The sequence below is a fragment of the Microtus pennsylvanicus genome, chromosome 5 (assembly GCF_037038515.1).
Source record: "Microtus pennsylvanicus isolate mMicPen1 chromosome 5, mMicPen1.hap1, whole genome shotgun sequence".
NCBI lineage: Eukaryota > Metazoa > Chordata > Mammalia > Rodentia > Cricetidae > Microtus > Microtus pennsylvanicus.
The window spans coordinates 99,893,738-100,182,095 of NC_134583.1; the positions used below are offsets into that span (position 1 = coordinate 99,893,738).

General features: G+C 39.3%; 1 protein-coding gene and 1 pseudogene across 1 annotated transcript; one reads left to right on the forward strand and one right to left on the reverse strand.

Annotated features, from left to right (window-relative positions):
• Positions 1-8,309: 8,309 nt before the first annotated feature.
• Positions 8,310-190,271, reverse strand: Rorb (RAR related orphan receptor B). The gene is made up of 10 exons (XM_075973660.1): positions 189,631-190,271; positions 63,503-63,588; positions 59,545-59,686; positions 53,555-53,956; positions 39,056-39,177; positions 37,474-37,606; positions 34,424-34,531; positions 32,308-32,418; positions 29,490-29,602; positions 8,310-15,770 (listed from the first exon to the last, which is right to left on the reverse strand). Exons 1-10 carry the CDS (start codon positions 189,635-189,637, stop codon positions 15,615-15,617), a joined length of 1,380 nt encoding a protein of 459 aa, XP_075829775.1. The 5' UTR covers positions 189,638-190,271; the 3' UTR covers positions 8,310-15,614.
• Positions 190,272-203,032: 12,761 nt separating this feature from the next.
• LOC142851148 (large ribosomal subunit protein eL29 pseudogene) lies at positions 203,033-203,602 on the forward strand (annotated as a pseudogene).
• Positions 203,603-288,358: the final 84,756 nt, after the last annotated feature.

A 288,358-nucleotide genomic window follows, 5' to 3' on the forward strand; every position in this document is an offset into this window, starting at 1 on the left:
TAGCTAAAATAATCTTGAATAATAAAATCACTGTTGGAGGCATTACCATTCCCAAATCTAAATTGTACTTGAGAACTATGGTAATAAAAGCAGCATGGTATTGGCACAAAACGAACATGTTGATCAATGAAATCAAACTGGAGACCCAGTCATAAATACACACACCTACGACCACCTGATTTTTGATAAAGAAGTCAGAAAAATACACTGGGAAAAAAAAAAAAAGACAAGGTCTTCAACAAGTGGTGCTGGTCAAACTGGAAAGCTACAAGTAGAAGAATCCAAATAGATGTGTAGTTATCACCTTGCACAAAACTAAACTCAAAATGGATAAAAACTTTAACATAAAACCAGATACACAGAACCTGCTAGAAAAAAAAAAGTGGGGAATAGCCTTGAACTCATTGGCACAGGAAAAAACTTTCCGAACAGAACACTGCTGGCATAGGAACTATGAGCAACAATGAATAAATGGGACCTCATGAAACTGAGATGTTTTTGTATGGCAAGGGACATTATCATTTAAACAAATTGGCAGCTCCAGAATGGGAAAATATTTTTGCCAACTACATATCTGATAGAGGGCCAGTATCCAAAATATATGAACTACTCAAGAGACTTGTGAACACCACGTCAGGCACAAATTCCTTATCTACAGTGGTGTGCGAATTGCGTGCTATGCTAAGGCAATGGTGCACAGAGCTTGTCAGGAGGAATCAACTGTCTTAGTTAGGCTTTTTCTTGCTAAGAAGGGACACCAAGACCACAGCAGCTCATAAAGAAAACATTTAGTTTGGGTGGCTCGCTTACAGTTTCAGAGGTTCAGTCTATTATCATCATGATGGGGAGCATGGCAGCGTGCAGGCAGACATGGGGCTGCAGTAGTAGCTCAGAGTCCTATAGGTTGCAGGGAGCTGGAAATCGACTGTTGCACTAAGCAAAGCTTGAGTGAAAGAGACCTCAAAGCCCGCCCCCACGGTGACATACTTCCTGCAACTTGGCCATATCTACTTCAACAAGGCCACTACCCTTGTGGGGCATTTTCTTTCAAACTACCACACCAACCAATATCTGATTTGACTGAAGACCCACAGATGGAGCCCACCGACATAGCTTGGGTGACCACGAACCTGAGACAGAATAGCCCAGGGTAAAACTAAATACTACTTACCGTTCTAAAACAGACAGCTCAGCAATGAAATGACTCCCAATGACATCCTGCTATACTCAGAATTCAGTGCCTTGTACAGCCGTCAGAGAAACTGCCTCCTACAGCTGATGGGAACAATTACAGAGAGCCACAGGAGAGGAGGCATAGAGAGTGGAAGAGCCAGAGGGGATGAAGGACACCAAGGAAACAAGGCCCTCTAAACCTACACGATCGACCATGTGTGAACTCACAGAGACAGAGACTTGCGTAGAGCCTGCATCGGTCTGCGCCATTTGGAAGGCCTTGAGCTGAAAAAGGGAACACATGCTTCCACCCAGAAGCTATCTCCAATTGATAACCCCTTGAAAATGAAAATTTAGTTTCATCCAAGGGAGAAACAAACTACCTGGGGAAACAAACTACTCTTAAGAGCAGGCTGCATGCCCTACAGTAGATGGCCAACAGAAAATGAACCGAGCTGCATCTTTGAGGGCACCTAGTATCATAATATAGTCTCAAGGCTTCCTTTTTTAAAGTTACCTTATTTTTATTATAAGTAATAAAAACACTATTAAAATTTTGTTTACATATAATACATATGTACATACACATATTTTTGTTTTACTCTATTGGTCCTAGGTGTATATATTATGGCTTTCAGGTTAGTGTTTCTATGGGATTCCTGCGTATGTAAATGAGAGGGTCTGTGTTTCTTGTGCTTTTTCTTGGACTCTTTTCTTCAGTTTGTTTTGTCCAATACCAATGTGTTAGTTTTTGTTTCATCTTATTATATTTTATTACTATCCCACAGAAGCCTGTTTGTTTTCTAATGAGAGACAGAAAAGAGGTGGATCAAATGGGAAGAGAGGAAGGAGCAGCTTGGAGGAGTTGAGAGAGGGGAAACCATAATCAGGATGTAGTATATGAGAAAAAAATCTATTTTCAACAAAAGGAAAAAAATAAATACAGAAAATATTCTACTGAGCCATCTTTCTGGGAAACTGGAGAGATGTTTGTCTTTCCTGGGGTGTGAGGGAGCATGCAAGACGGTGAAAGCCGGAAGGTGGATGGAGCTATCGACATCACACTAAGGACTCCTTTCTGGAACATGAATTGGGAAAAGCAACAGAACTGCTGCTTTGAACCTGTCTGGATAAAGGATTTAAACTCTGCTTAGAAGTCACTAAGCATTTCCCAAGAAAGACATCACTTAGTGGAGAGCCGAGGGCTCTGAAAGTTCAGATAAAATTGCTTCTAGAGATTGACATTCTAATTCAGAGAGGAATTATAGCTGGAAAGGTGGATGCAGAGGAAGAAACTTAGAGCCTTCCACGTTCATCTAGAATCAGAAGTCTTGATGAAGAAATCTTTAAAGCAAAGAGGTTTTATATGAATGGTGTAGAATCAAGATGTGTGTGAAGGGATGCTTTTAAAATTAATCTTCTTTTCTTTCTTTTTCTCTCTTTCTTTTGGCTTTTTAGAGGCAGGGTTTTTAGCTCTGACTTTCCTGGAACTTACTTTGTAGACCAGGTTGGCTTCAAACTCACAGAGATATTCCTACCTCTGCCTCTGGGGTTTAAGGTGTGTGCCACCTCTGACTAAAATTAATTTTCTTATTTATTAATTATCAGTTGCATATCATCCATATATTTGTGTCTAGAATACATTTTGGTCACATTCATCCCCATATGTTTCTCTCACCCCCAGCCCCCAGCATCCTTCTCACTGTTTTACCGTTCATTTTGGTTTCTGTTTTTGGTTTTGTTTTGTGACTAAGTTTAATGGGTCCACAGAGTGGGCATGAGAGTGGAGCTACCCAAAGGAGCATGGACAGTTTACCAGTGGTGACACCATTAAGAAACAATGATTCCCTCCCACAACCACCACCTGCCAACAGCTTCCCAAGGAAGGCCCACCCCTGCGAGCCCGCCCATACTCACAACTGAAGGATAACAGACCCAGTCCTGCATGAGTACCCATAGCTGCTGTGAGTCCATTAGTAAAATGATCTTATCTTGCTCTGATGCTGTCTTTTTCCACCTCCTCTTTTGTGGTGTTCCCTGAGCCTTGGAAGGAGTGCTATGGCTGTCCCATTGAGGCATAAGCACTCAATAGACACTTATTTTTAGCACCCTGACCAGTTATTCATCTTCTTTAACCACAGTTTATTCAAAAAGAAGTTGTTTTTGACCAAAGTTGAGAGTAGCACTGCTCTATGGGTCTAAAGGTAAATGTTAAGGAGCCGGTTTTATAATGTATTCATTGAATGGGACAGAGGCAGTAGGTTCCCCCTTGAGCCTATGATCTCCCCAGCCATGGGCCCTTGACTAGGTCCACAGTGATTAGGCATGGACTCCCTCTGCTGCAGGAAGCCCCAGGTCCAGTCCGAATATCATTGGCTGCTCTCTTAGGCAGCGTGTCATTATTGCAGCAGGAGTCCATCCAAGGGATTACAGCATTACCTTATTTGTTTGTATGTTTGTTTCTTCATTCTGGTATTGTATGTGTGGACATTGTATGTGTGGACATGTTCACATGCCAGGACACACATATGGTCAAGGCTTGTGTAGCAAATGCCTTTGAATGCTGAACCACTTCATCAGCCCCCAAAGGATTATTTAAATGGTAAACATTTTATTCACTGTCCAGGGTTAGAAATATCTTAGAGTATAATGGTTTTAAATACAAGATCAAAAAAATTTATAAAGTTCCTATGTGTGTCAGATTTCAGTCTCTGTAATATGTGTCAGGGAATTTTAAGGTACCATCAACCTGAACTCCCTGGTCAATGATGTGGCTGTGGTTGGAGGAGAGAGGAAGTTCCTGTGAACCGAGAGATGGAAGAGAGGTTATCTATTGTGGGACAGTCCTTTCCAATTTTACCTTCTCTGCTCATCAAGCCTATCACATAGCTCCCAGTCAGCCCCCTTTCACCTAATCCTTCCAAATCCAGGGACAAGCCATATGACACTCTATCTTCATGTGTTTGAGGACTGCAGGATTTTAGGCTTGCAATGTTTGGTGAGAATGGAACATGCCGAGCAGAGGACTTGTCAATAAAGTCTCAGTGACACCAAGTCCTGTGCCAGAACAGCTGGGAACTCGGCCGTCTTTCTACAAATCTCTGCTGCCTGTTGGTTCTATAAGAGATTACAAATCCTCTCCTCCCTCCTCCTACTTAAATATTTTTCTTCCTGGCTGAGGAAGGAGCTGTGAAAGGTTGCCACGTATATTTGAATTCGTAGTGTGACATAGGATGTTTTCTTCCTGGGTCACGTTCATGGAAGGGGGAGTGGGGTATTGGTGAGTGGCTAGCTGTATTTGAATCACAGAATTTCCACTTTACCTGTTTGCCCCTCCCCACAGTCTTTCACTAATTTGTTCAGATAGCTTCATCCCCTCTCTCTGCCTCTGTTGGTGCTACTTTGATATGTGTCATTTGCATCAAGATCGTGCTATGTGATTTGTAGATTGGCAGTCCAAAATGAAGTTGTTCAATTAATACCATCATTTTCCTGAAATCAACTTGAAGTTTTCATCATCTTGTTAATTGGGTGAGAAATCACAAGATATACACACTGTTTATTAAAGCATATGCTGAAGTCTTGACTTCTAGAAACTCAATATGTGACTTCATTTGGATCCAGGTTCTGTACAGTCATAATCACATTAAAAGGAGGTCATCAGATAGGAATAGTAGCCTTATAATAAAGGGAGAATGTAGACACAGACATACATACAAGCATGCCCTGTGAGGATGAAGGCACAGAGATATTGGAACAAAGTTTCTGTAAATCTTATACAAAAGATAGTATAAATATTGCTTTAAAAGAGCCAGATACCGGGCAAGGAACAGAACAGTTTTTTTTTTTTTTTTTTTGAGGAACTTTCTCAGAGGGAAACAATCCTGATAACGTATTATTCTACAAAAGTGTGAGGACATACACTTCCATCATTTAAACAGCCTGTTTGTGAGGCTTTAGCCCTTGAAAACTGGTACACGAGGATGGACACATTATTGACGGGAGCTTGATGGATAGAGGAAAATGGTTCCTTAAAGTGTTGCCACTCACGTGAGAAGCCTTGGGGTACCTGGAAATTGCTGCTGAGCGCCTGTCTCCAGGCACTTACATATTCTTTCACAATTCTAACTTAAGATAGAAATTTCCTTCTTTGGTGTCTATTATGAGACACAGCTCTCTTTGCTGGGCAGAGAATTCCGGAGCTCTGGGGCCAATTTTCCACCTCATAGAATCCCCCAAGATTAGGAATTACAAGGAGCCTGAATGTAGAGTCAGGAAATAGAGGGTGAAACACAAATCGATGTTTCTGAACGTTTCCTCCCTTGGAGAACTTGGATGGCTCTGTTCTTCCTGCATGAGGGTAGGGACCATAGTGAGTCCAAATGCATAAATCATTTTGCATAAGCATGTCTTTTCATCCTGATGCTTTGATATTTGGGGTCTTGCTGTCCATAGAAAGATTGTGCCCCTCCCCCAGACTAGCCAGTTCCTTGGACAGGAAATGTCTTGCCTGTAAGTCCACTCTAAGCAAAGCAGTGACTCTAGATAGCAAACTTCCTCCTTTACTGAGCTTCCAGGAGTGCCGTGCCCCTATCTCCCTGGCCTAGTCATGCAAGGGCCAGGTAACAGGCAACCTGTAAGAGCTCAACATTCTAGAGACCACTGAAATCATACAAACTGGGCAGTGCCCAACCTACTTACCTGGCCACATCTATTTTTTCTCATAAAAATCCCAGAGTATGGTTCATGAACTCTAGACCGACAGCTATGGAGCCTCCATGGGACTGAACTAGGCCCTTCAGAGGTGGGAGACAATAGTGAAGCTTGGATTATCTGAGGGGCCCCTGGAAGTAGGTACACGATCTATCCCTGGTGCATGAGTTAGCTTGTTGGAGTCCATTCCCTATGGTGGGATGCCATGCTCAGCCTTAATGCAGGGGGCAGGGGCTTGGTGCCTCCCCAACATAATGTGCCAGACTTTGTTGACTCCCCAGCTGAGCCCTTACCCATGGGGAGGTGGGCTGGAGGGAAGGCGGGAGGGGAGGGAGGAGGGGTGGGAGGGAGAACCATGGCTGGAGTGTAAAATGAAATTAGAAAGAAAGAAAAAGAAAGAAAGAAAGAAAGAAAGAAAGAAAGAAAGAAAGAAAGAAAAATCCCAGTGTAGGATCCTGCTTCCATCTCCCCTGGTTTGCTCTCTCTGCCTCCTGATTGGCCCTGTAGCTTCTTTGACTCATCTTTGATGGACCCTTCTTTCTGGGAACTCTGAGTCATAAGTTGCCTTTCCTTTTTTACAATTGAAAATATTTCTTTAAAGACTGTTATATTTATGAGTATTTTACTTGTGTGTGTGTTGATGTACATGTATGCAGTGCCTCAGAGGTCAGAAGTCAGTGGTTCCTGTGGAACTGTAGTTACAGAGTGCTGTGAGCAGCCAGATCAAACCTGGCTTCTCTGAGACATCTCTACAGCTCTGCAAATTTCCTTTTCAATGATGTAACAACCACCCAATCTCTTGACCTTCCTGTTCCTGAATAATAGTGAAACCTATATTTTAAAATGCAAATAGCCACAAAACTATGTTGGTTTAATTCTAGCGGGAGGCAGATACAGACTCTATGAATTTGAGGGCAGCCTGGTCTACATAGTGAGTTCCAGGACAGCCAGGGCTACTCAACCCTGCCTCAACATTTCCTCTCTACCTTACTCTTTCCTCCTGCCACCAAAACAGTAACAGCAAGCAGCAGCAGCAGTAACAACAACAACAAGAAAAAGCTGTGCTTTAAATGCACATAGTATTCACTGAGATGGCATTCATAGTAGGTCCTGTGTTTTGATCTTTGCCACTGGTTGTTCTGATGATCTTCAATAAATAACACTTGTGCTTAAGGGCAGACTAAACTGTGAGAGATGTTTGGGATTACAGACACTGTAGTTTGGGGAATGGCAGGCCAGGACGGAGGTCCTTCCGGTCCCCTTACTGAAGACTGATAGGACAAATGTGAGTTTGCCTGTGCACTTAGTCTGAGTAGTAATAACTAGGAATAAAAATTAGACTAGATGTCCATCAACAGATGAATGGATAATGAAAATGTGGTTCATTTACACAATGTAATGTTATTCAACTGCTAAAAACCAAAATCTTGAAATTCACAGGTAAATGGATGGAGTAGAAAAAAAAAATCATCCTGAATGAGGTATCCCAGACCCAGAAAGACCAATATGGTATGAATTTGCTCATATATGGATGCTAGCTTTTAAGCTTTAGATAGGCATGCTACAATCCCTAAACCATAAAGGTTAGGTCTAGGATAAGGGAATTGGGGGTGATCTCTCAAGTAAGGGGAATTAGAGTACATAGTTAAGGTGAGCCAGGAAGAGACTGGAATGGGAGGATTAACAGAGGGCAGAAAGGGAGGGTCAACTAACACTAAGGGCCATTTGATGGGTCCTAGGGAAACCTACTACAGTAGAAGTTTCTTAAAGTACATACACTTATGAAAGAAATGTAAATGCCATTACCTACTCTCCAGGGTGGTGTCGAGCAAGAGTCAAAGCGTTTCAGGTGTTCTGGAAAGCGCTGGCTTCAGTGGAGCTGCACTACGAACAAAGCAACAGCAGCACAGATCCTGAGACTTGATCAGGAAACTTCATCGTATATGAGGGCTGCTTCATTTATTTCAAACCTGCTGCAGCTTTCAACAGAATATACGAAGGGATTGCTTATGGCTCTGAGGGGGTGGGGGACAGGGCAGGCTTCCTTTTATGCAAATGTTGAGAAGAGAGCACTTACTTTGGAGAGATATTGGTCCTTCTTTAACTGTACGACATAGCTGTGAGGAAGAGCATCTCTTAGAAAAACATTTATCACCTTATGAAGGTCAAGTCGATTGCATTCTAGTACGTTATTCGGTCAAAATGCACTCCAAGTCTTTTCTTCAAAAATCACTCTTCATTTAGGGCAGATATGGGAGACACAGAGTTTCTAGTGGAGCGATAACCCATCAGTCACTCAAGAAAAGACAACTTTGGAAGCTAGAATCTCCAGGATCTTACTCTTAAAGCCCCAGTTATCTGTCCTCTCCACCCACTCCTTCGTGGTTCCCTGTGTGTGTGTGAAGAAAAGCACCAGGAGAGACTTTTATTTTCTTTTTCTTCTTTAATTTGTTCAGCATTGAAGGAGGGAAGGTCATAAACATTGATTGTCATTTACAGGAAACATTCAGAAATCATGTGTGCATTATCTGGGAATGCTAACAGTATTCAACTAATAATTTACAGGACAGAAAATAAAAACGAACCCCATTACATTCTAAAGTAATATAAAACTCTCTTTAGCTGTTAGGGAGTGCTGCATTAATCTATTATATTTATAATTAAAAAAATTCAATGCTTACTTCCTAAATGACTCAGGCTGCAGATTTACTCACATACACAGAAATTAGGGCTTATATATTAAACAAGGAGAGAAAGAGAGAGAGAGGAGAGAGAGAGAGATATCAGAAAATTGTAGTTTTAAAAACTACATATACCACTGGGTTTATTGGTAGTTTGCCTTGCACCCTACAGATTGGTAAGAGTATATGGTAATAGCATAATTCAGCTCCTGAAAAATCAGTGGTTGACTACAGGAGGCGTTGCTCTTTTTTTAAAAAAAGGTATACTTAGCTTTTCAGAATGAATGCTTTTATTTTACATACTTGCGGCAATGCAGCACCTGGGCACTGCCAACAGTGGTGTGCATGCTGAGGAGGAGCAAGCTGGACCTCCCACCCTGCTCCTCCAGGTGCAGCCGTGGAGTAGGCACAGCCACGCCCCAGATAGTCCTTGGCTTCACCTCTGGACTCAGTGGCTCTGCACCGTGGACTGTAGGCTGCAGCTATGGCAGAAGCGTTAAATCTCAGAACACCAGAAGGATAGGAAAATCATTTATCTCAATCCTAAAAGCAGGGAAGCATTGTCAGGGATTTCAAAAATATTGGAAAGTCTCATTTAAATCTAAATATCTTTTTTATTTTATAAATCGATCATCATAAAATACTAGCCTTTTAAAGTCATATTTGGGATGCAGGGAAAACATCAGTTTCACTGGCCCTGCTCTTGCCTATGTTGTTCCCTTCACCACATCACGGGTCTTTCCTACCTCTCAGTCTCTTCCCAACCCCCTCCCCCAGCTTCTTTACAACATTTATTTGGTGGAGGTCAGTTATGGCTTCAGCGAATGAGTGGTCTGACCTCAAGTCATTAATACGAAATAAACACATACAAAAATATTTTGTTCATCAGAAAGCAGGGTTCGTTTTCCTTAAGCTAGTCCATGCAGAGTGGATGTGGACAGAGCCATTGGCCGTGAGGAGAGACGACGTCACTTTGACAACGGTCTCTTTTTTTTAAGCGTCCCTTTCTCATATTTGCCAGTTTAGCTGGAGTTTGCAGGTCTTAGGCCAGTCTTCCATACAGAATTCTTTGGAGCAGTTAATTGATAGCCCTGTCCCTTTCTTAGTTGTATTACGCAAAGAAGCATATACTTAACACCGAAGACCCATCAGGATGCTTAAACCGTTACAACCGTTTTCCATTTAAAAGACTGAGAGGTACACAGCACTCAGGAAGGAAGCAAGTACATATTTTATCTTTGTTGTTTACCCCCCTCTAAAAAATCGTTACAAAGTCTTATGCTTAAACAGAGACATAGAAAAATCAGTGTATTCGCCGTCTCTCAATATTTACAGCAAAAATTGCAGAGACAGCGTACATTGTATTAGACCTCCCACAAGCATATATTAAAAGTAATTACATTTGAAAAAATATTTTTTTTTTTACTTTTCCTCTACATTTCTACAATACATACTCAGTTTTCTGTGGGTTTAGTTTTCATTCTTGGGCGTGTGCTAATGGGATGAAGCAAGTGGTGGTGTGCTCGGGTGTGGGACTTGTGGCTTTCGGACATTCCTCGTGAGCATCTATGAACGGCCGTGCTGGTGACAGGGGGGAGGGTTCACCATTAGCCACAGCCAGGGCATAAGTGAGGTGAGCCTCATGCTGTCAACAGGAGGACAGACAACCTGCATTTCCCCTCGCTGGGCTTACTTAATTCCAGTCATCTTTGTGCTTTAGTTTTGGCTGTGAGAACAACCACTGGCCTGGCCTCTCTGATCCACGGGAGGTTGTGCTTTGGTCATGCAGAAAGCAACGGTTGTTGTGACCAGTTCACCTCGGGGGAGGAATTTCAGCAGCTTAGGGAAAAAAGTGTGCAGACAGACAGTTCCCACCTGCTGTGTAGGGACCTGTGACCTGCACTTTAGAACAAGGGTGGGGGGGAGTGAGGATATTCCCATGATAGAATAAATTGCTCAGAAATGTCTAACTAAAAGACAGCAAGAAAGTGTCACAGATTTGAAGCCATACATTTAAGGACACATGGACAGGCTCGGAAACATGAAAGTTATACATCTGTCTTTCAGGGAAAAAAAATGGACAAGAAATCTGGTTCTCTCGGCTCCTTCACGGCGGAGCTCGTCAGGACACATGGAAGTGTCTTTTGTAAGCCGTCATTCAGCCGATTTGCCTCCATCTTTCGACTGTTATTTTGTTCAAGCCACCTGTTATTATATCTTTGAATAACGATGAGTAAATATTGAAACTAAATTGAGAATGAGAAGGGCAAGATCTCTCCTCTCTCCCTCTGTACTAGCATACTTCCAATGTCGCTCTCTGTCAAATCTGACCTGATTGGTTCTAGCAGAACAGACCTCTAGATCCGACATTTGATATCAACTGGAGGCCCCAAATTGACAGTCTATGAGCCTCTTCTGCTCAGAGATGTGTTTGTTTGGTCTGCACTATGCTCAGAGTCAGCTGTCAGCATTTCTAACCCGAGACAGCTTACATAATTCAGAAGCACGGTCAGCATGCAACCTCGGCTGAATGGTGGCTGTCCTATCCTAGGTAGGACATTTCCTTGCCAGCTTAGTATGACTGCTACACTATTTGCATCCACTCCTTGCCACTCTGGGGGTTTTGAGTTTTCAATTGTTGATTTAAACAGGCAGGTTTAAACCTCTGGTTCTGAGACATGCTTCTCTTGAAAAGAAAAAGCGTTAGCAACCTGTTTCCAAAAGACCCCCTGGCTCCCCACATGAGGCCTTTCTTCTGGCTACACATTTACCAGCAGTTGCAAAGAGAACATCAAATAGTACTTCTTCATCTTGGTGGCATTTCCCTCCTCTTTATAAAGGGACTCTGCAGAGGCTTCCCTCCGAAGTGTACAAGAGCTACCTCTATCATTCAGTGCCTGGCAGAGCCGAGACATCCTTGTCTGAGCCTACTGCCTTTTGTCGTAATTTTAGTTAAAACAGAGAGAGAGAGAGAGAGAGAGAGAGAGAGAGAGAGAGAGAGAGAGAGAGAGAGAGAGCCAGGAAGAATGATTTGGACAGCAGCCAAATATTTCCTGCTTCTGTAATAAAGAGAGACTAAGGATGTGGAACGACACTGACATTACTTGTTTCTGGTGGTTTTGAGAAAAAAAGAAAACAAAAACAAACAAAAGAAAACAAAAACCAAACAAACAAACAAGGAAAACATTTTAGGTTGTCCTTGGGACCTAAGAGTTGTTTTAGAATTGGAACCCCTTATGTGCAGCATTGTGGAGAGCCAGAGAGACCTGGCCATGCATCTTCAAGGCTTTCTCCAAACAGTTTAGCTTGACTGCTGGGATGTAACCTGCTTGATAAGACAATCATGATGTCCTCTGATGCCTCTTGTTAATATCCATTTGGGTACACTCTGGAGTCTCCCAGCTATTGCCAGAGAAATCTAATCACCTAAGACCATAATATTCTCTGCTTTTTACTTAGAGGTCCTTTAGCCCAGAGCCCTGAAGAAAGCATTAAGACAAAGAAAATGCGGAAAATGTGCTTGGAAAGAATATCCTGACCTTCAATGTCTAACCTGGGAATAAAAGAACCCCCAGAAAACCTGACACAAAGACAGACCAAGCCACAGACTGCGTGGCCATCCGTAACTGTCAACCCAGATTCGAAATCTCTGCTTCTCCCTCCAAATTTTGCCTTTCTTTTTACAGAGTCCTGATGCCCTGGAATTGTCACTCACATAGTCTGTCAGCTCTGTCCGTTGACAGTTAGATCCCTGCATTTCTTTTGCTAAGGACTTACACAGGAATTCTGGATTAATTGGGAGAGAAGCGGGACAGCTTGGTTGTTTTGTTCTTTGCTTATTTTAGAGACTGAAACTAATGTCTTGTGTAAAACTTTCAGGCAGGTCCAAAGGAGGGGGGTGGGGCATTCATTTTCTTACGTGAAGCCACTGTGGCTGGTCTGAAGCCTTTTAGAGAGCATCTCTCCCTGGCATGTTCAACTTATGCCACATAGATTTTATTGTCATTTTCCCGTTTATCCCTTTCACATTATCGATGAATTTTATTTCTTTTCTTAATGAAACATCCCTGAGCAGATTCAGTGCAACATCTGCATCAAGCAGTGATTGTCATCCTTGAGGCGTGATGGAGACTACAGACCCTAGTTCCTTCTTCCAGTGTATACCTCATACTAGCACACGGTGAGCCTCAGCCAGGTCTCAGGAGAAGGAACAGCTTGCGGAGACTGTGTGTGGTAAAGAGAGTTTTTCTTACGGAAATTTCATGCAGTCACTGAGATGTTCAAAGGGCAGTGTTTAAAGGCTTTCTTACCATTAAAAACATGACTGGATTCTCTTTTAAGGGAAAAGTTGGCAACCGCAGCCAAAACTGGAGCGCTCTCCTTTAGATGGAAAGTGGGCTGTGCCTGGACTGGTCACCACTGTCTGGTTCTGGTTCAATTCCTAGCTGCTTCCTCTCCCTCTGCTTCAAAGGGTCGTGCTGTCCCAATGAAATGCTCGCACTAGTGGAAATGACACAATTTCAAAACCCGTACCCCCTGAGGCAAATGTGGGGAGCAATCTTTTTCCTACACCGCCCGTGGGGCAAAGGAGGAAAAAATTCGCAGCTACTTCACCAATTGAGGCAACGAAAATCCTCTAAGGTAAACTGGAGGCAACAAATGATTCCCTTTGCAGCCGAGTGGGATTTACAGGCTGACAATGGGAAATACTGAGCCAACAGAACAATGAAAACGAAGTTTGACATGAGTTCAAAGCTCAAAGGGGAACGCCAAGTCGACACAGTAAGCCTTGCCTATCACAAGCCAATCATAAAACATACATTGCATTTGGAAGTGGCTTGGTTTAATTGAGTGCCTTCCATTACCCTGTTTTCCTAGCAATCAGAAAAAGTATCTTTCCATTAGAAGGAAATATGACTCTTGGAATTAATTCTTTATACAAAGAGCTAGCAAGAGTGACATTTACACCAAAAAGAACTGAGTCCCTGTAGCGGCATAATAAGCAGACTACAGCTGTCTTCTCAGAACCAAAGGTAATTTGGTTCAATGTAGTTAAATTAATTGAATATAACAGTGGTTGAAAAAGAGATTCATTATTTTAAAGCCTTTTTGTTTTCCCCCAATGGCTTGGAATTCATCAATCATGAGGTGAGAAAAGCCTCTGTTTTCTAAAAGGAAAGACTAACAGCACTGTTTAGATCATCTGCCAGAGTTCCGAGGCATCGTGGTGGAGATGACTCTCAACCAAGAACTTCAGGAGAATATGAGAGATCTAAAACAAATAAATAAAACAAGCAAAAATCCAAACTTTCTATTAATGGAGATTTACAGAGTAGGTGCATGCGTGCGTGCATGTGTGTGTGTGTGTGTGTACGTGCGTGCGTGTGTGTGTGTGTGTGTGTGTGTGTGTGTCCAGGGAGAACAGGGCATGTTTTTTTAAAGCTAGGGCCTGTGCCACACTTACAGTACATCATAGCTTTTGGTGTCTCATACACAAATGTGTCCCCTAGCTGCTTTTTCGAAAGTCTTAGTTTGGACTAGATCGCACTGAAGGCCTAGGCCTTCCAGGAATTGGAAGAACAAATGGCTTCAAGCCCATGCTTTCTGGTACTTAATTTCATAGATGTGTGGATGAAGAAACTGTAGAGGTCACCCTTTCATTCTGTTCTTTTAAGTGGCTAAGAACTAACCAGTGTAGACAGAGGAGGTCTTTTAAATCTGTGTAGGAAAGGATTTTGGCTTTGGGATATATCAGTCTCATAGACAAAACATTATTTCTCTAATCTTTTGAACTTTTGCTCTATTTTTATTAGATAGCATTTTGAAGTTGAAAAAATTGGAGGCCCCAGGCTCTAGACTGTGTTCTCCTTTCTATTAGCATGTTTTCTAATAAATTAAAATGAGTATGAATCTAATGAAAACTTCTTTACCTTGCATGTTCTATTTCTTTCTGTTCTTTGGGAGAAGATGGCTAGACAGTATTTACACAAAATGACACTGGGACCTTGTTTTACACTACTAGTCTGATATTTCTGAAAACACTGATGGTGGTCATAATCTACAGACTGATTTTTTTCTTTTTGTTAAAGAAATAATAAGCATCAAAGTTGAGTTTCACAATTTTAAATCCAAATCCAAAGTGTGTGTGTGTGGGGGGAGAATCTCAGTATTTTATATTCTGTATAATAAGAAATATTATTGTCTGGTTTACAGACCGATTTGTGAAACAGGAAAATGACTTCAAATCCTATTGCACCCAAAACCCTATGTGCCATCTTGACAGGGCTTTGAAGTCATTGACAGAAACGGAGCTTTTGGAAAGCAGTTATATGCTACACCAATTCCTTTGTAGACTTGCTTCCGAATGGGTACTATCCTGTTGTTATGTGTGGATGAAAACTCTGGCTGGGAAAAAAAAAACAACAAAACCTTGATTGTCTGACATAAAAGTAACACATAACAGAAAGTAAATCACATGAGAGCCTGACCAGACCTCCATTGCTAGCGGGCATGGCATTTGAAACCACAGTGCATGAATACGTAATAGTCATATATAATACTCTTACATATTATATATTCATTACATACATGCACAGTACTTTCCAAGACAGTTACAGATTTCCACATGCATCAACTATCTAAAAACATAGAAGTAGGTAAATCCTAGTAAGTGGAATTTTCTTAAATTATATTTGAACAATCAGCAGGAAAAGTAGTCATGTGAAGGACGGCTCTGTTCTTGTATATATCTACAATAAAATTCTATAAACAGTTGTCTCCAAAACATACCCGAATAAAATTAAAAAAGATAACACCCAGTGTCCTATATTTGTATATTTATGATCATTTCAAAAACAAACAAACGAACAAAAGAGCCCCACTCAGGTGCATATTTACATTCTTCAAACTGTAGCGGTGAAAAATAATTCTATTAAGTGCAGGACATTCCTAATGTTGCAGTAGTGACATTTTTCTTAAGTCTCCATGAACACATTGCTTTTGTCTTAACGGCGATGCATTCCGTGACTCTGAGAGTTCTCAGCCCCTTCATTTGCAGACCGCGGCACAGTCAGGATTAAAGAGCTCCTTGTACAATGGAGGAAACAGTGTATTCACTATGTCTGGATGAGATTGCTTAAATACCTGCAGCTTCTCCCCATGCAAGTTGCAGACTGCTGTGATAGTTGGTATCTTGGCTATTAACTGCAGAACACAGAGACAAAGGGAGACAAAGAGGGAAGCTCGTTAGTGGACTGTCTTGTGAATTAGTGGCTTTCGGGGGACCCGGATAAAGGTAAATGGCTCTGGAAAAAAAGATGTGCAGAAAGAAAGAAGGCTCACTTTCAGCTTCCCTTGAAAAGAAAACAAAAACATTCCTCATCCCATGGTCTGAAGAAAGAAAAAAAAAGAGAAAGCAAGCAAGCAAGGAAGGAGGGCTAAAGCCCCCTGGTTCATTGTTCTGAAATAAAATATGCACAGGATGTCTTCTTGTTTAGTAAGTGTGAGTGGGTGCTGAGCAGACAAGCTGTCTGAATAGGAACCCTGCTTCCCAACAGTCAAGGACAGCATGACAGTGAGATCTGAGGCACTTTCTGGCTCAGTCTTTTCACTTGTAAAATGGGCTTCTTAGTCCTGTCTTTCTCTTTGAGTTATGTGGACTGAGTAAGGAAATTGATTTGAAAGTGTTCAGAAATCTGCAGGTACGAAATGCAATTGTTAACTAATAGTATTATCATCTGTCCTTTCCTGCAGACGGCTGGGCCACGCATATTGTATTTCTAAGCTTTGAAGAATGATCATATTAGGACACCACTATGAGGGGATGACACAGAGGCAGAGGAGGCTGTTGGAGGGAGGGAGGGGACCAGCAGGAAGGGGGCAGGGAAAACACAGAGGGCAGTGGGCACACATACGGTGAAGTACGTGGTGCGCATACATGAAGGTGTCATAATGGAGTTTATTATTTTGTACACTAATTAAAAAAATCTGTTTGAGGTCTTATGATTATTAGCAATACTTGGAAATCAAACTCACTAGAGCTACCTGTACCTCCCTAATTGCTTTTCGCTCTGATGCAGAAAATGAGATTATGTTTACTCAAGAAAGTCTGAGAGGTCCTGGCTTTGAACACCTTCACAAACAAGTGGAGGACTAGCCTATAATCACCAGGCTTTGATTAAGTCTCCTCTCCCTTCCCCTTGCTCCTCTTCCTTCTTTTCTTGTGCTAAAGATGGAACCAGACCCTTGGGCATGCCAGGCAGGTACTCTACCATGGAGCAATATCTACAGTCAGCATGTATATGTACATGTGTATGTGTATATAAAATCATTATATTAAATAAAATCATAATGATCCCCACTGTGCTACAGGCTATAAAGCTCTTAGGAGATGAACATTTCTGACTTTACACATGCTTACACCCATCCTTTAGTATCAAGTTGGCTTAAGCATACCCTCCCATGACAGTATTCCCGTCAGGATGGAGATAAACTCCCCTAGGGGAACACTCTTATTAAAGGTAAGTGTGGTAGCTCACCCAGCTGTTTGAAGATGGACTGCAAAGTGACAATGATAAAACACAGTTAAACAAACCCATGTGATGACCTGGCCGGCTCCCCGTGTCCCTCTCCCAGCAATAAGAATACTTTTCAACCTTTGAAGTAGAGCAGCAAACAAAATCAGAAATTTCCCCTCTTCCACTAACTTCCCTTTTAAGCACTAATTATTCCGTACCGGTGCACTAAGAAAGGAGAAGCCGGCTTTAGGAGCAGAACTGCTGACACACTAAAGGCATCTAGACAACATCTTTATAACGTGAGGCTTCAAACATCCAGAGATGTTTGAGGCTTCTGGCTCTGCAACCTCGCCGTCTCTGCTGCTGTCTGAAGAAAGGCTAAGGCACGAAAACAGGTGGAATCTTTGTTGTCGATGTCAGACTTCAGACTGAGAATCAAGGCTGTATCTTCAACAGTATGAAGTACCTTCCTTTCCTTCAGGATAATTTACAACAGTTAACTGCATGTTTACTTTATAGCGAGGCTTCCCTAGACGCTGAATGCACAAAAACGGTTAGCGATTAGTAGCCCATCGTGGACTTGTTAAGACAACTGGAGATTAAGTTACCATAGTAATTAACAGGGAGAGAAAACTGTGGTCAGAGCGATGGGTGGTAGATACGCGGATGTCCTAATTTCTTGTAACAAACCCTTGCTAAGAACGTGACAGCAAATCTGAGCAGGAAAGGAAAAATGAGAACTGTGCAGGCACTCGGGCAGGGAAAACGAACGTGCCCAGGGCTGGGGCAAAGATGCTGGGCATGTAGTGTGCCGAAAGCAACTTAGGCTTTACTGAGGCAGTGGGTGAGCATGAATTTGGGGTTGATGGTGATGGACAGATGTGCACAGCCAGAACATGGCAGCTCTTATGGTCCATGTCACAGTCTTTGGCTTTAAACATAAGCGAAGATGACCAGAAGACCATTCTGAAAGACTCACTTTGAGTCTGGGGTAGAAAAGTGTCTTTTGTATATTTTTATATGTAAACAGTTTATAAGTGTCCACTTAACTGGGGCCCTTATTGAAGCTTTCTTAACCAGCCGCTGCACGCACACAGAAGGAAACGGCAACAATTTAGAAACACTCCTTGCACATTACCGGGCTCCCTGAAATAGCTATTGAATGCGGAGAAACTCTGAAAGCCTTCTATAATCATCTACTGTTGAACTGATGATCGGCAGTGCTGCCGAAACTTCCAGATGCAACTGTGAAATGAGTGCCAATCTTTAGTGTGATAAGCATCGCTGGAGTGCTTCTTCAAAGTGCAGATCACCGGGACCCTCTCCCAGGGATTCAGTTGCAGTATGTCAGATTCCATGCTTGAAGTAAACATCCCTTGTGAACACTCATGTCATGAGCTGGTGGAATAGGCGCCGAGAAACAGTGCCTTGGAGGCTCAGATTTTGTGGGGGGAAGAAAAAAAAACTTTAAAAATTGACAAGTAAATTCTGTATTCTCTCTGATTCGGTCCTATTCCCTGAGTGTCAAGTGGGTACTTTCAGGTGCCAAAGACATTTTCATGTTTGCAGGGGGAAGACTATATTTGCTCCTTCTACTATATGGGGAGGGACAAGTTGAGGTCCTTGGTGACATACAGGCTTTACATGGAGAGGATAATGGATGCAGGGCTTTGGAATCAGGTTGTCTGTGCTGAGATCCTAGCACACTTCCACTTCACACTTATGCAATCTTGGCCCAGTTGCTTAATTCAGCATCCTCATTAGCCTGATGTTGTGTTAGGGGTTTCTATCCCTACAATAAAACATCATGATCAAACGCATCTTGGGGAGGAAAGGGTTTATCTCAGCTTACAGCTTATTAAGTTCATCACCGAGGGAACACAGGTCAGGGACTCGGGGCAGAAACCTGGGGGCAGGAACCGAAACCGAAGCCACAGAAGCGTGCTGGTTACCGGTTTGCTGGCTCCGCCTACTTTCTTATACCATCCAGGACCACCCACCCCATGCCAGATTGGCTCACCCACGTCAGTCATCAATCAAGAAAATGTTCCACAGGCTTGATCATAGGCCAAGCTGGTGGGGACATTTTCTCAATTGAGGTTCCCTCTTCCAAAATGACTCTAGTCTGTGTCAAGCTGACATCAAAACTAGCCCACACAGATGGTGACTATAACATTTCTTGCTTCAGAGGGAGGCTGGGAGGATTTAACGAGTCAATACACGTGGTTTTATAGTGCTGCCTGCCGCCAGCTGACGACACAGATGATGGCTATTGTATTAGCTTCTTTCTAGCCATTGCAAGCAAAATTCCAGAGAGCAACGTCTTGTGTAGGATTCTTATCTTGGGTCACAGTTTCAGAAGCGTCAGTTCGTCATGGCACTGAGGGCGTGGGAGAGAGGGAATTTTGTCAAGTCAGGCAGCTAGCAGAGTGTGTGTGTGTGTGTGGGGGGGGCAGGTATTACAATGCCGCTGGCTTTATTTTATTTTGACCTTGGCTCCTGGGTTCTTTATTTTTTTTGCAGGTTCCCTGTGATGGTTCAAATGAGAATGCCCCCCCCCCCCCAAAACCTCAGATATTTGAATGCTTAGTCACTTGTTTTGGTAGGTAGGGCTGTTTTGGGAAGGATTAGGAGGTGTGGTCTTGTTGGAAAAGGCGTGTCACTGGGGGTGGCCTTTCTGGCTTCAAAAGCCCATGCTGAGTCCAGTCTTATTCTCTGCCCCCAACTTTAGGATACGGCTGTAAACCCTCAGCGACTGCTCCAGAGCTATGCCTGCCGTTCTGCTGCCAAACTGACTCCCTGCTGTGATGGCCATGGGCTCAGCCTCTGAAACTATAAGCAAGCCCCTGTTGAATGCTTTCTTTTATAAGTTGCCTTGGCTGCGGTGTCTCTTAATAGCAATCGAAAAGTGACTAGGACATTCGCAGCGCATTCAGGATGAATATTTCTCCCTCAGGTAGTCCTCTCTAGAAGTGCCCTCCCAGGTACACAGCGGTGATGCCTAATCCAGTCAAGTAGACACTGAAAGTTAAGCTGTGGTGCTCCCAGTTCAACATATCTCTTCCTCCAAGGGGTGAAAGGGGTAAGGTCACGCTCTTCAGTCTTAGCATGTGAGCAGCAGAGACCCAATTTAGTCAATAGCTAAGCACCAAAGTCTAAGTCTGAGCACATTGCATGTTATTTCCTGGGAAAATTAGCTGTTTGCTTTTATTGGAACGAGTGTGCAAAATCATGACTATTTTTCATTTTTTTTTGTTTTTTTTTGCTCATTAACTGATTATAGAAGATCCCAGTGCTATGGTTCTTCCGGTCTTTGCCACTTCTGTTATAAAGGGATCATAAGGAAAATTAAAAGCATAGAGTAGGACTTGACTCTTGATGGCTTCTCATTTGACTAGAGAGAGGAAACTGTATGTCTGGTTTTAGAAAGTGAATATCAACTCGTTGCCTCTTTCTGCAAAAAATTGGCAGAGCCTGGCTCATATTCAGTTCTGTCTCCTGTATGGGGTTTAAATCCATTTTCTGCTGTTCGTCTGCAGACTGGGCTGACTAGCCAACAAGCACTGTCAGCAAATAACCCAGAGAAAGCTAGAGAGCTTTATCAGATGCTATGGTCTCAGCAGCGGCTGGCGGAGACGTCCCATCAACTGTGGGCATGGGGTGCTGGTGTGGTATCACAACTCTGCAGGCACGGTAGGCCAGGAGGCCATGCAGAGACGGTGATAGGCAGTTGGCAGCGCCCGGAAGGGCCCGGTGGAGGAAGCAGCAGGCAGGCACTTATTGCTCATTAATATTATGTACTGCAGCTGGGGACCCCCGTTTCAAAGGGCGCTCAGAGCAGCCTCAGCAGCAGTCAATGGTTCAACAACTTTTGAAACAGCTGGGGAGGTGATGCAGAAGCACTCGGAGTTGGAGGGGGTAGTCAGTTTGAAGCCATCGTGAAATTCCTTCACATCCCAATAATCCTCTTCGCAGAACTAGACAGAAGATCTATAAAAGGGCCTCCCACATCCCGTTCTGATAAGAAGGAAGCTGTGGCTTCTGTCTATGGCGGTGTACAAGAAGAGAAGGCAGCTATCCGAGAAGAGATAACAATCCTACGCTTCTCTCCAGAGAGTGGTTTTGTGAGAGAATTCACATTTTTTAAAAGTGGTCCATTTGATGTTGGGAAAATGGGACAAGCAGAGGGTAAAACTAGCTGTCAGGATGTTGTCTCTTCTGACACAGGATACCAGGAATGGTTCGATCAAAGTAGTAGAGGGAGAGGCTGAACACATCCATCTCACCTGTCCAGGTCCACATTTCTTTTTTGATTTTGTGGAACCAGACCTAGGCATTTGGACTGAAATAATATTGAGCTTGAGATTCCTTTCCATGTCATAAACCTCTTCCCTTCCTCTCCTCTGCCCATTCTTGAAATCATGTGATACATCTTCTTTCCACCTGGCCTTTGGGGGGTGACATTAGAAGTGGGCATTTGTCTCACTAGGACTGGGATTTAGAATCAGACTTTAGCCCAAGGTACTTTCTTTCTTTCTTTTTTTTCTTATTTATTTATTTATTAAAGATTTCTGCCTCCTCCCCGCCTTTATTTATTAAAGATTTCTGCCTCCTCCCCGCCACCGCCTCCCATTTCCCTCCCCCTCCCCTATCAAGTCCCCCTCCCTCGTCAGCCCGAAGGGCAATTAGGGTTCCCTGCCCTGTGGGAAGTCCAAGGACCACCCACTTCCATCCAAGGTACTTTCTAAATGTAGCCAAAACTACAAGTCACTTCAGATACTCAGTGTATGTCCCCATAAGGACCAGGAACCAAAGCACGCGCGCACTTAGAGAGAGAGAGAGATAAAGAGAGAAAGAGAAACACACAGAGACAGGCACACATAGAGAGAAATAAAATAGATACCTCAAGATGGCTAAGCGTGGGGTGGAAAATCTTAAGGTCTCTCAATCCCATTATCTTCATGAGTGTAAACTTGTTTTTTTAAACTTTAGATTCTGTCATACCTTTCTACTGCTTCATCTCAACTCATTTTATTTTTTAGTACAGTTAAACTCGACTCATGTTACTTGTAACTAAAGAACTCCAATGGATACACCACCCTGCAACTTGAGGAGTAAAAAGTAATCTACCGAACTCTTCTGTTTTACAGATAGATACTTAATCTGACGACCAGTGCCTGGAATTCTGTGGTGCTGGCCTTACAGAATTTACCAGTCCATTGTAAGCAACTACAATAGACTGCCAAAGTCTGGTATCTTCCAGGAGTTCCTGAAAGAAACTGCCAAGGCAGTGTTCGCTATGTTCTCCTGGCTCCTGAACTCATAACAAATGCAGGCTGAAGGGGCAAACTATCCCAGGAGAGAACTGTGTTCCGTGAATAATGATTTGAAATTTAAAACTTGTGGACTCTGTTAAGGTGTTTTATATAATTCTGCCTGTTCTTGCATTATTCTACTATGTATTTACAGCTGTGTAGAAGCCTGAGGGGAGCTTCAGGAATGCCCCAGATGTGGTTACACAGGTATGTTACATTGTGATATTATTCACTGAGCGATATAAGACATTTGAAAAAAATATAAAGACATTTAAAGCTGCAGAACAAATTCCTTGCCACATAGAAAAGACTGAGGACACAAGCCACAACTTCTGGGCAGGGCTGTCTTATTTTCTGGTAGTACTGACTGTTGATTTCAGATGAGCTTGACCCCTATTATCTAGTTAATCAACTAGGAAGTCTCAGACATACACTAAAATTACATGTGTGGAAAGGATACACACAAGGCCTCAACATCCTGTTATTAGCCAGAGGAGTGTCTGTTTCTGAGCCCATGGAATATGCAGGGAAAGACAGCAGGAAAGGCTTTCTGGTTTCCCTGGCTTCTTCAGTATTTTCTGCATGGACTCTAGGGGCCAAATGCTTGTTTCTTCTATGTTCATTTCACAATGGCCTTGTTGATACCGGGTCCTCATGAGAGGATACATCAGCACTTAGCTGAGAGTGATCAGGAATGATAGAAGCAAGGCTTCAAACATCAACATGTAAAATAGGGTTAAGATTTCTTTCTATCTTTTAAGCTTTTCTCTAGTAACTTATATTCTTATAATAGAAAGATGAGGTCCTTATGTTCAAGAAATGGTTTTCTTATCTTATACTAGAAATAGACAAAGGAATTAAGAAGCTACTGAGTCTGTTAGCAATATCTTTCCCAAGCTCAACCTAATGCAGGACTCCTGGAAAGGTGGAAGCCTTTGAAGGGGGGTGTCTCTGAGTTAATCAAACATTTAGAAGTGGGAACCCACAAATTAATTGCTTAGCTGCTGGTAGTGGCTTAGATTGAAATTCTCACTCTCTTGTTCACACACTGGTCTACTCTGGGTGAGGTACAGGATTGCTTGAGTTTTCAGTTTCTTCTTTCATAAAGTAGGATAATAAGAGTATAACTTTGAAAACTCAGAGTCAGCCTATCTGGATCTCTCAGTGCAGCGTTGCACACAACAAAAATCCCAGTCATTCTGAACTATTCATTGCCTTGGCCAGTCATGTGATTTTTGTCATTCTTTGTTTTTTTATTGTAATCAGAGTGGTGCTTTGTTTCATGCTTCGCATCAAATGACATATCTCATATACACAGATATTGCACATGCTATCTGTAATGAACACTTGTGAAGTAAGCAATACCACTATGACTTAGGAACCCTCTTTACACGTGAGAATTTCTTCCGCAGTGTAAAGTATTGGTTGTGATAGTGTAAGACTATGCGACACTGCCTCCTGCAAAGTTAGGGCTTTGTACCGTAGTGTCTCACCCAGGTAAGAAATTATGTTCAGACACAGAGAAGGGAAGGAGAAGCTGGGTCTTAGGTGGAGAGAAGACTCCCTTATGTCTGAACTTCATCATCTAAATCAGCAGTGTCCAATAGAAACAGAAGAGAGAATTTGATGCTCTTGTGTTGCTTACTACAACTTAGGATAAGAATACAACTCCAGGCATTTCTATTTGCAAAATTTCTAGGAAAAATAAATATATAACTAAGGATATGTCATGACTTTAATAACCTAGGAGACAGAAAGAAGGGACCGAATTGGGAAGGCCTATGTCAGATGCGCCTCTAGTTGTTGGCCAGACTCAGAGACCTCTTTAGGGGAAGATTGAGAAATGGACTTAAAGGCATGAATGCAGGAGACACCCAGTTCTAAGCTTTGTCCTTGACTGTATATATACATGCTCTACATTGGATTGGTACATCCTTCTTCTCTGCCTCTGCTCCTATGGTCGGAGCAACAAGAAGGGAGGATTTAGTGATTTATGATGAAGGAGGACAGGCCAGAGGTGTGAAATGACAGCAGTCGTCACAGTTCCAAATTTGTTACTGATCTTGCATCTGCTCAGCAGGTCCTGCCATCCTCAATTCGACCCTGGACCTCAAAGATCCTCACCTAGGAAACAAACCTCCCCTAATGAGTCAGGGCAATGCCTGATGCATCGGGAGCAGAAACTGCCCTGGAGAGCCGATGGAGAGGCTGACCTCCGGATACATGTACCATCAACACTGAACGCTGTAAGCTTTGGTCTCCAAGATCACTCCAAGCAACATAGTACCAGTTTGAATCAGCAAGAAGGGGCAAAATCGTCTTCTTCTGTTCCCCATTACAATGGAAAACATCCAAGGAGTCCTTAAAATAACCACACAGGACTGAGCCATGGAGGGCAAAGAGAACGTCTGTAAGAACCTTTGTTTTTTTCCTTTTGGACATCAAAGGATGTTATACTGAAGAGAACTTAAAGACCAGGCAGTCCATCCTACTCGTTTCCCAGACAAGAAAAGTGAAGCCCAGAAACAGATGGGCTGCCTCCTCTAGTCATATGGGGCTTAAAAATATATATGTCTATTTATTTTTTCATGAGCTTTCATGAAAGTGACCAGTGTTATCTCATTTCCTGGCTTCTCAAATTCAGGATCCTGCCCAATCTAACTATTATTTATAGTGTGGATAAACCTTCTACTTCCCTACCTCCGTACTGGCCCATCACATGGAACCCCTTCTCCGCTTTCCCCACCATCCACTTCAACTTTGTGGAAAGTTTCCACCCTTTGAGGATGATTCCAAACATTAATATTTATATAGGTATTTCCCTATTGAAGTAAAATTCCTCCTATCAACACCAATCCTATCCTTTATAAAACAATAGCTTACATAAAGGTAAATACTTTGAAGAACTACATGGAATGATTGAAAATGATGTAACTTAGTCCTTGAAATACCCCCCCAAGACACTGGTGACACTTTCAGCCTGTTATACAGTGAGTTTGAAACCTGTGTTTGGGGGTTCTCAGCTAGCACAGATCTAAAGCTGTGATAATTTAGTAAAAATATGGTGCATATTAATACACTTCTGAGGAGAGGAAAATCTAATCTCTAACTTTTTCTCTTAAACATCCTTCTAAATGGAAAAAGAAACCAATGAAGCTTCCTCGTTAATGGATATTGAACCCTTAAATTTTCAAATCCTCACTACATTGAAGTTAGGCTCAAAGTATAAAGCACTGCTGCCTAAGCCTTAATTTCAAGGTAGGTTGAAGTATGTTGTAGTCTGTTCTTTCAGGGTGAAGTCCAACAACTGTATGGACACTGTGTCTTTATCCTGTTATCATCTATGCTTATTCAGGATTAAACAGGCAAGTGGTATGAGCATTTTCTTCTCTTCAAATTCTAACGGAGGCTGACTGGTGTCCCATACCATCCTATGAAGATTTAGCCTAAGCCTCTGCCCTTGAATACATCATTTATGCTTTGCATGACTTCTCTCAGACAAAGCTTTAAATGTTTCCATGGGTTATATGAATATTAAATGTTGGGAACAACCATTTTTATTTAAGAAGTGACCATGAGGGAATAGGAAAGTTCCTGAAAAGATGGAAAAATTTATAGCACTGTGGAGTGGTTTTCACTTGGGCTTAACAAAAATTTTTTTCTTTGGGAGAGTTCTGTTGGAGGCGTTGGTTTTTCTTGGATATTAAATGTTTCCCAAAGGTGCATATATTAAATGTTTGTTCAAAAAGCCTGTGGTAGTGTTGGGAGGTGGTGAGACCTTTAATAAAAATAGCATAGAGAAAGGAAGTTAGCTAACTGGGGACATGGCTTTCTGGGGGATCTTGGGAGTCTTCTCCTTTCTTGACTTGTTCTTTGCATCTGGCCACCTTGAGGTGAACAACTTCGCTCCACCATGTGTGCCTGCGATGGTGTTCTATCTCTCCAAGGGCCACAAAATTACAGGGAATTACATGGATTGACACCTCTTAAACCATGGGCCGAAATGAAATGTCCTTCTTATAAGTTGCCTGTCGGTCGTTTTGTCATACCACAGCAAGCTGACTTACACACTGTCCTAAACACTGATAGCACCTGTGTCCTCTAAATGTTAAGGCAAGAAGAAACCATATGGGTTCACTCTTGCTCCCTGGCACTTGACAATGGATCTGAAACTCAAATGAAGTTATATATCTGAACCCAAGGGGACAAATAAGAATCTATCCTTCATTGTGTTTTGGTCTTTCCACATTAGCAAGCAACATCTCGTTAATATGACAGCTATTGTAAAGAGTGGTCCAAACAAGAACCCAGCATTTAACCATGAGCTCCGGGAGTTAATGCTTCATCATCCAGCTCCAGAGAGTGATGCAGAAGAAATAATCCTCTCCTAGAGTTTTCCCAGGATTCAGTCTTCTAAAATTATCTCTTTATTAAAAAGAATAGAATTGTGTATTTTCTTTCGCTAAAGCTGAAGAAAGCAGGTTTAAGCTGATCTATAGAATCGATGTTGCAATTGTTTTCTTGCCATCAAGTATATTACACTTGTCAATTTCTGTCTGTTTTCTAAAGTTTCCAATAGTTCAAATCATGACCAGAAGGTCAGGATGTGGAATCTAGAGGAAGCATATAAGTACAAACATTTCACCTTTCTAGAGAAGCAATATGCTTACTTTTATAACAGATCTGTAGAGAAGCATTAAAATTTAATCCTTTTTGCATTGCTGTTGAGAGCAGGATTTTTAGGCAAATAGACAACATTCTCAAGAAGAACAGCAAGAACTTTTGTTTAACTCTGTTTTCTTTAAGACCTTAACTTTAGAAGGTAAACTTTTGAGGTATCCAAAACACAAGCAGGAAAGTTTCTGAAGAGATGAGAGAGGATAACAGGTAGCGGAGACATAGTCAATGGACGTTATGTATTTGTATGAAAATGTCCTTGTGAAACCTAGTACCATGTACCATGAATGATACACCAAGACAAAAGGAAACATCCTCTCCATTAATTTGCTGGATAGACTTATACCTACGAGCTAGTAAGTAATTACAGACTAATATTCAGATATTCATTTTGCTGCCCCCAGAGAGGCTAACAGTAGGTTCAAGCTTTACTCTTGACTGGATAAAACCTGAGGTACGGAGAGCAAGTAACTGGCCCTTAGGAAAAGTTGTGTTGAAGGGAACTATCATTGTAGAGTGCTGTGGAAATGTTCTTCCTGGCGATGTGTTAATTTTAACAAACTTTATCATAATGAAGAAGCATATTTAACTCATGGAGGGTTTTTTTTTTATAGCAGTTCTCAGTAAGTGCAAAATAAAATCTGATGAAGTCTCCAAATAGTCTTTTCCCTCCCCCTTTGTAAAATAAAGAACTCCAAGGGCAGAGTGGGAAGGCTTAATGATAAAAATATAAAGAGTAGGATTCCTATTATCTTTAACCAAGAATAAGTTAAATTTGCCAGTTTCTTTCCTTCTGAAGAGTTTAGTTAAGGAAACAGAGATACGTTAAAATTTAAAAAAAATATTGTTCTTCTAAGAAATTCTAGTACTTGAGAAACTAATTTAAGATTTAAAATGATGCTGAATGTCAATCACTGACAATTACTTTACTTTGGAAAACAACTTTTCTCAATACTTCTCTGTTGTGTAAGTTTCCTTGGAGTTTGAAATATTCCATTTTGCAGGGAAGTGCCTTAAGCCAGAGGAAGGTATACAACTCGATAGCTCTAAGAAGTCCCTGAAACTGACCAGATTCACTAGGCCCCTTCCTGCCAGTGTAAGCAATAAAAGCTGAGCATCCCTTTGGGACTGGCTGAGTTAAGGTGCAAAGACTTTCAGAGAGCGAGGCTATAAAAGAAGACTCAGAGACCAGACCACCTGCCTGGGAGAAGCAGAAACTAGCCACACTGCCCGGAAGACATTTAGGCTAGAGTCACTTGGGAAAGACATTGTCGACTCTGTTGAGCCTGCCTGCAGGCTGTGCAGTGGGCTCCAGCTTCCCTGGGTTTTGTGAGCTGCTAAGGTCGGCCTGGATAATGCAGTTGTTTTTTGAGTCCTTTTTCCTTCTGTAAGTAACCCCTCACTCATATTCCTGTAAGTAACCCCGTACTTACAGGAATCACCACACTGGACCTTGGTAGTATCTGTGATCTGTTGTGGGTTTTCTGTCTGAGGTGTGTAGACATATGTGTTGTGTTTCCCCAGGAAAAGTTGTTAACACATATCACCTTAAAGATGACCATGCTTAATTAAGCCAAATCAAGGAATGGGTGTCATGTGGCTGTTTGCATTCACCCCGCATGCCCACATGTTGAAATAACCCCAGTTATTCTAGACATATATGAAGAGATTAGAGTGGAAGGAAAATTAAGAGGTCATGGGGCCACCCTTAATTTCCACCCTGAACAGGACAGCTGTTTGGATGTTTCTGAGAAGTCAGCACACAGTGTCTAGCAGAACCTGACAGAGGCACACTATTTCTTGTGGCAACCCACTCCTGTGTTCAGAAAATCACACACTGCATTTGATGCTTCTCTCTAATTTTGAACAAACATCTCGGTGATCTTACTTGGCCCAGACCTGACTCATGATGGTGCAGCCTACTCTTTTCTCACCGATGAACTGGAAGGCTTGTCTCCCTGCTTCAAGTGTCTGATCCTTGGATGACACTCATACACCTGTGGGTTTTTTTTTTTTGTTTTGTCTCCCTGGGTCTTGGGCTCTCACCTGTCCATATCGTCTTTCTCCAGGAAAGGTATTCTCCGCAGCCAGGCATGGTACTATACAACTGTATCCTTAGCATTGGGAAACTGAGGCAGGAAGTGTGTGTGTGTGTGTGTGTGTGTGTGGTGGGGGGTGGTCATGAGTTCAAGGTCAACCTGAGGGACATAGCCACGCCCTGCCTAGCAACCAACCAACCAAAACCCAAAACAACTCCTCAAGCAAATAAACTCTTTTCTCGGTGTCTCCGAATTGACTCATCTCCCTTTGGAAAAGTATGTGTTTGTACTCATGCGGCCCTACACTGGTGAGGAATTCTCCTTGCTCATGTAGGGCTCTTTTGGGGATAGCAGGCCTGTAACCTGCGGACTTACCTTTGCCAGGGTCTCGTCATCCAGGTGATTCTTCTGAATCACATGTTGAAGTGCAAAATAGATTTTTTCCTGAAGCTTCTGGACCTTTCTTGGTTCTATCAGCCAGGCTCGGTCTGACAAGGAGAAAAGCCAAAGAATAAAAAGAGGGAACACACGCTTTGCTTCATTTCCCTTACATGTATGAACACTGAAATTTGGACCCATCTTAACTTAGTTAAGTTGCTTTTGAAGATATGTAATTATTTATATAAAACATAAATATCTTATAAACACTGCCAGGAAGCCAGCTACACAGGGAAGCCATTGGGTTCAAAGAAAGGCCCTCTTTGCCTAGTGTTGGTGACTGTTTCAACGTTTTGTCCTTTCCAGGCAGGTGCTTAGATTTTCTTTCAAAGCAGAAATAGCTGATTTGAAACCATATAGAAACACTGTTAGTAATCACAATCCTCTTCCTTAGCTTGAGTTATTCCTTCATCGGGTATAAAGCTGATACCATGCTATAATTTATAGAGCACATTTATCAATTTCAAAAGCTAACTTCTGAGTCTGATTTTCCTGTCCCGAATTAAGTGATAGGTAGGTTAATCCCACCTTTCTCCTTTGCTTGCTCCCATACACTTTCATTTTCCTAGCTTTCTCTCTTCTCATCTCCATTCCTTCCTTCCTTTCGGCTTAGAAGCTTTATGCACCATCGTGACAAAGTATAGCTAGTCTAGTATCATTGCCTTGGTTTGCTCAAGAGACTCTGGGAGTCACCAAACGATGAACAAATGCTCATGGAAAAGCACTTGGCCGTGATCCTTCTGAACGTAGTTCAGGGCAGGTGAGAAACCTGATTCTGTAATCCTAGCCAGGCCAAGGACAAGTCAAGCCAAGAGTTAAGCAAATCCTTACATAAGTGAGCACAAAGGACTTCAGTGACAATTGTCAATCAGAATCAATGAAGTTCCCCTTTCCCTTCCTTAAGCTATTTGGGAATAAATAGACAGGAGCTAGTAAGTCAAAAGGCAGAGGAAGGGTGGGGTCTGACCCGAGAGGACATGAACCTCTCTTCCGTCTCCTCTAAGTCTGGCACTATGCCAGGATAACGAGCAGTGTATTTGTATTGCAAAGCCTTGGAGTGTGGGTCTGCTACCAAGGCTGGAAGATTCTCCACTGGGCAGAGAGAGTAAGACAAACAGAATGCTTCCAAACTCTTCAGTGCTCAAGGACAGCATCTGTAGTTTGCAAAAAGGCTAAACCGTTCAATTGGTTTCTAACTCATGGAGATCAACCTAGCCTTCTGGGAGGGTCCTTTCTACTACTCAATCAAGCTGGAGCTGGCATGTCTTCAGCCTCTGCTGCTAGGAGTTTGCTGAGTTCCACAAGCATGCCCAAAGAGAAGGGGACTTTTGAAAGGCTCTTCTTTTGAGTGAGCAGGAGACACAGAGGGGCTGTCTTCTGCATCTGTAGAAGGCATTTTCTATGGAGCAGAACTCAGGGCAGACAACCGAATGCAGCGAGAATACGAAAGGACACTATCTGGCATGCAGTTGCTACTAAAAAGGGGCTTCTGTCACTTTCCAGATCTGTGTTTGTGTTCCTGGGCCTTTAGGTTTTTGATGAAAAGGATCAAATGAAAACCAGAAGCAATTTTTTAAAGACGTGATTGGACGGACTATCAGTGATCATGTTGTGAGCAAGACAGTCTCTGGACAGGAAAGGGCAGAGGTGCCTCTTTGTGACTACAGCTAAGATGATATGTCAAAGATATGATAGAATCATAACCATGTTAAAACTGTTTCTTCCAGTCTTACTGCAAGACGTGAGAATGTAAGTAAAGAGGTTGATCTCGGAGAGAAATGGATTACAGAAATAATTAGTCTTAAAAATGAGGAGGGGTGCATGCTTCATTCAGTAACAAGCCAACAAGAAGCTGTTATGCCACATATCTAACAGACAGTGGCTTGGGTGACTCTGGTCAACAAGGGAGCATGCATTTATTGTCATATTATTTTTATTCTATGATTATACATTATTGAGCTCTTTGTTGTTACACTTTAAGCAGGTCATATACTCTAAAGTACATCTGTTGCTACAGTTTTAGCTGGTCCATAAACGCCACAGCTTTGGAAAAAACAGTTTCTAAAAAGTTATTTTATTGTAGATTTAGAGAAGGTGTGCTGTGCCTCCCCCACCCCCCATTGTAGAGTCTAAGAGTCTATTGTCTTATTTTATCAATGAGGTGACCACAGCTTTGGTGTCACACAGATAAATAAATGATGGCATGCAGCCATGTCTGAGATTCCTCCTCTTCCACCAGGCAAGACTCACTCCACAACTATCCTTTCCCTCAGAAATGCTTAATATTCCTAAGGATATTTGTCTTGAAAGATGATTGCAATGCATTGTGGGTAGAAAAGTCTAAAAATGGTAATTAGGGTCCCTATACTTGGTCTTTCATTTAGACATTTTCTGTTTCACTCTATTGGACTCTACATTTAAAAAAATATTTCCTTTATTCTTAAACTCGAAAAAGAACCCGGCCACTCAGTCAGGCCACTGTTCATTTTTTATTATTTGTTGGGAAACAATTTTGCTTACCTGGATCTGGGGTGATCCCTGCCACATGTGACACTCTTGTTTTAGGGGAAAATTGGCCATTTTAATAATGTGAGACTACTTGCCTTTGCATTGTTCAAAAATATCAAACAATTGCTAGAGAAAATACGGTCCCTTTAAAGTTATTTCTTTAACGCTTTGGCTTGGGAAGGTGTAATTGATGTTAAAGATAGTGAAGCAGGTTTGAAAAGAAGGCAAGGGACCCGTGCCTTCCTACCTGGGGATATCAGAACCGCAGAAGAGAACAAAGCGATCTCCTCCTCAGTCAGCTGCAAGGAACACAGATTCTTCGCAAAGTCAAACGCTTCGTTCACCAGGTCATCAGAACCTAAAAGGATGGAGAAATTTTGAGGGGAAATACTGAACTTGTGAGATGGGGCACTGGAAGGAGCCCCTCATTATCAAGTAGGCAATCAAAGGCTTGCATATTAGACACTCAGACAGGACATTTTAAGTCCCCAGTCTTAAGAAGTGAATGAGGAAAGTGGGCAACAGCTTTGCCAGGTAACTGAAGACAGCCTTAGTGGTGAGGGGGTGAAATACTGACTAGTGAGCACTCCGTGTCACGTCAGCTGGGCACACAACCTCAACTCGACAAGCCTGAAAATATTCCTAGCTAAATAGTTGCAAGTAAGCTGGATTTGATGGCACATGCGTAGCACGTCTGCACTTAGGAGGATGAGGCAGGAGAATTGCAAGTTTGAGGTCAGTCTGGGAGCATGGTGAGACTCTCACATCCATAAAATTTTACCAACATGACTGCCTAGATATGAGCTGACCAAGGACCGTAAAAGGTATGCCAGAGTGGATGAGAGGAAGACCATGAGGCCTCAGCCCTCCACAAAGAATGAGCTACAGACACCTATGGAAGGCTGAGAGCGGGAGGAACAGTTTTCCTCAGCAATTAGTCAAATACCAAATGGTCACACATACAAGTAGCATTACACAGATGGAGCAGGTTATATTTAGCAATTTATATGTATGCACCTATACATATATGTTTGTAATAACAATTAATAAAAAAGGGCACAAATTTGAAAGAGAACGAGGAGGGCTCTATGGAAGGGTTTGGATAGAGGAAAAGGAAGAGAAAAATGGCATAATTATACTATAAGATCAAATATAAAAGAAAAAAATGAAAAGATTTTTTAAATACGGGATTTGAGAATCCTTTAGCTTAATCCACAGTTTTCAGAGAAAACCTAGAAAATTCTATGCTGGGGGTTAGGTAGTGTCATTTGAACTGGCAACATGAGATGTCCACGGGCTTCAAACTGAGACTTCTTACACAATGATAGTGAGCTTCTTTCATTTTGTGCAAACCCACCTCCAAAATCAGATTGATTTTCATTATCTAATTAAATGTCTCATAGGTCAGTTTCTTAGTCATTGTGAATTTTGACAAAATAGCATTGTATCTCTGCACTGATCTCTGTAAATGTTTATTTGATGAAGCTGGAAATATCCCGAAGCTGCCTGCCAAGTCTTTTCCTCCTTTCTTGAAAATCTAGCCTTGAGAAGGACGTGGAGTCATATCAACTGTAGAAGGGGAAAGGTGCCAGCCCATTGGACTTGCTGGTGCTGCCATATCAGCTAACAGCACAAGAGGTGAAAGGCCAGTGGCTTCTTTGGTGTCCATGGATGGATATGGAACAACTGGCCTTATCACTTGTCCAGACCTTTCCTGGCCTCAGCCCATCTTTGCTAATGTTCTCATGTGTGCCTCTTCCTGGCGATTGGATAGGAGGCAACTCAGCACCTCCAAAGACTGACCCTGCTGGTGTGGCCCACAGAGTGATCTAGGGGTCACTCTGATCAGGACAGTGTCAACTGTCTGTGCTCCCAGAAACTCAGAGTCCACAAGCAGATGCACACTCTTCTGGATGGAAAACAAATACAGCAACAGGCTGTTGTGGATTTTAAATATGGTTATTTCTCTTGATTATCTTCACCAATGATTATGAATTAACTTAAGAAACTCGAAGGTCACCCCTATGGGCTCCCAGTGGTCTGTATACTATGCTCTGTAGAGCAGTAAACCAGAAGTTAAGAAAAAAATTGGGGCTGTAAAAAAGTGATCTAGAGTGGACCCAACTCATTTAGCATCAGACTTTGTTTATTTCCACAAGGCCTCAATTGTACCAGTTTTAATAGAGCTCATTGTTCTCTCCTTCCCTTCCTGATTAGGGGCTGAAATTATAGGAACTGGAGAGCTAGATGAAATACTGAACACTCACCCGGTCCAATATTAATCAAATAATGAGATACTAGGCATATCATTAGCTATTTCAGTATAAGTGGGGAAGCTGTGTTGTCATCCAAGAGGAACTTACCTAAGGCTTTGAACATTTGCATTCCTCCATATTTTCCTTCAAACAGAACAGTGTTGTTTAATGGATTGAAGGCACGGCACATTCTCACTAAAACCACTTCCAAGCAACCTATAAGATAAAATTCAAGATTCATATGTGTTTATCATATATCCAACAATAAAATGGTCCTAGTACATAAGAGATGGGAAACTTTTCAGGACTTTAATTTTTTAATACAAGATCTCCCTATGTAGGCTTTAAACTCATGGTCCTCCTGCCCCAGGCCCCAGGGTCTGGGCTATTCTACCAAATCTAGGAACGTTCTTTTTTTTAAAGTAGTAATCTTAGGGGCTAACAAGATGGCTTAGCTGTTAGGAGAACTCGCTGCAATTGTAGAGAACCAAAGTAGGTATCAGCATTCATGTTAGGAAGGTCACAACCACATGTAACTCCAGCTACAGGGGATTCTATATTCTCTTCTGGTCTCTGTAGGTACCTCTACACATGCGGTGCGTGCGTGCACACACACAGAATAATAATTTTAGGAAGACCTTTTGATACTTAGTGTAATGTTTTTCCTAACACTTAGATGAAGAGTTAAAGAGAAAATATATGTTAAAGGTAGCTAATATGGAAGGAAGCAACAACATTTTGTGGGGAGTGGAGCATTTCTTTGGAGTTTTTGACTAATAATAAATTTCACTCCAGCTTTTGAATTTGTAATTGACAAATGGTTCAGGAAAGGCTTGTGTCAGCCTCACATCTAATTTGTGAGCTTTGGGAAAAGGGCTACTACTGGGAAAATTCACCTTTTGGTTTCTCTGCCACATGAAATAGCAATAGGCTATTGGGGGATTTCATTCAGTCTTGCTTCATGTAGAACCAAAGAAAGTTCCCAGCACACAGTAGGTGCTTAATAAATTCATCTACTGCCTTTTTTGTCATCTAAACATCCAATTATATCCAGAAGCACTACTGTTGCACAGTTTCTCCATATTTTGGAGATGTGAGCTTTGCCCCATTTGAAGGTTAGCGACTCCAAAGTCCCAAATTCTCTATGAAGATTGTCCAGTTGGTTGTTGCGCCTATGGTCCCTTTCTTATGTTCTCACTCTATTCTGATGTTTGGGTTTATTTCTTTGCTTTGCTCAATTTCTTTACTATTAGCCTCTGGGTTTAAAGACAGGAGACGATGCACAAATATTAACTCAACATGGTCATCTTGACACCAGTGGGAATAGATATTATTTATTGCTTATCTGCAGTATGGAAGATAGTTTCCTGGGCCCCTTACAGTCATGATCATGGCTGCAGCTTTCACTGACCATTTCAAGCAAATTTTAGTAGCCCCATTGCAGGATTACGGGAGGTTTTAAGGTGGTAAATACCTTTTATACTGGAGACAACATTTATTCAGGAGGCAGAGATGTTAATGACCATATAATTCAGTAATAACAGCCATGAATGGGTGATCTCTGAATCTCAGAAGTGTGCTGAACTGGGTTCCCCTCTAACAGGTTTGGATTCCATGGGCTGTGATGGTGGCTGCCTCTCTGAACTGTTGGAAAGCTTCTTTGCTGCATGGGATACAATTCTTAGTTCGGAGTTCTGTGTTTCGAGTTCCATCCTTTGTTTTAAACATCAGGACACTGCTGTCTTAAGGTGTCAGTCCAAGTTTATACATCAAATGGATCAGATTTTATTTGTTATTTTTATTTTTATTCCACACTTTCTAAACTCATCAAGAGGTAGAAGTCATAAGGTACCTTTGACCCTGGGTGGTCTTTCATGGTGGCGTTAACTGATAGAGGATGGTATTCACAACCCATTGTGGCTTCTTAAGTTAAGTTAGAAGACTCTAAGAATGCCTGGTGTGTAGTTTTGGACTTTTAGCTCCCAGAGCCCTGTGTCTATACTGCCTGGAAGTCCAGGCTTTCTGTGGAGATGATATTCTTACAGAACCAGCAACCGAGGCCCAACATCAGAGCCTTTGCCAATGACAGTTTGTCATCCAGCACGGACAGTCCTCCACGTGAGGGAGAAAGTGGGTTCTCCTGTCCGAATGGGAATTGCCTCAGTGTGCAAGAAAATAAACATAGTAGGGACAAGCCATTTGCTATAAACTATAGCTTTGAGAGCAAGATAAAGAAGTAATTCTTTAGCTAAATTTTAGGACGGCTAGGTAACTGATAATGATAGAATTAGTGCCTGAGTCAACATTCTTGCCGGTTTATATTATTGGTTAAGGAATCAACATTATGTTACCATAACAACTATGTGTGGCCTGTAGTCCAACACCAGCTTTATCATGATTTGTGATATTGAACGCAACCTTTGACCCTTCTTTATCTTTACAATCTTTGCTTCAAGTATGAAATGATGCTGATGTCATAAGAATAAACGAGACATGCAAATGTGAAGACATGTTCATGGGAAAGGGATGTTATTTCCATTGTGGAAAAGTCCAGGAAGATGAACCCAAATGCTACTGTGTTCTAATTTTCTTTTCAAAGGGTTCCAAGAAAGACAGAAGTTTTTGTTTCTGCTTTTTATTAAAAAATATTATGTTGAGTTCCTAAGGGTCTTCCTGTATGTTAAAGAGAACACTAGAGAAGAGGAAGGAAGAATCCCCACGCAGAGGAGTTTCTTCCGGTAGATGCCTGCTGGAGGCTATTCTTATTAAAATGATTGGAAGTGACCACGGAGGCTGAGCCCAGCCAGCCTGGATGTTTTTGTTCTCTTGCAGAATGCAAGGAGCTGGTTTTAGCGCCAGCTCAGCAATTCAGCCACCTTGACATGCTAATTACTTTCGCTGCCTGTCAAGCTGGGCACCTCAACCTCCGCAATTAATAGCTAGCTCTACTTTCAATAAGCAAAATTGTATTTGACTTCAAAGGGGGAAATGAATGAATATCAGGGCATTTTTATTACTAGGTTTCCTTAGGGAGTTAGCTGACAATGTAGGTGGTAAAACGGCTTACCCGTGGAAGCAGGGTTTTTAGGACCATCAGAGGGCGGAGGGCTCAAACAGTCCCTGTCTGAAACAGGCCCCCGCAGGTCGGCCTGGCTCACCTGACTTCAGCAGTAAAATCTGGTCGTTCTGACACAGCTCCATGAAGCCTGTTATCCGCTTTGCGAACTCCACCACGTACTGGATGGCATGGGTGATCTGGATGGCGCACTGCTGCCACAGAGCCTCCCTGGACTGAAGCAGAGGACACAGACCTTGAGCTGAGCGCCTACGCGGAGCTGATGAAATGCGCATGCCCAGTCACACTGGTCACTGCCACCCAAGGTGGGGAATCAAGAGATGGCTTTTCTTTCTCTTTTGAATTATGCCAATTCCATTGTGCTCAATTGTCAAAAGTATCTAATTTACCAAAGCTAAGTCAGGAGAAGCAAGGTTTATAGAATGCAAAATAACTATTTTCCCCATTTCTTACAGCAACAAACTTCCTCTTAGTTTGCTAGTTAAAAACAAACCCCATGTTGATGAATAGTGATTTTATCCTAGCATCTACCATAATACTGTTTTTACGGGAACCTGGTCAACAATGAACATAATATCTTTATGTTATGTTCTTTCCCCAGAATTTAAGAAAAAAAAATTCTGATGTTCTGGTTGTCATTTATTTTATGGGGGGAGGTAGAAAGTTTCACAATGTAGCCCTGGTTGGCCTAGAACTCAATGTGGAGCTCAGAGGCCTCAGATGCAAAGAATCCTTCTGCCCTGGTCACCCGAGTGCCAGAATTGCAGGCAGAAGCCACCAAATGAATCAGAAATTTTTTCCTTTGTATAAGAGAAATTCCATAGGAAAGATAGGAGTTCAAATCAAGTCACTCTAATAAGTAATATAGGACCTCAAATGTATTTTACTTCTTTAGTTATTTCTATTTGAACTAAGAAACTTAAATCTCTGTGACTTTGAAGTCTACTTTCTATAGATCTTCTTTCGTATGTCTCTATAATTGTGCAAAAGAAGCAAGAATTAGGTCACCATGTTGTTTAAATCATACGTTCAGATAAACACATTTGCTTCACTAAATTTTCAACTGGTAGAACTGGTTGGTTTTTGGCAGTCTCAGTCCCAAAGTCAAATTATAAGAATCCTTAGGCCTTAGGAACAGCTTTTTTCCCTTAATATGTCTAATGTACTTAGAGAAACATGGCTGTTACTGATAGTACGGGGTGAACTGCACCTTTGTAGGGCCATTTTCAAGAATGTTGAGCAAGAAGAAAATGTAGAACGTTTTGCTCCCTGTGTTTGTTTAGCAACCTTGGGCATCATTTTTGGCAGTGATCGTCTAAACACTTCTTTTTGGCTTAACCCATGCTACTAGGAGAAGTCCCTCATCTGACAAAGGCATCATCTCTCTTGTCGTTCAAATGGGGCCATGACTTAAATCAAGGTAGTTATGCCTTCTAGGGAACTTGTGGCAACAAGTGGACATTTTTGGTTGCCACAACTGTGTGAAAGTTGGTATATTATAGATACTCTCAGTCAGTAGAAACCAGAGAGGCAGCAAATTGTCCCTACAATGCACAAGGTAGTCCAACAGCCAAGAATGCTGAGGCCAAACACGTCAATAATGGTAAGATAACGAAACAAGAAATGGGCAGTCACAGACACAATCCCCATGGTTCCCAGAGTACCTTGCTTTGATACGCCTTTATTTCCTCATAGGTGTGGGTCTGCCACGCCAGCTGATGCAGCTCTTCCATTGTGTACTGGCATGTCTCCAGATGGGACTTGATGATGTTCTGTGCAATTCGATCTATCAGAATAAAACAGTCATTTGAGGTTTTGTGAGTAAAATCATTCTACTCCAAGAAATGATTCCTAGAAGATGCTTATCTTCCAGTTAAAAGTTTCTCATCTCCTTCCCTGGTGATAGGTTTGGCGAACAAGTTGTAAAGCATTCAGATAACTGTTTGCCTTTAAAACACATATTAAATTTCCCTGTTGTTCACTTTCTGACTGACAGTTTCTAAACAGTTTAGCACACCCATTCCAAAAACGCAAACATGTTTTGAAAAGCACTGAAATAATTTTATACCAGAAAGAGGAGATTAAATACACATAAATGTTTCATATTTAAAATCAAATAAAAATAATACAATGAAAGAGAAAGATGTTATGCATAGAAGGGAAAACTAAGTAGAAAAACAAAACTTCATCCGGCGACATGTGTTTTTATCTCTATTTATGGCTATGGGCATCTTTCACAGTTACCACCAAGGACAGGGTAGATATGAAATAATGTCGGCCTGCGAGCAGGTAACTAATAATGTTCATGATGACATTAAATTCATCTTATAAAATTTTCATATGATATTTCTGTCAGAAAATTATAAATAAGGAAACAATCATATCAACCAAAGGGGAGTTGGCAGATTATCTTTTGGGCTGTTTGTCTCAGCTAAGATGTATTTTATATTCTGTCTTAAATTGCTGTTATTTTGGCTTTGGATGAGCAATAGAATTGGACAGGAGAGCACTCCTGAAAACTAGCTAGGAGTTGCCTGTGTCAGATGGAGCTGGCTGGCTGTCCTTTACAGTCCCACACGCTACTTGACCACATGGAAAAGAGGGAAGCCTGAAAAGCCCAAGGACTCGGGGTTCTCGTATGTGGGGTGTGCATGGAATGAAGATGACCAAGCCCATCTAGTCACTGCTGTTCTTGCAGAAGCTTTCTTGTATTTAGGTGCTTTGGGCAATGTAAGCTTGCGGTTTTTTTTTTTTTCTAAATGGTTTTACTTTGTTTCTCTGGATAGACCTCAAAGTAATGTCAGTGCCTTCTCTGCACCTCATTGTATTTCTGGTGTATGTGGTGTGAAGCTGTTTCAGTGACACAGGGGATGAAAAAATTTAAACTATGCTTCTAGTGAACTTTCTAAATGAAGTTCTCTTTAGTTGATTGGAAACTTCGAGTCAATAGTAGCTACTGTTATTACTGGCAGGACATTCTATGTGCTTTCTCGCCAGGGAAGTAGTATGCAGAGTTGAATGGATATAAAAGAGGGTTATTTGCTATTTCAGTCAGTCTCCTAATGGGAGGCATTTCAATATATGTTAGCATTTTTCAAACGAGAACTATGAAGTGACAGAGATAAAGATGCTGCAGAATGCTAACTTACGATGACGGTCGTATTCTATTGGCTTCAACATCAACATTTCTAGCTGTTTAGCATATTACATTACAAAATCCTTTCCTTATAAAAAAAAAATCTATATTCCAAGTGTATTGACTATCCTCCCATGTTATAAAGAAGGGTGGGAATTACTCTCGACATTATATTAAAATAGATTGGTAAGTCATGGTTGATTATTTTTCAATTTCATTTGGGGAGTCTAATTATTTATATTCTAAAAATTAGATATCTGTTCCCCAGTAGTTATGCAATGAAAACCTGACACTAAAGCTTTACAGTCTTCAGACCCAGAGTGGCTTGTTTTCATCTTCAAAGGCGTACTGATTTGTTAGTGACTCACAGGCTGCAGATTTATAAGCAGAACTAGAATTACTACTTAAAATTGCCCTGTGGATGATGAACTATTCTTCTGGGTTATCTTCTAGGAGGTATGGAGAAAGTTTAAGAATCCTCTGGTCTTCTACTACTTGACACTCGTAGTTTTACAGAGCATCGAAGAAGAGCACAGGGACCATCAATGTGTGGAAGGACTGAGAAGACTGGACATTAAGTCTACACATTCACTTCAGGACTTGGTTGCTGGAACACTTGTAGCCAAGGCTTCCCTGCCTCTCTGTGGCCTCCTGCAGCGGGGCTGGCTGGTCATACAGGGATTCTCCCTCCTGGTATTGAGTCCTGATTCTAACTAGGCTGATAGTGTGCTTATTTTTGTGAAATTGTCTCTCTCAGACTCTTCAAGACTCTGAGATTTCCAAGAACTAGAAAACAACATTATGTGTTCACTTAACAAATACTCTTTTTTTAAAAAAAAATAAAACTGTTATTATATATTTAAACAAAACAAACATTGATTTTATCTTTTAGTATCTACTCGGAGTATTATAGTATGATGAAATAAATTCCCTTAATTATTGGAGGGTCCTCAAAGAGAAAGTGCTCAGTTCTTTCTGGGGGAAGAAGAAAATAGCAAACAATCTGAAGGGTGATCTTAGCTGTGGCAAAGAGAAGGAAGTGTTGAAGTGTCTGAGGAGCATGTGAGTGGAGTCAGGTTGTTGTGAAAATGCAGGTCAGATATAAGTTGCTCTGGACTGACTCATGGCAGAGGGGGGCCAGTAGGTTTGGACGTAAGACAATTCTGAACAAAAATAAGCAGGACTAGAAGACATGGCAGCAAAACAGGAGCATCAACAATAGGAGGAGCGTAACTGTGGCTGACTTACTATAAAGGTTTGACAATGTCCATACATCAATACATCTACCATTTTTTGTCAAATATCCACCCTAACAACCTTGCTTACCCTCCCTTGATTGACTAAGGTTTTGAGAAAGCTAGGGTTGATCTTTTGATTGATAACCTTAAAGCCTAAGCATTCAGAATGGAGAGAAGGGAGCATCATGGATGGACTATAATTTCCCACATCCTTGTGGTAGGAAATAAGTCAAATGTCTTTTGAACATAAGGCTCATACGTGCCAATGAAGGCAGTGTGCGGGACAGCTATGTGCGGAAACTCACTTGGTCCTTCCAGGGCTCGGGTCAATAAAGCACAGGGCAAAGCTATTCCTGGTTTTTAAAAGAGTATGGGCAGAGGGCTCGTTCTGTCCTTTACAAAGACGCTTGAACATCAGAGCAAGATAGTTTTCTTGGACTGAGAGTCTGCAGTTGTGAAAAGGACTTAAAAAGAGAGGACAAAGGAGAGACAGTGAGTGCAGTATGCTAAGTTCCTGCTGGGAGCCAAAGGAGCTTCAAGAGTCCCTGCCTGGAAAAAGAGAAAAGGTAATAGCAGATGCTGTCCCCTCCAGGGACCAGCCACATGAGAAAGTCCAGACAAAGGAGGCTGAGGAGAAAGAACAGAGGAGACAGAATCTTACTGGGCAATCACACACCCTTCATCTCCTACCCTGACTTGGATTGCAGCTACTTCTCAGCAGTTGGCTTTTATTGGTTTCTTTAACTAGCTCAGGCTGAAGATGGTACGCGTTGAAAGAGGAGTTGTCGTGAGCTGTGCTAGGATAATGAGTTCCACAGGAATATGACAAACTCTGCCTTGTCTAGAGGTGGCGCTCTCGGACCCTACACTTTCTGAGATCAGGAAGAGGGAGGAAGGTGATTTAGGACAGCACAGCTGCAACCATTCTGTGAAGACCCTGTGGGCATGCTCAGTCGAGCAGTGGTTGCTAAGTTCACCGAGAGTCTGAAAGCTTCTTTAATTGCCAATAAAATGATGTTGAAGAGCGAGAGACACAAAATATGCTTAGTCCTGTCTTCTGCTCTCAATTACAAGGAGGGACGGTGCTGGTTCTGGGGCAGATTAGGGAAACTGGGTGTGTGATTACAGGTTAATATTGAGTTTATAGTCCTTATTTTGTATTAACTTTATGAAAAATATCTCTCTGACTTTCATGTATTTTCCCATAAGGATAAACATACATTTTTCCCTTTTTGGTGAAATTACACTTAGATTTATATTGTAGTTCTGATTTTTTTTTTAGGGGGAAAGCTTATTAGAATCCATGTTTTAAAATTAGTTAATAGAACTTGTAAATTCATAAATGAATTAACTAAATGAGACAAAAATTACAATGGGTAATTCACATGAGATAATAATCCATGAAAACTCTCTACCATTTTTGGTGAAAAGATATAAAACAATATTACTAAGTTGTCACACTTACCCAAAAGTCTTAAGGGTAATCGGAACTCTACTTATGATGTGGGCAATGAGAGGAGAGAAATTAAATTTTTGAAGGGGAAAATGGAATAAAAATGATGGTAATTCTCTGTAGTGTATGCAATAATTATGGAAGCCTGGGGCTGGAGTTAACCTCCTTCCTAGATCTTCAGATGGTCTAGGCCTAAATAATCCTGTAGGTCTCTCTTTGGTCTCCATCTATGTCTTAGTCTCACTGCCTCTGTCTGTCTCTGTCTCTCTCCCTTGCTCTCTGACTTCCACCTTCTCATCCATCTTGAGTACTTCTCACTGTAATGTATTCAATGAGTCAAACTGAAAAGGAACCCCTTTCAGGCCCTCTCAGCATGGTGTGGTTGAGATGGGGGAGAGTTCACACAGCCAGACAAAGTTTTAAAGGTCAGGCATTGTGGATGGCACAAAAAAAGATGTCTGGAAAATATTTTGAAGCAAAATTACAGGAATGTATGGAAAACAACTTACTTTTCTTGCATACCAATTCAACAGTAAAGCAAAGTTTAGAAATGAATCACCCATTGCCAGGTTCAATGGGTAGCAGGCCACCTCTGCTTCAGCAGGGGAGGAAACTGACAGCCAAGGTGACAATTTCATGTTTGTAGCTGTGATGTTATAAAACAGGGACCAGCTTGCAGCTCCTAAAATAGCCAATGACCTTCTGCAGCTCTGATTCCAACCACTCAGCGGGTTTTTTTTTTCTTCTTCTTCTCCACCAAAGTGGCTTATTTTAGCTCTCACTAGACATTTCAGGGAATGGGGGCTATACTGTCTCCGTCGTGGGTCCCGCATCCCACAGGTGCTTTCATTAAGATCTCAGGTTCTGGGAGTGTGGGGAGTTGAGCATGTCTTTATAGACTGCTGCTATTAGTATGATTACCAAGAGCACCCTGGTCTAACTGCACCAAGTAGAGGAGATGTGGGTACTCTCTATGGCTCTGGAGGGCTGGCACCTGAACTTCCCAACCCTCTCCTCTTCCCTCCCAAGAGAATGGATGGTTTGTTCTCAGCAAGCTAGACCCCCCCCCCCCAATTTGGTTTCTTTTACAAGAGTTTTTTTTTGGGGGGGAGAAATATTTTTATTAAAATACTCTATTTTATATCAATCAAAGAGATTAATGGATCTTTAATTTGCAATTTGCCTTAAGGATCTAAAGAAGGGCTGAACAGTCTGCGTAGTTTATGCATGTGACTAGTGTGGATGTGAATTGCTTAGGGGATCTGCTTTGAATTAAAGCCACGCTATCTCCATGGACTCTCTGAAGGCAAGTTTAAGCCCCCGTGTGAGGTTTCATTGTATCAAGGTTCCCCAGACTCCATGCTTTGTGAGGGCAACTAGGATACATTATTAAACCAGCTGGCTGGAAGGTGAAGCAGAGAATGAAATGCACCTTTTGCCTTTTGCCAGTGAATCACGCTTTCTACCTTTCTGTTGTTCAATAGAACAAGGGCAGTGGTTTCTCATCGACGATGACGTGAGAAGACACCGTGTTGGTTAAGACCTTTCCGATACTTTGAATTTCTATCCGGAACACAAGACCTTTAAGCATGAATAGAATTAAAACACTAGTAACACTGAAGCTTAAATGTTCGGTCTATTTGTGATCCAATTGCCTTTGACGAAACAGAAGTTTTAGCATTTCTGGTTTGTATTCTTTTCAGTGGGAGGTTGCAACAATAACCTATGTGTTGTTTGTTGGCTCAGTCCATTGTTGGGCCATCATTACTCTCCCCAGTAAGTCATAGTAGCTTCGAGTTTGCTTTTCACGTGAGTTCTATTGTTAACTCATATCAGAGTAGCAGAATTGATTTTTTTACTTTATGTAGACCAGCACCAAAAGATGCTCAGAGTTTTTAGAAAATAGTATCTTAACAAAATATGAGGTTATACTTTTATAGTTTTTATAATTGATATAGTTATAGAGTGCTGAGAGTATGACAAAACACAATATATGTAATAATGAAGCAAAGAATAGATCAGATTAATGTAAGTAATGATAATATGTGACAAAGACTGGCTGAACAGATGACTAGAAATTGATAATATTTTCTTAATATTCAGAAAGACCTTGCCATGTACAACAGCTTTTTGACAGAAGGTGGCAAGGGGAGAAATTGATAAGAATCAAAAGAGCATGTGCAAGCTTCCATATTTTAGCTGAGCTGATCCAAAATGCAAAAAAAAAGGAGCAAAAACATATTAACTGCCTAAGAGGATGCTTTCTCATTGCTGGCTAGTTGAAAGCTGTTTTGGATCATGCATCCTTTGTTTTATTTCAACAGTGCATGTCTAATTTTTGGGAAATTAGGGTTTTCTTTCTTGAAACAGTTGACAAAATTGAGAAAGAATCTATTATGAAAACATTCCATTTCAAAATTAACTTTCAAAGTAAAAGACCTCCTCTACAGAACAAGGGGGAAAGAGGAGCGTGTTTAAGTGTCTACAGCTACCCAGTTTTCAGGCAGCTGTGTTCGAAGATGGGGAAGTCAAGAACAACCCCTTCCCAACTTCTAATTTATGTTTTTGAGAAAGTCAATTAATCTCTCCCAGTCATGGTTCCGTCGACAGGAGAGTTTAGCCACGGTGACACTCTCTCTGGCTCTGGGAGACAGAGTGACTGGAATCAGAGAGACGGACTGGCACATTTTGTTCCATTTGACTCATGCAAGACACATCCTACTGAGCTAAAGGGAGAGAAGGGACCCCAGCTTTAAAGGCAAATGGAATTCTGGCATGAAAGACACAGACAATGGACTGCAAACTTCACCAGAATCCTTGCTGACTCCCCTTTAAGAACTACACCTCCCCATCCTGCCCAGAGGATGGTTAGAGGACCACAGATGACGAAATCTAATTATAAAAATTGCTCAGGGCCATCATTAGGATTGATGTTTATTATCCGAATTTTGTTGACACATGGATTGATCGTTAATTTAGACAGAAGCAACCCTTCCTTCTCAGTGCATATTTGGAAGTTTAGTCAATATATTTCTGACCTTTAGAACAAAAAAAGCAATTTAGAGGTAACCTTTGGAGCCCACTTTTATATGTTAAGCGCTTATGTTAAATCTTAAAAAAGTATCTTGATTGTTTTATTAATTGGTTTAATTAAGTGATCTAAATGCTTCTTAGGTAGTCTGGGATAAAACTGGCCAAAGTGTTCTAGAACAACCTGCTTACAAAGGAGCTAACAGTTCCTTATTTACAGAACAGGTCTCTCTAGGCTTCATACCCAGGGCTCAAGTTTAATGGTTAATTTGTTCACCTTAGTATTGGGGGCTTGTCAAAAGGAAGCTTACATCCCAAATTAAAGAAACAAAATAAAACTTTCCAATTCAACAAATTTCTCTGCACCTTGACCATCACAAAAATAAAGGCTCTTCTAGTTGGTGGATAGCCCTGTGCTAGGCTAGTGGTTCCAAAGTTACCTCCATCAACTTAATGACCAATAGGCGTTTCTTGCTTTCATGGCCATGGTGGTATTTTTAACTCTAACTACCTCTTTCAAAAATGGGTACTTGAAAACAGAGCAAAGTCTGCAGCATCCCAAGCAGCGGTAGAGCCACCATCAAGGCTTGCAATCTGGTGAAAGCATGGCTTGCTGCAGCATAATACTCAAAAATGCAATTCTGCGCGGTGTTGTCAGCAAAAGTCATTTCAAAGGTTACCTTGTGGGTCCCAGCATCCCTTTCTATAAGCCAAGTTAGACCATCCTGAAATCGTTCCCTTTCCTTTCTGCAGAACATTTCATATCTATGATGACTTTTGAAATTGAGTGTATAAAATGGAATTGCCTTTCCAATAGCTTTTCAATGCTTTTTTTTCTTGCTGGTGGATTTAAGAATCTTATGAAGTTTTGAATCCCAAGTCAAAAAATTAATCCTAAAATAGTATTTCTAGGGGAATTTCACTGAAGATCAACTTTTCACAATTTTTTAACTCAAAATTGAAAAGGTGCATTAGAAGTTTTCCTTACACTAGTAAATGTTAGCACATTAGAAAAGCTGTATTGAGTGGTATGAACATTTATGTACTGTAAATAGATGTACATGTTCATAAATGCTTGAACTGACCTTGTATGTTTGTGCTGATTGCAGTAGAGACAAAACTTTACATTTGCTTAGAGCCTCCCTACTCTCAATATGCTTTGCGTAGTTTCCGAATTATGGGAAATCGGTGCCCTAAGTGTGACAGCAGGTGACCTCGGCATCATCACTAGGTGATATTTGTAGTCTTTGAGTGAGGGTTTATTAAAGGATATTTAGAAAGGTGGATTTGATTGACCAGTAAAAGCAGCTACAGAATCTGTTGTCCTAAGTACCATTTAAAATAATTCATGATCATGGACCAGTTGGAATAAGTTCTAATCATGGTCAGCCCCAAAGTTTGTGGCAATCAGGGAATTTTTTTATTTATTTACTTTTGAATAGAAGATTGAATGCCTTAGCTAGGCAGACATTGGGAGGTGTCTGTGAGTGCTGAAAGAACACGATGATGTTTGTGTATCACAGGGGCCAAGTATGTCTCTTTCCAGTGACCGACCCAGGCGGCACTCCTCAGGAGTTAAGAACAGACGTTCACTCCGTGATCAGATTTGTTTTTCCCTCAGTGCTACAGATTGCACAGTGGCTCACAAGTCCTTCCTTACTATTCTCCTATGCTCTCCCCATTGTAGTGGCTGAAACAAAGGTTGCCTGTGTGTACTGCCAAAACTCTCCGGAAGGTGAGAAACTGTGGTCCTTTGAGGTCATTTTGTCCAGTTGTCTTTCCTTTTCAGAATGGGAGACTGAGCCTCACAAAGCCGAACATTTGGAACAAGCACACATGGAATAGTAGGTGGACCTGTGATTTCAAATCTCAGTGTATTTTTCTCTAAATGCCTGCAGACTCTGTGGCCGGAGTGAGTGGGAGAGGGGGTTACAGGACATTTACAAGACAAACTTCAAGGCAAGAAAGGATAAACAAGGCAGACTGGATTTTCCTTTCGGCAGAACATTTGAATGCTTTCCTTGTAGATTTAGTGTCCTGTTGGTGTTAAGGACCCACTAGACTGTTGCTCTAAATCGAACGTGACTTGTGCTTGTGCAGGTGTTACCAGAGGACATAGATATCCCACAAGCTGCAACTTGTATTCTCTGTGTCACGTTCCCACAGGAAGTTAAATAATGGCCATTACAAAACACATACTTAGAAAAGTCCACACGGTTAAAAGGAGCTGCTTTAAGTCCATTGCATCTACTCAGAGTTCTTAAAGTCATCATTTGAAATGTATAGAGAAGTTTGCAAAATGAAGCACCCTGAGCAGTATCCTTTGGTTGTCTCTGTAGCTTCAACAGTCTGAAGCCATACATTACAGAGACTAGATGGCTTTAGGCTCATCTCATGTCGTCTCCTCTATTCAGACTCGGTTATGTAATAGACATATCCAAAATGAGGCTTATTTCTATGTTTGTTACTTAAAACTCCAGATTCCACGAATAGAACACAAAGGGACTACGAGAAGAAATCCATTTTAACACTATGTGGGAACAATGAGACCAGTGAGTCCACGTTTCCTTGTCTCTGTCTGGAGGGAAACTCAGCAAAATCCCGGACCCAGGGGATAGGTGTGGAAGGCACCCTCTGCCTCAGCATTGTACTAGTCTAAGTACATATGTGCATATATATTCACATGCATTATATATATATATGTATATACACATTCATTCTTCTTTCTTTTGCCTTTTAAAAACCTTTGGCTCCTTAAAATTGTCTTGTCTGGAACCTTCTAGATACCTTGTCAATCATCTTTCATCTTAAATGAGCTTTTTTTAGAGTATAATCCCTGTAGCATCCCCCGAGCATTGGAGAACTGTGGTGGTAAGCGAAAAACCAGTGGTTCCGTTTTGATTTTTTTCTGCTCACTTGCTGAGAATCCTTTGCCTAGCTATTCTTCTCTATCACCAGCCACACAAAATTTTATTCCCGGAGACATAAGACATCCATCACACCAGTTTGAAGTAAATTCCCAGCCAGGCCCTGTCAATACTGAGGCCTAAATATTAATTTGTGGTTGACTTCCAGCCTCTTCTTATTTCATGGTTTCTTCTTCTCCTGGGAGTTTGAAAAGCCCAGAGATAGATTTTTGAAATATTCTTTGTTGTTTCTGTTCTCTTAACTGTATTTTGCTTTTCAGCCTCAAAATTCTGAGACTAAAAAGTTTCCTAATAAGAAAATAAGAAGAGGTCTGAGTATCTGATATTCACCATCTCCCATACCTTCATGTCCTGGATCATTTAGGACTTAGGTTCCACGACAGCTTAAACAAATAACTTACTTGGTTTAGCATACTGGGATTGAACAAAGGGTCTTATGCCTGCTAGGCTGGTGTCTTGCTGCTAATGGCCAGTCTATTCTATTCCAAATTGTAGTTATTTCTTTTGACATCTATCATTTAGATGATGAGAATAGACTCTAAGTTTTGCTTATTTCCGGTGGCTGCAATATTGCAAAAAAAAGAAATTCCTCAAAGCATGCCCAGAAGTCAATGGTAGCAAAAATCAGTTGTTTAAGTTAGAATTGAGCTTTACTGGTTAACGAACTCTGTACCTCAGAAAGCAAGAATTTCTGACCCTTAACCTCAACTAGAGGCTTTCTCACAGGTGACCTGAAGCAGGGGTGAGACTCCTTCTGACTGAAACGTGTGGAAAGATTTCACATTTTTTCCCCCATAGAAGCCGTTATCATCAGGATTCTTATTTCAGGAAGTGTGAGTTCCTCGGGCACCTCTGGTGAAAGGTGTGTTTGATTTGGGCTCATTCCTGACTTTAATAACATGTATAATTGACTTGATGATTTATATGCAGTTGTTTGAAATGTTAAGCTGTAGTTCATAAATGAGTATTTACCCAAAATTTCAAAGCTGTGGGGCCTTATTGAACACAGGCTCATCTAAAGCCTGGTTTGAAAGAAAGATCTATTCATAAGGACTGCTTTCAGCATAATGGTGGGACTACATGTTCCTTACCCTCTCAGAAACCAGAGGGAGCAGTCAGAACCAGCCGCCATGAGTGATGCTCAGGAATGTCTTAGTGACCCAGAGTCTTAGATTCACCATTTAAACTGTGGCTAAGCTCGGATTTTCTCTTTTGTCTGTACAGGACTTTTTCAGCGACAACATGCCACCCACCAAGTGGTTCATATGTCTAATGATCAAGTCAAGTCAAAAGGTCAGCAGAAAACCCTGTGAACTTTATGTAATGTCACCTAGAAAGATGCCAGCGGCATCAAGTGCCAAGCAGTGCCAATGAGCTTCTGAGTGGTTAGTCGCTTAACAGGAGAAATTACACTATAAGGTCTAAAAGAATGACTTTTGAGTACTTGGACCTGGGCTCAAATTTGTCCTCTGGTTTTACTAAGAATCTGACATCTAGCCTCAATGTTTTCTCCTATAAAATGGGTATACAGTCATTCATCAGTCAAGCCAAGACTTCTTAAAAAATTAAAAGTAGAGTATCATTTAACACAATGGGTACTTAACCAAAGGAGATTGTACTGCCTATAATAGCTAGGGATATTATGTAATAATCACAATATTGATTTTACCATGATAATGATAATTCTTAGAAATGGAAATTAATAGCTTCAGAGTTATAAATATCTACTCATTTCTCCCCCTGACATAAGATAAATGACTATTATTAGTCCAGGTTTGGAGCTAAGACTCATAGACATAAAATAAAAGATCGCAGCTTGAGTGAACCAGAGTACATCACCGTTCTCTGCTGCCTTCTTGCACAGTGATGCTCGTATGGACTCAGTGTTGTAGTGACATGGATGGCAAGTTTTAGATAGCTCATTAAAACAAGGCATCCGTCACCGTGCTGTGGCCTTGCAACCCCACACACCTAGATCCATACACATGGAATGGGTTTGTGTCCACTAGGTGGCATTGCTGTTTTAACAAAATCTGAGCAGAGCCAATATTTAGGTTTAAGAGTCTGTTACAATTGAGAGTACTCATAGGACACTTCTAATTTCCCCCTTAAAGTCTGATGAGAATTTAGAGCACATGTAGAGATCCGTACAGACTAGTGATGTCTTGAAATAATTATGAAAAGTTCTCTTTGGGTGTCAGAGTCTCTGCGGGAAGCCCTGATGAGATGTGATGTGCAGCTATCTGGTTCTCTTCTATCAGATCATAGGAAAATAGGCTGAGGGCCAGAAAGGGAAGTGCTTGCCCACAGGAACCCAGAGCCAATGGTTTTGTCTGCAGCATTCTTACCATAATTTCTATTGATGATAAGTCATAAATAAACCGTGAAAGTGTCCCTTTTGCATATGAGGCCAAAGATTGCTAAGTATTTCCCAGTTTTAATTTCATTAGGAATTAAATGTATGTTCCATCCCAATCCTACACTCGAGAACTTGCATATTAAGTGGTATCATACTTTGTTCTGACACACCCCTTTAGAAAGAGTGGGGGCCTCTGCAGACAAACGCCCTGTGGGTTGTGAATGCAGTAAGCAGCAGGTAAATAGGCGAGCACAAGTCCCTGGACTCAGACTTCCTGAAGTGGATGCTGGGTTCTTTCACAGAGTTACCATGGGCCCCTTCTGAAGCAGTGAGTTGCCCCTAGGCTTCTATAAGTCCCTATTTCTGCAGTAAAATAGCATTATTTTTGTTTTTGCTTTTTAGACTTTGATGAAATAGAAATGTTTACAAAGTATCTCTGATACAACAAGGACATGGGTAAAGATAACAATGTAGTGGACCAATCAGAGTCCAGCTATTGGTGTCTCTTGGTTGGGATATCAACAACTTAATTTTCTGTCACATGATGAGCCACTGGAAAACAGAAATAATATCTCAGGTTCATCATTGTGTGGCATTGTTTCATTCCTCAAACACACGTCATATGCAGCCTAGAACACAGCCATAGATTTCACTGTATGTTCACAGCAAATCCAAATGAAAATGATACTTATTTGATGGCAGCTAAGCATAGGGCTTACAAAGGTAACTATAGCGGAGACTTAGTGGGTCCTTGTCTAGTGATGTCCTTCTTATGATATTCCTGTGACCTAAAACCCTGCTTTGTCCTGTTCAAAGATTAAAGAACTGAGATCAAGGAGTTTGCTGTACTCTACATTAAAATCCACAGAGCCAGGATTTGAACTCAGGTTGCGTGCCTCTTAGCCTGGTGGCAGTCACTCCTGCTTTTGCTCTAACTTTTCTATGGTGAGGTGGGCATGTAGCTCTGCTACCTGGGAGAGAATTGTATTACGGGAGTTTGTTACTGTTCTTCTGGCAGTTCCTTAATGAGATTAACCCACTCAACATTCCTTAGACTGTGGAGTTTTTAACAGGATGAACAAAATTACGGTAGACCGGAAGGGGGCTTGCCTGAGATGGGGACACTTCTGAGATCATGCCCTAAGAGGTCAAAAGTCATCATAGGTGAAAGCTGTCCAGGAGTAACTTGTTACTCTGTATTGCATAGCCTTCAAGACCATAGTCATTATTGCTATGATTCAGAATCCCCTGTAGAATTCATGTGCGTGCATGCATGTCCACACTTGTGTGGACAGGCGTGTGGGATAACCTTGGCTGTTGCTTCTCAGGAGTTGTCCACTTTGTTATTTTGAGACAGGCTCTCTTTCTGGCCAAGATCTCAAATAACCTAGGCTGGCCAACAAGCCCAGGAGTCTGCCTTGCCTAGCTCCTCAGTGCTGAGATATTAAGTGGGGTACCAAGTTTTTAAAAACATGGAATCTGGGGTGTAAACTCAAATTCCTGTGTGTGAATGCTCTCCCTCAAATACCCATGTCAAATTCCTGAATTAGACTTGAAAAAACCCTTAGCTTTTTTCTGGACTTCCTGCCGTACCATATAAAGTGAAAAGCTGGGGTTCTTTGTGCTTAGGGTGCACCTACAGCAATCTTTGAGAACCACTTACTGTATTACTGCATACTCTGTCCCCTTCTCTTAAATAACATTGCTTTGGAAAGCTAGGAAATATCCTTGCTCCCACCAACAATATTTTTCTCTCTATAAGAATCCAAATTCACCAGAGAGCATCAATTCTCTCCTTATAGATTGCATCTTTCTTATTTCTTCCTTCTTCCTTCACTCAACTCTTATGGGGCAAGGGGATTGGGACAGTTGTTAGAGTATAAACTAATTTCATTTTCTCAGTAGAAACAAGGTATGCATCAGTTCATTTAAGGCTGTGAAGATGCCTTTCTTAAGCAGGACTAGGGCAGCTTTAAGGGGAAACCTTCAGAAATAAAACTCAGAGAAGACTCAGACTTACCGATCTCAGTCATTGTTATCCCAGGAGCTAACTGCCCATTGTTGAAAGAGCTATAGGTAAACAAGTTGGGTACGGATGTGAGGTCATAGATAGGTTCTTGCTTTATCTGTTTGATTCCAGTCATGTCCAGTCCTGATTGATCGGGAGACGGCTGACCAGAATCTATGTTGTAATATCCTTCGGATTTCGGCAAGTCAATGACGTGCCCGTTGGCGTAGGTGCCGCCGGGCTCGGTGTTCAGGTTGCTGAGACCGTTACTGATGCTGCTGCTGTACACCCTGGCAAGGGCCTCTGCCTCCCCACTCTGCTGTTGCCGCTGCTCCTGCAGCCGTTGCTGGTGCTTCTGCACCTCAGCATACAGGCTGTCACGCTGCTTCTTGGACATTCTTCCGAACTTTACAGCTAGGATAGAGAGAAGAGCAAAAGACAGCAGTGTCGTTATCATTACCTTAGCCATTTCACTCTAAGGGACCTGGGTGGTTATCCCTTAAGTATCATATAGGCAAATCCTCATGGCTGCAAATCGAGGTTTCACTCTTACATTTTGCATTTAGGGAAACATTGTATTTGGAGGGTGTGTTGGTTTGCATCGCTTTGTTGTCCAGTGTGTTGCCCAGCTTTCTGCCACTGTAACTGATAATTGAGATGATCAGGTTAAAAGTAGAGAAGGTTTCTTTGTGGCTCACAGTATTAATGGCTTTTGTGCCAGTGGCAGTGCAGGATACTATGCTAGACAATGTGTGGTAGAGCAATTCAACCCAAGCAAGCAAAAGAGAGGAAAAGGAAGGGGCTGAGGTCCCAGTGTTTCCTTCAGAGGGGCGCTCCCTAATGACCTAAGGCTTCTCTCAAGGCCCCACCCTCTAAAGGTCCTAAAGCCTCTCAGCAATGTCAACCTGGGTTCCATACTCTTTAATGGGTCCCTTAGGGGGACATTCAGTATCCAAATAGTAACAATAAGCTAGGAAGAAATGTAAAAATGTGTATTGTTTGTCACTGCCATGACATTGAAGCTGTATTCACCTCTCTCTCTCTCTCTCTCTCTCTCTCTCTCTCTCTCTCTCTCTCTCTCCCTCTCTCTCTCTCTCTCCATTTGTGGATACCATATACAAAACCAAAATAATGAACCTTATGAGACTAGCAAAGGTTTCCTGCTATTAAAATGGCCTCTGTCATCAATATTGACTTTCTTCCCTATCATTAGGACTGCCCGGCCCTTGGAAAGAAACTCGTTGTTTCAGCTTGGGACATCTTTTATTGGTAAGAACAAGGATGCAGGTGGTGTTAAAACCTCATCAGTTGCTGCCATTTTGGATTTTGGAGCAAATGATAAGAAGCTTTGGATGGCGGTATTTGTATGCACTCAGGGCAAGTGATCCAGCAAGAGCGACTTTCCTCATTATCCCAGCTCGAAGGTTTATTCTGCCCCTTTCTTGCAACCAAATCCTCAGGCATTTTAATGGAAACCAAGGGAGAGGCTCTGCAAGTGTCTGGGAGTTATATAAAAAGGCTTTCACCTTTGTATGCACAGCTTTCTGATTTGTGGAACACAACCTCCCTAACTGATATGGATAGTGACTTCTTCCTCACAAGCCGTCAACCTTTCTTTTAGCATGCTAAACTGCTAAAAGTCTTTTTGCATTCTGCTCATCTGAGTTTCTGATTTTTTTTCCTTTGGTGGTGGTGCCAATTTCCTCATGTTTGGTTGATGTCAGGACCTCAGAGGGTGTAGAAAGGAGGGAGACAAGTGTAGAAACAGATAAAGATTCACTCATTAGTGTTGGAGTTCTTTCTAAAAACCTCGACACACAGGAAGTACTTGCAGGCTCTCAGCTCAGAGGGTCCATAGGGGAGGCCTGCATTGCGAAGATGCTTCCCTTCACTCCCTATAACATCTATCCACATTCCTCTACCTCTTGCGCTGGGAATGATGCTATCAAATCTTATCTGAGTATGGATTGTTCAAAATGGAGGCCACACTTCCCAGCCCCAATTTCTGAGCAGTGTGGCTGTGTGATTAAGTCCTCAATAGTAGGGTGTGCTGGGTGACAGAGTGTTTAGATATTTCTAGGTAGAGTGGCATGTTCTCTCTCTTCTTGCCTGCCAGATTGAGGCTGTGACTGGCTGGACTTGAACTCCCCCAGTCTCTTCCTCTTCCTTCTTACTCCTTAATCTTTCTAGAAGAAAATTCCTGAACTCTTGCTTTTCAATGCTGCCTAAATAGGAAGATGAAGCGGTAGTTATCCTGTAGTTTTTCTCAATGAAGAGAAACAATCTAAGTCACTACCAGCAAATGCCTTTTGCCCTCTCGGTTGTCACTTTTCCGGGGTCTAGAATTGGTTTAGACCCTTGCGTTGCATTTAACTCGCTGTGTAGACACTGTTGTCCTTACACCCTGTTTCTTCTCGGATTTTTTTTCTCTTTTTGAGTGTAGTGGCATTTCAGCTAGACCACAGACAGCAGAAGTCTACCGAATGGTTAGGGAAACTTTTCCTCGTGCTTTTATGTTATGTCATTACAAATAATATCGAACGTTGACTCAGGAGGACTGTGTCCCAAGAAAGTGGTATTCACCTTCTCTGTTGCTGACTTTGCATATGCATTTACGTCAGCTTTGGTGGCTCTAAGGACAGCTCTAGTCTCCTCTATACAAGAATGAACTCTATCACATAAGATTAAAATTTTGCAGTAATTTTATAGAATAGTGTGCATTCACAGGTTTAAATCTTAGGAATTAAAAATAAAGAGTGAGCCAGTTTTCTTCATGGCATCAGAACTGCCTTTAAAATACTTGCCATTTAACCTTCAAGTCTATGAACTTTGAGGTAGAGTGATTGTATTGATAACCCTGATTCCCTTTCCTTGCACCCGTTCACATTCTCCATACCTATTCCCAATTCCCCCTTATTCTGTGCCAGCGTGATGCCCAGCCCTGGACTCCCAGGCACATGAACTGCCTAGGTCAATGGGTTATTGACAAATGTGTTATAAGCAGAGACTTGAAAAGGGCCTGTTTGACTGGGCACCTCACCACGCAAGGGCATGCCTGAGCTAGATTGCTGAACAATAGGATATGCGAAGCTGACTCAGGCCTCTTCTATCGCCCAAGCAAGGCCATCTACCATCAGCAGGGTCACAGACTGCCCTGCCTCCAAAGCACGCCTCCATGTGCTGTTGACCATAGTCCTTGTAATCAGAGCTAATGATGCTGGAAAAGGATGTTGCCAAGGGCTCCGCTGTAATCGTCTGAGGACTCAACAGAGCAATGTACATCTGTTGCACGGGGCTGGCTTGTCAGGTGACAGAGCAATTGGAATAGCTAGTAAGAGGCAACTTAAAGAGGCCACAGCTTGGAATTCGCAGGCTTTGTCTTAAATCAAAGCCTTTCACAGACAATGACTACAGAACTACTCCAGCACAAGTTTTTCATTTATTTCAGAAAAGTGTTTCAGTTTTATCTCCTCTCCTGCAATAAAGCTGGCCGTCTACTCCGGAGCGGAAGATGTACAGTACACCACGAAAATACACCAACTGAACTTCTCCGGCATAGAAACATTTCCTGGCTATTATCTGCAGACTCCTTGATGTATTCAAAGTTCCACTTTAACAAAGGCCATCTATGGTTATATTTTCAAGCATTTGCATGCTTTTCATCACTCCTCGTGGGTGAGCACAGCACCTATTTTAGCCGTTTGTCTCTTACAAACCTGATTTCTTCTGCTAATGACATTCGTTTCAGTCTAGAGACAGCTTCTTGCGAAACTACCATGGCTTAAGAGAACCAGCATGAGATTGTACACCTTGCAACTGATCCACACATACTCAGGGTGACAACATCAATACCCAGTACATACAAAGCACACTTCTGTGTAGGAGGCTCAGAAATCACGTCACTTTTGTTTATGGTGTGGGAGTCTAAGTACAACAGAAGGTTTCAGGGTGACTAGAAATTAAAAGTCATTGCTCCATCGAAGACAGCTGCAGGAGAGTTGAGCAGGTGTTTTTTGACTCCAGCTATGTAAGCATCACCTGTGACTCTGGGCTCATCTGGAAATGGTAGTGTCTTATCTTACTGTCTCTAAGTCTCCATGTCTCCAGGTTTCTACCTGCTTTGCGCTAGTTAAACTGGTCCTGGTTTAACTCTTTTAGCACTGGAGAGGAGCCAACACCTTTAGGGATCCAAACTTTGTATGAGAAGTCTGACTCATTCGACTCATTTTAAGTTCTCTCTCGTGTCAGTCCTTAGCCAAACTCTAGATGTAGAATGTAGCTTCTTCCATGGTAGTATGTCAGTGACTACTGAACATTTTCAACGAAGAAGTGTGTCTAAAGTCTCGAATGTTGACTTATAGTTGAAAGTTAAATCATTTAGTGATATGTGTCACCTGGCCCAGTTCTGAATAGAGAACATTTTCCTGCGAAGCTTGTCTGTGCACAGGGCATCACCAGTGTTTTCATAGGGGTTTTCATCTATGAGAACATACGTTCTATACTTAAAAACTATAAATTAAATTAATTTTTCACCTTCTAAATTTTTGCATTGTAAATTTTAGGCTGTTTACTTTTGGGGGTGTGTGGTCTAATATCTTCATGTTGATATTAAGCATTTCTTTACAAATACTTATGCTGAAGATTGATTTGTAGAGTCCAGTTAATAGAAAAACAGAAGCCAGGCATGGGCACGCATTTATAATCCTAGCCCAAGGCAGGAAGACCATCCTTGTCTACACAGTGAGTCCAAAGACAGCTAGGAAAATAGACTGGGACTCTGTTTCAAAAGCAAGCAACCAAAATACCAAACAAACAAAGGGAATATACACCAGGAAGGGCAAGATTCAAGATACCTGCTCCAGGGCTAGGAAGCCAATGGTGTGAATGGTAAGGCATTTTTTACCAGCAGCCATGATGTTCCAGTGACCAGATGAGGTGAGGCGAGAGCCAGCCATAACTGGCAGACAGCTAATGCATTTACCAAAGTGAAGATACTACTGTATCACTGAGGGAGATATGAGCACATCTTACCCTGGCTCTGCACTGCTGCTAAAGCACTGAGTCAGGGGTTTCTGCGTCAGTAGATAGGAAGGATAGTTAAACAGCGGAGGTTAATGCTGCATCATTCATTCCCAAGGTCTAATTGGACGAAGTGAAAAACCTTAGCTGCAGAACGTGAGGGTTATTCAGTGCCATATGCTGCCATCACGTCCTGGGACAGGTAAGACTCCATCAGCCCTGATGCTAATGGGATTGGTTCAGGATACTAGGCTGTTTATAACACACTCTAGGGCTACAAGAAAGCTGGAGCCCATGTTCATAGTATAAGGATGTGCATGAATGACCAAAAATGGAAAAAAGCAGCAGAATTCTTTATTTGCCATGCTTGAACTTTTCACCTTGTATCATGAATCTAAGCAATTGGTTGTGTGTGGAGGAGGAACACACGCTCTATCATCTGAGTGGAAACACAGGACCCCGAATGCATCTGCACTTGTCATCATGGCTCAGAATAGTCAGGTCTCTCACTGGGTATCTATGAACAGCCAGTGAACTGCCTCCCTTCCATGGAGACATGTTCTTTTCCTAGTATCTCCATACACTTGTGTACGTCAGATTGTTCTGGCAGAAGAATGGTTTCTCTTCCTTCACCTACAGCTTTCTGACTTTAGTCCTAAAAGTCTTACCTCCCAGGAAAGCTTTCTTTCCCAGGAAATGTGGGCCAGGTAGCCATTTAATATCTATCCTCACCTAGACTTCACTTCACCTAGATAGCGTAGGCTGCTCTGCAAATCCCCACCACCGTCCTTTCTCTTCTTATTTCTCAGGCAATTCTGTATTTGATTATGTCCCCACTTTACTTCTTAATTCACAACCAGCACTCTGCTTCTCTTTTCTTCATATTCCCAATTCCCTGAGTTAAAACCTCTTTCAGTGGCTTGAATAGCCTCTAGCCAAACATCCATCTGAAACCTCTAAGAAACAGGAAGGCAGAGGCTTACCATCTCTCGACATTCCTAGGGCAAGACACTTCTGCAGTCTGCAGTGTTGGCAGCGGTTCCTGTTGGTTCTGTCAATTAAACAGTTTCTCTGCCTTGGGCAGGAGTAAGAGGCATTGTTCTGCTGGCTCCTCCTGAAGAATCCCTAGAGAGGAAAAGAGAAAGCGAGGGCAGGAGACTCAGAAAGGGCAACATTAGCATATACACTGAAAGGCTTTCTACACCAAGTACAGCTGGGCTGAATCCTTCAAAAGTTTTGACTGCTTCTTGGAGCACTTATAGATGGTTCTGAGCAGAAGATATGTGCATATTTATGGACACGTGGCAGTATCTTTCTTCAGTTCATGCATTCATTCATTCATTCATTCATTCATTCAAGTATTCAATGTTTACTGAAAGAATTTCTTTGAAGAGATGAAGGTTTTGCCCCAAAGGAACAACAGAAAAAGAGCATCAAAGAGGCATGTTGCTGCTAAACCTAGGAGGACAAAATTTGATGGGGACATGGGCCTGGGCTTGAACTAAGGCTCTGGGTCTTGGTAGGAGGCACAGCATCAAGGAATGTAGGCTCAGGGTTAGATCCATTTTTGTCCCACATTCTAAAATGTAATTTTCCAAATCTGAAAAAAAAAGTCAAATTGTCCAGAAAGTATCAATTATTATTTTTTTTTTTTTGAGGTAAAGTTTCACCACGCAACTTTGGCTGCCCTAAAACTGGCTTTGTGTATCAGGTTGGTTTTGAACTCACAGAGATATCTCTGCCTTGCCTCTTCCTCCAAAATGCTGGGATTATGCACTATCACATGGGCAGAAAGTTGTTTTCGAAACACATGGTGTATCTTATCATAAATCACAGTTTGAGTCCAAGAAACTCTAAATACAACTTCTTCTTCCATATAAATCAGGTAATAAATGAATGCCTGCCTTTAGGTTATAGGATGTGAGAGTTCTTACTTGAGTTAGGTTCAAATTCTTCTGGTGCAGAAAAACTATAACCGACTGGACACTGCTCCTTACAATCTTTAACTGGGTTTATTGCTATTTTTTTAATTCTTTCGTTACAAAAAAATATAACAATGAAAATAAGCATTTTCCCCAGAGACATGAAAGTTATAGTTCCCTGTTAATTCCCCCAGATGATCAGTTTCCCCAGTCACTGTTCTCACAATGCCTACAGCGAGACAGTGCAAGTGAAAAGTGCCGCCAGCAAAATGATGGTCTAAACAGAAGTATTATGAAGGAGCACAGGGAAAAGATAGCTCTCAGTTTTACCCTTTGGAAGTAAAAAACCTTTAAGAGGCCTGAAATAGAGCCCCTAAGTTCCTTCAAACACCTGTGTTTCCTCAGGAGAATGGAGCAGGGCTGCATAAATAAAGCAGGCCAGAAGACCAACGTGGATATGAAATTTACAGTTCACTAAAAATCAAGGCAATTAGGAAAAGAGAATGTTTTAATAAAGTGTTAAATATCAATATCAGCGTGCAAATTCTTAACAGTTTAAAGAAAGACAGGATTGATACTAGATTTTGGTTTTGCCTTGGGTTTCAGTATGGCTTAGTATGCCATCCTTATCTATGGTATGGCATGGCACGGTGACCAAAAGGAACCATAGAATGACTGTATGACCAAGGACCCCTTGGAGATAGATTCTAAATTGGTTTTCTGGCTTGAGCACAGATCCACACAAGGAGGACTACATTCACCTCTGCATCTGTGGTGTTTGTTCACTACACTAGTGATTGCACAATAGGGCACCATGAATTCAGTTTGGTTGGATTCTAGAACACACCTAAGTCCCCAGGGGCTGTAATGCCTGTTTTCTATACCAAGAAAGCTGTGAGGAAGCATTATGGAAGTGTCCTGGTGCTGTCTAGCAATGCCTTGGAATGTACACCTTAAGGAAGAATGGCATGGATTTTATCTTTGGATACTGGGGTGCCACTTAGTAGAAGAGTTGGCAGAGAAGATGTTCTGAAGTCACAGCCACAAGCCCTAATTTACAGTCAATTTGACATTAATTATGAGTCATTTCTTGCTTATCTGTTGCTCATTATTGCAAATGAGATTTTTGGCATGAAAAATAGATTCTGTTCCACGTTTTAACTGAATGAATAGGAACTGAAGAAGTTTGTGAGCTGAATTGATGCTTCAAACGGTCGCGCATGTTGACTCCCGGGCATTAGTACAAACACTCCAAGAGTTATAGCTGAATCTGTTGACACTGACAGCTGATTCTGAATGGGATTTCCACTGGGGAAACTTGTAGCATATTTATACATGTGGGGTTTTCAATGAAATAAATAACAGTCATGTGATGTATAGCCAGTTTGACAAAAACCTCAGAATATGCTTATTAGTGACAGCATAATTTATTTGACGGCGGATTGAAAAGATGACAGCAGCCTAATCTCTTGTTCCTGCCTTTGACTTGTTGGGTTATGCTTATCCAATATTTAAGAGCTTATGGGTCAAAACTGCTTTTTAAAATGAATGTATCTCTGTAGTTTGAATTCCCTGACATTTTCCCAAATGTGTTATGTAATGAAATAATGACCAGGCAGCATTCATATACAAACAACGTAAGTGGATATGTTGGTTGTCAGCTAGACTAGGGCTCTTGAGCCTGCAGAGCAAACCTGTAGAAATGCCTTCATCGGAGAGAGTTCTCATGACAAACTTACTAATGCTGATGACAAAAACTGTTTGTCCTCCTGCCCGGAGAAATAGCTTACTTATGAAGGGTCACAGCAACAGTCAGTTTCTTATTTGCTTTATTGTTTCTTATTGATGGAATAATAAATGGCATGATAGTGGGTGACACAATTCTTCATTCTGGCTTTATAGAGGGATAGAATAAAGGACCTTTTCTTAGCTCTGCCTAAGGACAGCACTGCTCGTCTCCATTCAACTATGTTGAGTTTTATTTTCTTATATTATTTTTACCTTTTTTATTTTATCCTCTACTTTTCTAATCTTAAGCGTTTCATTTGTGAGGCTTGTGAAGGCACCATCAATTTCCGAAGAGCAGTGCTGCCTTGGCCATCATTATCTGTTTTATCCTGTTTATATTGAAAAGTCACCCTAAGACTGTGCTTGAATTCTAGAGTCTATGACTACGCCACATCTTTGTCAGTTTGCTGAATTCAAATAAATGACTCACCTTGCCTGCATATTGCCAATGACATTGCCAGCATCTAGCATACCTCCTGCACATGGCTCCTGAGTTTTGTTTTGGTTATACCCAGCCCTTTAAAACTCATTATGGAACTGTTTTTGAGTGCCCTTTGCTATTCTCACTCTTTCTCTCTTTCAGATTACTTTAAAAACCCTGCTCTTCATTTTCAAATTTTGATTATCTCAGGTTAGGACTGTGGTAACTGCTATTCCCTTAGTCCGGTGTGTTCCAAACCCCTTTCTTACTCATAGGAAGAATTTATCATTGGGTTGATGGATTCTCTCCAAGGGAACACTGGACAGAATGTAAAAAAGTCTTGTGCTCTTGGCCAGTTTCTTTTTCATACCTGTATCACTGGTGTATGTCAAATAAGATTTTGTTTATACTTCAGGAACCCATTGAAAAAATTAAGATTTGGGTGAGGATGAACTTCAACTGTTCTAGAATCCACATCTAACATTCAATGCTTCCAGCATTTCAAACTTTTTATTACTATTTTCATACTTGAAGTGTATGAGTATTTTTGTCTGCATGTATGTCTGAGTACCATGTATATATGGTGCTCAACGAGATCAGAAGAGAACCTCAGATACCCTTGAAGTAGAGTTACAGATGGTTTTGACTACTCTGTGGGTTCTGGGAAATGAACTTGGGTCCTCTGGAAGAGCAATGAGGGTTCTTAGCTTATGAGGCATCTCTTCAGCCAGTGTCAGCAGCTGGCACACATATCCCTCAGTGTGTCTTCTTGAAAACCTTGGCACACCACCACAACGTGGAAATCCCTACCTTGCAGCCTTCACACGTGATGACGCCGTAGTGGATCCCGGAGGATTTGTCGCCACAAATTTTGCATGGTATCACTTCAATTTGTGCTGAAAGAGCAAGAGAAGACATGCTGAACGTCCATAATCACCTTCTTTTATTTTTGTTATTTCTGTGTTTGCTCTGGCTCTTACCTGTTCTAGCCAGGATGTTTGTGTGAGGTGCTGACAGTTGCAGGACGCTGGGTGACAGTAATGGCCTGGGGTATCAATTACCATTTGAATGGTCTTCCTAGCCTTCTTCTAAGACAGTGGGTCTCAGCTTTCCTGATTCTGCAACCCTTTAATACAGTTCCTCATGATGTGGTGACCCCCAACCATAAAACTATTTTCCTTGTTACTTCATAATTATAATTTTATCACTATTATGAATTGTAATGTAAATATCTGAGTTTTCAGATGGTCTTAGAGGAGCTGTATGGAAGGGTTGTTCAACCCACATGTTGAAAATTCCTCTTAGGAAAAGACATCCATTTATCACTCTTTGCTTTTTCAAACTGAATTGAACACACACACACACACACACACACACACACACACACACACACCCCTACACATGCATGTTTAGAGACCAGATATTTTCTCTTTTTTTTATTGTTTTTTTTCCTTTTAAAACTTGTCTTCCTTAAAATAATATGACAGAAAAATCCTGTGAACTCATACCTTTACATTGATTTTACGTTTGAAATAGGAAGTCACTAGGAGTTTTCGCATGACCTTATCTCAATGTTTTAACTAACTAAACAAAGCAAAACTGGAATGTTGGCATCTGGTGACCTTACATGTTGTGTGGTTAGACGGATTGGTCTTCTCTGTAAAAATACCATTTACGAAAACATTAACTGAGCATGCTTTAAATGTCTGTAAGGATATGGAGACATGATGACTCAGGAGAAGATATGGTAATGATTTTGATAGTCTCATTAATAAAAAAGTTAATAATGAATAAATCAGAAAAAGGTTGTATAGGAAGTTAACATGTATTTAATTCTACTGGGGATGAAGAGATTCACTTTTAAGAAAAGAGTATAAAAGATAGCTTATTTTGGAGCTCATCTAAGTGACCATGGCCCAGGTCAGATTTAGGTTATCCCAAATTCCATGTTGAAGTGTGGAAAGAGTTTCCTAAAGTTTTATAGTTTTACAGAACAAAGGAAGTAACAAATCAGGGCAAGTTTGAAATTCATGATGGGTACATCAGAGAGGTGGCCACAGCAAGATGGGGAAGCTTTTCTATAGGTCTCAGATGCTGTCCGATGACATTCTGAGCTTTTGGGCTGGAGGACCTAATGGTCTGCTATCTTAGTGGATTCTGAAAGAGTTTTAATCTATTAGTCATAGGATGTTAGTTCTGACACAGCGGTGGGAAAAGAATGGCTATCCAGGAGCCTAAGGTAAGGTAATTAGCACCGGACCCTCCACATTCCACCCTCTCCACATCAGCGCAGCTCTAATTGGGAAGGCAGATCATGTTACAGATCGTGTGGAATTTGGTTAGACTGCAAAGAAAGGCAAGCGACATGGAGTGAAAACAGGTCAGAGGTCTGGTATGACTGTGGCTGACTATCACACGGAGCAATGGGCTTTAAGGGAAATTTGGGTTATGTGGTTACACAGGAGTGCGACACAAGACTTTGGGGCTGCAGGAGTCAGGCAGGAGGGTTTTCAACTGATCCTGTGTGCCAGGAGGAATGGATAAAATGGAGACGAATAAGAGGAAAACAAGGTTGGCTGTAGCTTCATGTTAGATAGCTTGCACAATGTGAGAGAAATCCTAAATCCAACCCCCTAAACCAACGTCTCCATGAGATGTGAAGAGACCACCCTAGAGCTTGTCAGGCTAACCAGAGGAAACCAGAAGACCAACGGAAGGTCCGGACACAGGACTTAGGCAATGGCACAATGGGAGGCCTTAGCTGTAGGACAAGGGGACGTGAACAAGCAAGTATGAAAATGGTCCAGAGGCAGAAGTTAGATTAAAAGCTGAAAGATAAGTCAAAGAGAAACGGATGAAGAATTGGAAGGGCCACAACGACAGGACTGAGATGATGATCTTGAAGCTGAGGATGTGGCTGGGTGCTAGAGCGCTTGTTTAGCGTGCGTGAGAGCTAGGTTTGGAGTTGGAACAGAAGCAGGAGCATTTGTGTGTGTGTGTGTGTGTGTGTGTGATGTGATGTGTATGTGGTGTCTCACAGGCACCTGAATGTATAAAGCCTTGGAGGGACACTTGTGTCGTCACGTAGGTTATTTAGAATGCAGGAATTCCTGTGTCTGATAGTCCGCTAAAGAGTTGTTAAAACGATTCACGCTGGAAAGATCTGCTATTTCCTTTCCTAATTTAAAATAATTATGCAAAATATCCTTCAAAATGCTTTGTACATAAAGCTGACACTTGTGTACGCTACTATCATTTCCTACTTTCAGATACACAGAACAAATAAGGGTAAAACATTACCATCTTTGTTATTACTTTACATAACAAATATAGTACTTAGCCTTAGGGTAACACATGAAGTTATTTTAAAGTAAGCTACAGAAATTTGAATTCTCTCTCTCTCTCTCTCTCTCTCTCTCTCTCTCTCTCTCTCTCTCTTTCTCTCTTTGTAAGATAAAGAAATGAAGGAAGGGAACTGGGTATGCCTATATGACTGCAGTGGTTTCATGATGTTGGGATGGTGAAATAGGAGGTATGGCCTTACTCGTATTTGACTGCCTAGGTTGCTCTCCTTAATCTATTATTTAGGTCATAGTTAAGAGAAAATCTTTGAACTTTTTGGTCACTTATAAATATAATATTCATCAGCAAACTTCCTAGAATTGTGAGGATAAAATGGGTATTTCCTGGAGAATGTCATAATTGTATTGTCCTCCTCCTCCTCCTCCTCCTCCTCCTCATCATCATCATCATCATCACTATACCCATTAAATGATTTTTTTCCTTAATGATTTTGGAAAATAAGCATAGTTTGACAAATTATTGTAGCTTTGTTAAAGATATTTTAAAAATAATTCAGTGAATCAGACTATGACTTAATTTGGACTATGGATTTCAGTTTGACAATAACATTTCAAACAGTGGGTTATTTATAGTTACTATAAATGACTAAAATAATCCCAGGTAGCCATTGAATAGTTTTTGCCTTATATGATATTAAGTCAGAGGTTCTCTTTGCATAAATTACTCCCCAGGGAGTAGCTTACACGTGGGAGAATCTGCTTCAATACATTCTTAATTATAAAATGATCTAACTCTAAAGGAAATGAAAATAGAGGTAATTTGCTCCCTGAGGTGTAGGAAGATGTTTTTGAAAGACACAAAGGTTATCGTATACATCTTCAGAAATACAAATGAGATAAAAAACATTCAATAGAGCATCTGCATTTATACATATTCATAACCTTGGCTCTACATATAATCCTGGAGAGCTAGACACATTTTGATAACATTTTTAAAGAGAAAGAAGTCACCTATATTGTATATATGTGTTATGTGGGAGAAAGGCTTCTCAGTCTAGAAATCTATGGGCTGCTTTTCTTTTGGTAAGAAAAATCATCTGGGGTTTATTGGAAGTGAAGATAAGTCCGAATCATTTAAAGTAGTCGCGACTTTCCCTTTCCTTCATTAAAGTCCCATCTCTGAGCTGCAGCTTTACAGTTTATTCTGTGTGTTTCATACAGCATATCTTCAATACAGGCTTTCAGACACCATCGAGAGGATACTAGACTACATTGCTCAGTGCTTGCTGTTTCGAAGTGTCTTGTTAGGGGCAACTACATGGCCTCCCCTGGAACTGCGCTGTGCAAACCTTGTTCCGTGTTCTCTGTCATTGATTCAAGCTGAGCATCATGGGGGATGTGGCTGCTTGGCCCTCATCAGCTATGACAAGGAAGATAAGAGAAGGAAACTGAGGACAGGGTGGTTTTTGGCACTTTTGCCTGACTCACAGAGATACTATTACCTATCTGTTTATCATCTATCTATCTATATCTGTCTGTATATCTATCTATCTATCTATCTATCTATCTATCTATCTATCTATCTATCTATCTATCTATCTATCTATCATCTATCTCTATCTATCTATCTATCTATCTATCTATCTATCTATCTATCTATCTATCTATCTATCTATCTATCTATCTATCTATCTATCTATCTATCTATCTCTATCATCTATCTATCTATCTATCTATCTATCTATCTATCTATCATCTATCTCTATTATCTATCTATCTATCATCTATCTATCTATCTATCTATCTATCTATCTATCTATCTACCATTTATATATCTAACTATCGTTGATTTTTCAGTGTAACAGTAATTACGAAACAAATTTACTGGATCTAGAATGGCCTGAGAGATAGAGAAATTTTACTCAGTTTTTATTTTGCGTGTTTCATTAAGTCCCTCTTGACCTTTCCTTGCCCAGAGTCTCCTGTCCAACTTTTCACAAAATCTTTGTCTCAGTTTTTCCTGCTTATTGAAATATACGCCTCCTTAGTTCTGCTCCATTCAAGCCCCTGCTGGTTACAGCAGGTGTTAAGGTCAGAAAACCAATTCAGGCTAATGAGTTAACCAGAAAATGGCTCAGAAAAATACTTTGACTCTTAAAAAAGCATCCCTCAGGAAGACAATGATGTTGAGCCTGCCAGGTATTTATGCTGGGGGTGGGGTGGTAGTGGTGGTGCCTTTTACTGTACATAATCTTGAAGCTTTCTATCCCCCTAATCCAAATCTCCCAACTCAACCTGGCCATTTTTATATTCTGGGCATTCTACGATCAAGTAAGGATAAGGTACTGCTTCTTTGTGTGTGTGTGTGTCATATGCATTTATAGTTATTGCATGCTTTGCATGCTTGTGTGGGTGGCCACGTTATCAACACAGTGTCTTCCTCTCTGGCTCTCCACATTTTTTTTTTTTGAGGTAGGGTTTCTCACTGAACCTGCAGCTTACCTAATGGCTAGACCGACTGGCCAGTGAGCCCTCACACCTGCCTATTTCTGTTGCCCTTAGCTGGGAATGTATGCCACTTCTGAGCTCGGCTTTTCTGTGGGTGTTTAGGGACCTGAACTCAGGAACGCATGCTTGGACAGCAGTCACGTTATCAATGGTGTCATCTCCCCAACCCTTGCTTTTGGTTTTCTATGTTGTCTACAAGGGCTCAAAACTGTGGCCCCAAACTTCCTTTTGTTTTTCAGTGTAAACGAGAGACGTGACATGCTTATTTTTCTGAAAAAGGCTTTAAGAATTACTGATTTGTTATATTTGGTGTGAAAAGAAGAAACAGAATTTTCAGAATTGTCAAAGTAATATTTGGATGAAGTTCCCTGGCGGTTTTGATATAATAAGTCTTTTAAGAATTAAATGGCTCGATCTATTATACAAGCAGTCTTTCTACTATGCAATTCACCCCAAAGGCCCAAAACTGTGGGAAGATCAGATGGGTAGGGGACAGCCAGGAACTGTCGTGTTTTTGCAATATCTTTTGTTTTTTGATGCGTGTACCAGGCTGAGTTCTGGGTTCCCAACACAGCACAGGCTGTACCCCTAGGTGCTGGGCTTGCCTGTTAGTTTCTGTTTCCCATAACTTTGCAGTTAGGCTAAAACTGGACAGAGCAATTAACTCTCTTAATGTCGGTGTGAAACACAATTTACACATGTAAAAATTTCCAATAAAGATGACTATTTTGGTTAAAAATCCTTTTGCAGATGGTCTCAGTAGTCCATGTCTTATGTCATCTGCCCAAATTGTATCTCATCTACCATCTGTGATAAATCCAAGTTAAAAAATCTCTGTACTCATCCTCTCTCTCCCTGCCAGACCTTTAAGTATCCACCTCTTTTGTATGAAATCTTCTGAGGTCTCATGACAGCCACCCAAAAGACTATAATGATGGACGCATGTTTAAGACCAGAATGCACAAACTGGGATGGGTACCCCTGTCATGCCAGATGGTGATTCTAAGAGTCCTGACTTTGGTTCAGGCTGCATTCATGGGTACCTTTCCAGGGAAGTATGCATCTTAGTACCAGACTCTAGGCTAAGGACCTACGGTGTTCATGAGATCAAGAGTATTCCTAGTTCTGCTAGAACATCCTTGCAACTGGCTCCTGAAACTCTTCTCTGTAATTCTCCGGAAGGCGGACTTTTCTTCCATTTGGTTGATAAATGGCTCTTAAATGACTTTTAAGGGATGGATACATTTTGCTTGATATTATTAGAATTTCTTATTCTTCATGTTACTGGAAACTAGAGTAGGAAAAAATATGAACGCTTGACAATGGCAAAATGATTTTTTTTTTTTGTCAAAGGGACAGTTGTAAGGGAATCACTCTGGGATTGGTTTACCTTTTATGTAGCTGCCTGTGATTACCCATAGTGCTGCTTGCTATTCTGACTCTGAACGGAAAGAACGGAATAGAAAATGAAACCAACAAATAACAATAGCAACTAGCAAATTACAAGAAATTACAAAAATTCTCTCTGAGGGCACTTTTTATTGCTTCAATTTCACAAGGACAATAATATGCATTTGAATACTTGGGATATAGGGAATGGCACTATTAGGAGGTGTGGCCTTGCTGGAGTAGGTGTGGCTTGGTTGGAGGAAGTGTGTCACTAGGGGGTGGGCTTTGAGGTCTCTCTGCCTGCTGCCTGGCCATCCAGATGTAGAACTCTGAGCTCCTCCCTAGCATCTTGTCTGCCTCCACACTCTCATCTTTCCCTCCATGACAGTAATTCACTGAACTTCTGAAGCCTTAAGCCAGCCCCAAGTAAATATTTTCTTTTATAAGTGTTGCTGTGTCCATGGTGTCTCTTCACATCAGTAAAATTATAAGAAAACAACCATTTTATAAAAATATTAAGTGGAAAATTCTAGAATTGAACAATTCACAATTCAAGGGTTTCAATTCCATGCTGCTTGAGTAGGAAAACAAAACAAAAAAAACCATAAAATGAAAAACCTTAGCACTGCCACATTCTGGCTTGCATAAAAAAAAATTAACCATTTCTTTGCCTTGCATACACATACTGTATATGCTATCAAACTGTTACTCAGTTAGTAGCTGTCTTGATTGTCAGATCAATTGTTAAAGTATCTATATTATAAATGTTCCATTTTTACACTTAGGTGTAGTAACCACCTTATGGCACCCAAGTTATGAATTAAGCTCTGTCATAGATCTGTTATGTGGAATGTCCTCATGGGCTTGGGTGTTGGAGCACTTGGTCCTCCTCTGGTGGGACACACAGGTGGGGCCTCTCTGGAGGAAGGCAGTAGCAGGCTTTATGGGTGACAGCCTGGCCCTGCCTCCAGCCCGAGCTCTCTGTTTCCTGGCAGCACCATAGATCAAGCAACTGCAAAAGCATAGATCTATGCAAAAGCACTTGCTGAGATAAAGTCATCTGCCACTACCAGGCCTTCCCTGCTCTGATGTTCTGTCAAAGTATGAACCCCAATAAATCTTCCTCTCCTTGAGAAATTTATGTCATGTGTTTGGTCACAGTGATGAGTAAAATGATTAACACTGGATGTGCATTTGTAGAAAAATACGTTGGATACAGTGTTTGGTGGTAGCCGCTATTTCAAGCTTCCACTAGAAGACGGGATGTACTGGTAAAGGGGAAAACTGTACTGAATATAAGCTCATTGTTGTTCTTGTTAATATTTTTAAACAGGGTTGTGTGTTCTAGTAGATATAAGAGCCCAAGTCATGAATTAATTCCTATTTTACAAATCTTGTACTGTCAATGTCTTAATACTAATGGAAGATGAGTGTATGACTTGATGACGTGATGTCATTCATGTAGAGAGCACCTGATGTCATCTGTCATCACGCAAAGAGGTCCATGGACCAGGGGCTTTGCCATAACCTGGGAACAAGTGCAAATCTGAATACATACCCAAGCTCAGCTGCTGTAAAATCTGCTTTTTAACCAGCTCCCAGGCTAGTTATGATCAAAAAGCAGCTGTCCTGAGATGCCATGTGAATGTGTAGCCTCATGAGAGAGGCTGGATCTCTGCTATCCCTGTTGCTAAAGTAAAAGTGTTCACAAGATTCTGGAAAAATCACCCTCTGCTGCCACTTTTTTATACAGCTCCTTTTGTTCATAAAGGCAGTAGGACAGTTGGAAAGTTAGACCTTTGCCTCCTCATCCCCAAAACAAAACAAAACAGCAACTACAACAAATCCTCACCGCTCTGGTTACTAACCCAGACACAGAAAATAAGAGAAAGTAGCATACCCCAGCAACCTCTTGCATTGCTGCATTTAACACAAGGCACAGCAGAATTCCTTTGCCAACAGATCTGCCCCACCTTTCCTTTGTGTCCGAACCCTGCTTGGGTGGCAGCTTCTCCCTCTTCTGTAATTCTCCCCTCGGGCTTCAGTAAAAAGATTATTTTCTGTACTAAGTACAAATCATTATTATTTTTAAGTCTACTCTTGTGTTTTTTTAAAAATACAAGTTTTAGTCTCTCCCGGGCTTTTAATTTTTAAATTTGTGTGTGTGTGTAAGTATTGGTATATGTGTGTGTGTATGTGTGTACATGTTTGTCGCAGTCAGAGGTCAATCTCAAGTACTGCTGTCAGGAATTGCTTGCTTTTGCTTTGAGACAGGGCCTTTCCTTTGCTTGGAGCTTTTAATTTTTGTCCATAATAGTTTCCCAGTGAGCCTCAGTGATTCCCTGCCCCTTCCCTCTGCCCCCCAGCACTGGATTACAAACACATACCATTTTGCTTAGCTTTCTACATGGATTCCAGGGCTGAAGCAAAGGTCTTCATGCTTGTGCAAAAAGCACTTTACAAATTCATCCATCTTCATCAAAACTCTTGATTTACTGGATTCTTTCCCTCCCTTCCGCCGTCCGTCTCTCTTTCCTTCCCTTCTCCCTCCCTCCCTCCTTCCTTCCTCCCTCCCTCCCTCCCTCCCTCCCTCCCTCTCTCTCTCTCTCTCTCTCTCTCTCTCTCTCTCTCTCTCTCTCTCTCTCTCTCATCATTATGTGGTCCAGGTTGGCTTAAGATCCACTATATAGCTAAATGTATTTTTAAACTTGTAATTCTCCTGGTCAGCCTCTGAGTCTCGGCACATAGACATGCACCACTATGCCTAGCTGAGTTTTTCTTTTTCAAAACCATTTTCCTATTTTAAAAACAGAATTGTGCAAAGTTTATTTCTTTTGATGGAAATAGGAAAATCAAGCAATGTGTTTTTCTTCTTGTTATTTTTCATCTACTGTGCTGGTCATTTTTTTTTTTTTTTGGTCAAGTTTCCACAAGCTATAGTTATCTGGAAAGAGAAATCACAACGGAGAAAAATGCCTCTACAAGAACACTTGTAGGCAAATCTGTGGAGTATTTTCTTGATTAATTATTGATGTGGGGGGCAGTCTGCTTTTGGGGTTGCCACCCTTGAGCTGGTGGTCCTAGACTGTAAGAAAGGAGGCTGAGCCAACATGAAGAGCCAGTCAGTAAACAGCTGTACTCTATACTTTGCTTGGTCCTTGGCTTCAGGTTCCTTTCCTACCTTGAGTTCCTTCCCTGACTTCCCTCGAGTAAATAAACCCTTTACTTCCAAAGTTGCATTTGGTCATGAACTTTAAAAACATCTTCTAGGAGCTGGAGAGATGGCCTAGTGGGGAGAGTGATGGCTTGGTCTGCATCAGGAACTGAGTTTACTTTCTAGAACACCTATGTCATAGTGCTGGAGCCATGACACACACTCCTAATCTCAGTGCTGGGGAGAGAGAGAGACTGAGAGATTCCTGAGACCTGTGAGTCAGACACATCAGTGAGCTCCAGACCAAACCACAGAAGACAAAATGTGAGTGGTTCTTGGTGACTGCAATTTCTATTACTCCAGAAATTGTGCTTTCTGGGGCAGGGAAAACTTTTGTCTTTTAACTCCCCCTATTAAGGAACTTCTCTGCACTTAGTTGAATCCTTGAGGTAGAAGCACCTTCATGGAAGGGGAAGGGGGGAAATGCAAAAAATTGCAAATTGGCTCCATTGATGACCGAAATGGCGAGGCATAATTTATTCTCTGTCGATGAATTAAGAAAAGATGTAAAACACCTCTTCAGAAAATAGAAAAAAAACCCTGCTTTTCTGTGTTGAAACTAAAGTGCACAGGGAGCATGAAGATATAAAAATTGCAGGGTTGGAGAAAATACTATAAAACATGTCAAGTAATAAACATACTTGCAATATACAAATAGCTCCTCTAATTAATAACTAATGAATGAAAGAGCTGAAGATCTGCTTCCTAAAACACAAGGCAAGAAAGTACATTAAAAGATACCATGTGTCTCCTGCATTACAAAACTGCAAGCCGCCTATTAGGAAAGCTTTACTCTAAAAACTGAGAGCTACGCAAATGCTGGAAAGGAGGCCAAGCAAATGAATGCTCCTTTGATGCTGTGAAGGTCAGATGGTAAAGCCGCAGTGTGGCAAACTTTGTAAGGTCAAAGCGAGCATTAGCAGCAATTGTGGTCCTTGGCGTTTAGCAGCTGAGTTACTGATACCCACACAGAACATGTACATGAAGGTTTATTCATATTTTTCCCAAAAGGGAAACAATCAAGATATACTTCAATAGTGAAATGGACGAGTGGAGCATCATTTGGCACTGTGAAAGAGCTACCGGGCCATGAGCAACATCAACATGGAAAATGCCAAAGCATAATGTTAAGTGAAAGAAGCCAACGTGCTTTCAGCTACACATTTGGGAAACTCAAAGCTGTCCAGTATAAATAATGAAAAATAAATCAATGAAATCAGTAGTTGACACAAGCTTACACTGGAGTGGGCACATGCACACAAAAATGTGCACAGTATACATCCCACATGCACAAACACACATATATATAATTTAGCAAGTTGAGGTTTGTTTGAGACCAGACCACAGAATACTTGAGAGCCACACACAAGCTATACACCTTTGCTATAGTGCTATATACCTCTAATATCAGCACTCAGGAGGTGGAGGTAGAAGGGCCATGAGTTCAAGTCCTACCTGGTTTATACAACAAGACTCTTAAAAAAGAAACACTAACGGGAAAACAAACACAAAAACCAAAAGAGGGGCAGAATACTTAAAAAAATAATGTTATAGAGAATGTTTGATTAACATAAAAATGAATCCATGGAATTTGTGCTTTTGATCCGTAACTAAATGAAGGAGGAGGAACATAGGATGAGAGAGGGAGAAGGAAGGGAAAGAAATTAATACCAATGATCTTTACACAAAACCTATTTTAAGATTTTAGATTTTGAATCATCTACAAGAACTTTGATCATTTCCAACATGAATAATGCTACATTGACAAAATAATCACAAACTCTTCAATTAAGAATTATGTCATCATGATATCTATGCTGTAGCAAATTTGATGACCAGACACTAACTTCTTAACACTGACTCAAAATAGAGGGAAATCAGAGAATTGAAGATAACCTTGATTCTTGTCATCTCTAGTGACAAGAATAGTTTCGAGGCTAGAGGTCAGCATATTTGGATTTAGTCCCCTGTCAGACAAGTGGCCTTTAACAACGGGAGAGAGAACCCCGTGGGAAGTTTTCCTATGTGCACACAGTACCAGAAACAATTTCAGGGATCAAATGTTCACATAAGACTCAGAAGCGGTGTCTCACAGTTTTGCTCCATGCTAAATATCACAAAGGCCGGTGCAGTTGGAGTTGCTATCCCCTTCAAAGGCGGAAGGGGCTGTTCTGCTGATACTGCACACTTTCTCTAAGGCGATTACCAGCATAATCCTAAATATGATAGGACCGAGCTATCTTATTTTTGAGCTCATCAGATCCAGCATGCTCACATAATCCTCAACAGCTTTGCTCCATGTTTATGTAAGCTGGCTGGAGCCTGAACAAGATGAGACCATGCCTTCTTGTCCCCTGCAGTAACATCACTCTGCATTATTGTCATAAAAAGTAGTAAGAATGGATGCAATTTTCAAATTCTGCTGTAACGGATTTTTTTCCACTTGAACTCTTCCTCCTTTTACCTACTAGGGGAGCATCTCTACCCATGCTTGACAGCCTACAAATGGACATGTGAACAGGGAGGGACAGGTACCCTCCCTGCTGCTTCTTACACTGTTCATTTGTACCAGGCATGTGTATGTTAAAGTGTAGACTGCATTGATAGGAAGATGTTTGGCTTTTTGTTTTTCCACATGTTTAGAGATTTAAATTGCTTCTAAAGCAGGGTGATATGTATGTCTTTAGGGAAAATATTAGACAGAAAGGGAGTTGATGAAATCTAGAAATTGCTAAGCATGACACCCAGTGGTCTAGAGAAAGATTCATCTTCCCAAGGTTTCATTTTTAATTTAGAATATTCCTTGCAGGTCTACAAAAATTTAAAAGAAAAAAATATACCTAGTTCCCCTTTCAAAACATAAAAGCAGTTTAGCTTATGTGCTTTATTAAATGAGGTGTGTGTGTGTGTGTGTGAAGAAGCAGATACCTCTAAAATCAAACCGTGTTTTATGTAACTTCACAATGAGCAGTAGTTACATGTTTTTATTAAAATACATAATTAGAAAGAAACTTAACGTGTTCCCTTGTGAGTTACTGTTAACTGCAACTCAGAACTAAAGAGGATTAAGTGCAGAGACGTTAATATGTCCACTGTTATTAATTTCTACACAACAATAGCAACATTATCCTCAATAAATCTGTCAGTAGTAAGGATGAATAGTTGTTTAAAGACTCCATTGATGTCAGAACTGAAATCCGTTGGTCAGGACTTCCTCCACCAATCCAGTCTTTAAGAAGGCAGGATTTGAACGGGGTGAGGCACAGCACAGAAGCAAGGCTTGTTTTCTGTTGAGAGCACCTTGTGAGTGGTGAGACAATAAAAGTTCTAAGGACACTGTCACTAAGACACAGAGGCAACCCACCAACTGGGAGAAGATCTTCACCAACCCCGCAACTGACAAAGGTCTGATCTCCAAAATATATAAAGAACTCAGGAAACTAGACCGTAAAAGGCTAATCAACCCAATTATAAAATGGGGCATTGAGCTGAACAGAGAATTCTCAACAGAAGAACTTCAAATGGCCAAAAGACACTTAAGGTCATGCTCAACTTCCTTAGCGATCAGGGAAATGCAAATCAAGACAACTTTAAGATACCATCTTACACCTGTCAGAATGGCTAAAATCAAAAATACCAATGATAGCCTTTGTTGGAGAGGTTGTGGAGAAAGGGGTACACTCATCCATTGCTGGTGGGAATGCAAACTTGTGCAACCACTTTGGAAGGCAGTATGGCGGTTTCTCAGGAAATTCGGGATCAACTTACCCCTGGACCCAGCAATACCACTCTTGGGAATATACCCAAGAGAGGCCTTATCATACAACAAAAGTATATGCTCTACAATGTTCATAGCAGCATTGTTTGTAATAGCCAGAACCTGGAAACAACCTAGATGCCCTTCAATGGAAGAATGGATGAAGAAAGTATGGAATTTATACATATTAGAGTACTACTCAGCAATAAAAAACAAGGACTTCATGAATTTTGCATACAAATGGATGGAAATAGAAAACACTATCCTGAGTGAGGTAAGCCAGACCCAAAAAGAGGAACATGGGATGTACTCACTCATATTTGGTTTCTAGCCATAAACCAAGGACATTGAGCTTATAATTAGTGATCCTAGAGAAGCTAAATAAGGAGAACCCAAAGAAAAACATATAGGCATCCTCCTGAATATTAACCTTCAGCAAGCGATGAAAGGAGACAGAGACAGAGACCTAAATTGGAGCACAGGACTGAAATCTCAAGGTCCAAATCAGGAACAGAAAGAGAGAGAGCACGAGCATGGAACTCAGGACCGCGAGGGGTGCACCCACACATTGAGACAATGGGGATGTTCTATTGGGAACTCACCAAGGCCAGCTGGCCTGGGTCTGGAAAAGCCTGGGATAAAACCGGACTCTCTGAACATAGCGGACAATGAGGACTACTGAGAACTCAAGAACAATGGCAATGGGTTTCTGATCCTACTGCACGCACTGGCTTTGTGGGAGCCTAGGCAGTTTGGATGCTCAACTTACTAGACCTGGATGGAGGTGGGGGTTCCTTGGACTTCCCACAGGACAGGGAACCCTGATTGCTTTTCGGGCTGGGGGGGAGACTTAATTGGGGGAGGGGGAGGGAAATGGGAGGCGGTGGCGGGGAAGAGACAGAAATCTTTAATAAATAAATAAATTAAAAAAAAAAAGTTCTGAGTTTGGGCATGGGGAGGTTTAGTTCGATTAGTAGGTGTTTAGAAACAATGGGGAAGATTTTATTCTTTGAACAATTGCATCCTTCACGTTATAACGTTTGCAATGGCTGTTTGTGGCTATTTAATGCTAGCAAAAATGCAAGAAGTCATTTTTACCTTGAAATCTTTTCAAAACAGATACTCAGACCTATCCGCTCATGAGATAACACATGGTTAGAGAAATACGTCCTAACTTAACTAAAAAAAATTAGAAGTAAAAACCAAATGCCCCAAGCCCACAATTCATTACATTGTTAGTAACCTTTTGACCAAACAATTTTTGAAAAGACTTTTTATAGATTTGTTTTATACATGATACATTTCTACATTGTATTCAAACTAAATCAGCATTTACAACATTTAGAAAGATCAAGTAACTACAGTAGCAACTGTAGCAATGTTTAAAGGCAAAACTAAAACTAAAACATATCACTCCAATGGTGTTTATGTTGTCAATCTAAGGTCAGCATGATATGGCACATAAAAACCAATTCAATTCCAGGGCAAAACAAGCGTTTGCAGTTCACCTCAGGACATGACATTATTTATGTATAGAATATAGAATACAGGCATCTATGCTCTCTAGTGTAAAGGTAGGCTGGGGTGATTGGTTTATTAAATACCCTCCCAAATCAGAAACAATTTATTGTCGCACACAGAGCTATTACTTTGTTTCTCCTAGAGCCCTGCAAACACTTGCTTTCCCATCCAAGCATGGCTTTACCCGGCTAAACGTCAGCAGACAGAAGAAAAAGTACGACTCACCAGTGGCGTCAGCTTTAGTTTTGAGCTGGTTCTCACACATTCTGATGGAGCAGGGAAAAGCCTGACTGAAAAAATATTGCCCGTTTCCCTGGAGGTCTGAGGACTGCCCTATGTTGTCCCACAAGCCGCATCCCAGCCGACTGCATTAATGGGATTAGATGGAAGAGTTAGAGGCTTCGACTGCTCCGTTTCATTAAGGAAGGGCGCGAAAGAGGCTTTCTCACACCGGGAAGGGACGGGAGAGAAAAATCTTTTCTTCTTGATATTTATCCAAGAGTACATTTGCGAAATTGTGAAAAGCAGTTTAAGACACCCTTGCACCCTCCCTACGAATCACGTAGCTGTGTATTCTTTCTGTACTTTAAATCCCCTTTGTTTTCAGTCTGCTGGAGCCAAATCCAATATGAATCTGACAAGTAACTTGAGGCTAGCTGTGTGGGACTCGGAGAGCCTAGCGCAGGCTTCATTCAGAATTGGTTTGTAATTATTTTGTCCCCTTTACCGAGGTCTACCGTATAAGGATTACCATTCTCCCGTCTTCCCCAGTATTGGATTATGGATGTCTGTGAGATAATTAATGGGACACGTAGACGTTTTGCAGTTGAAGAAAACGCATCTCACGGCCCAACTTGCAGCACAGCCTGGTACCAGGGCACGGACTTCACACTTACCCCGAAGCCTGGGACTCTATTCTATCAGAGTAGCTCAATTCTTCTCCTTGTAAGATAAGAGTGATGAAAATGCTTCTCAATCCGTGTCACTGGGCAATGGGTTAGGTGTGCCGGTCTTCTGCTCCATCTTTTTGGAGATTTTGGCTGGTTTGATAGAGTACAGGCCTTGTGCAGGCAAGTATAGCTGCCGTGAATTCATCAATGTGACAGTCATGCCCTGTCTACAAGATGATGACATTTCTCAGCACCCATTCCCATCCTTTAGCTCTTAAGGTGCTTTCTGCCTCCTCTTCTAAGATAGTCCCTGGGTCTTGCTGGGGAATGGGGATTGATAAAGATTGGGGTTGGGAGCTGAGGGAGGCGGTGCAGGAGAGGGTAGAGGATAGAGGATGTGCTAATGTAAACTAACGATAGATGAGAAAAATGTCATGGAAAACCCACCAGTTAGTAAGCTAGTTTCAAAATATACCACCAACAACGAAAGTGAGCTCAAAGGGCGGTACCTTGCATGGGTGGCAGAGCCATTCTCAGAACACATGAGATAGTAAAAAAACATTTCAGTGCAAGGCATGGGATACCTCCTTAGGAATTCCTGGTCAGGAGGCCACAGAGGTCTCTAAGGCTATTGCCATTGCTCCTGGCTACCCACCAGAATTATGGTAAGATCCTATGGTTAAAGACACTAGGACCTTTGGCTGCCTAACACAGTCATGCTGAGTAGGAAGTTCTTCCTGGGGCTGCACCTTCCACGATACTGAGAGATGCTATGCAGGCTGCAAGGGGAGAAAGGATGTAAATGGCCTTATCCAGCTCAGAACCCTGCATGCTATAATACCTACCAACTTGCAAGACAAGGTGTACCCACTAGTGAAATGGCGGCCTGATGGTTACAGGGTAGCATCTGCCTTCTGGTTTAATTTGAGACTCACATTGAGGAAGAAAACGTCATGTCTGGTTCTGTAATCCCAGTCAAAATTGTATTGTAGTGGTCAAAGGCTCTTTGGTCGTACCTGCTATTGTTATTTTGCAAAATGGTCATTTTGTCAAATAGCCTCCTAAATATTTATATTTACACCCATAGACTTGTGTTTCTCTCAACCTGAGGAAAGAAGTTTGTAGGCTGCAGTCAGTGCGGACGCTGCTAACCACCAAAGTGTTCAGAAAGGCCTGAGGCTACATATTTCTGAAGTGATCAGAGTACCTTCTTGGACGAGGAATAAGTGTTAAAGTGCTTAGCCTGATCTTAAATGTAGCTGCAATTCAGTAACTATAGTTGGATATAATCTTCCCACGCTTGCTTATGCCAGGGATAAAAATTTAGGTGACTTTTATCATTTATGAATGATTCAATGTTGTATTCAATGAATGTATTATGTATTAATTAATTAATTACTACACAATTAATACTATTTGTGCCAGTCACTTGGAAAATACATATGATGAAATTGATGGGTCTGTGTACTCATAAAGATTATAGAGTTAATCCTTCTTAGCTTCTTCTACTGACATTGTTAGTTTGACATATATATACAACTAAAAATTATACCCTTTGAAGACTTGTAGCTAATGTGGCTAAGTGAGTAAATAGATTTGATTCAATATTTCATGTATTCTGTATGTTATATTTCATTTGTAGAGACATAACTGGTTCTTTGAATCCTCTCTCTCTTTCTGCCATGTATGCACCCATGTTCATGTAGTTCATGAAGATGCGCAGGTTGAAACCAAGCATCTTCCATCTTCCCCAATCGCTCTCTACCTTACTTTTGGAGAGTCTCTCACTGAAACTGGAGCTCACTGATTTAGGTCTACTAGGTGACCAGCAAGCTTCAGCTATCCACGTGTCTCCCCTTACCTCTATGCTGCTATGCCTGGCTCCTTATGTGGATCCTGTGTATACCGACTCAGGTTCTCATGCTTACACGACAAACGTCAGTAAGTGAGCCATCTCCTCCCTCTCACCATGGCAAACTCTTTATGAATTATCAAATCTTAGCTTATTTGGAATGGCATTTATAGGCATTGTTCGTAAGGATTGAAAGTCAAATGCCAGGAGTAAAATCTTGCACTTTTCCAAGCCTCTTGAATCTTAAAAAAAAGTTCCAGTTCCTTCCCTGGTCACCAAGCAGCAGATACGAGAGACTCAGAACTGAATCGAATGTATTTCATTCCAGAGGCATGGTCCCCTGATGCAAAGTGTGGGGTGGGAGATGACAGCTCACATGCAAGGAGGGAATGCAGCCTATGCTGAGGAAAGAAGGGCAAATGGGAATTCTCTAGAATCATGCTTTCACTGCATTGCTTTCCTTACAAACGTGTTTTTGAGTCTCTGGGCTCTGAAGATAAATTCATGCTTACCCTTGCCTGGGCTTTTCCTGACATGGACAGACTTTCTTCAAGTTCTTGTCTGTGAATTTAAGGCAATGCCGTTCTTTCCCCGAACAGTCCCAATGCTTCATGCATCTGTCTTTTCCCCGTCTCTCTTCTCTCCTTTCTGTCCCCCTTAAGGCCTTTCTCTACTGTTCTCCAGCTACCCAAATTTATGTCTCCACTTGACTCCCACTACATCTTTTTAGCGTCTCCTGACCATCTGTCTGCAGCGGGCTCCCGTGTCTCTGGCACCCACTCGGTCCTGGAGTGCTTCGTTAATCTTGTTTACACATTTACTTTTCCCCCTGTGTGTAAGCTCCTTACTAATCAAACCCCTCTTCCTGGATCTCTTGTGTCTAGCATACACGGAGTCTGTGAATGGGTGGGTGTAAATGTGCTCATTCGCACACTGAAGAATTACACATATGTCTCACACCCTATCTCTTCGGCGTCCCCACCTCATGTTTACATGGATGGCTTATTTCTGTGACATGTTTGCTTCCTTGCTACCGTAAAGTCGAAAAGAGGGGGAGGTTGAGAGTGAATGCAAACTCTTAAGCTCTTGCCGCTGTCTCTTCTTTATAAGTTGGTTCCAGCCTATAAACCAGAGGTTGAAACAAATCCTTAACACACCTATTATCCTTTCCTTTGCCTTCTGTTTAACTGTTACTGTCTCTTCAGGTTGTTATCCTCCTGATCTAGGTCTTTCCTTTATCTGCTTGTAGATTTCTCCTATCAGCAGTGTTCTCACTAGAAGAAAGGAAAAGATGGCTTCCATTCCCTCACCCTCACCCCCAGCTCTCCCCACGCCCAACCAACCTCGGACCACCTCTGGTCTAAAAGGAAATCTAGAAAATTCCACAAAAACTTTCCAAGATTCAAGGATGGAACAAGAGAATGACTCTCCCTAAAGTGAAAGAAAGCGGCTTCATTTTATAGGAAAAACAGCTCCAGTTTAGGACATAGTTTGCAAAATACGGTCCTCAAGTCAGAGGCGTAGCTGCCACGGCACCCGCAATGGTAGCAGCGATGGCTGTGGCATTAGTGGGAATTTATTAGAAATGCGTATTCCTAGGCCCTGCTCCAGGCCTATCGAATCAGACACTCTCGGGGCGGGACTCAGCCGTCTGTGTTTTCGTGATTTCTCCAGATGGTTCGATGCATGTTTTATAGTTACTGGTTTTATAGCACCGGGTTCCAGTCAGAACGAGCTACATTTAATTCACAGCTCTGTCGCACACTAGCTGTGTGGACTGGAGAAGTTCCTTAATCTTCAGATGTTTCCGTGTCACCGTCTGTAAAGTGGTGATAATCTGGATGTTCTTGTCTCCAAACTGCAGATGCTGAAACCCGCACTTCCCGGGTGGTGGCTTTGGTGGTGGGATTTTTGTGAAGCCATTAGGTAATGAAGGCATGGTGATCTGCCTTGCTATCTCAACTATATGAGGACATAGCAAGAGGCGCCATCTGTGAACCGGAGAGTGGGCTCCAGACATCGGATCTGCTGGCACTGTGAATTAACCAGCTTCTAGAATTCTAAGAAATAAATTGCTGTTGTTTACAAACCTCGAAGTTCATACTTTATTATAACAGCTCAAAATGACTAAGGCAAGTTGTAAGAACACACACCTTTCTGGTGGAGGTGTCAGGGGATTCAAAATATGCTAATTCTTTAATTTAGAGCAGTCCTGGCTATATTATAAGCCAGTCAGTAACTTTATGCCATTACTATACTGTTTCTTCATTGGAGAATAGAAAGTATTCCATACTTTAAAAATATCTGCTATTTTTTTTCTACACATTTCTTAAAACTTGGCTGCACATTAAGACGCACTTGGGGAACTGGAAAAAAAATATCGAATTCCCAAAAGCCTTATGCCAGACTAATTCAGTAAGAATTTGGGGAAGTGAAAGCAGAACTTTTATTCTATAAAATATACAAAGTTGACTTTCAGGTCAGGATAGAACACTACTATAGTGATTACAGTGATTAGCATCACAATGAGAAAGTCGTAAGGTTACACGCGAGTAAAAATTACTCATTAGTGACTTGAGATGCTATATCGGTGAGCACCAGGAGTTTGCCTAAAGTCCGGAAAAGAACACAACAGAGAACTGCTAAAAGTTAAGTTCTATATGGGTATGATATCTCCCATCATTGACTCTGGCTTAGACAATTCTTTATCTTCTGCAGAGTGTTTCTGTCACCTTTAAATACTCTAGGCTACCATGTGTGTACCCTCACCCCTAGTTATGAGACCCATAAGATTTTTAAACATTGCCTTCAATTGATAACCTGTTCTAACATTTCAGTGTCTGGGTATAAATCAGAATTTAGTACTTAACAATATCATTTAGAGCAGTGGTTCTCAACCTTTGGGTCACAACCCCTTTGGGGGGAGATGCCATATCAGATATCCTGCGTATACTATATCTACATTACGATTCACAACAGCAGCAAAATTGCAGGCATGAAGTAGCAATGAAATGCTTTTATGGCTGGGGGATCAGCACAACATGAGGCACTGAATGGCAGCCTTAGGAAGATTGCGAACCCCTGGTTTAGAGTGAGTTAACTCACCCACTCCTCTGTGCCTTAATTTCTTCTTCCAGGAGATGCTTCTCGCTATAACGTTACAACTTGCTGTTTAAGAAATAAAATCCATATAATAAAATTCTGTATACTTCGGAAGTATTTATCAGTACCATCCACTGTTAACGTGTGTACTGACAGTCTTTCACCTAAGGCACTGAAAAAAAATCTGTTTTTCAGTTTTGTGTACAGAATCTGTGCCTCCATTTAATAATTTACTCTTTGAGTAGAGAAGCAGAATGGTCAAATGCTCATAAGATTTTCTCAGTGTCTACACAGAGGTGTGGGGTAATCTGTTTACAGTTATACAGATGAAGCATTTGTGCTATGGGCACTCATCTTGTGGAATCCACAAAGGAATGCTGGTAGTACAATTTTGGGTGAGTGGAGAGTAGAGATTATTGTATTACTCTAAAACTATTATTCTGGTGGCTGAGTTTTCAAATATTTTAACTTTGAATCAGACCTATAGTATAAAACTGAACCTTCTCGCATTTCCAAGTTCTTTCTCAATAGTCCTCTTACTGATTTTTTAATCTAAGAGAAAGCTATATGAGTAGCAGAATAGGTAACAAGGGACTAGAAAATGTCCAGATCAGGAGTAGTCCCCAATCTTCTGTTTACTTATTATGGTTTCTAATTTTGTGTTTAGAGGTTTTCTGTGTGTGCAAATGTGGGAGTCTCAGCCTTTGTGTGTGTGTGTTTTCCTTGGCTCTGTCTTTTTCTGTTTGCTTTCTCTTATTCTTGTTTGTCTGCTTGTATTTTTATCTTATTTTATTATTAATATTATTAATGCTTGTTTGTATCCTAGAGAGAGAGAGAGGGAGGGAGAGAGAGAGAGAGACAGAGAGAGAGAGAGAGAGAGAGAGAGAGAGAGAGAAGAAAAGGGTATAGGTTTGGGATAGTGGGGAAAGGGGGGAGGATTTCAGAGGAGCAGGGGGAGGGGAAAGTGTAATCAGAATATATTATATGAAAAAGAGCCATGTTTTAGTGAAAAGGACCCAATTCTTTGGTGTAAATATAATTTATAATTGTATCACTTGTTAATGACAAAACAAGCTTGCAAACAAACAACAACAACAACAACAACAAAAAACCAAAGGAAAAAGAGTAGCACCTAAATTTCAGTCAGAAAATTTAAACCCTGGTTGTTCATTGATGAACACATTGCTTGGCTTTCTTTAAACATTTCAGGCTTTAAACCTTAAGAAACTCATAAGAATAACTTTATAGAATCATCTAAAATTATATTGCTTTACATAAAAGTTCAACTTTTTATATATTAAGTAATCTTTCTAATTCAGTAGCAATCCTAACTCTGTAGGAATGATACCCAGAAGTTTAGGAAACAAGGTTAAACTTTCTTACTTGTTCATTTTGCAAATATTTGTTGACTGCATATGTGACAACTGAGTCAAGTATCTTGTTTTCACGGGATTTCAAGTTCATAATCTCAGTGTGTTACAGATTCCCCAGTGGTGTTCATCATCCATCTGGGGGTATTCCTTGACTAGCAAGTTCAGCTCTATGGGGCCCCCAGCTGACCAATCACAGCAGCGCTCTTACTGCACATGCCTATAGCCTTTGTGTCAGTGACACATTCACAAACCCTCTGAAACAGAAACAAGGCTTCTGTGCTGCTCTGGTGATCTCAGCAGTGTAGCAAAGCAGGCAAGAAGTGCCATGCGGTTAGCATATCATTGAGCTCTGTCAAGGAAGATTGCTGCAAACGAAACCGCTTCACTTTCAGAGTCTTACGGCTCTCGTTAGAAATTTGTCTTAGAGCCTTGCTGTTGAGCGTGTATAGCGTATATTTGCTTAAAGATGTGGTAATACGAATAGACATGTATGTGTACGTGAGCAATCTGTAGGATAAATGCAGGCATGATTTTATTTCTCTATATGTTAGTGAATGTGAGATATTTAACTCACTTCTAGTTCTCTGGAAGTTTTCAGTGTCCCAAGAGCCCCTGAATGCCGTTAAGGGAGAAACACTTCTTCTGCAGGCCCTGCCCCTTCGGTCTATGTTTTGTGTGGAGAATTGAACACCAAGCATCACCGTTATAGCTGTCCATTTAGTGATGGATTCCAGTTCTTTTCTAACGATGCACATTCTACTGATTCCCAATCTGAAGCTCAGTCTGCTGTGTGGAGGGAGCATCGTTTTTAGAAATATTCAAAGGCACTGGAAACGGATGGCTCACTTCCAAGAATTCACAACTGGGGAAGCTGACTTCAGGCAAGCTCCTGTGGAAGCTCACGTGTCAAGGAGGCCATCGTTGTCCAATGTTAGGCAACAGCAATAAGTCTGTCTTGCTAAATACGCAATTTCACAGGATGGGCTTAGATTGTCTAATCCAAGTGTCATAGTGACCAGCTGTCGTACCAAAGAACTATGATTTACACTTTTGTATGAACTTTGTTAACTCAAAGTTTCCCAGCAAAAAGCATCCCTAACTCGAGTCTCATCTATTGTGCATTTATAAAATAAACCAAACCAAACAAGAGTAGCTTCTTTCTTTGTAAACATTAGTGGTATTTTTATACTAGTGTTTTTTTTTAGACAGTAGCTATGTAGGTTATATTCACTTATCACAGTTGCTTAAATACTATGTCTTATCCCCCCTTCTGCACTACGATACCAACAACAAACCTTCATTTCCATGAAAACTAGGCAATCCTGTCATAAAGAATTCAGGCAGAGTCATTAGTGCTAAACTAATTCAACTTTGCCCTAAACAAGAGAAAGAGTTGAGTTCCTCATCTCATATCTTCTAAGAAACAGTTTGCTGGCCAGATACAGTGAATTTACTTAAAAATGTATAAATGCCCAAGAATAGCAGCGCCATCTCTGCGGGCAGCCTACATCTACATTAAGAAAGAAATTTGTCCCTGAAGCATTTTGTAAAGCAGAACTGTGGGCAGCCCTTTTCCCTCGTCCATCCTGGGACAGCTTATAGGAGCTTGCAGCCGACTAAAATTGGGAATATTGTACTCAGTAGGGTGAAAAACAAATCAAGAATATAATAAAACCGCATATTGTCAAACTAAATGTAGAGTGATTTTTTTCCCCCAAACTCAAAACAGCCCAGCCTGATCTAAATAAAGTAAAAGGAGAAAATCCAGAGACTCAGTCAAAGGCAAATATATTCGGCCATTCTCTGTTTTCTTTTCCAGAACCTTCAAGAATCCATAGAATGGAGGAACAATCTTGTCTCTTTACGTGCATTACCTCACTTCATTCTTTCAGCCACTCAGTCGGCATTTGCAAAGGTGAGTGGTTTTTAGGGACTCTTCAAGAAAGGCATGCTTCAGTCAAGTGTTAAGTACTTACTCCCTCCATGTGAAGAAGTCTTGAATGATGTATCTAAGTTTTATAATTTCAGGGCGAGGTGGTCCTCACACATCAACAGCAGGCGGCATATTGCACAAGCCCCTTCTTCTTTAAGACAAGAAACAAATACTGAGCTATCTTTTGTCCGAGGAATAACTTAGGAATTGCTGTTGTAGGATGAACCAGAGGTACTATGGAAAACAGTGTTTGGAGTTTAAATTTCCCCAGACCGTCTCTCTTCAGATGTGGCAGAACTTCTCTCTGAGTTTTGGTTCTAAAGTTTATTTAGGATCCTTTTCACCTTCATGAAATTGGATTACTTTTTACAAATCTGTCTCTAAATGAGGATTTTTACTTGTTTTTTTTTTCATCCCTCCAATCATATACATTAGAAAGGACCAGGATCAACCATTTCTTCCCCACCCCTACTCGCTTGAGTTCTCCTTGCTTATTATTCTCTTCTCAGCAATGAGCAGTGAACCCAGAAACACTCAGCTACATTGTTACTCTTTTTTTTTTTTGATTATTTTTTTAAAGGATGTGGTTTCCTATGTGGTCCAGGTTGGCCTAGAACTCTATGCAATCTAAACTGTCCTTGAACTTGTGATCAACATGCTTCAGCTTCTAGAGTGTTGAGACTATTGCTATATGTATACCCGGTAGCATTTTCATCATTAATGTTTTCACTTAGTTTCAGTAATACCTTCGTAATATTTCTAGCTGAATATTATTTCAATTCTGGCCTCTGGAAAAGAAGAGCAAAGAAATACATGCTCATGAGACTTTTTCTCCTTAGCTCTGGAGTTATTGGGGTTTTGTGGACAACTTGGAAGCTCACCTCATTTTGCCACAACCAAAGGAAAAGGCCTGAATGTGGACAGCATTGAGCAAGTGTGGCAGTGTCTGCGCTTGTGCTGTACCCGCTGTTTGTTTCTCTTCCTCGATGCTTATTAGGTGTTCAAGCTGCTGTCCTTAGCACTATTAAGTGGTAAAGTTATTTTCAAACTGCTAGGAAAGCATTATTAAAATATAGCTGCATCGGGGGTCAGCAGAGCCCGAGGTGTTTCCAGTGATGTATGTCATATCACTGCTCAGAAGATTTCTCATCCTAGTCAGACAATTCCTTTTTCTTGTTTGCTGAGATAAAAATCGTCAAGTAGAAACAATTGGTATTTAACATCCCACATTTACCAAGAGATAATGATTTTATTATCTGGAAGAATAATGAATTATTGTCTAATGGTTGAAGATTAAGAACTATACCCTAACAGTTCAAGACTGGGGCATGAGTGCTGCAGGGGCATTACAGTAGATAAAGGTCAGTATATATCCTTGAGTCTGTGATGGAAACTCTGATAGAATAGGCAATCCAATTTGCCTGTGACCTTGCAACTAATGGGTGCAAGAATAGTTAGCACTCGCAATCTGAAAATTATCTTTTGTTTGCTGAAGGCAGTTGGTGGGCTGATGTGTCGACCAAGCAGTTGCTTTAGGTATGTTTGACAAAAGTGCTTATTCTGATCTTTTGAAAGAGTCTAACTGACTGTGCTGAGCAGTTGATACTGCTTTGGATATGAAGAAGGCAGGATCATTAGGATGTTTTAAATAGGAAAAGCAGTCAAACAATACTCAAAATGAATCCACTTGAGGTTGGAGATTGATTATTATCTGTACTACATGTGCCCTTTCTGTCTTATTTGAGATTTCAGGTCAGTAGTTCAAAAGAGAGCTATTGAAGCTCCTTAAATAATCCATATTACGTAAAATAACATATGATACAAGGGCTATTGTTACTAAAAGAATATCAATCTGCTTGGTTCTGTTCACATAAAAGTAGGTAAATTCTCAGAGCAATGACTAGGAAAACATTCAACATTAAAAAAGTTTATTACAAAACACATGAGCAAGCAAAACTTTATAAATGCTTTTTCCTACTCGCTCCCATTTACTGGTGGATTTCCGTCTCTCTGTATTCACTAGAAAATAGCAACTTTCAGTACTGGAGATAAGATATTCCAAGTGGTAGAACAGTTGTCTAGTATGTGTGAAATCCAAGGTTAACTATCCCAGTACTCACAAATGCAGTCCCCCACCATGATGTCAAAGAAAACCAGACACAACATCTCATTATCATTATCACAAATAACATATTTGCAGTGTGTAAGATATATTTTAATGCCTAACAATCCACTGAGTACCTAGTGGGTTGAGTCCTGTTCTTGGGTAAAAATGAAGCTCAGTGGAATTGTGATTTGCATCTTACAAGGACCCAGTCAGGCTTGTGATGGTAGAGAGGTTGGCCTGGACGAATGGGACTGAAGGCCAGACCTTGGGAATCACTGGTTTACAGTGTGAGTCTTGGATATGCACTAGTTAGTATATGGACTAGTGCCCTCAAGAGACATATCTTTGGACAAAAAGATCAACTTCTATGTGTCCGTTTCTCTATTAGTCAACTGGCATGTTGATTCCTGTCTCAGAGATTGCTGAAAGAATATAATGAAATCCCACTGAAAGCTGATTAACCTGTGTCTGTCACGAAGACATTGCCACTGTGTTTTTCCCATTACTAAACAGGAACAATTTCTGTTTTATAGTTGGGCTCCATTGCCCTGCCTCATTAAAAAGCCACAGTCTAAGATATGCTTGGTGCCTGTGTTTATCTGAGTGCACCTAAGTGGTTCATGTTAGGATCAACCTCTTTTGGGGACTAATACTTAAAAACTGACTTGTCAGATAGTGTATGATGGGAGAGTTCTTCCATAGATCATGTATTTCTTCCTTTAGCAAGATGCCATGCTGTTCTTACTGCCTATAATGTCACACAGGGAAGATACCTAACATAGGCACTTCTCAAATACAAGGCCAGCTTCTTTTGTTGTCACCAGAGCAAGTTAATGTTTTAATTATCACAGTATGCAGAAGTAAAAGGTATCTCACGAACATCCTTAACATTTATTTTTTTGGTACAGTAATACAGGATTCATTCATTCAAACATCATTTTTGAAAATTATTGAACACTTGTAGGTCAAGCACAGAAATTCAAAATAGGTTGTATGAAACATTTTCTATCTTATGGTTTTCTTATGAGGAAGAAACTCAGATTCTGAGCAAAAAAAAAGCCTTTGTCAACGATATCTTAAGCTGCCCAAGGAAGTTTCTATAATGACAGTAAGTAGGTGTCCTTGACAGGGAGATGAATGCCCCACCACAAAATACAGGACTTTCTTTTTACTACAATGAAGAAAATAAACTTCTGTTCACATATTTTAGAACTTAGATATGTATAAAATATATTTATATGCTAAAATATATTGACACATAGAGATTACATCTAGGGAAATGCCTAGGTTTATAAAAGGAATATTTACTTGATAAACTTCAGTGTTATTAAAATACTGCCTATATACTAATCGGATATCCCACATCAGAAATTTTAACTTAAATTAGAAAAACAAGAATTAAATTTTAAATCAATAAAGCACTATTAAATGACTTCTCTTAATGTCTATGCAGTATTGCCCTTTCTGATGTGATTAGATTCATCTTAGTTTTCTTACAAATTATTGTTATTTAGTTGTTTAATAACACAAGTCTATTTTCTTCTGTTTTTCCTAGAAGAGTAGTTTCAGAAAGACTACAGTTGTGAATAAGGTTCTTTGAAATGATGAGCATTCTGCGAACATGCCCATCACATTATCCCAGCCTAACATTGAGCACCATCAGTTTCTAAAAACTTGATGTTGTAGTTGAGGAGTTGCTTCCAGACACTGTGACATTGTAATAAAATGACACAATTCATGAGCTGACTGACTTCTATCTGCTAGTGAACAGCGAAGTTTAGTTCTGTTATGTTTTGTAGCTACATAATGCCAATTACCAGAGCATTAGTTCAACAAAATTGTAACATTATGCAAAGGAGCAGATTGTGATTAGGAATATATATATGTATATATATATATATATACATATATATATATTTATCAATAATCAATGAAAAAAGAGAAAGCAAGAAGGGGTGTATGGGTGGGGGGGCTTGAGGAAGGAAAGACAAGGGAGAAATGATGTAATTTAATATCAAAAATAGAAGAAGTAATAAAAAAGTAGGGGAATAAAAAAGATGAAAAATATAAATAAAGAGAAATCTTCTCAATGCTGAGAAAAAAAAGTACTTTTGCATTTCGCATAATCTGGTAAATTCTGCACCATTTTAGTTCTTCTGTGGATCATGCTCATTGTTAACAAAAAGTTGACAGATTGGTAGCCAGGCAGGAAGTTAGACAGGAAAGCCAAACTGAGAATGATAGGGAGAAGGAGGGTGGAGTCAGAGGGATCGCCATCAAGATACAGCAGGAGTGAGATGGGCACACAATACTGAAAAAAGATACCAAGCCACGTAGCAAAACATAGATAGAAATATGAGTTAATTTAAATATAAGAGTTAGCTAGTAATAAGCCTGAGCTATGGGCTGAGCATTTATAAGGAATATTAAGCCTCTGTGTCAGTTATTTGGGACTGGGAAAGAAATATTTGCCTACATTTTGTGGCTGAAAGGTGGCTTGCTTATTAATTTAGACTTCTACTAATACACTACATTTATACTCAGAAAAGTTCGGTGTGCTCATGACTCTAGTTCTGATATTTACCTTCAAGTCTCTAGTCAGTCCCAGTAAGAAACCTATTCTGAAGCCAGGATGGGATCAGGTTATGATCAGCTGTGATTGATGATGATCTGAAGCAGGGGCTACCATAATGGTCTATAGGGTCCATTAGTGACCTCATGGACACTCATGGCTCATGGGGCTTCCCTATAGCTTCCATGTCTGCACTGATTTTCAATGAGGTAACTGACACACCACAGTTGTGTTAGTTATTATTTTTTAAATGAATGTGACATAAGTGAAGTCATCTGGGAGGAGAGAACTTTAATTGAGGAAATGATTCCATCAGATGGGCCTCTAGGGAAGTTAGTGGGGGCATATTCTTGATTAATAATCACTGTGGGAGGGTCCAACCGAACGGGGGAAGTGCCATCCCTGGACAGGTGATTCTGAGTTGTAAAAACAGCAGGTTGAGCTCACGGTGGAGAGCAAGTCAGTAAGCAGAATTCCTCCACGGCTTCTGCTTCAGTTCCTGCCCCTCAGTTCCTGCTTTGAGTCCCTGCTCTGACTTCTCTCAGTGATGGAGTGTGACCTGAGAGCTGTAAGATGAAATAGAGCCTTCCTCTTTCAGCTTGAAATTTGGCCATGGTGCTTAATCATAGCAAAAGAAAACAATACAAGACACCAGTCACGAACTGGGATGCTCATCTTAATTTGCTATGATGACAACTGTCATCTGTAGATAGGCAATTATTTTCCATTTGATCAAGGACAACAATGAGGTTGAACACATCTCTTTTCCAGTCTGTCTTGTGTCAGACCCTTCCATCCTTTGACCACTTAGAAATATTTTTGCATTTGAGATTATAATATGATTGCATTATTTCTCCCTTTTTTTTCCTCCCTCCAAATCTTCTTATATAACCCTTCTTCCTGCTCTGTTTCAAATTGTAGCCTCTTTTTCCATTAATTGTTGTTATAATTAATATATATACATACATACACATATGTACATACCCCATACATAACACACACACACACACATTCATATAAAACCTGCTCAGTCTGTATAATGTTGCTTGTATTACTTGTATGTACATACTTTTAAGGCTGACCATTTTCTATTAAGTAATCAATTGGTAGACTCTTCCCTGAGGAAGACTATTTTTCCAACTCTTAACATTCCTTAGTTGCCTATAGTAGTTTTCCCAGGGTTGAGGCCCCATAAGATTCCCCCTTTCACATTAGCACGTCTGTTGGTGTTGCCCTTTGTCAGCTCATGTTTAGGTAGTCATGTTAATAAGACTTTATGGGTTTAATTTCTGACATCCCTAGGAGATAAGAGCATAGCAAAGTACCCATTTCTCGGGGTTCCACGCTCTTTCTATATTCTGCAGTTGATCATTTTAAAAAAAAGAAACACCGCCATCTCTAAGAGGTCGAATAAAAAAATAACCAGGCATACTGACACACATGTGCAATCACAGCCTTTGGCAGAACTGTGGCAAAAATTGTAAAATTGAGTATAGTTTAAGGTGTTGAGACTCAGTCTCACAGAACTCCCCAGTCAAATCAAATATAAAGCAAAGCAGGGGAGCCAGACCTCTCCTGAGAGTGTGTTAGCTGTTGGAGGTGAGAGACACACAAACGTCTGAGTGAGAGGACACAATGCGGAAGGACACACCTGGAGCTCCAGTGAGTGCCATGACTGGAACCCTGTTTTATGAACCAGCGGTCAACTCATCATTTGAGGAAATGACCTAATTGACAGAAGATGGTAGCATAAATAATTAGACATTTGTTAAAGAAAAATTTCAGCTCTGTCACTGTTGAGGGTTTTAGTTGGTTAATAATATTACCAAGCCTCTAGATTTGGAGGGGATGCAGGGGTACAGTAGTGGTGATGGAGCATCTTTGGTTCATGCATGCCGTGGTTTCAGGGTTAACTCTGAGGCAGAGTTATTAGTCAACAGTCTTATCTCCCAGGGGTGGACTCTCAAAAGGGAGTGCTGCACGGAGCCATGTGTGTTCTAAACCTGGGATTAGGGTAATCAAAACAGCCCCTAGTCCTTTGCTTGATAAACACTCATGTCCTTACTTTTCCAGACCAGAAGGAGAATCAGGAAGTCCGGCAAGGAGGCCACCGCAGACAACAATCATGTTTTGTAATTAATGGTTGCATAAGCCATTCTCTTCAGGCCTCTGAATTATCAGAACAGCCTGGCTGTTAGCTTATTAATGGCAAGAGTCATCTGCTGTGCTTATCATGACCTTTTCTTACTTGGTAATTCTCTTTCTTAGGAGAGTACTCTCTGGAGTTGACAAATGTCTGTACCTTTGTCCCAGACCCTTTCTCCCTCCACTGTTCTGGGGCAATTACTATGATTTCCTTCACTTCCAAAGCACAGGCGCTTTTTGTAATGACACAGAGAAAGAGAAAATGACCGGGTTTCAAGGATGAGACAGAAAGCCCTCAGTGCCACTGCTCTTATTACTTAAATAAGACCGAATGAGAAGAAAAACGACAAGCTTTTTTTTCTCTTTTGGTTCAGGTGTTCACACCGTCTTTAAACAGCTCAAACCCTTACTTCCCTTACTTCCCTCAGACACAGCCGTATTTCATTATGTAATTGACCCGGTGCCGTGGGGCTCGGATGTGATTTCTGATGAAATCGCATCTGGTAAAACACGGACTTACCATGTATTCTTTAATTCAGGATTCCCTAAAAGGGTAAATATGCATTCCCATCAACCCTAGCTCCTGACACTGTCCCTTGCTCCCTTAATCTTTTAGAGAGAACTTAGTTGTAAAACTTATTCTACAGGGCAGCCATATTTTACTTTCAAATAGAATCAAAATATGACATATGTTGAACAAAGGGTGTCGTCTAAGGGGGGTGAACTGGTGACATGATTGTGTCTCTGAAAAGGGGAAAGGGAGGCGAAGCTGTGGCTTTTAGTGTGCCCACCTGAAATCTTCCAGAATGGTGTGTTCTCTCTACCTCATCGATCTAATGCTTTAATTGGCAGACAGTAACGTCTGATGGGAAAATAATGGTCTCTTAAATACCTGAGAATGAAAAGCAAATTAAGTTAGCACAGTGTAAAAGGCAAGTAATTACATGATGTCAATCCCATTTTATGCTGGTTGGACTTAACCAGCATACAAAGAAAGGACATGTTTAGGAGAGAGAAAAGTAAAACTGCTTCCTCAGGTGTCTTGGGCCTTGCTTACTCTTTGAGCAGAAAGGTCTAGGGATTGAACAGACCATCTTGGTCGGTATCCAGCCTTCATCTATGGCCTGTCATTGTTTATACTAACCTGTGACAAAGTAGCCACCATCACGACCCAAGGTTTTCTTTTCTTTTCTGTTTTTCTATTTTATGCCCATGTTTCAGAGTAGGGAGATAACCTGACTGAGTATATCATAGATCTAGAGGGGTGTTTGTTGCTGGGGCAATTGGTGGAAGGCTCCTATCTTTGGCCATGTACAAGGACAGGAGGTTTTCCTCTTTATGACTTACATCAGCCACAAGAGAGGGACATCCTTAGGGGCTGGGCATGTAGAATCGTTACCGGGTGATGTCAAGGAAACTCCATATAGTCAAGAGGATAGGATATTTACATATGGAGAAAGATGAAGGACACATTACAGGATGAATAGCAGCCGAGAAATCAATAAATCAATAAACCATCCCACCTCACTCACCCAGTCCATTCTGCTTTCTTCTATCTTTCTCTCCTTCCACCTTTCCTCCTCCCCCTTCCTTCGTTTCTTTCCCGTTTCCTCATCTTTTAAACTTTCTTTATTCTCCTTCCACTTTCCTTCTTCCTCCTCTTCCTTCTCCTCCCTGTCCTTCATTATGTTTTTTGCTTCCTTTTCAGCACCCCCTCTCATCTCCTTCTCATATTATATAGGATATCATATATAAATATAGATGTGTGGTGTCTTACCAAAAATATTGATAGAATGCAGAGATCTAAAGAAGAAAGGCAACTGCAAGTAATTTCATTTCCTAAAGAAAATCAGTTAAGAGTCTAGTGTATTTTTATGATTTTTCCCATGCGTATTTCCAATGCCATGCCTACCTGTCTGTTTTTCTGTTTCTCTATATGTGGTAATTATATTTAATACACTATATCAATATACACGCTGTATGTAGATTGTGCATATGATTTTCATATTCTGTACTCAGACAAACTCATTTAAAATTTTCCTTAACGAACACGTAAGTGAGCTTCTGTCTGGAGCTTCCTAAAGGTTTGACGGAATTAACCACCTGGAGGGTTGGAGCTTGTGGAGCGTGTGGTGACAGCTCAGATGGGAAGGGCTACACAATGTTCATAAGTGCACAGCTGGTGCCGATGGTGCACAAGCCTCCCACATGCAAGAGACATGTAGATTAGTCAGGGCCCATGCACCCGGGTTTCCTTATTCCAGTCAGTTTGTCATCATGCCGAGTGCGTTTTTTCCCTTTTAAATGCATACCGAAGCTTTAGCTCTTCAGACATTTGTGGTGTGAGCCATTGCAAACCTTCCAGATGCACGGTGTCTGCTGTTTCCAGCACCGTGATTTTTCTGTTTGATCCTCTTTTGTGATCTTTATAAAATACGTTACATAATCTTAATTTTTCTCAGATACAGTATTCGGAACATATGCTAGCTTTTGTAAGTGCTGAGCTCTTTTTTGAGGATCCCCAGCCTTGACGTGAAATGAAAAGCCCTAGGTATTGTGAGGTGTAGACAAATGTTGGTATCCGTGTCAAAGTGGATCCAGAGGGCTGTAGGCTTCCTGAGCTCTAGTCTTCTGTTTGTGTCTCTTTCCTTCCATTTTACGACAGATAATCTACCACGTCCTGACTGGATTAGTGTTTTCCTGAAGGAACAGTATTGCTTCTGCTATCTTTCCCTTTCCATTTCCTCTAATCCATTCTTCTTGTAGAGGTCTCGAGATTGTTGGAATGATGAGTAAAATGGACTATAACCCGTAAAAGAAAGGTAGACAGAAGCATTTGTCTGGTGTGATTCTGTATGAAAAGGGATGGTGTTTATTGCACAGTTGGATGCTAACCTCTGTAGCTTTACTCCTTATCTTCTTTGGTCATGATTATGACATCTGTCACATGATCAATAAATATTGACTTACAGAATTAAACAGAATTCTGTGTGCATTTTTGGAACCACATCATCAGAGAGTTGAGCAATGGATGGACAGACGGCCATACCTGAAAATACCGTAGGTGGAGAAGCTGCTGTCACTCTCATGAGCCAAGCAGCAGATTATATAGGAACTAGGAAGACTTGGGCTTTGAAATTTCCTTCTGGGCCTGTCCCTGACAGCATTCCTTTTTTTTTTTTAATTTTGGTTTTTTGAGACAGGGTTTCTCTGTGGCTTTGGAGCCTGTCCTGGAACTAGCTCTGTAGACCAGGCTGGTCTCGAACTCACAGAGATCCGCCTGCCTCTGCCTCCCGAGTGCTGGGATTAAAGGCGTGCGCCACCATCGCCAGGCTCATTCCTTAACTTTTAATTCCTTCCTATTCTTCAGTTTTTGTTTTGGATTGCTTGGCAGGCTCACAGCTCCCCCTTCTCTCCATTGCAGGTTTTGACACAGGTCCTGACCATTGCTAGCCAGCCTGATCTGGCTCTTCAGAGTCTATCCAAGCATTCATGTGTTCTCTGAGCTGCTCTATGGCCTGTCAGTACTTCAGTAATCTATCTTCAGAAACTGACCTAGGCAATCAATGAGTGTGACAGAGGTGTCTCTACTCTAAGCTACTGGAGAATTCTTACTTACAAGTCTTATGGTAGTAGCACAGGTTATTCCAAAGAGGCTGTTGGCCAGCAGGGGGAAAGAGTCTCACAGGGGAGTGACTCTCAAAACCTCAGTACATATGCAGACCACTTTTAAAAGAGAAAGATTCTGGCTCACTAGATGCGTGTGGGGGTTGGAGAGTCAACACTTTATGTTTTTTTTTTTTTATTTCTGCTTCAAGTACCACATTAACTTGGCCAGGAACTGAGGCCCGGCCTTATAATTAATGAATTTTTCTGGGATGTATGAATGCTGAGAAAGAAAACAAAGGGCTCCATGAAAAGCGAATATGGATGGCAATGTTCTGCTTCTAGATCATCAAAATATGCATCATTGTAGATAGTGAATTACCTTCTATTTGGCAAAGACCAAAGTTAAGCAACAATATATCACCAAACAAATAATTAACATCCTACACCACCCCCTCTCCACACACACACAACCTCAAGTAACATTTTAAGCACTGGAAATGATAAAAAAAAATGGGACTCCCAGGAAAACAAAATATTAATGTTCTACAAAAAGATCATAGGAATAAAATGAATCATAATGACATTTTTCTGTATCTATAGATCAGTATCTTTCTCAGCCTTCATTAGAGAAGCTTTCTCATGAAATAAATAGTAACTAACGGAGACTGGACAATGTTGAAGGGATTGAGAGATCTTGTTTGGAACACTGAGCCTTAAATGGAACGTCTTCATCAAATCTCTCTCCCAAGGGCTCAAGGATTGATGTGGAAGAGGAGGTGAAATAATCCTAAGAGCCAGAGGTGATGGCTGACTGGCTCCGAGGAAACAGTGTCTGCCAGACACACCAGGACTGATGCAAATATGAACTTACAGAAACTGTGGCAGCGTGTACAGGGCCCACACAGGTTCAAGCCAGAGGGATCCCAGTGCTGAGACAGGGAAGTGGACGTAGGATCCCACCTTTATCCAAGAAACTTTCTGCAAATGATGCCCATTGGCAAAGGAAAACTTATTTTTTCTAAAGTAGTATTCCTGAGTATATTAACCACACTTCAAGGCAGGCTTAGTGTCCAGGAGTAGTTGCTCAACAAAAAATGAACTCAGTAATACTTTTGTAGACTTTTTGCTCTCATTTTGTTTTATTTGGGTATTTTTTGGGTAATTGATCTTTTGTTTGTATATTTTGGTTTCCATTCTCATGTGTTTTTTTTTCAATGTGTTTCTTATTCTTTTGTTCATTTTTTTTTTAAAGAGAGAGGAAGAGGGTGGAATTGGATTTGGGAAGAGGTGAGGATCTGGAGAAGTTGGGGGAAGGAAGATGATCAGAATACATGTATGAAAATACTGTTTTTCATTTAAAAATTTCAAAATGAGAAAAATGAGAACCCAGGTCACTTACAGTTGTGTATTAATCAATAAAATGTACTTAATATGCCTACTAGAATCCTCTTTATGCAAGGAATTCAACATGAATTCATTTGGCTTCTAGCTGTCAAAGAGTTTAAGTAAATCTCACTTTGAAAAAAACATGTTTTATATAAAAATGATGTAAAATTTTACGAAGACCTGATTATTATCTCAATAATCATACAGTAAGGCAGTAGCTTAGTCGCCAGGTTTATGCTCACTTATATCAGCTGTGTATATCAAAAGAAGAATGTTAATGCTTTGTTTTATTCATGTTATTTGGCATAAATCGATAGTTTTTGTTTATTTGTAATGAATGTGTACAACCTGAATCTAAAATAATTTTAAAGTTTAGAAATTTCATGTTAGGGAAGAATAAGAGAGAACCATAATACTCTGGCTTCTAGGTAAGACTGGGAACTTTTTTATTTTATTTTTTTAAAGACCAATAGTATTTGGTTTTACCCTGGGTATCTGGCCTTTTAGTCTCTGGTTCTTGGTCACCCTTGCAATGGCAAGTCTGGTCTCCATCTCATGGAGTGGGCCTTAAGCCAAATTAGGCATTGGTTGGTTACTCCCACAAACTTTGTATCACCATCGCCCTAGCATATTTTGCAAGCAGAACGGCATTGTAGAACAAGGGCTTGTGGTTGGGATGGTGTTTACACTTCTCTTTGGTAGCCTGTAGAGGGCCTTCCAATACCATAGACATTAGAATGTAGGTACCATATCAATATCAGCTCCATTCCTCAAGGTTCAAAGAGTTGTATGGGTATTGTCTTCAGCAATGTGGCCTTGCTGCTAGTTTGTGGATGGCAACCCATTGTCTCAGCAACAGCCTGGGTTGTCTGGGGATTCTTATGTGACCTGTTTGACTGGAAACTTTGTTTCTTGACAAGAGATAGTCAGTTGGGACACATATCCCCCATTATTTGGAGACTTCATTATGATCACCTTCGTATATTTTAGGAAGTTTCCACGGCACTAGGTTTCTATACCACTCCTTAAATGCCCTTTAATTCTAGCCCCTCTTTTCTTTTCTTTTCTTTTCTTTTCTTTTCTTTTCTTTTCTTTTCTTTTCTTTTCTGATTTGGCTTTCACAGATGTAGAGATGAGGAAGTAAAGTGTGAAAAGAAAAACTATAGTCATGTACAATGTGTTTCCTTCAATAGATGAGTTGATCGTTAACGATTTTAGAATGAGAAAACCATTGAGGCTCACGGAGCCACTTGCCCAAAGCCTCTTTACAAGTTAGTCAAAGCCAGAATTAAAATTTCACCCTGGTTAGGCTCTTCTTTTCCTTTTAGATTTCTCTCTCTATTTTCCCCCTCCTCCCACCCCGTGTGTGTGCGCATGTGTGTGTATGGGAGTGCATGGGCTCTCTGAAGCCAGAGACATCAGATCCCCTGGAGGTGGAGTCACAGGCAGCTATGAGAGATCTGACGCAGGTTCTGGGATCTGAACTCCAATCCTTTAAGAGAGCAGAAAACTTGTGTTCTTTTCCTGGCCCATGAAGACTCAACTTCTAGGTTCTCAACTTTCCTAATGCTGCGACCGTGTGGTGACTCCCCAACCATAAACATTTCATTGCTACTTCATAACTGTAATGCTGCTACTATAAATATCTGATATGCTGGATGTCTAAAATGCAGCATGAAAAGGTCACGACCCACATGTTGAGAAGCGCTGCCCTAAGCCGTGTGTGTGTGTGTGTGTGTGTGTGTGCGTGTGTGTGTGTATGTGTGTTAAAGTGTATGTGTGTGTGCGTGTGTGTGTGTGCGTGTGTGTGTGTAGTGTAGGGTTGCTTGGAGAACCTTAGTAGTCAAATTTGAGTAATGAGAGAGACAGGAAAGGCACAGCAGCCCTCTTGGAAGTTTCTTTCTGCTCACAGATTTTGTCTTACCACCAAAATTCTCAGCTTCCTTAACTGTACTTTCTGTTTTTCCCCCCATCTATTTGAAAAACTACAAGTCTTTAGACTCAGTATAAATGTGGACAAGTGGAAATGAGGAGCTTCCTGACCCTGAACATCTATGCCTTACTGAGAATGATGTCTCTCAGGTTCTCGGTGTCCAGAGGCCAACAGCTACCTGTGCACGGTGGACATTAACTCTACTTCAGGGAAAACGATGGCTAGAGTCACCCCTGTGCCAGTCCTCCCAATAGCTCTTGATTCTTTCTGAGTCCCTTGATTAAAAGAATCTCATCTAACAGAGTTAAATCCAGAAGAAAACAAAAGGAAATAAAAAACGTCAACAGGGCAATCAGGCCAGAAAAACATACAACTGCTTGGCTTGGAGGATTAAATGATATCTTTCTTTGAATCACTTTGTACCCATACAACAAGGCAGTGCATGAGCTTTAGCAGACAACAAGATTCCATTGATAGCTTAAAAGCTCCTGTTCTTACGTAATGAATATACTATTTCATGTACTAATAGCCCCAAAAGAATAAGAAATGTTTCCTATCTCTCCCTCAGAAGGAAAGGTAACTGGATGATGAATTAAGAGTATAATACCCTTGTTTTAAATCAAAGAATACCCAGGCATGATGGATGATGGCCCATAACAATATTACACTCTATATAATGGCATTTATTAGGACAAGAGGCAGACTCATTTCCACCACTAGCTTGAGTCTCATAAACATTACTTTGTGTGTAGATAAAAACTAGACATTCATTTCCTTTGACACAAGTATAATATATTAACCTGAACTTGCCAAAGTCAATATTTTCTTTTTTATCAAAGTATGATCCCTCCATATGTTTCCTGGATCATAGAATCAGGTTTAGTGCAATTCTGTACACTCCAAATGTCTTACAGTTGCAGAACACAAGAAATAGGTGAAGACTTAGCACCAATCCCTTGATTTCTGGGTGAGGAAACTGATTCTCCCTGGGCAGAGGTTCCTAGTTGTCCTGCTGGTTCTGTAACATGGTTCAAAAGCCTGCCTGTGTAAGCTTCATCTGCTGTCCTTGCGGCATATCTCCCTGGCTTCATTATTTAGTGTGAATGCTGCCTATACAATTTAAAGTAACATTTCTATTTTTCTTAGTTCTTTAGAGTGACATGAAATCTTGTAACACAAGGGCCATGCGCAGAAGCAAAGATTGATCAAAAGTTAATAACAAATAATGCAAACTCCCACTGAGTGTTTTCTCAGTGAAATACAAAAAAAAAAAAAAAAGGAATAAAAAAGCCACCTGCCTGAATGCAATTCTCATTCTAAGAGTCTGTCTTGTTGCATTAAAGGTCCTCAGGTTTGTGTCCGCACCTCTGGATCCAGACTTTATGACACACTTCCCTACACTGAGTCTAGATTGGGCAAGTGACTTGCTTTAGCCACTGGCCGATAGCAAATCAGAGAGTGAGAAGTTTGACATTGCTTATTATGTTTTGTAATCCATAGACCCCTATGTGAGGAAGCCTAGGCTAGCTCATTTAGAAAAGGTCGTGCCAACTGAGGCTCATGTATGCCAACGTTATAATCACTGGAAATGTGAGTAAGACCATCTTGGATCAGTTATCTCCCATCAAGATTTTAAGAAACCTCAGAGGTCAGGTGCATTGACTTGACTGGCTCACATTGCTAATAACCACATGCATTTATATAAGCTCCTGAGATTGGAGGTGGTATGTCAGGCCATGAGACAGACTGGCACATGCATCCTTATTTTGTAATGGAGATAATACACATGACTGAGCCCAGAGAACAGTAGATGAGATGAGAGGGCATGTTTCTAGGTTCAACCATTTAGTCTGATCATTTTTAGCTCATTAAAGCAACAAAATCCACTCAAATTCTCTCATCTTTAGTGGTGCTAGAAGTTTCCATACAACAGCAACTTTTAATATAGAATTTTCTTTCCCTGGGGGATGACCGGAGAAGAGCTGATATGAACAGCATCCCTTGGACACACAGAGCCTCCGCTCCGGGCCAACCCAGATCCTAAAGGCACCAATTCACAATACATGCATGCTCAAGGCAGAGCTCTGTTTGCCATCTGACTTTCATCGATTCAAATGTTCTATTACTTATTACTTGAAATTTACAGCCTTGGCCTAGCATATTTTGCAAGCATTGTGCTTTGGTGGAAAATTGAAATACAAAAGTAAATCTGCTCAAGCCATTTAGCTGAGTGTCCATATTGAGAGAATGGACAGATGGGTTAGGTCTCACTGGAGATCAAGTGAGGCTTACAATGCGGACAACAGACAGAGGTTGAATGTGCATCTGCAGGGACATAGAGTAGGAAGCCCTGTGCTTTTAACTCTATGACTAAGCCAGTTACTTATTTCATTCAATTCCAACCCAGCTGGGTGATTTATCAGCATATGCTGCTCAAGTTGTCATCAAGGTCTTTCTCTACTCTGAGTTCAAACTCAGCGACAGCACAAGTAACTTTTGCCAAATTCATAAAAAAAAATTACTCCAGTTTTGGAAAACTAGAAAGAGGCATGAAGATTTCAAATATAAAATATCCTGGAACTATATACATGCACTGACACTCACACATATACTCATTCATACGTAATTTTATTTCCCCTGATGCACTAATATGAATACAAGTAAAAGAAACTTCTCTACAGTGTATGTTACCACTTCACTCTAGGACCTCATGCTTCTTTGGTGTTTGTGGACAATTAGTGTGTTCGTGAAATTTATGGTCACTTATGCTTCATTATGAAGAAGAGTATAAACTCGGTTATTTCAAAGTACCTAATGCTTATGAACTTACAGGCTGTGAGAGTTAAGGACACTATGCAGAAGCCATGTACATGGACAGGGAGCAAAAAGAGGCTTATCCACAATACAGAACCCACAAAGTTATTCTTCCTTATAGGAAAAAAAGATTGCACAATGTTGACCAGCTGCATTCTGACTTGAACACAAGGGGAGTAGCTTCCAAAATGTAGAGCAAAAAAGACCCGCTTAACAGTAGACAAAAAGTCACACTCATTTTTTTTTTTTTGGCTATACGTTTAGAGTCTGTTGACAGAGAGGATTTGCAGCTAGAGGATGGTGCCAGTGTCCTCAGTAGAGCGCTTCCACTTGAAACATGGCTCAAGAACTATTTGAGAGAATATTTATTCAGCCTGCAGGCAATCCTTGGCAGCTATGGAGGTTGGACGCTTCTACTGCTGCTTACTGGTTGGATATAACCCTAGGAATGAGATGGAAGACCCAGCTCTCCTGAGCCTTGAATCTGCTCACTTTTCACATGCTCCACAATATTAATTCATGTATGGCTGCTTTATTTTCAACAGTCCACCTTTCCATCCCTGATGGTCACTTTTACTGCCAGGTAGTTTTGCTACCAGAGCTGTTCATCCCCTTTGAAGACAGCCTCATTCAACTTTTTCTTCTTCCCTTTGGCTGTTACCTTCAACAGTGTGGGGATCTGTTATAGCAGCTCCTGAAGACAGAGAAAGTTGTGGACTCTGTTTCTCCGTTATCAATGACCAGTGACAGAAAGTAGGCTAAACAAACATCTAGCCAAGTGTATTTCTATCCTCTCTGCTACTGAGCTGATAAGAAAGACAGTGGACTCCTGCCTCAGAATCAGTAGATATCCCTTCTGATTCAATAAAAAGCCTAGTAAAAGTCTCCCAGGCTCTTCAGAGGCAAGCATACCATACTTTTTGGAAGATACTTAGAAATTAATAGTTAGGAGAGCATATTAGATGTACTAATCACTGTGGAATAACTTTCATATATTATTTCATTTAATCTTCACCATAGCCTGGCAAATTGCTTTGTTATTTTAATACCAATTTTACATGAGGAAATTGAGACACAGATTATGTAGCTCCAAAATCAGACAGCCAGTACAACTTCAGACTGGTTGGTTCCAAAATCACCCCACCAGGTCATCACGTTACATACACCTGCTGTAGAAGAGGTAAGCCAGTAGCATTTGTATATATTGCTAAGTCTTCACAGTGTATAGGGAAAATAACTTCTATATGATTTGTCACACTGAGCGCACCAGTAGTGAGGCATTTAAAGTTATGAATATTTGCTCAGCCAAACACTCAAGGTTGCAGAGACTATTTATGGATATCAAGCTTGGCACATAGAGGAACAGCATGTGAGGTCTTCCAAATGTTATCTCAGAAGATTTCATTTCAGTATGGGTGCTATACAAAGACAGCATTTGCATAATCTTGAACGCCACCATCAAAATTCTGAGGCTATTTTCTGGCCATCTTATCTTCTGGCTTGGCAAATATTAAATTCTGCTTTACAAAGAATGTGATCTCCAGCTTGGAGAAGGCCCTCCACAACTAACACTGACCGGGTTTGTATCTGGCTGTTCAGGTCACACAAGTGGACAGGCTCAATGCTAACCAGCATTTGCTCCAAAATTTGCATTTTCTTTTTAGGTGCTGTCCTTCAGCATGCCTTCGTGCCAGCCCCAGTTTTAAAGAAGGTATAATGGTATTTGTGGTCTCAATTGTTTACATTCTGTAACTGGCTGAGCTTCATCCTGAAACTGTTGGGACTCTACTTGATTGAAAATGCTTCCTTGGAGGAGCAATTATTCAGCCGATTAGCGATTACCAATAGAATTAGTTATCAACACAAAATGGATTACATTTATTTGGAAACAAGCAGTCCAAAGAGTGAAGCATAATAGTACCTTGTTGTATAATCTCCATGATTGTGTGAAGGGTGCGGTGAGATAGCACTCATGTACACTGTAAAGATTTGTCACTCACATTGGTTTAATAAAATGCTGATTGGCCAGTTAAGTATAGGTGGTGCAACCAGACTAGGAGAATTCTGGGTAGAGGAAAGGCAGAGACATATTCATCATCCAGAAGCAGAGGAAGCAAAATCATGCCATACTGAGAAAAGGTACCAAGTTACATGGCTAAACATAGATAAGAATTATAAGTTAATTTATGTTGTAAGAGAGATAGTTAGTAATGAGTCTGAATAATAGGCCAAGCAGTTTATAATTAATATAAGCCTCTGTGTGTTTCTCTGGGACTGAATGACTGTGGAACTGGACAGGACAGAAACTTTCATCTACCAGATGCAATATTTCTGTAGTGCCTGAATATGGTTAGAGAAGAAGCTTAGGTATGAATGACGGTGGGAGTTGCCTACATAAACACATAGCAGATTCTCTTTAGCCCATGAACTTCTTTTGCAGCTATCTATAGAGTTGAGGGGCTTTTGAGGGTTGGTATGTAAACCTAGTGCAGTGGGAACTTCCTGAAATATGTGAAGGCAATCCTAATGAAGTCTCCAAATAAAGGGGGAAGCAGAATCCCAACTGAAACTGGGTTATATTCAATTGAGTTGTTGTTGACCAAAGGTATTCTATGGAAATCCCCAAATAACCCAGACTGTTGTCAAGACTGTGGGTTATCCATAAATTCACAGCAAGGCCCCATTGCTGAAGACACAACTCACTGAACCTTGAAAGGTGGAGCTGATGCTGAACCTTCACACTTATGGTCTGATGTATTTGGCATGGGAATGCAAACAACAACCCAGCCACAAACACTTTAATCAACAATACTGTCCTGCCTACAAGATATGCTGGGGCAATGTGGTACAAAGCTTGTGGGAGTAACCAAATAATGTCCGATTTGATTAAGGACCATTTCATGAGATGGAACCTATACTGGAAACTGCAAGGTTGACCAAGAACCAGAGACTAGATAGTCCAGAGTCCTAGGCTAAAACCAAATACTACTGGCCTTTAAGATGACAAAATGACTCCTAATGATTTTCTCATAGACTCAGAGAACAGTGCCTTATTTAGCCCTCATCAGAGAAACTTCTTCCTGCAGCAGATGGGACCAAATACAGGGACTCGGAGTCAATGGTAAATGCATACAGAGAAACACAATATGCCCTTGAGTGGAAAATGGAATTGGGTCATTGCTTGAAGTGACTGGTAAGTTTGGAATAATTTGGGGTAGGCAGAGTGGGTGGAATAAGTGATACATACATCCTGCATCTTTCTACTTGTGTAAAGTAAGGTCTAGTTCATTCCTCCCATATTTACCTTGTACTTGAAAAGAATCCCTAGCATATGTTACATAGTCCAATGCTGAGACTTGAGCTCGTGGATTTAGTCTTGAATATGTATCAGCTCTTACTTTTTGTTTTTAATCATTCCTTGACAGTTTTTGACACCATCCAAATGAGTGGATGGAACAATTTTCTCCTTCAAAAGAGACTGTTCAGGCCCACAGCTGATTATCATTTATAGACAGGAGCTTTAGGAGACTGCAAATCTAAGTGCCTTCTGGGGCTTCCGCTGGTAATGTATGTAATTGAATGGAGATGGGCAGAAGACATTACATGTGGCAGAGACAGAGGCAAACTAGTGAGCACACACTCTATCCAGAAAAGTCAATGGGGCTCAGAAACAGATGATTTTTAAAGAAAGGACACAAACTCAAGAGGCAACCCAGATTTATGAGTGAAATATTCTAATCTTCTAAAGAATTTATTTACTATTATTGTTATTTATTATTATTATTAGTGTGTGTGTGTGTGTGTGTGTGTGTGTGCGCGTGCGTGTAGGTCAGAGGACAACTTCTGTGAGTCAGTTAGATCCTTCCACCATGGCTTCTGGTGATGGAGCTCAGGATGTTGTAACAAATGCTTTACTGGTTGAAGAGCAGGCTCTCCCTCTAACCCCACTGCTTACATTTAGCTAACTGGGCTGGCCAGAGAGCTCTGAGGATCTACCTGTTTCTTCCTTTACTCACAGATAGGGTTATAAATGTGAATGACCATGACTGAATCTTTCATGGGTGCTGGGAGTTGAACCCAGGTCTTCATGTTTGCATGGGAAGTACTTGATCCACTGAGTTATATCCACAACCTTCATGGTGATTTGTTTGTTTTTAACACTGTAGACATGGAAGCGAAACAATAGTGTGGGAGCTACTTTAATAGGTATACCTTGAGTTTGCTACTTTTGCGGTATTTTCAGTCTAATAATTTGCTCAGTTTTGAGTGACACTGGCATTCTTATCATTCCTGAGACGTAGACTAGAGCCTCTTTTCTAACATGGGTGGAAAAGCCCACTGATCTGGTCACTTCTCTGGTTGTTCCTTTTTTGACATATATACTGAAATTTATGTAAAGATTAGTGTTAGAAGTACGTAGGAGATGAATTATCTTAAAATAGCTAATTGGCTCATAGTTTCAAATCAAAACCTTTGTTTTATTAATGAAATGGCCTAACTAACTTAGCGTGGTTGTAAACCTGCTGAGCCTTATGCTTCTCTCACTCCTGTACAATGTACTAGGTGTTACTTCTTCTGATGGGATGAGATATTTTGTTCAGTTCTCTAAAATCAACAAGAAATGCAATAGATACTGACTAGACCACGGAAAAATTTATATTTTCACCACAAATCCGAAAGAATCAGCCAAAAATTGTCTTTGAACTTATTGATACTGACGAGAATCCTTTATTTCAATTCAAGAGTATTGACTTTACAAGCTAAAGTAACCATATTATTTTTTAGGTATAAAATAATATGCACACTGTATATCAGGCATCTTTGAGATTTCTAAGCTCTAGAGAAATAGTGTTATAAAATATATGATTGAATAATCCATAGAAAAGTGTTGCCGTGTCCTGATGTTTACCGAGTGGTCATGAATTCAATGTCAGATGATGTGGGCTCTTGGAAGGAGTCACTTTATGATGAGAATATTTCATCATAGGGGTCCCTGGATTATGAAAGCAGATGCTTGACACATGGGAAGTCTGGGTTTGAAGACTATCACTGGCCTAACTCTTTGTGGTTGATACCTGTGGTGTCTTCCCAAGAGGGCTGAAGGTCTACGAACTTTTCCTTCACCAGGGCTTTGGTGAAGCTGTGAAAACAAGTGACTCATTTCTGACAAACCTCACTTGTTCCTGGAAGTTTTCCTTTGGTCTTAGGTTCATGGCAGAAGAGCTGAAAACCAAAATAATTCTGGTTCCTTTTGTAAATGAGCTCTTCTCCGCATCTCCGGAACCTGGCCTTAATTTATCAATCCAGTGATGTGGGAGTGGAGCTCATACAGACTGTTGTTTATACCAGCAAAGAGTAGACTTGGCGGGTCCTATTTCAGGGCCCTTACTTTTTACAGCTATCTTTTAAATGTCACAGACATGTTCTCAGTGCCTGTGGCTACATGGAACTCTTTCCTTTGATGTTTCAGATCATTAATAAAGTATGAGAGAATAGCCAGACATGGTGTCAAATGGCTTCAATCCCAGCACTTGGGAGGTAGAAGCCAACCTGGTCTACAGAGCTAGTTTCAGGTCAGCCAGGGCCACACAGAGAAAGCCCGTCTTGAAAAACAAACAAAATAAAAAAAACAAACAAAATGAAAAAATTCTCATGGCACTGATGGATTCTGTGAAGGAAGAGAGATGCTTTCTAATATATCATTTCAACTTAGGGGCATAGGGATGTTACTTAAGGGCTCTGTGGTCCTGAGCTGCCAGGGTGTGGCACAACTCAGGAATGAGCCCTGAGTAGAGAGACTGAGTCAGACTGTCTCCCCTTCTGAACTCTGGCTCCTCCTCACAGCATGACGGAACAAATCTTCCTTCCCCTCTGCAGATTCTGTGGGGCATCTGGGGTGATTCTACATGAGGCACGTCCTTCTCTTATTTGTAGACTCCTACAGAAATTTTCCTTTCCTACTACTTTTGTCTTTATAGGTGTGTTCCCTTTACAGTCAAAATCATGGGGTCACTATTTAAATTGAGCGTCCCAGAGACTTTTTTTAGGTGAGGCTGTGCCATTATGAACCACTGATAAGCCTGGTGACTGACATTCCCTTGGCCTCATTTTGGCAATTTGTCTGCGTTGTGGATGGATGGGTATCTTTAGCTGCTGGATGGATCCACGCTGGTGTTCTTTGTTCCCATCATACAAGTAGCATACTTCCTAACATACGATTATAGAATGAAAGAGGCAACTTGATGGGTGAGAAGTGACAGCTCTCTGGCATTTCTTCAGCCTGCAGTTTAGATTATTTGCCGGTTTGAGTCTCAGAATTGTGATTCCAGATCGCACTTACATGGCAAGCCCAACAGAAGAGCTTCACCTTCGAGAATATTTATGCTGAATCTTGTCATGATCACACCGGCACAGCGGATTGCCGTAGAGAAACATGTAGGTATTCCTTATGTCTGTATCGGAGGCCTTGTTGTCACAGGGAGTTTATCTTAGCTAGCTGATGTCATCCCCATCTCTTTAGTCATACTCTTGCTAAGGCATACAACATATGTGCCATTTCCAAATCTCATTCTTTCTAAAAATTTTTTTCCTCAATAGTTGGATCTTGAATGTATCCCAAAGGCCCACAAGTTAGCAAATTGTCCTCTGTGTGATACCATCAGCAGGCTGTGGGACCTTTGGGAGGTGGGGCCTGGTAGGAAGTCCTTAGGCTAGTGTGTGCTCCTGGAGATGAGAAGTAAAACTCTGGCCTTTCCTTGCTTCCTCCTCCTCCTTATTTTTTTTTCTTTCTAGCCACAAGTGGAGCAGTTAGCTCTGCAATGTGTTTCCTGTCATTGCCACTGGGATCTTGATCAAGGCAATAATTCTGCCCTATCATGTGTCCCAATCTCTAAATCTATCTTTTCTCTTCATAAATTAACTATAGCAGGTATTTTGTTCTAGTGATGGAAGGATGAGTGACATAATTCTTATGACTATTTTGAACCCTTTCCTATATGAAATGATCTCTGATCACTAAAACATCTCAAAAGAAAACTGTTGTTTGAGTCAAGAGATCCAAAGATGACTGGAAGGTACTTTGCAGAACCACAGTGTGAGAGATGGACTGCTCACGAGAAGCTTCAGTCTGGGTCTTAACAACTCTGAACAATCATTGCTTTCTTTCTCTGAGCTGTGATGACCAGCCCTAACCTACACATGTCAGCATGTTTCTTCTTAGGACTCTGGTGGCTATTAGAAGCTAGATTGCTGGACCATTCTTGGCTGATCCCTACTGGCCCAAGACTTTCAGCAAATTTAACAAAATCGTTCCTAAAGGAAGCCAAGTTCCTGTCTTATCACCATTACTTGGTAGATGTCTTAGGCCATCGAGCTAACCACCTACCTTTGGTTCTCAGTTTTCTTATTCGTACAGTAGGTTGCTGTACTGGCTAGTTTTTGGTTTTGTATTTGTGACAGGGTTTCTCTGTAGCCTGGCCAGTTTTGTGACACCAGTTAGAATCATTTGAGAAGAGGAGACATAGTCTTACAAGACTGACCTGCGGGCAAGTCTGCCTGGCATTTTCTTGACTGAGATTGATTGGGAGGACTCAGCTCACTGTGGGAGGTATCAGGCTTAGGCAGCAGGTGTCCCTAGTTGCTAAAAGAAAGCAGGCTGGGAAAGCCTTGAGGAGCAAGCCACTTAGGGGTGTTTCTCTGCTGCAGTTCCTACCTCCAGGTTCCTGCCTTGAGTTTCTGCCCTGACTTTCTTCAGTGAAGCATTGTGATCTGAGCATTGTAAGATGAAATAAACCTGCCCCTTCTCAAGTTGCCTTTGGTCATAGTGTTTTACCACAGCCATAGAAAGCCTAACCAAGATAGTTGCATACGGATTAATACCTTGTCTGACTAGGGCGGAGAGTATTTTTGGATTTCTCTCAGTTCTTCCAGTTAGAGCCTAGAAGCTGTTGGTTATCTTTAAAGGTTGTCTCAATATTTCCTTATTTTGGGAAAAACTGAAAGAAATAATGGTTAATGAAATGCATAACTAGTCAGCTAGCTTGTGTCCAGGATTTTACTCGGGTTCTCATGACACAGTTATCACAACAAACCTACATTGTTGCTGCCTTCATTTTACACCGTTGCTCAATGAAAACCATTCAGGCTAACTGGAGAGAAAGCAGGAGAGATGGGAAAATCTGGTCTGCAAGGTTCCTATGTTTCTTTGCAATTTGACTTTATACATTCCTCTCTACCAGCCTTCCCTAAGCAGTGTTTCACTCCTGGCTTTAACGCTTATATAGCAATTTTTTTCTTTCTTTTTAAGAGAAAACACACACACACACACACACACACACACACACACACACACAGAGAGAGAGAGAGAGAGTTTCCCATTGACTACATTTTCCATTTGAAGAGTCTTGTCCTTTAACACTGCTGATGTGAGCAGATTTAAGGTGAGGCACAGCAAACGGAAACGTGGATTCCTGCAAGTAAATCGACAGCCTCTCTGTACTTAATCTTTCACTATAAATTAAAACAGGGATAATTTGGAAAGCAAAGGGCAGTTACTAGGTTTGTTGTTTAAAGGCACCTGTCTACAGAACCATTCTGATACTGGCAAGAAATGAAATCCTGGTTCTAGAATGAATTGTTCAGAAACAGAGAACAGAGCAAAAAGAAAAACACCGAAGTTCACTTGCTTTGGTTTGTAAGAAGCTACACAATGCAGTCTTTTTGCAACTGGGGTTTAAACAGAGTATATAAATACACATGCACGCAGAACTCACATATACACAAAGCTCTGTGGCATAAACCTCAGAGGCAGTAGGTGGAGAGCAAAAGAGCAAGGGGTCCATGTGTAGGATGTCCAGATGGGAAGCCTGACTCCTCCTATGGCAATTCCATGGCCACAGGCAAGCTGATTAGTACTCTATTGCCTCAGTTTCCCAACAATTTCATTATGGAAATGAATTGCGTTCACACATGAAGCCCTTGCCAGTGGCACATGATGCCCACTTAAATGCTTGAGCTACTATTATTTCATAGGAGTAATCTTAATAAAAAACTTTGGAACCCTGAGAAGCATGAGGCAAAAATGGTTTTCAACGTAACATTTCCTTAGCTCACCAATTACTTGTACTCACAGGCTCAAAAGCCAGACACTGGTTTTAAAAAATCAGTTTAAAAGGAATCTATGCAATTAGGTGGATAGTTTTCTGAAATGAAACCCAAAGGTTTTCTTTCTGGTCTTAAAAAACAAAACAAAACAACAACAACAACAACACCCAACAATGCTTGCATCGTGACACCGACAAGGGAAATTCCATTTTCTCCCCCTCCAGCCTTCCTTTGTCCACTAGAGATCCTGAATTCGCCTCAGGTTCCTTCCTCTCTAAGCTTAGTTAATGTTATGGCCTGCCACCTTTGCCTTTCTCCCTACTTCTGGGATGTTTCCACACTCCAATGCAGACCACAAGATGACCGACTTGCAACTGACGTTTCCTACAAGACTTGCCACGCTAATGGTGCTGAGCTACTCTGGATAGGAGCCAGGGCCCATGAAGAAAGTCCAAACAATGGAGTCTAATGTGTGCCCACAAAGGCTTTCATGTTGAGGATGTCACCTCCTGTGAGAGAGATCCAGCAGCCTCGAGGTAATCGCATCATACTGGAACCAAACCCAACAGGTATTTTATAATTAAAGATCACTCTGGTTTCTTTTACTGTCACTGGCAACTTAATCACATACTTGAAATGTCCCCCAAATAGCGAGGCTGTTTAATATTTATCGGACATCCACAATTGCCTTTACATTTCGTTTCTCTGGAAATGTACTCCATTGGTTCGGCTTCTAGGAAGCCTGAAGTAACTATAGTTTTATTTTGAAGTGTGGCAGAGGAATCCTATGTGATCATATTAGGTGTAAAGCTGCTTGTATTTCACAGGGCTCTCTCATTTAAAGAGGGTTCGCACACTTGTTATTCAATTTCATCCTCAAACAGCTCTGTGCTGTATTTGCCCTGCCTACTCGGTGGACTATAATGTTCCCAGTGCTACTCAACAGGCAGACCATTCTTTATTCCCCACGCCTGACTTTTCATCAGTGCAGGATTTTGAGGTAAATGTCTAACTCTGTGAGGGAAGCTGCCGCCTGTTTCTGGCATCTGTCTTCTGAGCTATGGCCATCAGGTCTTCAACAGCAGGGCCTTTGAGATGAACTACTCCTGAATGAATGGCCTCATATATGCAATATTTTTGGAGCATTGAAAGAGGAAATGATGTCCCTGCAGGCTCAGAGTTCCTTCTTTGAAAATGCTTGGGATCAGAAGCATTTTGGATTTTAGAGGTTTTTGTTTTTTTCAATCTCGGGATATTTGCATAGGTATGTTGAGTTGTACCAAGGATAGATCTCAAGTGTACACATAAAATTAATTTATACTTCGTATATCCCTTATGCATATTTGTATCTGTGTTTTCACAGTACTTTCATTATAGGAGCCCAGGTATGAAATTATTTATTTCTGATATCAGGATAGCTCTCAAAAAACTTTTGTATTTCAGTGCCTTTCAGATTTCAGGTTTTTGGATGACGATGCCAGGCTGTATGGATAGAAAGTCTTGTAGTTTATCCATAACACCAGAGACTGTGCAGCCACCAGGACATGTCCAAAGTGTCCAAGCTGAAAGACCCTACAAAAACCGCAGCTAGCATGCTCCCGGGGGAACGTCCTGTTTGCTTTTAAAAAAAAATTCTCTGGATCAGCAGCCAGCCTGCTCCCGTAAGAACATCCCATGTGCCTGAGAGAGCAGGATATCTATGAGATAGAGATAGGAAGACTGCAAGGCAAGATGTCAATAAGATAGGACACCAACAAAGCAGGTTAGCTATAAGATAGGAACAGGATGACTGTTGCCAGGCATCCATGCTGAGAGAGGAAACCATTCATGCCGCTGCCTCATTCCGGTCGACCGATAACCACGCTTTTGCTTCTGTAAGCTTGCTTTTGCTCTCCCCTATAAGAAGCCCGCCCTCCAGTTGACAGGTGCACAAATCTTCCGAGAGATCTTGCTGCCTGCAGGTACCTGTGTCTACTCAATAAACCTCTTGCAATTTGCATCCGTGCAATCTCGGCCTGTTCCTTGGCGTTGGGGAGGTCTCCTCCTGAAAAGAGGTCCTCGTCGAGAGTCTTTCAAAGCTTTGCCATTTACTACACGGCTTAGCCAAACTCCAGGAAAGTGGCTCGGTTTCTCTGTGAAGGGGCTGGATGAACTAAGAGTGTGGCACCTAAGCAAACACAGATTCTCCATGGGCTGCCCACCGCCCTCCTGTCCTTGGAGCCCTTCTCCTAGCAGACATTTCTTCAGAGAAATAATGGAGCTATCATTGAGGCTAAGTTCTGGTTTTCCCATTTATAAAGTGAGAGGAATATTTCCTCTCTATGGGGGCTCGACAGAGTAAACAAATGATTCCTCTAGAGTTGAGGCACATACACAAAAACATGTCTTGTCATTGCTGACATTAATAGGCGTTTTCCTGTGTTTTCAGCCATAGTTTAGAGTTTAAAGCTTATTTTTGTCATGAGTCAACCAAGTGTTCAAGTGTTTGCCAGAGCCTGAGAGCAATCTTAATTCCTTATCTTTATTTGCCTCTGTATTCCTCTTGAGCAAATGCTTCTTTGCGGTTGAACAAAGCCAGGCCGAAGTTCCTTGTGAATTTGGGAGCATGGCTGTTTGCATGATGCTCAGCCTCCTTCACACGAACAGTGCCTCTTCCTAGGGCATTGCTCCCGTTGCTTTTCTCTGTTTATAAGCGCAGAAATCCGCAGCATTTTCAAATGTCTTCTTAGTCATTGTTGTCAAAACCCTATCATTATTGACTTGGAGTCTAGGTTGTACATAACCAGTTCGGGACATTTTCAGTATTTTTAGCATCAGGGTTTATGATGTAAAAAATTTAGAAAGCTGAAGTTGTGCTGACTCTGACTTGGGGAGGCTTTGGTGATTTACAGTGGCATGGCAAGACTGTGGGGCAAATGATGGCAAATGCCTAGACATAGGAATAGGCACCTTTCCACCCAGTGGCCGAATTTCCTTTTTGGAGCTCTTCAAAGAGGCTACCACTTTACACAGCTGCCTTTAATAGCATATTTGATAAAGACTATGGTATTAGGGGAAAGTATCTATAAGATACAAGAAAGAAGAAAGTTTGAGGATAAGCTTGACAGGAAACCATGAAGCGTTAACATGAGAAGCAGACAACACGGTGGGCTACAGTCATTTTAAACATTACACTCGATTATTTACTGCTGTGTTTACAGAGGATCCCAGATAGTGACTCAGTGCAGGGTCTATTTGCTGGTGGGACAGAGGAGGACAGGTGAATCAGAGCCATCCTTGCTCTTTGTGAGAGACAGAGGGTGTTCTAATGAGCCTGCCAGGCGATCAGGAAAAAAAAAAACAATAGAGAGGCAGTCAATCAAAGCTGTGGAAATCTAGAACGGACATCGTCTTCATCTTCCTGGCATAGCGGGCCATCATAAAGGCGCCTCTGTTTCTTTAAAGCGCTGCTCAGAGAGTGGACTGGCTCCTGCACCTTCTGGGAGGCTGCCTCTAGCTTTACTGAAACACTATCCTGACCACAGACCTTATTTCCCCTAGCCGCTTTGATACCCTGTCCAGCCAACGTATCCTCCAGAGAGGCAGAGTGTGCTCCACAGTGGCTTCAGAGACTGCCTGGAGAGCGCCTGAGGACAGAGCTCCCCAACCCCTTCCCTTTCACCACACGCAGGCGTGGTCAAGAGTTTCATTAGCGGAGTGCTTTAGGGTGCATCTATGGAGACAATCTGGCCGTTGGCTATTGCTCTAACAAACAACCCAAAGGAGTTGGAAACTCTGGTAAATGGGAGCTTTTCTGGCCAAGTGTTTTGTCCTTGTGTGTTTTTGAAGCTGTGCAGGTCATTAGCAAGTCTGTGCTAATTGAATTTGATTTCACATCAACACTGTTACAGTCACACAGAGCGCACCAATAGCATCCTGACACTGTGTGCTCTGATCAGTAGGCTCAGGTTTGTCTAGCAGCAAAAATTCAGCCTTTGGGTGATGCTTGTAGTCACGCGGCACTTTGGGGATGCAATGGCTCCCAGCGTTCTATTGGAAGAATCCGGGCGCACAAGTCATCTCCGAGGTGGAGACAGACAGAATGGGGAACTTCGTTTGCATGAGATACGCTCCGGTGTCTGATTGTCGGTTGCTGTCTGATAAGGAAGCCCTTCATAACACTGGCAGACACGCTCAGTTTCTCCACAAGATGTACCAGTAGATTCACCGCCCAAAGTGGGCTGGGCCATTCTTTGGCTTTAACAAAGAGAGACCAGTAGATCCGTCTCGGGAAGAGAGCTATGGGTGACGCTTGTGTTACGTTCACATTCTTATATATTTTATAGATTGGGAAAATGGAGCACTTGACCGAATTACCAAAATAATGTAATAGAGGAGCTGACATCTCTGTGATCTACGATTCGAAGACTCTGAAGGGTGAAAACTTAACCTCTTAAATTCAGCTAGTTTGCTAACTTTCGAACAGTCCTTCAGAAGGCAATTTCCTCACATTCGCCTTTGTGCTCCACACAACGGGGAAACTGGGAAGAGATGTCAAAGGATGCCCTGGGATGCGCTTTAACATACATTGTCATGTTACACCTGGATGAGGAAACATGAAGTAATTAAATAAAACCTACTGAGGAAAAAGGGAATTTCAGCTGAATTTAGCTAATTGGTCCCGTGACTGGCCTGGAGTGTAGAAGGAAAAATATTCCAAGAGTTTTTTTTTCTTTTTTCTTTTCTCTTTTTTTCCTTACTGGGTTTGCTTTAATTAGGCCGAAGGCAGTGGCAGTGTGTTTGTATCTCATTACCCTCAGGAGTACCCTTTTCCTCCTGTGACCTGCGCTTTAAGGGTGATACCATCACCTCATCAATTGCCAATGCCCCCAGTTCAATAACCAGCTATCGCAGTGGTACATCTCTCTCCACGAGAGGCAATTGCAGGTCTTGGCTCCTTCCAAAAATAGCCTGCTCTGCAGTGCCAGGCTCACTCCCAGACTTCCCCAGGCATCTGTGCTCACGAAAGGAGTTCATTCCTGGGCCTTCTTTGGGATATGCGTACATTCAATACAAATTGTCCTCTGACTTTGGTATTATGACGTAACTGAGCGTATTTTCTTTACGTCTTCCAGTACTTAGCATTTCTGTTGTCCCTTAAGACTAGAGACAATTTCTTTTATAAATACATGTTCTGTATGGTTTCCCATCCCATTGAGTTTAGCAGCCTGGATTTTAAAGAAGAGAAATTGAAGGCTTTTCACTTAGTACCTCGGGGTATAATGGAAGAGCCTCTGGGGAGCCTGCTTTGACTAAACCCTAGCAAAAGTTGCAAACTGATATCTCATTTAGGATATCTTAGAGTGAAGAAGTCCTTTTCTAGGTAAGGAAAAGGAAGTCCCCAGAGGGCTCTGCTTTATGTGGTACAATGTAAACTGGAGACTAGGTAGGATTTATGGCCAGGAGGGAGAAGGGCAGAGTGGGAAACCCACCAGACTGTCCAGCAAGGGATTGATTGCCTTGGTTCAGTGGAGAGGCTCAGTAACCTTCCCGTCACGGTGTCACGCCTTCCCTCCTGCATCACTGGGCTATTAGCTTCACGACTAAAGTCTTCCCTGTTGTCAAATGACAAGAACAGGACACTGGCATTACAGAGGTGGAAGCTACCACATTTGGGCACTGGCACTCCGAAGAAAGCAACTAAGGTCAAAGTTAAAATCAAATTGCCTCAGCTGGGTGGTGGTGGCACATGCATTTAATCCCAGCACTCAGGAGGCAGAAGCAGGTGGATCTCTGTGAGTTCAAAGCCAACCTGTTCTACAGGAGCTAGTTCCAGAACAGCTAGGACTGTTACATAGAGAAACCCTATCTCAAAAAACAAAACAAAACAAAACAAATAAGAAACCCCACAAAACAAAACAGAAAACAACAAATTGCCTCGACTTTTCTTTTTCTAATACGAACTGGAAAAGAGGATAGGACAAACCACTTCTTAATTGCAGGAATTAGTATATATTCTCCAGGAAGGACAATGTTTAACTGGATTATCACAAATAAAAAAATAAAAGCTATTAATTCAGCTTTTAACAATGGAAACATTTTTTTCAAGTAATTACATGAGGCAGTGAATAGAAAATTCTCCACTTTATCGAGCAGAACAAATACTCTCCAACTGTAGCATTTAAGAGTATTGTTTTATCTGGAAAGTGATAAGCCCTCAGATAAAAATTACTGCCCTTTGTGTTGTTGGCCTGCACTACTATAACTTATCCATACACCATGATAACCTAAGAAATTCTAAAATTCAAAGGAGAAATGACTAGTTGTGGGACAGGAAAAATTCTTTGTTTCTAATTTAATTGGAACAATAAGCTTTAAAAAAAATCTCGTATTTTGCTGACAGTAATTCAACCGGCTTTAGGAAATGGTTTAACTTTGCTGTCGATACCAACATCTACCACATGATGTCACTAATAACTACAACAGCAAAGCCGGGAGCCGTGCAGATGAGACTAACCTACACATTAGTCTTTCCTATAGGTTAAATTGTTATGTGCTTTCTTAATGCCTTCTTGCTGTATTTGTGAAACTAATGAGAAGCTGGTACTGGATTGGTGCTTTTGTAAAGAATGCATTGACATCTACCGCGTGATTCTCCAAACTTTCATAACTTGAAGTGTATGAAAAGTTAAGAACAAAAATAGAAATAAAAGTTAGCAGTGAAATTACAAAGTGGAAAGATCCACTTGCTTCTTGGCCTTCACATATGTCACCTGGGATAACTGGGAGGAAAAATGAACATTCGTCAAAAATGGATATTGAAAACTATCTTCCAGGTTCTGGGTTGAGTTGGAGACACAAAAACCTTTATTATATACATACATGCACATACACATATGTGAACTGTAGAAACCTTGATAACATGATTATACATGCACATACATATATGTGAACTGTAGAAGCTTTAGTCTGAATGGATGCCACAGTCTAGAATTCTTTTCTTTTGAAATCTTTTTAGATTTATTATTTTATGTGTGTGGGTGTTTTGCCTACATGTATGCTTAGTACCACATTCACGCCTGATGCCTGAGAAGGTGACAAGCCTCTGTGTGGGTGCTGGGAATCAAACCTGGCTTCTTTGCAGTAACAAGTGAGCTTAACTGTTGATTAACTCTCTAGCCCCTAGGATTCGTTTCTTATGTGAAGTCTAAAGAAATCTTGTCCTCTAGAGTATGCCAGCTACGTGTAATATTTGGGTTCTGATTTGGCACAACACACTATTAATTTAAGAAAATTTTTCACCCTTATCCATAAAGACAAAGCCAGTCTTTTCCACCTCCAGCTCTCATCACAGATAAATTCTGAACATACAAGGTTAAAAATATAACCACATTGTGATTGAAAGACCAACTTTTTCTCTTGAAATGGTTTATCATAATATTATGCTTAATTATGCAAATATGCTGCAGGCTTTTTATTATGGGTGCATCAGCCAAATTAAATACATCAAAGATGACAAATGCATATTCATTTATATATTCAGCACATATATCCCACATGCAATATTCTATTATTTAACAGATAATAGCATGTAGCGACATGTATAATGCAAAGAGAGAGGGTATAGGACCCAGCTGCCAAATGTTGATGGAGAAACTCCAGGGTGGTCAAGGGGGGAGAAACTGGAGTTCAAGGTCATCTTTGGCTAGAGTGAATTTAAGGACAGTCTTATTGAGATCTTCTCTCAAAACCAAAATAAAAAATGGAAAATCAAAATAAACAAAACAAACAAAACACAAATGCCACAGTTGGCATTGCTGTTGCACCCATTGTCTCTTGTGCACTAAATACAGTTTTCTTTCTGTTGTTGAGAGATTAAAGGCACATGGGAGGGTAAGGGAATTTTTATTTTTTAAAAAGATGTAACCTAGTAGTTAAATTTGATAAAAAACATGGAATAAAAATTCACATTTACAAATATTTGGTAGCGAGGACATACAGCTGTATTTCCAACTGTGCGTGCCTGAGGTATGTCTGTCTTATTGCTGTAGCTAGAGAAGAGATATTTGCATCTAAATCATAATTTACAGAGCTGTCAGTGTATGGAAAGCGTGGCATCTAGCGTTCTATTTCTACATTCTAAGTATTCTAAGTATTTATAAACAGATATTAACATTTCTTAATTTTTGAGACTGTTTTGATATTACCAATTTTTTTTAGTGATGGGTAGGACTTTGGGGTTTGTGACAGTAGCAAATGGGATGTCTAAGGCCAGAGTCTCTGGCTGGTACTTCCATTTGCTGTTCCATTGCAAATCATCAAATCTGTGTGTTGACATAGTCTCTAGTCATCAATGAATAAGATGGAGACACTGATTTTTATGTGATCAACGAATGGATCTCACCTTGCAAACTGTCATTATAGTCATTATAATGAACTTTAGCAAATCCTAGCCCTGTTTTTTTTTTTTAAACACATTTTCCTCTGGAGTGTGAGCTGGTTACATACCCGTGTCAACCTGCTGTGTTTAGAATTGCCCAGGACACACCCCTCTGGGCATGCCTGTATGGCTCACCTGAGGTGCCCGTGAGGATAAAAGATTCATCCTGAAGGGCACTTGAACCATTCTGTAGGCTTGGGTCCTGGACTGAACATGGCAGAGACAAAGAAAGAGGCAGCTGAGCACAGTATCCCTTCTCCTTTGCTTACTGACCCATCTAGAAGTGACCAAGCTCTCGCTTCCACATTCATTGCTATCCACCCGCAGTCCTTGAAGTCTTGGCCAAAAGCCCAAATCAATCATTCCTCCACGAAAGTCACCCGTTGTCAGGTATTTGGTCACAGCAATAAAAAATACATTTGCAAAATATATTGTGTAATTTATACATGCATGCACAATTCAGATCTTTAAATGATACCCTTTTAAAAAAATAAAAAGTGCTTTTGCATATTCATGACTTGAAACTAAAAAATATACCATCATATTAATAACTTTCTCAAAATTGGTCTTATGTAAAATAGTATCATTTTATTATTATCAATTAATTTATTTCATTTGTGCATTGTGACAGAGTAGACTGATTCATGCTTTATGTATATAACCCTCTCTTAAAAGTCCCCCAGCAACTTGTTCAGCCCAGACCAGCATTCACACCAGTCCGTTCGGAGTGACATGCTCAGCCAGGGGCACATCCCCTGTGTTTGGAGAAGAGGATTTCTTACAACGGGGCTTTTAGAGAGCCTATGATCATTTAATATTTGGTCGAGGATAAAAACATCCTGATAGCCCTAGGAATGTGAGACTACATCCCAAAAAAAACTGTAAATGTTTTAGCATATGCTTTTACTTATCACAATAATGCGACTTCAGGTTTCGATGATGCTCATTTCTCTCTAGTTTACATCATTAAACAGTTTAAAGACAACTTTCTAGTTTATGTTCTTGAGAAAGCAAGCGACGACTACACTCTAACAATCGCAGTCATTTTGTTAGCTTTGGTGGCTTCACTATCTATGAGAATTGACCTAATTTTTTTTTTTTATTTTCTGGCAGGAGAGGGTTCTGTTTCAGATGCTGCAGGCCAGTGTAGAAGCAAATTTTGTTTCTCTTAAGGAACACTGCATTGGTGAGTGCTATCCAGTGCTGAATTGTATTTTGTTTTGCCCAGCAAAGCAGTTCACTTTCCACATGTGAAAGATATCACTAAAATTTGGAGTACCTGAATGACATTTGGGATATTGAGAAAAAGGAAGAACTGGGCCTGATAGATTAGTAGTCAGGAGGGCATATACATTTATATTATAAACTGATAATTAATAAACATGTAGAAAATTCTGAGCTATAATAATAAAATAAAGCCAGGCTTAAGGCACTGTGACAGGTCACCAGACACTTGCTTTTGGCTCTGCAAATGTCAGAGTGTGTTTTCTTTCACTAAGTTTCTGTCCCAAAGGAAGCATGGGTGTTTCAAAGGTCTTTAAGGCAAGAACCACTCATTCCCTCATTCTGGGAAGGAAATGTGCTGTGCTGAACAGCTGAAAATGCAACCTCTGGGGCTTTAACCTTCACGTAGGGCACCGCTTTTCTGTGGCTGGCAACAGATTTCATAATGAATGGACATTTTACATATATCACTGCTTTGGAGGAGAAGGTGCTATCCACCATCTTCTGGTGGGAAGATGGCTGCCCCCACATTGTACTTTCCTGTTTCTGTGAGTCCTGACACTGGGCAACATCATTTTCAACCCTTGCTGTTAGCGTTGGGTCTTCTGAAATCATCTCTTTTTCCTGTCTGGGTGATGAGAGCCCATGAACAGAAAAGATAGTGGGAAAGTCTGGTTCAGTCTTGTCTCAAGTCCATCTCTACTTTTGTTTGCAGTCCATTTGGCTTTAGTTGGATTAAAGGGTCTCACCAAATAGAAGACGGCCCTTGCCCAAAAGACATGGGAAAGTAAAAGCTTTTTGGAGATTATAAACAACCAACAGATTAAGCTCCTTTAGCCTTTAAGCAGAAATTTCTGAGTTATCTCTTGTAGAATGTTAGTTTAAGGTGTGTTACATTTGTTTGTGCTGTGGAACATTTGTTTAATGATGCAAAGATGTGTTGCCTTCTTTTATTCGCATTAGTTTAACTCTGTGAAGCTGTGTTACTCTACCTGCCTAAAACATCTGATTGGTCTAATAAAGAGTTGAAGAGCTAATAGCTAGGCAGGAGAGAGATAGGTGAGGCTTCCATGTAGAGAGAATAAATAGGAGGATCAATCTAGGCTCTAGCAAGGGGGAGGAGTGAGGAAAGGAGGAGAGGAGGATAAGAGGAGCCAGCCACATAGCCAGCCACAGAGTAAGAATGAAAGAGAGATATGTAGAATAAAGAAAGGTGAAAATCCCAGAGGCAAAATGTAGTTAAAGAGAAATGGAATAATTTAAGTTATAAAGGCTGGTCAGAAACAAGCCAATGTAGAATAAGTTTCCGTGTATTTATTTGGGAGTTGGGTGGTGAATTTTGCTTGGAGTATACTTGGAAGCTAAAGAAACATCAGTATGGCTCGATGGTGGGACTGATTGTGACTTTATTGTTATAACTTAATTATTCTCATATCTATATCCTATCCACTCCCCAAATCAAGTTAGGAAGAAGTGATTTGGGAAGGACTATAAATAATTTCTGTACAAACATAAAACTATTGATAGCAGTAATCTAAACTACTAAATAATAGAACACTAGTATGAATAGAAAGCCATGGAAATAATAGGTCATCAAAACAAGAGAGGAAATTTACATACATTGTATTTTTTCAATGTCTATATGAAACAGAATTATTCTGTGATTCTAACATTAAGAGGTTAGATTCCAGAAAGCTGCAAGAGTTGAATGTTGGGAAAAATTTACTAAGGGGTGTTAATAAAAGGGCATTTTCTATGTAACTGATTTCTTTGGTCTTGAATTTTATCATCTCCTCACGTATCCTTTCATCGTTTGAGGGGGTCATAGATGGCAAAGGGGGTCATGACGGAGGAGGAGGGGAGCAAGTTTGTCATCTCCCCCACAGATGGCAAGTGCATAAATGACCATGATCTTTTTACTAACCCTTTGCCAGTCTGTGAATGCGGCCTTCCATATACGATGCCTTCTTACATTTTTTTTTAAACCAGAAAATTTTAGGATTGGAGATCATCAGAGCATCTTGTTCAAAGAGCACTTATCTTTAATCAGGACAGTTATATTAGAATTAGACAGTTCTGATGTTCATGTGCCAGGCAGGAAGGAGACTGTGCCTAAGGCTCTGACCCAGGGAGAAACAAGGGAATCTCACTTGGACGAACATCCACAAAACTACACAGAAACCAAAGGACTCATGTGCCAGCACACAAGCAGAAAGGCACAGGTAAGAACTCATGAATGTGAAGATAATTTTAAAATAGTCATTTTGAAAATCAGACACATGCCTACAGTCCTACTTTTTGCACAAAGTGTAAAGTTAATATTCCTCTTAACCTTACATTCTTCCTTTAACTGCTCAGAGGCCTTATGTGTCATTGCCAAGCAGAGGGTCTTGGGAGATAGGAAAAATCATGTCAATCTGCAAGTAAGAATACTTATGAAAAAGTCTGATGTTGATATTAACCAGCAAGATCTGGCAGTGAATATTGACCAGATGCATCATTTTATGTGATTTTATTTAACACACTTTTTGATGTGAATTTGTCTCAAACGTTCATAGTTTACCAGAGGTAACAGACTATTAAACCAAAGAAGGAGCAATGGAAGCCAGCCCATTAGTTTGAGCAGTTACCATACAGCAAAGTTCCCTGATATAGATATGAATAATTTGCATTAGTATAGATTTTGCTTTATTGATAGCATTGATAATAGTAAAGCTTGTAGTCATGTTAGTTAGATTTTCTAGATATATAGAGATATATTTTAGATAGACATTCTTCATGTCTTTCAAAGATTACAGAATAGGACATTTAATGTTTTAATAATTTAGGACTTTTCATGACAATGAGACACTCTGCTCCTGGCAGCACCAATCTACTTCAAGAGGAAGATGGGCATCGAAGAGGCTCCTTATGGAGTTTAATAGCCATTTGGGCAAGAAACTGTTCTTGCCTGGACTATTACATAAACTGGAAACGGAGAACCCACAGAGAGAGGACTACTGAACTTGCCTAAGGTGAGATTATCTTTCGGGGTTCCTGATTCACAAAAGAGTCTGCGAGACATTCTGCAGGACACAACAGATAGTGACTGAACTGACTTTGAATTTTCCTGCTTTATGGAAATGTCTGCTGGATACCATGGGCCTGAAGGCTGAAGATGGATGCCCCAACGGTAGAGAGGAACTTTGGGTGACTGTCCAGGCAGCGAGATGTCTCTGTCATTTCTAGAGTTTTAAAAGTTGCTTTTTTCTTATTTGTTTATGTAGTATTGTATCTTTCTGGAGTCTTTGATGGAGTTAAGAATAGTTAGTTATAGTTATAGTTTTCCTTAGTTATGATAAAGATTATTGTAACTTTTACTTGATAACTGTTTCGTTATGTGTAATTTTGCTATGTTAAAGTTAAAGCCTTTCTTTTTTTGTTTAAACAGAAAAAGGGGAAGTGATGTGGGAGTGTCATATCAATCTGTTGTTTTCTTTGGCTAAGCAATAAAGAAACTGCTAGGCCCATTTGATAGGCCCACCCTTAGGTGGGTGGAGTAAACAGAACAGAACGCTGGGAGGAAGAGGAAGTGAGGTCAGACTCCACAGCTCTCCTCTCGGGAGCAGACGTCCGCCATGCTCCCGGCTCCTGGGTAGACACACGCGATGAAGCTCTGAAGCTCCGACCCAGGATGGACTTAGGCTAGAATCTTCCCGGTAAGACCGGTGCTACACAGATGATAAGAAATGGGCTAGTCCAGGAGCGAGAGTTAGCCTAGTTAGTGGGCCAGAGCAGTGCTTAAATGAATACAGTTTCCGTGTAATTATTTCGGGGCATAGGCTAGCTGAGCCAGGCGGCTGGGGTTTTGGGGACCCAGCCCCGCCGCCCCCCTATTACTACAAATGGCGCCCAACGTGGGGCTCGAACCCACGACCCTGAGATTAAGAGTCTCATGCTCTACCGACTAAGCTAGCCGGGCAGGGCAGGCGGCTTGGGGTTTTGGGGACGTAGCCCCGCCGCCGCCCCTTATTCCAACAGTTCCCCATACATATTTGTAAACAAATGCATTGAGTATAGGGAGTTACCTCCAGAAATTGTATTGCATCCTCTAACCATCGGTCTTTCAAGCTAAGAGTTAACTTATATTAGTTCTTAGTATTAGGTTCTGCGTTGTAGGTAGAAACCAGTCCTGTGTATGAGGTAGAAACACTATATAGAAACCAGCACCGAAACAGATTTATTTTCCAATGAGACATTTAAACAAAGAGCTATGTGCTTTCCTGTCTCATATATACTAGTGTTAAAGACATCTCTTGCAGTCATCAGTGATCAAAGATGCTGTTATACCCATAGGATATCAATTCACATTGAGTAGATTGAAGGAGAAATATGTTGTGAATTTTTTTTGTGGGCCACAAAGTTCATCATTACCTGTTCTGTAGGGTCTCACCACATAGCCCAAGCTGGCCTCTCACCCACAGTCCTCCTTCCTCAGCCTCCTGAGCCCGTGCTCAGCATTACCAGCATGAGTGACTGGGCCTAGCTCAGAAGGTTTCTCATAGTTTCTTTTTCTCTTGGGGCTTAAATCATGGCCTTGCACCTTCACGCAAGAACTCTACCACTGAGCTGTCACCATATTAAAACACACAAACAAACAAGCCCCAAACACACATTTTCTCAATGCCACCAGTGTAAAGCTAACCTCCTGTACTCTTTACATGATGTCTGAAGAGTTCTGGAACTGAGATCCTATAAAGGCTTAGAATGACATTGCTCTGTCTGATAAAATTAAATTTAAAAAGTAATGAAAACCTTCTCATTCTTTAATTCCTTGGGATCCTAGAAGAGGGTGTATTTTTTTTTTTTTAAAAATAAGACATATAAGAACCATGTTTACATGCATTCTATATATTTTCTACTAGTGTGTTTTTACTGGCTGCTAAAAGAGTCATGATAGGTCAAAATTAAAGGATTAAGAAAAATATTAGCAGAGAAACAACAGTGGAAAATAGTTATAATTCTTTTCAAAAATATTCCCAAATGGTAGAAAATGGTGATCTTGTAAGTAACAATAAAGTATGATTTCTGCTCCTCATCAGAAGCAGAACTGAAGGAGACACCCCCACCACCAGCAACACCAGACAAGAAAATGGCTTTCTCGAGCAACAATTCTAATAAAAAGACATTTTGACATTGTACATGAGTAATAAACACAAATAATTATGCTTCGTTTAGTTTTGCTTTCAGCTCATGAGTTGTTTGGCTCCATGACTCTATGCCCACTTAAAATATGATAGTAATCTTTGCAACTATACCATAAAGGAGATGGCTATGTGGGGATGCTGTCATTGCAGAGACTCAGGGAGCCTAAGTGTGTGTACCAAGGTGACGTGGCAAAGAAATGGAAACTAATACCCAGATCCAGGCTTTCTTATTCATTATGTGGAGTTTTTATCATTTTAGGTAAAGTTATACATTACAGCTGCATGGGATGCATTGACAGAAGAGGAGCGATGCAAAATAACAATATGAAGTTTTGTAGAAGCTGTTCTCCACTGACCTGCCGAGTCCATCGTTGGTTTTGTATTTGTCTTGCTTTGGTCCTGGCATTTGTGAGCTACAGTGCTGTGTTCCATGACTTTTGACCCCCATAGGCAGCAGCCGTTGGAAAGCATCCCCCACCCCCATCCTGTGGCGCTCCACCCCAGCACTGACCCTGCCCATTCTCCTGTGATGTTTTACTCAGTTCCTCCTTACATCTTCTTCCAAGGTTCTAGTTCACCACAAACAGGCCTGAGGTCACATCCCTTCCTCTGTTGCTGGCTCTGAGTGTCTCTGTGTTCCCTATTTTTGTGTTACACTGCCTTGCTCACTTTTGTGTACCAAACTATTCCCCAAGGCTCATTGCTATATAAAAAAATGCATGACTTTTTATCCAACCACAAGGGAAGATTAGAAAAATTCAGATGGATAAAACTTGTGTGAAATAGCTAACCCTTATACTACAAAATGTCAATGTTGTAAAACAAAGCAAAACAACTTAGAAAACATTTCAGATATAAGGAAACTGAAGAGGCTTGGCAATTCAGTGCAGAGCATAACTCGGAACTGATTCTACACAAGGTTGTTTATTTATTTGAAGAGGATTTTGGATAAAATTTGGTGAAATTCAAGTAAAGGCTATGAATTAAATAATAGATAGTTGTCAGTTTCTTGTATTTTTCTGACTGTATTGTAATTATGAGATAATGTCCTTTTGTTAAGAAGTGCTCTTGGCTGCATTTAAGGAAGCAAATTTACCAATTAATAACGTCCTCACCTGACTTTAAACACAACAGAAAAATTTAAATATACAGACATACAGACACAGACACACACAGAGAAGCACACACACACACACACACACACACACACGGAGACACACAGACACACACATGTGAGGATAGGAAAAGAGGGTCAGAGAATGAGAGAACCACAGCAGTGCTAAAGCATTGAGAACTGAGAAATCTGGGGAGAGCAGACACTGCGGTACTGTTTACCTGTTCTTACAACTTTCCTCGTTTTGGTTCCTGGTACTGGGAACCAAAAAGAAATCATGATACTACTGTTTAACCCTTTTATTGCTTCAGAGCCACCCAAGGTAGCACTGGGTCAGGATTCAAGGCCCATCATTCCGAGAGGGAGCAGGTCAGCATCAGATGGCGCATGGAATGTTCAGTGCCCCAGCCCCGCTCCCAGACGGGATTCCCAAGTCAGTGTAAATTTCTACATTTCTTGATATTCTTGACATGAGATGAATCATAATAATCTCAAGTTCATTGCAGTAATTTATTAACACACACACACATACATGCACACACTTGCACACACCACGAAGATTGCAGGGATCAAAGTACACTGGAGTCTTTTATTTAAATTTCTGCCACACTGAATTCAACTTTGAGAAGTGAATAGCACTATTTGGGCATAGCTGTACAGGTAAGACATGAAACCACACCTCTCATATGATAAGGGAATAAGATGGAATGGTGGACTCAAATAGGTACCAACTTAGATATGAAAATTTTTACTAACTCACAGGCAACAGATGCAAAATTATTAGTGATCTGGAAACTCCTACTGTGAGCAAATATGCTGGCAAGCCCCATGGGCAGCATGACACATCATTAACATACACCATCCCCGATATAATGCATTAGAAAAACAACATGGCTCTTCTGCTATTTTGACTAAAGGCACATATTGTCAATTTCTTCATGAGAAAACATAAACCAAAGGCAAGCTGGGTTGTGTGACATCCTTTTACAATGTCTGATCAATACTCATGAACAGGGCTGCAGCCATGAGAGATGAGGAGAGGATATATAATCTCATGGATTAAGGATATGTAATTTTATGAATTAAGGATATCTAATCTCATCAACCAAATGCAACGTGGAGTTCTATATCAGACTCTGCAAGACAAGCAATAAATTTGAAGTGCAAATAAGGCTGGTAGGCTAGGAGTCCTGTATCAATGCCAACTTACTGGTTTTGATCATAGTCCTTTATTATGTAAATTGTTGATGGAAGTTAGATAATGCATATCTGCAGAACCCCTGCATTTTTTTTGCACCTTCTTCTCAGTCTTTATTTTTTTCAAAAAATATTGCTTAGGACTAATTCTCTAGTAAAGTTATGATACTTCTAATTTGAATGTTCTTTATTTTGAAGAGGGATATATCACATAAAGTTAAAAAATGTTATTTTTTAGTAAAATAAAAGGGTTAAAAATTTAAACTCATATTCAGCTCATACTTAAGATAAACATGAGATGATAATCTCATAGGCTTATGCCAGCTATAAAAAAAAGATTTATTTTGAATATCTTTTAAAGAAACACAGTACTTTATTGACTATTTATTCTGGTGTTTCAGTACTCGTTTTGATTAACGTATAGAACAAGAGCTGGAGATGCACGTTGGTGAGTTCAGGTCACTCATTTCTCACTTCTGAAGAAGCCGCAGTGCTGACCCCAGCAAGCCAGAGGTCTCTGTTGCTACAATTTGCTTCTAATGCTTCTTCTGCTTTTTTCTGCCCATTGGGGGATTTGTAAGAGAATGTGGCTCTTTTTCTCTGCTACAGGAATGGAAGGGAAGCCGATTTTTGAAGGGAACACCATCTTTATTGTAACCCAGGAGCTCAGAGGAAACCAACTCCTTCCTTAAGCTGGGGTTGAAGGCTTGACACTGATACATACGTAATTACCAATAGCATCATGGTGAACCGCACATTTTCACTGCTCTGACCGCCACACAGAGGAGGGCCATCTATATGCTTTCCTTTTGATTTTTACTTGCGCAAGTAATTCTAAAACAATAATGAGTTTTATATATAGTCAACACTAAAAGCTATTTAGATTTGCCACTGTTAAAATTTATTTTATCTCACTAGATAAATTCTGTAGACAGACTTATAGATCCTCACTCTTTTTTTCTCTCATGTGTGTGTATGTGTGTGTGCGTATATGTACCTATACATGTAGGTTCATGTGCTTGTGTGTGTATGTGTGCCTGTGGATTTGTGTGATTGTGTGGAGGCCAGACTTGTACAATGAGTATCTTTCTCAGTCACTCTCCACCGACGTTTTTGAGACGGGGTCTCTGACCGAATCTGCAGGTGTCAAGTCTGCTGGACTGGCTGGCCCAGGAGCTCCAGAGATGCTGTTGTAGTCCACGCCTCTCTGTGCTGTGGTTACAGACTCATGTCCCAGAAGCCGGTTTTTGACATGTGTGCAAGGGGAGCCAAGCTACAGTTTTCATGCATATGTAGCAACCGCTTTACCTACTGATCCACATCCCCCACCTTCTGCTTTCAGATTTAACTTGGAAGTTTTCAATGTTCTTGGAATGACCACCACTGCTAACATCCTGAGGGAAACCTTTGTATTTTCTTAAGTCTATAAATAAGTAAACCTAACCTACACCACACCCCTTTCTCCCGTCCCCCTCCCCGGTGTTTTCCACGCAGTAACTTGGTACAGAGTGCATAGTGATTAGCATGTTGCAATTGTTAGCACACAGAGACACCATTATCTTTGGCATGCTCTAGGCAGGCAATATACTCAAATTGGAAGACAATTATTAGGGACTATGTCACAGCAAATTCGCCATCCTTCCTCAAATTCTGTGAGCATTCATTAAATGACTCCTCATGGGAACTCAAAAAATATCTCACCCTTAAAGACATGATCTTTAATGTGAACTCATAGACTAGACTCTGAGGGAAACAGCCAAGGAAATGCTTCAAGAGACAGAGTCTCATCTATAAATAATATATTGTGAAGAGGACCTTGAAGTCCCCACCTGCCACTGAAGAACGAGACCAGAAGTGGAGAGCTGTAGGGTAAAACACGCACTCAAATGCTCTTTACTTTTGGAATAACTGAGTTGTTGGAGAGATACAAATATCAAGCGGGATCTGTTTGATTTGACTGTTCAGTATCAAAACTTTCAAATAGGATCTTGAAGATGGTTTACAATGTGGTTGTACGACATTTGGATAAAGCTTTTAGATTGTTTCTTAATGTAATGTCCCTATATATTTACAGTATATTGACTGTCCCATCTAATGCATATTTTCTATGACTTTTTACAATATTTTTCAAAGAAGCAGGTCCTGGTATCTTCATAAACAAAGAAGGATAACAATTTTATATCTCATGGGTGGAAGTGTTATGAATATTTCAATGTTACTATCAAGGTGTATTCATCTCTTTGGTAGGAAGATGTTATAGAAAACCAGAATATTACTATTATTATCCCATCTAGCCTCAGTGAACTTTAGAATCCAAAGGTCTTGTCTTTGCGAGTTTTATAATCCAGTCTGAAATATCTGGATTTGCTTTTAAATTTCATCAAATGTCTAGCTCCATCAATAATGTGCAAAGCCAAAGGTGAAACTCTAGTTATATTAAAAAGAAAAGTAACTCACAGAGACATAAAATCCATCAAGGGAGTATAGTCGAGGAGGTTATTGGGAGTGACTTTCTTGGGCCAGGGTCAGGTTGTCACCCAGTAACCTCACATAATACAAGTCTTAGTTGCAATTTCTGGAAGGTGCAGCCAGCTCTGAGCTGCCCTCTTCTATTAATGTCTTCATCCTGGAACTTGGGAGACCCTTTTGGGAGACTCAGTTCACCTCTTCGGGGGCATTAATATCCTGAAAGGCATTTTAGTATATAAGATAAAAATATTTACCAAGAGGACATACATAGGAACTGGAGTAAGGATGCTTCCTTAGCATGTACATGTCTCTAACTTGTTTTTGCTTTCTTTTTTGAGACAGGGTCTCGTCATGTAGCTCTGGTTGGTCCTGGGACTCCCTATGTAGAAAAGGCTGGCCTCGCACTCATAGATATCTTCCTGCCTCTGCCTCCTAAACACCACCATACTCAGTTTGTCTCTGGGTTTGATCCCCAGGGTCACAGAGAAAGGATACAGATATATAAGGAAATACCCTTTAAGTTCCAGGAAAGCCTCCAAAGCTACAGAGAAACCCAATTTTGCAAAATAAAAATGAATGAATAAATAGATAAACAAATAAATAAAAAATAAAAAGAAATCTTTTGTCTCTGTTCTGCCCCAGAAATCCATAGTACCCATCAGATCCTATACATTGAGCAAAAATTAGTTCTACTAATGAAGATATTTTAAAGTGGGCAATGGTGCTTTAATAAAAGGTTTTGAATGTTAGTTAAATAGTCAGTTACACTCTATCTAGAAGTTTGATTTTATAATTGTTGTTAACAATGTCCATGTACGTGTCTGCTTTTACTGAGCACTCTCGGAGGGGGATTTGTATTTTAGCAGACAAGAGCTAAGATCTTTCTGAAGTTAGAATCCCAGGGTAGCAGGCAAAGAAGCAGTGCTGGAGCTTATGTAAGACAATGTTATGTAAGTTGAAAAAGCTCCCAAAGAGAAGTGAGGCTCATTGTTCTCCCCTCTGCCTCTCAGCACCCATTCTCACTCTTCTCACACTGGGGACATCTCCTCCAATGGAGAGAAAGTCCTGAATCCCAGATCAACCGGAAGAGTCGCTCCCTCCTAGACTCTCAGCACATGCACTTGAGTGACTGATGGGTTGAGGAATGGAGTCTTCCATAAAATAGTGCCTTTAGCTCATGGAGTTAGAAAATCAGTATGCGTGTCTAATTTTATTTTTTTTAATTTATTATAAAAGCTTGAAAATAAATAATAACATTTCCCACTGAAATTAACCATACAGAATTGTTTATATGCCACTGAGTATGAGTTCCTCAAGTTGTATAGACGGTCTTTGAGTTTTATTAAGCGCCTTCCAATTTAAGGTTAATCTTACAGGGATTATGAGAGCTAGGATAACAAAAGAACTGGCAAAAGTGGCCAGCGTAGTTCAGAGGCACCAACCTGATGACTGCATATTTTCAATAATATAACTATAACTCCATTGCCAAACTCCCACTCACCCCTCCTGCTTAGACTCCACAGACGCACAAGCTGGAGCAGGATCCTGAAGAGCAGCCACAGAAGGAAGGATTGCCTGTGGAGTACACTATGACAATCAAGATGCTCACATTATGCTAAAATCACAATTGTTTTTAAGAATACTGTGCATGTAAATATTAATGAAAACATACCCTCATGAATGGAAAGGCATATGGAATAAATATGGAATAAACACCAGCTGTTTATTCTGTAAGGTGGAATTGTGATAAGCCATAGTGATATAAATCAATCTCATTTCCTTCTTATTTTGATACTTTCTAAATTTTATGTTGTAATTATTCATCACATTTTAAGTTCTAAACAACTTTTGAGTTTATAGAAAAATATAACATGAAGTAATAAAGGCACCTAATATGGGCAACTGGAAATAAATCAAGAATTATACTTTTTCCTTATTAGTGAAGCCAAACGATCTGTGTGTGATGGTAAACACTGGTAATTCCAGCACTTAGCAGGTGGGGATAGGAGGATCAAGAGGTTACATCTAGCCCTGACTATAAAGAGAAACCCTCACTCAAAAAACAAGCTAGCCAGCCAGCCAGCCAGCCAGCAAGCAAGCAACCACCACAATACCAACCAAACTAACCAAAAAGAATAAAACCAACCAAACTAAACCAAAAAGAATAAAACAGAATTTTAGCTCCTGTAGTTTGGTTTGTTTCTTTGTATGCTGAGATCCTGAGCAATTTAGTTTTGGTAACTTGCATTGTGAAGGATGTCACAAATAGTTCTCAGCCATTGCCACAATTAAAGTCAAGATTGTAGAGAGTCCAAAGAGGGGGGCTTGATTGGGGGAGGGGGAGGGAAATGGGAGGTGGTGGCGGGAGGAGGCAGAAATCTTTAATAAATAAATAAATAAATAAAAATAAAAAAAAAGATTCTAGAGAGTCATTTTCACAATGACAGTGAAACTTTGTATAGGAATAAAATCATGTCCTAGTTCAGATCCTATGTATGCCAATGCTGTGCTGTCTATCTAAATACTTTAAGTGTATTAGGTGCGATATTTTTTTAACTTAAACAAGATCCCTGACTCAGTCAGGATATGTTAACTCCCTAAAAACACCCAGAGGCAGGGAAGAGTCCCGGGCACAGTACCAGTAAATCTCAAGGCATTTTCTGGCAGTCTCCAGTGTGTAGGAGCTAATTCCTTAAGTTTGCTTCTGTATTGCTTCATGGTATGGGCTGAAGGAGCAACTGACGCCACTTGCTTCCTCATTCAGGCTGTGGAAGGACAAGAGAACTTCCCTTCCAAGAGTGACATACAGTCCTTTGGGTCAGAGAATGCTATGTGATGATTAAACTAAACCCGTTTGTCAGTCAACCCCAGGCAAAGAAGAGAGATTATTTTGAGTCTTACAGACTAAGGTTCAGCTTGGGAACAGGGGTAGGAATAGATTAACTCTGAAATGAGCTCGTTCTTGAAACATAATTAAGGCGCGGGAGAGGCCCGGCAGAAAGAGGGAAATAATGGACATAAATACCGGCAAGGCAAAGGACAGCATCTACTTTGTGACGGTGTATTCACAACAGAAATGGAAAAAAAATCAACAAAATAAGAGCTAAGATATCCAGACTCTAATTCTGGAGCTGCCATTAGCAACCTGTTTGTAAAGGGTCACCAAATGTCTGGGCTTCCGTTATTGTATCAGCGGCAAGAACACCAGACAGTGAGAAACATCTCTACGGGCCTGTTCAGCTTCACTATCAGATTCTTATTTTCTATCCCTTTCTTACCTAGAAGCCCACTCCCCCGGCTACATAAATACCTTTAAAGGAATGATTTTCTCGGTAGAAAAAAAAATTCTTTTTATGGTATGTCTATGCTATTTATCTCATGGCCGATCAGCCAGTTGTTATGACCTAGTAGAGCAAGACAGTGCGTGGTGCAATTATCTGTGAAATATAAGACAGCCTATGCCATCAGATAACGCAAGCCAAGGTGGGCTTTGTTTCTCGAATGATCAGTGGGGTCGTGGTGGATGGTGCCCAGTCCTCCGATAAAGGGACCCGGCTCCACTTTTCTTTGGTTGCCTAAGTCCAGCTCATTGTGAATGAGGATCAGACTCTTTGCTTTCGAGATAAGATCATTTATGCTACATTTTAAAAGCCAAGGTTTCTTTTGCAAGGCTCACTTTGCTCCTTTAGGGTCATACGATACCCTTCACTTGCTCAGAGGGTCCTTAGACCTACAGCAGAGATTCTTGTACTTCTGCAATAACATATCAATAAAAACACGAAGTAAATGAACTAAAATCATGTAATGCTTCCATTTCCCTACAGTGGTCAGAAACATACAGACATTATCCCAACCACAGTTAGTGCACTGGTGGTTGTATACATTGAAATTACTGACAGGAGTTCTTTTATATGTTCAAAAACGAAAGTGGCAGATAGGAACAAGACCACAGATTTCTAATAAAAAAATCAACCCACGTGGACTCATGGAAAATGAATCAAAACCCTTCGAATACACAGACAAACATCATAACTTCATCACGGAACTAGTAAAAATGCCACCAAGACATGTTCTAAAAGTGGAAATACAGCCTGGATTGTGGAGTCAGCCTGTGGAGGGAAATCTCTGAGAAATTCCGGCTGGTCTTACAGATGCTAATACCTTCTTATTTTCCCACGCTGACATCATATGCAAACTGCCACCCCCAGAAAGCATTTGCAGAATACGCAAGTAGTGGAATGAGCATCACTCCTTGTTTGCAGCCACTGTAGACCCTAATTGGAGTAACAGAGAATTTAAAGCAGCAGCCACTGCAGGAGTGCGCTGCCATCTAAACCCTGCGCTTTTCTGAAATGCATACTTCTGAAAACTCAGTTACACAGACCCCTGTGCTTTAGGTCATGCCAAACACAGAATATTTAAAAATATTTAAACAGTTGGGACTTCCAGTTTCTGCTGGATTATTCTGCAGATGTGTTTGAGCAATCGTTAATTTAATATAGGCACACACTATATATTCATATTCATTAAGATTTCATTTCTCTCCTACCGATAGTAATTTCTTAAAGCGCTCGTGGCTTTTGGACTCTTCTCATTGAAATGGGCAAGCTCGCACTTTAAATGTCTCCTGATCACCGGCTGCTTCTCAGGCTAATAAAAGCCGCTAAATCACAGCGAGGACAAAGGTCCCCACTGTGGTGCATGAAAAAGAAGATTTACAGTCATATGCTATGCTGAACAGCCTTGTTGAGGGCATTGCAGTGCCCTGTGTCTGTGACAGGCTAAAACAAACTGCATGCCAGATCTGATTTCAGACTTACGTAAGAGGCCAGCTAGGCTGCTGCCTCAGCGCCTGGGCGGATACAATGATGTGAGTAGAGGGGCCACAAGGGAAGAAGAGAGAGGGCCAGACCAGGCAATTAGTGCGTGCCTCGTTTTAATGACTGATTTCCAAGTGTTGATTTCGCTCCCATGCCCACTCTCTTCCTATAAGTCTTCCTTTGCTTCCTCTCCTGCACACAGCTACACTTTCAATCAGACCACACGCCGCACGCACATATTCTGGTAACTGTATCGTATTTGGCCACATTCACAACCACAGAAAGGAGACGCCAGGCAAAGTTCTAGGGTGACGAGATCTCTAGCTCGTGGAGACTGCATTTGTAATACCATCTCCTAGCAAAGAAGGCAGGGAGCGCGCTGCTGTGGCCTGGAGCTACCAAATATCCATCAGCAACCTGGATTCTTAACCTAGCCTTTCAACTGTCTTTCCCCTTGTGTGCACACCCTTTGTCTTGACCGATTTCTTAACGAACAAGAACAAACAAACAAACAAACAAGCAGAAAGCTGGTATTGAAGGTCTAATCACATAAATGTTTCTGAAAATAGAGAGTGGGACTCCATCATTTCTTCTTCTTTTAAATGTTATTCAAGTTGCCTCTGTAAGAGGTCAGACTTTGCATAGCTCTAACCCCTTCTACAGCTTAGCTGTGACAACCACAATCGGCTGTGTGCGCTCATTATTTATGCAACTTTCAAACAACTCACTCCAGCAACTGTCCAAAAAGAAAGAAAAAGCGTCCAGGTGCTTCAGCAATGTAGGCTAGGAAGGCACAGAGAAAAAGTCATGGTGCTAGAAGCCAGCCTGGGCTTCTCTGGTTGTCTTTGCAGAGAGAGGAAGTCCAGTTCGGGATGCAAAGGCAGGAAGCCAGGAAGCCTCACTCTGGAGCTGGTTTAACACTGAGCTGGGTTATCCTCAGCACAACACATCATTGCTTGGATTCTTAGCTGCTTCCCATGTGCACCAAATTGTTTTCAAATTTGAGTGTGGGCAAATTTTATCGACAGGGCTTACTAATGTATCCTTTGCCGGGCCCCATCTCCAAATCTGATTCGGCAAGTCTGGGTGGGGTTCCAGAATCTCCAACTCTGATCTTTCTCAGGTCATGATGATAGTGCACCTCGGGAAATTACTCACTAAGAACTACTGACTAGGATGACTTTCAAGGGATCTTGGAATACATGGGTAGCTGGGGATAGTCTCCAGGGAACAGTGTGTATGCTAGGGAAGCCCTGTATTCTAAGCTACGTTCTTTAGCCCGTGGAGGGCTCCTCACCTTCTCTGTGGTGCGTAGCCTGTCATGTTGTTCTCAGATGTTACATATTGCTCATGCTGGCTCAAGGGGACAAAGGAATGGCCTTAATGCATAATTTCTTCCCTGAGTTGGAAATCACAGGAGTTTGTTGGTCCAGACACCATTCGCTTATTGTACAGAGCAGAAGACAATAATAAATGTCTGCTCGAAAGCCCCAAAGCATTGTTTTTCAGCAGGTAAACACAGCGACATTGGGTCCCTCACAAATGTTGTCTATTAGGGGATTTATTTACCGACTTCTAGCCAGTGAAATTCCAGCTTTCTTTTGATTTTGCCCATTTCTTTCATGTAAAATCACACTCAGAAATATTTTTCCTCCACCCTCCTTTGAGTAAATAAATGGGGGAGGGTGTCAGTTTATTTGATGACGATTGTACGCTGTTGATTCCGGTTATCATCCTGTTATTGTGACTCTAGAGAAGTAATTTCACTAGCTGTGTCTCAAAATTCTATTCTGCAAAAAGAACATTCTCCAGAATTAACAGTATTTATTTAGAATTCTGCTTTTCTAAATATGTAAGTAAATGAAATTTTTGGTTCCTGAATCAGCACCAAAATATAAACGAAAATGAGGCAAAGTATGTAAGTCTCATCTGGAGGCTCTAGACTCGGGGGAAAAAAATTGTTTCAGCCCATCTGCTCCTGCAGGACTGCCCAAAATTGCTCTTCCCGCTTTTACTTCCGCTCCTCTCACCTCTACCAGCTTCCTGTGGCCGCAAGCTCTGCATTGAGGCTGACCCATTCAGTATCACCTGCCCAGGTAGTTTTCCAGTGGCTTCCTATACCCTACGTGAGTTTTTTTCCCCTGATTTTTGAACCGTCTGCCTAGTGCACGTTTTTGGATTCAGACTTTCAGAGAGACCTTCTGAAGCACGTGATTCTTTTCTGCCTCTTCACGCTATGGGAATGTCACAGCATTTGTTAAACTTTCTCAAGCATGTGGTATGTTCATGGTTCATTCCCAACATCTCTGTGGAGATCACAAGTCCCCTGACAACAGCACTCGACTGTCTGCTCTTCTGTCCTTGGAGCCCAGCAGTATATACGTAGCTGTGCTCTGTTCATTCTGTGTGCTACATGAGTAACAGAATATTGAAAATACGATATGGGAGAAACCCTTCTGCTCTGAACAGACATGACTCTGTCTTACACTAGCTGGGCATATTGTGCACATTATAAGCTACGTGTTTATATAAATACGTAATACTGGATTACATAAGGCCATTTTGTGAATTAGGTAATGTACTTTGAACATGCCCTCCCCTTAGCCCACTGCCCTCTTCTTCCTCTCCTCTCTTCCTCCCATGTATCCCCTTTACCATAGGCATCTTTGAAAGTGCCTTGTTGATTAGCATTAGCAGTTAGGACTCATGGCACAGGAAGACATAGAACCACATTTGCAGAGTCTATGCTCTTAAACACTATGCTATAAATGATGAGATCCAGCTCTAATGTTTTCTTTCCAAGAACTTCCTGCTAAATGAATCCTCCATTTAGGCTTGATCACTTCCACATATAAAATTCTCAGTGTTCCTGAGTCAGCCTATTTCTCATACTGAAAACTGTGATTACCCCCCTCCCCCCATTATTCTGGCTCCGAATTTCCCTCATTGTTGACTTTGTTTCTTAGTCTGAGCTCTGTGTTTGGAAGTCCACAGACGTAATCTCAGCAGTCAGGAGGCAGGCACAAGCAGCTGGCTCTCCGCAACTATAAGCCAGCCTGATTTACACAGAGCCTTCTAGGCCAGCCAAGCCTGCATTGTGAGACCCTGACTTAAAGGAAAATGAAGTGGGCAGAGATGCATAGTATCTCTTCTGTGATGTCCTTCGGCAGTCAGAAGCTACGTAGTCTGGCCTCTCAGAATCTTTACCTTCTAGGGTGACCTTCCCTGTTTTTTTTTTTTCAAAGGCTTTCCCTAGAGTAGCCCTCTTGCTGCTCTGGTATTTGTTCTATTACTTCTGCCCTGGTATTGAACACATTTCTGGTGTGGTCTCATCATTTAAGAACAGAAAGCACTCCAGAAGGAATTTCTGAAAGGCGAACACGTGGTGACAACTCTGTCAATGAAGACGTGTGTATGCTATGATGAAACTAAGTTATATTAAGTCTCTAAGTATGCTATATAATTTTAGACCCTTTAATTAATTTTCCAGTAATGTGAAAATAAAGGATTTTATTTGTCTCACTGGAAATACTTTGTCTCTAGTTAGCAGTGTTCTGGAGAATCTAGCACATGCTTCACATATAATTTAAAATTCTGTGGTAGCTGCACTTTTTGAAAGTAGAGAAACAGGTGGACTCTTAAAATGTGTTTGGTTAACTCATAGCTCTGAAATGTCATTTCATTTTAATGTGTGAGAATCAGAAAATTATTGATGAAATCATTTTACTTTTGTATTTTAATCTTTAATATTCACCTATCTTTAAGGATGTGTCAATTTGAGCTGGCCAGGTTTTAATTGCTTGATAGGCACATGTGGCTGGTAGGGCCATGCTGGACACTGAAGCTCTCAGTGCTCGTAGCGAGACAGTGCCCAACACATACTCCTTCACTGGGCTGCCTTTTTGATCTTGTTGTTTGTGACTACCAGCAAATGGGGCTGACTCGACAATTGCTTTCTTCTAGAGTAGCTATAGAAGTAGAGAAATGCTTTGAAGTGACATCCTCTTCTGTCACATACACTGTCAAGTGGTAATTGAAAGGTGAAAGGATCCAAAGTTGTCATTGGCCAATTAAGAGGAAGTTGCAGAGAGCCAAAAAATCAAAACGACCGACTTCTCTTCCATTGGAAGCTAATAGGAAATTACTTTTCAACCCTGGCTAGGCTGTAAGACCACTTGTGGAACTTTCAAAGCTTCCGACTGCCCAAGTCTTACTTCTGATCTGTTAAAAGAGACTTTCTGGAGACAGACAGGTGGCCTAGGTGTGCAGCCCAGGTTCAGAACCACTGATCTCAGTCTCCCAGGCGCTGGAAAAGCATGTTTTCCTTCATGAGTGAGTCCTAGTCTTTACCGGGTATTTGAAGAAGAGTCTCCTTTAATCTCATTTGAGGCACATAGACTGGTGTTTTTCTCCTTTAACTTAAAAATTACCAGAGATATAAAATTATTTTTAAAATAAATTCATTGAGGCTACATCATATCAAACTCTTCTCAATATTTGGGGGAAATGTTAATCAATGGTTTTGCATCTGTATTTATAAGTTGAAACAATTGCTCAGTGTGTCCAGAAGAAAAGCGGAATTAGAAATGACACATGAACCTAATAGAGGACGAGACAAGACGTCTCTAAGAGTGGGGATGAGACAGTGAATGGCTCGCCTTTCATGGGAGCCAGTTGGACAGTTTATTTCAGTCTTAAAATACTGGCACCATTTGCTTTATTATTACCATCTTCATATGGTCAAAATTTAAACGAAAGATTATACAGTTCGGTAGAAGATTAGGATAATTATTTGTAGTGTATTTCAGTCAAAGGAATTATATATCCAATACTGGTGAAAAATCATTAAACAAATGATGTATTCATTATCTACATCCTGTATCACCATGCAAGTTTATGCAAAGAGATAAGATTATGGGAAAATACTCAGACTACATTAACTGAAAAAAAATCCCAGAATACTAAATTTGTTCATACTATGATCTCAAATCCAAAAAAACAAAGTATATCTTTAAATATATGAATGTCAAAGTAGGCAAGAAGAGGTTCATGAATATACTTGCAAGTGTTTATGAATTTTTCTTAATAATTTTGTGATTCTTCATTTTCCACATTCACTGCAAGGGCCAATTGCCCTTTTGATTTTCACGTTGGTTTGGAGGTGACAGCATTATGCCTCTAGGGAGCAGGAGGCCAGGCTGTGGCTAGAGCTTCCCAGTGCACAGTCTGTGCAGCTGGAAGCACAGCCCACACCCAGCAGCAAATCCACTGAAAAAAGTGAAATGCAAAATAAGAAGCAAGAAAAAGACCTAAACCCAGACAAAATGGTGTCGTCCATTGGATAAACACCTCCTGATCAGGCAGTTAATGTTAAGGATAGGCTTTTTCTGGGAGACCTTGGAGCTATGTTTTCCCTAAACTTTTCAGCCAAAAGAAACCACTGTTAGGAAAGGCTGGCGTTCTCAGAATACTTAGTTAAAACATGAACAGAAAACTACCTCGTTGGTTCAATAAAGGTAATGCCATTTCTTGCAACAAGGAAATGCCTAGGCGTAGACAGAACACATGCTAGGAACAGTCCGGTACCCACAATGCACCTCGGCAGCAGCCTCCTCCTGCTGTGTGCTAACACTGCGGTTTTGGCTGGACAGACAAAAGAATGGGCCTTTGTTCTTAACTAATTTTCTATTTCAGATTCAAACTGACCGCGGTCCTTCTGTCCCTTATACAAAGAATTGCGTTGAAAGCTTACCTGTAAAACTAACATTGACTTTCTTACAAAAGGCACCCAAGACCTTTTCCAACCAGGGACCGTGAGACTTCCTCCCCTTTCCGAGTAACTCTCTGAGTTTACCCCTTTGCTTTCTACTCATATTCTTACACCTGGGGCTCTAGCATCTCAGGACTTTTGCATCTGTTATCCATTCTACCCGGGAGACTGCTGCAGACATTCACCCTCCTGCTCATCCACCTGAGGCAAGACTGGTCAAAAGCAACATGGAGGTCCCTTCAATCTCCATTATTACGGTAGCTTGTTCTTTTTACTCATAGAATTTCTCAAATCAGCTTTGACAAATCTCATCTTGATTCCTCTAAGCCTGTGTCCTTTAACATCAGTGAAAAGATGTTTCACCCTCCCTGAACGGATAGGATTTTAATTACTGAAGCCAAGGTCACCTGTGGTCCCTCTCTTTATCTCTGGACCACAATGCGTGTGCTCTGCTCTTCTCCCCTCCAAGACTGACCAGACTTCTTCCTTATTTAAAGGCAGATTTTCTACACTTCAGCTCTCACACCGATCTCTTTCCCTTGGACCACGTTTCACAGTGAGAAGGTATCTGTTCCGAATGTTTTTCTGTAGCTTTCTTCCTCCATACAGCCTGCACATGTACTTAAGCACCACTTCTTAAAGAATCTACAACGACCCAACAGCCTTTAATCCTGGTGTATCTTAACTCTCACCGTCAGAATTAGAAACTGGTCCTTTCCGTTTTCATGCCCAGTACTCTCACTTCTGAGAGATTTAGAATCCACATTAAATTGACCGCATCAGTCTCTAGGCTTAGGTTTGGGATGCACACAGTCCCGTCTCAGCAACTCTGCAGGTGGATCTAATGCCCAGACGAAGCAATACCTGCACAGATTCAGCACCTCAGTGCCATACAGTCTTCTATTACCACTTTCATGATTTTCCTCCTTAGCTTTTCCCTTCCTTTTGAATCCTTCAGCAGCTCAGGATGCTGCGGAATGCATCCTTTCCTACCCCTTCTATGGCTATACCAGTTGCGGGACCCTTTCTCTGCCACTTGAATGTCAACAGTTCTCCACAACTCTCTGTTAATCCTCATTTCTTATTGCATTGCCTATTGGAAATATTAATCGCTGCAATAATTCCCAAAGATTATTTCCCCAAATTCCCACGTGTCTCCTCTTTCCAGATATAAATCCAAAATGTTCCATCTTCCCACAGGTGCTTCTTAACTATGGTATCTCATCCAATACTGGGTTGTTTTCCCCCATCATCACACTTAGAACTTCAAAATCAATTTATGTAGCTTGTCTAGATCATGAGGCCCAACATTTTCCTCTTGGTCACATCTTTAGAGCAGTTTGCCCCTCTGTAATGTGTACATTTCATTACTGTCATTCTTATGGTTCCATTAATTAATATATAACCATTCTATTATCATTCAATCTCTCTCTATTTATCTCATATCACATTTTCTTTATCCACTCCTCTGTTACTGGGCATCCAGGTCGGTTCCTTAACTTAGCAATTGTGAACAATGCTTCAGTAAACAGTGATGTGCATGTGTCTCCGTGATGTGTTGACTTAGAATCTAACTCCTTGAGTAAATGCCCAGGAGTGAAACAGCCGGTTCATACAATAGACCTATTTTGTAGTTCTTTTTGAGAAGCCTCCTTACTGACTTTCACAGTGGCTTGACTCACTTACTGTTCAACCTGCTGTGTACAAGGGTTCCCATCTCTTCAGCATTTGTTGTTATTTGTTCTCCCCCATAACTGGCGTATTAGCTAGGGAAAATGGAATCTCAATGTAAGTTTAATCTGCATTTCTCTTATGAGGTTGCTTTTCATATTAATTGGCTACTGTTACTTTATCTTTTGAGAACTCTTCATTTCCTTAGTGTATTATTGATTGTTTTATTTCTTGTTACTTAATTTTTTAACTTATTTATATCTTCTAGCTACTGATCTTCTATATGATGTGCGTTCAGCAGGGTTTTCTCTGATTACAATCACTGCATCCTCTATAAACTAATCCCTTTCCTTCCAACACAGAAGTCTTCTAACTTTGTGGTTCTCTGTCAATTATTGCCTTTATTTCCAGAATAATTTGAGTCTTTTTCAAAAAGCCTTTGTCTATGCCTGCATCTTAAAATGTTTTTCTTTCTTTGTCCTCTAACAGCATTTGGGGTCCTATATTGGTTTCTGATCCATTTGGAGTTGAATTTTGTACAGGCTGAGTGAGAGATAAGATCTAGCTTTCTTCTTTTGCAAGTAGATATTCAATTTTCCAGTGTCATTTGTTGAAGAGGCTATCTTTCTTTTAACATATATTTTGACATCTTTTTTAAAAAAAATCACAAGACTATAGCTATGTGGCTTATATCTGGGTCCCCTACTAAGTGACATTGATCTTTGTGCCTGTCCTTTGTGCAGGTGCCATGCTTTATTTCTGTAGTTTGTCCTAGGACTTGAATTCCAGCACTTTTTTTTCTTTATTATATTTTTGACTCAGGATTTCTTTAGCCATTCAAAGTCTTTGTGCTTCTATATGAATTTTAAGACTTGTTTTCTATTTCTGTGAAGAATGGCATTGAGATTTTGATAGGAATTGCAGCAAATCTGTGAATTGGGTTGCATATTCACTTTTATCATGTTAACTGTTCTTATCCACGAGTACAGGGGGCTTATCATCATCTAGTGGTTTTCTTCAATGTTTTAAAAATTTCACTGGAGGCAACTTACATTTCTGTGGCTAGGTGTTTTTTTTTTTTGTAATTGTGAATGAAATTGTATTCTTGACTGCTTTATCAACATGTTTGCTATGGGTATGTAGGGAATCTACTGATTATGTTTATTAATTTTGTATTCTTTTACTTTATTGAAAATGTTCACCAGTTATAAAGTATTCCAGACAGTCTTTAGAGTCTCACATGACCTTCAAAGAAGGAAACTTTGTCTTCCTCCTTTCTTATACCTTTCTTTTTTATACCTTCTACTTTTCTATCACATTGCTCTAGCTAAGATTTCTAGCTTTACAGTGACTAGGAATGGAAAAAGTGGACACCTTCTTATTAATATTAGCAGAAATCCTTGGAATTTTTCTCAGTTGGTTCAATGTTTTTTACCAGTGTGTTGCCTTTATTGTTTGGAGATATGGTCCTTTTACTGCTGGTCTCTTTGGGGGCTTGTATAATGAATAGGTAATAGGTTTTGTCAAAAGCCTTTTCTGTATCTATTGAGATGGTGGTCATGTGATTTCTGTCCTTGAGTCTATTCATATTATATATTATATTTACTGATTTGAATATAGTTAGCCGCCCAAGAATCTCTAAATAAAGTTAAGGTGGTCATGTAGGATGTTTTGTTTGTAAAAACATTGAAAAATTTGCATCTGCAGCTTTCAGGGAGATTGGCTTATAATTTTCCTTTCTTTTTTCTCTTTCCAATTTTGATATAAATGTAATAATGACTTTATAGAGAGAGTTTGGTAGCATGCCTTCTCCTTATAGTTTTTTAAATAAGCTGTGAAGTACTGATGTTAATTCCTTAAATGTGTGGTAGAACATACCAGCAAATTCCTCCAGACCTGCACTTTAAGTTGGGAGATTTTTAATTAGTGCTTTAATCTTGTTGCTTGTTATAGATCTGCTTAAGTTTATTTTTCCTTTTAGTTTAATTTTGGTGGGTTATATGCATATAAATGTTAATCCATTTCTTTTAGATTTTCCAAGATATTGAAATGTAACTTTTTAAGGTGTGTCACAATGATTTTTCTAAATTTGTTTGGTATTTTTGTAATGGCCCCATTTTGTGTCTGATTCATTTGGGTCTTCTCTCTCTTGATTAGTTTGACTCAGCCTTTATTTACCTTACTTACTGCTTCACAGAGTCAACCCATTACTTCACACAGTTTTTGGATTTATCAAATTTTTGCTCTTATTTTATTATACTTTTATCTTCTTCTGGTTATTTGGTTTGACTTATTAATATTAAACTTCCTTCTTAAAAACTATTCCATAGGCTTGGGTATGTTTTGTTTTTATTTTCACTCTTTTCTTGAGGCATTTTTTATTTCCTTCTTGATTTTTTTCCATTTTCATCATTCAATAGGTCCCCATGACCATTAGGTCTCCATGAGTTTCTGTGTGTTATGCAGTTTTTCTTACTATTGATTTCTAGTTTTGTTCCATTGTGGAAAGTAGAATATAAAACATTATTTCGATATCACTGTCTTTGTTAAGACTTGCTCTGTGTCCTAACATATAATATCGTTTGCAGATGGTTCCACAGGCTTCTGAGAAGAATGTGTCAGAAGACTTCTAGAACATCTTTTTTGATACTTTTGTCCCTCAAACCTTGACCATTGTTCTTTCTTTTTCCCTTGATGGTTTCCAATTTTTAAATTCTCTTTTCAAATATAGCCTATTCCACAAATATCCTTTCCATTACATAAACAGGAAAATTGGATTTGAATCACCACTAAGACACAGAATGATTTCTCCATGATATTATTAAATATGTCTCACATAAAGACAAGCCTGGAGTACCTCAAGAAGTCAATTTCATTATAGTTATTTGTGAAAAGTAATAGAAATATTTGATAGATAATAGTTACTTCAACTTGAACTACCCAAATGTTGGAAATCCTCCTGACCGAGCCAACACCTGGATTAATAACACTGTGTATAGAAGATCTCTTTGAAGCCAACAATTGGAAGAGAGGGACCTTAAGTTAGTTAAGTTTTGAGCTTCATCCATCGTGTTACCAGTTGTCAGTCTGGGAACAGAAGCACCCCCTTTCCTGGTAAGTTCTGTAAAGACTTTTGAGGCTGGTAGAAACAGAGCGAAGAACATTTTCACGTTTGTCTTCCTCATAACAACCTACAAAAGACTTCTTATCCCCATGCCAAAATCCTACAGGATCTACATTACAAATCCCCGACGTAAGATGAGGTAGACAAACTTCTGCAAGGTTAAGTTTCTCCTCTGACTTCACCCAAATAGTTAGTGGTAAATTGGCTCTGAGTTCTAAGCAGTTGCTTCTGAAATTCATCTTCATTCTTTTGGATAGAATGTGTGAAGCCCAGGGCAGAGTGCAGTTTGATGACGCTCCCTAGTCTTTGTCTTCTCTGAGCAACAACATCACAGGACAGCCTTGTGGCAGGAGTTAGAAGCAACAAAAGACGTGTAAGGTGCCCTGTGAGGAGATCTCTAGACTCTGAAGGTTGGCCATTCAGTTGTGCACAGAACGAAACCTCTAAGTTGTGACAGCTTCCACAGGAGTGCATTCCCTTGTTTATCTCAATGCACTATCAGAATAGGAGAAAATGATCCAGCCATCACTAGAACACAGCTCTTTCTCAGACTTTTGGTTTTAACCATTTTCAGAACTGAATTGTACATAGAGGACCTCAGGGAGCTGGGGTCACTCTAAACTACAGCGCTGTCTTCATGAAGGTGCGAGAGTGAAGGAAAGAGGGCTGGTTAGACTAACATGGGCCATTTCAGCCGCCTCCACATGACCACATAGCAATCACCATCAATAGCCGTATCTTCCAATCAGTAGGCTAAAGATAGAGAATGGAGCAAACAGAGGCAAAGGCAAACCTGAGAGTGTTTTGATCTGTGGCTCAGTAATGAAGACAAAAAAAGGAGAAAAGGCATTGTGTGTACTGACAGCACCTTTTGCTTCCAAAAGTGAGAGCCCCTGGTACAATCTGAAAGATTCCATTCAATTTCAGCCCTCAGCCAGGGCACTGGGAAGAACACCCGTTAGCAGTAGGAGTCTAGCTTCAAGGTATTTCTTTTAACTACAAGCCCAATCACTTCTGACTTTTCACATAAAGATGAAACCAACTTTCATATTGCATGCATTTAGCTGAGACTGTGTTTCCAGTCATTTCCTCCCCACATCGATGACATGATATTAATTTCCTTTGCATTACAGAGGAGAATATCTCCCTTCTCTCTTTTCAAGATCACTGATAGGGGAGTATATTAGTTTTTGATAGATTTGATTAGCTACCCATTATTTATCTACTCAATTTGTTTCCATTTAAATGTATATGTTATTTCAAGACGATTCCAACCCCTTTCCTTCTTTTTCTTTGAAGATAACAATTTTTTTTTATTTTGAAGCTACAATTCCTTGAACTCTCAACTTTACCTGGTAAGTTCATTTGGAAACACCTGTGACTTCTCGAACCTGATGATATGGCCTGGTACAGAGAGAGGAATGGCTCAATAAACTTGCTGACAGAGATAATGAATAACCAATAAAAGGGGTTCTCAGAAATAAGGAGAGCAAATAGCCTGTTGTTCTTTCACAAGATGGGAATGGGGATGTGGCATGTGATGAACAAAGGGGAGTCCCCTCTGATGTTATAACACGTGGAGCTCCTATCCCACCCACATCTCAGGTTAGGGACACGCCTTTGTAGGTAGCGATCACTTGTTATGTGGGCTGATATGGCTAATTACTTGCACAGACTAGAAGAAAATATTTTGACACCATCAGTCTCACACAAGGAGTATCAAAGAGGAGTGGGTGAGTGGTAGTGTGTTATACCCGACAGAAGGGCGTCAGTGGACCCTGTGTTGAGCGGAAATGGAATGGATGTGCCGAGCACCCAATAAACAGGCAGCGTGGTAGGCATTTCATATGTGCTCCAGTATTTAATGTTCACCGGCCATCCTCTTAAGGATGATTCCGTTACTCACATTTAAGTGTAGGAACACTGAAGCTCAGGAAACTGTAGGCTGCTCACACTCAAGTTAGGAAAAGTAAAGGCCAGATTCAGCCCAGGACCTCAGACTCCTATAGACTAGTGCAGGAATGAGCATTGAGAAGTGTGGGGGCTGTGTTCTGAGAGAAACTCAGAGACACCTGCACCATTAATCTTGGAATTATAAGCATTTTAGTGGAGTTAGTACAGAACCTTTTTGAAAATATATTGGATTAATCAGGGAAGTGGCAACTTTGCTGAGTCTGAGCAATAACATTTTTTAACCAGTTGTAGAGAATTGCTGATGGTAGAATCTTAACACATTGCCTCCAGTCCATGCTCTCTTTTACCAAGACAACAAAAGGCTTATGTCTGACGATTTTATCTCCTGTTTCTCTCCTTTTGTCTTACATATTTCTGTGTCTTGGTTGTGTGACACACTGGGTAAGGTTTTTCACATATTTCTTTACTTATTCTTGAGTTGTGGTGTTTCAGTTTTATATACCTCTGACATTAAATTTTAATCAATAAGCAAATTTAAAAATTTTATTTATTTTATGTGTATGAACATTTTCCTGTATGTATGCATGTATTCTTGTATGTATGTATGTATGTATGTATGTATGTATGTATGTATCTCCACATACATTCAAGATGCTTGCGTAGATCAGAAGACTGAGTCAGATTCTCTGGAGCTCATGGAAATGAGTTGGACCCCCTGCATGGACAGCACACATCTTCACTACTGAGTGCCTCCCTAGAACATTAATTAATATAGTTTTGATTTCTAAAAGGTTTTTGCTTTCTTCAAAAAATATTTTTTTTCCTGTTTGCCATCCACATATGCTACACCTTGTATTTCCTGAGGAATAACACTAATAATACTAATTTTATAGTTTGGTTTTGTAATCTTAGTGCTTAAAGTCTTGATGTATCTGGTTATTCTGTCTAGTGTTTCAGTCAGTATATCTCATTTCTGTCAATATTTTGTTATTTTTCATAGTCAATTTATCTGTGCGAATTGAGGTCAGGATTGAAATTCCATTTTTATTTTCTTAAGAGAATTACACTTGCACTCAGTAAGTCACTGAGGGTAATGCCTATTATCTCAAATCAATTTGTGGATTGAATTGGGGCTCCCCATATTCATAGTACAACGTTTGCTGCCAGGCAACAGGAGGACTTCTTTGTAGTCATTAGTTGGTAAGAAGGCCCTTTCTGCCTCTACAATCGAGGCAGAGACATTGTTGTCCCTCCTGTTTCATGTAGGCTTCTCAGGTTAGGGAAGGTCTTAAGACCACTGTCCTGCCTCCTCAGTCCTCCTCCCTAGCTTTCAAAATGAAAGGACCTAATGATTGGCAGCTTAGGCATGAAAGCAGCTGAAATGCCTTATGCTCACACTCTGTCTATCTACTGATCACAGCTTATTGATTTTGTAGATAAATGTTAAAAAAACTTCTCACAAACTAAACATAAATGAAGAGTCTGAATAACTGACTCCCCAGAACTCTGAAATGCTCTATAGTACAACCTGGAGTTTAGGAGAGAGTCAGCCATTTAACATCAATAGTGCCAGGTTGGAGGATGGTATAGTTATTTGCACATTTTGTATGTTTTTTTATTATGCATGTCACTGTTGAGTTTTATTAGGAGAATTATTTTAGATTTTGAAGTCATCTTAGACTTCTCTTAAGTCTAGATTTTACATTCTTCCCTTCTCCAAAATATTTGATTTTTACTAGCAAATGTATCTTTACAAAATGTCTCCTCAGGTACGTTCCCAGATTGTGAGTGAGCTCTGAGCTGGCCCAACCACAAGAGATAGCAGTTTGACAATCCGTCTATAATAGCAAATGCTGTTGCCCTTTGAACTAGCAATGTCACTGCTGGAAACCTGCAGATTTTTCTGCATACTTTCAAAGTGTTATTTTTGTGAGTTTCCTTATTTAGGCATTATTAATAAAATCAAAAGACTGGAAAATCTTAAATGATCCTCAATAGTCAATTATTATAGATTTAGTCAATGAAATAATACACAGCTATGAAAATAGAAAAAAACTTAAGTGAAGGAAGCCAAATTATATAATAATAAATTGTTATATTCTATTTTTTGAGCATAAAAATCCTCACTATGTGTTCTTCTTAAAACATATCCATGTTGAATGATCAAACATATTTGTTAGATACTCATATGACTTATTATTGATATTAAGCCATTCAACTCTCGTTAAAGCCTTTGGGATGGATACAGTTACCATCGGTTTTGCATATGAACTGACTGAAGCACAGAGAGGGAATTGTGCTTCAGAGAATGCATAGCTAGGAAGTAGAAGGAAACAAACAAAAATCCTAAATTAGATTTCTCAACATAGCCACAGGAAGAGTATATGGAGTATGGGCATGGACCAGAAACCTCAATACAGTATTCCACTGTAAGAGTGTTACAAAAAGAAGCCTACAGCACCTAAAGGGTGCTTCAAAATGAATATAAAAACCAAAACAAATACAAGCGATCATAACTGTTTGTTCCACTCTGCCCCTGTTCCTAATGGATTGCTTCCTTATTAGTTAGAGCTCAATGTGGGAGGTGGAGTCTTCATTCTTCAGGATTTGTTTATAATTTAGATTGTTTTTTCTAGCCCTATAGAACATGAGCTTTAGTTCAGCTTCTGTGTTTCTAGTTCTACGTAATTGCCAGTGAGATGGGGGGTGCTTGCCAGGGTTCTGTTTTTGTGTCTAATTGTATAGCGTGCATCAACAGAGACATTGCAGGCACCTTCATCTTCTTTGAGGTAGCTGTTATTCATTATGCCTTTTTCATTCATTGTGGAGGGATCAGGGAGCTTGAAAAATTGTTCAAGGTCACCCAGCTAGCCAAACTTGGATTCAAACCTAGTTTCATCTGTCTCCGAGGACACTACTATTAATTATGGTTAAATGAATTCCCTTTTACTATTTAACTCTTTCCCATAATCCTATTTATTTGTGTTTTTTTTTAAATTGTTATCTTTTGCCATGAGCTACTCAGAATTAATTTCTGAAGCAGAGCAGCCATAATGCTCGTATCCAGTCTCATGACTGTATTTGTACATTGGTTTTAATGATTCAGTAATAATCACTTAGAACTTAATAATTATGACCAGTAGCCACATGCACAGCTGTTTTCATTAAACCAGAATACTGTTATCCATGACTTAGCCAAAGAGGCAACCTCTTGAAAATTTCTTCCCTGTTTTTTTTAAGTTCTAGAGTTTTATTTTATTCACCTTTGATTTTCGAATGGAGGTGGTAAACGGTGAGCAACACAGAGAATTCTATAGTAGCATTTCTTCTTGCTCTTTCAGGATTATTCAAGGAGCTTCTTGCAGACAAGGAGGCTGTGTATTCATTAGTTAACAACGAGCTTTGTTTTTTCTATATCCGCACTTCTCAACTTCATCAAGTGACATTTAGAACTTCAAATGGCTCACAGCTAGTCAGCAACGAAGCCCTTTGAAAAATGTTTCATTTTGAACTAATGAATAAAATGCTTACTTTTGAAGCAGAACGACGAAAGTTAAATGTCATTCTTGTTTTAAAGAAAACAAACACCTGCTTGAAGATTATTTTATATTTAACCAGAACTGAGTGCTGCACGTGAAGGGAAAAAAAATGAGATTTATTTTTTTTTCAAATTTCAGGAAATACAGGATGACGTTTTCTTTTTTGTTTGAGTGGGCAAATGTGAGTAGGACAAAGGCAGAAGCAAGACGGCCCAATGGAGAAAAGTGTCTGCTCTTTTCAGATGTTTTCTATATTGATGCTCCATGGACTCTGCTATCTCCCCCAGTGAGAGAATCTAGACTCTGTTCTTCTTTGTTTTTCTTTTTTTCTTTCTTTGGCAGGAAACACGGAGGAGGGGCAGCGACACAGAAGGCAGCCCGATATACCGGAAGCAGCATCATGTTTGAAGAATAAATTTGCTTCTGTTCCAAACTCACTTCTTAACTAGTTCTGGAACCTAAAGTAAGTTGCCAAAGTACTCGGGAGCAATCTTATTTATCTGTAAACTCAGCACCCCTCCTGTCTGTTGTGTTTCTACCATGCAGTTGCTGAAACCCATTTAGCAATGCGCAGTGTGCAGAGCATCAACACTCAAGGTCGGTGGTGAGAACCGTTCCTCGTGGGTTCTGGGAATGGCTAACACCCTGCAGGAGATTCAAACATCCCTCCCTTTTAGCAAGTTCAAAGCCTTTTGAATGGCACCTGCTAAACTGTTGTCCTTCTCGCTGCTTGCCCAGTGACCTTGGACTAATCAGCTGATGCCCCCCCCCCCACCCCGCTTTGTAGTTTCTCGTTTTGAGCCACAGCAACAACGTAACAAATGACTCCAGCCACACAGTCTTCCGAGGGGCCTTGGAGTTACTGACGTGAAAACATCATCGTCATCGCAGGACAGGCAGCATGAACAGCTGGTTGGGAATTCTATAGTCAGTTGAGTTTGCTCCAGAAAACTGAGAGGAAGGGACATTTTGATCTGTTTATCTTCGCGATTATCCAAATATTTAAACAGCTGGTATTTAAATCTCAAAAAGTGGTGAAGAATTTCAGTTCATGTATTTCTGGGGTCTTACTTGAACTCATACAGCTAGTCGGTTAAAATAAAGCATCTGTTCTTGCTGCCCTACAGGAAAAGTCAGTTAGTACTCTTTGTTCTAGTTTTCTCTTTCTCTTCTTCACTCTGCTCTTCCTCATGGTCAAATTCCTACTCGGTTTACATCTTGTGGCTTAGCACTTTGTCCGTAATGGTTCTCTCCATAAAATTGTAAGATTTATTTATTATCAACTCAGACCATGAAACCTAATATAAACTGGCTTCCCAGGCATGCTTCAGCATTATGGGGTGGGGTCATGTTTCACTTCACTTCAAGTGTATGAGTGTTTGGCCTGTATGTATGGATATGGACCACATGCGTGCCTGTGGATGACAAAAGAGTAGATGGGGGTGGGATGGGGGAGGTGGGGGAGCTAAAGAAGGGGAGAGAGGGGGAACTGGGTTGGTATGTAAAATGGAAAATATTTTTAAATAAAAAATAACACAAAAAAACAACAAAAAAATCAGACAAACAGAAAAGAGGAACCTAGAATTCTAGATACTTGCAGCTCAGAGGGTAGGGAGGGTAGGGCTGAATTGGGGTCCTCTGCAGGATCCTATCTCTAACCCTGCTTCCCCGATTTAAACCTAAAAACCAAGATGTTATCTACACTAGGATAGACCATCAGTTTAGTAGGGTTTTTTGTCTGTTTTTGCATGCGTATGTAACTGAAGAATTTAGTAACTTATACAAGCAGAAAAGTTTATTGCACAAATTAGTTACATATTCACATTTTGTATTTAGTTTTACTGTTTCCATGTGTGGGTATCTGTTGAGTCAGTGACCCACAGTTACCTTGAAATCACGAGCTACAGCCTTTTGTAATTTTTAATAAGAATAAAATGCACCTGTAAAGCCCTATATAATGTTGCTGTCAAGACATTTGTTCTTTCAACTTTACTTCTTACGAATGAGAAAGGATAAAATACATTTAATCTTTATAGCACTAAGCTAGATATCAAAGACAAACATTGTTGCTATATCTCTTTATATAGTGTTCTTCCAGAATTACAAATTCAGACTGCACATGGGAAGATTCTCAGGTCAGCCCTGAAACATTCCTAAGCAGTCACACTTTTTATGTTGTGCTTACCATGGAACGACAAAGGAAATTTTACTAAATCCTTGTAAGTGTCCAAACTATATCTAAAAGCAACAGAGAGAAATAGGAGCTTTTGATTCTATTCTATATTATATTATATTAGTATATTATATTATATTATAGGCAATTAGGAGCATCATGAGAGTGTATTTTCCTGGGAATGAGGGGAGAAGGCTGGAAAATCTAGGCACCCCCTTTTCCTTTTAGGTATTGTAGGTGGAGCTCTGTGATCCCAGTGGGGTGTCCATATCATCTCATGTCGACTCTCTTGTCTTATCCTTTCCGAGTAACCTAGAGACTGAGGGAGCGGGAGACCTGCATAGGCTTTATCCAAAGAACAATTCAAATCCCTTCTCCATAGCGCAAAGATTTGCTCTTTCATCTCTTTTTTTTTCCATATATTTTGATAAGGTGAATAGAACCACAATGTGGTCTAGTCTCTATTTGTAAGATGATGCCGCCCCACCTTGTGCTGCCGCCCCCTTCCCCCACCCTGTGTTGCGCAGGGAAAGGCTGCAGCTTTCACGTGAAGTAACTGCATGTTTCCCCTTGTTCTCCAGGGCTCTGCATTGCCAGTGCTGGGCTGCACTGTCAACTTACGCGCGACTGACTGGCTACGGAGCCTGCTGCTCTATATGGAGAGGTGAGAATTTGTCACTGTGCATAAGGAGAAAGATCAGTCAGAGTCGGTGCTAGATCTGCTCTTTGCCTGGATTCATCTGCTGCTATATTAGGGTAGCGCCGCAGCTGGCAAATCCAATTGTGAGCCGGGGTTTGTGGTTGAGGAAAGAGAAAAAGAAGGAAAGATGTCCTAACATAGCTGCTTTGAGATACAGTATCTGCAGAGTGAAAATATTATTGTAACCAATATGTCAAAGGATTTTTTTTTTGACTGTCGAGCTGCTCCAGTAACTTCAGCATCCTTTCTCAAGCATCTCAGAGGAGTTTATATGTTGTATTTGGGATGATACAAAACTCAGTCTGACTTTTTCTAGGCCTGCTAAGTAGAATTAGCCTTTGTTATATACAGAACCACTCTGCCATCAAGGGTAACATACCGTCAAATGGCCCTTGAACAAGCAGCATGGCATTACAGGAAAATACTACAGATTTTTCACAGTTCATTAACATGAAGGACATAAAAGACCAAGTGCCTGTTAGGTCAGAGGGTATAAAACATGCGTGGCAGCTTGTGTGTTTTGTGTTTTTTTCCTTAGTCATTTTCATTACTGTTCATATAGACTAAAGATGGGGAAAGAAACAAGATCAACGTAATAATATCAGGCAATCATCAATCATATTTAACCATTGACCTTTCGCAGGTGGATGCCATTCCAAATTCCGTATCTGAGAGGAAACTTGTTTTTCAGCTTCCCCCCTGGGTGCGTTAAAGGGCACTTTGTATATCTTCATATGAATTTGGCAACTTGAATCACAGTGAGGGAGGGGGAAACATGGGAAGGATTGCTTGTGAAATAGGAGCAGCATCATGAGGAAAGCCATATCGGGAGTCAGTCTGTTTAGAATACACAGTGCAGAGATGGGCAATTCTGTCAGCAGAAACTGCTCCCCGGCATCACAGTGGCCAGCCACTATTTAGGGAAATTACTTTTCCTCCCCTCTACCTGATTATGTATAGGAATCAAAGGTATAAGGCCCTCTGTTATTAGGTTCTTTGCTACCCCCAACAGGTGGTTTTCTTTTTTAAAATGTCACCAAACTAAGAGTATGCAATCAGCTTCCTCAAAGACTTCAGCAGCAATGTAGGCTTTAGAGAATCCGAGCATTTCTCTGGGTTCTGCCTGTCAGAGCATCACATGGATTTAATAACAAAAGCACATGGTGATAACCAGCACCATTGTCTTTCTGGGCTGTTGTTCAACCCTGCAATCATTTTAAATAAACTTGACAAGGTCGCCGATATTAAATTGATTTTTTTTTTAAAAAGTAAAGGGACTAGATTTTTTTTAAAAACAACAACGTAATAAACATTAGAGTGTGTTAGCCATTGGAGACTTACCCTGTGATTAAAAATATCCACGCCAAAGGGACTCCAGTCTGTAGCTTACTGTCATTAGTACTATTCAGGTCAGAGATGGCGCTGTCTCTACCACTGTTAGTAATTTTTCCGGACATTTTACAGAACATTTCAAAAATGCAGATCTCATCATGTTCCCAGAGTGGAAGCAACTGAATGAGGGCTCCTGAGGAACAAGATCGAAAAGCTGGCAAATTTTTGCATACACATGAGGGAAGCCACAGGAAAAATATTTTGACACTGAATGGATCCTATCAGAGGCAAGCATCTATTATCTTCCCTCATGGTGAAGTAGCATTCGTGAGAGAGTTTAATAAAACGACTTGGAAAGTCTTCCAGAAATGTTTGTCTGGGGGCAGAGGCAGCAAGCTCAAACACCTGGAGAGGCCAGGCTGGAAATACCGGTGAGTGAAGCAGGGGTGGTGGGCAACAGGAAATACAATGTAGCCATCTGAAGATGGTGGCCAGTTCTCAGCTTCAGTTCCACAGATGCGGACCCAAATCTACAGGCTTTCAAGGTGTTCTTAACAAAAGAGCTAGAAATTTATTTTTTATGTTTTTTAAAGTTTCAAAATGAAGGCAACTTACTCAAAATGAGTCCAACAAGACCAAATAGATGCTTTGCCCACATGATTCTCTCTCTTCCTTCAAGAAGTATAGTGAAACCTGTAGTCTAGCCCCTGGCATATACTAATTGCTCAAGAAATCTTTATAAAATGACTAGGAGAAATAAACAAAAGCAACCTGTGCTATACCATCTCTGTGCGCTCACCCATATGCATGCACACGCATGTCCACATGCATGTGCATATACACGTATGCATGCACACACATGGCTTGTCACACCAGCTGTGGTTTTTAACTTAGACAGCATGTCATCGTATCATTGGTAATTACTAAGCATCTCCTGAACACTAAGCTCCCTGCTGACCGTCAGAAGGTTAATGGCATCAGAAGAACACACTGATGATGAGGGTAAAACAAAGAATATGATGTACAGCTGACCCAAGGAAAGAGTAGTTCTCCATCAGTACTGTAAAGATATAGTATATGTAGCACTACATACTTTTGAAAGGAGTGAAGATTCTTTATAGCATTGAGACCTCATTAAAAATAAGCGCCATGGAGAGCCAATGAAACTGCAAAGAAAAAAAAAATAGACTGGACTTGGAGTGGTTCTTTGGGGCAGGATATCAGTCCTGATCATTGAGAAGAGAGGTAGGATGAAGAATCTGCCAGATTTAAATCATCTTCAAATGGATCTCTCTAGGTAATGTGATTTTTCTTAAAATAGGATTGCATTTATGACTTGATCATTTCTCTACACGCAGAATACCACAGGGAAGAATAGTAAAAATGCTTGTAGTGGTTTAACTGTCCCCTATAGCATTGGGAACTTGAATATCTGGTCTCCAGTTAGTGGTGGTGTTTGGGCAGGTTATGGGGTGTGGCCTTGCTGAAGAAAGCATGTGATTTGGGACAGGATTTGAGGTTCCAAAGCCTTGTGCTGTTCCCAGTTAGCTCTCTCTGTTTCTTGCTTACAGTTTAACTTGTGAACTCTCAGCTAAATGCTTCAGCTACCATGCTTCCCTGCCATAATGATGGGTGATGGACCCTCATCTGCATGGAACTGTAAGCCCAAATAAAGCCTTCTTTCTGTTATTTGCCTTGGTGAGGGCATTTCGTCACAGCAATAGGAAAGCAACATATAGAAATTGGTGATAGGCTGTGTGTTATTAATTTGAAGAATCTGAGCATGCTGTTTTATGGAGGAATATAGATGATTGATTTTAGGACTTTGAACTGGAAGAGGGGTTGAAAGGCTATCTAAATAGGAGTCTGAAAGTTAGTACATTCAGCTGTTTGGACAGTGGAGGGCCAGCTGAAGAGGTTTTAGAAGGGAACAACATTCACAACTAAGCTAGATTGCTCTTGTGATATTCTGGTAAAAAACAAAAAAAGATTCCTTTCTACCCTGTCTTAAGAACTCGCTCAAGGATAAATTTTAAAGCAATGGCTTAATTTCTTCAGTGCATTACTACTCAAGGCTTTGCACCTAGAAACTCACACTGATGTTAAACGTCAGGAATAGGTAAGCTTGGCGCAACCACTTGCACTGCAGACAGTTAGGCAAAATTATGTGTTTCTTTAATTTTATTCACAGTGACAGGGTGTCAACTTAGATGAGAAGAAACATTGAAGGTTTTCATAGGTTTCTGACACCTCATAGCATTAGTTCTGCTGAAAAAAATTCACGATATGACTCCAAATGCTAATACTTTTGACACTGAATTTCAAGATTAGGAAATCTTCACTCTGCCATTCCTCATCACGTGACCCATCAGCAAGACGAGTCAGCCATCTTTAGAGAAAGCTCCCACAAAAGGCTTACTTGAAATTTCCCGGGGGTTGGGGTGGGGTGGAGAGAGAAAAGCTACTGAGTTCATTTGTCCTTGCTTTTTTTTTTTAAAAAAAATGAAGATTTGATAGGTAGGACTTATTTTTTCTTTTGCATATTAAAGGGGACAATTATGTGATGAACATGTATGTGTCTACCTGTATATGCATATGGAATAAGGATCTTGAACTTAAGGTGTCTGAGCCATTGAAGCCAATCTCGCAACAGAAGAAATAAAATGGCATGCGACCACAAATTTGGCTTTCCTGAAAGGGGAATTTCACTCACTTAAGGTATTTCGGCTTCCAGATCACCTTTTAATAAGGGTGTAACTCACAGAAAAAACAGGGAGCTTGTGGGCCATTTTCTCAGGCTGAGAAGGGCATTACACTTTCTGAATAGGGCGCTTTTGGGTTGAGGACATTTTAGAAGCAGAAACATAGTGTTTCCTCTTCATCTGTCTTTGTTGCCTAATCAGGGAGAGCTCACTGCTCTTGTCACCAGATTGGGTCTCCTAGATGGTCTGAGCTCACTGATGCTGACTGAAAGCCATTCTGAAGTCAGCTGCTGCTCAGGCATCACAGTGCTCTGGAAAGCTTAAGGGTGCTCCATGAAGTCACTATCACCGACTGCCTCGTCAAAGTCGGTGCCTTTCCATTTTCTCAAAGCACAGGGAGTTTTTCTTAATTATGAAAAATTTGCTGCTTATAACAATATTTCATTCCCTAACCATTCTCATAGATAGAAAATATGGAACCCTTTGATGAAATGGTGGTTCAAACAGAGAGGTCCTCCAATGTTACATTGAAAGATGGTTCATGAATTTGTACCCCGAAAGTCTGGAATCACAGTCTGATATAAAACTTGCAGTTGTGGAGATGTTATTTAAATTGCTTGAGCCTCATCCCCACATCTAAAATATGGTATTAATACAAGTGCCTACCTCACAAGATTTATTTTTCATTAGAGTAATCAAATGAATGGAATACATGAAATAAATCTAAAATTTAGGGACAAGTAGGTATACAACAAATCCTAAGGCAAAGGACGCAGAACTGTCCCCAAGTAACCCATCAACAAACAGGGGTGTGGTACTATAAACAAAAAAGGCCAACCACAGTAAAAATAAAAAAAATACAAAACAAAACATTACATTTAAAAGAGACAATTTTCAGGATGTCCCCAGATGCTATTGAAAACCCAGAGTAAGAGTGTGAAAACAGTTGTGGGTATATCTACAGTCTGTCTCCATCTTTTCTACTTTGCTCACAGTTTACAAATAGAAAGGGTAGCAAGACTTTGGCCCGGCACACTAAATCCTGCATTCAAACACACAGAGCTGCCGGCTTTCTTGCCGCCAGACGGACGGCTGTTCGAGGAGAGATTAGGAGACACTTGAGAGGCGGATGCCCGAGGCTTGCAGTCCTAACCATAATAAACATTTTTCTTTTTCAGTAAACCAAATGCGATGGGAGCAGCTGCACCGGCAAAGTACCATTTTCACAGTTACTTCTAGCAATAACTACACTTTAATGTGTTTCCACACTTGGGCTCTGAGAACCTCCACTCCTGTTATGCAGATCACAGTTTGACTCAAGTTGGGGACTCTCTAGCTCCTCTCCCCCCAGGGCCCCTTGGCTTTTACTACAGCAGAAAAAATGATTTCTGCTTTTCCGTCACTTAAATTTAGGGGAAAGAAAGTGACAGGTTCCAAGTTTATTTAAAAAAAAAACATGAAAGTTTAAAATACATTTCAGTAAACTATGTAATTGTTGAGAGTCGGCATAGCTCTCTGTGGTCGGAAAGTCACTCTGAAACCCCTGTTGGAGATCACGTTTGACTTTGTCATCACTGACATTGTGGTGTTAGCAGCCATCTGTCCGCAAGTGTGTGAAGTCAATGTGCCAGCCTGTAATCACACGGCTGGTGAGATGCAGAGAAATGCTTGGGAAGAATGAAACCTTTCTAGTTGGTCTGAACTTGTTTGCAGCAGCACAATGAACAGAGGGGACAACTTCTGTGCTCCGAAGAGGTGTGGATGAGACAAGACAGAGGGCTGGCTACCTGTGGGTGAGCTTGAACTCATCGTGTCAAATCTTAGACAAAATGTGAACTTCTGTAGCTCTGTTCTTTCTTCTGGAAACCCAGGAGGTTGAGACAAATGACACCAAGCCTATGCTTTTCAATACTATTCTTGGCGATGGGAGATGGAGTTTTACTTTCATTGTATAGACTTAAAAAAAAAAGAATACTTCCCCACAATTTACCATACGGACACTCTATTCTTCCATTCTTTAGTTTTTCTCTTCAGAATTGATGAGCATCATAAATACTACATATTACTTATTAAGAATAGTTTCTGCCTCCCACTTCTGCATTACAGGTTTCACTGGGGTAAGCACTGTTGATCTTTTGGGTCACCGCTATACTCCTGGATTTTGCAAGTTCTACCACCCTCCTGTATAACTTTATTAAGTAGTCTTTACCACTGTTTGACTTCCTACTGAGTTTTTTAAAAGAGCCTTAGAAACAGAACTTCTCCCTAACTTCATGTTCAAATTTCTTTTATTCAGTGTGCAAGCCTTTAGCTGGTAATGAAAAATCAATATAACCTTCAACCTTCATAAATTCTCTGTTTTACTTCTAAAAGACTTAATAAGTCACAGTAGGGATTATGGCTCACAAGCACACTACTCTTTCTTCATATGTCATTTAGATGACGAAATGAAATATTGCTTATATTCTGAAAATCAGGAGTTTAGCCTTGCTATTCTTGATCTAAAGATTATATGGGCTGGGTTAATCTTTTGTATTTACTTACTAGCATTAGGGATGTAGATTGCTAAGTAGACTTGGTATTATATAAAATTAATTATAATTTCACGAGTAATTTTGAGTATTATATATACTTACACACACACACACACACACACACACACACACACACACACTTGGATTTATGCTTAGCAAATCCAAGCTGAAAGAAACCAATTTCTCTTTCTAAAGTTCTTTATTATTAGATTATGAGAATATTAGACTGTGAGGCACTTTGTTATTAGAATTAAAAATGTATTTTCTAAGAAATATTTCTAGAAGCTTAAAGAAAAAATGTTATCATTCCAAATGTGATCTTTGCCCACAATATTCTACACTATCCCACATTATTTTTTATAATTAAATTTAAAAGAAAGACAAATATCATATTTTGAATTTGCTTTTCATATTTGAGTTATAATGATTGATCTGAGCTTTGATTAGTAGACAAGGAAAAAAAGCCAACATTGACTGAGAGAAGTGTTTACATTATACAAATATAGAAGAGACTGACTACCCGGATAGCTTAAGCAAATAATGGAATAAATATTTAAGCATTATCTCTTCTTATAAATTAGTTGATCCTTTTCATGCATGTGCTTAAAGCAACAGCTCATCTTATAGGAAGGGAATGAAAAGGTCAGCAGAAACAAAGTTAATTAGCTTCATGGCAGAAGTCAAGACCTTCAGATTTTCTTTAAGATCTCTCAAGACTCAATATTGAGGGTATGAAAACAAGAAGGGTGCACCATCAATCTTTTATAGCAAACATTTGATTGGTTTCATTATCCAGCACATCACATCATCTCTCTGAAGGAATATCACCTTTATATAGGCATTTGCTTACTCTCTCCCATCACCTGCTACCCAAGGAAGACTAAAATCCCTTGTCTAGGCTCTTATGCTGTATTGGCATTATTGTTTGGTTTTATCTGTGATTTTTGTATTGAAAGTATCTTTCTTCCTCTTCTTCAGAACCAGTACAGGTCTTGGAACAAAGTAATTTCTAAAAATCGGATGTCTAATATTATAAATGAAATACAGCCAAAGATGCATGATTTTTGGTCTACAAATTTAAACTTACATTACAGAGCAACACTGAATTATTCTCAAGGGTATTTCATAGTTTATGAATTAAAGACTAAGAATAAACCCAAATAGCTTCAGCTGTGTAATTGAGTCATTAAAATAGCCCACACTTAATATTGATTTTGGAGGAATATTCAACAGTCAACAAAGACTGATCATCTTGATAGGTTGGCCATCTCCAGTGGATGGCCCTATACTCACCTGTACATGAGTAGTACAAATTGACTTAGTGAGCTATCCAGCAAAAGAACTTGATGTTAGGAGGAAGTACAAGTAAACCTAGGCTATGGGGAGGAGTGGCAAACAAATATGATAAAAATACACAGAATGTCCAAAATTCTAAAAGAACTGCTTAAATGTTAGACACACACATACACACACACACACACACACACACACACACACACACACACACACACACACACCAATTGCATTTACAACCCTTTAGATTAACAGTCTTTAGAATGAAACATCTAACTGAAAGTTGATGTGGAAAACAAGACAGGTTATTTATTTTTTGTGAACATTCATACTGTGAGGCCCTAGCAATCAGATCAACAACTTTAGTTTGAAAATTCTGGCTGTAGTCTTGGAGTTGTGAGATGTGTTTATGTTCAGACAATGTATAAATGTACCTATAAGTCAGATCCACAGCCCATGCTAAAGATTTATTTTGTGTGTGTGTAACCCAGTTCAACACAGTCTTCTCTTCCTTAACCCAGCACCAGTCTTGATAAGCTTTTGCCTAACTAAGGTTGAGACATTTAAAAGCAAGAGTGAAAAGGGGCAACATAAGAAAAAAATGATGGTATGACACCAAAATTTTCAAAATAAATATGGAAAATATTCAAAGATCAGTGAGTTAAAATAAGTGGGAAAAACACCAATAGATAAAAAAGAGAGGTTTAATGAAAGAAGAAAGAAAATCAGCCTTAAGGTTTTAGAGCCTTATAAAATGATGGAGAAACCCAGAAACAACAGGAATAAGAGAGTATAAATTTAGAAGAGAAAATAAATCAACTGTTTCCAAAAAATCCACAGGTAATAATCAAAGTCTAATATTGAGAAATATACTTGTTAAGCCCTAAACTCAAATAGAATCACCCTGATTCTGGAAGCTAGTGCTATGTGTTATGTTGGAAATGATCAGAGCTAGGAGCCAGAAAGGAGACACTCACACACGTTTTGCATTCTGTTTATGTTTTCAGCTTTTGTAGTAAATTTTACTGATACCTCTATTAGTCAATATGCTTCTTTCCATTCTTCAGTTGATTGTCTTGGTTTAGTGAAAGACTGAAGAATGACTTTTACTATTGGGTAGAAAAGCCTACACACACTTAATATAAATTATAATATTACATATAGTGTATATTATACACATACTATACTATCTGCTGGTCCTCCTTTGGAAAGTATTGTTTGACATGGAACACTAATACCACCAGCTAGGGAGGCAAGAGACAGTACTGTAAATCATTTATTTTAGCAAAATCAAAGAATTAGATTTTAGCAAATGTCCAGGGCCTGCCGTCCTGCTAATGTGCCCTAACTTCTTGGATTAGCAATGCAAATGCTATTTATTGACCTTTATTTGATCTACATATATGTACATTCAAAATCAATACAGCAACGTCTCAATACTGGATTATTTTATTTAATAATTCCTGGCAAAAGTAAATTTTACCTTCTATTTTTCTAATGTTTGTTAAGTTTTGATGAGAGCTAACTTGAATATAGAAATTCTTGGTCCCAATTATTATATTAAGACAATGTGAAAATTTTCATCATTGCACTAGAAATAGATAATTTTAGGATAATGGAATTTTTCAGATGTGGCCAAATTTTAGAAGACTCTCAGGTAAGTATAATTTTGAAACCTGGTAAAATTAAATAAGTTGTACTAACTGTACTGCTTAGATTGAGTAATTACATATATTTTCTGAAGAATATTTCCTATTGTCTCTCTGTCTGTCTATCATCTATCTATCTATCTATCTATCTATCTATCTATCTATCTATCTATCTATCTAATCTATCTATCATCTATTCATCTATCTATCTGTCTATCTATCATCTATCTATCTATCTATCTATCTATCTATCTATCTATCTATCTATCTTCTATTTACCTATCATCCATCTATTATCTATCATATGTATGTATCTATCATCTATCTATCATCTATCTATCTATCTATCTATCTATCTATCTATCTATCTATCTATCTATCTATCATCTATTCATCTATCTATCTATCTATCTATTATCTATCTATCTATCTATCTATCAATCATCTATTTACCTATCATCCATCTATTATCTATCGTATGTATGTATGTATGTATGTATGTATGTATGTATGTATGTATCTATCTATCTATCTATCTATCTATCTATCCATGTACCACTCATCCATCTATTAATTATACACCTGCGATTTTACAGTAAATCTTCCTAAGGAAGTTAGCTATGCTTCCATGCTAGTACAAACTGAGACATGAGGTAGGGCTCACTCCCTGGTGCATTCACTGAACATTTGTAATTAGTTTCTTTTCTGTTGCTGCAATAAAATACAACAACTGAAAGCAAGTTAGAGAAGGGATTTATCGTGACTTATAGTTCCAGAGGTCTCTGCGTATCCACAATGGTGGGGGAGGCACGACAGCAAGTGCAGTAAGTTGAGAAATCACCTCTCAACCACACCATGGAATCAGGTAAAGAATAGGCAGTGTGTTTAGGCTCTAAAGCCTCAAACTTGTAACCAGCAACATACTTCTCTTGGTGGAGCCTGAATTTCCTAGTTTTCATAACTTTCCCAAACAGCGCCACCTACTGGAGACCAAGTCTTCAAGTATAGGCTCCTATGGAGGAAATTTCTCTTTCAAACCACGGCAGTCCTCACGGGCATCACAACCAGTTTTAGGCCTTACTGATAAACTGATGAATAAGTATCGTGTGAGAATCCGAGATTAGGATTTTGCTCTCTTGGTTTTGTCTGTCTCATCAACTCAGATGATAGCGTGAGCTGTTTTTGGAAGACTCTCACAGGAAAGTTCTAAGATATATTTTGAGAGTTGCAGTACTTCTATAGAGATTTGCCCATCATGTAACCTTTCATTTGTGGTGAAGATTGTCCTCTGTTCTACAGTCAGCAATGGGAACTCGGGTTCTTGTTTGGACATCGTTAGGTTGAGAGGAATCAGAGATCGGAGATGGAAGGGAGGGAATCAAATGCATTTTATAGTTGCTTCATTTTCAGTTTTCTCAGTGAATTTCAGTGATGCCTCCATTTGTCAAAATGCATCTTTCCTTTCTTTAGTTTATTACAATTTTAATGTGAGTTTGGATTTTTTTGGGTTGCATTTTAAAATCTGAATTTAATTTTGCACCACGGAGTAAACCATGACTCTGTGATTTACCCAACCAAAGGTCATGGGCTAATCCATCTGGATTTTGAGAAGGAAAAGGAGCACTTAGGTTAATTATAGAATGAGTTTGCATGATCTATCACCCCTAGATCTGTTGTGGAAAATTCTCAAGGGATTCCATATTCATGTGGTTCTTTTGAGGGAGGATACCATTGTTGTTACAGCTGGACATCACAATATGAATCACTTGGGGCTTACAATTAGACCCTCAGGAGAAACATTATTCTGAATAAATCATCATCCCAGAATTAAAACCAGAGTTTCTGCCTAGTTTTGATGAGTAATATGCAGGTACATTTAAGTTGCAGTTCTGGCAGGACTTCAAGCTTGGAAAGTATTCTATGACTCTTTCTAGCAGGTAGGGAATGCCAGTTAGTATCCTGTTGTCTAGTAAACTAAATATAGGTCTGCTCCATGCAGATTATTGGCTCAATTTAACATCTCAACCTGGATAATTATTCCCATCACAAAGTTTTACCACTTGCTTGTGTATCTTACAGACCTGTAGCTATAGATAGTAAGTAGGCCAGGGTTTGCAACGCTCTAAGGTAAGAAATAATGCTGCAGCTTGCTATCAGGCAAGACGTATGATCAACAGAACTAAAGCAGATTCTCAATATGCAGAAGGCAGCTGGTCAGCAATGGGATTGGCAGATTCGTTGCAAGGTCAGTTTTCAAGGTGCAAGTATATGTGATTGCTGCCTTTCACATGATGCTACAGCCGATGGAGGACCTGCTAAATTTGACATGTTCCACACCATTTAATCCTATGTCTATCCAGTAAAGCAGGTTGCATTCTCCCATTGGACAACCAAGAAAGTTGAGATTCAGTGGGATAGGGATCCCAGTCCAGGGTGTGCAGAATGTATTGAGAGGCAGAAGAACTCCTGACCTCAAGGCTCCATATTTTCAGTTTTTCCTTATTCTTTCCTTTTTCTTTTCATAAGTGTCAGTGTTTTACTACAGTGTTAACACCCATTTACAAGAGTAACTTAGGCTCCTTGCACTATCAGCTTTATATTTGTGTGGCAAAATTGGCTTGTAAACATCAGCTTATCAGACTTCATGCAATACATAAGGAAGAATAAGAATGTCTGGACTCTGGTCTTTCCTCTTCCACTCTCTGCTGGGTTAAATCACGGGGTTTTCTTTAAATTTTATTTTAAATGAAGTATTGGGGGGAAATGTCTTCCTTCACTGTCTGTGAAATCCTTAAATGCAAGAATCCTCTCACCCTCCCCAAGTCTCAGTCTCTTCCCAATAGCAGTTAGCAAAACACAATACATAGTGAAGATTGTACCTGCGTTCAGAGATATTTTAATTGACCTTCCATGAATAAAGGATGTGTTGACATTCCTAGAAATTGCTGTGACATGTGAAGAGAAAACAAAAAATCAACAGAGAGGAGGGCCACTAGTGTTTTTGATTTGCATTTGTGCAACTTACCTATTTCTGAGCATGTCTGGGAGGACAGATTTAAGAAAATAAAAGTGAAAATATATCCCCCACCCCAGGGCAATTTTTCCGACTTTAAGAGCATAAAATATCAAGGAAGCCGAGCTTCAGAGAGGAGAAGCAGCTGCTGGGATTGAATCGGTCTGGTCCTGCGTGGTGGGTGGGCAGAGCTCTGCTTTCCGTACCAGAAAAGTCCAAGTCAGCATTTACTTAGAAAATTTCTTTCAATAGAGTTACAGAAGCAGTCCACAAGTATCAATATTCCCGGTACAAACTTCTATCTTTGTTCTGCTCGCTTGCTCTTGTGCCATTTCTCTCCTTTTGATTTTCCTATAAAAGCTAAATTAGATCTCAAGGGTTCTGCACCACTGAGCAAGGATCTCTTCTAGTCCATTGTGATGGAAGTAAATGCTCTCAGGAGGCAGATGCACTTGAAGGAGAGGCTAAAGTGTCTCCCTTCATGAATTCCCCTGTCTCCTGCACAGGCTACCCACCCTGACTTCTGTCTCTAAATACCTGCAGCAGGCGCATGCGCACACCACACTCCAGACGGCATTATAAAATCTTCCAGGGGCTTAGATATTTATCTTAAATCTGCACAACCTTCCTGTGCCTGTCCTATCTTAGCTCTGTCAAGAGGGAATGGAAGGGTAATTCAAGTTGTCTGGCTGCCTAGCTTTCTCCTGACCCTGAGAAAATGTGTCCTTGCGAAAGGATTCAGTAGGATTCCTTAAGAGGCTGTAAACGATGCAAAACTGAATGTGGTGCCTTGCTTCAAGACTAGGATACAGCCTTGACCTGTTTGTAGTTTTAACAAGTCGTGTGTATTGTAAGGTCTGGCGTTAGAATTTGTTGTGATTCTAACAAGGCAGAGAGCGCAGGCAGGCTTTAAGGAACTCACTCATCAGATTCTGGAATCAGGAAGAATACTCTGGTCCAGGATTTAGGAACCCTGCAGTCTTAAGACTGTAGATGCCTTTTTGGATTTGAGTCTTCAAACGCCTCTGTCCCTCAAATACTAAAACAACTGAAAACCAATTCCTGTAACACGGTAGTGAAGAATATTATCTTTAGGGCTGGAGAGATGGCTCCGTAGTTGAGAGCACCACCGGCAGGTGGATCTTCCAGAGGCAGATTCCTAATACCCACCTGCCAGCTAACAAAGGTAACCACGGTTCCAGGGGATCTGAAAGTCCTTTCTGGCCTCCACGCACCAAGAATGCAAGTGGTGAGCAGACGCTCATGCAGGCAAAACTCATATAAAATAAAAATAATTTTATTATCTAATTTATTAATTAATTTTAAAATAAAAATCTATGATTTTTAGAGATGATTCTATAGATTAAAGGGAGCCTGGGGATAATTTTACCCCACATGTCTCTGAAATGAGAAGATGCAGCCCAAGAGGTATTAGCTCCAGCCAGCAAAATGCAGATTGGTCTAAATCTTAGAGTTCTTTCCACTGAGTCTCCGAAAGACTGTCTTTGTGTGTTAGCCTCGGCCTCCACTTGAGTGTGAGCCACACCATCTCAAGATAATTTGTCAGGGCCAGGTTTAGTGGGTGGTTATTAGCTGGTATTTATTTGAATGTACAATAAATAGAAAGATATGCTTTTCAGTGATGCTGAATACTCATTCTCTCACTCCGGGTGTCTGTCCCCTTATAGGTGCAGAGGAGGTGGTCATGAGTATCACATAGGGCACACAGTGGAAAATGAGCCAGAGCATCGCTAAGCTTTGGCCTTGGTTGAATCGGATTTTGTTCCCTTGGAAGGGCCACCAAAGCCAGAGACTCACAGGTGATGAGCAGGAAACAGCCTGAGACCACAGGTGAGTGACATCGATAGCCCAGCTGTTAAGAGATTCAGTCTTAGCTGTCTGAATACTGATGGGTGTGATCTTGAGCAAGTTACTGTAAGGTTTCCTCATCTGTAAAATGGATTAAAATGCTACTAATTTTAGGAATTTCCTCAGATAATTAACTGAGAAAATACACCTATTCAAAATATCACAGCATGTTGCCTACAGTAAGTTACAGTTAGTTACCGTGAGGAAAAAACAAAATAACTTTGATGAAGTCCTAGAGGAACATGGACTTTATAACTTATTTATGACTCATTTATAAGACTTGAATAATTTGGAGAGGCAGTTTGAACAAAATTCCCTTGCCTTTTTTTTTTGAAAATGTTATCCAAAAAGAGAGCATCAGCATGTCTTCCACAGCTGTAAGACACACACACACACACACACACACACACACACACACACACACACACACACCCCAGGTCTAACATTCAGTGAGAAAGATTCAATTTACCTGTTAATGTTGCATCCAGATTTTTTTCAGAAAGATTGTTAAAAAATGTAAATAAGCATGAGAATAAACCTCAGATGTGTGTTCAGACTGTTATGAATGAACAAAGATACTTGGTAGAAGACAAGGTTTTAGGGGTTTAATGCCCATGTAGCTCATTCTGCAGACACTATGCAGACCAAAATTCCAAGTCTTCTTTCTGTTTGAGCATTCCTTTAATCCATGTAGTTTAAAGTTTTAAGAGGTAATCTTCTACACACGGATATATGCATATATTTCTTTTCAGACAGAACTTTGGACATTGAGCTAATCTCCAATAATCTAAATGGGTTCCAACATGCACAAAAGTACCTTCCTGGTTTGTCGTTTTGGTATTTTTTAAGCTGTTGTCTTTATGTAGTTCTCTTCTTCCTCCTGAGAACTCTCTGAGAAGACATGTACACCTTAGAAAAACTACCCAGTTGAGAAACAATAGTTTGTGACTCGAGGCTAAGCTTTTTCATGCACATTTTGAATGTTTTAATGCAAACTGTAAAGGTATAATAAACTCCCTAATAAGGTCTAATTGCTATGTCTTAGCTCTCTACTTCAAAATATTTGTCTTTGATTTACCCCCAATAAGAAACCTAGGATACAGATATTATTTATCCTCATTGACACACACACACATATGCCTATATATGTAATTATACCACATATGTAAGTAATTATACATTGTATGTATGTCAATGAAGCATAGAAAACTGACATAAAGGTTGCTGAGTGGAACTCATACTACCTCACATCAACACCTGATATTCTTGCTGGTCCCCTAGGGAGTCCATATGATATTTTAGAGAAAATGATTATTTTTTTTATTGAAAAGTGATTGAACATGATAGAATATCAAGTGCTTCCACTGACCCTCTCCCAAGACACAGTGGCATCTGCCTACTACTTTCTGTACTTCTCGAAGCTTCTGAAGTTTACAGGTGTAACTTGGCAGTGCCATATTGTATTACACCCTTTGAGATTACAATTCATACCTGTCAATTTGAAACCTTGGGGATTCATTCATTCTTTTCTTTCTTTCTTTTTTTCTTTTTCTTTCTTTTGTTTTGTTTGTCAAGACAGGATTTCTCTGGGTTGCTTTGGAGTCTGTCCTGGAACTAGCTCTTATAGACCAGGCTGGCCTCGAACTCACAGAGAACCACCTGCCTCTGCCTCCTGAGTGCTCGGATTAAAGGTGTGAACCACCACCGCCTGGCGAGGATTCATTTTTTTAAAAATTATTATTATTTTTATTGAGCTCTACATTTTTCTCTGTTTCCCTCCCTACCATTCTCCTCCCATTCACCCCTCTCCCAGGGTCCCCAGGCTCCCAATTTACTCAGGAGATTCTGTCTTTTTCTACTTGCCATGTTGATTAGATCTATGTACGTCTCTCTTAGGGTCCTCATTGTTGCCTAGGGATTCATTTCTTAAGGAAAGACTTTGGTGAAGGGTAAGACTGTTTTATTATCTCAGCTTCCTCATCTGTCAGATAGACCAACAACAGACACTTTTTTTTATTTGCTTCCAGAAAAATATTCTTCAGTAGATCTCCTCCAATGACTTAAAGTATTCCAGGCCTTTTAAATATTTGGTAATTGTTTTGCTATTTGCCTGATATTTGTTTAGCTTTCATAGATGATAATGTGGTTTTAGTTATCTATTATAGATAAGTATGGATTTAATCTTGGAACTAGTCCAAATGATGTAAAATATATTCAAGGAAAACATATGAAATGCTATTTTAAATTATAGTTTACTACAGGGAGAATATATGAATAATGTGTGTTAACCTTATCCTACTGCCTGTGGCCAACAGCACTTTCTAATGTCTATGCTGTATTAGGTTTGCTATTCTTTTCTTACTCTCAATCATTCATTGCATTTTAGCATATTTTAATATCTTCTTAAGGTTTAAATTTTTGTACCCATTCAATAATTATTTATTCAGGGGACGAGAACATAAAATTTAGAGATACATCCTGTCTTTAGTACTTTAACAGTGAAATGCTGGGGCCAGCAAATGATTGCCCACCTAAATCTAGACTGTTTTGTCTGTAAATAATTATTGAAACATAGCCATAATAAATAAGTCTTTATACTTGGTCTATGGCCTGTTTACATAGTTCTGACATTGTGTTGTGATGAGAGCCACAGAAACTTCATGAATTCCCGAGTTTAAAATATTTACTAACGAGACTTATAGAAAACGCAGAGTGGTCTAAAGGAATACACTGGCACCTACTCTTTGAGTATGGTTGTTCTTTTATCCCATGGTTGACAATGCAAAGCTTGGTGATTATTCATAATTTCTGCAGGGAACAGCTACTGTAAAATGTGAGTAAAAACGAGCAGTTTCTTATTGTCCAAAGATTGACATAATAGCGCCTAATCATTAGGGTCATTAGGAAAAGCTACCACCTTGAGAATTGCTTATCCTTCTGAGGATGAAATGGTTGCCCAGGTATTGTGCTTATGAATTATAATACTAGGCTAATAAGAACAGGAGAAAACAGCAGATGATCATGGAATAAGACTTCTGGGCCCTAAGACATTCTCTTTTGTCCTGGAATGATCATAGTTGCAAACTCTATGGCCTTTATAACACTAGTTCAAATAATGTAGTTTCTAAATTAGCTTCTAAAGAATTTTAGGTTTTATGTTTTAAAGTAAAATTGATGAACCATTTCTCAAATACACCAATGAGATCTATATTTCATAATATTTTGATGTCTGTATCATAGATTTGAAGAGAAAACACATAGATTCTTTAACTGAAGTTGCATAGTGTCTACTTTGTTTCTGGAAGTCATCCTTTCATACCACAGAATTACATATTTATGTCAAAACTTTTATGTTTAGCAATCTTTTATTTAATCACTAGGTTATACTTTATTGTAACAAACATGCATTAATTTATCGTATTTTTCACTGTGAATACTGATTCTGTGATAAAATCTCTTCTGGGTTGAAATTTTATAATTATCATTAGCATTAGATACAACTGATAAAATGTCAAATTATATAATAAGTTTTACATTACTAAATGCAAAAATAATTTTATAGGAAATTAATCTTTTAGGAGAGACAGGACCTTTTCCCTCAGTTTTTTTTTCCTGGCATTTTTTTTTTTTTTTTTTTTTGATTTTCGAGACAGGGTTTCTCTGTAGCTTTTGGTTCCTGTCCTGGAACTAGCTCTTGTAGACCAGGCTGGTCTCGAACTCACAGAGATCCGCCTGCCTCTGCCTCCCATGTGCTGGGATTAAAGGCGTGCGCCACCACCGCCCGGCCTTTTTCCTGGCATTTATATTTGACTATTATTACTAATGTATAGTGCGGTTTATCATCTACTCTCTCTATTTTCTTTTAGAAAGAAACATGCTAAAAACCTAACTTATATAAATATATAGAAGAAAGTGGAGCTAATTTAGTCATAGCAATTGAACTCGTATTCTCGTATCTTCCAGCTCCTTCTAAAGACGATGTTTCAACTCACATAGCATTCTGTCACCAAGAATTATTTCAAATGATTTATAACTGACAATCCTAATAGCTTCTTTTCAATTTTGTGGAAAGCAAAGAAATAGAAACTATCTGACTTGCAAAGGAATGTCTTGTTCATTTGTAAAAAAACATTTATTATCCCAGCCCCAGAATCAATATTTGAATGACCTGGCTTGTTAGTGCAGAAGGCTTCACGTTTTGAAATTCTTAGGATGAGCTGAGTTTAGTCTTTCTTTGGGGTGGCAAACAGGTTACTGTGCAGGGGAGGAAAAGCTGCAGTCTTTTTCAGGGAATACGAGGTGGGAAGCCACGCTGTTCAGAAACTCTTTCCAGACTTCTGTGTCACATTGTCTGGTGTCAGGAATGACCATTGGTGTGGCAGGATGATTCTTTGCTTTATGGGCTTTCCTGTATGCTGGGATACTCATTGTTATTCCAGGTCACTACCTATGAGATGCTCAGAATTCTACCTCAGCTGTGACAATTGAAATCATCTTTAGTCATTACCACATAGTTCCTTGGGATGGGGCAAAGCCTATACTCAATTTCCAACATTTTTCCCTGGTCACAAAATTGCACCCCACTTGAAACCACTGTTCTAGCGCTGTTATTATTCATGTTTGATAACTACCTTGGAGGTTAAAATTATAGAATTTGACCCTAAATATTAAATACCAATGAGCTCACAACAAACTTAAGGGTGCACTGGCATTCTCCATCTATGACAGAGCACATGAATGTTGCAAATATTTTAATAGTGCTATGTGGAGAAATCATTTTAGTTTCTGTCTTCTTTTACTGTGGCACCCAAGTCTGTCAATGCTGGTTGGTATTTTAACACCGCTAGCATTGTGAAGCCTCTCTGTTTTGCTGGGATATCACAGGGAGTTCAACAAACATAGCTGGAGAGAAGCTGACTCTGTGAGGATCCTATTTTTGCCCCTATATTGGAAGTAATATGTTTTCAAAATTAATATGAACCTTCCAGAGACATAAAGAAGGGTGTTAATTCACCTGCAACAAGAGCTTAACAGGGCAGAACTCTGCTTTGTTCAATGATGGAGGAAGTTTAAGTGTGCCTTCTCCCTCTTCAACTAGCTCTTCCTAGTTTCATTATTTTTGATACTTATTTTTGAATTGTGTTTTCAAGAAATGACTGAGTTCTTTAAAACATGGTGATGATTCTATTCTGGATACCCATCAGCATTTAGTATAGGTCCTGGCTTGCAAAATTCTTCACTAAGTTAAGGGTAGTTGGAAAATATTCGGGAATGCGTGAGAGAGTTAATTTCTTCAAGGACCCATTATGCCTTCATTCTTAAGTCTATCAGCATATTAGGTACTTTAGGCTTACAGTTAAACTAAAGTACAGTGACTCACAGAAAGAATACTATCTTCCTACTCTCCCAGAGTATTTGCTTCCTTGCTTAAAAGCGATGCATGCCGACTATGTATGCAAAATTTGAAAATACAGAAAATAAAGAAAAAAACAATAAAAATAAAATCTTAGTTTCCAGATGTGACTTTTACTAGTTTGTTTTAAGCATTTTATATAAGTTACATATTGTAGCATCTAAACATTTACACTATAATTCTTCTTACTCGTGTTTAGGTTTACTCTGATCAAAGAGAATTTTGTTTTATTGCCATTTTAACTCATTTTTATAAAGCATATTATCAGCTACATACATATACTCAATGCTAGTGAAGTGCATAGAATACATGATAGATTCATACATGTGCACAGTGAACGCACATAAGTGAAGGCTGTGGCAAAAAGGGCACCGCACAGAAGTATTCTCTAAATCATCACAAAGCGTATAGTAAGGCTGCAGCCATGTCTAGTGAAACTGCTTCCTGTTATCCCTTTCCTTTTCTTTCCCTTAGAAAGATCCCAAGAAGTGAATTGCTGGAGCAAAGATGATAATTAAAAATATTAATAACTCTCATCCATGTATTTCTATACACAAATGCTCAGTTATGTCTAAATACATATGTGATTTATCAGAGTTTCATCTTATGGGCTTTGAAAAAAGATTCCAGATATCAGCTTTTCTTAGTTATCAGGACTTTTCAGAGCAGTGTCTACAAATGCCAAGTTCTTCAGTTTTTCCCTTGGTAAGAGGAGCCCAGAAGAAGACACCGAGTCATTGAAATGGCGGATGCAGATCACGGGCAGAGAACACAGGTGGGATAAAAAGTGAACAAGATGAAGAAACAGAGCACCAGTATCATGAGGGTTGATGGTAGAGAATGTACTAATGTAATTAAACTTCCACCATAGCACACAAGGACACTGACTCTCAATCCGTCACCCTTGCTGTCACTTGACAAACGAAATTCCCACTTCCGTTGCTTTATTTCTTTAATGCTTGAACCTGAGTCCCCTCCCCAAGTTCTCATCAAGCGTTTTTTCTTTTCATTTTTTTTCTTAAAAAATATAAACCAGATGCTTACATTTTTAAATACAGGACTCATTTGAAACGTAGAAGTTGGAAGCTTAAACTGCTTTATCAAGCATTCTGTTTACATTTGAAAGTTTCCTTTGGCTCTTCTCTCCTGCACCTATTATTTTGCATGCCTGTCTTGCATATCTCACAAGACTGCTGAGTGGACTGTCAAGATGGCTTCTACACAAGCTGCTTGGAGCTATAGAGCAAGGAACAAGCAAGATATTATTATACTGTTTTTCCTGCTGTTACGTTTGTACAGGGATGAGGCTGCATCTGTCAGTTCCTCTCAGCTTTACACAGTTTCTTTTAAAAATGTTTCTAGAACTTTCCTTAATAGCAGCCACAGTATAAAGAGTGACAGAATTAGTGATGCTGAGGAAGAGGGCCACCATCTCTGAAATGATGCTAGCAGGGAGGATATTTTCCATAAAGCGAGACAAAGAGGCTCACCTGAGGTAAGTCTACAGGCTTTCCTAACCTGATACTAGTACACAAAGTAGGAAGCAAGTATGAGATAAAGATGAACCAGCATGTGCAGCTTTCTTTTGTATGGTATCTGCGGGCAAATTAGGATGACTACAGGAGTCAGCATCATTATATAACGCGATCAATTACTGTCCCGGAGTATAAATCACCCGGTAGTGCTAGCATTTCACACCATTCTTCGTATAGTACAGTTTACAGTGAGGAGACCTAAAAAAGTCAATAACAGCAGGCTAACAATCGTGCCCTTCAAGAAACATAAATGGACTTAATTTGAAACGGTAAAAATTAATCATGTAAATGATAGCTTCATGTAAGGTGCATTCTGTTTCAGCCAAAATGCAAAACAAATTAAATTGCAGCGCTGTTAAGGAAGAGTGGAACTCTGCATTTTCTTTAGAATTAATGTCAAGTGTAATTGGTTTTCCCCTGTATGTTGCTGGGTACAATTAGATATGGCACCTTCCCAATGGTGCCAAAGCTTTTCCCTTAAGAAATATCTTGACTAAAGCACAGAAGGATGGGAAGTGATCTCTGGTGCTGATGTTAGCCAGCCAGACGAAGTGACTTCAGCTCAGGTGGGTAAGTAGTGGTACGCCAGGTTCTTTAGCCCACTGATTTGTTTGAAATCTTTATGTCTAAAGAGAAACCACCGTCTTCCTGACAGACATTAAAAACAGACAATTGGAAAAGCCCAGGGACAAATAAGGACGTTTATCTCAGACTGAAAGAGACATTGGGAATTGATTGGAGAACAATGTCATATTCAGGCCCCAACAGCTTCAGCGATATTTCCCAGCTTTGCTTCCCTGCAGTCAGTATAGATTCTTAAAGGAGAAACAAAATGTGCAATTTTACTAAACACTTGAAATTGATATAAAGAGAGGGCATAGTTGAGTTTATGAAATTATATACATTTAAAAATTCCAATGGAATAATTATAGTGAGAAAAATACTATTTGCATGTTGGATTCATTTTTCTTTTGGCCAGTCAGTGCCTAGTCAGAACCTGAAGGTTGTTTTACTTAATTTAATACTTAGTTAAATTCTTCCTCATATTGGTAACAGCATCATGATTATTCAGGGAGTAAAAACTATGGAGAACTATGTTTTCCCAAAGGCACACTGTAATTGAATAGACAGTTTTATTGTGTGATTCTTCATCATGTGATCAAAGCATTGGCCAGAGTTTTAATGAAAACTTCATCTTAAGGAATATAGTGACCAAATGACAGCAAAGTTTACCTCCATAGTTAACAAGTGATTGGTGCCTTGCCAAATTTATTAGTAATGTCTACTATGCATGCCAAGATGAGGAAACCAGAATGGCCTAGAAAGAGCAGACTGCAGATTATTAAACATAGAACTAGGTTCATAATCAGGTTCAAGGTAATTTTAGGTAACTTTTTAGATCAAACAACCAGAGACAAATTATCCATGTTTTACATTTCAAAAGTGGCATAAGCAATAGTAGACATCTGAGACATTCTTGTGGATGATGTCTGATTGGTTCTTTAGGTCTTTCATGAGGAACATCCTCTCCTCTTTTTCCTACTTCCTCCACCTTCTTTCTTTTTCTTCTTCTTCCTCCCCTTCTTTCTTTTTCTTCTTCTTCCTTCCCCCTTCTTTCTTTTTCTTCTTCTTCCTCCCCTTCTTTCTTTTTCTTCTTCTTCCTTCCCCCTTCTTTCTTTTTCTTCTTCTTCCTTCCCCCTTCTTTCCTTCATTCTTTCTCTCCGTCCCTCCCTCCTTCCTTCCTTCTACCTTTTTTCTCTTCTATTTGAAACAGTTACTTGTAGGACTTAGTATCTTACACATATTAAGTGCTCTGTAATCTGATTTACACCATTAGGTACCACATACAGCTTTCCTCCCATTTCTTTTTAGTCACTGTACCACGAGAAAATGCTTTTCTGTGACTATAAACCAACACTTGAGTGAGTCATGTCAGCTTTAAAATTCATTAAAGAGAAAATGGGTGCAATAAAATATTAGCAGAAATAACTCAGAGCCAATTTATTTATTTGAGAAATAACATGTTCTAAAGCTAAGAACATAATTGTTCATTTATTCTTATTTGAGCATCAGTCAGAATTAATCTTCAGTAATATCAGTAAATAAATTGAAACAAAACTCTGATGGGTATTTATGTAAACTTATGAATACTCTTAATATTTATATTTTTGAATTTGTCCTTGGGATTGTTTATTCAAAAATCCCATTTTTTTGGTATCTAACATATTTTTAAACAGCGAAAAAATATATCTGCAAGAATGAATGTGATAAGAGTTAATCTCATTTTAAAATGTAGTCAGATTTGAAAGGGAGAGAGTCTAGGATATCACACTGTTCCTATTTAATTTTAGAATAAGCTAATTGATTAATATATGAAGATCCCAAAATCCTCCAAGTAATATATTTAAAATATTTTGCTTTGTAGAAAGGAAATTATTTCCAGGAAGCACCATACCTTAAAGATATGATATGTTTTTCCCAGCAAATGTTCTTCTGTTCTACCAGACTGTGCAGCATTTGCTCATATTTAACAACTGTGGGAATTTGGACCGAGGCTTCTTCTTTTCTTTAAAGTGTTTAATTCCTCTGTACATGCCAGGCACAACGTATGTACAAGTTAACAGAAAGCGCTCTGTGTAATAATCTTGTTATTTGACTCAACAATGATAATAATAGCAAATTATTCATTAAGAAGTCAACACGCCTGAGTGTTTTTCAACTTGTGCTGTTGTTTCGATCAAGCCAACAGCTGAGGGAGTGAAATGCATGTCGTGGGTGTTTATTCTGTCTGAAACTATAGAATTAAAAGGGGGTAATTTCTAATATTGAATTTAATACTAATGAAGTACCATTAAACTTTCTGAAGTACCCTTGCAATTCATTCCTTAGACATGTTCCATTTAACATTTTCAGTGAAGCTTTCCCAGAAACTGGTTACACTATACTATTTAGGCAAATAAAAATAAAACAGTGGTCTGATGTCACAAGCATTAATTACAGAGAATAACACACGCTGATCCTGTTTTGTAAGATTGCCCTCTGAGCAGTCTGTCTAATGAAAGATCAGAATATTAGCTTAATTTATTAATTAGTCTAAAGTTTTAGGCATATTTTTCTTACAAATTAAAGTAAATACACAAAGAAACAAACTAGATCTGTGTTACGAATAGCAACTCAAATTAATGCACTGTTTTCCCGAGATTCACTCTATATTTACCATCCAGAATAGGACATTGGCCAGAAATTATGTCAAGTGTAAGCATATGCCCACTGTCATTAAACATAAGTCTACCAGATAGAAATTGCAAGAAGTATTAAGAAAAGCAGTTATCTTATGAAATAACTGTTTGGTCAAATGACGTTCTAACTTTTCACTCTTTTAGAGAAGCCTCAAGAAATAAGGTTGGGTTGTCGAACTACCTCTTGAATTCTTCTAGTATCAAGAAATAAAGAGATCAAATAGTCATCACGTAGCCAAGTGCTGCTAAAACAGAAGACCCCATTTCCTCAGTCTGGTAAATTCCAGCTAAAAAACAGCATCAAACTAAACACTGTTTCTCAGGGCTGCAAAGTATGACCATAGTTTTGCTTTCCATGCAGAAATTGGAAAAGAACATTTTTGCTAATTCAGGGGGTTACGACCAACAGTGGGGACAATTTGCCTGCTTGGCAGCTTTAGAATGTTGACATTTACTGTGCTGAATTCTCCCCAGCCCGACCTGCTTTTCAGCTTCATAGGCTCAGAAACCCGATCCCACCGCTGTTTCAGAGTGGACTAAACAGGGGGAGGAGGACTCACAATCACTTAACTAAGCTCACAGAACTAATGCATAAGATAAGAACTGGCAAACTGTCATTTCAAAATGAGCAGTCTTGACTGTGAAGACCACCATGGGGGCCTTCAGCTACAGCCTACAAAACTCACCTGCAGAGGTGGATTTATTCTTCTTGATATCAGGTAATCTAAGACACTCCCCAGAGTGGTATCACTACTTTCAGATAATAGCTTAAACATTAAAGAAAATGAAATTCAATATATTCAGCTACTTCCTTATTTGGGAAAAAGAATTGTATTTATAACACAATATAAATACAAGCGTATTGCATTTTCACTCATCTTTTCTCTGTGGTACTTAGAAAACAAGTAACATATGTATACACACAGGCATATATATTTGTATGCAACAATAAAAATCAAGGAAAAAGAGACATTCAGTTCGAGAGTTTGGGGCATGGGATGAGTTGTGTGGACACGAGAGGAGCTGGAAAGAGGAAAGGGAAGGTTAGAAGGACTGTGATACTATTTTAATTTAGAAATGAGTAGCAATTTAAAACAAAGAAAAACATATAATCTTCCTCATACTGACATTTGTTGCCAGTATTTTTTATAACTAATAAATACTTTAGGTTTTCTTCTTTGTAATTTATCGTGTAAGATATCTGAAAACAACGCAGTAGCTTTTGTTTTCTTTTTACACGAGATTTCATTATTTTCTTAATAGTTCTTTCATTAATAAGCTCTAAATTCAAATGGTACCAACTACAAATGGTAACTGGGGGGAGTATACTGTACAGTATTTTTATAAGCCCCATTCACATCAACAAATTAACCAAAAGCAGACCTTCTACTATCATTCCAGGCCATGCTAAGTACCACTTCACCCGTGAGACCTGAGCCCCAGGTGGACTCGTCACTGTTTTCTTGCTGACTTTGCTTCTGTTCTCCCTAGAACAAGACCTAGACCAAGCAAACAGACCACTGTGTCAACTTGAGCATTCTCAGGATCTATTCTTGGGTAGATGGTCATTAAATAATTCTTGTGTGTGCAAGGCACATTCATTTCTATTAGTATGAATATGGATATTAAAAATGACAGATTTGATCTTTTTTCCCTAAAATTTAAGTAGCGATAGACACAGCTTGGAGAAAATGATTTCTTTCCCATATGTGAAAAGTATAATCTTGACTTGAGCTACTAGAAATACAACGATCAGCAAGTTTGGTTGTTTTCAAAACAAGAGAGAATGGTGTGTATGAGGTGTAAAGCAGACAGATGAATTTCCATTTGAAAACATTTTAAAATATTTGTTAGAAAAAATAACATAAGAGCCTATATTTTTGCCCTTAATTATGAAAACACTGCTTTTTATGCCTATGCCGCTATAATATGCTCACAGCATAGTCTGAGCAGTTTAGGTAATGGTGTAACAGCAATTTAAAGAAGTACAATTGATTGTACACTTTATCCAAAATTTAAAAACTATGTAAATTAAATTTTACTTTTTTGACATGTATAATGAAAAAAGCTTTCATAAGGTGAAATCAGTGTAGATGTTTTCCTGAGGCACCCCAGATCACGTGCATGCTCCATATAGCAAGATATTTGCCTCCTATGATTATTCAACAATAAACAGCCTCATCACCAAAAGTATCATTTAGTAACCAACCAGGCTCAATTGTTCTTTCTTTGCTAAAGACACTAATTTGTCTAAATTAGAGAAATCAACCCAAGATCACAAATATGATAACCAACCACACAAAACAACGTTGACAAATACCTGTTCTAACAAAGTAATTTCCAAAGTCATACACTCCATGTTTATAAAATACTGTATCCTCTAAGTGTTATTTTTAAATGTTTACGCTGTGGAATAAACAACCACATGGGCAAATATATATAGAATAATGCTTTTACCTCTGCAGGTAAGCATTAATGAAGTTGCAAGGATGACAGGGTCACTAAATGTGGTCCTTGAAATATTGATGACCACGTAGAAACGGTATCTTTAAGGTTATCCTAGCAAACTAAAATTTTATGGAATTGAAAGTACACTATAATTTTGTGATGCTGTGAACACAGTATTTCCTTTTATGAGAGTCCACACACAATACCATTTGTTAGCCACATGTTATTATATTTAGCTAGATTCGCCACAAATACCGTTATAACACCTGTGGTTTCCCTCATTAAGAACTGAATGGAAGAGGTCAGGGGTTGAAAGGGCAGCATATGTGCCATGAAAGAGCTAGTTAACATAGTCTATTATATTGGTGCACTGGTAAATCTCATTTCTATTCATCAGATGATTAGTTCAATCAATATTTATTCCTCTATGCTCCCTTTGTCTTAAGCTACAAAGGAGACATCCTTCAAATTCATGGCAGAAGCCTTGTTATCTATGAATTTGTTGCTTAATTTGAGAGGGAATATTTTATTTATTTGGCAATCCTCAGTTCTTTGATTCCCTTTCCCTCTAATTATCATTAGGCAGTATAATGGGGTTTTGTGTAGATTATTTATAAATAGACGCTATTAGCAGTTTCTTTTTTATGCAGCTCAAGAGCCATATATATTCACATCTCTTTTCTGGATGCTTTGCGAAGTCGTTCTGTTTCTGTAAATATGCTTGAATTTGAAGTCTGGATTGTGAAAGCAAAGATAAGAATGATTTTCACTCTCAAATGTTCATTCTTTTTGTCTGAGTGGGTGGTTATAGGCACATGCATATACATATTGCGTATCAGTGTGTATCAACAGACGCCTCCGAAGACTGCTATTATCTGCTCACAACTCTGTTAAGTCAGAGATGCTATTCAAAGTCAGATTAAATATTTGCAAGAAGCTGTAATTGGAAGATGATTGCAAAATTACAGGAATAATACTTTTTATGTAGAGTACTCATTTTATCAAAGGCCATAATTTATTACATCATTACGGACTTATTTCATTAGTTGGCTTAATTTTTACCCATTAGATAAGAATGGCTGGAGAGTAGAACTATATCTAGAAAAAGTATACATATTTAATTTTAAGCATAATTTGTTCTCTCATCTCTACTCTTTTATATATTTTGACATAAAGTGCTATTTCAGTATCATCAATTAACTTAATGCCAATATAATTAAAAACTATTACTTTTTGGATTTGTGGAGTAGTCATAGGGATGGCTCAACATTGAGAATTTCTGTTTGTACTACTAGGATGATAAATATTATTTCAGTTACTTTGTGCTCACAATGTGCAAACTCATGAACCTTTGTTTTCAACTGGACAGGGCTTGAACCCTTCAGTTCGATGTTACTATTCTTATCTCCTGGTACGCTTAACTGCAAGTCACAGATTTTGCCAATGCACAGTGGCACTGATGTCACCACGCATAATTGAAACCCAGACTTTGTAAAATTTCAGAATCACAGCAGCCTCATGTACAGTGTTGAGACTGCATTACTTGACTAGATTAATTTAAAACTTTATTTATCAAAAGCTGCAACATTCACCTTAAATTAGAGATACTTTATGAATGTAAGTAAATTAATTAGTATGCCATGAGTCACATTTATACTCCTAAGAACTGTTGCAAAAAATGTATAAGAACTCTACAGTTTGTCTTATCTTCCCAAAACATGAATATACCCTTATAATATGAGAAGTCAAAGCTTAAAACATTTGTCACCTTAAGTAGAAAAACATAATGTATTCAATACTGTCATGTGCTAGTTTTAGAAAAACAGTATTTTTCTTTCTTTCTTTTCTTTCTTCTTCTTCTTCTTCTTTTTTTTTTTTTTTACAAAGCTTGGATACCATGAACACTAGCTCTAAATTCTCTATAATTTCTTGGTGCCTTGATACCCTTTTTGTTCTAAAATCATGTTTTGTTAATTGGAAACACTTAAATTTAAAGAATAATCTGTGCAAATACACCTATGGGTAGTTGTTGAGATTTTTAAACATTTAGCATTTGACACAGCACCAAGATGAATAAATATTTACATTAATATTTATATTTGGTTAAGAGCATAACATGATGAGTTATTGATGCTACACTATCACACAAACCCACTTTGACAGTGATAGACGAGAGTACCGTGAAGGGTTTTCCACTGCCCAGAGGTTATTATCACGATTGGAAAATACAAGGATTACAAGTTGTAGGTGAGTGCAAACAAAGGACTTATAATTTTACCATCCTAGTTTATGAAGCCTGATACTCAAAACTTCCACCTTTACATTTACCATTTTTTTCTTAAGTCTAAAACTTACAGTGGACCCATACCTCATCTTCATCGCCAAGATGCCTAACACTTCTGTATCCCAATAGTTAACAATTCACCATGACTGTCGAGGGAGGAGCAAGGTGGGTGGATGTACTTATTAGCATTTAGGGACATATTATAGGATTTTTTTTGCTATATATTTTCCCACAGTACTTGAAACAGTACTTTAACATCATTTTTCTTTAAACTGTTGAGTGATTGATTTTCTTGTTAGAAAGACAGTTCACTGGTGATTTCCATGTGGGCAGAAATAAACGGAGGACTAGCAGGGCTATCCTTTCAGTTAGTTTTTTTTTTTTAATGTTTGGAAGGAGGAATATTGGTTAGAAATATTTAACATATTTAACCTAAGTCATTTAATTGGTACTTGTGGAGACAATTTAGAGAAAACATTTGATTAAGAAAAAAACTAAGAATATTCAGATCCTTTATATTTTCAAAGGTGGCTGCATCTCAGAAAGCAAGCTAATTTTTTTTAAACTTTAGCAGCCAATAGAAATTTATTACCTGTACTTGATAAAATCTAGAGTTCAAAAAAAGCCAAGACCCCTCCTTGTTTGCAAAAAGAATAAACTCAGAGTTAAATCCTCCAAGTTGCAGTAATCTATGGATCACAATGGCAGCTGTGCTGTGCTTCTGCTTGGGAAAGGGGGATTTTATGCAGGAGTAGCAGGGAACAACCACCATTTAGTTATCCTTTGTAATAAACAACGGACAGACTACTCAACAAGGAGCCCTGAAAAACCACACCGGGTTGCTTCACTCCTTTGCTGCCTAAGGAGCTCCCCCTTTCTAGAAGTTTCCTTTCAAGAAGCAAGAAGAGCATCCCTAGAGCTCATAAGATGCTCTCTCACTGACAAAGGGTGCGAAGTTTTGTGGATGATCAAGCTGCCACCTCTTCCACTTTAGGAGACGGGACTATGACTGGAATTGGATTCTGGTTAGATAGGTTGTGCTGCAAGGCAGGGCAATGAACTCAAGAATCAGAGCTTCTCATCACTCCACTCACGCTAGAGCTTCCCCAGATGTACTCTCAAATACCCCAAGCACACCTGGGCGGTGTAGTCTGGGGTAGATTGCAGGATTGACCCACAGGGATACTGCTCTGTCCTAGCCATTGCCACCGTTTGTGTCTGGCAAATCGACCTGACTCAAGACAGTTGACATTGCCAGAAGCAAACCTTGGAGCCAAAGCTCTGACAGGACCACTTGGGAATGGAGACAGTGTGTGTGGTGGGGCAGGGCATGGTGTCTGGAGTAGATGGCATGCTCATAGGCAAAAGGCAAAGCCAAGTTTGCCGGCAGCTCCTCCCCCAGCAGAGCCTGTTCCAGTGGTCTCTACTTAGCAGCCCTGCACAAGGGAAAGAGGATTTGATTCTTCTCTCTCACCTCTAAATCGACACACAAGTTCAACTGTTAAACGACTTCTGGGTAGCCTCATTCTACACTCCTCTCCCTATGGGAATGCTGTGCATCCGACCTCCAAAGGGCTTCTTATTTTATCTTTAATGATTGGCAGCCGATGATAGGATGGGGCAAGGCATTGACTGAAGGGAATGCGAATGGAACAGTAAGAGATCAAGAGAGGAGAGGCAAAAGGGCTAGAGAGATCCCTGACATTTTTTTTACCAACTTCACTTCGGGCTGCCTCAGGGGTCATCTTGGATTAGACCTAGTATACCTGGGCGGCTTGGTGAGCCTGATGTTCTCTCTGAGACAAAGATGTGGCTTCACACTGGATTTCTAAGGTGTACACCGGGAGCAGCCCTTGCCTTAAATCCTGTGAGGCAGGGGTCTCCTCAGGGAACCTGGCCGAGAAGCAGGAGGACCAGCGCGGTCAAGGTGAAGGCAGTGAATCTGCGCTCTGCTCTACCCTCTGCTGTTTAGGAAGTCTGCAGCTCGGCTACGGGATTAGTGCAGGGGACCACCTGCTGTGGCACGTGGTTTCTGACCCCCAGGTAGCTTGAACCTAGCCCCAGGGGAGGGAGATTGTTCGGAGGGGAGAAAAAGTCAAGCCTCTAACCCGCAGCTTCAGTTAAGAGCTAAGGAAACCGAAAGGAAAGTGCTTGAGAAGGTGAGGTGGGGCAGAAAAAGATAAACAAAAATCCAGTTTCTCACGAAGTAAAGGCGCTCTCCCCGCCAATTCCTGTAGTATAGTTTCTTGAAAGAATTTGGATAGAGGAGCATGTGACCATCCCGTGACTGGGACAATCAGCTGTTGTCACTGCTCACAAGCACACAGAGATCCTAACTTCCAGTTTGCGGGTCAGTCAAGACGCTAACCAAGACATCTTTGTCCCCCTATCTAGAGTCCTATCCCCAGGGGTAATGGGCAACTTCTCTCCATCCCCTCTCCAGACTTGTGTTACACCGCCCAGGGTCCAAGGCGGTGGCCCCTGCATTTGTATGCCTTTGAGGTCAAGCCAGGCCTAAGGCTCCTGGAGGAGGGTCAAGGCTACTCCCCCATTTAGGGAATGGGGTCAGTGCATGGGAACAGGCAGCCTGGTGGATTTGGTATTTGTGGGCCCTATTCTAAATGTGTCCTGCTTAGAGCACTTTCATCTAGGATGCAGGAAGGTCCAGAGACTTGACTGTTACCTATTTCAGGATTTAGGATCTGGAGGGACTTGTGAATCAGAGAGAAAAGCCCCCATAGGAATACAATGCATCAAGGAAGGGGCACTTGGATGTTTGTGCTGGTTATTCAGACATATATAGATATACAAGTCAGGACGGTATCGGTTTTTTGTTTTTTGTTTTGAAAAGACGGAAGTTGTGTCCTGCTGTAAAGTGAGAGGGGTCCGGAACACAGAGCGCAAGAAACTTGTGCCACAGGACAGGAGATCTACAAACTGATTTCTCAAGACCCCTGGCCAGCTACTCAGGTAGCCCCGGAGTGAAGTCAGAGCAGGGGACTCGCGTCTGTCATCCCTTCGGGCCTCTTGGGGAGCATCTTTTGCCCTGAGGTCGCACCACCGCTGGTGGCAGTGGTCCTGGACAGAAGGCACGCTTAGCCCTAGCTCCCACCATGGTCCTTTATCACACAAAATAGACCGAGCCCCTGGTTCCTCCGACCTGAGTAGCACAGCCTTTAGTCTCCTGAACTTTCTCCTGGCAACTCTTTTTGAGGATGGGCCCAACCAGAGTGAAGCGGAAAGGGAACAGGGGACCTGGGGAAGGTCCAGCCATAGGCATCTGTGTCCAGTTTCCGGGAGCATCCCGTGTTTCCTATTGCTGAGAGGGGACGCGCCTGTAGTCTGGGATGCTCCTGCGTCTGGCAGCTTGGCCCAGTGTTATCCCCCTTGTGCCTGCTTGTTCACCTCTGGCCAGGGACCATGGCGTGACCCGATCTTCCAGCTGCCTCTACCCTGTCATTCAGTTTCCTGCTTTCCTCTATCCTGTGTCCTGTGGCGCTCCCGAGAGCGACGCGCAGAAAAGATTCTGAGCAAATCCAGAACTGAGAGAATCGACTGGCTCTGTCCCGGTCTCCAAAAAGCGCCCTCCCGCGTTCTGCCGAAGTCCCGAGCCTTCCACACCTTCCCACAACTTTCAAAGCTCAGGCCATTTGTAGTCCCACCTGCGAACCGAACTCGGGGAGCTGCGCGTAGCCAGTCTCTCTTCCCTTGGGCCGAGAGCTCTCCCCTCCCCCTAGCTCCCGGTCTGGCTAGAGTTGGCTGGCCCCCGGGACCCTGGGCGCCCGTGCACTCTCTTACCTCGCATGGTGTGGCCGCTGTCCTGCTCCTCGTAGTCATGAAGCTCCCAGCCCGAACCCCAGAGAACCCAAAAATCCTGCTCAGCACGAGGAAAGAAGGCGGTCGGCGAAGAGCTGCTCCGCCGAGAGAAGCATCCCTTTAGGCAGACGTCGTGGCCACAGCGTAACGGTGGCCGCCGCCGCTACGCTAACAGTTTTGATGTTGTTGCTGATGACTGTTTTTGCTGGCTGTTTGTTTGTTTTCAGGCAGGGTGGAAAAAAATGTCCTGGCTGGCTGGTGCCTGGGTTTTGTTTTGCTTTTGTTTGTTTGTTTGTTTGTTTCTTTTTTCTTTCTCTCCAGTGTGCTTGCTTTTAAAAAAAATTGCCACCGCCTCAGGCTCGGAGATTTCTTTTGTGATCACTTGGACTGAGGAGGAGAAGGGCAGCCGCAGGAGGAGGAGTTGGTGGTGGTTTTGTTAGTTACAAAGAAGAGGGAGAACGATCAAGGGGAAAAAAAGGAAACAGAAAAGAAAGAAAGGCGGTGTGGATGGCAGAGCATGTGCGCTTTCACATGACATCTGTGCCTGTTAGCGGATCCACAATGTGAATTTTCACTGTTCAGTTGCAGAGAGGAAGGGAGCGAGAGAGAAAGAGGAGAGAGGTGGAGAGAGCGAGCGGAGAAGAGGCTTATACGGGAGGGCGGGTTTGGCTGTACTTCCTGACCCCGCCTCCTGTCAGCGCCATGGCCAATCAGCGTCCCGCAGTGCGTGGAAAGGCTGGGAAGGCGGGGGAGGGGATGCGCTTGTGGACAGGGGGCGGGGCTAGGGATTCTGGTGTCCCAAGCTGTGGGGACCCAGATGAGGAATTAGAGATGGTTCTAACTGGGGTCCGAACTGGGGTTCTATCTGGGCCAAGTGTAGCGTGCCTAGGAGTGAGGCAGATCTGCGAGTGACGTTCACTTCAGACTCCAGTAGTTAGAAAGACACTGACCGGTTCTTTGGAGACAAGAGCTGGCAGGACCCGCCTGGCTACACCCACTGTCCCTCTCTCACACAGCCCTTGGAGAGTTTTGTATTTCCAGGAGCGCTCTGCAGAATCTCTTTTCCATAGCGTCCGCTCCTCTGGCAGGGGTTTACTGTGTCAGGACGCTTAAGCCTTTAGAGGTAGACTACAAAACCACACCCCTCTAGCTCCGCGCAGCTTCTTTTAGAGACAATTCAAAAGTCCCCCTCTCCTCACTCTGTCTAACTCCAACTGACTAGTCTCCAGTCCTCCCTTCCTCTCTTCCTTTCCCTCCCTCCTCTCTGCCTCTCAGCTGCTTCCTGCTCCCTCCCCAGGAGTTCCAGGTTCTTTTGTCAAGGACACGGACTCCTTCAGCATTAGGAAATCCTCTGACCTCTGGTTGCAGGACTTAAGGACAGACTCATTTGCCTTTTTGGTCACTTTAGTGGTAGGTCACTTGGCAAAGAGCCCAGACTAGAAAGCAAGACAGTGTGGCTCTTCTCAGTTGGTGAAGGCTTAAAGAGCAAAGCACGTGGCTAGTGGCTGTCCAGAGACAGCTATTTAGGGGAGCTTGACACTGTTCATGCTACTCGCATTCCTTAGATGAAATTTGCCTCCTATGACAGTTTACTTGCAGCCTAGAAAAATGACACACACACTTCTCAAAGCTGTTCCTTTGCATACCTTTCTCTTTTTTTGTAGAAGAAGCAACCCCATCATACAGATGCATGACATCAGTGATTTCTTTCTGTGCAGTTAGGGGCGGCCTTAAGAATTTGGCTAATCTGTCATCACAAGACTGGAAGTGCTAAAGTTTCCTTGTTTGTTCAGTTAGAAAGCATAGAGACAGGACTCAGTAGCACTCCCAATGGAAATAAGAATTTTTTTTTGGTCAGTTTATTCATTGTACTTCCTGTAAGACAAAACATGTTGTAGGACTGGGGGTTGTTCAGTCCTCTGTACACTGTACACTGTCAACTAGTTGCCCCTCCAATAAGAAATGGATTACTTCTTGACTCTCCACCAGTGCTCAACTAATACAGCTTTTGGTTGCCTTTCCAATGTGCAATTTGGGAACATTTTTGTGGAAAAAGTCAAAGATGATTCATTAATTAAGTGAGATGAACAAAAGGAAGTTACTATTCAGGATAGCTATTCCTCATAAATACCTTTCTCCTAGATCTTTAATTGACACAGTAGTTAATCTTTTAAGATAATATTTAAGGCTCCCTGGTTTTTATCATTTTTAATCAAGTAAAATATATTCATCGTAACTACATTAAAGCTGCAGTAAGTTATGCCTAATTTAGTGGCTTCATTAAAAATTACTGCATATAAAATAGTTAAGAAACAAATTGTGACTATATCATTTTAATTTTATGAGCTTCAGAAAGAGTCATAGGAATATTGAAAATTGAAAACTCTTTGTAAACATTGTAATTGGTATTGTTATTATTTCCGATTTCTAGTTCTCATTAAAGAAGAATTTTAAAATCCAAAAATAACTATTTTAAGTATTAAGTTTCTAACAAATTATTGAATCCTAAATTATATTTTTGTTGCTGAAATAACTATAGCCTTCAAAAAAGACAGTAAACACATGTATGGAAGGAACTCACCTGTGCACATGGACCTGGAGGATGTTTTGTTGGTGGGTCAGTTTTAATTAATTTCAGTGACAATTAGTCACATAGCACTGTACTCAATCTCAAGCATAAATATGATTTCATGTAGGGCTGCGTGTGAATCTGCTGACTATAATGTCAGCACTCCTCAGGTAAGGCTGAGTTGAATAGTAATAAAGAGATGTATCCTAAAGGAAACCAAGCTTTAATATAAGTCAGGTAACAATGACAGTTAGGATGATGGCAACCCTATAATGCTTTAAGAAAAGAGAAAGTCATGGTTCATTATATTTGGCATTCGGTTGGTCTATACACGGAGAGTGTTTACATAGTTATAAACCTTGGAGGGATGTTGGCAATGCTGACATCTGTAATAGTAACGACTGAAAGATTGCCTATATTTTAGCATAGTTCAGGAAGTTATTAGGTAAAGACATATATATGCCTTTAAATATTATATAAGGCAAGTGAGAAGAAAATTTTACATTTGAGCCTATTAAATATGGAAAAAATAAAGTATTGAGGTTCACTTTCCTGAAGGCATTCAAAAAAGGGATGTAAGAAAGATCTGATGAAGATGGCATACATTTCTGTTCTAGGTTGGATGCTGTCTGAGATACCTCTAAAGATCCTCTGGGGCCCCAGACCTGCACTGCCCTGGCAGCTGCATCTGAATGGCACCTGGCTTCCTACCTGAGAAGGCAAGCCCTACGGGTACAGGGTCTAGGATTCTTGGAGTCTAGGGGTGTTTCTGGGATACCATAGGCTCGGGGCAATTGCAGGCTCTTTATATTGTAGGAACTTTATAATCTGCTAACATTTTCAGTTCTTCCTTTTAAAGTAAGAATACGTATTTGACAAGTATTGAAAGTAAAAAAGTAAAGCAAATATAAAAAATGTGTATTACAATAAATGAGAGAAGGTAGCAGGGATTAAATAAAACACAAAGTAATCCCAGTGTGCAGGGTGGAAATGAGGAAGACAAAGTTCAGGAAAAGAAAAACAACACAGAAGTGAAATAAAGAAGAGGGAAAAAGAGCTAATATTTGCTTTATTGGACAAACCACCTAATTTCTGCCCCTCTCTAGAGCTTGTCTGTTCTGTTATAGCCTCCACACCAACCCCAATAAAGCAACAGAAGCTTGAAAGCTAAGTGGACTGTCAAAGAGCACAAGCCTGAACAATGCTGGATCCAGAGTTCAAGCTAAGGTATAAACCTAATAAGTAAATTCCAACAGCACGGGACCTGCTTTGATTTTTATTAATTTTAGTGCTAAACAGACAGAGTTTAGAATTTTGCTTGGCAAAAAGTAGATGGCTAAAATATACCAGAGAAGAAAGAAACAGACCTTTGAGCCCTGGCCCTGCCCAGTACAGCCTTTTCAGGGTCTAGTCACTAAATGACAATGAATGCAGGACAGTGAACCTTGACTTGAGAAATAAAGGATAGGGTGAAAATTTTATCAAACTATAATTGGGCTCATTACACAAATTAGAGAATAAATTTGTAATAAATATTTCACATCAGAGATAGTATCACCAGGAATGAGGCTTGCACCAGTAAAAATGAGGAGGGTGGGAAGCCAAGTGTGATTCCAGCGTACATTTTGCAGGTGGAAATCTTGGTGTCTCATGAAGACTATAGGGAGCAAGGGAGTGTGGGTGGTTGGAGTTGGTGGAGGGTAGGGTGGTGGTGATGGGTGGGTGGGCTGGGGGATATGGAATGGTGGGGTGATGGGGTGGTGGTGGTGGGGTGGGAGATAGGGAGTGGTGGGAAGATGGGGTGGTGGTGGCGGTGGGTGGGTGGGTCTAACCACAGCTTCCTGAGGCCAGAGAGTAAAGATCAAGGGAAGAACGAGCATTTCCTGGGAACTAAGCATGGTGTAGAGGTCCTTTAAATAGGAGACCCTTGATATAAGCTTGAGTTTTCCATACGTTGTCTGTAATATCCCACAGGTTGCTGTGCACAGAGCTAGAAAGAAATGTTAGTTAAAGTGAGTGAGAGCCAGAAGATATTCAAACACAAAGGGAAACACTATGCCATTTAAATAGAAATAAGTACAAAAGCACTGGAATTCCATATGTGTGTATTCAAATAATACTGTGGACAGAGACAATTTTTCTCAATGAAGTTAGTTCTTTATGATGCATAGAGAAAATGTATTTTTTTGTATATCAATTAAAAAGTAAACATTTTGAATGGTGGAAGATTCCCAAACAAATCAATAGACTTGGAGGAAATATTTGCAACATAGTCAACAGAAAAAAGACCAACTGTCTTCATAAACAAATCAATACAAATGTACAAATTGATGAAAACTACCAAAACTGGTGTTGGTAGAGGAGAAAGGTAGTGATAGCTGAGATAATTTTTCTTTATGACTTTATAATCTGTTAATAGGCCCAGCAATGCTGTTCATAAGTGATTTTTCAGGTTGCTTGGCAAAACTTTAAGGAAACTTTTGCATGTTTGGTAAAATATAAATTGAAATACAAATGTAATATTTTGTACAACTTTGTCATGGCTGATATACTTCAAGATTTATCTTGAATTATTTGTTTTTCTTTTTCTTCAGTGCCTCATCAAGCCAAGCATGGGAGAATATTCTCAGATTTTTTTTCTGGCCTCCTCCGTTCTTGCTTCTATTTCATCAATTTTCCAGCTGTTTGAAATAAATTTTTGAAAGTCTAAATCGAGTATAGTTTTCTTTTAGCAATAAAAGAATAATCCAGGGCTGGAGAGATGGCTCAGTGGTTAAGAGCATTGCCTGCTCTTCCAAAGGTCCTGAGTTCAGTTCCCAGCAACCACATGGTGGCTCACAACCATCTGTAAAGAGGTCTGGCACCCTCTTCTGGCCTTCAGGCATACAGACAGAATATTGTATACATAATAAATGAATAAATATTAAAAAAAGAATAATCCATACCCCTTATCTTGGCTTATAAAATAAACTAGGGATTGCCTCAAATCCCTATATAATTATTTAAAGTGCCCCTATCCTTTTCAGATGTATTTCAGTCTGGATAACACTTAAGAGGGTTACACTAATTCTGAATTTCAAGTGGCATAAATATCACGTTACTAGGGAAAGCCTTTTACATTGTGTTTCTAGTCAAAGAACACTTGTTTTTGAGTCTTTTTCAGAGCATATGTTTGCTTTCTCTATAGCACAATCGGAGTTTTGGACTATATATGTTCATTTATTATTATCAAATCAAAAGTATAAATAAAATTTTAGCTAATTTTAATTCTACAACACAAGGAAAAACTTAGTATTCTTTTACTCTTGCCTATATAGTGCCTGATACTTAGTATATTCTTAGTAAAGTGTTGTTGAATGATTCCCTAATGTGGACTAGGATTAAGGGACACAGAAATGCTATTTTAAAGATTGTTTCACACATTTGCTAAGATGCCTCTCTATCACATAGTTACATTAAAAGCCATGTGGAATGAAGTTGTACTTTTCAAATCAACTGACATGTGTAGTAACAGTTAAGTGCATTTGTTCTGGAGTGGAATGAAACAGAAAAAAAAGAGCAAACATTTTTTTTTTAAATCTCACTTCTAATTAGCATTACAGCTTTTAGCTCCTTACTTAACCTATTATGCACCGTATACTTGGATTCATGTTACATTGATACATTGACTTTCTAACCCTCAGTGAGTACCCAGAGAATTGGATGAGGTCATGAACGTAAAGCTCCTATATCTCTTTCCTCTTTCTCAGGTGGAAACAGAGCAAGCAGGGAGAGAAGAGGGCCTTCATTAGGCTCAGACTCTGGCCAGTCTCCTTAACTTTAACCTCTCAGCTTTCTAAACTGTGATAAAGAAGTGTGTAGTTGAAACCATTCTGCCTGCATTTTATTGCTGCAGTGGATTAAGCCAATGAAGACACTGTCTGGAACTCTAATATGTACTCTAATATGTCTGGAACTCTGATAATGTACTTATGTGTGTGTGGGGGGGCTGGGTGTGAGGGATGGGCAGTGTGCAAGCTAAGGCTAATAAAACCAACAAGATAAAGGGAGATATGATGATATAGTGTTCAAAACTTTATAATCAACTATTTGCTTTGGAAAACCTGTTTCACGAATTGGCAAGCATTCAACCTTTTAATGTGTCTCATTTAAAAGACTGCTTGTCTGTCATACTCCTCAACTTCTCCTATGCAGTTAATGAGTGCAAAGCACGCAACCTAATTTAGTGTTTGCTACATTACTGGCTTTCAAGTTGCTTTCCTCCACTTCCTTTAGTTCCCCTCCTATCTTTTTTTTTCTTATTTGAATGAATAATTTTGAAATATTTTATGTTCCTTTCTCTTCATACAGTGATTTGATATCTTCTCACTGTTTTTTTATTAATGCCCTGTGATGGTTAATCTTGAGTATCAATTTAATGGTTTGAGATGCACCAAGGAGATTGGTCCAGCACATCTCCCAGTATGCCCGGGAGAACATGTTAAGGGATGATTAACCCATTGGAAAAGAACTGCCTTAAGTGTGGACAATGCCATTGCATCATCTGGGGGCCTAGATGGAAGATATGGAAATGAAGAGAGAACCTTCTCTCTGCTCCTGAGCTGCCACAGCCCGAGTTTATTTAGGTTCATTTGTCCACCTGCCATGCTATCCTGAAACCTCCGAAACTCTGAGCCAAGAGGAATCTCTTCTTCCTTAACTTGCTTTTCTCACAGGATTAGAACAGCAATGGAAGGGCCATTATACATCCTTGGAGAACAAAAACCACTTGTGTATGGTTTATTAAGACTAATAGGAACTAGCACGTGTGTACATTCCAAGCAGGACCAGAAGCTTTCAACTTGTTAAACAGTCAATCCTGATCTGCTGAATTCCATCAGGGCATCATCATTCATCTTAACTTTATATGTGATTGAACCTCTTGAAAATAGTATTGCCATTATTTTATATCATCAGCATTCCTTTGGATGGTCCCCAGGTTTAGATTTTCTAGTTTTCTTGCATTTTTTATGTTTCCTCTTGGAATATTTTCTTGCTGCTGCTTCATGGTCCTTTTTAGAAGATGGCCGCTGTGAAATTTTCCTGGGCTCTGATGCTCTAGGAATGTCAGTTACTTTACCTTAAAAAATAGTTTTTCTTTCTGGTGACTTTGTTTTTAATATTTTATTCATACTGTTCTATTGTCTTATGTTTTATGTCATTCTGACTGAGTAAGAGTCAGCTGTCACTGGAAGACTGTCCCTTTGAAAAGAACGTATTCCTACGTCGTGGTCTGTTTGCGACTTCTTTTCTGTCGTTGTATCTTACTTAGCTGTTTTACTGTGATGCACTGAGGAATGATTTTTCTCTTCTTATCCTATTTTTTATAGGGAATTAAAAATATTTTATTTTTATATTTTAAGTGTGTGTGTGTGTGTGTGTGTGTGTGTGTGTGTGTGCACTTGCACACGCACAAACAGTGCAGGTACTTACGGAGGCCAAAGAGGATATAATTTCCTCTGAAGTTGGAATTACAGGTGGTTGTGAGTGAGTTTTCTGATATTGGTGCTATAACCCAACTCAGGTCCTCTGGCAGAGCAGCCATCTCTCCTGTCCTGGGTGCAATTTTCTCTTCATTAGCTGGAGTTTGGGGCACTGCTTGCATGTATGGCTTAAATCCTACATCACTTGGAATGTTCTTGATATCTACTCTCACATAGCCTTTGCCCCCTTTCTCTTTCCTTTCAGGATGGACGTGGTACTTCATGCATGCTAGAAATGTTATGTACCACATCCCTCTCACACCTCAGTGTAATTTATATTTGCTTGCCTTCCCAGGCTCCATCGGGACATTTGTTAGATAACGTCTTCTCTCTAACTAATACTTCTTCCTTACATTTTGTTGATAGGCGTATCTAATAAGTTGTTTTTATTGTAGTTGCTGCCTTGTTTTTTATTGGGCTCAGAACTTTCATTTGACTCTCCTATAAAATTTCAGTTGCCAAGTATAATCTTTCATCTCATTTTTTATTTTCTTTAATATACAAACATAGAATTACTTTAAAGTTCATGTCTGATGATTCATATCTGAGTCAATCTTTTACTTTGTGAATCATTTGTTTATTAGCATAGATTTGTCTTTTTCACAAAGATCCATTTCTTCAGGAACAAACTTGGCAAGCCAAGAGCTACCCAATCCAATCTGCACCTCTCAAAGTTCAAACACTTCTAAAAAAATTTTCAGGATATGAAACTTTGGACAAACTCCACAGTAATGGGGATTGCCTCAGATATGGGGAAAATGGAATGAACAATGGAAATAGAGATGAGGGCAATTTGGAAGATCTGAATTTGAAAAATATTGTTGAAAGACAGGTGCATACATACAGTTTGATTCAGCATTTTACCTGATTTTAGAGAGTGGTTTTATGTTTATACACCTCAAACATTAAAACTGATAATGGCATGCGGCAATATTTTATAAAACACTGTTATCCTTCCCTTGTTTTCAAACTGACTGCCCAAACCAGACCCACTTGTAGCAAACAATATTTTTTAATGTTTTTTTTTTTTTTAGTATTGTTCAGTGGGACAATGGGAAGTCATTTTCCTCTGAGATTTCATAATGAGGTGAAAGCCCATCCTTGTGACTTTCAACCACTCTTCCTTCCTTGGGACAGAGAATGGAAGACTGTGTGAAGCCATGCGAAGAAACAAATGATGAGGACCAGGTCTTCTGTAGAGAAAAGGCACGCTTGGTGAGACTTCCCTGTCTCAATGCTTGGCATATGTGAGGGTTGACAGCCTTTGGATAGATGATGCATATATGTAATTTGAAAATTTAAAATTCACTGTCAGAGACAGGAGATGTTTGTGTTAATGAAAGCATGGCTTTCTGGATTGGAGCAGCCAAGGGAGAGCCAATTACTCCAGATACGAAAGCCTGAAGAATCTGTCAAGAGAGTGCAAAGATACAAACGCATGGTACCATGAAGTTTTGGAGTTCATCTTCCTCTCTGGAAGGGTGCTGGGAGTAAAGGCTAAAGACCAGTGTGCTATTTTACAGACTCAGAATCTGTATCAATGAATGCCTTAGTGGGATGCTTAGTATTCAGTCAGTTCACATAACAATGTGGAGGAACGTTTTTATTAGAATGTAAGTTCTGTTAAATGAACAACCAGGATTTGGTAGAAGGACGCAGAAAAAAAATTAACAAGACAAACCAAACAAAATTGAAAAGCAAAATAAGAAACACAGCAGAGATGGAAAGTAACAATAAAATAACAGAAAGGGGTTAAAAAGGCTTGAGAGAGGCATGGAAGTGACTCACGTGTCTTTAATAGACATAGTAAATGTGGACTGTATATTTAATTGGACATTTTCGGCTTAGTCATTCTACGGAGAGTAAGGAGAAGCAGGACTGGGACTGGTACATGAAGAGGAGCCATGGAAGAAGAGGAGGGGAAGGCAGAGAGAGACAGAGCAGGGAAAGCTTGCTGTGCTTTATTGGCTTTGCAAAGGACAACATATTACTTAGGACTAGAATCCATTGCCTGGTCCCCAGAGGAGTGGTACCTACGTTTTTGTTTGTTTCTTTGTCTTTCTGGCAATCAAGTCCCTACAGTGTTCTCACAATGACACTTTTAAACTACCAAGTCCTTGTCATTTAGCCACAGTAGTCTATCTGGAGAAGAGAGCAACGGGCTAGTCTGCTTAGAATAATTTAGTGCACACAGTGCGGTAGGAAACCAGAAACAGAATGATAGCTTCAGTCCTTCAACAAAAGATGCAGAACAGGTTTTGCTTTCAAAGTAGTACAACCAAGAATTGAATTGCTTTTGAAATTATTTTAAAATTTGTTTTAGTAAACTCAGATTGTTTATTTTCCAATTCTTTAGAAGTTAAACTTGGTAAAGCTGGTGCAATGTACAGCTACATGCTAAAAAGGAAAAACAAAAAAAAAAAAAACAAAAGAAAGTCACCCAATTCCCATATCAGTGAACTGATAGATAATATGAGCAAATCTTTCTTCTTTTCTTTTTTAAGTGATAAAAAGTTTTCTACACTCAACGTACCAGACACAGAGATGAAACTGTATTTTTTGTTCCTTTTCTTTTTCTTATTTTGACTTTTTGAGACAGGGTTATTCTCTGTAGCCTTGGCTGTCCTGGAACTTGTTCTGTAGATCATGCAGGCCTCAAACTCACAGAGATCTGCCTGCCTCTGCCTCTTGAGTACTGGGATTAAAGGCATGGGCCACTATTGCCCGGTGTGAAATTGCTTCTTAAAGGGTCTACTGTGCCGTGAGTTTCACAGGGTGGTGCAATCAATGTTGAAAGAGAAACATTCATGTTGAAAAGAATTGATCATACCCAGGCATGTCTGCACAGAAGGGTTATGTGGCTACTTCATGCTTTTAAGCTTTAGGGTAAGTTGGAAAAAAACTGTGGAGATTTCCTTCAAGTGTCCCTCCCTGCCACTTTTGCTTGTGAAGATACTGGTCAAATATTAGGGCATGTGGGAGTGGTGATGACGACGAACCTGTCAAGGGGTCCATTTTATTAGCATTTTGGTTTACCAATTTCCAGCAGAGGGCGCAGGGTTGGTGGCAGAAACAGGGTTAGCAACCACTAGCCAGCACCAGGAATCTGCCTTGGAACTAGAAGAACTGATGGGACAGACATGAGGACAGTCTTTTCCTGTGAGGAGCTAACTGTAGACCAAGTCAACATTTCAACTTCAATCTCATTGAGCTTGAAATTGAGTATAACAAACTGTATCCATTAGTCATTAGAACAATTACCCCCATCTATTTTGTTTTATTCTTATTAAAGCAGACCACGAAAGAATAGGAGCTATTAGGAAGTGCAATAATCTCTTATTTAAAGTTTTTCTTTAAGAAACCAAAAATAGTTTACTACAAGATGTCCTCTTTTTCCTTCCATGGATAATCTGTCTATACAGCCATTCCTCCCCCGGCAAGTCCGTGTTTCATTCAAATTTTGAAATCCATACAACTTCAGTACCTGACTGTTTGTAACTTAGCTTTTTTTTTTTTTTTTTTTTTTTTACCTTGGAAGTTTGCCTCTCTAGTGGGTTTTTTCCACTAGCTCTCAGAATGCTTAAAAAAGAAATACCTTCTCCCCCTAAAGGTGTAGAGAACTTGCAATAACAAAGGCACAGTAAAAGGAAACATTAGAATGCCTGAGGAAAAGGCAAGAAAGTTTTGATTCTGTGGATGGTGATGAGCAGGGTAATTCACTCTCTGGTCAAAGATCCTGGAGAGAAAAATGTGGGGCTTGCGGTTACCAGTGGCTGAGAAAAGGCTACCTGCGAAAGGACAGGACTACATGTGAAAACAGAGCCTTCAAGGTAGAATTATTGCACATTTACAGAAGAGCTTTTCATTTACTATCTCTTCTATATAAATCTCTATATATCCAATATACACTTAGTAAAGCTGGCCACCCACTGAAATACTTACAGGTATTTTAACAGAGGTCAAAGCTCAAGCAATTTCGAAAAGGATAAAAATTGCAAAAACTCAGAAATAATCAGATATTTGTTTAGATAGACATACTTTAAGAAAATATTTCAAGATGTACACAACTCTGAAAAGTTATCTTCGTATATAAATTTTCTGTCTAATATATGTAAAAAAATTGTAAGAATTTGCAAAGAAAAAGGAAGATCCCCCTAAACATATATAGAAGCACATGAAACAAAATATAAAACTAGGATTTACTGGCAAGATGGCCTTAAAGGTTATATTTGAAGAAACATTTTAATAAATGTATTTTAGAGCATATTAAGTTTACACACACACACTTGTGCAGAAAGCATCAAATTCCCGTGTACCCTGCCCCGTTCTCACTTTCCTAAGTCTGTCATTGCTACATCTTGCAGATTCTCTTAGAAGATCCAGGGTTTCCTGAGCTCTGAGTAGTTGGGTAGATTACCAGTATCAGGAATGTTGGCCTTCTTGTCGAGTGAGTCTTAAATCCAATTAGAGAGCTATTGGGTACCGCGGATGTGTGTCAGTACTACAGATTTAGGGTTGTGTGGTCATGCTGGTCATTGTTGTGCGTCATAGGCGTTACAGCTGGATAAGACTGCTGGTTGCTTCTGCTGCGCCTTTTGGTACAATGAACGCTAGTCCTCAGGGAGGAAATATTTAGGTTAGTTCCCGCTTAGGGGTCTCCAGACTCTGTGTCTGAAATACATGGTGTTTTTGGCAATAGGGACTTACCTTTCACTTCTGGAGAAAACCAAGAGCAAACGCATGATCATATAATGCTTTGGGAATCTCTTGGACAAACCTGACCAACAACTCAAAAGTGTTTCTCATACCTGGTATTGGGGGCTTTTGTTAGATGGTCTATAACTCTTGGAGGGAGCATTGCTAGTCCAGAAGAGAGAATTTATTTAAATTATGTATATGTAGTTTTCTAGTAACTTATGTGTACTATGGATATTTTGATGTAGATAGTTAATAGTATAATTCCTTATGAGTTTTTCAGATATCCTAATTAGTATTCTACCCTCCTTCATTTTTCTTTGTCTTCTCCCTCCCCTCATTCTCCATTTCCTCACTTAGATCAATGGTTGTGGGATTGTCTCCTCCATGCGCTTCCCTCAGGCAACGGTCCTATTTTACTTTCTTCGTTTCTGCAGTCACTCCAGGTTGTGTGCTCTCTTCTGAAGACTTGGAACTGGGATGAGAAGGACTAATTACTTTCTAAATTTGTTCTTATGCCCACAAAGAAATGGAATCTTACCCCTCATCAAGAAAAAAAATGCTAGCTCTTTCTCTTCTGGTCGCAGGCAATTCGGGAGCCGCCGATTACCGTCCAGCCATGGCCAAGTCCAAGAACCACACCACACACAACCAGTCCCGGAAATTGCACAGAAACGGTATCAAGAAACCCCGGTCACAAAGATAGGAATCTCTCAAGGGGGTCGACCCCAAGTTCCTGAGGAACATGCGCTTTGCCAAGAAGCACAACAAGAAAGGCCTGAACAAGATGCAGGCAAATAATGCAAAGGCCGTGAGCGCACGTGCAGAGGCCATCAAGGCCTTGGTGAAGAAGCCCCAGGTGGTGAAGCCCAAGGTGCCAAAGGGCCCCAGCCGCAAACTCACCCATCTGGCTTTAATTGCTCACCCCAAGCTTGGGAAGCGGATTAGAAGCTACATGGCCAGGGGTTGTAGGCTCCAAAAAACAAAGCCCAAGGTTCAACCAAGGCAGAGGCCTCAGCTGCAGCTCAGGCTCCCAAAAGTGCCCACGCCCCCGTGAAGGCCCCATAAAAAAGGTCTCAGTCTGCCAAAGTGAAGACAGATAGACTGGCGTGAACACCTACACAGTATTTGCAGATGTTCAGGACCTTATGCTGTTTTTACAAATAAACTTGAGGCAAGTTCTGTTAAAGGAAAAAAAAAAAGAAAAAGAAAAAAATTCTATTTGAGGCAAAAGAAAAACCACAGCCAATGAAAAGCAGAGCTGTGGAGCTCAGTTCCAACTGATATATCTAAATCACAACGTCTGCACCCAAGACTCTGGCACTATTTCAGAAGAGGGGATGGAAGGATGGAAAGGTCCAGAGAAGTGAAGAGCTTGCCATGAGATTTTTGTCTCTTAGTGTCATTAGAAGCTAAATCCATAAAGTCTCACCAACATTATTAGATAATGAGCTGAATGAGGACACCAACAATAAACAACCTTACATGGACGGAGGCACGAGAGGCCCCAATCCTACACAAAGAACCATAGGTAACTAAAGAAGGATGAGAGCAGGAAAGCTTGTCTTCTCCAGGGAAGAGCACATTCATTGTTTTCCAATACCAAATGGTCAGCCCTGAAAACATACATATGTGCATCATTGTACAGACTGAACAGGTTATATTTATGTATTTAGGGATATACATGTATATGTACAAATATATATGCACATGTATTTAATAACATTAATAAAAAGGTCATAAGTTTAAAAGATAGTAAAGGAGGGTGTGTAGGAGGGTTTGTTGGGAGGAAAGGGATGAGAAAATGATGTAATTATATTTTAACCTCAAAAACCACAATAATTGAAAACTCAAAGGTGATCATTGATATATCTAAATATCTTGGGAAAAAATAACATCTTGTAATAGTGTAGCAATTCTTTCTTGGACAATTTCTGAATAAATATTGAGATGTCATTATTAACTATTCTTTCTTCATGTGGCGTTGTCTATTGACAACGTTGTCGGCAAATGTATAGCATGTTTTGTTATGACAGTGTCATACAGAGTACTTTTGCTGTTTATTATAGACACACTGTGTTCTGTCTCATCCTTAACCCAGACTCTGGCAACCACTCATCCTTTTACTGGGCTCCACGTTTTCCTTTCCCTGAGGTTCCACAACTGTGTTCATACTTCTGGAGTTTTCTCAGACTGGCTTTGTTCACACTGTAATATGTATTGAAGTTGTAGTCATACCTTTTCAGGTCTTGGGGATTCATTTCTCTTATGGTCAAATGATGTTCTATTGTTTGAATATCCCAATTTATTTTCCTGTTTACTTTTGGTAGGATATCTTGGAGTCTTCTGAGTTGTGCAGTTAGGGATAAAGCTGCTACACACAACCACATCCAATATTTTATGTACACACATATTTCAAATTAAGTTTGGAAAATACTAAAGAGTTTAAGATTTCTGGATAAGCTTTGGAAGAAACCAATAACCTTTTTTAAGGGGGCTGTGTCATTTTGAATTTTCATCAACATTGAAGGAAATTTTTATTACTCCATATCTCCAAGAGATTATTTAGGATTGTGGCTATTTTGCCTGGTTCCTAGTGGCATCTTATTAATTTACTGTTTAATTCTATGATGACTTGTTACATTTAACATATTTTCAAATGCTTACTTTCTATCTGTCTATTCTCTTTGATGTGATGTCATTTGAGATCTTTTGCCCAAATATGAACATTTAAAATTTATCAAACACAAATAATAATCCATAGAGGAACCATATAGTAAAAGAAACTATATTTATAATTATTTTGAAGATAGAGCCATTGTCATATTTGCCATTGTATTGTCTTTGTTCCAGTTTTTATTTTTGTTTTAGATGCGTAAAGACTTTATGTAACTGTCATTACTTACATGCCATTTGATTTTATTGTTTAAAGTTTTATTGAGAATTTCATACATTAGTATGTGTTCTGATAAAAAGCCACCTTCCTTCCCTTTCAATGTATGTCTACACACTCCTATCAGTTTCCCCTCCCAACCTCAACCACTCTTTTTAAAACTCACTAAGTCTACTATTTGCTGACATTATGTGCTTGGGTGTTGGTCCGTATAGTGCAACACGGGGAGCCTACTGGAACCATATCTTTGGAAAAACTGAATCTCCCCAGAACCACCGATGTCCATTAGCTCCTCAGCTAGAGATGGGACTTTGTGAACCCTTCCCCATACATGTCTGGCTTCATCCTGTAGAGGTCTTCAGTGTGCACCCTCAGTCTCTATGAATGCCTGTGTGCAACAACAGTGTCATGTCTGGAAAACACAGGTTTACACCAGTCCTCTATTCCTGTGGCTCCTACATTCTTTCTGACTCCTCCTCTGTGATGATTTCTGAGTCCTGCAGGTAAGGAGTGTGATGTATCTGTCTCATTTTAGAGCTGAGAATCTCACAGTCCCTTATTCTCTGCATTTTGTTTAGCTATGAATCTCTGTGTTAATCACCATCTACTATGAAGAGAAGCTTCTCTGATGAGAGTTAAGAGGGTAAGTAATCTGTGGTTATAAATGTAATTATTTATCAGACTGTTGAATGCTATGTTCTTTTAGGAGAATAGCAGTAAGTTCTCTCCTAGGGCTTATGACCTACTTAGCTGTGGGTACTTGGTCAAATTAACAGTATCAGATGCAAATTCTGTCTTGTGGAGTGGAACTTAAATTCAAGAGGAAAGTAAATGGTTACTGTCAAAATGTTTTTGCATAAATGGGGATGTCTTGTCAGGCTGATTATTATTGTAGTGGGGAATTTTCAAAGCTGGGTAAAATGTTGATTCCTTTACTTCCTACATAGCCGGAGAAGCAGCTTCTGTTGCCACAAAACACTGGCCAATAGGGGTAAAACTTCTAAGACAGTATCAGCCTGATTTCCCCATGACCTGTGAATTAAGTTTATGGTATCTTTAGTACTTGGGTCTTCATAACAAGTTCAGGATGAACAAGAGCAATGAAAGTAGCCTGTATTACTTTTGGGGGAGGGGGGTTGGTTATAGGACACACTGACAAACTACTCAAAGGAAGGTAACCCACACCTGGCACTGGTATTTTGTTTGATATCTAAAGCTTCTGTGAGAGGCATTTTTTTTCCTTTATGGAAGTGATGGAGGAGTTACTTTCATTGGTTAATAAAGAAACTGCCTTGGCCCATTTGATAGGCCAGCCCTTAGGTGGGTAGAGTAGACAGAACAGAATGCTGGGAGGAAGTGAGGCAATCGGCATGCCTCTCCTCTCTGGGTCAGATGCAATGAAGCTCCAGCCCAAGATGGACGCAGGTCAGACATGCTGATTCTTTCGCGTTAAGACACCACTTCATGGTGCTACACAGATTATTAAAAATGGGTAATCAAGACTTGAGAATTAGCCAAGAATAGGCTAGATATAATGGACCAGGCAGTGTTTATATGAATACAGTTTGTGTGTTGTTATTTTGGGTGTAAAGCTAGCCATGCGGGAGCAGAGCAGTACAAAAAACAGGCCCGCTTGCCTCATCACTACATGGAAAAGGTGGGCAGGGACTACAAGCAAACTCTTTTTCTACATGTATGTATTCATACGATTTCTACAATAGTAAGTTTCCTTATTTTTAAAAGTTTTTTTAGTGTTATTCTTTACTGTACCCATTTTGTACCCTGCTCTTTCTTACCCCATCCTACTTAATCTTTCCTTCCAAATTCTTCACCTTTCACACTTTATACCATATGTGCCCTCCTATCCACTTCTGCTGAAATCTATGCCCAATTTAAACACATACTTCTGTAAAGATTCAAAGCTAGTATCCTCCTACAAGAAAGAAGATGCAGCTTTTGTCTTTTTGGGTCTGAGATATCTGATTTAGAATCTCCAGCTCTATCCATTTGTCTACAAATTTTAGCTTAATTTTTCTTTCCTATATATATATATATTATATAAGAGTGAATAATATATATATTATATATAAGAGTGAAATATATACCATTTTCAGTTTACAGACATCTAGGTTGCTTTTATTTCCTATGGGGAAAACCACCAATAAACATGGATGCACAAGTATGTCTGTAGTAGGATAAAGAGTTCCTTGGGTGTATGCACAGGAAAGGAATAGGTAGATTATATGCCAAATATACTTCCATGTTTTCAAGAACCTCTGCACTGATTTCTGTAGTAGCTCCACCAGTTTACAATCTTATTAGCCGTGAATAAGTGTTTATATTCATGGGATATATTGTTATAAACTGAAAACACATATAATATGTGTGTATGTATGCATTTATGTTTGAAAACTTCTAACCCCTCTCGCCAAGTTTTTCATAAATTGTACAGAAAGTTGTGAACTATATGCACTTAAGCAGGCCACAGAACGTTAGAATGCATTGCTCTTCTTCAACTGCATTTCAGTATCCATTCTTTTACCTTTCTATTTTTCTTCCCCTCTCCCTTTTATCAGCGATAATTATACAATTCTACATCTTTGATGTTAACTATTTTGACTCAGCATGTGAGTGAAAATATATTGTATATGTCTGTTTGTCTTTCTGTAGCTTTCTTATTACTTGTCACAATTTCTATTGTTCTCCCCATGTTGCTACAAAGTGCAGTAGTCATTGTTCTTAAGAGTGAATAATATCCCATTTTGCATCCATGCCATACTTTAATTATCCATTAATCCTTTGAAAGAAAACATAGTCAATTTTTTTTCTTGACTAGTGCAAAGCCAATAACTATCAAAATGCAAATATTTCTTTATATAGGATTTTATATCATGCTGACTTAAGAGCAATAAGATAACTATGTCACAAGGTGTCTTTATTTTTAATTTGTTGTGGAATGACTGTTTTCCATAATGGCTCTCCAAATTTTCATTCTCACCAATAACATAAAAGCATGCTTCTTTCTCCCTATTCTTGTCATCATTTATTGTTGTTGTGTTTTTAATTACAGTCATTCCTAGTGGTTTTGATTTGTATTATCTTGATTAATAATGTTCAAAATTTTTTCCTATGTTTATTAGCCCAAATTTCTGTTTTTTTCCCCAAAATATCTATTGTTGTCGGGGTTTTCTGTCCTGCCTGGGTCCAACAGTCATTAAGTCCCAAAGAAATCACAAAGAGGTCTACCTTAGTTATAAACTTATTGGCCCATTAATTAGCTCAGGCTTCTTATTAACTATTATAACTTATGTTAGCCCATTATTCTTGTCTGTGTTAGCCACATGGCTTGATACTTTTTTCAGTGAGGCAGTCACATTTTGCTTCTTCTGTGACCAGGTCTTGACTGTGTCCTCTTCCCAGAATTCTCCTGTTCTCATTGACCCGCCTCTACTTCTTGTCTTCTTGTCCCACGTATAATTCCTGCCTGGCTACTGACCAATCAGTGTTTATTTAAAGTATAATTAACAGAATACAGACCATGGTCCCACACCAATCTATCCAGACCAATAATCTATTGTTAAATTGGGTTTTCAGTGCTTTTTCTAGCAGGTACTTATGGATTTGAAATATATGAAGCCTGTTGGTATTTGGCTCTTATTATCATCTGACTCTCAGCCTGCTTCCTTGTACACCTTATGTGTTTCTCTCTGTTCATGGTTTACCCACTAAGTTCAAAATGTGAGCATTCAGTGAATTTACTGTCAAGTTTCTATGGCTTATAAGTGACGGTCCACGTTTACAATGTATATGCACGAAAGCATATCAAACCCATCATATTGGAGAATTAATATACATATATATTAAAATTAGGAACAGTACTCTATATTTTGGAAATAGCATTGGTTTAATCGAAGCAAAAGGAACAAAATGTGGTGAGCAGCATCACGTTTAGACTAGAAAGCACACAGGTGAAGCCGACTGTTTGCAGTCTTTCAGATTGGGCCTGTCTGTGCTGACTGCCCTCTCTAGCAAGCTGAAGATGGGAAGGGTACTATCCAGATGTTCATGCTTATACTGGACCAGCTCAATGAGTCCATCCAAGGAGATTTTTCCTTCTGAGAGTTTCAGCAAATGTCTCACATCTGCTGTTAGATGGTTAAGCTTAGGTCATATTTCTGTTCTTTAATACATTAATAATGGTCCAATTAACAGGTGTAGGAGGGGGTTCTATGGAGAACTTGTGGAGGGAGGCAGTTTTACTGGAATTATATGGAAGAAGAATTTGCACAAACAACATTGACTTTGACAGATAAAAGAGTTTACATATACTTCTAGTCATTCTTGTAATATTTCCTTTGTAACATCTTTAAGGGTCATTGCAAGATACAAGAAAGATAAAAAAATTCTTCTGTATTCCCATCTATTCTTCCCTGAAGGAAATATGAAGTCCAGAGCCAATAAACTGGCTTCAGGATTACAATAGAGCCATGCTGTAGTTCAGACAGAAAGGTGGCACCCTTCCTTCCCACCTTTCTCCTTGCTTCTCTGTTCCACACCATCCCTCTTAATTCCCACCTATGATTTCAGAGGGTAATTAAGAATTACAAAGAGGCCACTTTACATGTGGATGAATCAGATTGGGGAGTTCTTTGCAATATAGAAAGATCAGTTCAAGCTGTCCAGTGGTATATCTTTACTGTTCTCTCAGACACACAAGTGACTCAAGATATTGTCATCATCTAGTACATCTGGAAGAAGTAGGGGGCAGAGGACTGAGGTGCATTCTGGCTAGCTGTACTTTAAGAGAATAAAAGAGGAAAGAAGGGAGGGAGGGAAAGCAGAAGGGATGAAAGAAAAGAGAGAGGAAGAGAGAGAAATTGAGATGGGTCTGGTTTTGGCAGACAGGGAACTGGTCTTGTGTTTTCACAGATCTTGTTGCTAGGAGCTGGCTTGGCACCCACAGCTGCATCTTGGCAACTTGAGGGGCCACATTAGAGATCCTAAAATTGTAGAAGAAGTTACAAAGAAAATGTTGAAAAATGTTAGATTATTCTCAAGTTGCATCACGTTTGACTGTAATCCATACTATCCTATTCAAATGACTCCTATAAATACAGTAAAAAAAAAATCTAAATTATCTATCTGGATTGTTTAAATAATCTGAGAGAAAGCAAGCTGAAGGAGGAAATTGTAACACTGTGAAATAATTTATATTTGCCTTGCTGTTTTTAGGGCAGAACTTGGCTGTTGCCTTTTGAAACTGTGGGCAGCTGTGATCACTGGATGGAGATGAAGACTCATTGGCTTTCTGTAATGGGAGGAGAGATGGGTGTTCCAGAGTGCCTGTCCTTCCCAAAAGATTTATACACAGTTAATCATTATTGGGGGGGGAGAACTCCTCATCTTACCACTAGGATACAGAGACAACTGTTTCTGGGGACTTATTTATTTATTTGTTATTTGTTCAATGCAGCTACCCACAAGTTGTACATATTCCTTTAAGTAGTCCCTCATCAGTGCTCAAATATAGAAGTCCAGCTAAATGCATTGACTTACCCACTGCACTTGGGTACCCTGTCTAGGATGAATAGACAATTGTTCAAATCACTTAAAAAAAACAAAGAGCTCACACAACATTTGCAAATGGGAAAACCTTGTCTTGATGTTTCTTCTTCTTCTTCTTCTTCTTCTTCTTCTTCTTCTTCTTCTTCTTCTTCTTCTTCTTCTTCTTCTTCTTCTTCTTCTACTCCTCCTCCTCCTCCTCTTCCTCCTCCTCCTTCTCCTTCTTTTTGAGACAAGAGTTTCTCTATATAGCCTTAGGTGTCCTAGACTTTGCTCTTGAGAACAGGTTGGCCTTGATGCTTTCTTGATGTAGTAGCAATTAGTGAAAAAAGTGGTAGGGGCAGGGCTTGGAGGGAGGAAAGAGAAAAGGGAATCTTGTATTTATGTTACATTATAATCTCAAGAATAAAAAATAAAAGAAGAACAGACACAGATAATATATAAACACATAAGAAAATTCAAATTATTTAGGAAGGCATAAATTAAAAGTCATGATTCCATTTTTAACTCATTTATAGTATCTTCTAATTGATAGTAACCACTGCTAAAATATTGTAGAATTTATTATCTATAGCCACAAATATTGTAAAGTATCTTGGAATAACTCTAATCAAGCAAGTGAAAAACCTTTTTGACAAGAAATTTGAGTCTTTGAAGAAAGAAATTGGAGAAGATATCAGAGGAAGAGTGTAATGATTGTTTTGTCTCTTTAAGAGACAAGCCATGCCTACTCCCTCCCCCACCCACCAAGGCAGGTAGGTCTTCCTTCCTGCTTACAGCCTTAGTCTCTCTCTCTCTTTTACTGAGTCTCTCTCAGAGAGGCAGCTTCCATCTCTCCCTCCTCTCTTCTCTCTTTCTCCCTCTCTCTCTCTTCTCTCTCTCTGCTCTTCTCCCATTCTCCCTTCCTTTCCATAACCACTAAATAAATATCCAACCTCACTCTGCATGGTGTGCCTATCTATCTGCCTTTTACCCGCCGCAACCACATGGCTTGCCACCTGGGACCACCCTCCTTGGGAGACCTGTCTCATGGTCTCATGCATCATCGTCCCTGCCTAGGACTGGCTGATCCTGGAACCTGCAGCAATTTTTAATAATCCATTACAAAGAGTTCTCCTTTGCTCGTGGATCAGTAGAGTTTAACATGGTAAAACTGACCATCTTGCCAAAAGCAATCTACAGATTCAGCACAATCCCCATCAAAATTCCAACACAATTCTTCATAGACTTTGAAAGAACAATATTGAGCTTCATAAGGAAAACCAAAATATCCCAGTATAACTAAAACAATCTTGTACCATAAATGAACACCCCAAGGTATCACCATCCCTGATTTCAAGCTCTCCTATAGAGCTATAGTAATAAAACTGCATGGTATTAGCATAACATGTGGATCAATGAAATAGAATCAAAGGCCCAGACATAAATATGCACACATATGGAACCTGATTTTTGACAAAGAAGTCAAAATTATACAATGAAAGTAAGAGAGCATCTTCAGCAAATGGTACTGGCATAACAGGATGCCAGCAAGCAGAAGAATGCAAATAGATCCATATGTGTCACCCCGTACAAAACTTAATTCCAAGTGGATCAAAGACCTTGGCATAAATTCAGTTACACTGAACCTGATAGAAGAGAAACTGGAAAATAGCCTTGAACACATTGGCACAGGAGACTACTTCTTGAATATAATACAAACACTGAGATCTACAATGAATAAATGGGACCTCCTTAAATTGAAGTAAGGCAAATGACTGTCAATAGGGCAAAACAGCAGCCTACAGAAGGAGAAAGATTTTCACCAACCCCAAATTTGACAGAGGGCTGAACTCCAAAATATATGAAGAAGTCAAGAAAGTAAACATCAAAAAAAAACCCAAATAATCCAATTAAAAAATGGGGTCTAGGTTTAAACATAATTTTCATCAGAAGCATTTCAAATGGCCAAGATACACTTAAAGAAATGTACAACATTCTTAGCCACCAGGGAAATGCAAATCAAGATGACTCTCAGATTCCATTCTACACCTGTCAGAATGACTAAGATTAAAATACTAATGACAGCTTATGCTGGAGAGGATGTGGCGAAAGGCAAATACTCTTCCACTGATGTTGGGAATCCAAACTTGAACAGCAAGTTTTGAAAATTGACATAATAGTTTCTTAGAAAACTTGGAATCAATCTACCTCAGGACACAGCCATACTACTCTTGGGCATATACCCAAAGGATGCTCAACCATACCACAAGGTTACTTGCTGAACAATATTCAAAGGAGCATTATTTGTAATAGCTAGAACCTGGAAACAACTTAGATGCCCTTCAATGGAAAAATGGATAAAGCAAATTTGGTACATTTACACAATGGAATACTACTCAGTTGTTAAAAAAATGACGTTAGGAAATTTAAAAGCAGATAGATGGTACTAGAAATTGTCATCCTGAGTGAGATAACACAGACTCAGAGGGACAAACACATACTCATAAAAGAATATAAGCTATAAAATAAAGAATAACCATACTATAATCTATAGCCCCGAGAGGTTAGGTAACAAGGAGGTTACAAAGGAGATGTATGGATTTTTCTAGGAAGGGGAAATACAGACCCACAGCCAAACTTTGGGCTGTTCTAGGGGAATCATGTTGAAGAGGGGAAGGAAGGATTAAGATTGGAGGGTAAAGGTCATCACAAGGGAATCTACAGAAACAACTAACCTGGAATCATAGAAGCTGAGTCTGGACTGACAGCTAGGAAGTCTACATGAGACCAACCTAGGTCTTCTACATATATGTGACAGTTATATTGCTTGATCTGCTTGTGGGACTCATAGCAGTGGGAATGGGGCCTATCCCTAACACTTAGGCTGGTTTTGGGAACTTATTCCTCATAATGGGTTGATTTGTCCAGTCTTAAAACAAAGGACGGAGCTTAGTCCTACCTCAACTTTATACGCCATGCTTTGTTGACAAGCATGGGAAACCTGTTACTTTCTGAACACAAACAGGAGTGGATTGGTGGGGGCAGAGGAGAGATGGGGGAAGGAATGGGGGTAAGAGTTAGGGGAAACTGCAGTCAGGGGATGTAAAATAAATGAATAAACTTAATAAAATATTTTGCATCCATATTCATTATATTAATTTCATGTGTGTTATAATTTATTCTCTTTCAGATAATCAAATTGTTTTCCTACCACTACAAGTAAAATTCTGGTGTCTATTGTGATTTAACATTATGGTGGGCATAGCCAAAGTCTCAATTTTTTTTTTATCTAATTTTGGTTGCCACAAAATTTCTATGCAAGCATAGCCTCCCTTTAGTATTTTCAGGGGATGGCTCCAGCATCCCCTTCCTGAATACAGAAATTCACCACCATCAATTCTTTATGTAAAACTATGTACAACTATATTGTAAATTTATATTTATTTAATACATTTATGTTTTGAGATAAATTCTCACTCACTAGCTATGGTTTGCCTGAAACTCACTTTGTAGACAAGGTTGACCTTGACCTCAGAGAGATTTGCCTGTTTCACTTTTGCCATCATGCCTTATATTAAATTGCTTTATTTTTGGCATGCACATATTATTCCATATGCTTTGGGTCATAATAGAAGAAAAACTATCATGTTATGATTTTTTATGCAAGGCGTGCCCATACACATATTTTAATGACACTAAACAATACCTTCCTTATATGTACATACATACATAATATGTAAACAATTATATGTATACACATATCTATACATATTTCAGTATATAATCCGTGTTCAGAAAATGTTTTATTGAAAATCATTTAAATCCAGCCTTTTCATTTCTTTATATCTAATTTTTTATGAGTTAATTGTTACTAGCAATATTTATTTTGTTTCTGAGATGATTAGGCATATTTTATGACACAAATTACTTCTTAAACAAATTATTCCTCTAAGAGTAAATAAGAATTGTGTTTAACAGCGTCAAGAAGCTTTTCAATGGCTTACCTGTTGTTCATTTTCCAGAAGGAAAATGGGCATTCAAACAGGTTTTTGTAAGGAATAATTCTATTTATTTTGTCACACTTTTTCTATTAATATAAAAACCAGTGAAAGCCTGAAAACACTGGGGAGTGTGAAAATAACCCCAATTTTGGGTTTTCAAAATACTACAGTGAAAGACATTTTGTTGATAATTGCCAATGCTTTTGAGAGGCTTTAGAACTCCATGTGTTTCTGGATTAAGCATGTGATCATTTGGAGGACAGCAAATCTTTCTTACTCTCCCTCACACCCTTTGCTTGATGAGTTACATCCATTTATACCTGTGCAAAGACTGATTTACTCAGTAGAACAATTCTATAACTATATATCTTAAAAGTAATCAAAGTGGTTAGCCTTTAATCCTGGTCATTAGTATTTGGAAGTCTGAAAATTAGCCTATAGAGCAACAGGCAAAACACAACATAGCTTAAGGAAAGAGGAATTTTGTGACATTTGCACACTTATAGCTAGGCAATGATATTGCCAATTGGCAAAGGACATTTCAGTAGCATCATGATAATGCATAGTTGCATAACATGCTACACAAGTCAGTAAAATTTATTTTTAACAATGTTTCATTTTTGTTTAATTCTTAATTGCATATATTTGTATGTTTGCATGTAGGCATGTACATGTGCGCACAGGTGTTTACAGAGGTCAGAAAAATCCATCAGATCCCCTGGAACTTCAGTTACAGTCAGATATGGGACTCCTCGTATGGTTGTTGCAAGCTGAACTCAGGTCCTATGCAAGAGCAGAACATGCTCTTAACTGCTGAGACATCTCTCCAGCACCCATATGTTACATCTTAAGTGATGCTCATTCCACCTTTCCTATCTCTGGCTCCATGAAAACTGTAAAGTTCTGTATTCTTCACAGGACTTCCTGATAACAGCTCTCTTTAGCTATCACTGAGTCAATGTGGTTTTGTGTTCATGTGAGTACATCAATGTGTCTGCTTCTAGGTATCAACCATTATTCAGGAGTAATTGTTTATGACTAAAATGTGACATATGTACTTTTTAATCTATTAGCTTTCAGTCTTCAGATTAATTCTGTTTGACAGATATTCTAATATGAGTTTAGACGTGAGGTTGACGGCAGAAAGAACAGATGACTGAGTCATATCATAGAAAGTGACACCATAATACTCTGATCTCAAAGTGCAAAGCCTTCACTAAGTTCTCAGTTTTTTGTTAAATATTAAAAAAAAACCTCATCATAATTTTCCGTTAACTTTTATCACAAATCTTCTCCCAGACTTGCATTGATGATGAGCTGCGTTTGCTATACTTGGTCTGAACATTAATTTAAAGAAACTGATAATTGCAAAACACCCAAGTGTGAAAGTTCTTTTTCCAAATGGATTTGTCATCGGAAGGTGGTGGCGCACGCCTTTAATCTCAGCACTTGGGAGGCAGAGGCAGGTGGATCTCTGTGAGTTCAAGGTCAGCCTGGTCTACAGAGTGAGTTCTATAACAGCAAGTATTGTTACACAGAAAAACCATGTCTCAAAAAACTAAAAACCAAACCAAAAAAAAAAAACCCATCAGCACCACCACCACCAAAACAAGTGTTTTTGTCTCCTAGAACTTGTGTATGGCTCCTTTTCCAAGTGTATAGAGTAGGAACATATGATAGATGTGGGCAACATGTTTCTCTCTATGTTCTTGGTTATGTTCTCTCTATGGCTTCAGTTCTGTCATTCATGCCCAATATTCTTTGTCTTGTCCATTCAGTGGGACATGACATCTTCTTATGTATAAGTCCATTATTAGGGTGTAGTATGAAGAGAGGCCGCTTCTTGGTTTCCTGCTGCTCAGCCCCAACATAATCACACAGAAATATATTATTTAAAACACTGATTGACCAATTGCTTAAACATATTGCTAGCAAACTCTTTCATATAGAATTAACCCATCTCCATTATTTTATATTTTACCATGAGGCTCATGGCCTACCAACAAGGTTCTGGCTTCTCCCGAACTGTGCCTCCTTTCTCCCAGCATGCCATTTAGTTTTCTCTGACTACCTAAGTTCTGCCCTATCAACAGGCCAAGGCAGTTTCTTTATTCATTAATGGTAATCACAGAACACAGAGGAAAATCCCACATCATTAGGGAATTGCTACCCTTGTCATGGCAGGCAGGAAAACGATCTGTGAAGAGGTAAGAATGAGTCTTCTAGAGAGTCTGATGCCAGGTGGCTTACCACCAGCATAATTAAACACAATATAATTTGGAAGAAAGTTTCCTGCTATAAAATATCCCCATTGTACAAAAAGGCAAAATTACATGAAAACTGAACTCAGAGTACATGCCATTTCTTCCAACAAGGTGGGTTTTGGAGATAGGCTAGGCTACCTTAAGAGCCTAGGGAAGCATCTGACCTGATCTTGGTCATTTGGGTTATTAGCTACCTCTGATCCTGGTTGTGGGAGGTTTGGGTAGCCCCTGGCTATTTGGATAATGCAAGGGTCATTTAGACTACTAGGCATCTCTGGTCCTGGTTGTGGTAGCTTGATATGGCCATGGCACAACAGATATTATAGATCTGTTAATCACCCCATTTCCCAACTTTCTTGATAGAAGAAAATTTCCATTAAAAAGATAGTCCTTCATGCTTAACATCCCTAAGTTCCCTGGTGATCTGTGAACACAATGAGCTTCGTGCTCCCAGCACACTTTTCCCATGAAAATTCTGCCATTTGCATGGTCTTAGACTTTTAGGTGCCTCAGTATGCCCGAATTCAGAGCTGCCTCATCTTGCACCTCTTAAATCTTTTATCTTTCCTTGATACCACACTCATTAAAGCATAGAAGAGCATCAATATTACAAGCCTACTAGCAAAAAGGATCATCAAAAAAAACCCTCTCCTGTATGAAAGTAAAAGAAATGTAAGAAAAAGAAACCTTATAAGATCATCAACAACAACAGCAAAATGACTTATACATCTTTCAAGACTTTCTAAATTAATATAGCCCTTATAGGAATAGCAGCATTTACTCTTCCCAGCAGCTCTGTTTGTCTATCACATTCACCAAATTTTGGTATTATTAACATTGTTCATTTCCTTTGCTACACAGCACTCAATTAAGTGACCATTTTATAATTTGCATGACAGTTATACTACTGAGTTTCATTAGGGTTGCTTCATGTTTGGGGCTATTGCAGATTATGTAACTACAAAATTCTAACGTATGTTTCAGGAGGTGTAAATAGACTAAATAACATGACTATTAAAATAACACCTTAAAATTTGTTTATGTGTGTATATTTCTGTCTCTGTGCCCCCATACATGTACCTGGGTCTTGGCATGGGTCTGTGCCATGTGTGGAGGTCAGAAAACAAGGTGCTGGAGATGATTTTCTTCTTCCATTTGTCTGTCTGAGGAATCAAACTTAGGCCATACACCTCGGTGGAAAATGCCTTTCCTTGCTGAGACACCTCACTGCCCTTACAATAAAAATGTTAGGAAAAACACTTTTACCTGCCATCATTTGGACAAGGAATGATACAAAATTGGGCAAATTCAGGCTAGAAGAGGCTCAGAGACCTCTGCCTTGCTGCATAAACAGCACACTTTTGTAAGAGTAGCAGAAACATTACAGAAAATTCACTGACTTTCTCTAGCTGGTATCTGTCTCATTTAACTTGGAATATTGAGATACTCCATTTGACAGGCTCTTATCAAAGGACTGCTTGTGAGTAGCTGAAGCTCAGCTATTTGCAACTGTTGATTTTTTTTAAACCTTTATTTCTCTCCCTGTGGTACATGAGCATATGTGATCATGTGTGGGTGTATGCCTACAGCTCTGAATGCATACAGAGGGCCAGAGGCTGATTTCAGGGGTCTTCTTAAATTGTTCTCCACTTTGAAAAAACAAAATACACATTTTATTTATTCTTTGAGTATTCCATCTATGTATCAAATGCACTTTGCTTACCCAAATATTGTGAGGCACTCTTCCTGGGAAATGTAAACAAATGCCTGCTCATGCTTACACTGTCTGGGGAACTGTGATAGACCAACATAAGGACATCACCAGGGAACTTGACAAGCCAATGAGTTCTCTTAAGAATACTTACAGCAATATGGTTGAGGGGTTAATTCCAGGAGCAAAACTGACTTAAGACAGTTAGTTGGTTGCTAATAAGCCCACTCCAGAATGAGTGTAAGCCATGAAGACTGGATACCTGGAGCACACTGCATAACCTGCAGACTATTGAAGAGGTTGAATACCTTCTCTTTTGGGGACTTCAATTGCTCTGAGCCTCTCCCAGGAGCTAAACTGATATCAGCTTTTCTGGGATGGATTGTGGTGTCTCTGTTTTTTTTTTTCAGGTGATTTTACTGGGCTGAGATTCTTCTAGGCAGCTCCGCTGCTCTGAGAGTGTCTCTCAACAGTTGGCAGCCCACACTACTTATGTATACACAAGGACTGAGTGATTTAGTGTGTTTTTCATTTTCAGAGACTTCCTAAGACCTTTGCACTGTTTGCTTCCTAAGGGTAGCAAGCTTCCCTGAGGGATAGAATGTTTTCACTTTCTAATAAACATCTCTATTTTAAAGAGATCCTCCTCAAGATGGAGATATTATTTCAGGGAAAATCTATACAAAACCTCTCCTCTCCTTTGCTCTCTTCAGTTAACTCCTCCCAGACACTTTACAATGTCTCTCTCCCTGATAATTTCATGTCCTCTTTTTGCTTTTCTTGGTCAACGAGTTTGGTTGGGCACATGGCTGCAGAGCTATCCATTGCAACATAGCGAACCTACCACAGGTTACATCTCTGAAGAAAAGAGACTCCACTCCTCCAGTTGCTATCAGCTGCTCCTACTCCATCAATGCTGCATGGAGTAAGCCGCTTGTTTGTCCAGGCTGGCCAGAACAGAAATAATCACACAAAACTGTATTCATTAAATCATGGCTTGGCCCGTTAGCTCTAGCTTCTTATTGGCTATCTCTTACATCTTAGTTTAACCCATCTCCATTAAACTGTGCATCACCATGAGGTCGTGGCGTATCACAAAGTTTCAGCATGTCTGTCACTGGTGGCAGAGGCTCCATGGCATCCCCTGACTCTACCTTCTTCAGTTTAGTTTTCTCCAACTACCTAAGTTCTGCCCTATCAACAGGCCAAGGCAGTTTCTTTATTCGTTATGGTAATCACAGCACACAGAGGGGACTCCCACATCACCTCCCCTTTTCTGTTTAAATAAAAAAGGTTTTAACTTTAACATAGTAAAATTACATATAACAAAACAGGTATCAAGCAAGAATTACAGTTACAATATTTCTATTTAATTTATCTTTTATCATAACTAAGAAAAGGTATAACTATAACTATCAATTCTTGAAATCCATCAAAGTCTCTGGAAAAATATACTATTACCTAAGTAAACAGAAAGTACATTGTAAGCAACTTCCAAAACTCTAGAAATGACAGAGACATCTTGCTGCCTGGACAGCACCAAAGAATCCAAAGTTCTTCTGTACTGTTGGGGTATCCATCTTTAGCCTACAGACCCATATCCGGCAGACTTTTCCATGAAGCAGGAAATTTCAGACAGTTCAGTCACTTTCTTCTGTGTTCTGCAAAATGTCTCACAGACTCTTTCATGAATCAGGAACCCCGAAGGATCATCTCACCTTTAGGCAAGTTCAGAAGTCATTTCTTGGCAGATCCTGCATGTCTAGTGAAGCAGTTCAGGCAAGAGCAGTTTCTTGCACAAATGGCTAACCAACTCTATGAGAAGCCCCTTCAATGCCCATCATCCTTTTGAAGTAGCTTGGTGCTGCCAGGAGCAGATGTGTCTCACCATCATGAAAAATCTTAAGTCCTTAAACATTTTAAATGCCATATTCTGAAGGTCTTTGAAAGATTTGAAGAATACCTATCTAATTCAAATATATATCCCTACATCTAGAAAATCTATCTAACATGACTACAAGCTTAATTATTCTATATGAGTATCTATTACCTTATATTTCTTAGAAATATATACACACATATATTTCATGTATGCAATGGCCTTACTATGTTCGGAGAACATTTTTGTAGCAGTCCTTCACAAACTCTGGGTCTTATATTGTTTTGCTCTGTCTTCTCTGATAATCTATGAAGGTGTGGCATAGATGTCTCTTTTAAGACAGAGTGCACTGCAGTTACTCGTTCACTATACTTGTCTAGTTTCTATTTCATGTTTTTGTATTGGTCTCTTCTTGACCTTGAGTGCTGATTTGGCTAAGCTCTCTGGTTGGGCAGTAAGCTCCTGTCTCTACATTTGCCTGTCTATGCCTCCCTAGGTCTAGGATTACATGTGTATACTGCTGTACCTGACTTTTTGCATGGGTGTTGGGGATCCAAATGCAGATCATGATGTTTGTGTAGTAAGTATGTAGCTGAGCCATCTCTCCTGTCCTGATAGCTTTTTGGTATGAAAAGCATAATAAAATTATTATTTTTATCATACTCAGGTAGGTTGAGAATTTATTATGTATAATAATAATTATTATTAATATCATGATCACACAAACTGTGGGGATAGACTCAATTACTAGCCTCTTGATTGCTTTGTGTTAATGTTGGTATATTCCAGTTGGCAATCACCAGTCATTGGGAGTGCTACATCTTAGCATATATTGCTGAACAACTTTCCAAGAGGAAAACTTAACCACCAGGCATTCATGCTAGTTCAGAGTACTACTTGTTTCTAACAACACTAAGCATCATTAGTCCTCTTAACTCCAGTCTTTAAATGTGTATGTTCTGTCATTTCTTTGTAGCTTTCATTTGCATTTCTTTAACTTGTTAAGATAAGCATCCTTACAAATGTTCAAAGGCCATTTTTTTTTGTATTTTTCTATTGAAGTGCCTCTCCAAGCATAACTCAAGGATTTATGACTCTTTACATGCTGTGGGTACAATCATTTTTGTGGTTACATATGTTGCAAATACTTTCTGCCATCTATTACTTGTTTTGTTTTGTTTTGAGTTCTTTGATAATTAAAAGTTTACAGTGTTAGTTGGGCCCAACTGATCATGTTTACTTTTTTTTCCTCAGACCTAATTGTCAACATTTTAAAAGAATTTTACCCATCTCAAGGTCATGAAGAATTTGAAATGTGATTTCCTGAAGCTTATTATTATTATTAACTGTATATTTTTACTTCTAGTCATTGACATTGGCTTTTGTGTATGGTGTGAAGCAGGGACCACGTTTCCCTTTTCTCCATGATTTCTCATTGATCCTGCACATGGTTGTTATGGTTTTGATTAGCTTGAAAATGTAATATTTGGTACAGTAATATTTCATTTTTTAAAATAATGTTGCCTTCCATATTCTTGAACTTCTATGTTATAAAATTTCATGATATATTGGTTAATTTACAGACACACACACAAACACAAATACACACACAGAAAGTCAAAAACCTTGCTGATATTTTTGCTGTAATTGATTTGAATTTATACACCAATTTTGTAAGAACAAGTCACAATATTGCTTTTAAACGTGAATATAAATATAAATTTCCAATATTCTCCTAAAAATATTTGTCAGGGTTATTTGCATGCCTGCTAGTTATTTGTATAAACATACATATATGTATATATGCATATAATATTTTTAGTACATGTATTAATTATCTAAATGCAACAAATGATTTTCATAATCTTGGGGTTTTATTTTAAATAAATTTGATATTTGGTACTGTGTGTGCACTTTGAATTTGTGCCAAAGGTATGCATTATTCTAAATGTTTTTCTGTAGCTTCCCATGAATGTTCTGTGTAAGCCATTATATCATTTGCAAACATTGCAAATCTTCATTCCAAATTCCTTCCCCATTCATTAATTTAGCCACGGTCCATTGGCTAGGCACTGCAGCATAATGTGAAGGAGAAGCGGCGACAGTGCCAAGCTTTGTGTCCTGCTCAGGCTTCAAGAGAAACTCTTGGACACAATCCCCTCCTAGGGTCTGTTATGCATAAGAAAAAGTACTCTCAATCAAATTCAGGCCCTGTAGGAGCAAGGCAAGTGCTTTACTCTGAACCACACCCAGCCCAGTGCCATATTGTTTAAGAACTCTAGTTTGGCTACTTCTTGGTTTTGAATCCTGACAATTTGTGCTTTATCTTAGTTGCTTGTTTTTGAAAAACATTTTTAGAAAATTTAAAATTTTATTTTATTTTCACTGAAGCAGCTCTCACTTTTTGACACCAAAGTTTTATATTTGCTTTTTGCTTCTAAACCTGACTATTACTTTTATTTACTTCTAACTTTGACTATAGCTTACACGTTTAAAAATACCTTTATGAGACGAATCCTTAGGGTCTTTGATGTTTTCTAGATTTTCTCCTTGAACTAATCCATAAAAAACACTATAAAACATTGATTCTATTTAAGTCCCTTTTTGACTCTTTCATGTGACCAATGTGTATTTTACAGTATTTAACAGCACATTCAAAAACTAGCAAATATGGTGGATTTTGTTTCTGATTTTTTCTGTAATATAGACTATAATTGTTGCTTTGATTACAGATGATGACATTATGGTGTTGTGCAGCATTCAGAACCTGATTTATTTTTGGAGACACTATCACACTGAGTCAAAATGCATGGGAGGCTCACTGTAGGAGGAGGACGGCACGTCAGTCATTGACCCTGGTCAGTACCTCAGTCTACAAGCAGCACAATAGGACAGTGAATGCTCACCTTGGCCATCCTAGCCCAGTTAGCCATATGGTATCATTTTTTCAACTGATACTTTCAGTAACCAAAACGTTGCCTGACTTAATTCAGATTATTGTGGGAGATAATAAAAAAGTATTGTTTTTCATTGAAGCAGTCAATGTTCATGTGGTAGTCTAGTATTTTACAGATTTTCAAAAGAGATATGAGCATTCAACAACTGAGTGAATCAATAAATATATGCTATAAAGCAATGATAATATATTATGGGAATTCAATATATATATATATATATATATATATATATATATATGTATATATATTTGGTAAGAAGAACAAAAAGGTAAATGTAGGTTAATGACAAAAGTAGTAAATGGGAACTATGGAGACCGCTGCAAAAGAACACAAACAGAGATACTTCACAATCTCTGCAGCAATTATATTACCTTTCTCTCATGGGGCTAAAGTGTAAATGGAGAGTTGCTACCAATGAATCTGAGTTATTTCTCTTAAACAAGTTCACTGTGGTCATGGGTTAGCTTAACTATTTGGTGCATATTATCAAATCAGAGGTGGGCCTGAGTGTACAGGTATATTGTGAAGTTCAGCTGTATTTTCAAGGCCCTATTTTAAAATTAAACTTCGCAAAAACAACGCACTTCTTTACCTCTAAGAAAAACAAAAGTGTCTTGATACATAACAATGATCACAGGTTTTTAGATTTTTAAAGTAGTAGGAAATTATTTAGTTATAACTTAGTTTTCCTTCTGTCTATAAATACATATCAACTATAAGTATGGAAGTCCTTATAGTTTAAAGAAGTGTGAGAAATGAGACATTTTGAATTTTTCAGTCTTTTTGGTAGCTTGTTTTTCTTAAAATGAACTGAATAATCTTTTCTATTAATTCAAGTCTTTTCCATCTTGATTGCCTTCTCACAGAAATAGATAAGATTTCTTACAAAAAGCCATAAAATACTATTAAATATTATTTAAAGCTAGGAAGTGGCGTATAAAACCACAGTTTTAATTTAAGTGGGCAATAAAAGAATTAAAATGTCTTAAAACATCGTGAAGACAAATACAGTGGGTCTTTATCATTTACTTTTATATGGTGTGTCCAACACTTCTTTAATTCCACTGCTACTTATTGGATGAAGAATCAGCTTTTCTATGTTCAGTTTTCTGTTGTGAAAGTTATACACCTTTTAACAATAACAGATCATTCCCTCCTCACAATAACACTCTTATTAAAGGAACATAAAATTCATGGAACCATCAGATAACAAGACTTGCTTGACACCAGAAAAGATTAAACATTTCAAGAGTATATAAACATCAAACATCAAAGCATTTATTATATTTCATGGAAAGGCTTTTATTCTGCTTCCTCAGAATAAACCAGTATGAAGACACATGAAGTTTTTAGGATTCAAATATATTTTAGCAAGACATATTTTAGCATTTGTTGCATAACAGGAATGCATTTTCTCCCATCGTCAATCTAATGAAGTATTATACTATGGGAACCTACTAATGACAATCATGTCTGTCTGGTTAATATGGTATTTTTCTGACTCTTGCTGTTTATTTGATTCAGTATTTAGCTAAAAAATATAATGCACTTAATTTGTTGTGTTGATATATTATCCTTATTCTTAAGTAGTTTATTGTTCTTTTGTGTCTTTTATGGTTTTGACATTTTTTGAAAACATCTGTCTAGCCAGGCTAGAAAGTATTCCATATTTTGCATGAATTACATGAGCTTCAGATCCAAGATATACAATAGCAGATATGATTCAGAGTTGTGGTTATTTCCATGTTCTATATTGCTAATTTTTTTTATTTTTTTGCTTTTTGAGATGGGGTTTCTCTGCAGCTTTGGAGCCTGTCCTGGAACTAGCTCTTGTAGTCCAGGCTGGCCTTGAACTCATAGAGATCTTCCTGCCTTTGTCTCTCGAGTGCTGGAATTAAAGGCATGTGCTACCACCACCAGGCACCATATTGCTAAGTTTTACCATTTTGGTTAAAGTGGTCATCTGCCAAATATTCTTCCCATTATAATTAACATGTAGTTTATAAAATAATAAATAAACACACCAAATAATTTATTCTTGGGCAATTCTGTACCCCCTCTTTTTGTTTTTCTTGCCTAAGTTAATACTTATTGGTGTAGGAGGTCTTTCTGTCTTTGTGTTGCTTTCATTAGTTAATAAAAAAACTGCTTTGGGCCTGTTGATAGGGCAGACCTTAGGTAGGCAGGGAAGACAGAACTGAATGCTGGGAGAAAGAAGGGTGGAGTCAGAGAAATGCCATGGATCTGCCAGAGACGGATGCTGGAAATTTTACCCAGTAAGCCACTGCCACATGGCTATATACAGATTATTAGAAATGGGTTAAATTAATATAAGAGTTAGGCAATAAGAAGTTAGTGCTCAAGGGCCAAGCAGTGTTTTAATGAATAAAATTTCTATGTGGTTATTTTGGGGCTAAGCTACCCAGCAGCCATGACAAACAAATAGCCCCTCCCTGCAATAACTTATATAAAATTAGTATAGGATAGTGATTTTCTGTTCCTATTGCTAGAAGAATTTTGACATATTTTTGATGGTTTAACTTAATTTACATAGTTTGTTTAGGGTTGTCTAATATCTTATTGTATCCTAAGAATGTTTCTTATTTGCTTTGTGTATCTGCCTTTCTTCTTGTTTGCTGTTTGTGACTCTTAGTTCCTCCTCATGTCTAAGAATGGGTAAAGATGAAGATATAATCCCATCTCCTCATTCAGTAAAGGACATGTAACTCCTAAAGTACTGACAAGACAGTAACAGCAAGATTTTTGGGACTTCTACAAGGGGTAGTACCAGAGTCACTATTAGTCTTTCCCAGGAAGTTTCTATTTCAACTCATCAGTACCCCTGTGGGTTGACTTGTGTGCTGGCTAATTTTATATCAACTTGAGACAATCTAGAGTCATCTAACAGAAAGGAATCCTAATTGAGAAAATGCCTTCAGAAGATGAGTCTTAGGTTATTTTCTTAATTTGTGATCAATGTGGGAGGGCCCAGACAATTGTGGGTGATATTATTCCTGGTCTGGTGGTCCTGAATTCTATAAGGAAACTGGCTGAACAAGCCACGATCAACAAGCAATCAACTCCTGTGTCTTAGCTCCTGCTTCCAAATTCATTCCCTGTTCCTTTCTGACTTCCTTTGATAATAAATATTGATATGGAAATATAAGCCCAAATTGCCTTTCCTTCACAACTTGCATTGACAATTGTTGTGCATCACAACGATAGTAATCCCAACTACATCAAAAATTGGTAGCAGGATCATGGGGTATTGTTGTGACAGACCTGACCATATCATGTTTGGGAGGACTGTGGAAATACTTAGAAACTCTGGGCTAGAAAGGCCATTGAGTGTTCAAAGGCTGGTGAACTTTTCTGTGGACTTTAGAGATAATACTATTGTCAGCAATGTAGATAGAAGATGATGGGGGCCTGAGAGTTCCTTAAAAATTCCATCTTTTGTTATTTGAGTTGAATATTTGGGGTTCTTGTTAACTTGGGTTGAAGAATCAGACACTATTAAGAAAAGACAAGAATCACTGAAGAAAACCTTTGCTTTACTGGGACAACTTGTGATGAGCCAGAGCTAAGAAATTACTGGTGATTAAGAAGAGACCAGCATCACTGAGGTGAAATCTTCAGGGAAGTGTTTCCTCAGAGTCAGCACACAAGCTGTGTTTCAGAGGTAGCCATGGTTGTTGGTCTCTCATCACAACATTAGTCATATCCCTGAAAAATTAATATGTTGAAGGTCAAGGCATCAGTACCTCAGATCTGAACTGTAGTTGGAGACAATTTCCTTAAAAACTTAGCATTATAGACGGGTATTAGGATAGATTTCAATACAGCATGATTTAAATCTTTATTAAATAATGGTCTCGAAGCATAGAAACTTGGGAAAAAGACCATGTAAAGATACAAAGATAAATCATACATCTTACAAGCTGAGGAGAGAAGCCTCTGGACAAAACTAATCCTTGATCTTGAACTTGACTTTTAGAATGTAAGGAAATGTGTACTTGTTCATTTTTTTCAGTGTGTGGTATTTTGTTATGGTAGCCTTCGTGTCTTGATTTTATTTTTATCAACTTGGCACCAGATAGTATTATTTAAGAAGAGTAAAACTTAATTGAAAAAAAGTCCCCACCAGACTGGCCTATGGGTAAACCTCTAGTGCATTTTCTTGGCTAATGTTTGGTGTAGGAAGGCCCAGCTCACGGCCAGTGGCTCCAGCCCTAGCCAGGTGATCCTAGGTCATATAGGAAAGAAAACTGAACAAGTCACACGAAGAAAGCCTGTTAAAGTTTTTCCATGGCCTCTGCTTCAGTTCCTGCATTCAGATTCCTGTGTTGGGTTCATGCCCTGACTTCTCTTACTGATAGCAAATCTTAGTGACCTACAATTTGCAAGCTGAATTAAATTCTTTCTTCCCCAAGTTATTTCTGCTCATGGCGTTTTATCACAGCAACAGAAACCCTGACTAATATACCTCAGAAATGAAGGTGATATTAAGTGTGGGATCCTTTAACTGAGGATAAGGTATTAGAGTAAGGGAAATAACTGGTGGAATCTGCTGTAGAACCTTGGGCAGAGAGGGAGAGGAAGAGCAGCTCTGATACACCTTTAGTTTTAGATAATCCTTCCTAAGGAGCATTGAGTTGAATGAGACAGTCAACGGTATAAGTGCTAAGACCAATTTACATTGACTTTTTCTTCTCAAAATGAAGGTTCCTCTGGATGCATTTTAGTATAGTATCAAAAGCCAATCTTAAGCCCAGCCTAGTGTTGACCTATGTCAGGTTAACTGTGCTACACAGAACACAGCTAATTTCTCCAGTTGAAGCAACCATGCAAAAGGATTATCTTGGAGTAGCTCATGAGTTTCTGTTGGAATGGATGAGGTTGCTTGATGACTGTGGGGAGGGCAGTGCAGGAAGCCTGAATCTCCAAGTAAAGGATTTTGTGTGAAGCAGGAGAATAGGCTTGAGCTGCAGGAGATTCATGTGGGAGTAGTTAAAGTTCAATACTCAAAAACTGCCCAGAAAAATGAGAGCTGGGCTTCAGCTTCTATTCAGACAATGACCACTTTGCTGCGATATCTACAATTTCACTGTGGCCTTGGGATTTAAGAATTTTTATTCAAAATTATCATACTTATTTCATTTCAAAGTCAAGGCATGAGGATAATCTAAACAATTTTCAGGCCATTTGAAATTCTTAGAGAAAAAAATCCTTGGCCTCTAATAACACATTTTGACCCGTATTTTTCTTATTCAGTATATCTGTAATGACATTTTCGAGGTGAGAAATGAGAAAAATAAACATGTAATCATTCACTGATAATTTATGTTTATGTTTCAGCTTCCAGTGCTGAAAAATAATTGTATGAGTCTTGCAAATGGATACACAGAGTTATTTTTATCCCAATTACGCTTATATTTCATACTCTCCATGAGAAAAAATAAAAAAAATAATTAAGTTCTCAGATTTAGCTCTCTGAGAATGTAGGAAAGTTCTCATAACCCCCTTTGGTTTGATGAATCAAAATAGTAAAAGAGCATTTTAAAAGAACTGATTTTACCTATAAGTAAATAAAAAAATCCATTTCATTTTTTTAATAAGAATCAATCAAGCTGTTTTTTAGCTTTACTTAGAGGTAGTGCTAGTAGAATACTTAGCAAACTTGAGAGGACTCAGAGTTATCTGTGCTCCTAGCATTTCCAGGCCCCTTTCCTCACTTGAAGACCTCTGTGTCTGTAAAAGAAAGGGATGTATGGATTAGGTAGGTTCAAAGAAGTTCCATGGTTGATGACACAGACATGTAAATTGCTCATGTTATTCATTTTGCCACCATGGAGGTAAATTCCTAGTTAGAAGAACGCCTTTCATGGCCCAGACTATCTAAACAATAATCTGCATTACTAACTTTGTGGCGAGGTTTTATTTTATTAGTTTTTAATTTAAATTTTAAAGATTATTTGCAAATTTTATGCATGAGTACTGTATTTACATCTTTCCATTCCTTCCTCTTTCCCTCCAACTTCTCGGTACTCCATGTCAAATTCATGGCCTCTTCTTTATTATTGCTGCACACACACACACAGACACACACACTCACACACCTTCACCACGAATATGGCCCACTGAGTTCATTTAGTGTTGCTCGTGTGTACATATGTTAGGGTGGGACACGGGTTAGATAGACTTCTCAGGGAAAAGAGTGATTCTCCTTCAGAGGTCATTAGGTCCATGCAGGTCTTCATCTAGGACTGGGCCTTGTGAGTTTCCCCTGTTCACACTGGCAGGATAACTGGTGTTGTCATTGTACAGGGCTTGTTTGGTGACCATACTTTTGAGAGTTCATGGTTGCAGTTTTCCTGTCATATAGAAAAGAAATCTCATAGCGTATGACCTGCTCCTCTGACTCTTACAGTCTCTTTGTTGTTGTTGTTTCTATTTTTTTTGTCCTCCTCCTCCATGTTTCCTGAGTTTTAGGTGTTGTGTTGTAGATTTATAAACTGGTGTTGGCGGTTCTCAATGTTTTGACCAGTTGAGGATTTCTGTAATAGTCTCCATCTGATGCAGAAAAGCTCTTTGATGAACTTGTCACAGGTTTTAAATTATAAAAGATGATTTGCTAGTTCATAATTTCATCTTATTTTGAAGCAAATTTGAAACATTCTAACATATTTCAGCCCAAAATATTTACAAAACTAATACTTACTAAAAATTTCACAATGCAGTTTTACCAGCTCAGTGAATAAATCACAGATAATCATGGACAGTTACCATGATGGTTAATTTTTGTTGCCAACTCGACTGGATTAAAGAATTTCTAAGAAATTAGTTTGTTTCTATGTGTCTCTGTGAAGGTATTTACAGAGAAGAGTGTCATTGGGTCAAAGACCCACCCTGAATGGGGGCAGCAAGTTTCCATAGACTGGATGGCTGGATTGAATGCGCTAACAGAAAGGGAAATTCCCTGCCACACTTATTGCCTTTCTTCCGAAGGTGCATTCCCAACCCCACACTTATTTCCTGTGGTCTTCTGAGTCCGCATCCCTTAGCCCCTGAACCTAGACTTTCATCTGAAACTCTTCAGGGTGCTTTGGATTTTTAATCTCAGCCTTGGGATGCTTTGTTTTGTTCTCAAGCTTCTGGCTTCCAAGACTGAGCAGATTCTTACCATATTCTTTTCTAATAGATGAAATAGGACTAAGAACTGAGTTGGATTCTGAGAAGCAACCAGGGAAGAGTGTGTGAGTGGAAGAGTGTGTGAGTGTTCACCATGCAGACTCTTAGACTTAATTTTCTTTCTAAAAGATAAAACTTTATCCTTCAAAGATCTCTCTCTCTCTCTCTCTCTCTCTCTCTCTCTCTCTCTCTCTCTCTCTCTCTCTGTGTGTGTGTGTGTGTGTGTGTGTGTGTGTGAGAGAGAGAGAGAGAGAGAGAGAGAGAGAGAGAGAGAGAGAGAGAGAGAGAGAATGTAAAATGTTTAGGCCAGAAGATAATTTTCAGGAGTCAATTTTGTTTTTCTGCCAACTGAGGTCCTAGGAATTGAATTCAGGCTACCAGGCAGGTTCATTTGAAAGCTATCTTTCTGCCTCTTCCCACCACCATCCCTTTATGCTTTTGCTGCACTAAAATATTTGTTTTGTGTCTTTCATCTGCCTTGAATTGTATTGCACGGCCATCATTTTTTGTCTCAAACTTACCAGGTCTTATGACTGGATGTATGGAATCTCTGGCCTCTCTAGATTATCCTATCCTCCCATTTTCTCTGCAAAATCGATGCTGTCTTATTGGGTTCTCTTGGTTTAGGCACTCAGCTACCTTAAGACCTTCATAAACACTTTTGCTAAGGATGCTTTCTTTCCTTACCTCTCGCTGCTCACTTCTCTCCTATAACTTTTGTGAATCATCCTGAGCGCTCATTTCTGCGACAAGGCCCCATTAGAACAGGTTATATTCCCATGCACTCCATTTCCCATGGCATAATCTCCTCATGCACATTTCGCATGTTGAGGAAGATTTTATGACATAATATTTATTAATTATTTGATAATTTTGTACAAGGTATTTTGTTTATCTCCACCCCAATCCTTCATCTTCTCGGAGATTCGTTGCTATCTCCCTATCCTTCAACTTTGTTTATTTTTTAAAAAATATAATAACTCACCACATTGTGCAAATGTGAAATTATTTTCATTATGATTTTATAATTTTAAATACAGAGAAACTGTAAACACAGTAAATAGCACATCTTTTGTCTACACTTACCTATTGTTAATATTTAACCTCATCAGTTTTAATTTTTATATACTCTTCTTGCATAAAATATAAACATATATAGCATCGTTTTTCTGAACTATTTGATTGAAGATGATATGCATGCATCCTACATTTTTTCTAAATACAATAATGTACATTTTCTAAGAGTAGGATTATTAAGTTCAGTGAATGATATTGTCATTTCTCTTCTATCTAACTGCCATTATATTTTGTTAATTTGTTCACTAGTGACTTCATAGATTTTTTTTTAAAGTAGAGGAGGTTATGGTTTAATCTCATTTAATTACCTTACCAATTTAGTCATCTTTAATGCAAAAAATCACAATGTCTTTCCTTTCTTTTTTTAAAATAAATTTATTTTCTTGAAAAATAAAATATCTTTTAACAAGCTTCCCCCTGCCCTGATATTTTATCAGTTAGATTCCTTCAGTACTATTTTAATTATTTCCTGAATGACTACCACCAAGGCAGGGAAGGGCCAACTTTGGTCTTTTGCATGCTTAACTTCAGAACTGGCCACAGGCCTGCATGGTATAGTTACTAAGTGAGCATTTGATAACTGACCTAAGTGACAATGAGGACATTTGCATAACAGTAAAGCCTGCTTGGAACTGAGATTCAGCTGTACATTGCTGTACAAGATTAACTTGTTGCTATCAAATAAAATTGGGTCAGAATGGGGACCCCAGGCACTCATTCCTCTCTCTCATGATCTAGAAGAAAAACTGAGTTAGGATTTCCTCCTCCTGTGGCCCCTTCATTTTGCCCAGTTCTCAGTGTTTTGCTAAGCATTTCCCATCCTAGTGTCCCCAAGGGACAAAGATTCATATTTCTGTTCATCTGCAAAAAAGAAAAAAAAAATAAAACAAAAAACCTTAAAGGTTTTTTTTTTCCTAGACAGGAATGAAAGTATATTAAATGAAGTGTAATTGTCTGCTAAATATATTTCATAAACAAGCAAACCAGAGCAGGGTGTTTTCAAGCCTTTAAAATACTGGGAGAACTAAAAATAGCCTGCCAACCTTGGGCACAAAGCTGTCAAGCCAAAGACATTAAGTATTTCTGAAAAAGAATTCGAAGGAAGTTGGTGGAGAAACATTGAAATTCATTGCGAATCTCATTTTTTTTTAAAATGAGGAGGCAGTTATAACATCGATACACATTTACCCTAAATGAAAAGAATGAATGAGCAAATTCCAGTCACTTTATAAGATTCACAACTGAGAAAGATTCTACAATTCTGGGATTCTTTTTGTTTTCAGAATTGTTATGTGTGTCTTGTTCGGCAAACAGGTGTATCTTATTAGATTAGTGTGGTTAATGCTAAAATATTTAAAAATGAGGGTTTTTGTACAAGTCGATAGACATTACAGAAATCTTGCTAAAGACGTCTCAAAATGTTTCTTAGAGTGTGAGGAGTTCCAAGGCGCTCCCATTTGAAAAGTTTCTGCAGTAATGAACTGTTACTCAGAGCTAAAACTGAGAAAGAAAAAAAAAATAAACAAAGCAGTGGCAGGAAGCTCCTCACTGAGGAATATTTTCTGCTGGGGAGTCCATTGGCATTCAGTTGTCTCATTTAATTATCCCTTGTGTGATTCAACCATTATTTATGAGCTTCGTGTTCTTAAAGAGCTCTGGGCTCTGCTTGCCAATGTTATGGCATATGACGAGGCACAGCTATGCGGCAGGGGTGTGTGTGTGCGCTAATGCATCGGTCCACACTCTTGGCATGTTTTCTATCTGAACTCATCAGCTGCCAAAGGATGCAGAGCTCTTTTTAAAGATAAAACACTAAGGAGGGTTTTAACATTATATGGGGTTTGACAGGCATCGCACACTCCTGCATTATTTAGGTAGAATACAGTCCCTAAAATGTGAGCAGTCCATGTTCAATAAAGATCATTTGCATGGGACTTACACCAGCTTCTGATTTCGTCTCTGCCACTTGCAGCGAGGACATGAATTCACAGAAATAGTCTGCTTTAATTAATGTAGCTGTTAAGCATACAGCCAATAGAAGCATTTCACAGTTTTACTTTTAATACAAACCCACTCCCACCTCCAACCCCAGTTTGAATGAAACACTCCCTGGTGGGTCTGTCTGGCTTTCTGCTGAGTTGGGGTGTTAGGAGGAAATAGCAAAGCAAGAACGATATCAATAGTTTGGAGGATGGGGGGGGGAGGCTGAGAGGAACATAATCAATCATGAAAAAAATGTCAGCATCTAAAAGCTATTTAAAAGAAAATGAATAAGCAGCATTGATTTATAATGTACTACAAAGGTAAATAGTCATTAATGAAGTCTGCAATGATTTTTGTCAACAGTGCTTTAACTTGGCTTCATCTAAAGACAAAAACACAATGCTTAATAAACATCTTAAAATGAAAAGCAGTGTTTCTGTTAGAAGGAATTGGAGCTCAGTATCTTTTAATTAAAATCCAATGTCTAATAAGAATTTTCTTTTATTTTCCATGGAAAAGTGTAGATGGAGACTGCCCTTTCATTCTCGGCTGCCCAGACCCGAGTAATCATACAGAAACTATATTAATTACAATGCTGCTAGGCCTGTTAGCTCAGGATTCTAATTAACTAACTCTTACGTCTTAAATTAACCCATTTCTATGAATCAATCTATCAGTATAAGGCTGTGGCCTACCGGCAAGTTCCCAGCATCTGTCTCTTTTGGCAGCTACATGATATCTCTTTGACTCTGCCTACTCTCTCTCTCTACATCTCTGTTCAGATTTCTTGCCTGGCTTTATTCTGCCCTGTCATAGGCCAAAGAAAGTTTTTTTTTTTATTAATCAATGGCAATAAAACATATTCACAGTATACAGCAGGGAATCCCACATCAGAAAACCCTAACTAGAGAAGTCTTGATGACCAGATCTCCAGGATAACTAGAGAGCATCGTTTGTGCACATGACTAAGCATGTGGGGGGAGCCATTGACTTTGGCAGCTTAAGACAATTTTCATTCTAATTTGAAATCCCAAATTAGACTGATCTGACAAAGATGATATAGTCATGGTAGGGAATATTAATGTTCTCATTCTTATTTAAACAGGACTGTGAATAACAGGTACACATTTGGTGTCACTGCAATGACTCAGAGCCTTACTGAATTTAGCTAAAGAAACGTCTTCAGACACAGTCTACGCAGTCAGATGCAGTTTCCATGTCTAACTTCTTTCAAAGAAATATCCAGAGCTTCAGTAATGTAAACAAAATCCCCAACTTTACCTGTGTCTTTTGGAAGTTTCCTTTTCTCTTCTCTCATCCGCAGTATCTTGTAACAGACATTTCTATTTGCTACTGACCCACATTGAATCTCTGATATACAGGTTTGCTATCAGTTGCTGAGTAAAAACATTATTTTCATGTACAGCTATGTAGGAAAACATTCTATGATCTGTTAATTATGTAAACATTACATTGAATTTACACAAGCTGAATAGTAATGGCATCACTTGATGATTAAATACTAAGGTTATGGGACCGTCAAAAGCAGTCTTATAAAACGTGTTCTTAATTAAAAAGTTGTTAGACAGCTTGTAAGTATGAGTGTGACTTACCTGTGAGCTCTCTGTTGTGACATTTTCTGTCCAATGGGCCATTAAGGTGAAAAATTTAGGGAATCCACAAATAATTCTGTATTTTCAAAAACACATTAAAAAGGATCTTTATATTATTAATAATCTGAAAACACACATCCTATGTACTTTTCCAGAGGTGCTTCCTGATTTATGTGCCCATTTTCCAGGAATTACTTCAAAACAATAAAAAACAAAAACTCACCAAAATACATACCATTCCTGTTATTTGTGGCTGTTATCATTATTATTTTAAATTATATTATTTTGGTAAACACTACTGAATAAGCTGTCATTTAGAGGATTTTATATTGAAGTAGTTAAAATGTTACATAATATACACTATAGCAATTGTCATTGTTAATTATCAAAATGATGTTTTATTAGCTACCTAATTCCTTAAATTCTTTTTTGAAAAAGTTGAGCAATTTAAAATATCATTCTTTATATTTTTAAACATTTTTGCTTTTTATTAAAATATTTAGCATGGTCATTTATCATAAATATATACTTACAAAATTCAATAAATTCAGAAGCAATTGATAAGAAATTTTAGTATTATTCATCTATTCAAGTAGTACATTTAAAAAATTTCCCCTTTTATTAATAATATATTCTTTTCTCATTCAATATATCCTGATTACAGTCCACCCCTACACACGTTGACTCCTCTCAGTTCTGCCCTACTTCCTTTCCTATCCGGATCTACTCTCTTTCTGTCATTCATTAGAAAAGAATAAGCTTCTAAGAAATAACAACAGAACATGTTAAAATAAAATATAATAAGGTAAAATCTTTGTTCAAAATGGTTTGATCATCTTTCCTCTCCCCCAACCCCTCTAAACCACCCCAGCCCCTTTACCTTCAACCTCTGAGAGACAACCAAATGGGACAGTAATAGTCTACATGTCTGGGCAGTCACTTGTATTTGCTTGACCAATAATTGGTGTTGAGGTTTCTCATGTCTGGTACGGGAGATTTTTTTAGATAGTCTTTGGTTCTTGTAGGAAGCATGATCATCCCAATATATTCTAGAACTTTAGGAAAAGAGAAAATAATATGATTTCTTGAGACTTTGTCAAACATCTTTGGTGTTACTTGTCCCTCTGCCCCCCCCCTTTTTTTTGGTACTCATCTCCCTATCCTCTCCCAAGGTAAAATCTCTTTCCCATTTTTTTTTCCCGTTTACCCCTTGCTATAACCGGAATCCTACTATCACCATCTTAATTCCATGACAGTTTTCCAGTGGTTTTTGTGGTTATTCCATGTTGTATACTTATACAAGGAGACTTTGAACAAGAAGTCATGGATAGAGAGTCATCTATAAAATCAAGCTTTCAGTCATGATAGATTTTCTAGATGTACAGAGATGCATTTCATGTGTATAGGGATTCTTCAAACCTTTCAAAGACTACAAAATATGGCACTTAAAATGCTTTAAGAAGTTAGGACTTTTAATAACAGTGAGTCACGTCTGCTCCTGGCAGCACCAATTACTTCAAGGGGAAGATGGGCATAGAAGTGACTCTTTATGGAGTTGGTTAGCTATTGGGCAAGAAACTGTTTTTGTCTGGATTGCTTAATGAATTGGACATGTAGGAACCACAGAGAAATGACTGATGAACTTGCCTAAAGGTGAGACAATCCTTCGGGGTTCCTGCTTCATTAAAGTGTTGGACAGACATTCTACAGGACACAGAAGAAAGTGACTGACCAACTGCCAATATAGGCAGAACTGTCTTTGAAATTTCCTGCTTAATGTAAAAGTCTTCTGGATACTATGGGCCTGTAGGCTGAAGATGGATGCCCCAAGAGTACAGAAAAACTTTGAGTAACTGTCCAGGCAGAAAGATGTCTGTCATTTCTAGAGTTTTAGAAATTGCTTACAATGCCCTTTCTGTTTGCTTAGGTAATATTATATCCTTCTGGAGTCTTTGATGGAGTTGAAAAATATATATAGTTTTCCTTAGATATGATAAAAGATAAAATAGATATAAATATTCTAACTGTAATTCCTGCTTGATACCTGCTTTGTTATATGTAATTTTACTATGTTAAAGTTAAAACCTTCCTTTTTATTTAAACAAAAAAGGGGAAGTGATGTGAGATTTCCCTCTGTATGCTGTGATTACCATTGACGAATAAAAAAACTGCTTTGAACCTATGTCAGGGAAGAACTTAGGTATGCAGGAAAACTGAACTGAATGCTGGGAGAAAGAGGGTGGTGTCAGTGAGAAGCCAAGAAGCTGCTCCTGGAGACAGAGATGCTGAAACTTTGCTGGTAGGTCATAGCCTCCTGGTGATGCAGAGATTAATGGAGATGGGTTAAATTAAGATGTAAAAGCTGGCCAATAAGAAGTTAGAACTAATAGGCCAAGCAGTGATTTAATTAATCCAGTTTCTGTGTGATCATTTCAGGGCTTAGCAGCTGGGAACAAACAAGCACGCCTCCTACAACAGGTACATTTACACAATGGAATACTATTCAGCCATAAAAACAGTGACAATATGAAATCTGCAAGCAAATGGATGGAGCTGGAAAAAAAATCATCATGAGTGAGATAACCCAGACACAGAAGGACAAATATTAGCTGTAATATAAAGGATAATCAGGCTACAATCTACCAGAGAGGCTTTTTTAGGTCTCTTTGTTACAGGAACCCACCACGAACAGTCAAGGTAATCTTCCAGATTCTGTACAGATCAGGAATCAGTGTTATCTTCCCATGTATCTCCTTTCAATTGCCTAAGCTAGCAGATGTTGGAAGGTCTCGTGGTGTTTCTCCAAAGGGACTCAATTTCTACCTAGAGCACTCTATTTGCCAAGACATTTTTCAGACATAGCCATCAACATCTGTCTCCACTCAGTCTTCTTTCTTTCATTCCTGTCTTTGTTTATAAAGTACGTATCACAATTCTCACCTGTTTACCTTCCACAGGTGTCATCACTGATAACATTTGTACCTTTAATTCTGTTTTGAGGCCTAGTACCACTCAAGAGCCTAAATGACATTCTTCATATCTCTACATACCAGTTCCAACCTTTCAAAATCAACTCTTAGAGCCAAAGTAGAATGGTGAAGCAACCAGACAAAAGACATGCAGGAACGGACTCTTCTTTGTTAAAGGTCCTTCCTCTGCAAAAGTCTGGAAATAGAACACAGACAAGAGTCTACACAGAAAGTTTGAGATATGAAAGTGTTAGATACCAACCCTCTTTTTTGTTTTTTGTTTTTTTTTTTTTTTTTTGGTTTCTTCGAGACAGGGTTTCTCTGTGGCTTTGGAGCCTGTCCTGGAACTAGCTCTGTAGACCAGGCTGGTCTCGAACTCACAGAGATCTGCCTGCCTCTGCCTCCCGAGTGCTGGGATTAAAGGCATGCGCCACCACAAATTAGCTGGCATTAGCCAGAAATGTGTGAGGTTGAGCTGCAGAACTTTTTTTTCTAAATTGATTTTTATTGAGCTCTACATTTTTCTCTGCTCCCTTCAAACCAAGGCCCCAATGCTCCCAATTTACTCATTAGATCTTGTCTTTTTCTTCTTCCCATGTAGGTTAGATCTATGTAAGTCTCTCTTAGTGTCCTCATTGTTGTCTAAATTCTCTGGGATTGTGGTTTGTAGGCTGGTTTTCTTTGTTTTGTTTAAAAACCACTTATGAGTGAGTATATGTGATAATTGTCTTTCTGTGTCTAGGTTACCTCACTCAAAATAATCTTTTCTAGCTCCATCCATTTTCTTGCGAAATTCAAGATGTCATTATTTTGTTTTCTGTTGTGTAGTACTCAATTGTGTAAATGTATCACATTTTCTTTATTAATTCTTTGGTCAAAGGGCATTTAGGTTGTTTCCAGGTTCTGGCTATGACAAACAATGCTGCTATTTACATATTTGAGCACATATCTTTGTGGCACGATTGAGCATCCTTTGAATATATACACAATAGTGGTTATTACTGGGTCTCGAGGAAGGTTGTTTCCTAATTTTCTGAGAAATCGCCCATTGATATCCAAAGGGACTGTACCAGCTTGCATTCCCACCAGCAATGCAGAAGTTTTCCCTTTTGCCCACAACCTCTTCAGCATAAGTTGTCATCAGTGTTTTTTATTTTGGCCATTCTTACAGATATAAGATGGAATCTCAGAGTTCTTTTGATTTGCATTTCTCTGATGACTAAGGTTGTTGAACATTTCCTTAAGTGTCTTTCAGCCATTTTAGATTCCTCTGTTGAGATTTCTCTGTTTAGATCTAAAGAGAAAGTGGGAAGTACACTTGAATGCACTGGCACAGGAGACCACTTCCTAAATAAAACCCCAGCACTGAGATAAACAATGAATAAATGGGACCTCCTGAAACCGGAAAGCATCTGAAAAGCAAAGGACATGGTCAACAAGACAAAATGACAGCCTACAAAATGAGAAAAGATCTTCACTGCCACATCAGACAGAGGTCTAATCTCTAAAATATACAAAGAACTCAATAAATTGGTCATCAAAAGAACACATAATCCAATAAAGAAAGGAGCTGCAGAACTTTATAGCAGAGAAAATCAAAGCAGTTTTATGATTGTATTCAGTTTGTTAAGTCATGAAATACACACACCAACTTCTAGAATAGTCCATGTTGATGTTCAGATTAGAGTTCCAGTATATATCTATACTTGCAGAGATGGAGAGTTCTTATCCCCCACCTCCTTTGCAATATTTATTTTATTTAACATGTCATGTACTGCTTAAAATTATTGAGACTTTGGTCTCTGAACCTTGAAAGAATTAACTCAATGTTTTCTTATGATGACTATTAATTCATGCATCTCTTCCATAGGTACATTAATGAGATGCCATAGGTGTTTCTCAATTTTCTGTAACTGACTTTTGACATAGAGTTATTTGTGAACTACGACAATACTTATAATAAGCAGATTTTTTGATTTTATTGTTAATCTGATGCATTTTACTTTGAATTTATGTAGTTGTTAATGAAACTGAAAAAATTTCACATTTAATGTGAAACTCATAAAATATAAATATGCTTCATTTATTAAAAATTATCTCTTGGTTTCTCAGATTTTTATTATGCTATTTTTCCTTATATTTCTTGGTTTGTGACAATAATTGGCTACCATTGATCATTTGTAATGAAAGACTATGATTTAATTTGCAGCTGTTTTTAAATTTTGTAATTTTTTCATTTCTTTGTTCAATTATAGACACTATTATCAATATTTGTGTTTCACTTATGGCAATACTTTCTCATATTGAGTTCAAATAGATAATCTATTTATTCTTCTAGTGTTTATTTTTTTTTAAAGTTTAACATTTCCACAAATAAATATCATGAAGATTAGGGAATAATTAGACTTTATTTCCATTTGCGAAGTAAACTACTAAGTGAGTTTTATTGAAAATTCAGTCACTGACTTCTGACTTACAATGTCACCTCTGTCAAACACTACCCTTCCCACAAGGGTGCTTCTCTTTGTCATGCTATTTCAGAGTCCTAAGTATCTATTTCTGAAATAGTATAGCCATGTTTAAAGCCAGAGCTTTAAAAGTGTTTTAATACACGGTAGTGTGGGTCCTTTCTTTTCATTCCTATTTCCTCTTCCTAACATGCTTTTGCTTTTCTTTACTTTGAGCCCAAATATTAACAGGGCATTTTGGGTACTTTTCTTATTATTTCTTATTTTACTAACACAATCTTTGTTTTTTGTTTGATTTTCTGAAATTTTAATGATGCTTTAGGTTTTTAAGATATTCAATTTATTTTTTATTTTATCTTCTTTTAATTGATTTTTTGAGCTCTACATATTTCTCTGCTCCTTTTCCTGCCTCTCCCCTTCCCTTCAACCTTCTCCCAAGGTTCCCATGCTCCCAATTTACTCAGTAGATCTTGTCTTTTTCTACTTCTCATATATATTAAAGATTTTCACTAACCCCACATGATACAGAAGTCTGATCTCCAAAATATACAAAGAACTCAAGAAATTGGTTATCAAAAGAACAAATAATCCAATAAAAAATGACGTACAGACCTAAACAGGAACTCTCAACAGAGGAACCTAAAATGGCTGAGAGACACTTAAGGAAAGGTTCAACATCCTTAGTCATTAGAAAAATGCAAATCAAAACAATGCTGAGATTTTATCTTACACCTGTAAAATTTTCAATTCATAAAACAAAAAATAGAATATTATCAGGGAAATTTGATTTTCAGATAAACAATTTTATAGTATAATATCATATTAGTCATGGGTGTCTAGAGAAACAGATCTGATAGGATGATACTACAATGAGAGTTATTAAATTGGCTTGTAGGATAAGGACTGGGTAGTCTAACAGTGTCTATATTCACACTGTACAGGCTGTGAATTTTCTATCTGCTTAATTCAGCTGGATGCGAAAATAGTCCCAATATTCTTAAGACCCGGAGAACAGTTGATTGTTGTAGTAATAGGGAGCGGCAGGGCTGCAACCCCAGCACCCCGGCCACCTGGCTAGCTTATGCCCCGAAATAACAACACACAAACTATATTCATTTAAACACTGCTTGGCCCTTTAGCTCTAGCCCTTACTGGCTAATTCTGCTATCCAGATCAACCCATCTCTAATAATCTGTGAACACCGGTCTTACCGGGAAGATTCTAGCCTACATCCATCCTGGGTCGGAGCTTCATCGTGTGTGTCTGCCCAGGAGCCGGGCATGGCGTCTCTTCGAGGTGTCTGCCCCCAAGAGGAGAGCTGTCAAGTCTCTGAGCTCACTTCTTCTTCCTCCCAGCATTCTGCTCTGTTTACTCCACCCACCTATGTTCTAAGCTAGGAGGCCAAGCAGTTTGTTTATTAACCAATGAAATCAACAGATTGATATATGACACTCCCACATCAGTTGATCTTCAATCCATGTTGGATAGCCAAGACATTGGGCCATGTCTTGTCAGTGAAGATGCTAACATATCATCAATGAGGACAGATACACTCACCAGCAAGGAGCAAAGACAGGTTGCCACAAGCAATATAGCTTCCCTTTGGGATATGTTTATGTCTAGGCCAGAAGCTAGAAGATACTGTCAGCCATTATTTAATCCTTCCAAAAAATACACTCACAGACTCATAAGTTTGAATGTCTCTTAGTTGATGACAGATTCAATCAAGTTGACAAACAAGATTAACTATCACAGCATGATTCAAATAAGCATGGAGCATGCTTATACTAAAATTGTTTATTTGAAATTCAAATATTTCTACATATCCAATATTTTAATAGAAACTGCATATCAACTGTGAACTGAATTATACCGATATTCTTGAGTTTGTTAAGATATGCATATTAATATGGACATGCATTTACTTTACCTTGAATAAATTTCTAAATTTATTTTTTTAACCTATTATCATTCTTTTTTCCATTTTATTGATTTTTATTGAGCTCTACAGATTTCTCTGCTCCCTTCCCTACCTCTCCCCTCCTGTTTTACCCTCTCCTATTATCATTCTTTTGGTCTCTTTTCCATTAGAATAGTAAAACAATTAACAGTGGGTAGCATACATAGAAAAGAAGCTTATTTGGCCAATGATTGGAAAATCTAGTGATTCTGAAGGCAGTGTCCGGTGAGGGGCTCAAGACTGTAGAGGGTGCAAAAGAGCGCAATTCAGAGACAGGAAATGTGTCAGTGGAGAAGGACCAAACATAGTATTTTGCAGCAACCACTTCCTTTGCGAATCATCTAATAGTAAGAGGAACAGATTCACATATAAGAGTACATCCATGATCTCATCATGTCTAAGAAATCCTGTCACCTCCATACCATGGTGACTAGGACAAGCTTCTAGTACAAAGACAGGTGTGGAAAAGTACTCAAACCTCGATACTCATTCATAATCACAAAATTATCTAGGGAAAATTAATCCAATACTCACAGCACTTGGTAATCTAAATGAAGCTAAACAATGCTTCATACATTTTGAAAGTTAAGAAAGTTAAGACTAAAAATAGAATTCAAATTATATAAATATTATTTTCTTTCATTTGGTTGTAGTTATGAGATTAATGTTTGAAATATGACTACTTTCTTCTTTAAAGTTGTCTTTTAACCATCTATAAAATATTTCCAAAAGATGATAAATAAATGAAATATAGTTGTTAAATAGGAAACAAATTATATCTCTGCAGTTTCATTAACTTCAAGTCTAAAAGTCGGTGGAACAATTTTGTTCTTATTCTTTTACAAATCACAGCTCTTTGAACAATTTTTTTTCTTGCACAGCTTGCTTTCAGCAGTAAATTTTTCTTTTGACATTTCCTAAGGAGAAGTTTTAGAAATCAGATATCACTTCCTCTTGGAATAGGAGATCATTACTTGGTGGAATTTTATTTAAATGTCCAAAACTTTGTTCTTAGAAGATTTTCCATTGTTAGATTGGTAATATTCAGATCTTCATGAAGTAAAAAAGAAATTAAAATGGCATGTTATGTCATGATTCACTGCACTGAGTAACACCTACTTATGACTTTAAGTATTACACACACATGCACACATACACACTAAACCTTGCCATCATGTGTTCATTTTTGTAAGGTCTTAAATTCTATACTCTTTTTTTTTAATTTATTTATTATGTACACACACTGTTCAGCCTCCATGTATGCCTGCAGGCCAGAAGAGGGCGCCAGATCTCATTACAGATGGCTGTGAGCCACCATGTGGGTTGCTGGGAATTGAACTCAGGACCTCTGGAAGAGCAGTCAGTGCTCTTAACCTCTGAGCCATCTCTCCAGCCCCCAGTCTTAAATTCTATAAAGTAGGAATTGGATTTCTCCTTATACTGATTTCCCCTTTGTGTGACATTTCACTATGAAAACAAAACAAAATCTACCTTTATAACACAACTCTACTGTAGTAAAAACCTGCTTTTTGTAAATCCTTTATAAGCAATTTTGTTAAAAATAGCCATTTAAAAAGATAATGCTATTTTTAGAAAAACTTCATAAATTTACCATCTGTATATTTGTTAAAAATCTGATCCGTGTTTGAAATGCACCATTATAATTGTGTCTTGAGTTCATATTGTCATAACACTTGATTTTCTTTGGGGTAATATATTGACACTGAAATATATAATGTCATCAGAAAAATATGGAATCAACTTGAAGTTAGAGGCTATCCCAATGCTGCATGTAATTTTCTCAGGTCATTTGATCAAGTATCAACGAAATAAAACAGATAAAATATCAAGAATAACCCAAACAATCTTCACAGGCACACCTTATTTTCAAGGGTATATAAAAAAATGGTCATTATGTATTAATATTCTAGTGAATTTCCATACAAAGGAAGTTTGTTGTTGTTTTTTGTTTTTTGAGACAGGGTTTCTCTGTAGCTTTGGGGTCTGTACTGGAACTAGCTCTTGTAAACCAGGCTGGTCTCAAACTCATAGAGATCTTCCTGCCACTGCCTCCCAAATGCTGGAATTATATGCATTCTAAATTTAGTAATTTTCAAAGGGTATGTAGGTTTTGTAACTTTCAAAACATAGAACTGTAAAGCAAATTGTTTCGTTAACCCAAACTACAAAATTGATTTTAGGGTGTATGTTATACTAACATGGATGAGACTGGCAACCAAAAAAGCAATCAACCAAAACCAAAATGGATCTGCTTGTGTAGCAATGTCGGGTATCATCAAATGTCCAGGAGATATGCTAGCTGCCCAGAGAAAGTCAAGAACTAAGTAGTGCTTCTTATTGCCTCTCAACCATTTTATTCTGAGGACTGTAGAGGAGGAGTGATCCATTCCAGCAACTATCCACCCAAAAGCAGAGGGCATCAGAAAATCCAGGAGTAGCAAAAAGGGGCTCTCTTCTCTTTAGTGTGCATTGTTCTCTCCTCAGATTTTTAGTTCTTACCTCTAAAGTGTTTGGAAAGCATTAAGTGGTTCAGAAAGTACTTAGGAAATGAATAGAAGTCCTTTGTGTCTGCTAAAGGTGGTCATAAACACTTTGACACTCCACCCCTTGAGAGGTGGAGTCCGATATTGTTTTGTTGAATCTGGCTAGCTGTAATAGCTTCATCGACAGTCCAGGACTGTAGTGTTTGGAACTTTGAGACTGGGTCATAAGAAGCAGCGCAGTTCCTCTTTGTGTCTATCTGAAAAATTATTCTTTCACCCTGAAATGTTCTTGTGAAAAATTTTTACTAGTCTGAGACTTGTACACAGATGTGGTCTTTGCAGACAGTCCAGACAATGATAATGTTGATCTTGTCTTGCAGTCGTTACCTCCAGGACCCCAACCCAACCAGGAGTCACCTGGATTCTCCAGAGAGTTCATTCACAGCCAATGCTTGCAATTGGTCCACTAATGACGCATAGATTAAGAATTGTCTGGATAAGTCTTGTTCAACTTTCTAATACAGAGATTGTGAAATAATGATGGTGCTACTATTTAAAGTTGATAAATTTTGAATTGTTTTTTTTCACATAGCAAGTGGACTGTGGAGCAGTTTACAAAGTTATGGTTTAGAATGATATGAGGAAAGATAAAAAGAGTGTCCGTGGCTGAGGCGCATAAGCATTTATTAGTTTCAGATTTAGCATGAGGAATCATACAAACAAAAAAGGAGAGCAAGCCTGATATAGAAGATAAAATACTTATTGCTTGAAAGAAATATAACAGAAAAAGCTAATGTGCTTCTTCTGAGGGAGAAATGGGTGAACATAAAATCTGCTGTTTGATGGTTTCTGTAAATGATTATAATAGTTCTTGGGATAATAATAATGATAATATCACTTATAGATTTCTTGCGGAATGTTGGACATTAGTTATATACCACACACACAGACCCGAGGCCTGAAGCACAGTGGCTGATTAGTCAGAATTGATTCAGCTGCTGGAAATTGCCTGCCCTCAGTATTTCTTGTCACAGAACCTTCATGAAGAATAATATATTTTTTAGTATGTGAGTAGTCTTTGAGTGCTGTACCTGGGATAATTAGTCCTTTTATAAGGAATTTTAAGGGAATGGAGATAGAACTCATTGTTATAAAGTGATACAAGAGACTAATAGAACAGGAGGGTTATAAAAGGTAAGGAATGAGAGGATGAGGTAAGGGAAGAAATATGAGGAACAATAATTGACCTTAAAGACCTTTTAAAAAGTCATATGGAAACTCACTACGGTAGAGACGTCCTAAAAATATATACATAATAACATATAAAAAAGTCTAAATGGAGCTTTCCTATGATTGGGCAATAATATCTTCATATCACATTGCAAGTTAACAAATAGAAAGCCCAGTGCCAGGAATGGGTTACGTCTTTCGGAGCTGTTGGCCAGTTAGGTCCCTAGATCTCAAATATTATACGCTATTGACAATGTTCTTGGTTATTTTCCAGAATTTAATAGTAAGAACCTATTGCTGAAGGGATCACATCTCTGAATCACAGATCATAGAAAAACTAAAGCTGGTACTGACCTGGCAGCTTCATTCTTATTGTCTAGCTTTCAGAGTGCCTTAAGGTATTATGTATGTTACCTGCCGGCAAAAGGAATCATCAAAATTCCCCTACTTTGAACCCTGTGAGCTACAACTAAGAGCCTGGCCTGTTGTTCTCAGTGATGGTGACATCAATGTCATGGGGGTAAATCACCACATTCTGATTGGATTTAAGTCCCACTCCACAAGATGTAGCTAGAGCTAGCACTGATATTAGGGTCAAGTACCTATGACTAGATCAGTTTTAGGAATTATAGGAGAATCTCCTATCATTACTGTGCTAAATGTGCACAGATTTAAATTATCTCTTAATTACTTATCATTTTATACATAAGTTAGTATACTTTTCATTCCTCATCAGAGAAGACTCTTTTTGTAGAAGATGACAGATACTAACAAACTGTCAAGGTTTAGGAGCCTAGTCTGTTTGGATGCACACCTTCCTAGACCTGGATGGAGCGGGGAGGGCCTTGGACTTTCCACAGGGCAGGGAACCAACCCTGACTTCTCCTAGGACTGGAGAGGGAGGGGGAAGGAGAGTGGTGCGAGTGGGAGGGAAATAGGAGGAGGTGGAAATTTTTATTAAATAAATAAATAATACAATTAACTTTTGCTATGTACTACCTGACAAAACCATCTTTTTCTTTCTGCTAAACATTCACATTTTAATTTATTTTTCTATTTTGTAATTTTATTAGTAGCAATATTAGTGTGTCAAAGGGCATGGGCAAATAAAGAAATTTAGTAAACATCAAAAAAAAAAAAGAAAGTTAAAAAAAACCTGTAGATTTCTTAACTTTAAACTGGACATCTATATTCTGCTTCCTCTTCCCAAGGCTCAGGGTTAATTCTGAAAGTGGAGGCAGAACTAAGAATCTGTGGCATTGAGTGATTATAAGGAACCAGTGCTTTCTGCACAAAATAGGAAAGTTTCACATATGAATTTGCAGTGGTTGAGACAGTGTGCACAGGACTTACACAAGCTCAAGGCAGACAAAATGCCAACATGGAGAGGGTGAGTAGCCATGGAGCCCTACGTCTACCTAAGGAGTTATTAGTAATTGATAGTTATTAGGAGAGCGTTATTTTTATATATGACTGTAGCCTCTAGTTAGTTGGTCACCATCCAGTTGAGGTATTATATCTAAAAGCATATCCAACTGTATTTGATGGTTTAAAAAATGGGGACCCAAAGATAGACTGATAGGGGAATACGGTGGATCTGGGTGGGGTGGGGTCACAATTGAATATGATTAAAGAAATTCTCCATGAACCAATAAAGTCAAAAAAGAAAAGAGCTGGAAGCAAAGCATGCAAAACAGCTCATGGGTCACTTTCACATCAGAAATTAGATGCTTGTGAATGCACAATTAGATTTAGGCAAGAAATGGAGAGTTTGAACCAACCTTTCTCAAAGACTCTAGAGATAGTAAGAATTAAGTTTAGACGAACCAGCCATGTTTCTCCTCCTGGTGCATTCCAAAATTTTATACCTTACTCAAGTATGTCTCACTTCTAAATGTCCAAAGGTGTATCTGTCTGCAAATTTGAATTGGGCTCCTGTGACTATGAAGCGTTCCCTAACCATAGAGGTATACCATTTAACAATGGTTACTATGGAGAATGAATGATGTCTCTTAAACTGGCATTCCCTGGTTCACGCCATTCATATCCAATGTTCTTTTGAAACCAGAGCAGTTGTATTTGTTAACAGTGCACAGAGTTTATGTGGGGTCTTCCCAGAGTTGCAATAGAGGCTCTGATCTGTTGAGGGACTGGGTCACACCAGTCACATTCTCCCTTCAAATTCAGACATAAGGTGAAAGTTTCTCTCTCCTTATTATGTTAACTTGAAATTCTAAACCTTTTCTAGCTTTAATTGGAGGAAGGATGAGATGAATTTTTTTTCCAAATGCATAAGCAAAACAAATATTTTATTTTCTGGCTCGGATACTGGAGAGTAAATGCAATTAGCCAAGAAAGAAAGATTGTTTTTGAGACTAAAATGACTAGGGGTTGTTTTATTTGTAAATGGTTTAAAGATGTAACCTATATGGGCCCTAAAAGAAAATTTAATCTATAGTTTCTTGACTATGATATTTTAATGTCTTCTATAAATTAAGACTGTTGAACACAGGACATGACAAAAACTCTGTTTGGTATATAGAAAGCTGAATTAGTATAAGAGAAGAAACTCATTTTAGCTGTATGGGAAGGTGGTCAATAATTTATGTAGGATATTATGTAGATTCCAGAAAGGAAATTGGGATGTTAAACTATTTGGGAATAATGAAATTTACTTAAGTAAAAGTATCAGTTCAGTGTTTGCATTTATTTGGGAAGGTATTTATTATATGTTGAACACTGAGTATCTTAAATCATTTTTTATGTTATATAATTTAACAACACTATTTAGAAATATCAGTCCCATTTTATAAATGGGGAAATCTAACTTTTGATTGATGAACACTGTTGTCTAATATCACACACCAAAAAAGTCAGTAGGGATAGGAAGGCAATAACTAAAGTACTGGGAAGACAGGTTCACAGAGCTTAGCAACTGATGACGAGAAGATGTATCTTGGGGTACATTGAACTTTACCATTGCTCAAGCATCCATGTCCCATTTTGGACTGGGTAACTAGGCAACCACATAGTCCTCCATTCCAAAATTCTATCTGGTCATGCATTTTGTCACAGAGGGCCAAGCTGTGAGCACCACTTTCCCTGTTGATATCCATATACAAAGAATGAGATGATTTTGCCATCATACTGAGAATAAATTGCTTTGGTCATTATTATTACCTTCATGTTGCTAGAAAATTTGAACCTTACTTGAGTAATGAATGATCTTTCCAAACTATAGCCCTTAGTCCATTAAGGCAAACTCACCATCACATCATAAGAATCATATGCCTCTAGTGCCCTGAGTAATCTGGAGCTGGGCATCATCCCATCCTGCCTGCTCTCAATATACTTTAGTTTTTCCCAGAGTTGGCTTTCTCAAATACCACAATGAATCTAAAAACATAGTGCACATGATTTCAAAGTCACTTTCTAAAATTGATTCTTTACCTAGTTACCCCAATTCTGAAAATTATTGGTAAATAAAAAAAAGGAGAAAAACTTGAGGTGAGATTCTAAAAGGAACTTCTTAGGAGAACATAGGTGGTTTACTTCAGAGCCTTTTTGCAAACAGCTTACAAGCTGTAAGAATTTTGGGCTGTAAAGGCAAGGCAGAAAGAAAAAGTGCAACCAGCAGTTATTCTGAAAGTCGTGGAAGGAAGCAGGCTTTTCATGCTCCCCTTGCTAACATTTGCTTTCTGGTTAACACACCCTTGCCAAGTACTGCTATGAATTTGGCCTATCTATGGTAGAGGGAATTGTGATACTGCATCTTTTCAGAGTATGATAAAAAAAACTGGTTAGAACTGGGAAAAGTATAAAAGATAGATAAACTATAAATATTAAATTATAATGATGAATTATTTTTGTGCAGGGTTCTATTTTTTATAGCATATTTTAAAATGGATTTTCACTGTTTTCCCATTACAACTGGGACTTGAGACAACCTGCTCCCCACTTTACCTTGAAAAGCTTCCATTATTGAAAGGAAGTTGAATCTCATTACTTATTTACCATTTTCCTCAGTCCCTTTATAAGCAAGAGCACGTTCACATTTGTCTTCACTTGGTTACTTCTTGGTCTCTTCCAATGGAACAGAGGGCGAGGAGAAGACCTTTCAGGATTCTGTCTCTTCAAAGAGAGACAGAACTGATGCCATCCCCCCAAAGTCTATGAAGAGAATTTTACTAAAACTGGTTTTGATGAGCCTCATTTCTTCTTTGAACGACTGGGTTTTCTTGGGGATTTATTATATCTAAGCACCCACATGAATTAAACTTAGAAGCTTCTTAAGAACTTTCCATTAGAAAACATACATCAAGAAGATTGAAAATGGAAATTAATATCTGTCAGTTTATTAGGCTTTAATAGACATAAACTGTGCTTGAAAAAAATAATAAGAGGAGAGTTATGTTCTGTGTTGAGGGTCCTGGGTTTAAGGAAATATCTTTCCCTATCTTGTATTCTTCCCTTAACTAAACATATTCCAAAGACAAATTCATTTACAGTACCAATTCATATAAAAAAGACTTAGCTGTCTTTTATTAGTGTGTTTGTGATATAATCACTGTCTTTTTCCATGTGGCTGAACCTTTCATAGAGACATCCTGACAAGCATATGGACTCTAATCCTCTGAGGGCAAGTGGCTATGAGACTTGGAGAGCTTATATTCTTGCAGAAAAGTTCCTGCAGCCCTCAGTGGGACTTATTACCAAAGGGAAGTTGGATTGTAATGTTTTCAAACCTAGAAGAAATGTGTGCTCAGGCAATGTGGGGACAGCGTCTTCTCTTTCTCAGTGACTCGGCATTCAATTAGTCCCCAGAACCTAGCGACAGTCCAAGGAACAGGAATGAGATAAAAATTTTTCCACTAGCTTGCTTGACAGAGGCCTTTAAATAGATTATATGCCAATATGAACTATTAGTATCTTTTCTACATAATGATATATGGTCAAAGTATATTTTCTTGATAAGAGATATACTACCTTCACACAGAAAGCTTATGTTCTACAGTGTTTTAACTTAAAGAACTTTATGAGAGTGTCACGTAACTCGGTTAGACTAAAGAGAAGAAAAGGCAATTTCTAATGTCTCCCTCGGAACTTTCAGCACAGGATGCATCTGCACCACCAGTTCAGAAACACTGACTTTTTTTTTTTTTTGGCAGAGAAGAGTCCGAGTTAAATGCTCACACTTGATTTCAACAGAAGGATACTCCAGCTTCAGATGCACTCAAATGTGGACCTTTTGATCCTTTGATGGTATAAATACATATTAGGCACTTGGGAGCTAATTAACCTAAAATCTGGTTCTGCTGTTCAGCAGGCAGGGCTTGGGTTAAGCTTTGCTGTAGAATAAAGCAAGGTGATATCTCAATTATCAGATCACTCAGGAATATTGCTTTGAGTGCACACCCAGCTCTTGCTTAATGACTTGAACTCTTCTCTGGAAAACCCACCAGTACATAAAAAACTGTTAATTAAAAAATAATGTCTTATTAGCTTTCACAGAACAATATGTGAGAAATTGACGCCCAAATCATAGACAGAGACCAATAAGCCAACGCCAGAAGATTAGATTTCGAAAGCGAATAAATGAAGTTCCTACTTAAAGTGCAAAATAATAGCTCACAAAAAACAGCGGACTCCCCAGGAGCTGGTGGTTGGTGTGAAGTGGGAGAGAGGGGAGAATCATTCTTTGACAAGATGAAGTACTCTCTTTATTGGTTTACTCACGGAATTTTCAATCTATGTGCTGCTGATGATCAGTCCATGCCCAACCTGCTCCCAAAATACCTCTAGAGGGCTTGAAATAGGACTCAGTAGATAAAGTACTTGCCATGCAAGTGTGAGGCCATGAGTTTGAATTCCTAGGACCTACATAAAGTCATAGGTGCTCATACACATATCTGTAGTAGTAGCTCTCCTATTGGGAAATGGGGGTCAGAGATAAGAGAGGAGAATCCCTGGGAAATTAGTGAGACAACTACCCAGTTGTATGATGTGTAAAAACAAGAGACTCTGTCTCAAACATGATGGAATGCAAAGACCAACACTCAAGGTTGTCCTCTGACCTACAAAATCTTGTCCACATTCACACACACACACACACACACACACACACACACACACACGCACATCATATTAATCCTCATATTTCCATTTAGAGATGGTGGTAGAACCCAAAAGGATTCTGAAATTTTAGAACTTTGAGCAGTATTCAGTAGTTAGTAAGTGCTTATGAAATAATTTAGAACTACATATTTACTATATAGAATGCTTTTTATTCTCTATATTATATAGAATTCTATATGTTATTATATTATATATTTTATATGTTTTCTTAGCCCCTGTGATAGTTAATCTTGGTTGTCAACTTGGATGGATCTGGAATCAACTAAAACTAAAGCCTTTGGGCATCCCTGTGAAGGCCTTTCTTGATCACAGTATCTAAATAGGGAAGACTCAACCTAAATGGAAGCAACATTTCTGGTGGCATCCCAGATGAAAGGTCAAGGAAGAAGGAAATGTTGGTATTTGCTTGCTTGCCTATACTCTTGAGAAGATCAACTCCTGCTGCTGAAACATTTCCTCACCAATAAAACCCAGCTCCTTCAGGATGCTATTGTAGACCTAAGGCACACACCTCTCCAGGAAGCTCCCCTACCTTCAGTGCCAGACTGATACTGCTGAGATTTGTAGGCTCAACAAATATTTCATCCTTAGCCTTTCCAGTGTGAGAGATCCACCACTGGATGACCTGAACCATTTCATGTAAATCTCTTTTTAATATAGATTACAAGGATTGCATGAAACAATCATTCACACATGGATGCTCTGAATCTAGTCATTATGAGGTATACTGCATTCAGGTGAGAGGCAGCATGCCAATCATTTAGATTTTATGAGCGAGCACACGGTTTTATGAATAAAGAGAGAGAAGAAAAGACCGTAACAACTGTGTATGGGATTTCAAAGTTGTCCAATAAAATCATGACTTGGGTACCTGAAGGGAGGAGAGATGCTATACAGACATGGTATAGAGCACAGGCTGGTGAAGTCTGGATCCCTGTTCCCAAGCAAGAACTGATGGAGTTAAGCAAGTGGTGCTTTGTTTATTGTGTCCTATTCTTGAGCATTTGCATTTCAAAAGCCAAATTTTGAAAAATCAAATTTGCCTTTAAAAGAAGCATTCAAGATCAGTAGTTTTGATGACAGTGCCTCTTTTCATAGGCAGTCTCAGCCAAAACAATTCTGCCTGAGAAGCTGAGAACTTCACAAATGCTTCAGGCTCCACCAATTGTCTCTGTGCTCTGTGTTGGTGACATCCATTTCTCAGAAGCAAGCAGAGTATTCTATGCACAACCACTTGAACTCTTTAGTTCTCCAACTGGCAGAACCTGTCTGGCCTGTCTGCCTGCCTGTTAGGACAATATCCCACCCCCCTTTTTTTTTTTTTTGCAGCTTCCTATTCTAAGAGACCATCTTCAGTTCTGAAGCCTAGTGTGTAGAATTTCCTTGTGTTTTTGTAAAAGCAAGCAAGCAAGCAAACAAACAAAAAAACAGTTATTACTCTTCATGGCTTTGCTTGAATTCTTCAGCTTCATCAAAAATTATTGTGTAGTTTAGAGCCAAAGCAACAGAAAAACATTTGTGTCTGTCTTCGTTTTTTTTTTTTCCCAATCAACTTACTCAGACATTGATGGAAAGCATTCATAAACTGGGATTTTTTTCCCCCTTCATGGAAGAAAAGATTTTAGTGTGCCAGAAACTTTCCTTTAGCATATTATTGTTTGAGTTTTCCGTCATCATTCCTGGTTCGTCTTCACTTTCTTTTTCTATTTCTATCATACAACTGAAGTGATTTTGTGGGATTATTTCTGTGTTAAATATAGCACCCCCTTTTTTCTAAATTCATTGCAATTGAGCATGTCATTTATCCTCCTGCCCATTTTTCTTATATTAAAAGGTCTCCTGCTGGAATTTAATTTCAAGTTAAATCTTTACCCCACCCTCAGGCTGTGAGACTGAATTAAATAAATCCCCCTAAAAGTAATAAACCACTCTTAGCTGTGGTCTTGTGATATCAGTTGTCAGCCTGTCAGAGCAAATCTGAGTGTTAAATTCACTGCTTCTGCTAGCAAGGAAGGAATCAGAACACCCAAAGCCCAGGATATCAGAAGGGTGCAGCCTTTTCTGCAAGGAAATATCTTTGAAGATGATTTTTATGATGATCCCCCTTTATATTTTGTATTGATAGTAAAACACCCAGACTCAGCAATAGCTCTTAGAATGTATTTAGTCACACTGCAAACCTGGGTGATCTAGGAACAGGAGGTAAAATTACTTCTTTTTGGAAATGAAGCACAGAACAGGAGCATTCTGGTGGAGACTGATGGAGTTCAGGTGAGTCAGAATGGTCCACATCCACACCCAAAACGCAGACGATTTGAGATAAAGAAAGAGCAATGGATGTTATATCATGAATTTATTATAAAATAATTGCAAGGAAATTGATTCACTAAACCAGTAGCCAATATAGCCAATGCCTCACATGTGAAAAATAAAACAAATGACCACTTTATAAAGAAGTTACCATCTTCTTGCAATTCTTTGTTCATGATGCAGGGACACTGGGAAAGCATCCCAGGCTGGATTCATGGGTGTGGGAAATAAGAGATGACAATTGGTTTCGAATCTATTGGCTTGTCATTTGTTGGACCAATTTAAAAATACTGGTCTATTCTTAAAACACCAAGCTTGTCAAAAAGGGAAAGATCTTTTAAGCAAACAAACAAAAGAGTAGGCAAACGAATCAGTACACATTGGTTTCTCCATGTTAAAGTCTGAAGAATTAAGATTGTGTAAACATCCCCAAATCTATGCTGTCAGTGATTTGGTGTTTTTAAAGAGTAGAACACATCCTCAGCTTCACATCGACTTGAGAGGTAGACAATCGAGATATTGCCTTCTGTGGTGATGTAGTTGCAGGAATTCCCAGAGGTGGGGAGTTGAACAATGCTCTGAACAGGATTTCAGTGGGAAATTCTGGCGTATAGAAGACGATAGGCATCTTCCAGTAAAAATTATAGTCGTAAGTCTCAGTTTCATGTGGACATCCTTATCCATTTGAACATCGGGCATATTTGTAGCACTAAAGGCTTCGTGATTCCTCAGTCCCTTCCTCTCACCATTGGAAACACTTTCATTATTTGCCAGTTTGGAAACGCAAAGAGTTCAGGGAGAACATGTCTTAAACTAGCAGGAAATAGATCTCCCAGCTTGTTTGAAGTAAACATTGGCAGTAGAATTATGATACCTGCCTTATAATGTGTGCAAGCCTGATACAAGGTCGTGTGTCCTTTATCCCCATGAAGAGATCAGCTGCAAAACTGAAATGTAGAGAAAACAAATTTGAGATTCTTATAGCAAATCTCCAGGGCATCATTTGTAGCTCTCTATAGGGTGGGGTTTTAAAATAGCGGCAAACTTTTTTTATGTTGGCAGTGTCATTATTTGTATAGAAAGTAGACCATTTTGTTTTTTAAACTTGGGCCTTATTTTTAAATTTTTGCAATTCATGTTTAATAGATTTGTTTTATAAAACTGAATTTAGTATATATTCTTGCTTGGATTTTATTGACTTATTTAAAAAATTATCACTAAAAATGACTTACTAAAAGCTGGGGCTGGGGGTTGAAGTCTAGACCTCAGCCCAGCTTTTCTCCTCTCAGCTTCAGTTTACTTATCTATACAATGGAGACCCAATAGTTTTCCTCATGGGGCTGCAGGGAAGATGGACCAAAGCATTGTGATGTCAGCCAGCCAGCCTAAAGCCCTTTCTTTCAGCTGAATCTACTGTGGGTTTTATCCACGTGATAACCTTATGGGGTTTCCCTAAAATTCCTGTAGAAAAGATCTAAAAACTAAGTGAATAGGATGTTTGATTTGGGAACATAAATGTCAGTTTGGATAAGAGGTGACATTGTTAAAATATTGGAGTTTGCTTGTTAAAAAGTGACCTTCGGATCATGAACCTGGAGTTGTGTCTTGATGAATGTTTGCAGGGTCAAAGTCACAATTCCGTCTTCAGTCTGCTGGCCTCTGTTTTGTGTTTGCTCAGCAGTGATCTGCTGTTTGCTTGCTAAACCCCAGAATTCCTGTCTCGCCTTAGGGGACTAAGAATGAGTAATACTATAGTGAAACTGATCGCTAGACAGTAGAGAAGTTGGATAAGCAACTTCGAACAAGAGACAGTAGCATTGCTTAGATATTGTATCAAAGGCACTGTGGAAGTACCAAGCCAGCAAGGCCCATGTAGTGCTCAGGGCATTGTCCAGGCTGAAATCTAGTCCCACAAGTGACTTTTGCAGTTGTCATTTCCATCTTTATATTTGGTTTCTAGTTTGTTTAATATGTAATTTTTCTCTATTGGGGAAAACAATCTCTCTGAAACTGTTTCTAAAAGTTTGCTTATGGATGGATTGCTCCCTAGTGCAGCAGATCAAGAGGACTCTAATTTTAATGGATCTAATGTTTTATGACTTGGTGAGGTGCAGGTACTGGAAGCTGCAGGAGGTGGATACTAGTCGGAGGAAGTAGATCACTGGGTATGTACCTCTGAATGGTGTATTTGTCTCTTGCCCTACAAGAGGCTACACGGGGTGATGAGTTTCGCTTCATGAACTGCTCTTTTCTGTGGAGTCCTGCTCATCACAGGGCAAGTCATAGTGAATCAAGATGTTAGAGACTGTGGAACTGTGCTTCAAAGATAGATCTTTAAGTTGTTTGGTCACAGTGACAGGAAACTGACCAGCATGGGACATGGAGAAATGAAGGGATATAATGCTCATATGAGATATTTGGTAATTCCACAATGATAGCACTTCAACTGCTTCATAGAAAGCTGCTCATAGTTTGCAGCTCAGATTCCAGAGATAAATGAAACCCTAGTATAAGTGACTCAACCCGTCTTTGCTGCCGGTATTTGTTCTGAGATGTCTTCTCTTAAATATTCTCAGATGTTTTGTCCTGTGGACTTGAAGTCTCATACATTTATCTGTAAACTGAAATCTTATTAGAAAATATCAGTTGACAGAGCTGGGCGTGTCCTTACATTCAGGCAAAATTATGGTGAGGTTAATGGCCATCGAGTACCAGCCACTTTTTCTAGAGTGACACTTGCTTTCTTAATAGCTTATTGAACCACACCTAAGAGTCACAATTTTGAGGCAGTGTTGTAGAGTGTCACCTTTGTAGTATGAGAGAAGATTTTTGTATGATATCCATTAAATTAGATAATAGTTTCTATATTTGGAGTTTAGACGATCAGTGTGACTTTCTTGAGGGGAATTTTTCAACATAATTTATTTATATATTCCAAGCACAGTTCTTCATTTCACCTCTACTTCTGCTTCCTCTCACCTCTTCTCCAACCCCCCTCCCCCATTCACTCCTCCTAATGGGCAAGGGCTCCAAGGGGTCGTCAACAAAGTCTGGCTCATTAAGCTGGGTCGGGACCAAGCTCCTCCCCCTGCATTAAGGCTGAGCATAGTATCCTACCATATGGAATGGGCTCCAATAAGCTAGCTCATGCACCAGGGAGAGATCTTGGTTCTATCGCCAGGGTCCCTCAGATACTCCAAGATTCACCACTGTCTCCTACATATGGAGGGCCTAGTTCAGACCCATGGAGGCTCCACAGCTGTTGGTCCACAGTTCAAAAGTTTCCATGAGCTTGGTTCAGCTGTCTCAGTAGATTTCTTCATTATGATTGACCTCCCTTGCTCATATATTCCTTCCTCCCTCTCTTCAACTGGATTCCTGAAGCTCAGCCTGGTGCTTGGTAGTAGATCTTTGTACTGATTTTATCAGTTATTGGATGAAGGATCTATGGTGATAGGTGGGGTATTCACCAATCTGGTTACAGGGAAAGGCCTCTCCACTGTATCTAGGACTCTCAGCTGAGGTCATCCTTGTGGGTTCTTGGGAATTTCCCAACACCAGGCTTATCCCTAACCCCATAATGGATCCCTCTATTCAGCTATCTCTTTCATTGGCTGAAGGAGCGAGGAATGAAGTGGGAGGTAATTCTTAAGTCAGAAAAGAAAATACTCTATCATTTTAATTTTAAAATTTATTCTTAATTATGCATGGGTGTGTGATTGTCTGTGCCATTATCATGGATTACATTTTACCTTGCATGAGCCTCTGGGGTATGATGAGCAACTTTTGATTTAAAAAACAAACAATAAAAAAATCCTTTTTTCCTAAGGCAGTTCTTTTGTAAAGGGGCATGGGTAGGAATTTTTGACAGGTTACAATTTATTTCCTTTATTTTACTTATATTCTAAAGAAAAAAAACTATTAATTTTGAAAACTCGTCTGTCAGTTTTCAGGGACTCAGGCACATCACTGGCTTAGAGATTAAGGATGCTTTCTTAGTGGATAGGTGGGATGAGGTGCACCTATGAGGAGCAGGAAACCAGTTTGCTAATCCACCTTGCATTCTCAGTGCTGTAGCGTAGAGCCATGCTCAGGTGTTGGTGTCTAGAGGGCATCTGTCAAATGCTTGATGATTAGAATACAGAGAATTCATTCCAGTTAAATGCCAGGGAGATGTCCCTTCCCTGTTTTCCTTTTCTCCAAACGCTGATTGATGTCTTCTGCAGATCCTAAAGTTTATGCTTAAATAATTTCTCCGTCTAACATTGTGGGACTTTTTCCTTAAAGTTTTGACAGATCTGAGCACACATTTCAGTCACTCTAAATTAAACCATCATAGAGTGTGAGAACTGGGGAAAATTTTTCTGGAGCGTCGTGTCCAGGGATTAAAAATTCAGATGCCTCCGAGGGTCAGAAATAATGTGAGCATGTGTCTCTGCCTAGGCTTAAGACCCTTGGCAGGAGCAGAGCCAACCCTGAAGCAAGGGACCGAAAAACGTGCCAAATTCCAGGCCACTTCTGACCATAGAGAAGGAACTCGAGGGCTGCATCCCCTGCACCAGCTACAGTGCATGGAAGCTGGAGTTAATCCTCTGGTCTCCGCTGTGAGTGTGTTTAATCCTGCACTGATCACTTCTTCAGGAAGGTGAAATAGAGAATTGCTTGGTCACAGAAAAAACAAAACAAAACAAAACAAAACAAAAACATCACAGAGGAGTCTCAGTGCTTGCATTCAGTCCTCACCACATCCCCAAAGTATTTGCATTTTGTGAACTAGTATCCAAACAAATCTTCAGAGGTGTAGGGAAAGGGCCTTTACATCATTTCCGTTTCTGCTTTCTTGTACCTGAAAAGGGGGTAAATACACTGCAAAGAATTTCTTCATGCTCCATTCATTGGATTAGAGGTCGTGTGAAGGTTGTTTGCGTTTGATGGGCTCTGTCACTTCAGGTCATTTGCAGAACTTAGTGAGCATCAGGTCTCTGAACACTCTGAACAGTACCTCGGGTTTATTTGCCCTTAAGTTGGTTTTAGGTTTTTTTTTTTTTTTAAATAGAATTTCTGCAAAGTGCTGAGCACAAAGCTTGTTCATGTTTTGATGATCAGAAAATGTGAGTTTTCTACCTGCTAGGCTCGAAACCTCTTCCCTCCTCCCTTTCTCCTGGATCAGGGCCTGTAACTTTGTAAAACCAGCTGGTAATAAATTGGTCTGCATTCTATCCTTCCACTCCAGCTGGGATCATCAACAGTGTTGTGAGTTTTATTTTGTAATACATTGTCAAATGCATCCTTTTATGTGAAAAAAATGAATGTAAACATTTTCTTTAAGGAGCATCCCGGGAGATTTCTACCTTCTGGTTAAATGACCATTTGTATTCTTCCAAGCACATCATCGTCATTATTACTCTTATTTTTGGTTAATGCATCTTTCTTCTTTGTCTCTTTTCTTTAGAGAAAATAAGATGTGATAGAAGGCTTCCAAATGTTATGGGGTCTTTAGTGCTTTTTGTAGGAAATCTGGGTCTCTAAAACCAGCATTGGAGATTCAGCACTATCTAGGCTGTTTAGCGACCATGTGTCCATGTTTTCAGAATGCTCCAACCTATAGTTCCATTGGATTCTTCATGGAAAATGCTCAATCAGACTTTTGCTTCAAGAAATCATGACACTTTAGCATTTTTTAAAAAGTGAACAAATTTGCTCAAAAATTCTGTGCCATTTCAACACCAAAAAGATAACAAACAAGAGCCATGGAAGAGCTAAAGACACGAGGTAAGTGTAGGTAACAGCAGCAGTCAGTTCTTCTGTCAGGCTCACCAAGCAGGTTATCCTTAGACGTGGCTCTCTGGCAGCCAAAAATGCCAGCCTAGTTGCCTATGAAACTCTACTTGGAAGTTAACTTGCTGTTTGTTCTGTAATTGTCATATTCCTTAATAGTTAGGAGGTCATTTTTTAAAAAGGTACAAAAGGCCATCAATAGTGACATATTATCTAATATATCCATGCTACTTATCAATAACAGTGACTACTGTCATCTAGAGGTAGTCTCTGGTCTCTTATTATTTTTTAATTCATGGTTTGAGAATTTTATATATGTATCTATATATATATGCATGCACACATATATGTAATGTTTTACCTATAGTATCGCCACTCCAACTTTTCCTATATTTTTATCACCACTTTTCTTTCTTAGCTTTACACATTTTTTAATACAATGACCCCACATAGTGCTATTAGTATGTAAGACCCTTTACAGGAGCAAGAACAGCCTCTCAGTGGCCATATCCCTAAAGAAACCGACACATCTCCCACCTACAGCATTAATTGTCAAAAGCTCTTCAACTAGGGATAGGAATTTGTGAGACCCACTTCCCATCTACGCTAAGGTTTTGGTTGGCTTGATCCTGTATAGATATTGTGTATGCAGTCACAGCTGCTGAGTTCGTGTGTGCAATGGCCCTGCCATTTCCCCAAAATACCCTTGCACAGCAGTCCATCCCCTTCACCGGCCATGCTGGCTAATCTTTGTCAACTTGACACAAACAATACTTGTCTGGGAAAAGGGACCTAAGCTGAGAAAATATTTCCTTTGTATTGGCTTGTAGGCTAGTGTGTATGACATTTTTTTGACTAATAATTGTTGTAGATGGTGCTACTTCTGGGCAAATGTGCTGGGTTGAGTAGGAATGAAATATAAGAGAGCCCTGGAAAGCAAACCAGTATGCAGTACTCCTCCAGGACGTCTGCCTCAGTTCCTGCCTCCAGGTTACTACCTTGAATTCTTGTCTCAACTTTTCTCAGGATGAATTGTAAAATGTAAAATAAAGTAAGTCATTCGTTCCTCCAATTGTTTTTGGCCAGTGTTTTATCAAAGCTATAGGAACCAACCTGGCATAAGAACCATTATGGAAAAGGGGGTGAGAGTAAGATACTTCTTTTATTCACACCACCATATGTCTTCACACATCAAATCTGAATTTTTCTTGTTGTGAGCGCACAGTGACATCTGCAATGCCTTGTTTTCCTTGTTGAGCATTAATTTCTTTCACTTTTGCTCTACTTTTCAATTGCTTCAAATCACTTTTTCAAATTATGTCAATCCTCTGTCATCATGTCATCATATGATTATCTTTGTCTTTCCCTAACTTCTCTGCATCTCATTTTAAATGTTTATAATTTTGACATAAAGATCTGACCCTCTCAACACCCTCAATTCTCCTCCCCCTCCTCTATATTCAGTTTTGTTATTCTCATGTGTCTACTACAGAATCCCACTTAACAAATTGGATTGGAAATCAGCAAGGGACAAATCTGCTAGCTATTACATTATGATTTATAGATGTCGTCAGAACACCTACTATCTAGATTCTTAGTTGGATTCTTCAGGAAGAAAGCCAATCATGTGGCTTTTTTGCTACTTGACTTTTAAAGCCCAACCTTTTATATTATTAGTTGTGAGCCTAGCTTTTAGTGGTTGAGTCATGTATTCATCCCACATCTCATGTAGTGTAAATACTAAGATCGACAATTAATAAATGAGACTTCATGAAAGTGAAAAACTTCTGTAAGGTAAAAGACACTTTCAGTTTGGACACAGCAGCAATCTACAGAGTGGAAAATGATTTTTTTTTTACCAACTCCACATTTTATGGAGGACTAATATTCAAAATATACAAAGAACTCAAGAAACTAGATATTAAAAATCCCAGTAATCTAACTTAAACTGGGGTACAGATCTAAACAGAATTCTCAGTAGAGGACTCCCAAATGCCTGAGGAACATTTAAATAAATGTTCAACATTCTTAATCATAAGGGAAATGCAAATCAAAATGACCTTGAGATTCTATCTTAATCCCTGTCAGAATGGCTAAGATCAAAAACGCAAGTGACAACTCATGCTGCACAAGACATGAACAAGGCGAACAACCTTCTTTTGCTGTTGGGAAAGTAAACTTGTCTAGTCACTATGGCAATAAATAATGTGGTGCCTCAGAAAATTGGGAATCAATCTGCCTCAAGACTCAGCAGATACACCACTCTTGCCATATACCCAAAAGACATTCCATCCAAACACAAGTACACTTGCTCAGTTATGTTTATTGCAGCTTTACTCATCATAGTCAGAAACGGAAAATAACCTAGATGTCCCTCGATTGAATAATGGATAATGAAAATATGGTACAGATACTAAAAACAATGACATCATAAACTTTGCAGGCAAATAGTTGGAAATGAATCATCATGAGCAAAACAACACAGACTCAGAATGGCAAACATGATATTCACTCACTTTAAAGTGGGTATTAGCTGTTAAGTAACAAACAATCGTGCTACAGTCCACAGACTCAGAGAGGATAAGTATCAAGGAAGGAGCGGAGAGACTTATGGATCTTCCTGGGAAGGGGAAGTAGAATAGATATTGTGGGTGTACTGGGGAAGGTGAAATGGGAACAGGAAGTGAGTGAGCGAGGGATGGAGACAGAAAACATGACTGGAATTTGGGGGGAGTTTTATGGGGAACTTCCTGGAACCTTTGAGGGTGACCCTGGTGAGGACTCCTAGTGATAGAGGATAAGGATACTGAACAGAGCATCTTCTGAAACAAGGCAAGGAATCCAGTGGCAGAACTAGGGCACCAACCCAGCCACAAAGCTTTTGACCCACAATATCTCCAGCCTACAAGATGTGCTGGGGTAATGGTTGTTCAGAGCTTGTGGGAATAGCCAGCCAATAACTGGTCTAACTTGAGGCCCACCCATGAAAGGAAACCCATGCCTGACCTTCCTAGATAGCCAGGATTCAAAAGATGAATGGTCAAGAGATCTAGGTAGAGTCAAACATGATGACAAATAGAGTCAATGAAAAGATTCCTACTGATATTCTGCTATACTCATAGATTGGCTCCTAACCCAATTGCCCTCAGAGAGACTTCTTCTGGCAGCTGTTGTGAGCAGAGGCAGAGACTCACAGACAAAATTAGACAGAGCTCAGGAACACCATGAAAGGAGAGGAAAGATTATAGAAGCTAGAAGGGTCAAAGACACCATGAGAATACAGCCTACAGAATCAACTGAGGGCTCATAGGGGCTCTCAGAGTGGCAATCATGGAGCCTGCAATAGTTGCAGATTGGCTTTTTTTTTTTTTTGTGGGATTCCATACAGTGAGAGTGGAGGTATCTCTGACCATTTTGAGTAATTTTTGTATCTCTTGTCTTCTACTGGGTTTCCCTGTCCAACCTTGATAGGAGGGTTTATACCTTCTTTATCGCATTTTGTTATGCTTTGTTCAGTTGATATCCTTGAGGGATATACTCCTTTCTGAATGGAAATGAAGGAGCAATCAATTTGGGGGAGAGTGGGAGTGCATGGGGAAACTGAGAGTATTGGAGGGAGGGGAGGTTGTGGTCAGCATGTATTGTATGAGAGAAGAACAAATGGAGAAAAAAAGACCAACTTTTTAAAGATATTCAAACACTGTCTCCCAATCCTGAAACAATTCTTACAGGACATCAGTGCTAAAATAAGCTTTTTAAAGATGTTAAAACTCTTTTTATCAAGAACAGTGAAAAAAATCCTTAAGCCCCATATCTTAGGGTTTCGATTGCTGTGAAGATACACCATAACCATGACAACTCTTATAAAGACAAACATTTAACTGATGTGGCAGTAAAGAGTTCATATATATTCTCTTCATGGTGGGACATGGAGGCTGGTAATATTGTGACAGTGTAGGCTAACTTGGTGCTGGGGAATTTTACATCGTGATACAAAGGCAACAGGAAGTGAACTATCTCACTGGTAGTAGCTTGAACATAGGAGACCTCAAAATCTACCCCACAGTGACATACTTCCTCCAACAAGGCCACAACTAATCCAATAAGGCCACACCTACTCTAACAAATCTCCTAATAATACTACTCCCTTTGGGAGCCACTTGCTTTCAAACCACCACATTCTACTCCCCCGTTCCCCAAGGAACCTCACATGACTGTCTCCTATTTTTTCATACTTCTATGTTTATAGCAACAAACACAAACATGCACACAGAATAAAATAGAATGTACTTTTTATTGTTTTGTTGAAATTCTTTGCAATATGTTATTTTTGTCCTGAAAAATTTTTTTTTATTTTACTTAAGATAATGAAGCTAAATGCTGTGTTTTAAAACACAGAGGGTCCAAACATGTGAAGCTGATACATCATAGAGTGATCCTAAATCACCAAATCCTAAATAAATCTAGAATGGAGGCTTTCTTGACTAAGGAATAACAAGAATTGTTTAGTTAACTTTGTACAGTTCTATGGCTCAATCTATTCTATTTAGTGTTCAATTTTCAGTCCTGATTAGGTTTGACTACCTTGAAATTCATATTTCTAACACTGAGCGAGTCTTGATGCTTCTTCATTAGATGACTGAGTAAATTTTATTGATTGTGAGTGTTCTGCTGCCTGACAAAATAGCCTCACCTTTTTGTAAATTTCTGGCTAAAAATTAAATATCTGACAGTATATGATAGATACATACATACACACTAGTGATTTTCAGAGAGAGATAAAGAAACTGTGTGTGCATGTGTGTGTGTGTGTGTGTGTGTGTGTGTGTGTGTGTGTGTGTGTGAGTATATGAGTGTGTGCATGTGTGTGTTCTGTTTGGTATTGGTCTTTATCATTTTGCTTCTCACTAGCTACTCAGATTCCTGTAACAATCTGTTTAATACTTTTCTCTACCTTTATTTAAACCCACAGAGATCCTTGTGACACTCTGAATAAAGGATCACAGTAGCCTGTTCCTGAATTCTGCACCTCCAAAAATCTAGGATCATAGCTATTATTTTCTTTTTCTTTTTCTTTGTTTTTTTTTTTTGTGTGATATTTGGGGGAATTTTAGCTTGGTGTTGTGGCTCACATCTTTATTTCCAGGTGGATCTCTGTGGGTTTGAGACAAGTCTGGTCTACAAAGTGAGTTTCAGGACAGCTATATAGAGACTTTAAATAAATAAGTAAAGTCAGATGTTATCGTTAAACCCCTAAGCTTTGTGGCAATTTGTTATGCCCAGTATGTAACATAACACAATTTACTTACATAACCCTTTTCATTTACTGTTTCACTATCAGAATCGGTTCAAATTTGTTGCCATAAAGTTTATTTCATTTTTGTAATGGGAACTTAGCATCACTTGATAAGGATGAACACTAATTTATTCAAATATGTGTGTACACGTGTATGTGATATGTGTGTGGTTTTCTTGTGTGTGTGAGTTCCTATGCATTTGCATGTAAATGTGTGTAGAGATTAGCCACAGGTTTTGTTCCTCAGGAGCCATCTACCTTGTTTTTGGTGACAGGGTTTCCCACTAGGACTTGGGGACTTGCCAGCTCCCAGGGTCTTCCTGTCTTCTCCTCCCCAGCCCTGGGATTACAAACACATCTCACCATGTTCTGTGTTTTCACAGGGGTCCTAGGAATCTGAACTTAAGTTCTCAAGCTTGAGTGGCAAGTGATTTATCTCTCCAGCTCCTCAAGATGTCTCTGAGTAGCCATTAACTCAATAATAGACTTCTAGTGGCAAAAGTAAATTAAGCTATAAATTAAATAAATATTAAATAATGCAATTAGTATTTATTTTGTCATATTTTCTGCGTATCACTTGAGATGCTGATTTAGAAATTGGGAAAACCACACATGAGAAAATTCTAAGTCATGTTTCCTATTTCACAAGAAACTGTAGATTAAAGTTATGATACAAATATTTTAAAATAACACAATTAATAAATAATTATATTTTATTTATTTTGTAGAAAAATAGATATTTCTAAAGAATAAAAATAAATAATATTTTGTTGGATTTATTAGCTTATTTGTCCTTTAAATTTCTTTTGGTAATGTGAAATATTTATCAAATTGTTTAATTTTTGGACAGAAAATAATTTCCAAATTACACATCATATAATCACTCATTTCACATTTTAACCCATTAAAATTTTGTGTTTACAAAATTTAAGAGTAGTTTCCAATTTGACAAATAATGAAAGAATTGAAGTAATACATATTACCTGTATAAAATGTGAGTCTAACATTTGCTGAAAATTTGGATAATTTTTTTCTACAGGATAACCATGTATAGTGGTTTGCAAATGAGTATGTGGTACTGTGTATCTTTTGCACATTTTAAGGCCTTGAATTTATTTAGATATCTATCACACTTATAGATGCTTTAACCTATCTTAACACGTTGCATGTGCCACTCCCTATTTCTTTATCAAATGACATTTAAAGGAAGCATATTTTATGACTGATGAGTTAGCTGTGGGAATAGATGTGGCAAGCTTACTTTTATTTGTTATTTTAATCCTTATGTTGAGTTAATTTTAATTTTTGTGTTGTTGTTAGGTGGAATCAATGCTGTTTTTACTTTCTGACAGTGTGCTGGCCTCTGTGTTAATGAAATGATGTTTGTAGCAAAGCTGGCAAACATAATTCTTTCCATGTAAAGTGTTTCTAAGAACATTTCACCCAGGGGAATATTTTGAGACCGTGTGAAGTGAAATCCTTGCCTGCAAGCGTTTCTACAGACTATCACTTTTCTAGTCTGAGGGCTAGAGATGTTTTTTATCATTCAGTGTCCTAATGCCTTTAAAACATTTTTTTTTCACCCTCAACAGCAAAAACACATTTTAGAAATGCCTGTTACTAGAGCAAACATTTCAACCCAAAACACATTTTAACTGTTAAACTCCTTTTCTGAACCAAATGTTTTGCTTTGCAAATGGCTTTCAGATTTGCCTTAATTCAACTCCATTCTTTTTTTAACACGACTGTGAAGATTTTATAGATTAAGAGCCCCTATTTCACGGATAATCTTCACAATTTAGATTCAGTTGACAGGTACTTATGAGGCATCTTATTTTTGCTGACTTCAGTGTTGGTTCTAATGCAATGATAAATACTATTGTCAATGCCTTTAAGGATCATGGCAACAGAAACAAAATTAAGTAATAAATCCAACACAATGCAGCAAGTGACAGTTATTAAGTAATAAATTAGCCAATAAATGAGTTATTTTATGTAGAAACTCTTCAATGGGCCAGACATTATCATAGTTATACCATGTACTTTAATGATGAACGTGATACAGGAGAAAGGGTCCAAATTTTTGCCCATACAACGGAGATCAGGGCAAACTTTTTGAAAATAACTTTAGAACTGGCACAAGATAATTGATATTACACAGAAGAAAACTCCATTCTAAGCACATGTACAGACTTAGAAAAAGTGCTGCAGGCTGGAGGAACTTGGATACATATTGACTGTTTAGGTGGTAGGGGATAGGGGTCAGCTAGAACAGGGTAACAAAGATCAGGTCCTGGAGGACTCGATAGCCTATTCTAGAAATGTAGTAAATCAAGAATGTATTCTGGATCTTAATATACATCTGAAGCTTAGCTGCTTACTTATAGTGACAATAAGTGTCTGAATTTACTACTTTAATAACCCTTAAAAAAGAATATCAGATTATCTTCGATGAACTGGAAAAAGAACATTCGGCCAATTATACAAGTAATATATAGCTGTGATATGACCTACTGGCGTTGAAAAAGCAGTGTAGACTTCCGTGGGTGAGGCTAATAGTCTCTCCACATTCTGGTTTCTCCTACAACCTGATGTCTGGGGATGGTCTTTAATAGTATGAGAGTTGTCTTTGACAGACAAGCAGGGATCCACTAACTTGTATAAGGAATAGGTTGGTGACTCTCAAACTGTATTATGCTTCAAGTGACACAAAGTCAAAGTAGCATAGTCCAGTTATAAATGAACACACAGGGTGGATATAAACACCTACTGTTTGATCATATATTCATGGAAAGAAATTCAGTGTTTTGTAAACACTATTTAAAGGGCCTTACTTTCAGAAGGGATTCAAAAAACTCTTTTAGTTTCTAATAGCTATAAATTGATGAGAACAAGGGCTAGCTACCTGTGATGAATTCATCCTTTTCTGGTCGGTGAGTGGCCGCCGAAACTATGTAGTCACAGCAATTGAATGCCAGACTGAGACTCTTGAGTGATATTGTTTGTGGAGACTCTTAGCATCAGAGAGTCATTGATAGGTGTAGCTATTCTTCTCAAGGCCTCTGAGAAAAACATTTTATATCCCAAAATAGGAAGTACCAAAACCCTCAAATGGGGGCAATCTTGGCATGACTGAAGAAGATAAAAATGACAGTGGACTCAGAGGACAGAAATTGTGCTTAGTTCATAGAGCACCAGGTTAGAGTCATGTAGGAGCTCACCTATTGACCGTCTAGTACGAGAATACATGAAGTGATTAACCAAATGTTACTCAGATCTATTGTGTTTGGATGATATTGCAGATAATGAGAATACGATGGTATGGATGGTACACTGGTAGGGAAATATTTCTGCCTCTCTGAAAGTTAAGAGCACTTGGAAGATTGTCCATACTTTTACATTCCTGGTACTTACATCTTTGGATTCAAACAACAGCAAACAGAAAATGTTTGCTAAAATTCTAGAAAGTACTGCAAATGCACAATTTCAATTTGCCAAAGGGCAAGCACAATGTTGAACACATATGAATGAAACAAACTTCAGTATGCCTTACTGGAGTCTACTGACACTTCATAGACTTTAGTTTCCCTTCAGTGCTCACTATGTGCGCATTGGTGCTCCATGTCTTGATTATGTTCTGTGTAGCTAACATTTGCGGTCCCATCTTTATGAAGGTTTTCACTTTGTCATTATTCTATAATAAAGTATAAAGCCTTTTGGTTACTATTTACACTATATTATATATTATATTATATATATGATCAAGAGATGATTAAAAGTGCGTGAGTGAAAGTGTGAAGAGATTACATTCCGTGATAGTTAATATTGATTTTCAGGACAAAAGTAATACCTAACTGCAGAAAGCATGCACCGCTCTTGCAGAGTTTGGTTCCCCCATGTCAGGTGTTTCACAATTGCCTGTAACTCTAGCTCCAGGGAGTTCCTTGTTCCCCTTGGCCTTTCCACAGGATCTATTCTCACTTGCACATACCCACCCATCCCCTTAGAATACACATACATTAAAATAAAAATTATTCTTAAGAAACCTTAAGAATATTGTCAATTTGACTCTAAAGAGACAAACATCTGGGCATGTCTGTGAGAGATTTTCTATCTCAGGCTTGTTGAGGTGGAAAGAGATATTCAGTGTGGGCAGTGCCGTGCTATGGTCTGGGATTTCAAAGGGAGGTAAAAATAAACTGAACATGACTATTTGGTGCTCCCTGCTTCCCAACTGTGAACACAATGTAACCAGTCGCTCCTGCTTATGCCACATTGCCACATTACTTGTAAGGATGGAGCAAATACTTGGAAATGTAGGCCAAAGAGGACTTTCCCACCTTAAGTTGCTTTAGTCAGGTATTTTATTGCAGATATGAGGCAAATAACTAACACAGAATGTTGGCACAAAGAAGTCAAGCTACAGTTGTGGTCTACCTGACCATAAAATTCTTGAGTCTACCTGACCATAAAATGCTTGAGTCTTTTCTTTGGAACTGGTTCATGAGAGGAATATGGAAACTTTAGAACCTTGGACTAGAAAAGCTTTTGAATTCTTTAATAAAAAGCAAATTGGGCTTTTATTGTGAAATGATAGAAGACAAAAATAATGAGAGAAAGGTAGACAATGGAGGGTTTCACAAGGGAATGAAGATTCTCTCAGGCTGGGTAGTAGTAGTACACACCTTCAGTCCAGCATTGGGGAGGCAGAGGCAGGTGAACCTACCTCTGTGAGTTTGAGGCCAACCTGGTCTACAGTGTGACTTCCAGGACAGCTAGAACAGTTACACAGGAAAACATTGTCTCAAACAAAACTAAATGAAACAAACAAACAAACAAAAAAAAACAATAAAAAACCAAAAATTCTATATGGTACTTGGGGAGGGTCTTTTCATGTTATATTTTGACATAAACAAACAAACAAACAAACAAATAAATTTGTTTTATTCTGACCATGACCTGAGAACTCCAGTGAAGTTGGATGGAAACAAAGTGGACTGTTCGACAGAAGAAATATGAAGACAGACAAGTACTCAGTTTGATGCTGACAAAGCAACTATACTTGTGAAGGTGTTCAGCACCACCGAAGAAAAACCTCCTAGATAGCGACATTATGAAAGATATTCCATGGGCAAACCTCTATGCACTGGAGGCTCCATCAATGGAAAGAACAAACTGCATTTGAAGGAAGAAAGCCAAAACTAAAGGGCTTCCCTCCTTCCTGGGGGCAATGGCCTAGACTAGTGCTTCCTTGGGGGTCACCACACAAAAGCTGAGTATCTATTGTCCGAGGTGGCAGGTTATATATTTCAAATGGCAGCAGAGCTTAGCACAATTATTCATGTGGTACTGATTTTGCAGGCATGGAAAGTTTAAGACCGGTAGAGTCATGGAGTCCTACTCCACAGATTCAGAGAGCAGGAAGGAGAATATGTGTGGCAGGCTAGGAGTCTCTTCACGCAGTCTAGAAACAAGCAACTAGGATTACTTTAGAAAATGTAGTCTAAATATGTAGGAGTTAGGGAAGACATGCCTATGCTAAGTGCAAGTCATGTTTTCACAAATAAGCAGAGAACACTCAAAACTTTCACCCATGCTCACCCTCAAGCTCAGTGCTAGCGTGACTAAGTATTGAAAGAACACATTGGCACAGAGCAGATAGGCAAAGGTTAAAAGGAATCTTGCCATTTAACTTCTATTTCTCTTGACTTTCAAGCTATTCTGAGTCAAAACACAAGGTGAACCCAAGATGAGAAGAGACTTCAGGGCACATAGAGGACAGAGGAAAGGCTTGAAAAGGTAGCTGGGGTGGTCACTGCATTACACAGCCTGGCTTTCAATAAGGTCAGAAAGCTAGCTAGAAATACAGACTTTCCGCAAAGAAGAATCGAATGAGAGAAAGAAGCAAAAGAAAAAAAAAGGGGGTGAGGAAAATGGAAACTCTGATTTCCAGAGTGACTACATTGCTTCATTTAAAAGCCCAATAAGAAAAGTCATAAGCCAGAGGCTACATTTAATGCCAAGAGAATGACGAAGATTTCTCATTTGATTAGCAGTGCCTGCCTTGGACATGAGAGGAAAGAAGAACTCTCAGAACATCCGCTCTCCCTGTCTGTATGTTCAATGAGGTGCCTAAAACACTTGAGCACATGGTGAGAATTTGTAAGGTAGGGAATGGACTTTAATTTTATTTGGGTCATCGTCTTTTGTACGTAAGAAAGCTGTGAGGGATCCTTTTCAAATACTCTTTTCACTTTCCTTACCACCCATTCCAGAACCCACCTTATCTATTGGCTAGTTTGCCTGGTTTGTGAACTTGAATTCCAACTGTAGTTGCAACACTGCCATTTTGTACTATATGTTTCTAACCTAAAGTATCCATTTGTTCTTAGCACCATTTGCTCATCACTATATATCTGTGTATTAATATTTGTGACCTAGCTGTTTTAATTTTGCTGTGCCTATGCTCAAAGTTGGCCCCGATCAAAATTATGAGGCAGGGTAGGTCAACCTCTTTTACCCGGAGCTCGACTCTACAGTTCCCTCATTCTGTGTTCCCACAATGATAGAGCCCATTCTCTATTCTGTGAATCTTTTAAGTTCCTGTATTAGTTTTCATAGAAGCATTTTAACTGCCTTTCTTATTTCCAAAGTAATAGCCCTTCTCTTAATCATAAAAAATTTCAAGTTAAACTGAACAAGCAATAAAATAAATTTCAGTATTTGATCTTTATTCCCAGAAGTGGGCGCCCACTCTTCCTTTGCATGTGTCAGTTCTGAGTTTTATCTTAGACTGTGCGATTGGTCATAATGAAGACAGATTTTATTTATTACTTTACAGCACCAAGTGTAGCAAGTATAACGAACAGAACACCAAGAAAATTACAATAAAATATTAATATAAATGCCTGATGGTAATTGGAAAGCACTGTTCATTTTGTAAATTAGAACCTATAGTTCAGTAAGAAGTTAACTTTGCTATTTTTTTCTGTCCTTTTAATGTTTGTCTGAAATGAAAATCATCTGGCAGTTTCAACATTTCAGTTTGCACAGAGAAGTCTCCAACCTATGTGGAGTTAATTTTTTTTTTTGCAGCGAGAGAGACAGTGGTCTGATTTCACTTTTATATATGGACATCTAGTTTTATCATATCATTTGTTAAAGATTTTGTCTTTCCTAGAGTTGTGCTTTTGGTGTCTTTGTCAAATATCAGGCGGCTGTAAATCCAAGCATTTAATACTGGGTCTTCTCTTTGTTTTTTTTTTTTTTTTTTTTTTTTTTGGTTTTCCGAGACAGGGTTTCTCTCTGGTCTTGGAGCCTGTCCTGGAACTAGCTCTTGTAGACCAGGCTGGTCTCGAACTCACAGAGATCTGCCTGCCTCTGCCTCCCAAGTGCTGGGATTAAAGGCGTGCGCCACCACCACCCAGCTACAGTCTTCTCTTGATCTACAGTATTTTTCATTACTCCTTCCCAGAAAGCCCCCCTTTTTCATATTCTGTGTCAGAACATATGTGTTCTGCTATTCCCCTTTGCCCTCCTCTCACTGTCTTCTATATTTACATCCCAGCTGCCCTTAAGAAGGTTTCCTCTATCAGATAACTTGCACTGAGCTCTCCTCTTTGCCTTCCTCCCTCCTTCTTATGTGTTGACTTTCATCCTCCTCTCAGTTTTTGTGTTAGCACCACACTGCTTTTGTGACCGTCTCTGTGTTACAACTTGAAGCCAGGCATGCCAATCCTTTAACATTCTTCTTTATGTTCAGTATGGCTGTGGCCATCTGGAATCTTTTAGGCTTCCATGGGAAAGTTAAAATGCTTTTGTAATATTTTTCTGAAAAATATCATGCAGAGTTTGATTAGGATTGTACGGAGTTTGTAAACTGATTTTGGCAGAATAATAATTTTTACAATATTAATTCTACTAATCCTTGAGCAAGGCAAGTTTCTGTCTTCTAGTGAATTCCTCAACGTCTTTCCTTCTTTCTTCAGAGATACAAAGTTTTAATTATAGCTGTCTTGTATCTTTGGTTAGGCTTATTCCTTGGTGTCTTTTTGTTTTTATTTATTTACCCTTTTAGGGTTATTGTGAATGGAAGTGATTCCATAATCTTATCCTCAATATACTTGTTATTGTTATACTGAAAAGCTATGGATTTTTATAAGTTAATTTTATATCCTGCTACTTTGCTGAAAGTGTTAATTATTTTTACAACTTTTTGAGGGAAATCTTTGGGCTCTCGTGTGTAATGTCATTATCTACAGGTAGAGATAGTTTGACTTCTCATTTCTACCGCTTTAACTTCCTTCTCTTTTAAAAGTATTTTGTGAGCTCCTTAAGACTTTATACAAGATGTTTTTGTATTACTCTTACCTTTTCTCAGATCTCACTGTGTCTATTCCTTGAAATTTGTGTATTTTTCTAAAAATACTCATACAGTTTAATTTGTGCTCCCTATATATTGTTATGCACTTTCCACTGGAGCTCGATTGATTGAGCATAAGATACACTCTTAAAGATAGTTGGCCACCAATTTCCTGGCAGTTACAAATTGCCATTAGCTCCTTAGCTAGGAATGGGATGGCTGGTTCTCCTCTCCTCTCAATACTGTGAACAACCACAGTGAGTTCGTATGCACAATTGCCGTTCTGTGTCCAGAAGATACTGTTTCCTTGTCGTCATCTATTACTTCTGGTGCTGACTTTTTCCATCTCCTTTCCTTCAGTGATCTCTGACCGTGGGAGGAGGGGCTGTGATACTGATGTCTAGTTTAGGGCCAAGCATTGTTTCCTGCACATTGACCAGTTAGTTGTGAGCTCTGTTTTAACTGCCATCTGCTGTAGAGAAAAGCTGATGAGGATTAAAAAATGCATTGATTTATGAATATAATTTTAAGTTATTAAGAGTCCAAGCATATAATATATGATAAATATGTATATATATATTATATTAATTTAGCAAAATTGCAATAGTTGGTTCTCCCTTCAGGCCTAGCCACAGGTGACATGATAAGGATGCCAGGCATGTGCTCCACCCTGTGGAGTAGGACTTCAAAATCCAACCAGGAATTGTTTGTTCACTACCATGATGTTTGTACCGCTGTTGCAGCAGTGGACATGTCTGACCAGGCCCATCATTACTGTACCTTGCAGCTTATAGTTCACAGGTAGGAAGATCAACAATTCCTTTCCTCCTATAGTAGAATTCACAGCATATTCCTTTACCATCAAAGCTAGCCAATAAGGATGAATCTTCCGGGTCAGTACCAGCTTGACATATGCATTGTTTATGACTTAACTGTGTGGAATCTTCAGTAATTGGGTCTTATCATCATGTTCTGAAAAGTAACCAATAGAATTTGCAATAACCTAATATTTGAGGGGTATATGGGTTATTGCTGGCCAATAACTGCAAATGAGGTAACCCTTTACTGACACTGGACTTTTTGTTGATTAGCCTATGTCGTCTGGCAGGGACATTATCACTTCATTATAGAGTAAGTCTATTTTAACTCTTTTTATATATGGGTTTATATTAAGAAGCTTCTACAGTAGTAGGATGCCATATGAGTTCTGAAAGGTCTTTAGTGTTACATATTTCTTTCTGTATTTCCTTCTCTACCTACTCTCTCAATCCACACCCCAATTTAACTCTCCATGTTCCTTTCTCATCCTTTATGCCTTCTATCACGGCTTTCTATTTCCCCAAACTTGAAGCCTTCATATGGCCCATTCCTAATTTCCTGACCTCTATCATTAATTCAGATGAAATAAACAATATCTGAAAATTCAAAGCTAACATCCACAAATGAGCAAAACCACACCCAGCTACTTTTCTGACTTTGGGTTATCTCACTCAGAAGGATTGTTTTCAGCTTAAAAAAGGACCTAGAGAATTTACTACAACTGATAAACTAATTCAGCTAAGTATCAAGCTACAAAATCCTCACAGAAAAATAAGTACCTTTTCTATATACAAATAAAAAGCATGTCAAGAAAAAAAGTCAGAGAAACAATACCGTTCTCAATGGTCTCAAAATATTTTGAATTGTATCTCACCATTTTCTGGATAAAGTTCATTTATGTCTGTACATATTGTTTTTGATGCATACTTGTATTCAATTTGCAATTATTTTGAGTTTATTGCATTTATGTTTATCAGGACATCAGGAGTATTCTCTCTCTCTCCTTTACTTGGCTTTGGTGTTGAGGCAACACTGGCTATAGAGGAAGGGTTTGGAAGTCTATTTCTAGTTTTTGGAGTAATTTGAAATATATTGGTTGTAGTCTAAGAAAGTCAGATAGAACCTGCTGTGGAACCACCTGGAAATGGGCTGAATTCTGTCAAGAAACTTTCCTATTGTTTGAGTCTCCTTATTTATTAATTTTTTTCAATTGTTGTCCTTATTTTGATTTTATTATGGTGATTTGAATGTTTGTAGAAATTCTCCAGTGTTTTTCAAGTTCCCCAGTTTAATACAGACTAGGTTTTATAAATATCCCCTTATAATTTTCTGAGTTTCTTTGCAGCCTGTTGTAATGGTTGTCTCTTCTTTTTAAATTTTATAGTTTGGCTCTTCTCTTTCTTTTGATTAATTTGCTAAACATCTTTCAATCTTGTTTAATATTCAAAGAATCTTCTCTTATATTCTTGGTATTATTTTACTTGAGTTTTCATTAATTTATGGCCTGGTTTATATTGGTTTTGTTCTACTAGGTTTGGTTTGGCTTGTTCATGTTCTTACAAACTCTTGAGCTGTATCATTAGAGCTTATTCTTATTGCTTAATGTTGACATGTAGTGATATAGACAGATTCTTTTAAAAATACTTCTTTTCTTTTTTGAGATATAGTTATATCATTTCCTCCTTCCCTTTCCTCACTTCAAATCTTCCCATGTATGCCACCTTGATCTCTTACAAATTCATGGCCTCATTTCCATTATTTATCGTTACATACATATATGTATATACATATATATATTCCTAAATACATAAATACAATCTGCTCAGTCCCTATAGTGCTACTTGTGTGTATGTATTCAGACATACTGTTTGGTATAGAATGACCAGCTGGTGTGTTCTAGGGAAGATTATTTCTCCATTCTCAGAATTCCTTAGTCTCTTATAGTTCTTTGTGTAGAGTTGAGACCTTGAAAGCTTTCTGCTGCTCATATTAGCATGTCTCTTATTTCTGTCCCTTTTCAGCTCATGCTTAGGGAGTCATGTTGGTGAGACTTTATGAATGTAGCTTTTGTCATTACTAGGAGACATACTCTCACAGGAGACTCTCTGGTCTTTTGGTTCTTAGAACCTTTCTGCACACTTTTTGGCTATGTGCCTTGGGCCTTCAGTGTTGGAAAGGGATTTATTTTAATCTGTGGTCAGAGGTACATTTTCAAAATATAGGGATGAGAAATGACTTTATAAAGAGGACCAAATTTTTTCAGGAATTAGTCCAGCAAAAATGGAAAATTTTAAAACTACAAAGTTTCTGTACAGCAAAGGAAGCAATCAGTCTAGTGCAACAGAAGCCTCTAGAGTGAGAGACAGTCTTTTTCAGCTATATATCCCATAGAATATTAATATCCATACTATACAAAAAAACTTTAAAAAATAAAAAAAAGTCCAATAAAACATTGACTATAGATTTGAATGAAGATCTCCTAAAAGAAGAAATAAGAATGATTAGGAAATATCTAAAAATAAGTTTAAGATATTTACCAATAAGAGAAATGTAAATTAAAACTACCTTGAAATTAATCTTATCCCAATCAAAATGGCTAAAGTTAAAGCAAACAAGGCAAAAAAACACTTATAAAGGTATGGGGACAAAGGAGGAGTGGGGTGTTAAGAGGGTTTGAAACGATACAAATATAGTGCACTCAAGCATGAAATCCTCAAGGAAAAACATACAAAATAAAATGAAAATCACAAAAGTTACTTTCCAAGCTGTATTTGAATGTCACACTGGTATTTGTGGCTAAGCAAAAACACAGTAACTGGAGGGACATGCCGTGAATGACGTGATATTCAGGCTGTTGTCTGTGTCTCAAGTGTGTTTTCTTTCCCTCTTAAGCCTACAAAAATGCCCTTTGTTTCTATTCAGTCTTGAAATTTTGTTGTAGGAATCACCGGGGAAACTTAACTATTTGAAAGGGGCCAATGCATCATTATCTGCTTCGTTCAGTCAAGTGTTTACTAAGGTAGAACACAAGTAACAAAAGTGATTGATACTAATCTTAACCAATGTTACTATCTGCACTTTTCCCATGCCTGTGGATGTGAACACTGTAAGCATTCTGAGGAGAAAAAGGACATATTTGAAATATACTCTAAATGAACAGAAGCAAAATAATCAATCTATAATGGTCTATATTCAAAATGGTCCTATGAGGCAGAGTTGGCGCTATAAATGCTTATATGTACTGTTATTTTGTTTCATTTTTCTGTGTAAAACAATAGTTTACAAGTTGGTTGATGCAACATAATGCTATGGGACATGGTCTGTATCCGGTCAATTATATTTTAAATAAATGCTGATTGGCCAGTAGCCAGGCAGGTAGTATAGGTGGAGCAACCAGGCAGGAAGTAGAGGCAGGGCAATGAGAACAGCAGAATTCTGGGAAAAGGACGGAGTCGTGATCCAGACACAGAGCAAGCAAGATGTGACTGCCTTGTCAAAAAAGGTACCAAGCAATGTGGCTAACATAGACAAGACTAATGGGCTAATATAAGTTATAAGAGTTAATAAGAAGCCTGAGCTAATGGGCCAATAAGTATATAACTAATGTAGACGTCTATGTGATTTCTTTGGTTCTTAAGGATTGCAGGAATCGGGCAGGACAAAAACCTCAGTCAACAATATGGTAATTTGTTCAAAAATTTTGTTTCTTCCCCACAAGGTAGCTTTGTCCCTGGGGTATGGTTATTCACTGTAGATGAATTTTCCATGCATCTTTTATACATAAGTAGGGCTGTATTTCTGTGACTCATCACAGAACATGAGTAGAAATGGTTCTGTTACCTCAGGGCTAGGGTGCTATACTTTCTGAGATACTTTGTTGGATGTTGGGCATAAAGACCAAGAAAATGACCTACCACTATAGTCATTTATACTGAACTTTGAAGGAGAACTGAATTCTTGACTTAAAATGTTTAAAATCTGGAGGCTGTGACAGTGACTAGCTATTTCTCAAAAAATGCTTATTTTTTGTTCCCTTTCTCTAGATCTTCCCTTATATTCCATCAGTTTAAGATCCTTTCAACATCCAGGCCGATTCATAATTTTATTGCTAAACTTCATTCTTATTCTTGTCTCTAATTTTAATTTGTGACATTTAAATTATGATTTCTTAATATTTATAAATTTAGTAGCCTATTAACTATATAGATATCTTGAATTTCATCTGTGTTTTGGAACATCAAAATAGGATGAATCCCAGAAAGACATTTTTTCTCTCACATGCAAACCCTAGATTTCATTTACTCTATTTAAAATTATTTTCTTAATCCTAAGAATTTTTTTAAGCGGGTAAATCTTTTATTGTTGCAGTTTTTTTTCTGCAGTTTCCCCTTATGATTGACAGTCTTAAAAACAAAAAACAAAAAGCTTTCTCCCAGTGCTGCAGAGATGGCCCAGTTGGTAAGGTGTTTTCTCCTTAAGCGTGAGACTCCAAGGTCTATCCCTAGCGCTTACATTAAGAGGTGAGTCTACAGAGAAACGAGGGTCCTTGGAACCCACTGTCCAGTCAGCCTAGTTTTGGGGGGGTGTTGAGTTCCTGCTTTAATGAATGGGGCAGAACACACATTACCATTTCAACAGAGAGGAATGGTTCATTGCTATATTCCATCTACTCTCAGATTCAGTCTCCATTCTAGCCAACTTTCTGCTCCTATTTTTTAATCCATCATGTCCCATTGGTATTATCTATTTAATGTTAGGTATGTGGACATCCATTAGTGACTAGAGTTTGTTAGACATACCAGTATCCATATCCTTAAAATAACGTTACTCTCATTTTCCTGGTCATCTATTGATTACCAATGGCATCTTGTCTATGGGGCAGACTTCAGGTCCATTTCCCTCCTCAAGACTGGGATTTTGTCTGTCCTGAGCCTGAATAGGCCTTGCACATACGGTCACAGCTGCAGTGAGTCCATCTCTGTTACCTGCCTATTGTGACGAGATAGCACTGCTTCACTGTGGTCATTTACTACCTTCGGCTCTTATAATCTTTCTAGCTCCTCTTTACAAAGGAATCCTGAGCCTTGAGAAGAGAGGGTGATGGGTTGATGTTGCAGTGAGGGCTGAATATTCCAAAATCACTGCTCTCTGTGTCCCTGTGCCAATCCCTATCTGCTATAAAAAGAAATTCTTCCAATAAGCTTTGAGAGATATTCTACTCTATGGTATTACAAGAAGTTTATAGGTACTGGATTAATATGTCCTATTAGAAGAGCAACAGTAGCATATTTGAATTCATAGAAGTTTGCTTAAGTCAGAAAGTGTAAAAGGAATCACGATAGGAGGGGAAATATCTTACAGGAGGGTGAAAATGCAGGGAGTGTTGGGATATACATAATAAGGAATAAGAAAGGGAGATTACGTGGGGCAATGAAAAAAGCATTGGAGGTGAAGGCAGTGGGCACTAGAAAAGGCAGTGATGGATGGAATAAAATGAAAACATAATATAATGGCACGTATATGTGAAGATACAACCAGTTGCTCTTTATGGTAACACAAAATTAATAAATATTGAAAGATAGGGTAATCACAATGTTGACAGTACACATTAAGGCTTTCTTTGGAGGACCATTTGGAGGGATCATGAAGCTAGCATTTTGGTACATAATTTGCTTTGTGGACTCTTAGGATGTCAGGCAGCCTGCTGCTCAAATAAGAAGCATAATTATTTCTGTCTCCTCTTAGATATTTTCTGTATTAAGAAAGAAACAATATATATAACCATCTGAATGAAAACAAAAAAACCCAAAACATCCAAAACAGAAGGTTTTGTTTGGATGCCAAAGAAACTAAAATATCAGAGCAAATTACTCCAAATTGGTATCTATCAAGCACAGATCCACTAAATTGTTGTTTGACGCACTTTATGTCATATTTTTCAAACATGTTTTTCTTCATAATGGTAAAATGAGGGTCATTTGGTCTTTGTCCAATTTGAAATATGTGCGTGCAAACACAAATGTCCGTTAATGGGTACATTGCAGGAGAAGTGCAGAAGAAAACTTTATTTTAAAGGCTCTGTGCTTCTGTGCTGCCATGGATAAAAATGCTCTCTTCTGGTCTACTGGGGCCACTGCCATAGTATCTTAAAACTTAAATGAAGTGACAAGTTATTTAATGTGCACAGTTAAAATGCTTTAAATATTTAGTTTCATGTGAAGAGTCTGAACTATCATCTATCAACTGTCAATTGCAAACAGAAGTGATCTGAATATAATATCAATCTGGAGAATAATTGGGATTAGATGATGACTATCACTTTAAGATGTAACAGAATGAATGTTAAGATACAGTGTGTGAGAGGAAGAGGTGGATGTGTTCTCAGTTGAGGTAGACCTGCCTTGAGTTCCTTACAGTTGCTAGTGGGATGGCTATGAGAAAGTTATGTAAGCTTCTGAATCAGTTTTCTCACTCATAAGTGGTAGATTTAGAAGCAATTATTGGAAATAAATCCTGGCTAATTTTGAATGCTCAGGCTCAACTGTAATTAGTTCACATATGCAAATCTTGTCATGTGAGAATTACTTTTCATTTCATTAACTAGAAAAATGTTTCTTTATAGTTTAAAGTCATGAAGAATGGGTGTGTTAAGAAGAGTTCTGTATTAATCAGTTCTCATCACAATAATGTACTGTAACAAGCCTCTCTATGGTTGGTTGCTGCAATTGGAATATATATATATATATATATATATATATATATATATATATATATGAGGCCAAATCATTAACAGTGCAAGGGAAGGGAGAAGAGACTCATCAATGCAGTTTGCTTAAGTTGAAGTGGAGGATAAGTAGAGGTTAAAGGAAAGTTTAGAAAGGACCATCCCAACAGGACCAGAATGTACGGTCAGAGCTCTGAAAGGACTATGTGAAATGAGTAAGCCAGCAAGGGCAGCAGAATTTTTGTAGAGAAGTTGTTGAAGACATGGCCAGCAGCATCAATTAGAGTGGGACTCAACAGACACTGGCAATGCTTTTCTGAATCGAAAGTGTCTTTCCTGCAGACCCTCCTTGATTCTCAATGGCCCTATGATGACCCGGCATTTCCAGTCACACAATTTTAGAAACTGTTTCTGTTAAGTGTTTAAATTGAACATTCATGTTAGGATTATGGGAATACCAGCTTGCTGCTGTAAAACTGAAAACTCAGCAGAGAGTTGGCCGTTTAGAGAGGCGATGGAAGAGCTACAGTAAAACATGAGGACAAAAGCAATGTGAGACTGGAAAAGAAAGCAGCACCAATGACATTTGGTTAGCTGTGATGCTGCCCAGACTATCCTGGGAAACTCCTAGGACCATGCTTCCTTGGTGTAAACCTCGTGAAAAATCTCCTTATAGTGATATCGCCTGCTATGAAACTCAACCAATTCTCTTCCTAAGTACATTACAGACTTTGGCATTTGAAGATGAATACGGGAACACACACTTGCATTTCTAAAATGTGGAAAATGCTGAAGCAGGAGGATAAGACATTCAAGGTCAGCATAGGCCACATTGTGAGGTACAGACTAGCCTGGATACCAAGTGAGAGACTTTCTCAAAAACTAGCAGCCAGAGGAATAACAGGGAAGTATTTGTATTTTATGGTAAAGCAATAATAAAATGACAGTTATGATAACAGTTCATATTTACAGAATACTTGCTGTGTAGGTAAGAGTCATGTGAACATACTCTGTGGGTAGCAAATCATTTAATACTCTAAATAAGCTGAAGATCTCACTATTATTATTAAACCCTAATTACAGATAGATGTAAATTAATGTACAAAGTAAGTCAATCTAATCTAAAAATCTCTGTGCTTTGCAAACACACTGGAAAGTCTGTTGAGGGTGACAAAGCTGGTGGGAAAGTGGTTACCATGGACAAGAAGACGGAAGGCATGAACTGAATGGCATGGGTAGAATAGAGCAGGAGATTGCTTCTGAGCACGGTCAGGAGATGAGAGTACAGCAGGAGTCAGGAGGTGGCGAGGCGGGGAAGAGTCAGAATTTTCTTCAGGTTTTGGACTGGAGTAAATACTTGCTGGTCATTCCCTGAGGTACCAAGCATTAAGTTGTGGACGAGAAGTTTCTAGGGTGATGGTGTTTGTGATCATACTGCTAGATTTGACACAGTGCCCTGAATCCCATCTACTTGCTTTACTTCTTTCTGGTCCTCTGTCCATCAGTTTCACACCTCAGTATCAAGTTACACACCAATTACAAACTTATACCCATTGTTTTATATTTGTCTGACTGTCTTTCTATATATCTACTCAGCCAGCCAGCCAGCCATCTATCCATCCATCTTTCCATCTATCCATCACTTCTAAGATATGTTGTCTCTTTCTAGGGACAATAGGAAAACAGGAAATAGTATATATAGGCAATGTAAGGGTTGATACTGATGTCCTCTCACTCTGAATTATTTTAGCTGTCTTGTAACTGTTCTCCAAACCTTTCCTATGAGATTAAAAACTGTGTCAGAGTGCAGGGAAAGTGGTGAGGGGTTGGATACTGATTGTTCCTCTGTATTTTTTCCAGAAGTATTTGTTTCTATACTCTGCTCCCTCTGCTGTTTCTTGACATAGCCAATGTCATTTAGCTCAGCATTTAGTGCTGTGTGACACTGCTCTTGTACACTGTAAAGATCTGTTTAATAAAATGTTGATTGGCCAGTAGCCAGGCAGGAAAGCATAGTGGGGAGGCCAGACTAAGAGAATTCTGGGAAGAGGGAAGGTAGACAGTCAGTCACCAGCCAGACGTAGAGGAAGCAAGATGAGCATGCTGCACTGAAAAATGGTACCAAGCCATGTGGCTAAACATAGACAAGCATTTTTAGGTTAATTTTAGTTGTAAGAGTTAGTTAATAATAAGCCTAAGCTACTAGACCAAACAGTTTATAATTAATATAAGCCTCTGAATATTTCTTTGGGACTGAACAGCTGTGGGACTGGGCAGGACAGGAACTTCCATCTAGAAATGGTGTCCAAACATTTGGCAAGAATTTCCACATGAAGCCTGAGAAAGCTTTTAAAAAAAGTTTCTAGACAGACAAGAACAGAGGCAAGTGCAGCTTCTTGGTTACCATCTGCACTCTGGTAGGCTCTGTTTGCTACTGCCAAGCAGAGGTGCAGCTCCTTTAAGAAATGCTTCCTGGTATTGTGATTTGTAGGCTGATTTTCTTTGCTTTATGTTTAAAAAACACGTATGAGTGAGTACATGTGATAATTTTCTTTCTGGGTCTGCATTACTTCACTCAATATGATGTTTTCTAGCTCCATCCATTTGCCTGCAAATTTCAAGATATCATTATTTTTTTTTGGTGTTGGTGTGTGGTACTCCACTGTGTATGTACTGCGTTTTCCTTGTCCATTCTTTGGTCAAGGGGCATTTAGATTGTTTCCCATTTCTGGCTATGATGAACAATGCTGCTATAAACACAGACAGCAGAGAAGGCCCTAAGAGAGAAATACATGGATCTCTTTCTACATGGGAAGTAGAAAAGGATAGGATCTCCTGAGTAAATTAGGAGCATGGGGACCATGGGAGAGGGTTGAAGGGGAGGGGAACAAAAAGGAGGGGAACAGAGAGAAAGGGAAGGGAGCAGAGAAAAATGTATAGCTCAAGAAAGTCAATAAAAAATAATACATAAAAAGAAAGGCTTTCTGGTTCAATATTAGCAGTAAAAACTTCCTGGTGGCTCTTTTAAGAGACCCTGCCAACAAACACTTAAATGGTGTTCAAGAGCAGCTAGCGGCTTGTTTTTTGGTGGTGGATTGGACCTAGAAGCTCTGCAGAATTGTGGCAATAAACATACCCCCTCCTGTACCTCTGTCATGAAGCTTGATTCTCAGAAAACTAAGAAATGGGGCAAACCAGCTACCAAAGCTTCAGCTTTAATCCTAGCCATGCTGCTTACAGATTAAAGACTCTTATTGTAAGAAAAAGATAGATATATACAGTAAAGACAGATTCAGATGGAAAAAAAAACAAAAATAAAAACAAAAAATTCACTGAAAGTTTACAGTGTGTTTAAAAATATACATAGGCTTGGGAGAGAAAAGAAAAAGGTCAGAGAAAGTCCTTGAGAAAAGAAATAGAGTAGCTGGGAGTGGTGACACATGCCTTTAATCACAGCACTTGGGAGGCAGAGGCAACTAGATCTCTGTGAGTTCAAGCCAGCCTGGTTTACAGAGTAAGATCCAGGACAGCCAAAGATACAAAGAGAAATCTTGTCTCAAAACTACAAATGAAATGCTTATTGGCCAGTAGCCAGGCAGGAAGTATAGGCATGGTGACCAGACTAAGAGAATTCTGGGAAGAGAAAAGGCAGAGTCAGTCACAAGCTAGATGCAGAGGAAACAAGATGAGAATGCTGTAATGAGAAAATGTACTGAGCCATGTGGCTGAACATAGATAAGAATTAATTTCATTAGGTTAATTTAAGTTGTAAGAGCTAGTTAGTATAAGCCTGAGCTAATAGGCCAAACAGTTTATAATTAATTTAAGCCTCTGTGTGTTTCTTTGGGACTAAACGGCTGCAGGACTGGGCAGGACAGAAACTTTCATCTAGATTATTTCTGGGTCAGTTTTGAAATAGTCAGTCAGTATGGTGATGCCATGTGATGGAAGAGCTTTTCTATAGTAGACACAAAAAATATAAGGGACTATGGTCACTTTTTTCTCTTTTTTCCTCCTTGTATTTCATACAGGCTTTACATTCTGAGGATGGCATCACCCACATTCAAGGGTAGCATTTCCCTCATTAGTACATCCTGTCTGGGAATTTCCTCACAGATACCCAGATATCTACCTCACTGTTCTTTTTTTGGGTGATTATCAATGCATGCAGGTGGGTAATGAAGAGTAACCACTAGACCATCTTAATAAAGACAAAAACTGTTTTTTTTTGTGCTTTTATTTTATACTTAAGTAATGATTTATGATATAAGACATTTTTCTTTGCTTATTTGTCATTTTTCTTTTTTGAAGAAGTGCCAATTCAAGTCAATTGATAATTTTATTATGATTATTTTGTTGTTGAGCTATAGGTATTCTTCATATATCTTAGTTACTAGATACTTACTGGATATGTTATTTATAGATCTTTTCTGCCACTATTTTTTATTCTGCTGATTATATAATGGTTTCTTCTTAGAAAGATCTTGATATATTATTAATTCAGTCAGAATCAAGAGTTGAAAATGCAGCATCATAAATGTAATTAGAATAGTAGAATGACCTTGAATTAGAAATGACTCTTATTCTAAATCAGACTTTGCTTTGAGACTAACACAATGGATAATTTTGTTGCGACCATCAGATAAGCAAAATAACACTTTTACTAACATGAGTTTTTATTTTAAGAACAAAGATTATTTTTTAGTTTTTGTCAGTTATTACCAATACTAGTAAAATGTAGTGTCCATCAAGAGTTGCAGTTGGTATCCTAGTTGAAACTCACTGAGGCTGTTATGCCAATCATCACACACTTGAACGGACTCTGGATTAAAAACTCCTGTAGTCTCTGTTGCTGCAGACCTTGAGGAAGTACAGCAATGTTGTAGGCAACAATCTTATTTTGGCTTTAGGTACTAAAGAAAAGAAAGGAGGATTCTTTTCAACTTTAAATAGCCTGTTTAGTTTTGCTTGGTGTTGCCTTTAATTGCCTATCTCAGAGTGTAAATTTTAATTGGTTGCTTCATGCTTTCTTCACCCAAACATCTATAAATCTCCAGTATATATTAATTTACCACAGAGCTTTTAAAACAGATTTATGTGCATTTCAGACTTACAAGCTAGAGAACAACTCTCGAGTTAGGCAGAATTCACTGCGAGAATCCCATTCAGCCTTTTTATAAAACTCACTCACCTCTAAGCATAATTTTCACCCGTTAACATGTGAAATGCAGTGAATTAAGTTAATATGCACATTATGGGTTGCACACACACAAGAGAAAAATAACACCAGAACTAAAGTTCCAGCCCAATTCTATTTTCTCATACAACAGAGTACCTACTTCCTTGTTTATTGAGTGGATGACTATAGAAAAATAAGAATGATTCATGTGGCTTCAAATTAAATACTACCAGGTATGGACCCTATTCTGATTAGGTTGCATTTAATTTTGTTTTGTAGTCTGAATCTCTGAATAAACAATATATTTAAAGATACATAAATTATACCTTTACCCTGAAAAGGTGCAAAGAAGTTGTGAGAAGCAGAGTTTTTTGAAAGAAAGGATATGGAATCCAAGAAACCCAGATTCTCCAGCTTTGCTTTTGAAAGTAATTATCTTTGTGGCTGTGTGCAGGTCATTTGTACTTTCAAGCTGTTGTTCCCCTAATTAATCTCAGCTCATAGGACTTTAACATTAAGTTTCTACATGTCTACATAATTATACCCAAAAAGCAGGGCAGGGGAAATACTTTTCCGTTTGTCTCCATCCACCCAACATGTGCTTCCTTGTATTATCTTACATCAGTTACCATAAGCTTGACCAAACTCACTCCACTGAAAGTAGTAATATAAAAACAGGATTTCCTTTTGAATTATTTACATGTCACATACAGAGGACATATATGACTCCGTCCTGAATGCAGATGGGCAGAGTGAGAACAGTTATAATCTCTGAGACATAGCTTTATTACTCAGCCAGGAAACCAAAAAAAAGCCATTTGTACCAAAGTACAAAACATGTAGGTGTAAAAAAGAAGATATGAGTTTCATTGCAGTCTGATACATATATAAATTTAATTTTTACAAACTAGGTCTTGAAAATTCTGTCTTTGTTATAATATCATTTAATATCTGCATCATATCCAGAGGGAAGTTGCCAAAAAGAGAAAGGATTTATAACCACTGGTGGTATAGATGGGAAAGTTTGGGGAATGATTGTTCATAATGTGCTAGACTAAAGCAAAGCCATTTAGATTT

Bases quoted from the DNA above. Each gene is read 5' to 3' on its own strand.
- Rorb (XM_075973660.1), bottom strand. The intron at 53,957-59,544 runs GTAAGCCTCTGC...TCTCTATCCTAG, and splicing joins CCTAGGAATGTCGAGAGATG to CTGTAAAGTTCGGAAGAATG. The intron at 32,419-34,423 runs GTAAGTTCCTCT...CCATCCTTTTAG, and splicing joins GCAAATGTTCAAAGCCTTAG to GTTCTGATGACCTGGTGAAC.